The 288358-nt window shown below is 33.4% G+C and overlaps 15 protein-coding genes, 8 long non-coding RNA genes, 1 other non-coding gene and 4 pseudogenes across 174 annotated transcripts; 10 read left to right on the forward strand and 18 right to left on the reverse strand.

Moving 5' to 3' along the window:
* Positions 1 to 13646: 13646 nt before the first annotated feature.
* Positions 13647 to 14760, reverse strand: LOC146923249 (uncharacterized). Its single transcript, XR_015012803.1, has 3 exons — positions 14546 to 14760; positions 14372 to 14459; positions 13647 to 14289 (listed from the first exon to the last, which is right to left on the reverse strand). It is a non-coding gene; the product is annotated as an uncharacterized LOC146923249 (long non-coding RNA).
* A 2140-nt stretch (positions 14761 to 16900) lies between these two features.
* LOC146923250 (putative disease resistance protein RGA3 pseudogene) lies at positions 16901 to 26142 on the reverse strand (annotated as a pseudogene). 3 transcript variants are annotated; one of them, XR_015012802.1, is made up of 14 exons: positions 22878 to 26142; positions 22712 to 22779; positions 22453 to 22603; positions 21757 to 21937; positions 21601 to 21667; positions 21240 to 21315; positions 21060 to 21148; positions 20844 to 20970; positions 20633 to 20699; positions 19586 to 19977; positions 19169 to 19496; positions 19020 to 19086; positions 17238 to 17770; positions 16901 to 17155 (listed from the first exon to the last, which is right to left on the reverse strand). The product of XR_015012802.1 is annotated as a putative disease resistance protein RGA3 pseudogene, transcript variant X3 (transcript). The 3 variants fall into 3 exon arrangements; XR_015012801.1 differs by lacking the exons at positions 16901 to 17155; positions 17238 to 17770 and adding an exon at positions 18234 to 18806 and having other exon boundaries at positions 19586 to 19738; positions 19842 to 19977; XR_015012800.1 differs by lacking the exons at positions 16901 to 17155; positions 17238 to 17770 and adding an exon at positions 18234 to 18806.
* A 5510-nt stretch (positions 26143 to 31652) lies between these two features.
* LOC146923251 (clathrin heavy chain 1-like) lies at positions 31653 to 41593 on the reverse strand. The gene is made up of 21 exons (XM_085715935.1): positions 41367 to 41593; positions 40246 to 40446; positions 39123 to 39239; positions 38941 to 39000; positions 38646 to 38732; positions 38091 to 38174; positions 37859 to 37993; positions 37713 to 37775; positions 37529 to 37633; positions 37302 to 37414; positions 36940 to 37192; positions 36701 to 36837; positions 36349 to 36627; positions 35254 to 36256; positions 34515 to 35000; positions 34219 to 34389; positions 33924 to 34109; positions 33627 to 33749; positions 33447 to 33557; positions 32647 to 32892; positions 31653 to 32167 (listed from the first exon to the last, which is right to left on the reverse strand). Exons 1-21 carry the CDS (start codon positions 41409 to 41411, stop codon positions 32138 to 32140), a joined length of 4035 nt encoding a protein of 1344 aa, XP_085572061.1. The 5' UTR covers positions 41412 to 41593; the 3' UTR covers positions 31653 to 32137.
* A 25478-nt stretch (positions 41594 to 67071) lies between these two features.
* LOC146923252 (potassium transporter 1) lies at positions 67072 to 72379 on the forward strand. 2 transcript variants are annotated; one of them, XM_085715936.1, is made up of 9 exons: positions 67072 to 67159; positions 67250 to 67493; positions 68162 to 68407; positions 69273 to 69323; positions 69404 to 69664; positions 70127 to 70179; positions 70280 to 70394; positions 70479 to 70733; positions 71099 to 72379. In XM_085715936.1, the coding sequence occupies exons 1-9, from the start codon at positions 67115 to 67117 to the stop codon at positions 72091 to 72093; spliced, it is 2265 nt and encodes a 754-aa protein (XP_085572062.1). In that variant the 5' UTR covers positions 67072 to 67114; the 3' UTR covers positions 72094 to 72379. The 2 variants fall into 2 exon arrangements, with proteins under 2 accessions (XP_085572062.1, XP_085572063.1); XM_085715937.1 differs by having other exon boundaries at positions 69506 to 69664.
* Positions 72380 to 72619: 240 nt separating this feature from the next.
* Positions 72620 to 76124, reverse strand: LOC146923253 (putative disease resistance protein RGA1 pseudogene; annotated as a pseudogene). Its single transcript, XR_015012804.1, has one exon. The product of XR_015012804.1 is annotated as a putative disease resistance protein RGA1 pseudogene (transcript).
* A 4535-nt stretch (positions 76125 to 80659) lies between these two features.
* LOC146923254 (uncharacterized) lies at positions 80660 to 101052 on the reverse strand. The gene is made up of 2 exons (XR_015012847.1): positions 100929 to 101052; positions 80660 to 81319 (listed from the first exon to the last, which is right to left on the reverse strand). It is a non-coding gene; the product is annotated as an uncharacterized LOC146923254 (long non-coding RNA).
* On the forward strand, positions 80734 to 89356 carry LOC146923255 (CHUP1-like protein). 40 transcript variants are annotated; one of them, XR_015012826.1, is made up of 17 exons: positions 80734 to 81384; positions 81934 to 82250; positions 82345 to 82456; positions 83283 to 83806; positions 84295 to 84325; positions 84401 to 84520; positions 84939 to 85151; positions 85266 to 85335; positions 85696 to 85815; positions 86029 to 86104; positions 86469 to 86619; positions 86837 to 87039; positions 87356 to 87583; positions 87786 to 87891; positions 88368 to 88560; positions 88642 to 88730; positions 88917 to 89356. XR_015012826.1 is itself a non-coding variant. In XM_085715938.1 (8 exons), the coding sequence occupies exons 1-7, from the start codon at positions 80734 to 80736 to the stop codon at positions 85385 to 85387; spliced, it is 1779 nt and encodes a 592-aa protein (XP_085572064.1). In that variant the 3' UTR covers positions 85388 to 85408; positions 85696 to 85816. The 40 variants fall into 40 exon arrangements, 1 of the variants encoding a protein (XP_085572064.1); XR_015012825.1 differs by having other exon boundaries at positions 86837 to 87022; positions 87681 to 87891; XR_015012829.1 differs by having other exon boundaries at positions 86837 to 87022.
* Positions 90222 to 96053, forward strand: LOC146923256 (beta-ureidopropionase-like). 20 transcript variants are annotated; one of them, XM_085715945.1, is made up of 14 exons: positions 90222 to 90540; positions 91029 to 91059; positions 91135 to 91254; positions 91673 to 91885; positions 92000 to 92069; positions 92430 to 92549; positions 92763 to 92838; positions 93211 to 93361; positions 93578 to 93763; positions 94097 to 94324; positions 94422 to 94632; positions 95109 to 95301; positions 95385 to 95473; positions 95660 to 96053. In XM_085715945.1, exons 8-11 carry the CDS (start codon positions 93359 to 93361, stop codon positions 94437 to 94439), a joined length of 435 nt encoding a protein of 144 aa, XP_085572071.1. In that variant the 5' UTR covers positions 90222 to 90540; positions 91029 to 91059; positions 91135 to 91254; positions 91673 to 91885; positions 92000 to 92069; positions 92430 to 92549; positions 92763 to 92838; positions 93211 to 93358; the 3' UTR covers positions 94440 to 94632; positions 95109 to 95301; positions 95385 to 95473; positions 95660 to 96053. The 20 variants fall into 16 exon arrangements, 19 of the variants coding, with proteins under 19 accessions (XP_085572072.1, XP_085572074.1, XP_085572071.1 ...); XM_085715944.1 differs by having other exon boundaries at positions 94527 to 94632; XM_085715946.1 differs by having other exon boundaries at positions 93578 to 93780.
* Positions 100908 to 101359, forward strand: LOC146923257 (uncharacterized). The gene is made up of 2 exons (XR_015012846.1): positions 100908 to 100970; positions 101049 to 101359. It is a non-coding gene; the product is annotated as an uncharacterized LOC146923257 (long non-coding RNA).
* A 10140-nt stretch (positions 101360 to 111499) lies between these two features.
* Positions 111500 to 115403, reverse strand: LOC146923258 (uncharacterized). 2 transcript variants are annotated; one of them, XM_085715961.1, is made up of 9 exons: positions 114868 to 115403; positions 114144 to 114632; positions 113911 to 114032; positions 113730 to 113814; positions 113285 to 113572; positions 113059 to 113174; positions 112796 to 112960; positions 112182 to 112382; positions 111500 to 112058 (listed from the first exon to the last, which is right to left on the reverse strand). In XM_085715961.1, exons 5-9 carry the CDS (start codon positions 113376 to 113378, stop codon positions 111807 to 111809), a joined length of 828 nt encoding a protein of 275 aa, XP_085572087.1. In that variant the 5' UTR covers positions 113379 to 113572; positions 113730 to 113814; positions 113911 to 114032; positions 114144 to 114632; positions 114868 to 115403; the 3' UTR covers positions 111500 to 111806. The 2 variants fall into 2 exon arrangements, with proteins under 2 accessions (XP_085572087.1, XP_085572088.1); XM_085715962.1 differs by lacking the exon at positions 114868 to 115403 and having other exon boundaries at positions 112250 to 112382; positions 114144 to 114244.
* LOC146923259 (uncharacterized) lies at positions 113798 to 114644 on the reverse strand. The gene is made up of 4 exons (XM_085711676.1): positions 114365 to 114644; positions 114144 to 114240; positions 113911 to 114032; positions 113798 to 113814 (listed from the first exon to the last, which is right to left on the reverse strand). Exons 1-4 carry the CDS (start codon positions 114642 to 114644, stop codon positions 113798 to 113800), a joined length of 516 nt encoding a protein of 171 aa, XP_085567802.1.
* A 1715-nt stretch (positions 115404 to 117118) lies between the features above and the next one.
* On the forward strand, positions 117119 to 132049 carry LOC146923260 (6-phosphofructo-2-kinase/fructose-2,6-bisphosphatase-like). Its single transcript, XM_085715934.1, has 23 exons — positions 117119 to 117364; positions 117454 to 117517; positions 118577 to 118872; positions 119794 to 119982; positions 122085 to 122294; positions 122426 to 122521; positions 122747 to 122845; positions 123244 to 123273; positions 124565 to 124618; positions 125543 to 125596; positions 125679 to 125756; positions 125863 to 125954; positions 126033 to 126090; positions 126172 to 126246; positions 128310 to 128357; positions 129345 to 129442; positions 130237 to 130312; positions 130868 to 130930; positions 131017 to 131108; positions 131262 to 131330; positions 131417 to 131480; positions 131578 to 131643; positions 131819 to 132049. The coding sequence occupies exons 1-23, from the start codon at positions 117179 to 117181 to the stop codon at positions 131894 to 131896; spliced, it is 2235 nt and encodes a 744-aa protein (XP_085572060.1). The 5' UTR covers positions 117119 to 117178; the 3' UTR covers positions 131897 to 132049.
* A 2117-nt stretch (positions 132050 to 134166) lies between these two features.
* LOC146923261 (RING-H2 finger protein ATL2-like) lies at positions 134167 to 135160 on the forward strand. Its single transcript, XM_085715933.1, has one exon. It carries the CDS (start codon positions 134454 to 134456, stop codon positions 135087 to 135089), a length of 636 nt encoding a protein of 211 aa, XP_085572059.1. The 5' UTR covers positions 134167 to 134453; the 3' UTR covers positions 135090 to 135160.
* A 9613-nt stretch (positions 135161 to 144773) lies between these two features.
* On the forward strand, positions 144774 to 144880 carry LOC146923262 (small nucleolar RNA R71). The gene has a single exon (XR_015012943.1). It is a non-coding gene; the product is annotated as a small nucleolar RNA R71 (small nucleolar RNA).
* Positions 144881 to 150442: 5562 nt separating this feature from the next.
* On the reverse strand, positions 150443 to 152836 carry ZIP6 (ZIP metal ion transporter family). Its single transcript, XM_085715963.1, has 2 exons — positions 152025 to 152836; positions 150443 to 150967 (listed from the first exon to the last, which is right to left on the reverse strand). Exons 1-2 carry the CDS (start codon positions 152664 to 152666, stop codon positions 150653 to 150655), a joined length of 957 nt encoding a protein of 318 aa, XP_085572089.1. The 5' UTR covers positions 152667 to 152836; the 3' UTR covers positions 150443 to 150652.
* A 5342-nt stretch (positions 152837 to 158178) lies between these two features.
* LOC146923264 (small RNA-binding protein 11, chloroplastic-like) lies at positions 158179 to 160708 on the reverse strand. Its single transcript, XM_085711677.1, has 4 exons — positions 160581 to 160708; positions 159044 to 159138; positions 158825 to 158931; positions 158179 to 158732 (listed from the first exon to the last, which is right to left on the reverse strand). The coding sequence occupies exons 1-4, from the start codon at positions 160706 to 160708 to the stop codon at positions 158595 to 158597; spliced, it is 468 nt and encodes a 155-aa protein (XP_085567803.1). The 3' UTR covers positions 158179 to 158594.
* Positions 160000 to 164203, reverse strand: LOC146923265 (elongation factor G-2, mitochondrial pseudogene; annotated as a pseudogene). The gene is made up of 3 exons (XR_015012848.1): positions 161808 to 164203; positions 161397 to 161626; positions 160000 to 160488 (listed from the first exon to the last, which is right to left on the reverse strand). The product of XR_015012848.1 is annotated as an elongation factor G-2, mitochondrial pseudogene (transcript).
* Positions 164204 to 164291: 88 nt separating this feature from the next.
* Positions 164292 to 166689, forward strand: LOC146923266 (uncharacterized). Its single transcript, XR_015012849.1, has 2 exons — positions 164292 to 165177; positions 166236 to 166689. It is a non-coding gene; the product is annotated as an uncharacterized LOC146923266 (long non-coding RNA).
* A 6981-nt stretch (positions 166690 to 173670) lies between these two features.
* LOC146923267 (BAG family molecular chaperone regulator 4-like) lies at positions 173671 to 178233 on the reverse strand. 22 transcript variants are annotated; one of them, XM_085715976.1, is made up of 10 exons: positions 178014 to 178233; positions 177094 to 177170; positions 176855 to 177001; positions 176551 to 176603; positions 175681 to 175775; positions 175456 to 175562; positions 175292 to 175361; positions 175071 to 175185; positions 174137 to 174370; positions 173671 to 173923 (listed from the first exon to the last, which is right to left on the reverse strand). In XM_085715976.1, exons 2-6 carry the CDS (start codon positions 177160 to 177162, stop codon positions 175540 to 175542), a joined length of 387 nt encoding a protein of 128 aa, XP_085572102.1. In that variant the 5' UTR covers positions 177163 to 177170; positions 178014 to 178233; the 3' UTR covers positions 173671 to 173923; positions 174137 to 174370; positions 175071 to 175185; positions 175292 to 175361; positions 175456 to 175539. The 22 variants fall into 21 exon arrangements, with proteins under 22 accessions (XP_085572102.1, XP_085572108.1, XP_085572096.1 ...); XM_085715982.1 differs by having other exon boundaries at positions 175456 to 175544; positions 175681 to 175939; XM_085715970.1 differs by having other exon boundaries at positions 175071 to 175198; positions 175456 to 175544; positions 175681 to 175939.
* Positions 178234 to 179344: 1111 nt separating this feature from the next.
* LOC146923268 (psbP domain-containing protein 3, chloroplastic-like) lies at positions 179345 to 184905 on the reverse strand. 50 transcript variants are annotated; one of them, XM_085716026.1, is made up of 12 exons: positions 184659 to 184905; positions 184339 to 184471; positions 183371 to 183486; positions 182600 to 182675; positions 182275 to 182393; positions 181936 to 182199; positions 181669 to 181693; positions 181537 to 181596; positions 181230 to 181377; positions 180971 to 181041; positions 180427 to 180527; positions 179345 to 179860 (listed from the first exon to the last, which is right to left on the reverse strand). In XM_085716026.1, the coding sequence occupies exons 8-11, from the start codon at positions 181570 to 181572 to the stop codon at positions 180450 to 180452; spliced, it is 333 nt and encodes a 110-aa protein (XP_085572152.1). In that variant the 5' UTR covers positions 181573 to 181596; positions 181669 to 181693; positions 181936 to 182199; positions 182275 to 182393; positions 182600 to 182675; positions 183371 to 183486; positions 184339 to 184471; positions 184659 to 184905; the 3' UTR covers positions 179345 to 179860; positions 180427 to 180449. The 50 variants fall into 50 exon arrangements, 44 of the variants coding, with proteins under 44 accessions (XP_085572152.1, XP_085572146.1, XP_085572140.1 ...); XM_085716020.1 differs by having other exon boundaries at positions 179345 to 179973; positions 181537 to 181601; XM_085716014.1 differs by having other exon boundaries at positions 182600 to 182688.
* Positions 184906 to 188772: 3867 nt separating this feature from the next.
* LOC146923269 (long chain base biosynthesis protein 1-like) lies at positions 188773 to 195222 on the reverse strand. Its single transcript, XM_085716036.1, has 13 exons — positions 195175 to 195222; positions 194825 to 195054; positions 194614 to 194708; positions 192485 to 192576; positions 191623 to 191716; positions 191466 to 191538; positions 191264 to 191396; positions 190844 to 191018; positions 190221 to 190361; positions 190015 to 190110; positions 189713 to 189854; positions 189411 to 189538; positions 188773 to 189339 (listed from the first exon to the last, which is right to left on the reverse strand). Exons 2-13 carry the CDS (start codon positions 194931 to 194933, stop codon positions 189175 to 189177), a joined length of 1443 nt encoding a protein of 480 aa, XP_085572162.1. The 5' UTR covers positions 194934 to 195054; positions 195175 to 195222; the 3' UTR covers positions 188773 to 189174.
* Positions 195223 to 208958: 13736 nt separating this feature from the next.
* On the forward strand, positions 208959 to 220206 carry LOC146923270 (putative disease resistance protein RGA3 pseudogene; annotated as a pseudogene). Of its 2 annotated transcripts, XR_015012858.1 has the most exons (11): positions 208959 to 212128; positions 212227 to 212295; positions 212384 to 212584; positions 212957 to 213057; positions 213335 to 213425; positions 213499 to 213634; positions 213724 to 213850; positions 213995 to 214061; positions 214220 to 214266; positions 219374 to 219572; positions 219883 to 220206. The product of XR_015012858.1 is annotated as a putative disease resistance protein RGA3 pseudogene, transcript variant X2 (transcript). The 2 variants fall into 2 exon arrangements; XR_015012857.1 differs by lacking the exon at positions 214220 to 214266.
* LOC146923271 (uncharacterized) lies at positions 214585 to 218902 on the reverse strand. Of its 14 annotated transcripts, none has more exons than XM_085716046.1 (9): positions 218538 to 218902; positions 217737 to 217775; positions 217085 to 217126; positions 216778 to 216847; positions 215705 to 215965; positions 215497 to 215593; positions 215308 to 215429; positions 215087 to 215171; positions 214585 to 214992 (listed from the first exon to the last, which is right to left on the reverse strand). In XM_085716046.1, exons 5-9 carry the CDS (start codon positions 215799 to 215801, stop codon positions 214866 to 214868), a joined length of 528 nt encoding a protein of 175 aa, XP_085572172.1. In that variant the 5' UTR covers positions 215802 to 215965; positions 216778 to 216847; positions 217085 to 217126; positions 217737 to 217775; positions 218538 to 218902; the 3' UTR covers positions 214585 to 214865. The 14 variants fall into 14 exon arrangements, with proteins under 14 accessions (XP_085572172.1, XP_085572164.1, XP_085572171.1 ...); XM_085716038.1 differs by having other exon boundaries at positions 215087 to 215192; XM_085716045.1 differs by having other exon boundaries at positions 215705 to 215985.
* Positions 220207 to 221757: 1551 nt separating the features above from the next.
* LOC146923272 (uncharacterized) lies at positions 221758 to 223305 on the reverse strand. The gene is made up of 2 exons (XR_015012863.1): positions 222891 to 223305; positions 221758 to 222770 (listed from the first exon to the last, which is right to left on the reverse strand). It is a non-coding gene; the product is annotated as an uncharacterized LOC146923272 (long non-coding RNA).
* Positions 223306 to 227645: 4340 nt separating this feature from the next.
* Positions 227646 to 229239, reverse strand: LOC146923273 (uncharacterized). The gene is made up of 2 exons (XR_015012864.1): positions 228361 to 229239; positions 227646 to 228245 (listed from the first exon to the last, which is right to left on the reverse strand). It is a non-coding gene; the product is annotated as an uncharacterized LOC146923273 (long non-coding RNA).
* Positions 229240 to 232737: 3498 nt separating this feature from the next.
* On the reverse strand, positions 232738 to 233350 carry LOC146923274 (uncharacterized). The gene is made up of 2 exons (XR_015012865.1): positions 233080 to 233350; positions 232738 to 232971 (listed from the first exon to the last, which is right to left on the reverse strand). It is a non-coding gene; the product is annotated as an uncharacterized LOC146923274 (long non-coding RNA).
* Positions 233351 to 280930: 47580 nt separating this feature from the next.
* LOC146923275 (uncharacterized) lies at positions 280931 to 282230 on the forward strand. The gene is made up of 2 exons (XR_015012867.1): positions 280931 to 281298; positions 282156 to 282230. It is a non-coding gene; the product is annotated as an uncharacterized LOC146923275 (long non-coding RNA).
* Positions 282231 to 285639: 3409 nt separating this feature from the next.
* Positions 285640 to 287043, reverse strand: LOC146923276 (uncharacterized protein At5g39865-like). Its single transcript, XM_085716051.1, has one exon. It carries the CDS (start codon positions 286439 to 286441, stop codon positions 285647 to 285649), a length of 795 nt encoding a protein of 264 aa, XP_085572177.1. The 5' UTR covers positions 286442 to 287043; the 3' UTR covers positions 285640 to 285646.
* Positions 287044 to 288358: the final 1315 nt, after the last annotated feature.

The following is a 288358-nucleotide window of genomic DNA, read 5'->3' on the forward strand; positions in this document are numbered from 1 at the left end:
AAGTCCTATGTGAGCCTGAGAGGATGATGAGTTTGCTGATTGTCGCCAGGAATTCCTTACTCATAACAAAGTACCGATAAGACGAATCCTTCACTAGCATTTCAAAAAACACATGGCATGCAAACTTGAAATAAACCAACAAAAACAAAAAGCAAACAAAGCAGTAAATAAAATAACAGAGAATCAAAAACATGGAGCCAAACCACACTCTTAAACGGGAAGATAGCAGAGAAACCCAAATAAAACTTTTCCATGGTGGCTTTCGAGGGGGCCGTCTCGGGATCAGATCACTAGTTAATTTGTGACTTGGGGGCGGTTTAGGAAGTGGCCGGACAGCTAGCGAAGAAATTGATACCCATCTTATAGCTTGATATATGCTTGTAGTTAATTTGTTTTATGCATTTAATTTAATGTATTGAACATCTTGAATAAGTCTTACATCTATTTTACCATTTTTTTTGGATAATATGCAGAAATGTACTGCTAAACAGCAAAGAACGTCATGTTTGTGTTAAAATAAATAAATTACAGAACACCATTTATTTATTTAATTACTATAAATAAATAAATATAGGAAAAAAGTTGACAACAAATTTATAATATTAACCTTACTTGTGTTTTTGACGACTTTTTTTTTCCTAAAGAAAAATCCTGTTTTAAAAAAAATAACTTTTACATATTTTCATTCATTATAAAAAGGGATAAATGGTTATTTGTCTACTTTGTCTTATTTTTTGTATGCCAGTTTATTGTTTTTAGATTATTTTCTAGAGATGAGTACTACAAAGTGTCGTTCGAAGATACAATTAATTGAGAAAATAGTTGTTGTAATTATTCGAAGATACAATTAGTCAATTATTTAATTATAATTTTTATATCTTCTAAACAAAAATGAAAATAACTATAATATTCTAATTATAAAAAATGAGAATAACTATAATATTCTAATTATAATATCATTTTTTTAGAGGCTCTAATATCACTCTTGTATTGCATCTACAATGTTTGTACATACACATAATTAGGACATGAAACTCTCAAGTCTCAAATGAAAAATCAATTAAACATTTATTTCATTAGATTTTTATTCTATCAATCATTTTTAAATGCCCAAACAACTCACCTTGCACAAAATATTGAAAACCATCTAACCGTCAAATAGAATATTATAGTTAGAAGGTGTTTCAACGTACATTTGAACATGTACAAAACTTTGTTTCCCATATTCTTTAGTAGGCAGCAGATTTTGTAGCAGTAATTTTTTTTAGTAAAACCCCAAAAAAATATTTATCTTTGGAAAAAAGAAAAGGCTTATATAATACATTACCTGCACAATTATTTGTAAACTACCCCAAAGGTTGATCAATAAAATATCTTTTGTGGACTCCGGTGCTCATTCTTCGAAATGGGTTCAAACCAATTCAACCATAGCCTAAAAATCACTCCATATAGAGCATATATAACAATGTTTTGAATGAAAATTAAGTAAACTAAGCACTTTTTTTTTGAATGACAAAATATATATATATATATATATATATATAAATAGAGATAAAAATATACAAAGTCACAGTACAAACAACACCAAAGAACTAACAGCAGACACTCCGAAAAGGAGAAAGAACCCAAAGGCACACCCTAAGGCTCACAGACGAGCACGAAGGTTGGCCCCAGGCCACCCACTACCAACTACTCACCCAAAGCCTACAAAGCAACACCAAGGGAGCACGGGAGCAGCAAAGACGGAAAACGACCACAGCACCCCGAGAAAAACCTGCAGGAAAAGAAAAAACAAAGGAAAAGACCCAGAAAGCCACACCGGAAAGAGAAGGGGCAACAAAGCACCCCAACCCGACCCAGCAAACCTCCCAGGAAAGAACACCACCACAAACACCTACCGCTCCCATCACAGGACAGGTTGCGCCTCCCACTCATAATAGGAGCAAGAACTAGCAGGACACTTAGCCAGGAACCACTTCCAAGCCAAGAGTTTCACACGATCCACCACAGGCTCCTCACGAAACAAGCCACCCAGATGGTCCAGATAAAAACATGCCAAACAAGAAGCAAACCTAACCTAACCCTCTTCCCCACCCCTAAGCCCGTAAAGGCCTGGAACTGCCTAGCTAAACCAAGAGGGAGAACGAACACCCACCCCAACCACCTAGACACCTGATACCAGATCGGCAAGATAAAATGGCAAGAAAGAAAAAGGTGAGTCGCTGACTCAGACGGGGCATCACAGAAAACACAACCTAACCCCCCGGCAGGGAGAGGGACACCCTGTCTGAGAAGGTTTTGCCTCGTCGGGACTTTATCAAGAAGAAGCTGCCACGAAAAAACCACCACTTTCGACGGGGCCCACGACTTCCAAATTTTAGAGACCGCTTGCAAGGTCTCCCCCTCAGGGGCGCCCGGAGCCGTCTGATCTCTGAGGAGGGTCAGATACGCAGACTTCACCGAATACCGACCGTCAGAGCTATGAGCCCAAGACCAAGCATCCGCTGTATCAGCTCGAGAACGACGAGACACGACCTGAAGCAACTCAGACAGCAAAACAGACTCCCACACAAACAGAGTTCTCCTCCAGATCAGATCCCAAACCCAGACACCCCCCTCCGAGGCCCCAAGATCCCCCACTTTCCCATCCGGCTGGAGAGATAAGTTAAAGAGCCGATTGAATCTCACCCGAAGGGGAACGGGACCACACCAAGGGTCATGCCAGAAATTGGTCGAACGACCATCCCCGACGACTCTAATCACCCCCTTAGAGAACCAGTCCCCAGGGTCCTCTCTGTCCCCTCCCAACAGAGAGATATGGGTCCACCAGGAGGACGCCCCATGCAGGCTAGAAGGCCAACCACCAAGGTGAGAAGAAGGTTGACAAACCTCATAACGGGCCTTGAGAATATCATACCACAGCCCACCGTCCCCCAAGAGGAAGCGCCGCCGCCACTTGGCCAACAGGGCAAGGTTCACCTGACGAAGGTCCCTCACCCCCAACCCCCCTTATTTCTTAGGTCTACAAACAACATACTAAGACACCCAAGAGTAAATTAAGCACTTGATGAAATCCAAACAAGATATCAGACAACTCAGCAGAACGATGTACAAGAGACAAACAAGAAGCTTTAAAATTTGTTCAGACTAAAGATTGCAGTCAATCATCGAAATGAAGCCATGAACCTGAAGAGCCCTAATGGCAGCAAGCCTGTGAAAGAGGGATATTTACTTAACAGATAACAAATAAGAAAATGAAATTAAATAAAATAATCAAAACTTACCTATGTGGAAAAACAGAAGTGGCATATCCTGCAAAAAGAGTACCAAGAGATTGTTATTGGACCAATATCCTGTAAGAAACACAATCAAGTCAGAAATGTGACTAGCCAGAAAGCACAAACACCTGTTTATCATGTGAATGGTCTTTGCTATGTTGTTCAAGTCCTCCCATGTTCCCTCCTTGCATTGCTCCTCTAATGTTTACTCCTCCCGTTTCAAAATACGTGTCTAAGTCAACCACTTCACATATGCCAATGCACAATTTTGACCGTTAATATCTTTAATTATCTAAAGTAAAAAAATTTAAAAGTTTAATATTTTGAAAATATTTGTCGAAACAAATCAAACAACATCTTACATGCTAATATTTGTATTTATACATTAGTTAAAAAGTATGGTCAAAGTAAGTCAAGTGAATAGTGCACATTGCAAAAATTGGACATGTATTTTGAAATGGAGGGAGTAGTTGGAATTAGGCTCATTTGAATGGTCTGACAAGATATTTGTAGTTTCAATTTTCCCCCCTTTTCTCTATTTATGGTTAATTAAAATAAATATGTTTAATTTTAATTTCTGAAAAATAATTTTCCAAATTTATAAATCTGTTTTTTAATTGCCACATCAAATGCCATGTGGCCACTTATACACAATCAGCGTGTGCCACATACTCATGTGTTTTAACTCATTAAATTTTGTGGCAATGCATCGTTAAATCTATGTGTACATTTCTTATATAAATTAAACTCATTATTCTCTTCGTAATACTACCTCCGCTGTTTATCATGATTGAATACACTTGAATACGATTAGCGACTGAAAAATAAGGATTACGAAGTTCACCCTTCTGCTATGCGATTGAGAACAGTAGTGTGATTCTAAGGTTCACCTTCTTCTTCAGCTTCTTTTTTGCAATTCTTCTCAAATCTAACTTACTTCTTGTAAATTAACGGGTACGATTCTGCGACTCTGCGATTGAGAAAAAAAAACGCGATAGAGAAACGTGCAAATATGCGATTGCGGTTTTAATCTTGGCCAAAAAAGCGATTGCGATTTCCATAAAACAACAAATGCGTTTGCGATACAATTCAGTAGGTAAAGTGATTGTGATTCTGCAACAACACAAACGCGATTGTGATTCTCACTTCTGCGATGCTTTTAGTGCTTCTTCTTTCACTATCGCTTTCGATAGGCTTTTGCGATTGCTTCTGGTTTTCTAAATTGCTCGATTAAGGTTTCCGGTTGCTGACGGTTTTCTCTCCGTTGTGAGAGCTTTTGCGTTTCTGTTCTTGTAAGAGTTTGTGGTGTTGGTTTTCTTTCAAGCGTGGGTACGATGACTGAGATAAATTTCGAAGACTTGTCACTAAGTGATGATGAGGAACTGAGTTTCGACATTGAAGAGGAAGATAGTTCTGAACATGATCCTCGCCTATGTTTGGTGGGACGTTTTCTTGTCAACCGTCAAGTTCGACTTAAGGAGATGAAGATACGGATGTCTGAGGTGTGGAGACCGGTGAAGGGGGTGGCGGTGAAGGAAGCGCAACTTGGGCTATTCTTGTTCCAATTTTTTTCACAAATTGAAAAAAATTTACTTATAATTTTAGTCCCTGCTAAAACAAAGATTGATTAATTATCCTTAAACTCTTAAATTTTTGAACGATTTTTTTGAGACAAGATTAGAACACTATGAAAGGTTCGTTTACTAAAATTTAGAATTTTCTGACATGAAATGAATTAAATATGAATTTTTTAAAACGACAAAAGTTAAAGATAAAAAGTAATAAAATCTGGATGTAGAAATCAAATTTTGCTATAATTTTTTGCGGACGAACTTTTAGTAATGTTCTAAACATGTCTGCAAAAAATTGTTCAAAAATTTAAGAGTTTAAGCATAAATTAAACAAATTTGAATTGAGTAGGGACTAATACTCAGTGCAGAAAAACAAAATTAAGGAATAAAAATGCTATTAAAATTAAGTAGGGACTAAACTTACAAGGTCGCTATTTTATAGGGACTAGAAACATAATTAACCCTATTTAAAATTACATTTTAAACCCATAATGTTCTTTGAAATTTTAAAGGTATGTGTTATAAATACCTACTCACTATTTTAAAATCCTCAAGACATTTTTTTGTTGTTGTTAACATTGTCTCTTAAAATTCAAGAACATGATGTAGTATCACATACGCCAACCTTTCAAGGCAAAAAAACACGATATTTTCCATTCCAATAATTAATTTTGTGTCAAACTTTGAAGAAATCATGAGAAGGCATTTTCCATTCTTAAAGAATTAATTGTGTGTCAAACTCTATGTGTAATGAATCTCAAGGTAGATTTCTTATTTCTCCCAATTCAAAGATGGAAATCTCAAATACTAAACTATGCATAAATCATGAGAAGGCATTTTCCACTCTAAGAATGAATTTTGTATCAAACTCTATGTGTAATGAATCTAGAGGTAGATTTATTTTTCTCCCAATCAAAGATGGAAGTCGCAAATACTTTCCAGTGCCTAATACATTTTGAACCTAAAAATTTATACTATCCTATCCTTGAGCTCTTGTGAAACCATTTATACTACGAAAGTATCAAATCTTCTAAAATTACTCATGTCCCATATGTGTGTGTGCGCGCGCGTGTGCGCGCGCGCGCGTGTGCGGGTGCGTGCGTGCGTGTGTGTGTGTGTGTGTGTGTGGGTGTGTGTGTGTGTGTGTGTGTGTCATAGCAAAATTTTTAAAAATTAGATCCCGACACAATACGAACAGAGACCGGTGATTCCGGGAGTACAAACTAGAGGCGTCGTATATAGGCGGAACACTCGAAAATAAACACCAACAAAGACACCCCTACACACAACACCTAACCAAACCCTACCTTCAACACCCATAAGAAAAACACCCATCAAAATAAACATCACCACCAGAACTGACTCCTACCTGAGCTGACCATTGAAAAACGATATCCATAACACTCATCGCCACTACTCACCTCAAAAGATCACCCTTCTAAAAGAAACATCAGTCCTCATCATGTCCCATATAAGTCACATTTGTTAAAAAATAGTGGTTATCATTTTTAATTTTTAATGCAACTTTAATTGCTTATTCTCTAATTATATCATCTAATTAATGTTATGTCCATAACTTTTAAGATATTATTATCTCAAAAAGAAGAAAAAAAATTACAATATTATCCTTTACTTTTCATTTACGATAATTGACATTCCTTAAAAAAAAATTATGATAATTGACATACACATTAGTTATAGATAATTGAGTAAAATCACCATTCTCTCTCTCTCTCTCTCTCTCTCTCTCTCTCTCTCTCTCTCTCTCTCTCTCTCTCTCTCTCTCTCTCTCTCTCTCTCTCTCTCTCTCTCTCTCTCTCTCTCTCTTCATTTATAATTGTTTCTCATTTTTTTATTACTTTATAATTGTTTTTTAATATATGTAAAATAGTCAAATACGATAAATATTGTAGGATGACTGAGAGTAATAGTCTTTCTTGATGCAACCACATAAGCTTTTATTTAAGTGGTAAGTGTCTCACATGTTAGTTTGTTAGTGATAGAGTTGAACTTATGACCTCTATATTTCTCTAATTCAATTTTTGTAGGTGTTATCCAATATGTATCTATTTGAACAAAAAGTAGACCCACTTCCAGATACATATTTGCTCACATTGACTTGCAAGAACTTAATTTAGACATTATTTTATGGACAACATTACATGGGGAGATAGGCCTCGGACCCCTCATAGACTTCCGGTTATCACACTTAGGAATCAAATATTTGTTGAGTTCATGTCTTATAGCATAAATCCTAAAGCAAGCCAATGACAACAAGATGTATCAAAAGACAATTAAACCCCACATATCTAACAAGATTCCACCTTGTGGTATCTATTTTAAGGAGTGGGCAAAACAAAGTGGGCCCCTATGTTTCATAGCTGTTTTGGATGGTTGATCAATAGACACATAAAAATTACTCACTTAATTGAAAAAAGCCGATTGAGAGTTACGATCCGATCATATTTTACATACAAAAACAGTTGATTAGAAGTTACGATCCAATCAGAAGCGAAATTGAGAAGTCTATTGAATAACTTTATGAATTTTATATGGCACACAAGAGAAGTGGAAAAAGGCACATGTAACTTATAATTTGGTGTTTTCTTTGTTGGATTTTTAATTGGACAACTACAAAACATGGTCACAAGAAGCATACCTCATGTTGCAACCGCAGTAATGTTTTTTGGCTTTGAGCCAACAATTGCATATGGCAAATGGATTTGGAGGAGTCAATTGGGTTTTGATGGAAAAGAAAAAGGAGAAAATGTTTGGATGATATGAAATTGTATGCTGTATATAAATGGATTGAGGTGTGTCATCATGTGGACCATATAGTTTCTTTACAATTCTAAAGATATTTTTAACATGCATTATTAATAAATGTCAGTGCTACTTGCATGCCCATCACTTGAGATTGGATGGCAAACTTATCCCTATAGTAATAAAAAGATACACATAGATATAACATAAAAATATAAACTACAATGACCTAATGTGTGGCACATTAACACTTTCCTAAAGTAACTGTTATAAAAATGTTATAGTTATTGTTATATTAAACCTTATCTATCTATTTTGAAATAATTATTTTGTCTGATGATATTGGAGGAAATTTTTTACCTCTATTTTTATTAAGATCACAAATTCATTATTTTTTTCTTTCTAAAAAATAGTTTTCTTACCATCAAATAACGGAAAATGTTTTGTTTGATTCGGGAAACATACTTCTACAACAAATATATATTGAACTTTAATGAATTTTTAATTTTAAAATAAGAGAGGGCCTAAACCCAAAAAAGAAACTATACCGAAATTACACGATTTTTATTTTTATTTTTTAAATAAAAGAGGGCCTAAGCCTAAGAAAGACACTGCAATTATATAATCACCTTTAACACTAGCTTGATCAACTAATAGTTTTCTTAGTAAACATCAATGTTATTCACTATTTTAATTGAATTAAAACTAAGGAGAAAGTTGAACTCATCATTTTTACAGTGGTTAAAATAGCATATATGATTTGATTTTGCCCCTTGTCTAAATTTATCTAAACACCTAGTTGTTCATGCCAAACACATTCAAACATTTAAGTTAGTAACAATTTTAAAAGCATGACATTTTTAGTTACTAACTGACCTGTGGTATGATATACATTCAAACATTTAAGTTAGTAACAATTTTAAAAGCATGACATTTTTAGTTACTAACTGACCTGTGGTATGATATATATTTGATTAAATTAGTTTTTCCTTTTGCCAATCCAGACAGTCATGTAAGCCTCACATCTTTCTCGCTTGAGGCTGACTTGTTTCCTGGATACCAATTAAAGCCTGATTGTTTGCTTAATTTTCTTCAAAGCTTTATATACCCGTTAGTTAATTATGTTTTTCCATTTAATAATGAAAAGAAGGAAATGTTGAGAACTTGAATGTGTTCAAGGTTTGAATAATCGGATTTTCGGATTATTCAATATGCTACTCGATTAGTCTCTTTGGCGGTCCAGTTGTAAAGTCGATTTCTGACTTTCATACCTTATATGCATCTATGTTAGGATTGATACAAGCTGTTGGTAGGTTCTGATACCATGTTGGAAGTAGGAATGTTTTATATATTGAGCTTTAGTTGTTTCACGGGGCACTCAACATGGAAGTGCTCCATAGGAAAGGATATTGAAGATTTGCAGAAAAGTTTGGACAATGCTGATTAAGGTACATATACAAGCATTTCTAATTTTCTGACATAATTACATTTTCAGAGTGATTTTCAAATCAACTAAGACAAGGAGAAAGAATAGTCATGTATCTTCACACACACAACAAAGAAACACACCAGCTTTGGCCATTGCAGAAGATTATGGTCAGACTCACAGTCAAGTATAGGTTTGACGCCATCGAAGTAATCAGCATTTCAATCTTAGGCTGTGTTTCAGAGTTTTTAAGAGATCACAGCAGAATTCTATTCACTTTGTTTTCTTGTCAAATCTTAATTCTTAGTGTTAATTGATGGTCTTATGATGAAAATTATAAATTTAACCCAAATAAAAATGGATATTAAGAACATATTCATGTACCGAACTAATAAGTAGCAAGAGTGTGAAATAAAAGAAAACACGATGATTTGAATATTAGAGATATATAGTTTAGTTACTAGTATTAGTCCTATTAGTATATATAGTTGTAACCTCCTCATAAGTGGGATAACTTTCTCATTGTGTAATATTCATTTTTCCATCAATACAAAGAATTGGTTAAGTTTTTCTCTCCTTCATCCATGGATACCATGTTTCCTAACATTGAACTTATCATTGAAAAACATTACAGAAACTAACATGCACTGCATGATCATAATGAAGTGACAAGAGTAAAAAAGGTTGTTACTGCACAATAGGAAACATAAACAAGCTGAATCAAAGCTCTTCAAGAGTGTCTGTTTCTTCATTTTAATTCTAACGAATGTCTAATTTTGGAATGTGTGCTATCTTATCCCAGTACACCCATGTTCCCTCGTTGCATCGCTCATTTAATCCTCCGGACAAACATAAATAGTCAGAACCTCAAGTGAAGTGAGGTGTGGAATACCTTCTTGCAAGGATTTCAATCCTTTATACCAAGCAATTTCCATTGTTCGAATCGTAGACCTTTCCACACTTTCTCCGGAAAAAACTCAGGCTCATCACAGTATAAGATATGCTTGGTTTAACGGTTCTCAAAATCCTCTATGGGAAAGATTTCATTTCTTTACCAACACAAAGGTAAAGAGTGCTATGACCATTGAAACTACAGATTGACTTCAGTAACTCATAGTTACATTCAACTGCAAGGAGGTCATTAACAGATGGAAGAGATGGCAACTCAAGTTTCGGGCAATCATGGATGGTAAAATCATGGATTAGCGAAGTCTTTAATATGAATGACATCAATTCATATTAAAAAAAAGACAAAAAGAAATGCAAATTCAATATATTTGACAAGGCCTGAGAGTTTGTTGTGATATATGACACAAACTATATAAGCAATTCAGACTTACAGTCAAATTTATTAGAAAAGCTGGTAAATAATCTATTATTGTAGAAATGTTAATCTCAGGATAAAATAAGAAAGATTATGCTGCTAAAGTAGAAATGTTAATCAGCAAGAGTATCATATAAAACCTCAAAACAGGAACATTGTATTGAAAAAATAAATAATTTTCCCAGAACAGTTTAAAAGATGCAAATGCATTTAACAAACTCATCTTCATTTTCTCTTCCATAATTCCTCGCTTGTTTGTACCACTTTGTTGGGTGTGGTTATGGTGCATAAGGAGATCCTTATGCACCGTGCATAATTGCTTTCTACACCCAACATAATTGCTTTCTACACCTCAAGTGAAAGCTTAATTCTAATAAGTAGAGGTGTCAATAGAGCCCCAAATTTCAAAGCTCACTTAAAAAAGCTCCCCCCAAGCCCACTAAATTAAAGCCCCATATTATAATTTTTTTCTTAACAATTTATTTATGCAAAATAGTTTATTCGAAATAGTTTATTTATGCAAAACAACTTATTAGAATGATTTTTTAAAAACCGCTTATTCAAAACAACTTATTTATGCAAAACAGCTTATTCCGATCTCATTTTAAAAAGCAACTTATTCAAAACAACTTATTTATGCAAAACAACTTATTCGAAACAACTTATTAGGATCACTTTTTTTAAAACCGCTTATTCAAAACAACTTATTTATGCAAAACAACTTATTTGTGCAAAACAGCTTGTTTATACAAAACAGCTTATTCCGATTTCATTTTAAAAAATAACTTATACAAAACAACTTATTTATGCAAAACAACATATTTATGCAAAACAACTTATTCAAAACAACTTATTTATGCAAAACAGCTTATTCGAAACAACTTATTTATACAAAACAGCTTATTTGTGCAAAACAGCTTATTTATACAAAACAGCTTATTCCGATTTCATTTTAAAAAACAACTTATTCAAAACAACTTATTTATGCAAAACAGCATATTTATGCAAAACAACTTATTCAAAACAGCTTATTTATGCAAAACAGCTTATTCGAAACAACTTATTTACACAAAATAGCTTATTTGTGCAAAACAGCTTATTCAAAACAACTTATTTATACAAAACAACTTATTTGTGCAAAACAGCTTATTCAAAACAGCTTATTTATACAAAACAACTTATTCCGATTTCATTTTAAAAAATAACTTATTCAAAACAACTTATTTATGCAAAACAACATATTTATGCAAAACAACTTATTCAAAACAGCTTATTTATGCAAAACAGCTTATTCGAAACAACTTATTTATACAAAATAGCTTATTTGTGCAAAACAGCTTATTCAAAACAACTTATTTATACAAAACAACTTATTTATACAAAACAGCTTATTCCAATTTCATTTTAAAAAACAACTTATTCAAAACAACTTATATATGCAAAACAACATATTTATGCAAAACAACTTATTCAAAACAACTTATTTATGCAAAACAGCTTATTCGAAACAACTTATTTATACAAAATAGCTTATTTGTGCAAAACAGCTTATTCAAAACAACTTATTTATACAAAACATCTTATTTGTGCAAAACAACTTATTTATACAAAACAGCTTATTCCGATTTCATTTTAAAAAACAACTTATTCAAAACAACTTATATATGCAAAACAACATATTTATGCAAAACAACTTATTCAAAACAGCTTATTTATGCAAAACAGCTTATTCGAAACAACTTATTTATACAAAATAGCTTATTTGTGCAAAACAGCTTATTCAAAACAACTTATTTATACAAAACAGCTTATTTGTGCAAAACAGCTTATTTATACAAAACACCTTATTCCGATTTCATTTTAAAAAACAACTTATTCAAAACAACTTATATATGCAAAACAACATATTTATGCAAAACAACTTATTCAAAACAGCTTATTTATGCAAAACAGCTTATTCGAAACAACTTATTTATACAAAATACTACCTCCGTCCCGGTATAATTGACCTACTTTGGTTTTTCACACAGATTAAGAAAAGTGTATAAATAAAGGGGAAAGTGGAATATATTGTATTGGGAATGATAAAAGTAGTATTATTTAGTGTTATATTGTATTGAGAATGATGAAAGTTGTATTGAAAATTGAAATGAGTCAGTTATTTTGGGACATTTTTTTTTAGAAAATGGGTCAGTTATTCCGGGACGGAGGGAGTAGCTTATTTGTGCAAAACAGCTTATTCAAAACAACTTATTTATACAAAACAGCTTATTTGTGCAAAACAGCTTATTCAAAACAGCTTATTTATACAAAACAGCTTATTCGAAACAACTTATTTATATAAAATAGCTTATTTGTGCAAAACAGCTTATTCAAAACAACTTATTTATACAAAACAGCTTGTTTGTGCAAAACAGCTATTTTGCACAAAATAAGCTGTTTTGAATAAGCTTTTTATGAGTTAGAGAGAGAAATGAGTATGGATTATGAGTTTCTTTACTAGAACGTTGTTTAACATGTTATACACTGAAATTATTACTGAAACCATAATTATGGTTTAATGGTTTTGATAATCATGTATGTGAAACCAAGATAAATGTGTAATGATTTTTAATGAAATTATTATTGTTAGATGGTTTTGAATAATGATTAAGATGTTATACACTGAAATTATTACTGAAACCATAATTATGGTTTAATGGTTTTGATAGTCTTCTATGAGAAACCAAAATAATTGTTTAATGGTTTTGCTATGGCTATGGTTTCTGTGAGTTGGTTTCAAAACCATTTTGCTGTGGAAATGGTTTCCGTGAGTTGTACTCCAAAACCATTTTGCAGTGAAAATGGTTTCCGTGAGTTAGACTCCAAAACCATTTTGCAGTGAAAATGGTTTCCGTGAGTAATGCTAACACCAGATTCGAACCGGATTGATCATAAACAACACAATTCATCACAACATTCTCAATAATTCATCAAATCCGAATTCCAGCTTATACCAACAGATTTCACATCGAATCATTTCCCAATTCCAGTGAAAATGGTTTTGTAATAAAAAAATTGTGATAAACATTTAAATCATTATTAAGTAACCACTTAATAGTACACACTTATAACCTAATGTGAATTAATCAATAAGTAACCACTTTTTTGTAAAGCCTCGTCATCTCTCTTTTATTTCTTACGTTGTAAAACGAATTTCTGACTTTGTCTAAATATAATCGCGCTTTAATGGTTTTAATAGACTTGTATGTGAAAGAAAAATAATTGTCAAATGCTAAATAAAATAAAAGAATAGTGAAAATTATTATTGACAAATGATTTTAAATAAAAACTATTACTGAAACCATAAGTGTGGTTTAATGGTTTTGATAGTGTTCTACACGAAACCAAACTAATTGTTTAATGGTTTTGCTATGGGTATGGTTTCTGTGAGTTGTACTCCAAAACCATTAGATGTACTTAATGGTTTTCTTTGATCCAACATGGTGCATATCACAATCAAAAATAAAAAACATATGGAATTTTCTAACTATAACAGAACATTTTCAAAACCATCAGATTCAGGCACCAACTTTGAATTCTTAGCAACAGAATCACAATTCTCAGAAAAATTCCCAATTTGATTTCGACAATTTCTCAAACCACGTCCATCATCAATTTTCCCAAATTCAAATCAATCCCTAATCCCTCCAACTCATTACTCCCAATTCTCCTCCTCTTCAACGTCGTCCTTTCACAATCAACGTCGTCCTTTTTCTTCCAAAAATCAAGAATGCAAAGGAACTTGAAAATCTCCAGCAAACTTCATCACCAAACCAATCAAACCCATCATCTATATGTAACCAAAATTGAAAATCATAGCAAGATTCGAATTCAAACACAAAATCATCGGTAGTAACAGTTGACAAATTCCTGAAAGGATGGGACCTGAGAATTGAACCAAAACAAGTGAATGAAATAAAAGTGAAGAAAATATGAATTTCAATCAAAACAGAACACAATAACATACCTTTGATTTTCTCAATGCGTCTCTTGATTTCTTGTGAACAAGCTTCACAATACATGTGAACTTTCAGAATCACTATCATAACCTTAGGCTGCACCATATAATAAAATAAAAATGATAAAAATGATCCATCACAGATTCAGATAAATTTAAAAAGAAAAAAAATAATTAATTAACCTCTTCAGCTTTCTTTTCTTCCTCTGGCTTAGGTTTCTCTTTCTCTTCAATTTTTTTCTCTTGTTCTGAAGGTGGTTTTGGGATCGGAGAAAGAAGCTCAACTTGTCTATGACTCTTCCTCTAAACTCTTTCAAGAACCTTCAATGGATCCGCTTTTTCTCCTTTAACAACAACCTTGTGAGATTTGCAATCAGTAACCACATCTTCATAATTATAAATCTACATGATTTCACGCATAGCGTTCCGCAATTCAAAATTGAAATCTCTACAAATTCACAGTCACGCAAACTTGTCACGAATTACAATACACACATACATCAGAAGAATAGGGATGATCTGCAATTCCGTTTGGGATCGGCGACCTAGGAATCGAATAAGCTGTTTGTGCAAAATAGCTTATTTTGTGCAAAATAGCTTATTTTGTGCAAAATAGCTGTTTTGCACAAATAAGTTGTTTTGTATAAATAAGTTGTTTTGAATAAGCTGTTTTGCACAAATAAGCTATTTTGTATAAATAAGTTGTTTCGAATAAGCAGTTTTGTATAAATAAGTTGTTTTGAATAAGCTGTTTTGCACAAATACGCTGTTTTGTATAAATAAGTTGTTTCGAATAAGCTGTTTTGCATAAATATACGCTGTTTTGTATAAATAAGTTGTTTCGAATAAGCTGTTTTGCATAAATAAACTGTTTTGAATAAGTTGTTTTGCATAAATATGTTGTTTTGCATAAATAAGTTGTTTTGAATAAGTTGTTTATAAAATGAAATTGGAATAAGCTGTTTTGTATAAATAAGCTGTTTTGAATAAGCTGTTTTGCACAAATAAGCTGTTTTGTATAAATAAGTTGTTTTGAATAAGCTGTTTTACACAAATAAGCTCTTGTATAAATAAGTTGTTTCGAATAAGCTGTTTTGCATAAATAAGCTGTTTTGAATAAGTTGTTTTGCATAAATATGTTGTTTTGCATAAATAAGTTGTTTTGTATAAATAAGCTGTTTTGAATAAGCTGTTTTGCACAAATAAGCTGTTTTGTATAAATAAGTTGTTTTGAATAAGTTATTTTGCACAAATAAGCTATTTTGTATAAATAAGTTGTTTCGAATAAGCTGTTTTGCATAAATAAGCTGTTTTAAATAAGTTGTTTTGCATAAATATGTTGTTTTGCATAAATAAGTTGTTTTGAATAAGTTGTTTTTTAAAATGAAATCGGAATAAGCTGTTTTGTATAAATAAGCTGTTTTGAACAAATAAGCTGTTTTGCATAAATAAGCTGTTTTGAATAAGCGGTTTTAAAAAAAGTGATCTTAATAAGTTGTTTCGAATAAGCTGTTTTGCATAAATAAGCTATTTTGAATAAGTTGGTTTTTAAAATTAATCGGAATAAGCTGTTTTGTATAAATAAGTTGTTTTGAATAAGTTGTTTTGCACAAATAAGCTGTTTTGTATAAATAAGTTGTTTTGAATAAGCTGTTTTGCAATAAGCTGTTTTGCATAAATAAGCTGTTTTGAATAAGTTGTTTTGCATAAATATGTTGTTTTGCATAAATAAGTTGTTTTGAATAAGTTGTTTTTTAAAATGAAATCGGAATAAGTTGTTTTGTATAAATAAGCTGTTTTGAATAAGGTATTTTGCACAAATAAGCTATTTTGTATAAATAAGTTGTTTTGAATAAGTTGTTTTGCACAAATAAGCTATTTTGTATAAATAAGTTGTTTTGCATAAATAAGCTGTTTTGAATAAGTTGTTTTGCATAAATATGTTGTTTTGCATAAATAAGTTGTTTTGAATAAGTTGTTTTTTTAAAATGAAATCGGAATAAGCTGTTTTGTATAAATAAGCTGTTTTGAACAAATAAGCTGTTTTGCATAAATAAGCTGTTTTGAATAAGCGGTTTTAAAAAAAGTGATCCTAATAAGTTGTTTCGAATAAGCTGTTTTGCATAAATAAGCTATTTTGAATAAGTTGGTTTTTAAAATTAATCGGAATAAGCTGTTTTGCATAAATAAGTTGTTTTGAATAAGCGGTTTTTAAAAAATCATTCTAATAAGTTGTTTTGCATAAATAAACTATTTCGAATAAGCTATTTTGCATAAATAAATTGTTAAGAAAAAAATTATAATATGGGGCTTTATTAGGCCCACAAATAAATAGATTTTATAGTGGACCCAAATAATTCTTTTCACTTTGGGTGTAGAAAGCAATTATGTTAGGTGTAGAAAGCAATTATGCACGGTGCATAAGGATCTCCTTATGCATAATAACTTTTGCCCACTTTGTTCTTGAAAGAATTCACAATTACCTATGCTAACTGAATAATTGCTTATTGTGAAAAACAAAAATATCTCAAAGTTATCTTTTGTGAACCAAATAGAAAACCAGTAATTAATTAATAATCATAACAAACAAATTACAAATTTCATGTTTCATATTAAACTAATGAAAAATATGAAAAAACAAAAGTCATTGAGAAACAAAACTGAATGAAAAATTTATATGCTAACAAGGCATCATAAGGCTCTAAGACAGATTTTAGATGGCCGTTTTTCTCTCCCATTGAAAATCAGAACATGTGCTGCAAAACCATAGTGAAGAGTCAAGAGTGTCATATCCTGCAAATACAGTACAGAAGATTATTACTATACTATAAGAAACAAAATCTAAAGAATGGTTATGGTGGAAGAGAGAGCCTACCAGATGTGATAGAAATGTGGTAAATGGGAAGCAACAAACAAAGGGAAGACCACCGGTGGTGGAAGCATATAAGAATAAACAAATTGATCTATTAATGCTCTTCAAATGTTTGTACTTTTTCATTCAATCAACATGCAATTTTGGAATGTGCGCTATCTTGTCCCAGTCCTCACCGGTTCCTTTCATGCATCGCTCCTTTAATGTTGAGCAACCTCGAATTTTCAAAAACTCAAGTGAAGTGAGGTGTCGAATAGATTCAGGAAAGGACTTCAATCGTCCACAATAACCAATATCAATAGTTCGAAGAGATCGAAGACCTTCCCGTGTTTGTTCCGGTATAGACTCAAGCTCACCACAAGAAGAGATACTCAGACACTCCAATGCTATGTTGAAGGGTTCATTTGGTAGTTTCTTCAATTTTGGGAAATTAGAAATTTTCAAACTTCGAAGACAAGTCAAGTTTCTTAACAAACCGTCAGGAAAGCACGTCACGTCTTCACCGTTATTGTGGAATCTCAAATTTGGCTTGCAATCTGGAATTTTTACCAGATAATTGATGGGAAAAATATAAGTAAAATAGCAGAATATACACACAAAAATACTGCTTTTTTACTTCAATAAAAAAATTATTTATAATGTGCACGAAAATTCAGCAATACTCAACAGGCACATTATGAAAAAACGCAATCAGTTTAGATATCATGGTATGAGAAATACCATCTGCAATTGTGCTTTCACTTTTTAGTTCAAAAGAAGGTTGGCTTTGTTTGTTGGGTTGTAAGGTGAGAAAGAAAAAAAAAGAGAGAGGGAGAATGCACCAACAAATATTGGCTCCAGATAAGTAACAGTCCCTGTGGCCTATGTTAGTATATATCCCTTTGGGTTTGGTCCAACTTACAGCTTCTGTCCTAAGAACAGTGAAATTAGAGAGGTTGGCATGGTAACATAGAAAAAGTAAAACTAGACCTATTCATATTAGGAAGTGACAAAAAGATATGCAAATTAAATAAGAAATCTTCTGCTGCTTAAGTAAAAAATTAAGCAAGACTAGAGTATCATATTAAATCCAAAACAAGAACATTGTATGAGCAATCTAAAAACTATATCCTGAATCCTGCCCAATCTAGAGCCCCCAAGGCACAAAATGTCTGATTATAAGCTCACCAACAAAAAAACTACACTAGAGGGATTGGAAAGAGATTAATACAAAGAATCCCTTATGTCTTGTCAGCAACATTACTACTAGTAGATATTGTAAAATCAAGGACAACCTCCTGAGGCTTAGGAGAAGCTATATATAACTCTTTCAACATCTGTTGTTAGTTGGAAGTAACTTTGGCTCATGTGTTGGATCACCATTGTCAACATCCTCTCCTTTCATGCCAACCATATCAATTTATACTTCCTTTCTCATCTGATGGACTAATAGCTTGTTCACAGCCTTCTTTGGAGATTGATTTTACAGGCCAAAATATATTCAGTCCCTTGCCTGTATGTTTCATACATGAAGGGACTATTTCATAATGAAGGACCATAACCTCACTCAAAAGATGTTTTAACAAGTGGTTCCTGCACATAGAAATTAAACTAAGACAAAAATATGGCAATAATGATGTACAAGAGACAAAGAAGCTTCAAAAAATTGTTCCGACTAGAAATTACAGTCAGTCATCAAATTGAAGAACATTTGATGATAAATTCATAATGACTAAACATGCAATTATAGTTTTCAGGACATGTTACTGCACTGATAAGTAAGAAAATCAAATAATCCAAACTTACCTATTCAAGACAAAAGAGAAACTCGCATAACAAGGAAACCATAGTCCAGAGAAATGAGAGGCATATCCTGCAAAGAGAGTACCAAGAGATTGTTATACACTGTAAGAAACACAGTCAAAAGAAATAAAGATGGAGGCAGAAACACCAACATCTCTGCTTTTTGATTCCTGTTGAAATTAGAAGCAGAAACACCAACATCAACTAATGCGTAATTCCAGAATATGAGATATCTTGTTACAATCCTCTCTCCTGTTTCCTCCTTGCATTGCTCCTTTATTGTTGGACAATGAATATTCAGAACCTCGAGAGAAATGAGGTGTCGAATACCCTCCGGCAAGCATCTCACTCTTCTACATCTCAAACTTCACTCCTAAAATATGCTTAACAACATCGCCAATTCTGACTATTGGTGTTTCCGCTGATTAAACTTGAACTGCCAACTCTTCCATAAACATTTCTTACTTGAAAGACCATCACCTGCATATTTTCATGAATATATAAATTTAAAACGAAATCAAACAATATATGTTAATATATTATAGGAACTGAAGAATGGCCAAGGTTACCTTTACGTGATCATACATTTGGATCATCCACGAAAAGCTGAATATTTTGAGATATGGAGTCGAGTGAACTTTTACCAAACATAGCAGGTTGAAGTTTCAAATAAAAGCATAATTGTGTTGTATTTTGTAGAAGCTCAACCAACTCATGGGGAACTTCAGCAATCATAAAAACTTTCATTACAGATCTTCTCCATATGTTCCACAATATGTCTATTGGATACAATGACACCTTCCTAATGAAGAGCTGTATACACACCTGACCAATAGCTTGAACCAAGAATTTTGATTTGTCGCATTAACAAGCTCAGCGTCAATTCTAAAGATATGGCCCAATTCTCACAATAATTTTACCCGTAGACATTCCACACAAAAACTGAGAAAGCAAGAGATTCCTGCATATAGAAATTTAAATTAGAAAGTAATATGGTGATAAGAAGATGCAGGGAAGAGATAAAACTAGCATACATCTTCTTCCAGATAACTGTCTTGAGATTACTTTCTGCAGATGAGTTACTACAAAGTGACGTTCGAATATACAATTCATAGAGGCGACAATTGTTGTCATTAGTCAATTATTTAATTATAATTTTTATATCCTCTAAATAAAAATGATAATAACTATAATATCCTAATTATAAAAATGAGAATAACTATAACTATAATATTCTCATTAAACAATTTTATTACTATGTATTGTGGACCTCTAATATCATTCTTGTATTGCATCTGCAACGTTTGTACATACACATAATTAAGACATGAAACTCTCAAGTCTCAAATGAAAAATCAATTAAACATCTATTTCTTTAGTTTTTAATTCTATCAATCATTTTTAAATGCACAAATAACCCACCTTGCACAAAATATTGAAAACCATCTAACTGTCAAAATTCTAGTTTCAATCTAATCATTTAACCCATTACATATCAACAAATTTTGGAAAGTGTGCTATCTTGTCCCATTCTTCTCCTGTTATTTCCTTACACTCCTTTGAATTTGGGCAACCACAAATATTCAAAAACTCAAGTGAAGTGAGGTTTCAAATACCTTATGGCAGGGATCTCAATTCCTCAGATTCAACAATATCCATAGTTCGAAGAGAAATAAGTGTCACCTGTTCAGTTTCACAGGATATGCTCTCTGTAAGTGATATGACTAATGCTAATATACTAAAATATACAGAGTTAAAAGATGTAAAATTCACTTTGTTATCAAATTAAATGGTTGATTTCTCATTCATATCATCCAAAATCATCACCTCTTATAGTTTCTGTGGTTCAGCTGAAGCATCCCCTTGCTTTCAGGAAAAGCAGTGGACACAAATTGATCAATTAACATTGTCCGACACAAACATGGTTGGGATTCAGCAGCATTCCACAACATATCTTACACAAACAAAATGAAATAACATGAGTGACTCGACTAGAATCATGAAATACAATGTCACCTTCCTAATAAAGAGCTGTATACACACCTGCAGATTTTCTGTCTTTGGTTGGTAACATGCTAAGCATCACATTGCTCCCTTTGGTAAGCAACAATGCCGAACACAGGGCCTCATTTCTAACAATATTTACCAACACACGAGAATCATAATATGCATTGGTTTTGACAAAATGCTCTAGATTGTTATTGATGTCGATGATAATTTTACCCGTAGTATTACTCACATGTTGATCTTGGCTTCCCTCACTCAAAAGACGTTTTAACAACTATGTAACAAGTGGTTCCTGCACAGAGAAATTAAACTAAGACAATAATATGGCTATAATGATGTACAAGAGACAAAGAAGCTTCAAAAAATTGTTCTGACTAGAAATTACAGTCAGTCATCAAATTGAAGAATCTTTGATGATAAATTCATAATGACTAAACATGCCAGTATAGATTTCAATACCACAAATAAAAAAGGGATATTCAGAACATGTTACTGCACTGTAAGAAACACAGTCAAAAGAAATAAAGATGGAGGCAGAAACACCAAAGACCAAAGAAATAAAATGATCAAAACTTACCTATGAAAGACCAAAGAGAAACTAACATAACTAGGAGACCATAGTGAAAAAACAGGAGTGTCAAATCCTGCAAAAACGGTACAAGAGATTGGTATATATTGTTGCACTGTAAGAAACACAAACGAAAGAAAGATGGAGGGAGATTAACGTGCCTACAAGTTTAGTCGGAAATGCGACAAGCCAGAAGCAGAAACACCAATATCTTTGCTTCTTGATTCCTATAGAACATAAAAGCATCACCAAAAGTGTAAGTTCGGAATATGTGCTATCTTGTTCCAGTCCTCCACTGTTCTGTCCTTGCATTGCTCTTCTCATGTTTTAGTTGGAGAACATAAACCTTTGAAAAACATTGAATTCTATCAGGAACCATTGCTTCTATTCTAAAAGGGACATAAACCTTTGGAAAACATTGAATTCTATCAGGTATCATTGATCTTGTTTCAATAGGCAAATATAACTAAAAATAAACACAAACAAATAAACTTAACCAAACCAAATTTTAGAACAAACCATCTGAATTTTAACTAAATCGAAAACTGACTAAAAAAGACAGAAAACACACACAAAATGATAAACCATTGAAGCAATTGCATCCTTGGCCATGATCTTTGTTCTGCACCCACAATATTCAAATTAACGTAGCACTAATACTTCATATTGATGATGACATGTCTGATGTTTAGATACTGATATGACACCAACTCATATAGTTACATTCAAAAACTTTCATTTTTTAAATTATTATCAAAGTTAAGCAAAGAAGAAGCAAAACAATATATCATTCAAATAAACAAACTAAAACAAATAAATAAAAAAAGCAACAGAAACTTAAAGAATAAAAATGGAGAAAACCTTGATGATCAGACTTGCTAATGGGCACAGAGCCCCGATTGTCAAAATCGCAATCCTCGATACCCAAAAGACGTCGTCTTCATCATTAGGTACGTCTGTTCCCGTTAATCCCGTCATTTGTAGGGCCCACCCTTGTGTGTCAAAGGCAATCCTAACCATTCAATTCAATCTCCACAAAATCAGCAAATTACAAAAAAAAAAAAAAAAAAATCAAAAATCAAATTAAAAAATAAAATAAAAGTATGATGAAGAAAATTACCTGAATTAGAACATTTATCCTTCTGAGGTTGAACAGTAAAATATCTTTCATGTACTCTGGATCTCTTCCTGCGGAATGGGTTCCAAAGAAGTCAACAACGAGAATAAAAATGAAGTGAATTAAGCAGTTGAAATCCAAACATAAGAATGGGAAATAGAGATCTTACCAGTAAAATTGATTTTTGCGATGGTCATTCAGGCAGATAAGGGTAAACGTCTCTGCTTCTTAATCCTCCCAATCAAACTTAAACTGTATTTTTGGAATATGAGCTATCTTGTCCCAATCCTCCCCTGTTCCCTCTTTGCATCGTTCCTTTAATGTTGGGCAATAACGGATAGTCAGAAGCTCAAGAGAAGTGAGGTGTCGAATACCCTCCGGCAAGCATAGCAATCCTTCACATGCCTGAATATCTAGAGTCCTAAGGGAAGTGAGGTGTCGAATACCCTCCGGCAAGCATAGCAATCCTTCACATCTATGAATCTCTAGAGTTCGAAGGGATAGAAGACCTTCCCAATTTTGCTCTGGTAAGGACTCCAACTCATTACAACCAGCGATAAACAGAGATTGAAGAGAAGTAAGGTTTTTGAACATCCCCTCTGGGAAGGATGTTATTCCTTCACCTTCATCTAGGGAAAGCTGAGTAAGACCACGGAAGGTAGAGATTGACCTCAGTAACTCATTGTTACATTCTTTGACATGGAGGTCTTTAAGAGATGGAAGACATGGCAGTCCAAGTTTAGGGCAATCAATGATTGTCAACTTAGAAAGACAAGGAAACATCTCCCCTCTTTCCACTTTCAATAACCCCTCTATGTTTGGTAGGAATTGTATTATGAGTTCCTCCAGAGATGGGAAAACCCTCACCTCCATACCATCCTGAGATTCATCATTATCCAAGTATTTCAGATTATCCATGCCACATAGTGTCAGTTTTTTTAGAGATGGTAGTTTACCAAGTAACGGAAGCCGCACAATTTTGTGGCAATCCTCAAGATCAAGAGAAATTAAATTACTAAGAATAATTATCCAACTTGGTAATGATAATCCTTCATAGTAATTTATTTCCAAGCACTTGAGATTTGAGTGAGGTTGAAGCTCTTCAAGTACTTGCTCAACACTAATAGTTGGGGGCTTGGTAAGTACATCATTGCTTTCCCATGACAAACATAATTCATGAATGTCTTTTTTACCCTTCAAATTAGCCGCTTGAGCTTCAGATAAACTGCCAACATTGTTTAAGCCTTCGATACTCAATGTTCCTCCAAGGTTTAGATCACGTAACTCTGCCAAGCTATTCCCTTTCTCTAAACTAACAATGTACACACTTAATGTTCTTAGACAAGTTAATTTTCCAATGTTAGGAAACATGAGAGACAAAGATGGACAATCTTCAATGACTATATGTCTAAGATTTGTTAAGCAAGCCAAGCGTTTCGGGAGACAACTAAGATTACCACAGTGTTTCATTTTCAAGATTTCCAGTTTTTGTAATTTGTAAATTGAGTTAGGCAACTTTTTTATGTCAAGAGAACGAAGTTCCAAATACCTTAAATGAATTAAACCCCCTAGTGATGGCATCCGGATAAAGGATGTGCGTAAAACCCGAAGAGAAAGGTATGTTGGGAAGTTATCATGTTTTTCTGGAAGATAAGAACTCAACTGAAACAATGTTCTCAAGGATTCAGCTTTTTTGAAACCATTCTTATCAAAGGATGACAAGTCTTTGTAGTCAAAACCAATGTGGTGTGTGCTTTTTGACAAATTGGTCATGTTTTTGTTCTCCAAATACATACATTCTTGCCCCATTACTGATTGAGCGAGATCATGGACAAGATCATGCATCTTGAAAGAAATGTCTCCAGAATATTCATCCATTTTGCTGTCTTGAAAAAATGATTTTTGGTACAATTCCTTCCAAACCATGTTTCCAACATCTTCAACCTCTAAATTCCTCTTTGCAATAAATCCATTAGCCATCCAAAGCTGAATCAATTCGTCCTTCAGGATTTCTCTATCTTTGGGAAATATAGCACAAAAAGAGAAACATTGTTTTAGGGTTGGTGTTAAATAAAAGTAACTCAACCTCAAAGCAGGCAAAATTTCTTGTGGTAAGGCCCAAAGCTCACTATCTTTAATTTCAAGCCATTCCTCTTCTTCATTCCTTGAGCTCATTAAACCTCCCAATGCTTTCGCTGCAAGAGGCAATCCATTGCATTTCTTTACGATCTCCTTTCCTATTTTTACAAGCTTTGTACTCTCTTCTCTATAATGTCCAAATGCATATTGTTTGAACAACAGCCAGCATTCATCATCGGAGAGACCAGATAAACGGTGAGTTTCCCATGTTCCTGTGATTGTTGCAACAACCTCATCACGAGTGGATACTAAAATGGAACTACCTTTTGATCCACACGACAACTCATTTTTCAACTGATTCCATTTATCTTCTGTCAACCCAGATTCCAATTGTTCATTTTTCTTCCACACATCATCCAAAACTAGCAAGTATCTTTTACCTTGCAATAATTCTTGCACCCTTTTCTGTGTTGCATTTAAATTGAGGTATTCATACTTTTTTTCTGTGATAAATTCTATAATGGAACACAAAATTCTAATGACGGAGAAATTCTCAGAAACACAAACCCAAACTTTAGTATTAAAATTGGTACTCACAGTAGCATCATTGTAGATCGATTGAAGAAGAGTTGTTTTTCCAAGACCACCTAACCCAAAAACGGAATAGATGGAAAGGAAGTCGGAGTCCTTCGCTTGGGTGAGAAGAAACTTGATAATCTTCTCTTTATCGTCTTCTCGTCCAAACACTTTTGGTTCAGTAATTATAGCGCTGGTTTGACGCCATTCAGCTACTTCATTTGGGATTTCCCGAACAGTTCCAGTACCCTCCTGTAGAAAAAACTTCTTCCTCCTTTCAGCAATATCATCCAACCTCCCTGTAATCTCTTTCAACCTGTTACCGATCTCATGGCGAAACTTTAGAGAGGTTAATTTCTCAGCAATATCTTTGAAAAAGGATGAGCCTCTAACTCTACCAGACTTGATCGAGAACTCATCAATGATATCATCGAGCACATAAACAGTATCTTTGAGTTGTTGCAGCCATAGCTTAATAGAGTAGTCTGTGGCTTGTTTCTTCTCAGCATCTTCGAGAACGGCTTTGATCATATATAAGGTGTCTGACAACTTTTGAGCCTTTGATTTGATTCCAGAAATGGTTGCAAATTCATTTTGCAGGAGAAAGTTCAAATTATCAAACACAACTCCGAGCAAAGCGTCGGCCATTTTTTTATTTTTTTTTAAACAAAGAGTTGAAAAGATAAGAAGATTAGAAATTGGTTTAGATTGAATGAGTGCTGAACTATGCAGGAGACCTTTGAGAATAAATGCAATGAGAGTAGCAGCAAGTCAGCAATAATAGATACAATAATTGCTATGAGAATAAATGCAATGAGAATAAATGCAATAATTGTGAGTAAAACATTCACGTGAACCACAAATTTATGCAACTTGCAAGGTTCCATTATCGATTCGGTATTTGTAGGACACACATTTTCAAATTTCAATCACAAATTTATTATCGGGGTCCATTATTATTGATATTATTTGTCTCTTTGTTTTCACACTTGAACCCAAATGAAAAGTGCTACATCAATGTTTATTTATGAATCTAGTCCCCACTAAAACGAAAAACATATTCCTTGAACCACTTTAACTATTGGATTGGCCGACAGAATAATTATCTTTACCATTTTTGTGTAAAAAAAGAAAAGAAAGAAAGAACACCATTTTATTTACTTAATTAAATATAAGTTTCATTACAGTTCTGGTGTAAGGAGGTCACTAATATCTATCCATCTACTATAAATAAATAAATTTAGGAAAACAAGTTGACCAACAAATTTATTATTCAAAAAAAGTTGACCCAGTTGACCCACAAATTTATAATAGTAACCGTATTTTTGTTTTTGACATCTGTTTTTTTTAAATATGTTTTTCGTCCTATATATGTCAACTTTTCGTTTTAGTCTCTCTAAAAAATTTCTTCAACTTTTAGTCTCTCAAAAATTTTCTATCTTCATTTATGGCCCCTCCTTTAATGTAAACTCACATGTAGAATTCATATTTTTTAATAAAATTTTACATAAACAATTCATAATATTATAAGAATCTCTCCCAAAAAAAAATTATAATTTTTTAACAAAACATGAATTTAATACAATTTTTTTATATTTTTAACAGTTAAAAATTCATATTTAATTTGTGTTTTGTTATAAAATTCTAATTTTTTTGTGAATTTTTTTTAGAATATTTTACACATTTATGCACAATTTCATTAAAAAAAATACAAGAATTAAATAAAAAAAGGAACCAAAATTAGTGATTGAAAATTTTATAGGGACTAAAAGTTGAAGGTAAATTTTAGAGGGACTAAAACAAAAAGTTGGTATATTTATAGAGACCAAAAACATATTTAACCCTTTTTTTTCTAAACAAAAATCTAGTTCTGGTGTAACCATCATTCACTATATTTGATCTTTGAAATTTCATGCCACACTGACATTTTAATTTCGTACTCTAGCTAAGGACGATAACCGGTTGTTTATGAGTCCACCACTGTTTTATGAACTTAATTTAATGTATTGAACATCTTGAACAAGTCTTACATCTATTTTACCATTTTTTTTAATAAAATATAATAAGCAGATATGTACTGTTTTTTTTTTTTTTGTGGTGGCCGGGATTTGATAAAATATTATGCATTGTCCTACCAACTGAGCTAAACTCACGAGTACACAGAAATGTACTGCTTAGCATAAAGAACGTCATTTTTGTGTAAAAAATAAATAAATAAAGAAACACCGTTTTATTTATTTAATTAATATAAATAAATAAATAAACAGGAAAAAAATTTGACAACAAATTTATAATATTAACTTTGTGTTTATGACAACTGTTTATTTTCCTAAAGAAAAATCCTTTGTTTTAATATTTTTTTTTTAAATCAAGAGTGAGGAAGACATTAAAGAGCCGCTAGACATCCCGACTAGGTAGGCACCTTCAGGGAACTCAAATTCTTTGCCGCTCACCCATATAATATATATATATATAGAGAGAGAGAGAGGGAGGGAAAAAAATATGTACAAGTGGGGGGCCAATAAGAACCCTCAAAAGAAAAATAACGAAAAGAAAAAGAAAAAAAATACGGAAAACGAAAGTTAGGTAACCCATAACGGTCCCAAAAAAATCCCCCCAAACAAAATCAAGCATAAATTTCCACCAAACCGTGTCTGAACACTGTGAAGATGGTTAGATCAGCCCAAAGTCGACGCCGGTCAAGATACAATTTATGCGCATAGATAGCTGACACATAGACCTTTTTACCATGAAATGTTCATTGAGACGAAGTTGGTAACGGACCATTGGAGCGGATTTGATAGCCTTTATTCTTTGTTTTTTAAAAAAAATAACTTTTACACATTTTCATTCAATATAAAAGTGATAAATGGTTATTTGTCTACTTTGTCTTATTTTTTGTATGCCACTTTATTGTTTTGAGATTATTTTCTACAAATGTGTACTACAAAGTGTCGTTCGACTTCGAAGATACAATTCATAGAGACAACGGTTGTGGTCATTAGTCAATTATTTAATTATAATTTTTATATCTTCTAAACAAAAATGAAAATAACTATAATATTCTAATTATATAAATGTGATCATAACTATGGTCATTCTCATTAAACAATTTTATTCCTATGTTAACATCTAATATCATTCTTGTATTGCATCTACAATGTTTGTACATACACATAATTAAGATATGAAACTCTGAAGTCTCAAATGAAAAATCAATGAAACATCTATTTCTTTAGTTTTTTTTTTTATTCTCAATCATTTTTAATGCACAAACATCTATTTGATTCGGCACATTTTGGTTCCGGAGACGGAGGATTCTAATGAACATTTTACACCCTACCTAATTAAGAAGCAGAAGAAAAAAAACTCTATCGAGTTGCCAACTAAACCCGATCTATCCCTCAAAAAAAAAAAAAAAAAACTAAACCCGATCTAAGGGTGCAATTACTCCTCCGGCTCAATGAAGGTCTTTTATTGGAATATTAGAGGCTTCGGAACCGGTGGCACAATTGTTTTACAAATGTTGTCTGGTGGGCTTTTTTACCTATTTTTCTTAGGCATGATTTTTACAGGACAAACATGGTCTTCCAAATTTTAGATTCACTTAGTTTCCTTTTTTGTTGTTATTTTTTAGAGTTTTGGCCTAGTCTCCCTTTTTATACAGTTTTCCCTTTTTTAACAAAATTTCAGAACAGACGATAGAAGATGGAAGCAGCTTACCAACCTAGTTGAGATGTCTAATTTCTTCTTAATACCTTCCTTGCTCTCTTGATTCATAAAAAGATAATAAAGAATCTACTTTAACATCAAAGTTCAAGAATCTAGCCCTAGTGGCCTGTATAATTGTTGGGAAGAGTTTGATTGATCCACTTTAACCATTAATATGTGGCCGACAAAATAATGAAATAACTTTACTTTATGAAAACTTTGATTTGGCTTTTGTGACAGGTTATAATGCTATATGTTAACTATTTTACACTTTACTTATTTAATTTCATATAAAATTTCATGCCACGCTGGCACACTTATAATGATATTGGGAAATGTTAACTTATGCCCTTAAGGCACAAGTTTATAAGCCTAATGTGGAAATAATGTATTGGAATGCGTGCATTAAATTGAATCTTTAATGTTTTAATGAATTGATTGCACAAAGTTTAAGGGAATATTTCTTTTTTTGGATATCTTAACATGTGCCCTAAGGGCACAAGTTAACACTACCCAATGATATTTAGTCTTTGAAATTTCATGCCACACTGGCATTTTTATTTCGTTCCCTAGCTAAGGAGTAAGGACTTAGGACGATAACCGGTTGTTGATGGGTCCATCATTTGTTTTATGCATTTAATTTAATGTATTGAACATCTTGAATAAGTCTTACATCAATTAATTGAGAAAATAGTTGTTGTAATTATTCGAAGATACAATTAGTCAATTATTTAATTATAATTTTTATATATTCTAAACAAAAATGAAAATAACTATAATATTCTAACTATAAAAAATGAGAATAACTATAATATTCTAATTATAATATCATTTTTTTAGAGGCTCTAATATCATTCTTGTATTGCATCTACAATGTTTCTACATACACATAATTAGGACATGAAACTCTCAAGTCTCAAATGAAAAGTCAATTAAACATTTATTTCATTAGATTTTTATTCTATCAATCATTTTTAAATGCCCAAACAACTCACCTTGCACAAAATATTGAAAACCATCTAACCGTCAAATAGAATATTATAGTTTTTGTCAAAAAAAAAAAAAAATAGAATATTATAGTTAGAAGCTGCTTCAACGTACATTTGAACATGTACAAAACTTTGTTTCCCATATCACATGCTCTACCTCATTAATTTGTCTATTTAGAAGCTGCTTCAACGTACTTGAAGTGACTATCAAGTCCTCTCTAAACAATGCAAAATCAAAAGTTACTAAAACTAACTAGAAAATGCAATATAGGTTTGTCTACTAAACATTGTTAAGAAATACCATAGCTAAAATATGCACCTAAGAAAAAGCTTAATTCTTCATAGGCCTTGAGTCGTGGTTAAAGAGTTCGATGGATGAATCAACAACTTGCTACTCAGAATATTCTTTAGTAGGCAGCAGATTTTGTAGCAGTAAAATTCTTTAGTAAATCCCCAAAAAAATATTTAACTTTGGAAAAAAGAAAAGGCTTATATAATACATTACTTGCACAATTATTTGTAAACTACCCCAAAGGTTGATCAATAAAATATCTTTTGTGGACTCCGGTGCTCATTCTTCGAAATGGGTTCAAACCAATTCAACCATAGCCTGAAAATCACTCCATATGGAGCATATATATATATATATATATATATAACAATGTTTTGAATGAAAATTAAGTAAATTAAGCACTTGATGAAATCCAAACAAGATATCAGACAACTCAGCAGAATGATGTACAAGAGACAAACAAGAAGCTTTAAAAAATTGTTCGGACTAAAGATTGCAGTCAATCATCGAAATGAAGCCATGAACCTGAAGAGCCCTAATGGCAGCAAGCCTATGAAAGAGGGATATTTACTGAACAGATAACAAATAAGAAAATGAAATTAAATAAAATAATCAAAATTACTTACCTATGAAAGACAAAAGAGAGACTAACACAACTAGGAGACCATAGTGAAAAAAGAGTACCAAGAGATTGTTATTACACCAACCAGTTTAGTCAGAAATGTGGCTAGCCAGAAGCAGAAGCACCAATATCTTTGCTATGTTGTTCCAGTCCTCCCCTGTTCCCTCCTTGCATTGCTCCTCTAATGTTTTAGTTGGAATTAGGCTCATTTGAATGGTCTGACAAGGAATTTGTAGCCATGTGGCCACATCAAATGCCATGTGGCCACTTATACACAGTCAACGTGTGCCACTTACTCATGTGTTTTAACTCATTAAATTTTGTGGCAATACATCGTTGAATATGCGTACATTTCTTGTATAAATTAAACTCATTATTCTATAACAAGACTTTCTTCGTAATACTACCTCCGCTGTTTATCATGAGAAAATTATTGGAGATAGGGACTATACTCACTGCTGCCATGCACATATTAAAACTTTCAATACTTGATGAAACAGATTCCAAACAAACTATTTATCAATCATATTCTGAGATGTTCAATTCTGAATCCAATACAAAGGTATTTTCCCGCCAACTAAACCAACTCTACTATTACCACAATTTTCCATCATCCACAAGGTTCTGGTTCATCCATTAGACCCACGTTTATTTGAAATATTGAATAATGCTATATAAATGAAAATCCAAATAGCACATGGAAAACAAAAATTATTCATAACATCATATACAAGTTTGTACAATCATATAATTCGACTTAGACAACCACTGGTGTGGTAAAGCAATAAAGAAAAATCTTCATCTTCCCAAATGTGATGGGTATATAAACTTCAATACATTCATAAGTTTCATGTAACAGATGTTATGTGTATACTGTTCTTATTAAACTTTATCAATAATAAAGTTATATTATCCTATGCACAAAAGTTCAACCATACTCAACAGTCACACATTGCAAAAATTCAATTAGTTTAGAAATTATGGTAGGCAAAAGCCGTATGTAATACGTGAATTTCGGATACTAATGGAGTTGCATATATTATTGTGTACCAAAACACTTGAATTTGTCAATGTAAGCTCCCATTTATTTATCCATCAACTAAGCCAACAGTAACTATATCCTTCATCCACATACTTCCTGCAATTGATGAGCTGCAAGGTTATGATTCATTCATTTGACGCACATCCATCTGAAATATCGAATCATGATATATAAATGAAAAGTTAAATAGAACATGGCAAACAAAAATTACTCAACAGGCACACTCTGCGAAAATTCAATTAGTTTTATAATCTATGGTAGGAAAAATCCATATGTAATATGTACTTAATTTCAGATACTAAATCCATAAATAAAAAGTGGTTAGGCACACACACATACCTTAAAAAAATTAAAAGAAAAAATAATTGAATGATGGGACTAAATTCTTTATCATTTATTTTCTTCCATCTATGTGAGTGTGCCTAACCACTTTTTATTTATGTTTGTGCTCAAGCAAGATTTGCTCTTTATAAATAGTGGCACCTCTTGCCTTACAAATCGGTTTTATAGGTTTGAGTTAGGCTCAATATAAAAATCTTGATACATTGTATGGTAGAATGTTGAAAAACAACCCAAAAGTAAAAGAATAAAAGGAAATAAAAACGGGTATTTATTATTTCCATATACCTGTTGATGAAGGAATCGGTGTGCGACCTTGTATTCCCTCTGGAGGATGATGTGTTGAACAGAGCAATCTGAACGCCCTCGGTAAAGAATATTGTTGCAGCCCTGGTGAAGAACAATGTTGTAGTGCTGAACAGAACGATCTGAACGCTCCTGGTGAAAAATATTCGATACGAAATGCTCGATGCTCTGAAATAAAAATCTGAACTTGCTTCGAATTTGAACAGAAATTCTTGATGTCGGTGGAATCTGGAGTGATGCCATGAAAGGTGGAAGAAATTTTGGAATTAGAATTCTATTTAAATTGCTTGTTTTGAGAGTATTTGGGTTTAAACAATAACAAAACAATATAGAATGAATTCTTATAAGTTAGTTCATGAAAACAAAATATTTCCCTTTTGACATCAGAAATGGTCAACTCAGACGTATGAACCCTTCACTCTTAGTGGTGATGGACGGTCTTATCATGTATTACAGATTTCGATTTCCCAAACAAAAATGGATATCTAATACATGTTCCCTCATTGAACCGACTAGAAGTAAGAATAAGAAAATAAATAAACTAGTTTGCACTTATCAGTGATAGACAAGATTAACTAACATTTACTGTGAAACCATTTTGAATATGCAATTAATGATGTTATATACGAACAAGTTTTCTATTGGAATAGATAGCAACTGAACATAGATCCATTTTGTAAAGATCATTGAAAATATTTGTTGGGTTGATTGAATAGTCAAATAAATGATAAAATCTGGGTTTTATTTATAAAAAGAATCGAAAAATCCAGGAAAAAAAGTACCTGCTGGGCAATAATGTTCTCTCTCTCCTTTTCTTTAACTTTCTTCTCATTTTCTGCTTCAACTTTGTACTTTATAAGCTCATCTACCTTGCTCGTATATTCCCGAATAGACTAGAGAAAAATAAAAAATGATTATGAACAAAAGGAAAAAAGTAAAGAGACCCTTGTGAAAAAACATACCTGTAAGAGATAAGGGAAAGAAAAATCAATCATATTGTTCTTCCAAGCTAGCTCTAATGCAACATCTGGCCGTATTAGATCATAACAAGTAGAGAGGCACGATGCAAAACACTCTTTCTTCCCCTGAAAAACAAATACAGAAATAAAGCATGACCAATTAAGCAATAATGAAGTGTAGAAAGAATGAATATAATTCATAATGATGAAGAGGTCACAGCGCAGAATGTGACAGGGCCTAATCTGACCAGGATCTAATATATGAATACTTTTTAGACAAGGGTATAATAAAATGTACACCTGCTCAATAAAATAAACAAGCAAATCCTCCGAGAGTTCCTGGTTACCAGATTGATAGCAAGTTTCCATGCAGTCCTTGTAAAGTTTGTCTTGCTTTAACAAATCAATGGACTGTTTCCATCTTCCAGCTTTCTTGTAAATATAAGCAGCAACACGTCTTATCTCAAGGAGCTCGTGATTCTCAATCTGCTCGTGTGTATTGTTGAAGCCAATAAATAAGCATTTAAAATTTTGAAGTTTGCCAAAAGGATGTAGAACTCAATTTGGCCAAATAAGTAAGATAAGGAAAACCCACCTTCTGCGCAAGACCTATCTGATTGAAGTTGTCATACAAATCTATTGATTTACGAAGTCTATCATAGTCCTCCTCCTCAACATAAATTTCATTCAAAGCTTCATTAACCGCAAACACATTGCTGCTTTGAACTTCAACCATGTATGGCTTTATTAATCGGATGTGGCCCGCCTAAGAATAAGAAAATTTGAGCAACAGGTATAATTATTGCATTAATCATTTATAACTAATTATTTACTTAACCTAATAAGATTAAAATTACAGATATTAGGCAATAGTGTACAAGAAATATAGACCTTCTGCGCTATTTCTACAATACGGGCGTGTTCCACATGACGGGCAAGCACATTAAGAAGATCATTTATAATATCAGGATGTTCTTGCAAGTAGAAGTGAACAGCCTTATAATATAGTTCTACACGACCAACATTTACTATAATATGTTTGAATTGCATGTGGTCCCATGCTTCTCGAGAGTGATTCATTACAGTGATTGCAGCATTATTAAACTCTTCAAATTGCACATATAGGTATGTGAGTTCCTTCCAGAGTTGATGTTCATTACACGCCTGAAAAAGCTTGAGACTGTTGAGCTTAGTTGAGAACAACTTAATGTGCTCCATTAACATCTCAGGACGATATCTTGCGTAAAGAACTCCCAACTCAGTAAAGATACTCTCATGAGAACACTCCAGTTCTATCCCTTTCTCCATTAGAGAGATGAGTTCATTGAAGCGTCCTCTGTTCTGATAATACTTACAAACTTCTTGCAGATCGTCCGCCTTCATAAAAATGATGAGTGATTAGCCGTAAAAACGGAAAATGACAAACAAATCAACAGTTTATCTGCTACTTATTGTGTATACTAATAACTTGATGTTCTACACTTCACCGTAACACATCCCATTAACTTGCATGCAATGAAATTGAAATATGAGCGGAAAACCTGGCTACTGAAAATTGGAGACATAGGGGTGGGGGTGGTATTACTGTCAAGATAAAATAAATAAAAGTGTAATCTAGAAATGGTGCCACCTGAAAAATAACATTGAGACCACTAATCTGAGCTAAGGAGGATTCCCCAGCATCAATGCAGGAAAAACAAACATCCTTCCATGTTTTCAAACTGTTTGCTTTCTTAGCAGCATCAACAGCATCTTGGAATTGTTGAAGCTTCACCAATGTTACTGCTAACTTAGCCCAGTCAGGGATAAAAGAAAATATAATTTTTGCAGCCTCATAAAGCGCATCAGCATACAAGCGGTCTCCAACATTTGGCAAATTAGAAACATTTGGCATCAAAATAAACTCTTCAATTTCTCCAAGCCGGCCAATCTTTGCATATGCATAAATAAGCTCACTGTCCACCTTAGGCTCTTTGGTCTTCTGCCTAACCATGAGAAGGTACTTTACTAGGTCATGGTATACATTTGAAACTTCAGCAACCTTGATGACCTCTAAGAACTGAGTGGCATCATCTGCACGGATGAACAACTCAATTGCATCACTTACTAAGCCTTTTCTTAGTTTTGCCTTAGCCACCTGGCTCCATACAGAATCTTCTTCAACATAGAATGCGAACTCCATAGCTCGATCAATGGTCTTAAGGTTATCTAGCAGGACATTAACAGCCTTAACATTCAGATTAAATTTCTTGAAAACGGCAAAAGCTTCTTCATATAAGCGTGCTTCCACTGCCGCCTTCCCGACAACAGAGCCATCAAAGTTGTCCAGCCTATTTATGTAACTCATGACTCTTAAAGGATCTGCCTTTATTGCAGCAAGGATCAGTAAGCTTTTTAGAGTGAAGTTTGCACTAAAAGCAGAATTATGTAGCACAATCTTGTCGAGAAGGTCAATTACTTCATGGGTAAGATTGGCAGTCATAAAAGCTTTCACTGCAGCTGAAACTTGGTCAGGATTCTTGCATTTAGGCAAAGCAGTAGACACTACTTGATCAATCAACTGCCTTCTAAACACGTTCCCAGGATTTAGAACCTCTTTCCAGAGGCCACCATCCATCCGTTCCATAACATATCTGACACAAACAACATCATAAATAAGACGAGTGTCCCAGACTAGCATTTAGAAATACAATAACACAATATTAATGAAGAAATGTATACACACATGGCTTGGAGTTTGAACAAGGAATTTTTATTGGTCACATTAACAAGCTCATAGTCACATTTCCCCCTTGTGTAAGCAACAACGGCAAGTGTAGGGTCCCTTTGCTCACAATATTTACCAATAACACGAGAATCATAATATAGGTTGGTTGTGAGAAAACGTAAAGGATTATTATTGCTGTCAATGATGATTTTCCCAAGAGCATTATGCACATGTACATCTCGGCTCCCCTCCCACACAAGATCCTCCAAGATCTGAGTAAGCAAAAGAAGACGATTCCTGCATATAGAATGTAAAATGAGAAAATAATATGGTAATGTGGAGATGCAGGGCAGAGAGAAAAATATCATACCTCTTTACAAATTCTTCAACAAAAGGCTCAACTGGGAAAGGAGAACGAATTGAGAGTATAAGACCTTTAATGAAATTTTCAGGGCATCGATCATCTAACAACTGCCCTACAACTAGAGGAGCATTTTGAGGATTGACCTATAGGTAAGAAATATAATGTTAGAAATTCCGTTTAAGATTAGCATAGAAAGATTCAAAATTAAGTACAATCGCAAAAAAAAAAAAAAAAAAAAAAATTACCCTTTGAACATATTCTTCAACATAATGAAGCATGTTTTGTCTATAGAGATAATGTATGAGATGAAGAACAAAACCAAAACGATCACACACATTAATCAGTGGCCGTGCATTTGGAAGGTTGGTCTTCATTAGAAAGTTCTTTGTCTTCTCAGCATCATAATAGCATGATTCCCGGGTTACACGCTCTACCTCCGCAATATGTCCCGTTTTAACAGCTACTTCAATGTACTTGAAGTGAATGTCAGGATTCTTACTGTACAATATAGAATCAAAAGCCAAAATTATTAAAGTAATTACTACTAAAAGCAAAATATAGTCCGTCTAGAGAATAAATGCCATGTTCATTCTTCATTTAGATATACCTAGATCTTAAATGTGCACCCAAGAAAAGGTATAATCCTTCATCAGAATTGAATTTCTCAAAGAGTTTGATGCATGCATCAACACCCAGTTGTTTAGAATATTCCTTAGCAGTCTGCAGATTATATACTAGTAAGATTATTTTCTACAGAAACTATATTAACAAGAAAAAATAATTTAATTGAAAAGGAAAAGTCTTAAGAACAACATAGGATCCCTGTTACAGTACCTGCACAATTATTTGAAGATTTCCCCCACGGTTGACAAGTAAAAGTTGTTCCATACACTCCAGTGCCCATTTTCGGGGAAGGGTTCCAAAAAACTTAACAAGAGCCTGAAAATCACTTTATAATAAGAAGACAACATATAAACGACCAAGTAGATACAGTCACTCTAGAACCTGAAATCCAAACCTGTTGTTCAATGGCATCGGTTTTCACAATGATGCGTTTGATGTCGGGCAACTCAGTATAATGCTGCACAAGAGACAGACACGAAACTTCAAGAAATTACTCTGACAACAAATTACAGTCAGTCATTGGTATGAAAAGCCAGGAACCTGAAGAGCCCGGATGAAAAGGCCGGCCTTTTCACAAAGTTTAGCAATACGTGGACGATCATAATGACTAAACACGCCTTTAGCCAATATAGAATCAGCAACATTTGGAAAGGTCTTAAGATTGATTTCCAGCAGCTAAAAATGAATAGAGATAATTTTCATAAAATCACAAAAAAATATTATGACTCCATCAATTCGTAGATAAAGATTAAGGCAAAGAAAATAAAGGAACCTTTGTTTGAAGATGTCCATGTTCAGGTAAGTCTGACTTCAGTAGTTCCAACAAAAAGGCAGTTGCCTCACGGATCATATTCCTCTAAAAAGTAGAAACATAAGAGCACTTAAATAACAAAAGTAAGGGTTGACGACTTGATTTTTCCAGCACTTAAATAACAAACAAAAGGAAATGATTGGCTCTTGCTTTAACAAATAGTTCTCGGTACTCAAAATTAAAGGAAAACATACACGGGACGGTTAAAAACCAATACCAATGCGAGTCTTTGGAAAGAGAAGGCCTGATTCCATTAGATTTTTAGTTTTTTCATTAAGTAGAAAATAAATTTACTGAAATGCAAAAATGTGTTCTTCAATCTGCCACTTAAAACATTACATAATGGTTTTATAAAAGTCGAAGTAGAACAGGTTCAAGTAATCAAGTATTATGGGTTCTATAAAGGAAAATGAAGAATGAAATGGAGACGGAAATTGTGCACATGATACTTCCTTCTTTAAGTTAGGTCAAATTACAAGTTACGCTTGATATGGGAGAACAATGAGCTAAATAGACCTGAAGAAACAGATCAGCTATTTTGTTGTAGTCAACAGGGCAACCCCCCTCCATTCGCAACATCATCAGAGCAAAATCTAGAGCACCCTGCAATGGAACATGTTCTGAGTAAATGAATAAACAAAAGGTAAACTCACAAGATAACATATATTCTAGAAAGATAAACATCATAAGTAGCACACATGAGGTGCTATAATTTTATAAGTGCACCACAATGATCAGAACTGAAATAAGTGTACGAATAAAGTATTTCCATAAGGCAAAACTTGATCATTTCAAATCGAAGTACACTAACCTGGGCATCTGTTCGCAATATTGTTTGCAGAAGAAATAAGTAATCAAGAGTGTATCCAACCTGCAGCAAATAAAGGAGAGAAATACATTATGTACTGCAAAAGTATAACATTCATTTACCAGTCCAATATTCCCACAAATTTCATGATTTTGTAAAGGCTAATAAAACAAATGTTTCATTACCTGCTTTGAGTGTGTCAAAATCTTATCGTATTCCCTCCTCTCAGCAAAAGCTGCAATAACCTTTGGTGTGGCACTTGCTTTAGTATATATTTTCAATGCTAGGTCTTTATCTACTTTCTGCAATACATGTGTGTCTTTTATGATTGTAAAGACAGATGAAAGGAATATATAACAATCTAAATATGGTTATTGAACCTAGATTCAAATAGTGAATCGGAAGAACTTTTTTCTAAATTGAGAATTGGATCTTATCATAAATTGTAAGATACATTAAAAATATAGTATTTTCTTGTAAAAACAAGTGACATACACAAAAAACATAAGTTGATGTATCATATTCGAACGTCAAGATAATGCAAGATTCAAGTTAAAAATCAAAATGACGAAAAAAATATGGTTGGCTTCACAAAGTTCAACTGTCCAACCCCACCAAAAATAAAATCTGTCAGAATGAATCTAGAGTTATAGATTCATACTGTGATTCATGTCAAAATAGATACACACAATGGTTTCTATCGATTGGATGCATGTTTTGTTTAGCATCGAGATACGACTAGTATGTGTCGTAAGACATTGATAACAATGGATTTGAACAGATATTGCGTTCCAAAAGGGAATTGAAAGATCCAGTAACAAAGATATTATTTCACCTAGACTCTGCATGCAAGTGCTTGCATGTCCTTGCAAACATGGAAATCAAAACACCAAAAGCAAAAAGCCAATAAACGGGGAAAGGAAGGGAAAACTAATTATTTCAGTATAGTTTATTAGGGGCAGTTTGTCAAATTGTGGGATCTAGGGAAGGGTTGGAATAATGCCTGTTTGTTTATGCTTATAAGAAAATCAGTTCTACAACACAACATTATATGAGTCTCAAAAGCTATTTTAAATATAAGCTCATCCATACAGGGCTTAGCATTTGAACTTAATATTAGCTGCCACAAAGTAAACCAAACCAGCAACCAGGAAATGAATGTTTAGTGGTGGAAAATTGTATAAATTAATAACATATTATCAACAAATTCAATGGACAAATTACAAACTTTTTATATTCTGAAACAATAAATATATTCGAATGATAAAGAAACTAAGAATCAATTATAGATTTGTATGAGAACAGAACCTTCACAAGGTCACCAAGCTCTTCAGTGCATTCAAGTTTATCCTCTGCTAGCCATTTTCCTAAAAGTTTCTGCTTGTTTTGACTTACGGCTAGCCGTGACAGTTTCATTGACTCAAAAGCATCCAGTTTTCCGCTAGAAAACAGATGGTCAAAGTATTGTAAGCATGATGGTATTATTTGCGTGTCTTCCAAAGGTACGCTCTGAAAAATAATTAACAGAAGAAAATTAACAAAAGAAATGAACAACTTAATGAAATTGTCATGTTATTACTCTTCCATCCCATTCACACAAAAATAAACGTAACATTATGAAGCACGAATACTCCTCGGATTAGGCATGTCCCGGTGTCGGACATGTCTCGTGTCCGACACAGACACAACACCGGCACACATAATTACATTGAATTATGTGATTTTCTCAAATTATTAGTGGTGTCGGGGTGTCAGCGTCTTTGACGTGTCCGGTATCCATGTCCGTATCCGTGCTTCACTATTTTATTCCAACTCTATTTTAAAACTAATACAATATACATCACACTTATGTCAATTATACTTCACTATCCATCTATGGCAAGACTTAACACTCTCAATAATTAATAACTCTGTAGTTTCGACATTTCAGCTTGAAGGTGTGCGATGCGTGTCTAGTGTCTAACTGTTGTGTTTGACCCCGACACTATACTAGTATCAATGTCACTGTCGTATCTAGTGTCAGTGTTGATGCTTCAGAGATTAATAATCATACTTTTGTAAAATTGTTACACACTTTTATTTATTTACAAATTTTCTTAATCTATATAAAAATAACTAAAAATTAAAATTAAACAAGTGGAGTAATAATAAGCACAATTAATAACCGGCAACGGCTATTAAGACTTAGTTCAACTAACAATGTCGATATTATTAGGCTGAACACCTTTATCCGGTTTAAACCGGACCTCGCAATTGTGTGTGAGTTTCTGGTGTTGGTGTATTGACAAGAAAGAAAAAAAAAGCAACAAACACACGCTCACAGCTGAATAGAAACAGTTAACATGATTGCAAAAGCAGAGTGCAAAAACCGTTATTATAACAGAAAATAGGGTTTGATGTTTGGAATGGGAATGTGAGAAATTACTAACCGTTGAGGATTCTTCCGTGGAGTTAGGAGCGTTATCAGCCGCCATGACAATCGAAACAGAGTTTTAGAGAGAGAGAGAGAGAGAGAGAGAGAGAGAGAGAGAGAGAGAGTTGAAATTTTGAAGAAGAAAGTTTGCGAGTAAAAGATTGGAATTTGGAACACAGTGAGTGAGAGTGAAAGAGTGGAATGAAGAGAATAGAGAAAAAACTGTTTTGTTATAAGAGTGACGTGTGCTACAAGCAAGCATAAGCATTTATATTTTTTAAAAATCAAGGGCATGATTGCATAACCATATCTTATAAATTAGAGTAAAACATGTTTTTGAGTTTACCTTATATGTCACTAGCGAAAAGGCGTGCGAGAAAGTCATATGGTGGGAAAAATAATAGCCAATAGTTTATGTTACATGATCGTCCTGAGGATATGTGTAGGTCCTACTAGATAGAGTTATTGGGTCGACAATACTTGATTAAATGTTTGACTATTACTTTTCTCACTCTATCTACTTGAAGAACAAAAGACAAGGAACACACCCTATTTTTTGAGGTTTTCAGATTATAAATAAAATCCGAATTGCTAAAAATCTCATTTTTTTTTTCACACCATAACAAAGAAAAAACTCAGCTTGGAGTCTAAAATCCGAAAACCACATGAGCATTTTCAGAAAGAAAAAAATAGGGCGCACGAAAAATGAATAGGGTGGAAAAAGTAATAGACTCAATGTACTTAGAACAATTTAGTGGGAACAAGACGGATATAATAAGTAATTTCATTATATACCCCTCCCAGACTTATGCTTTTACCCCCTTGATTTTTTAAATTCCTTTTTTGTTCTTCTCACTTTGATCTTACAAAAAAATACTCTCATTTCCTGTATTTTCTTTCCCTGCAATTTTCCAAAAAATAAGTTGAGAGTTTTAAAGATTTCCAAATCAAAAAAGTTGTTGAAGAAATTCATTTTAAGTTTTTTATTATATTAATTTTTAGAATTTCAAACATAAGTTATTCATAACATTTATTTTATGGTGACAATTACATTACTCATCAACTTTCTTCAAAAAAAAAAATTACATTGCTCATCAACAAAAAGTGGATAAAGTTACCCATCTATTGTAATTTGTGTTCACATACGTAAACAATATCTAACTTTTGTTTCTCTTATATTCATCTCTTAGACTATTGTGAGATGTTTAGAGTATGGTGTACCGAGGGGCGTGAGTGAGACAATATTTTGTAACACTTTTTAAATAGTATTTTTCAATGGTTGTCATTGAAAAATGGTTATGTTTTTTTTTTTGCAAATTCTTCAATTTTAAAATACGTATTATTATCGTAGTCGGATTTCCTTAAAAAAAAATTATTGTATTCGGATTGTCTTCCTTTAGTTTTCTACGCCATTTTTCCAACATACGTTTTTTTTAGCGGATAAACGATGAAAAATAGTTATTCAGCATATGGTGTCATATATAATTTGTAATATTTTTTTTGAAAGAATATATAATTTGTAATATTGAAATAACATATTGTGGAATGTACATAAATCTCTTACTTATCCTTATTTATTAATTTTGTTAGGTCTGCAGCAATTTAATCCCGCTCATTTGTTGTATTAGGTTTGCAGTAATTTAACCTAAAAAATTCCATCTAAAAAAATGCATCGCACCAATTTCATTCATATCCTCTTGCCTTTTTTTTTTTTGAAAATATTTTATACACTTATTTAATACTAAAAAATGCAACGCACCAATTTCATGCCTTTTTTTTTGACAATATTTCGTACACTTTTTTTTTTAGGAAATATTTTGTACACTTATCCTTCTTTATTATTTTTGTTAGGTCTGCAGCAATTTATTAATTTTGCTAGGTCTGCAACAATTTAACCTAATATTTTCCAGCTCATTTGCTGAGGTAAGCATTAATTTAACCTGACAAATTCCATCTAAAAAAAAATGCATTGCACCAATTTCATTTCTATCCTCTTGCCTTTTTTTGACAATATTTTGTACACTTATTTAATACTAAAAAAATGCATCGCACCAATTTCATGCATTTTTTTTACAATATTTTGTACACTTATTTAATACTAAAAAAATGCATCGCACCAATTTCATGCCTTTTTTTTTACAATATTTTGTACACTTGTTTTTTTTTGAAGGAAATATTTTGTACACTTCTTTAATACTAAAAAAATGCATCGCACCAATTTCATGCCTTTTTTATAATATTTTGTACACTTTTTTTTTTGAAGGAAATCTTTATTTATTAATTTTATTAGGTCTGCAGCAACTTAACCTAATAATTTACCTCCAAAATCCTCATTTATTAATTTTGTTAGGTTTGCAGCAATTTAATATAATATTTCCCGCTCATTTTCTGTATTAGGTTTGCAGTAATTTAACCTAAAAAAATGCATCGCACCAATTTCATTCCTATTCTCTTCCCTTTTTTTTTGACAATATTTTGTACACTTATTTAATACTAAAAAAATGCATCGCACCAATTTCATGCCTTTTTTTTATAATATTTTGCACACTTTTTTTTTGAAGGAAATCTTTATTTATTAATTTCATTAGGTCTGCAACAACTTAACCTAATAATTTCCCTCTAAAATGCTGCATTAGGTTAACAACAATTTAACCTAACAAATTTCATCTAAAATGCAGCAATCCCTAATAATTCTCCTCACTGATGAGCTTTTCATTCCTATCCTGTTGTGTCATCGTTTGTATATATCTATTGTTTCTGTAGACTTTTTTTTTACAAGTTGTACACTTATTTAATACGTTTACAAACAGAATACCCTAATTTCGACGCAAACTCGGGTACCCTAATTTTTGCAACAACTAAACCTAGAAAATTCCCTCCAAATGATTCACATTAATTTCAAATTGAATAATTACACTTCTTCAATTTGAAATTCAAAATTTTTTGTTAGGAACCATGAATTGCATTAAATTACATCTATTGTTATACCTTTTGGAAAATACATATCTCTCCAATCAAGCACATATAAGATCTATTCTATTTGGTTGGATATGATATGTATTTGGTTGGAAAAATATATTATTACTTGTAGTAAATATCAAAGTGTAATTATTCTTTTTAGAGTTGTACGTGTAATGTAGAAATTCTATTAATTGAAGTGACTTTTGTAACACCCTCCTTTTTATTTAATTATTTTATCAGCCGCCATGACAATCGAAACAGAGTTTTAGAGAGAGAGAGAGAGAGAGTTGAAATTTTGAAGAAGAAAGTTTGCGAGTAAAAGATTGGAATTTGGAACACAGTGAGTGAGAGTGAAAGAGTGGAATGAAGAGAATAGAGAAAAAACTGTTTTGTTATAAGAGTGACGTGTGCTACAAGCAAGCATAAGCATTTATATTTTTTAAAAATCAAGGGCAAGATTGCATAACCATATCTTATAAACTAGAGTAAAACATGTTTTTGAGTTTACCTTATATGTCACTAGCGAAAAGGCGTGCGAGAAAGTTATATGGTGGGAAAAATAATAGTCAATAGTTTATGTTACATGATCGTCGTGAGGATATGTGTAGGTCCTACTAGATAGAGTTATTGGGTCGACAATACTTGATTAAATGTTTGACTATTACTTTTCTCACTCTATCTACTTGAAGAACAAAAGACAAGGAACGCACCCTATTTTTTGAGGTTTTCAGATTATAAATAAAATCCGAATTGCTAAAAATCTCTTTTTTTTTTTCACACCATAACAAAGGAAAAACTCAGTTTGGAGTCTAAAATCCGAAAACCACATGAGCAGTTTCAGAAAGAAAAAAATAGGGTGCACGAAAAATGAATATGGTGGAAAAAGTAATAGCCTCAATGTACTTAAAACAATTTAGTGGGCACAAGACGGATATAATAAGTAATTTCATTATATACCCCTCCCAGACTTATGCTTTTACCCCCTTGATTTTTTAAATTCCTGTTTTGTTCTTCTCACTTTGATCTTACAAAAAAATACTCTCATTTCCTGTATTTTCTTTCCCTGCAATTTTCCAAAAAATAAGTTGAGAGTTTTAAAGATTTCCAAATCAAAAAAGTTGTTGAAGAAATTCATTTTAAGTTTTTTATTATATTAATTTTTAGAATTTCAAACATAAGTTATTCATAACATTTATTTTATGGTGACAATTACATTACTCATCAACTTTCTTCAAAAAAAAAAAAATTACATTGCTCATCAACAAAAAGTGGATAAAGTTACCCATGCTGAGCTGACACCAATATAAATCATTCATTTGTCTTCCAATATTTATGTTATATGTTATATCTATAACATAATTAGTGGAAAGACAAATGAAATATTTTAATTGATATTCAGACTAACCCTACTCACCATTTGTTGATAGGTAAATAAGAATTTGTCTTTTTATATTATGAAAAACTCAAAATTTGAGTTTACTTCAATTGTCTGAAACTACGTATGTTCTTAAAAGATAAATTACCCACAAAGCAAATTTGATGCAAAATAATGTTTTAGATATATAAGTTTTTAGAACCTTTGAACAAACTCAATATTTGATTTTCTTAGGATAGAAATAGATTTTAGATTACTTAATTTTGATTTTTCATTTCAAAAATTGCAAATCGAACGAGATATTGGCTATTATTGGTTAGTGTAAAAAACAAACATCAGCGTTAAGAACCTATTTGGATTACGAGTTTTAGTCACTATGGTGTTGAGACTTCAACATGAATTTGGTAAGATATGACTTGAAAATGCATATTAAATGAGATATATTTTTCACCTTGCTAGTTAGGTTTGTATGATTAAGTTAATTCAAATATAAAATTTAAGGCAGGCACAAATGTTGTTGGACTCAGTTGTTTGATTTGTATCTGGACCGGTATGGAGTGTTGAAGTAGTTTGTAGTTTGTTGTTAGTCCCACGTCGTTCAGGTTCCCGGGCTGTCGATTGTATAAATATGCTTGAGTACCCTCCTCCTTTGAGCTAGCTTTTGGGATGAGATCCAAGCTTATTTAACATGGAGGACCATACCACATAGACTCTATTATACACTGACTATTCAACATGTCCATCTTAGCTTGATCGTCCAGATCACATGAGCTCGACCTTCAACATTCTTAGCTCGGCTTGATCGTCCAGTCACATGAGCTGTAACATCCCAGACTGCTTTCAGGATTGTCGACTAACCCCACAAACCAACACGAGTCTTTTCAGCGTGTTTTGTCCTCACTCGCACGCTTACCGGGAAACTTCCCGGTAGGTCACCCATCCTAGTACTACTCCAAGCCAAGCACGCTTAACTGTGGAGTTCTTATGGAATGGGCTACCGAAAAGAAGATGCATCTTATTGATATGGGTAGTACCTAACAATTCTTATAAGCCTTCCTTCAACCATGTAGTCCCATACCTACACGGCCTCCGGATCCCTCTCATTCCGATGTGATCGGTTCCTCTTATTAACGTGGGGTCATCCTTACGGATAGTGCCCGTTCCAACTGGCGGGAACCTTTCGTATCCAACTGGCGGGATATCGAAAGCCACGTTGTGGGTGTTACATGCCCACCAGCTTCCGCCTGGTTCGTCCCCGAACCACACCGTACTGGGAGAGGTCTGCTCTGATACCATTTGTAACATCCCAGACTGCTTTCAGGATTGCCGACTAACCCCACAAACCAACACGAGTCTTTTCAGCGTGTTTTGTCCTCACTCGCACGCTTACCGGGAAACTTCCCGGTAGGTCGCCCATCCTAGTACTACTCCAAGCCAAGCACGCTTAACTGTGGAGTTCTTATGGAATGGGCTACCGAAAAGAAGATGCATCTTATTGATATGGGTAGTACCTAACAATTCTTATAAGCCTTCCTTCAACCATGTAGTCCCATACCTACACGGCCTCCGGATCCCTCTCATTCCGATGTGATCGGTTCCTCTTATTAACGTGGGGTCATCCTTACGGATAGTGCCCGTTCCAACTGGCAGGAACCTTTCGTATCCAACTGGCGGGATATCGAAAGCCACGTTGTGGGTGTTACATGAGCTCTACCTTCAACATGTGTAGCTCAGCTTGACTATTCAGGTCATATCTAGCTCAACTCCACAATTCAGCATGCTGAGGTCAGCTCCATCCTTCAGCATGTCTAGCACAACTTGATTGTTCAGGTCATGTGAGCTCCACCTTCAACGTGCTTAGCTCGGCTTGATCGCCCATGTCACATGAGCTCGACCTTCAACGTGACTTGCTCTTTCTCAAGTTATTGTCGAAGTAACAGTTTGGTCCTCCTCTTGGATGTATCTAATAATGTTCCATGTGTCCTGCACAAACAAATGACGTAAGATGCATGCCCTAACTCCATGCGCCTTGTACGGACGAGCGGTGCAAAGGAAAAGTGATAAGCTCCACGCGCTATAGTACATGTACAGATGAGCCATATGGACCTCAGAGGATTAGTTGGCCTAAACATCCAAAAGAGAGACCCATTAGGTCAAGAAAGTGAGGTATATAAAAGGAGACACTTAGACAGGCATGGGGATCCATTCATTTTCTAGCCTCAATATTGTATTCTTTACCTTATTCATTTTAGAGTATTCTTGGAGCTCCTCCTAGACAGCTCCACTAAACAGCCCATCTATTGTAATTTGTGTTCACATACGTAAACAATATCTAACTTTTGTTTCTCTTATATTCATCTCTTAGACTATTGTGAGATGTTTAGAGTATGGTGTACCGAGGGGCGTGAGTGAGACAATATTTTGTAAGACTTTTTAAATAGTATTTTTCAATGGTTGTCATTGAAAAATGGTTATGTTTTTTTTTTGCAAATTCTTCAATTTTAAAATACGTATTATTATCGTAGTCGGATTTCCTTAAAAAAATTATTGTATTCGGATTGTCTTCCTTTAGTTTTCTACGCCATTTTTCCAACATACGTTTTTTTTAGCGGATAAACGATGAAAAATAGTTATTCAGCGTATGGTGTCATATATAATTTGTAATATTGAAATAACATATTGTGGAACGTACATAAATCTCTTACTTATCCTTATTTATTAATTTTGTTAGGTCTGCAGCAATTTAACCTAATATTTTCCCGCTCATTTGTTGTATTAGGTTTGCAGTAATTTAACCTAAAAAATTTCATCTAAAAAAATGCATCGCACCAATTTCATTCATATCCTCTTGCCTTTTTTTTTTGAAAATATTTTATACACTTATTTAATACTAAAAAAATGCAACGCACCAATTTCATGCCTTTTTTTTTTACAATATTTTGTACACTTTTTTTTTGAAGGAAATATTTTGTACACTTATCCTTCTTTATTATTTTTGTTAGGTCTGCAGCAATTTATTAATTTTGCTAGATCTGGAACAATTTAATCTAATATTTTCTAGCTCATTTGCTGAGGTAAGCAGTAATTTAACCTGACAAATTCCATCTAAAAAAATGCATTGCACCAATTTCATTCCTATCCTCTTGCCTTTTTTTTGACAATATTTTGTACACTTATTTAATACTAAAAAAATGCATCGCACCAATTTCATGCCTTTTTTTTTACAATATTTTGTACACTTATTTAATACTAAAAAAATGCATCGCACCAATTTCATGCCTTTTTTTTTTACAATATTTTGTACACTTGTTTTTTTTTGAAGGAAATATTTTGTACACTTCTTTAATACTAAAAAAATGCATCGCACCAATTTCATGCCTTTTTTATAATATTTTGTACACTTTTTTTTTTGAAGGAAATCTTTATTTATTAATTTTATTAGGTCTGCAGCAACTTAACCTAATAATTTACCTCCAAAATCCTCATTTATTAATTTTGTTAGGTTTGCAGCAATTTAATATAATATTTTCCCGCTCATTTTTTGTATTAGGTTTGCAGTAATTTAACCTAAAAAAATGCATCGCACCAATTTCATTCCTATCCTCTTGCCTTTTTTTTTTTTGACAATATTTTGTACACTTATTTAATACTAAAAAAATGCAACGCACCAATTTCATGCCTTTATTTTTGACAATATTTTGTACACTTCTTTAATACTAAAAAAATGCATCGCACCAATTTCATGCCTTTTTTTTATAATATTTTGCACACTTTTTTTTTTGAAGGAAATTTTTATTTATTAATTTTATTAGGTCTGCAACAACTTAACCTAATAATTTTCCTCTAAAATGCTGCATTAGGTTAACAACAATTTAACCTAACAAATTTCATCTAAAATGCAGCAATCCCTAATAATTCTCCTCACTGATGAGCTTTTCATTCCTATCCTGTTGTGTCATCCTTTGTATATATCTATTGTTTCTGTAGACTTTTTTTTTACAAGTTGTACACTTATTTAATACGTTTACAAACAGAATACCCTAATTTCGACGCAAACTCGGGTACCCTAATTTTTGCAACAACTAAACCTAGAAAATTCCCTCCAAATGATTCACATTAATTGCTAAGTGCTAACCCTAATTTTGTATTATTTCCTTCCAACACTTCTTCAATTTGAAATTCAAAATTTTTTGTTAGGAACCATGAATTGCATTAAATTACATCTATTGTTATACCTTTTGGAAAATACATATCTCTCCAATCACGCACATATAAGATCTCTTCTATTTGGTTGGATATGATATGTATTTGGTTGGAAAAATATATTATTACTTGTAGTAAATATCAAAGTGTAATTATTCTTTTTAGAGTTGTACGTGTAATTTAGAAATTCTATTAATTGAAGTGACTTTTGTAACGCCCTCCTTTTTATTTAATTATTTTAATTAGTTTTAGAATATATTTATATATTTATATGATGTATATGAGGGATATATGATTTGTTGAGATTAGATGTCTTTTTATAATTTAGTTAATATATTTTGTTGAGTGATATTTTGTTATGTTATATGTTGGTATTTACTAGCATAATATATTTTTAATTGTTATAGATATATATTTGTTATTTGGTGTTTTATTATATATTTAGTAGAAAAATATTATTTATTAGAATATGAGGATTATTAGTGTGAGTGGACTTGGGGGTTAGAATAGAAAGAAGAATAAGTTGTTGGGCCTAAATACATTTGGGAAGAATATTTTAGTATTATAAATAGAGAAGCTTAGGTTGGAAAGAGTTTACCTTAAATCGCTTTTTGGAAAAGAGGAGAACAAGAAAGAAGAGAAGAGAAGAGAAGAGAAAAGTCAAGAGAAGAGGATAATACCTTAGGAAAGAAGAACGCTGCTGCTGATTCAGGAATTAATCTAAGGTGAGGGTGAGACTATCTTGCATTAATATTAAGTTGTTAAATCATTAGATTACATCTAACAAGTTGGGGAGAGTTTGTGAGAATTTGAGAATTAGGGTTTTGAGAGAGATTTGATGATTAGATGATGAAAACTTGTTGAATTGCTGTAGAAATAGTGTACAGACCTTAGATAATCCATAGGATGATTATTGGAAGTAGTTTTGAGGTTAGCACCATGAGATTATGTGAAACTTGAAGAAAATCTGCATTCTGCCCGAATTTTGATATTAAAACTGGTATTGATCGGTATGGAATTGGTCTTAGGTGTAAACACAAAAGTTGTAGGTATGGATGTTAGCTTTCTAATGTCGTTGGTCTCACGTCAAAACGATTTATAGAACTTGAGTTATGGTCAAATTACTGCACGTAGGTCACAGTGAATTTTTATGGACTTTCAGCACAACTTTTCCGAATTTAAAATGAAAACTGGTATTGATCGGTACATAATTGGTCTTAGGCGTAAACATGAAAGTTTTAGATAATTTTGTTAGCTTTCTAGTGGCTTTGGTTTGACGTGAAAATGATGTTTGGTCTTTGAGTTATGATGAAAATACTACAGGGAGGTCTTAGCGAAATTGTACGGTGACAGCATTCTCTGTTTCATGTTTTTGCGTTCTGTTCATATGTTTCTATTTTGAATTGATCTTTGTTGTAAACATGAAAGTTGTTGATATTTGTGATATATTTCCAGTAGCTTTGGTTTGACATGAAAATATGTTGTGGATAATTTATTATGTTTTTACAAAGATACATAGTGAATTATTGTTGATGTTTAAATACGATGTTATATGAAGTTGTTTATGATTGATGAATTTGATGTTTTAAGATGTTGTTTATTATCATTTGATATTGTTATATTATGATATGACACGTGTAACACCCCGTTTTCCCAACATAAAAATTTCATATTAAATCAGAGTATTTAAATCATAAACGGAATGTCACATACTACTTTAAAGTCATAAAATAGATATTAATAAATATCCTTCCAGGTTCAACATCATAAAAGTCTGGAAATACGCAGCGGAAATAGTTCGACATGAATAAAGTCTTGGCACGCAGGTCTTATCAGAAAATCTCATAATTTGGTTAAATACTTATTCATAAAAAGTTCATAAAAGACACGTAAGGAATAGACATGAAAGTAAGTCCCATCTCGTTACGTATCAGAGCACCTAGACACAAGTGAGGAGTCCACTCACGAACACTTCTAGTCTTTATTACCTGCAAGTTACCCATACGAAGGGCAACAATTTCAAGCAGAAGGGGTGAAATTTCTCAAACAATAATATTAAACATATAAATCATATAAAGTACATTCAACAACTTAAACATCGTTAACATGTCTTATACTCCATTAACTAGCATCATTAATCTTTTACATTAGTTATACACTTCATCTTATATCATCTTAATTATAGACGTAAACATCATCATATAACATCAATTACTAATTCATAAACATCAGCATACATCATCAAATATTAATTACAAACATCAACACATATATTAATCACAAACATCAACACATATAATGATCAGAAGCATCAACATCTAACACCAAATATAATCATAAGCATATCATTTATCGAAAACAACTTCATAATTAAATTCGTAATCAACTTCTTAAACAAACATCATCATTAAATCATCATCAAATATAATTTATGACGACTCTACAATGCAACAACATCTTCAACAACAACTTAGACAACTTCAACAACAATTTAGACAACTTCAATATGCATGTGGTACCACCAGGGCATTAAGCCCCCTTCGCTAAGGTCATATTTGGACCTGTCGGGCATTAAGCCCCCATCGCTAAGGTCATAAAGAACCTGTCGGGCATTAAGCCCCCATCGCTAAGGTCATAAAGAACCTGTCGGGCATTAAGCCCCCGTCACTGACTATGCAACGACACAATCTTCCTACAACTTGGACAACAACGTGAACATCTTATACAATCCCATTAAAATGGACAACTTCTTAAATCATGACAACTTAGACCGACTTATACATCTTCACTAAGATTCAGCATCAACAAACAGCAACAATTGCAGCATATAACAGTGCTAGAATATCATATCATCAATAAGAAATGAATCATATCAACTTAACATCATAGAACATCATAATATTATGTATCATACAATACTCACATAATGTATTCCAACATATCAACAACAATAACCACATATACATTAATCAATTACATTCATATCAAAGTCCAAAACATTCTTCAAAAGCAAATCAAGTTTGATCAATGAGACATAAGCCAAATACTCATAAAACACCTCAACTAAATCCCTAATACTTAAGTTGAAGTTGGGAAACCAACCATAAGTTTTTGGACTAACTTGGGATTAGTGATGCTAAGTTTTCTTAAAGTTTTCTGAAGACCCACTTGGACTATTTTCATCAAAACTCAAAATCTACACATAATTTTCTAGTCACTCCAAAGCCATTAGAAAGATAACTCAATTATCTACAACTTTCATGTTTACACCGAGAGCTAATTCAACACGGAAACGGGTGAAAAAGACACAAGAACGCAACAATCGAAGTTCTGACAGCACGCAACGAAAGCACAACAAGCAGTCACCCATGAGGGGCTGCCTTGCTGCGCCCAGGCGTGGGAAGGCAGTAGCCCACCTGCGACGCAGCTCTGTGCAGTCCCATTTTTTTTCGGTTTCACCGTTTCGTCCGTAAAAACCTAACCGTTACTCCGAATCCGATTCCGTTTTCGCCTACGCGTTCTATTCGACAAATCCTATCATATTTTACTGAAAAATCATATTTTTAAATCTCCAAAACAGCTTATCCTAGAATCACTTATTTCTCAAAAAACACTTAAAATCACTTTTTCTCAGAATCTCAACTTTTCATCCATTCTCATGTTTCTAACCATCAAACTACTTCTAATAACATTCCTATAGGATATCTGATGAGTCTATATTTAGTCTATTTTTATGCATTATTTAGTTTAGTTTTATTTAGATTTGAATTTATTTTATTACAATAATATTTCCTTTTTGAATCTTTTTACTACAATTGCATATTTTATATTTTAGGAACGAATATATGATGGAAGGTGTCTTGGAGCAAAAGAAAGAAGTCTGGAGCTGATTTGGAGCAAAAATACGAAAGATTCGGAACAAAAATATAAAGCCCCCAAGTCAGAAGCTTGGCACGGTCGTGCCACCTCACAGAAGGCCTTTTGCTGCTTTTTCTTCGGGCCCAAGTTACTCTGTTGTAGTTTTACTGATTAGCCCTTATAGTTGCTTAGATTTTAAGTCAATTGTAAAGCTATAAATAGAGTAGCACTCCATCATAAACATTCATCTTTTGTTCTTGGAATAAAAGTTCACTTTTATATTATTCTTTTATTGTTTTCTCTCTTCTTCCCCCATGTCTACGATGAACGTTAGTGAGTAGATTTCTCTTGTCTTGGGATTATTGGATAAGTCTAATGACATATTCCTAATCGAACCAAGCTTTAACCCTAATTTTATGTAATCGTAATTTCTAATTTAGATTCACCGTTATAACATGAATTAACAATTATCAAACTGTAGAAGCGAAAGTGGAGGGTTTGATAATTGTTAATCCATCATCCCAAACATCAATTCATAAAGCGAGAGCGGAGCTTTGATGTTGGAACAAGTGAATCTAGACAATAATTGCAAAGGCAGCGAAATAGTCTTTGCAATTATTGAGACACAAGTAGTTTCAATCCTTATAAGCATCTTCTAGTAATCAAGTCAGCGAAATAGGCTTGGTTACTAGAAGTAAACTCTCACCGGACTTTCATCGGAAAGGTGAGGGGCTAAGGGAAACCGGTCTTTAGAAATTATGGTGTAAACCATGAAATTAGAAGTTAAAGTCTTGTCTAGTGAAGGGTTTGTTATTATGACGAACCAATAATCCCGAGGCATCTTTATTAATATTGTTATTTACCTTCAGCAATCAAAACCCTCCTTTTTACTAAACTTTCTATCCTCTAATCATTCTTTAAAAGTTAATTAAGTTGAACAACTCCCTAGCGGAACGATACTCTTTCTTACTACTATTACTTCGATAGGCCGTGCACTTGCGGTTTGGCCCTATCAATATCTAAGGTTTGTTCATGATTCTCTCATCAATTCTACGGTTCTTCATCATCTAATCATCAAAATCGCTCATAAACCCTAATTCTTACTACGGTTCTTCATCATCTAATCATCAAAATCGCTCATAAACCCTAATTCTTAAACTCACCGACTTCTCATCTAATCATATGTTTTAAACCTCAAAACTATTCCAATAATCATTCTACGGATTATCTAAGGACTGTTCACAGTTTCTACATCAATCTAACAATTTTCATCCATCAATCCTCAATTCTTCACTCAAACCCTAATCCTCTTAATCTCACAAACTCGCCCCAACTTTGTTAGATGTAATCTAATGATTTACAACTTAATATTAAAGCAAGATAGTCTCACCCTTACCTTAATTTTGCAGAAATCGCAGCTCTCTCTTCTTCTCTTCTTCTCTTGGCTTTTCTCCTCTTTTCTCCAAAACTTGAACGTACGTTGTCAACTATTCTCTCAACCTAGCTTCATCTATTTATAACCTTTCTATTCTTTCTAAATCTATCTGGGCCCAACAACTTAATATCCTTTCTATTCTAACCCCCAATTCTACTTACACTAATAATTCTTATATTCTAATAAATAATAGAAATATGCCACGTAATAAAATACTAACACCTCTTATAAATAATTAAATCACATAAATAAATTCTAACTTAATAAAAATAATTAAATAAAAGGGAGGGCGTTACAACATGAATTATTTATGTGATCCATATGTTGTCAAGATGCTAAGATGTTAAGACGTTAAGGTGATAAGAGTTGTTAAGTCGTCGAGTCGTTATGAAGTCATCAAGTTGTTAAGATGTTATGTTGTCAAGATGTCAAGATGTTAGGATGTCATAGATGTTCATGAAGTTGTTTAAGTGGTACGAAAATTATGTCGTTGCATTAGAGTTGTGTCGTTGCATAGTCAGAGATGGGGGCTTAATGCCACGGAAAAGGTAGTCCAAATAAAGTCTAAAAAGAAGGTTTTACTTTAAAATGATGCATTCAACATTTTTTTAAAGCAAATGCGTTTAACATCTTGAAACTATATAAATTGATTCTTTTATGTATCACTTTTTTTTTTGAACCATTTATGTATCACTTATTTACTTTTTTTTTTTTAATAGAATTTTAGAACATTTGTTAGTATACCAAACAAATAAAAGTATACATATACATCAATAATATCCAACTTTTATGGAAAACATCCATCCAAATATTATGATAATTATTTTTCTAACTGTTAGAGATCTGATTATTGAAAAAGTACTTAAACCTAAATCTATATAGTGACTAGTGAGTAATGATCAGTAGCAAATATGATATAGTTTTAGAAAATTGCTGTTCACACATTCCATATGGCTGGGACACACATGTAAAATACGCTTTTGCCCCCTCGGCAGTTAACTGCCGAGGAATTTGAAATCCGGCTGCAGTTAACTGTCGAGGAATTCCTCGGTAGTTAACTGCCGAGGATTATGTTTCGTCAGATGAAACAGGAAACCTGCTCCCCCTACACACTATTTTCATCAACTTCCATACCATTTCATCCAATCCCCCCAAATCCAATAATTTTTTTTTCATCAAATCTTCATCCAAATGATTCAAGCATCAAGAATAGGAGCTATCAACACACTCTAGACGTAAAAAAACAGGTAGTGTACTGCCGAGGAAAACCTCGGTACCTTACTACCGAGGAAAACCTCGGTACCTTACTACCGAGGAAAACCTCGGTACCTTACTACCGAGGAAAACTTCGGTACCATACCATTTCAAAAATTTTTTTTCTTTGTTTTTTTTTTGTTTTTTTTGTTTTAGTTCATTATGGCATTGATGTTTATGCATTAGTTAGTTGTTAATTCATATTTATGTGTTGTTTAATTATAGTAATGACCGAGAACGCGGAAGATGTTTCGGAAGAGACAAAACGTAATTTTGTCCAAATTTCCGGAGATGTCAAGCCGCCTAAGGTTGAAGTCAAACCAAACATTGAACAAGCTTCTAAATATGTTAGCCCCGGTGTCGTCCCACTTCAAGCCCACGAAGTGGACACGACTAGGTTTTTTTCTGACGACATTAAGTTTCAAGATAGAGAAGAATTGCTTGGGTGGGTACGGTGTCAAGCAAATAAGGCGGGATTTACAATTGTTACACAAAGATCAAGCTTGATCCATCCAATATTGCGCCTAGTGTGTGAAAGGAGTGGAGCTCACAAAGTGCCTAAAAAAAAACCAAAGCATGCGACAACGGGCTCAAGAAAATGCGGGTGCTTGTTCATGATTAGTGGATATCAAAGTACGCAAACAAAGGAATGGGGTTGAACATTCTTAATGGAGTTCACAACCATGCGATGGAGCCGGCTTTAGAAGGACACATTTTTGCCGGTAGATTAAAGGAGGATGACAAGAAGATTGTACATGACTTGACCAAGAGCAAGATGCTTCCAAGAAATATTTTGATACACTTGAAGAACAAAAGACCACATTGCATGACAAATGTGAAGCAAGTGTACAATGAACGTCAAAAAATATGGAAGGCAAATAGAGGTGACAAGAAGCCGTTGCAATATCTAATCTCGAAGTTGGAGGAGCACAACTATACTTATTACTCAAGAACACATGGTGAAAGTAATACAATCGAAGATATCTTTTGGGCTCATCCAACATCCGTTAAGTTGTTTAACAATTTTCCAACGGTTTTGGTTATGGACTCCACCTACAAAACCAACTTGTATAAGATGCCAATGTTTGAGGTAGTTGGGGTAACTTCGACCGATATGACATATTCGGTTGTGTAACGCCTGTCTTAGTTATTTAATTAATTCGATGAAGTTTAGAATATATTTATAAATATATGCTCATATGATTTATGATTTAAGTGATTTATATGATTGATATGTGTGAATTATATGATTTATAAATAAATTATGTGGAGTATATGTTGTTGTTATGTTGTTATGACTTATTTTATTATTAAATAAAATAAGATATGAGAAATAAAATAAAAATATTAGAAGTTGGGCTGTGAGGTGGAAAGAGTAAGTTTATAGGTGAGATGAGTAATAGGGTAAATAAATAGGACAGACATAAGTTGGAAACGTTTTACGTGAAACGCTTTTGGGGAAAAAGGAGAAAAAGTCAGAAGAGGAGAACCAGAGGGAGAGGCTATCGATTCTGCAATTACAAAGTAAGGGTGAGACTAATTTTCAATATTATTAAGGGTATAACTCTTTAGAATGAATTTAGCATGATTAGGTTAAGTTTTGGTGAGAATTGGGAATTAGGTTTAAGATTAATTTTGATGATTGAATCATGAACAGATGTTAGATTGATGTAGAAATGATGTATAGACCTTAGATGATTCATAAGATGGTTATTAGAGGCTGTTTAGTGGTTAGAATCAAGAGATTAGATGAAAAATTGAGAATTTCTAAAATCTGCCCGATTACTGTAGAACCGTCGCTCGCCTCGCGAGCTGAATCACTCGCTACCGCGAGCAGAGAGAGAAAAGGAGGTCCAGGAGCTATGTTTTGCTCGCCGTTGCGAGCAAGTGAGCTCGCCTCGCGAGCAAGGCAACTCGCCACTGCAAGCAAGCCTACTCGCCACGGCGAGCAATTACCCCATTCTGCCCAAAATTGTTCCTTGCGATTTTTCGCACGTAAAGTCTTGAGATGACCCTTGAGTTGGAAATGTAAGTTGTTAAGAAGTTGTAAACTGTCCAAGAAGCTTAATTAAGATGACTGAGATTAATATTAATGTGACATTGTTATATATGTACTAATTGGATTATTTATGATGTTTATATTGATGCGATCCACTCTTTAATGTTGATGTGATATTTTAGAACTGTTTATGTGCTGCCTACGTTGCTATTTCCTGTTGACTGACCTGAATGTCATAAAAGTTGCAAGAGTCGGTCTAAGTTGTAAAGATCTAAGGAGTTGTCCATGATTATGAGTCGTTCACGTTGTTGTCTAAGTTGTTGGAAGTTTGAGTTCATTGCATACTCATTAAAGTTGGGGGCTTTAGGCCCGGCAGCCTTTGTGCTCATTAAAGTTGGGGGCTTTAGGCCCGGCAGCCTTTGTGCTCATTAAAGTTGGGGGCTTTAGGCCCGGCAGCCATTGTGCTCACACGTTGAAGAGCCTATTATGCTCATTTGTTGTTGATTGGTACCACATGCATTTGCATATCAAGAAGTTTCATGATGTTTAAGTTGTCAAGTTGTTGTTGAGTTGATAGAGTTGCATGGTCTAAGATGAGTCGTGTTGTTAAGTTGTTGTTAAGTTGATAGAGTTGCATGGTCAAGGGTGAGTTGTGTCGTCAAGATGAGTGTTAAGTTGATTAAGATTTGTGATGAAAATTAGTAATGGTATTCGATGATTGTATTTGTTATGTAATGAAAAATATGCTAATTGTTAATTGTTGACATGTTATTAATGTTTAAGTTGTTAAATGCATTTTATTGGATTATATGCTTAATGTATTGATTATGAAATCTCACCCCTTCTGCGTATATGTTGCCTCGACCGTGGGTAATGTGCAGGTAATAAAGATTAGAGGCGTTCATGAGTGGATTCTCAGTTGGTGTCTAGGTGCTCTGATACGTAACGGGATGGGGGCTTGCTTTTACTTCTATTCCTTACGTGTCTCTTTTATGAACTAATTTATGAGATTTTCCAATAAGGTCTGCGTGCCAAGACTTTTAGATGTTGAACTATTTTCCGCTGCAACAATTTTGAGATTTTCTTGATGTTGAATTTGAAGGATAATTATTATTATCCGTTTTATGATTTAAAAGAAGTGTGTGACATTCCGTTGTGATCAAAATACTCTGATTTTAAATGAAATTTTTATGTTGGGAAAACGGGGTGTTACAGGTTGGGTTTGGATTCTTGATGCATGAGAAAGAGGAAAACTTTGTTTGGGTTTTAAAAATGTTGCGTAAACTTCTTACTTCAAAGATGAATATGCCTAAGGTGATTGTTACCGACAGAGATGGGTCTTTGATGAAAGCGGTTGGAATTGTTTTCCCGGAAAGTTATGGTATGAATTGTTACTTTCATGTGCAAGCAAATGTTAAACAAAGGTGCGTCTTAGATTGTAAATATCCTATGGGAAAAAAGGATGGGAAAGAGGTGAGTAATCGCGATGTTGTCAAGAAGATCATGAGGGCATGGAAAGATATGGTTGAATCGTCCACTCAAGAGTTATATGCAAATGCATTAGTGGAGTTCCAAGATGCTTGTAGTGATTTCCCACCTTTCCTAGCCTATGCCATGACCACCTTGAATGAAGTGAAGGAGAAAATAGTGAGGGTATGGACAGACCGTGTGTTGCATCTTGGTTGTAGATCCACCAATAGGGTAGAATCGGCTCATGCTTTGGTGAAGAAATATTTAGACAATAGTGTGGGTGATTTGGGTACTTGTTGGGAGAAAATACATAACATGTTGTTGCTTCAACACACTGCGATACAAACAGCCTTTGGTCAGAGCGTTACCGTGTTGGAACATAGATTCAAAGATGTCACTTTGTACTCCGGCTTAGGTGGTCATGTGTTTAGATATGCTTTGGACAACATTGCTATGGAAGAGTCACGTTGTAGGGAAACGTTGTGCATGAACAAGGAAATTTGTGGTTGTGTTCAAAGGACATCTTATGGCTTACCATGTGCATGCGAAATTGCAACTAAACTCCTTGAAGAAAAGCCAATTTTATTGGATGAGATACACCACCATTGGCAAAGGTTACGCATGGGAGAAGAAAGTAATGAACTTGGTTTTTCGGTGGATGATGAGTTGAAGGGTATTGTAGAACGTCTCAAGAAACTCCCTTTCCAAATGAAGCTTGAAGTCAAGGAGGCTTTGCGGCAATTGGCATTTCCTGAAACCACCATGATGTCTCCACCACCACAAAAAGCAACAACCAAGGGAGCCAAGAAAAAAGTGGACATTGCGAGGTCTAAAGGAAGAATTACATCCACTAGCCGGATCCCTTCTTCTTGGGAGGTTGTTGATTCCCAAAATCCGGATAGTCAACCGTCACCATCACCAACAACATCATCATATAAAAGGAAAAAAGGTGCTCGTCTTGGTAAAGCACCAATTTCCCCACTTCCACCACCTTCTCGGTATCCAAAGCCTAAGGTTATCCCGGTTATGAGGCCTATTGATTATATGCCACGCTTCATGCTTCCATTTATTGAAAAAGTGGTGGATGTTATTGGCGATGGACATTGTGGATTCCGGGCTATAGCCGAGTTCATGGGCTTAACCGAACAAAATCATCTCATGATTCGTACACATCTTATTCAAGAATTAAAAGATCATAGAGATGATTATGTTGAAGTATTTGCGGGTGAGGATCGTTATAACTACATTTTAAATGGCTTACATCCTCCCGCAAATACAAAAAGTTGTGCACATCTTGTTGATAAGTGGTTGACTTTTCCGGACATGGGGCACATTGTTGCCAATTATTACAAAAGGTGTGTGGTTGTGTTGACAAATCTTGAACTTGGTAACTCGGAATCTTTTTTTCCACTAAGAGGGCCACCACCGCCGGGTAAGCAAAAAACTCTCATCATGTGCCTTGGGGTAATTCCTAATCACTTTGTGCTTATTTACTTGAGGAATGGTTGTCCACTACCTCCATCATCTACGGAGTGGCACAATCACAAGAAACAAGATGCGGTGACTTGGGAAGATGAGTATTTGGATCAACATGATTTGTTCCGAAAGCTCATGGCTATTGAAAGTGGAAACAAACCGCCGAAACCACAAAAGGAATCAAACAAAGCGGCGCCTATTTTGTTGGACACTCCCGAAAAACCAAAGCAACAATTTGAAGTTATTGCGGAAGATGAGGAAGATTTTATGTCACTTGATCTTCTCCAATCACTTGGCAATTAACTAGGGATTTTTTTGTCGGTGTTAGTCCTTTTTTTTGGTAGAAATTACACCGACGTATATTTTGGGGTCAAAATTGTAATGCCAATTTTTTGTGGCCAATATATAAGTAACATTATGTAAATGATATTGATATATATGATAATATGACTTTTATTGACTTGAAACTAGTGCAATACTTATTTATAGCTTATTAATGTTTACGCATTTGATTTATTCGTTATTACATTCCATTTAATTTTGTTCTAATCTATGATTATTTTGTTAAAGCTTTTGTCAAGTGAAACATGTCAGAGGTTGCAAGAATTGAAGGTCGTGTTAGGTATTGCGCGTTTAAAAAGACGGTTAAGGTTATGATAACACCGACGGACTCTATTGATGATTTGAAGACACAACTTAACACTTATTTTGAGCATCTTGGTGAAAATCAATATACACGTCACTTGTCTGCTCTAATGCCAATGATAGACCTAGGAGAAGATAGAGATGAATTCGCATGGAAAACGGCAAGCTATATGCCTTGGCTTATTAAAGACGATAGCGACGTCGGATTTATGTTTAGGAATATGGTGGAAAATAATGTATTATATATATATATATATATATATATATATATATATATATATATATATATATGTTCGTTCCATATGCAATTGTAATGAATGTAAGTAGGGATTTAATTTAATGATGTGTAATGATGTGTAATGACTTGTAATGTGTTGTTTGATTATGGACACTATGTTCCGTTTTGATGAATTTCAAACTTTTGTGTGGTTTGAACCAAATGTCGGTTTGATTTAATTATGGACATATGTAAAAGATATTGTATTTTTTTTGTTTATGACCGAGTTTCATTGTTGTATAATTTGAATTGCATATGGAAATGCTCTGGTAAAATTACAGGTAAAAACTGGCCGAAAAATGGCTTGGAAATGCTTAGCATTAATGCAGAACCTGCTGTCTGCATAAATGCTTTCCTCGGCAGTTAACTACCGAGGAATTCCTCGGCAGTTAACTGCAGCCGGATTTCAAATTTCTCGGCAGTTAACTGCCGAGGGGGCAAAAGCGTATTTTACATGTGTGTCCCAACCTTCTCTAATGTGTGAACAACAATTTTCATAGTTTTATGGGCAGAAGTGGTAGAATTTGGGTGACATAGAATTTAGTGGCATTGTTCAATCACAATTTTACAAGTGGTTTTGTTTTCTGATTTCTCTCTTTCACAGAGATTTTTTGTTTTTTGTACTCTTGTGACATTGTAGTTGATCAATATCATCAAATACTATGTCACCCAAATACTATTCGGACAGAAGGATGCATCAAAAGCATGACTCTTCTATCCTCTTGGATAAGGTTGAAAAGTCTAGTCAACCTCACTCGTGCGCCATCTTTATAGAGCTGATTAAATGAAAGGAATTGAAGGAGGGACCAATCATTAATGTGTGATGTAGAAAGCATACCTTCCATACAGTTGTCTCTAACTTTTGTTGACTCTTTCCTTCAAAAAAAAAAAACTTTTGTTGACTCAACAGTTGTCTCTACCTTATTGCCCTTTTCATTTCACAATTTTTGCCTACTTAGGAGGACCTCATATCATCTCTAGAAAATGGATGGTCATAGGAACAAACAATGCTTTAAAAAAAGAAAAGGAACAAATATGCATTTAACTAAGGATGATGATGATATTGCAATAATACATTTTTTGAAGTTGGCTATGCATTATAACCTACATTTTTTTTTTGAGGGAATTATAACCTACATTTTAAGTTACTGTAAATTTGTCATTAAATGAAGAATTAATAATCTAATTTTTACCGAAAAAATTGATACATGTGTCTCATTTTTCCTTAGGATTCTATGTTCTGTTTTATTTTATTGAATTAAAATACTATTTCTTGAGAAATGTCAGGGGCATAGCTGGTTCCACCAGTGAGTGGTCACCGGCGTCCATCATCCTTCTTTTTCATTCAATTTATCACCGTTTGCATCAAATTATTCCCGAACACAAATATAATAGAGTTTCACATTGGATTAAATAAAAATGTTTTATGTGATACTTAAGTTAAAAGAGTTTTGCATTATGGATGATTAGACGAATCTTGAGTTGAATGCTTCTTATGTGCTAAAGTCTTGATATTGATGCTCCCAGTGTAGTTGTCGGAAAGAAAAATGTTCCCATTAAATCTTTACCATTTCTATTTGTCTATTTTATATGGTTATGTTTGCATGAGCCAGAGAACAAACACTTACGAGTTTATACTTTTTATTTTTCGAAGGTTTATAGTTGTTTACCACTCCGAACACACACTATCATTTAAAAAATGGTATACTGTAAATATTTTCATTAAAATTATCACCCAATTTCTATAGAAAAGCCAAGACTTGATTAATCCTCCAATTTCACTCCGAACATACTCTTATTTTAATTTTTTGTTCTAATCCTCCAATTTCTATAGAAAAGCCAAGACTTGATTAATTTGAATTTTGGTTAGAGAGTACATAAAAAGGGTTAAGAATTGTTTCAATTATCACCCAAACTCGATTACTTCTAAATACGTCCGTCTTAGCTGAAACACAATCAATTGTGTCAAATCACTTAGATATTCTTCTTGTATTTCTTGATTTTTTTCTCAAAATTTTAAATTATGGAATTTCATAAATGAAAGTTGAAACTCTCACAATCCAAATAAAAATAAAAATCCCATCTCACTCTTCAAACATGCAATGTACGAGCCATAATTGATGTACGGTTAGACTTATATTTCAAAGGAGAAAATCAATAATTTGGTTGTTGAGACTTGATTGAGAGTGGATAACCTTATGAATCAATAGGTTTCAAAATTATTGACAAGAACAACTATAATTTTTTCCACTGCGAAACTTCATTGTTATGTGATGTTGAAATCCAATGATCAATATATTGTTACTGTATAAATGGCATAATTTCATTGTCTTCTACTATATACCCAATAAATAATTTGATTAGACCATCCAAATGGAGGAGATTTAACTCAATAAGTCTTGGAATAAGCAAAAAAACACTCAATAAGTCTTGGTACCACCAAGTACATGTACAAAAACCCCAATGAGAATAACAAGTCCCACCAATGTTTAATTATTAAAAAAATGAATATAATATATATATTATACAATTATTGATAAATGATATAATTAATGATGGGAACATCAACTACCTAAAATGAAGTATACAATTGGTAAGACAAAGTAATGTAATACTATGAAGTCTTCATAGTGTCTTTATTGTTTGGTAAGTTATTAATTAACACCATACTATGGGTGCCTAATTCAGGTTCACCATACTTTGTTCTTTAAATAAAACATGGTGCTCTTAGTGAATTTCCATTGTAGAACTTTGCATAGGAACATGAAATTAAAGAAAGAAAAAAGGCTTCCATCACATACCTTTGTTTGGTGTAAAATTTGGTTCTTTCCTCAATTGGATGTAATAAAGGTCAATGAAAACCAGATATTTATATAGTACAATGTTTATATTTAGCTACCAATATGTCCCACTTTTGTAATATAATAAGTTGGTAATCAATCATGTTTAAGGAAAAAAAATGGTCGATATTATTTAATGGGTCCTGCTAACCGGGGCACTGGTTAAGCATACCATAAAAGAGAATTATTACCATAAAAGGAAACTGTTTTTGACTTTATTATAAATTAATTACACAATTTCAATGCATTAACTACTAAGTATATAATTTCCTTTTTCATATCCTTAACCATTGTCCCCGGGGCACCGGTTAGCATTTCCCTTATTTAATATATATTTTCATTTTTATGCAAAAAATTTAGTGCGTCCTTTTAAATTTTAACAGAATATTTCAATTTAAAACATTTAAAAAAAATTGAAAATATATATTTTTATTAATTAAAGTGACATTAATAATTATTTTACAACTATTTTATAAATGTATTGTGGGGGGTTTGAAATTTGTATCATTAGACAAGGAGACAAATTCACATCGTTTTCAAGGTTAGAACCTACTGCTTTATGCAACATTCATACCAACTGAACTTTGTTCACGAAGACGTTAACAATTATATTCTATGACTTAATAATTTACTAAATGGTCGAATTTTCCTTTTATGTTTTCATTTTTATGAGATTTTTTTTCAATCCTATTTCATTGACCATTTTAAGGCACAGTTTGCTTTTATAGACAAATTACTTGACACATGAATAAGGAAAGAGACATTTACCAAATCACACAATATAAATGAGTACCAAACATTGTTGACTTTCATTCCATTGTTTAAAGTGCAGGAAATTTGTACTCTTATTTTTGGCTCAAGTATTTAATGAGTTTTAGTTAAGGTCGAATCAAGAAAACTCGAGTCCGATTATTAGTTGGAATAATTTTTATCCAACTTCATTTATCTTTTGACCAAATCTTGACCATTTTCAATATAGAACTTAGGGTGTGTTTGGATCACCAAAGAAAGTGAGAGGAAAGATTGTAAGAGGAAAGATTGTTAAAGGAAAGAAAGTATGAGGAAAGTGAATGGAAAGTGAGATGATTGTTTTAGTTGTTTGGAATGAGTGAAAGTGAAAAGAAAGTGAAAGGAAAGAAAGATATCTATTTAATAAAATGACTAAGATATCCCTATAAGAAGGTGATTTATATATAATAACTAATTTAAAGTTTATAATTTAATTAACAGTAATAGTAAAAAAATACATAACGGTACGATTAAAAAAAAAACCGGAAAGATTTACTTTCATTAGTTATATTTTAATTTTAATTTAGAATATTTTAATGTCAAGTTGTAAAGCATTTGCTTTGTGGGTTTTTAGGTAATTTTACTTAAAATAGTGCAATCACCATGCTTTCCATCCTCAAGAGCGCAGAAACATATTTTGTATGGGGCCCAGTCAACAGTACCTTTCCTCCCCCATTTTGATGTGGTTCCAAACAAAGGAAAGAATGTCAATCCTACTACTTTCTATCCTTCTTCAATCTTTCCTACTAGTTTCACCCAAAACAAACAGACCATTAAGCATACAAAGGAGATATAAAGTTAGAATATAGTTTTATTTTTGTAAAACTTAAAATCTGAAAATACATAAATCATCATTTATATCTCTACACATATGACAATAAACTACTACTTATAATTTATCCAAATTCAATTGAACAGTGTACAGTAGTTTTGAAAAAGTTAAGAAAAAGTTGTTAATCATTGATTTAGAAGGGTAAGGGGAAGGTATTAGGTTGGTTAATGAAGTCCAACAAAAGAAAGTTAAAAGAGCATTGAATGCATTTTATAACTTCTTGGACACACACACCACTTGCCTTGTTACTACTTCACTTCTTCCATTACTCATTTTCTATATATTTCTCTATCTCATCATTCTCTTCATAACTTACCTCATCTTCACTTCTATGTATATATGTTTCAACAATGAATCCTTCTGAACAATTTGTAGAACAAGGAATATCTCACCAGGTACTCATTTTCTTGCATTTCAAATATGAAATTGTGTATACTGTATATCTATTATTAATCTCTTATGCTTGGTTTCATTTCATGTATCAGAATTTAAAGAGGACATCTTGTGCAAATGTGCTGACTCTAGCATACCAAAGTCTTGGAGTAGTCTATGGTGACCTAAGTACTTCTCCTCTTTATGTATACAAGACCTCATTCTCAGGGAAATTGAGCCTTAAAGAAGATGATGAAGAAATTTTTGGGGTGCTTTCATTTATCTTCTGGACATTTACTATTATTGCTCTCTTCAAATATGTTTTCATTGTCATGTCTGCTGATGATAATGGAGAAGGTACAATCTTCAATCATTGATGTTGATACTTTTGGTGTGTGTCTTTTCAATTCCTTTGGATTTTAAGCTGCTTAAGTCAACTCAATTATAACTACTCATCAAGGACACAATTATTTTTATGATCACATTATTATTCAGCCAAAACTCATATAAAGGACATTTGGATATTTTTGCTTTACCAAATGAATAAAATGATGACAGAAGCATTGTATATTCTGTCATTTGTTCTTTTTGAATTTATATAATTTGTATGAGCCATAATTTTCCTTCTCTGTCTTGATGTCTAATATGATTACTTAATTAATTGATAACTATTTGAAGATTAATTTTAGACTTTATACTTTTGGTTTCTTTTCTTTATTTTAGGTTTCAATTTGGTCACTTTTTTGTTTGGTAATGAATTTGTTCATGGTATAGCTTTTACAAAATAATAATGGATAGTTTTGGAATTTAAAATGGACAAATTTAATGTAAATTTTGGAACAAAAAATAAAAATGGAACACATTGTTATAAATGAAACCATTTTGGAATAAATAGTTACATCTTGTACAAATCAAAAGAAATCTCTTTGGCTCATGAGCATCTAAAAATTTCTTTCTTATGTTCCTTAATTAGGATAATTAGTTAAACCATTGTTAGAATCAATTGTTCAGTTATTGTACTGCAGGAGGCACCTTTGCATTATACTCACTTCTCTGCAGACATGCAAGACTAAGCATTTTGCCAAATCAGCAACCAACAGATGAGAATTTATCTGCTTATTCAACAGAAGATTATGCTGATACATGGCAATCTTCTCTTTTGAAACTGTTCTTTGAAAAGCACCCTAGGTTCCAGAAAGGACTGCTGATCTTTGTTCTGTTGGGAACTTGCATGACGATTGGTGATGGTGTGATTACTCCTGCAATATCAGGTAGTTCGATCAGGAGCAGCCCCTCTCAGATTCTATTATGATGTTTATTTCATGATATCTGTAAGCTATGACCTTAACATCGGCTCTTGGTTACTTGTTGTACAAGTAAAAGGGATTTTGGTCTTATAGTTTAAATATGTGTTCTGTCCCAGTAAATAAAGCGAATTTTGGGTTTAGTCCCTATAATTACCTTAATTTTTTGCTTTTCATCCTTACAAAATCATGTATTTGTTTTTTGTCTGTAGCGTCAACTTTCTGTTTCAAATCATTGATGTGGCAAATACAAGTAAATGACATCCTTTCCATGTAGGATGAATATGTCACGTGTCAACACCACATTGGATGATAGTGACACACATCAACACTAATAGAACACGTCAGTAAAAACGAGGAGATAGAAGTGGCATATCAGCACCGTGTGGCAGTGCTGATGTTCCTGCCAGTGCTACGTGTCACTATCATCCAATGCGGTTTTGACATGCGGCATTGTTATCCTACATGGAAATGATGGTGTGTACCTCTATTTACAACATCAGTTTTTTTAAACCGAGAGTTGACGCCAGGGACCAAAAATGAAAACATTTGTAACATTTGTAAACATAATATTTAGACCAAAAAGAATTATGTTATCCATCATTAGCAATGTCACAGATACACATGCATTCCTTAAATTGTAACTTTAGCTGATTACTAATTGCTAGAATTCATTATTTCTCATTAATGTGATTAGACAAAAGCACATTTCAGAATAAATAATTGCACTGTCTACCGAAAATATACTGTTTCAAGAGTTGATCCTTAGATAAAGTTCTGTACTTGTCTGTCCATTTCGGTCTATGACCATCCTTTTCGTGTCTTATTTCAGTATTTTCAGCAGTTTCAGGAGTTCAAGTTAAGATCAACCAACTCCATGACAGTAAGCCAGCCGAACTTTGATCATTACCATTATGTCTATTCAATGCATAATTTTAAAACTGTACATTATGTATTGCGCAGATTATGTTGTTGTAGTCTCATGTATCATTTTAGTTGGCCTTTTCTCCATTCAGCATCATGGAACACATAGAGTTGCTTTCATGTTTGCCCCAATTGTTGCAGCATGGCTTTTGTGTATCAGTGGTATTGGTATATACAATATATTCCGATGGAACCGACAAGTATATTGTGCACTTTCTCCGGTCTATATGTTTAGGTTTCTCAGAATCACTGGCATTGAAGGATGGTTGTCATTAAGTGGAGTTGTGCTTTCAATAACAGGTACCTAAGTTGGTCAATTTTGTTACAGTTGTGTTATTTGAACAACCAATTTGGACAATTTTCACTTCAACTTTTGAAGTGATTAACGCAGCTGAAATAAGTGGTTAACTTTGTAAGTGATTAATTGATATATGAGATGTCAAAACTCATTAACCATCAACCTAACTTCAATAAGCACAAATTTGGACGTGATTAATCATAATTTTCAAGTGTTCAAATCTTCATATAGTTGAACACCTGAAAATTATGGTTAGCCACATCCAAATTCGTGGTTAATAAGTTTCGACACCTCATATATTTATTAACCATCTACTAATCGTAATTAAACACTTATGCCAACTACATTAACGACTTAAACATTTTTTCGCGAAAGTTGTATGAAATTGGTTGTACAAAATCATTTCTCTTTTATTAGCAGCTAAAGGGCTATGGGATTAATGTTCCTATGTGATACTGTCTTAGGTGTGGAGACGATGTATGCTGACATGGGTCATTTTTCTGCACTCTCAATAAAGGTAAATTAAAAGTATACAATAACTAACAATATTGATCAGAAGTATATTAGTCTAGCATACAAAAATGAAATCCGATTTAACAGTTACACTTAAATCTCAGATAGCTTTCACATGTTTAGTATATCCCTGCCTGATTTTGGCATATATGGGTGAGGCTGCATTTCTCTCTAAGCACCATTATGACATTGAGAGAAGTTTCTACAAAGCCATACCAGGCAAGAATTCACTTTAAGAAACCACAAAAATATCGATATTGTTTATGATAACTCTAGGGTAACTGTGCCACTATTTTTCTGCAGAAGCTGTATTTTGGCCAGTTTTTATAGTAGCCACCTTTGCTGCTGTTGTAGGAAGTCAAGCAGTGATTTCTGCAACGTTTTCCATCATAAGCCAATGCTGTGCATTAAATTGTTTTCCTCGAGTCAAGATTGTTCATACTTCTAGCAAAATATATGGACAGATATACGTTCCAGAAATCAATTGGATATTAATGTGCCTTTGTTTAGCTGTCACAATTGGCCTTAGGGATACAAACATGATGGGTCATGCATATGGTATGATATCCTTTTCCATTGTGTTTAAATTAATCAATCATTTTTATCCTAAAATGTGTGCGGCGGTGTCACAATAGTCTCTAATTTATCAAATTATAAAAGTAAAATGAAAAACTACATAAACGCGTCTTTCATTAGTCTGTTTATTCATCAAACATATCTTTCATTAATTAGTTTTAGTTCTCGAACGTTCAAGTAGTCAATTCGGTCCATAACATTACAAACAAAAGACACGCTAGAGACGTTTTTGTAATTCGGATACAATCGTTGGCTATTGTGATTAAGCCTCACACATTTAGGGAAAATGACTGTTTACTCTTATGTTTACTTATTACTAAATTTAAACTATTTTTCTTGGTTTGCAGGGTTGGCTATCACCACTGTTATGTTTGTGACAACATGTTTGATGACACTAGTAATTATAATTGTTTGGAAACAAGGGATAATAAAAGCACTTACATGTTTCCTATTGTTTGGATCTATTGAACTTCTTTACATCTCAGCTTCTGTCTGCAAAATCCCTGAAGGCGGGTGGATCCCAATTTCGCTATCTTTCATTTTTATGGCCATAATGTTCACATGGAATTATGGAACAATGAAGAAACACCAATTTGATGTGGAAAACAAGGTCTCAATGAGCAAGATGTTATCCTTAGGACCATGCTTAGGCATGGTCCGTGTACCGGGAATCGGTCTCATTTTCAGTAATCTTGCTTCCGGTATCCCGGCTATTTTCGGTCATTTTATTACAAATTTACCTGCATTCCATCAGGTGTTAGTTTTTGTATGTGCTAAATCAGTTCAAGTCCCTTATGTCAGTGAAAATGAAAGATTAGTCATCAGCAGGATTGGTCCGAAGGAGTTCTACATGTTTCGGTGCATTGTCCGATACGGTTACAAAGACATGCAACAAGAGAATTACAATTTTGATAATAAATTGGTATCTGCAATAATACAGTTTATAGAAATAGAAGACAGTGTTCCAGAACAAACAAATGAATTGACTATAGATGATGGAAGAAACTTAAATATGGAAGATCTTGGTGGTTCACAACACACTTTGAAATTGAATTGGTCACATTCTGAAAATAATTGTTTACCATTTTCATGTGATGGCCAAGAACTTCGAGACGAGTCCTATAAAGTCGAGTCATTGCAGATTTTAAAAGCCAAAGAATCAGGTGTTACTTATATAGTTGGGCATTCCTATGCAGAGGCAAAAAAATCATCTTCCATTTTAAAGAAGTTTGGAATAGATGTCGTTTATGCTTTTCTAAGCAAAAATTGCAGAGAACCTGATATTATGTTGGAAGTAGCTCATACTTCTTTGCTAGAAGTTGGTATGGTATACCATGTCTAACTCTAACCTTATTATACCAAGGTATTTGCATAGAAGAGAATAGATATAGTTTGTAAATGTTGGTCATAAACATTAACAATGACTTCTACTAGCCAGCGATCAAGATCATTAGGTTCTAAGGTTTTTCATCATTGATCTCTAAAGAGTCTTTGATTCTGTATCTAAGAATGTAATTTAAAAAGTGTTTCAAAAAGTAGAATATATATACTTGTACTTTTGTTGAAATGTAGCTACTGAGATATGACACAATCATTAAAATACTTTATTTATATTTGCTGAGATGTTATTTCCTTTGTTTTCTTCTATGTAAATATTCTCTATTTTCATGTATATATTTCAGATGTAATTAGATTGTACGGTTATTCTCAAGTTAACCCTTTCATGAAAATTTCATCTGATCTTGGTGTATAAAAATTGTGTTTATGGTGAAACTAATGTTCCCTTTCTAATGGCTACATAACCAGCACCTGACATTATAGAAACTATAGTTCAGAATTAGCAAATAACGTAATTAATAAAGCTAATGTTTGAAAAAGAAAACCAATTATCATTGAACCAAGGAAAGACATAAAATTACAGTTCAACAGACACTTCCAATTGAAAATTAGAATCATCATTTTGAAAACTTGTCTGCACTCCCAAAGTAGCCGCATAGACCGTATGTGGCTCAATCAAAAGGGATCAATTCTGGTCAAAAGTTTCTTCTTCTTCAATCTAATTAATAGATAATTTCGGAATGTGTTCTATCTTGTCCCAGTCCTGGCCTATTCCCTCCTTACATCGCTCCGCTACAGCTGGGCAACCATAAATTGTCAGAACCTCAAGTGAAGTGAGGTGCCGAATACCTTCTGGCAAGCATCTCAATCTTTCACAGAAAGCAATCTCCATGGTTCGAAGGGATCGTAGACCTTCAAAAAGTTGTTCCGGTAATGAGTCAAGCTCACAACAGTGATGGATACCAAGATGCTCCAAAGCTAGGTTGAAGGCTTCACTTGGCAATGCTTTCACTTTTGGGAAATCTGATATTTCCAAAGTTCGAAGACAAGTCAGGTTTCTCAACATCCCTTTTGGAAAATATGTCACATCTTCACCTCTATTAATCTCAAGGGTAGTTAGGCCGTAGAAACTAGAGATTGACTCCAGTAACTCATTGTTACATCCATCTACAATGAGTTCTTTAAAAGATGAAAGGCATGGCAACCCAAGTTTAGGGCAACCAACGATGGCCAACTTAGAAAGTCGGGGAAAAATCTCCCCCGTTTCCACTTTCAACAACCGTTCCAAGTTAGGTAAATTACCTAAAAGCAGCTCCTCCAGAGATGGGAAACCCCTAACCTCCACACCATCGCTTGATTCTTCATCATCCACATACTGCACATTATCCATATTCCATAATTGGAGTTTTTTGAGAGATGGTAATTTAGCAAGTGATGGAAGCCACACACAGTTTTTGCAATAAGAAAGTCTAAGAACAGCTAAACTACTTTGAATTTGGATCCAACAAGGGAGGTGCAATCCGTCATAGCCATGTATTTTCAAGATCTTGAGATTTGAGTGAGGTTGAAGCACTTCAAGTACTTCCTCGGTGCTAGTAGCAGGTGTCTTGGTTTTACGCCTGTTGTTCCATGAGAAGCATATTTCCTGAAGTTCTTTTTTATCTATCAAATTGGCTTCTCGAGCTTCAGACAAACTTCCAATATTTTCTAGGCACGTAATGCTTAGTTTTCCTCCTAGCTTTAGATCATGTAATTCTGCCAAGCTGTATCCAATCTCTAAGCGGACAATGTGTTTACTTAATGTTCTTAGGGAAGATAATTTTCCAATGTTAGGGAACACACGAGATAATGCATCACAATTTTCAATAACAAGATGTCTGAGATTTTGTAAGCAAGTCAAGTGTTCCGGTAGACAACGAAGTTTAGAAAAATGTTTCAGTTTCAAGATTTCCAAATTACGCAAGCTATAAATTGAGTCAGGTAGGGTTTTTATGTCATGGAAATCGAACAGCTCCAAGTACCTCAAATGAATTAAATTACTTAGCGATGATAAATTGGAAGAGTTTGTGCGTAAAACCCGTATAGATGTTGGGAAGTAATCAGAAAATCTTGTGTTGTAAAAACCTATCTGAAACAATGTTCGCAACGATTCAACTTTTGTGAAAGCACCCTTGTCAAATAATGACGGTGTTGCAGATACTAAACCAATATGGTGTGTGCTTCTTGACAGGTCAGTAATGTTTGTATTGTCCAAAATCAAACACTCCGATCCTATAATTGATTGAGCAAGATCATGGACAAGATCATGCAACTTGAATGAAATGCCTCCTGAATCATCGACGATCTTGATTTCTTGGAAAAATGACTTTTGGCACAATTCATTCCAAATCATATTGCCAACATCTTCTACCTCCAAATTTTCCCTTGATGATATAAATCCGTTGGCCATCCAGAGATGAATTAAATCTCCCTTCATGATTTCTGTATCTTTGGGAAACATGGCACAGAAAGTGAAACATTGTTTTAAGGTTGGGGTTAAATGAAAGTAGCTCAACCTTAAAGCAGGCAAAATAGAATTCTCATTCGGTAAAGACCAAATCCTGCTATCTTTAATTTCAAGCCATTCTTTTTCTCCACTCCTTGAGCGCATTAGACCTCCCAATGCTTGTGCTGCAAGAGGCAATCCCCCACACTTCTTTACTATCTCTTTTCCTATTGTGACAAGCTCAGTCTGCTGCTCTCTATCATGTCTAAATGCATATTGTTTGAACAACAACCAACATTCATATTCAGAGAGACCAGACAGATGATGAGCTTGGCATGTTCCCATGATCTCAGCAACATCCTTATCACGAGTGGAAACTAAAATGGATGAACCTTTGGATCCACTTGACAACACGGATTTCAACTTATTCCATTTCTCTTGGCTTAATCCAAATTCCAGTTCTTGATTTCTATTCCACACATCATCCAAAACAAGCAAATATCTTTTACCTTCCAACAATTCTTGCACTTGTCGTTGTATAACATCTAAATCTAAGGCATCACACTTTTCTCTTGTGAAAGATTCTATAATATTACACAAAATTTTGTTAACAGAGAAAGCCTCAGAAACACAAACCCAAATTTTTGTATCAAAATTGTCACTCACCCGGTGATCATTATAGACTAATTGAGCAAGAGTTGTTTTTCCAATACCACCTAAGCCAACAATTGGATAGATGGAAAGGAGGTCAGAGCCCTTTGCTTGGGTGAGAAGAAACTCGACAATCTTCTCTTTATCATCTTGTCGACCATATACTTTTGGTTCAGCGATAATAGAGCTAGTTTGACGCCATTCAGCCACATCAATTGACCTTTCCCTAACCGTAACACATTCTCGTAGTAGAAACTTGTTTTTACTTTCAGCGATATCATCAAATCTGTTTGTAATTTCTTTGAACCTAGTGCCAATTTTATGGCGAAACATGATATTCTTTAATGTGAAAGAAGATATGCCATTTAGTCGAGTGGATTGAATGGAACACTCATCAAGAATATCATCTAGTATGTAGATTGCATCTTTGAGTTGTTGAAGCCATACCTTTATAGAGCGGTCTGTTATTTGTTTCTTCTCGGCATCTTCAAGAACAGCCTTGATCAAATCTAAGGTGGTTGATAGCTTTAGAGCCTTGGACTTGATACCAGAAATGGTTGCAAATTCATTTTGAACAAGAGACAATAGATTTTCAAACACAACACCAAGTAAAGCTTCAGCCATTTTTTTTTTCTTTCAGAAAAGAAAGAGTTGAAAATATGAGAAGTGTTATAGTAAAAAGAAGAACGGTGAGAAAAATGTAATTGGTATATACAAAATTCAATAATTGATGCTACTTGCAAGGTTCCATTAGGATTAGGAGATTGGGATGTTTGTAGGACACAGATTTTCAATCACAAATTTATCATTGTGGGTCCATTATTGACTTTCTTTGTTTTCATACTTGAACACCAATAAACAATCTAGTTTTACACCACTGGATTGTACAATTGTTGGGATGAGCTTGATTGAGCCACTTTAAACTTGTTTTTATATCAACTTTGATTTAGATATTGTATAATGTTTATGTAATGATGAATGCTTTAAACACTCTCTTTTAAATATTACATCTAAAATTTACTTTTTCAAATATTTTAAAAAAGTCCGAGTATATATTTAAGATTAAAAAAGATTGAAAAATGCATGAAAAATAATCAAATAGAGGTTATCCAGGTTCACATTCCTGATTCATCTCTATAGCAACCACCTTTGATATCTTAGTCTTTGACTTGTTCAAATTGCATTCAATGCTTACATTCTCACCTACTCCCTATCTTCTCTTCTATACATGTTTTTTCTTTCTAAATAATTTTATATGTACAAATGAAGAAATAACTTTGAATAATAAGCAAATATCCACTATACTATTTTATTTCATTTAGTAGTAATAATTGTTAAAGTTTTCGTGAGTATAGTTCGATCGGTAGCAACATTACATTGTATATGGAGGGCTAAAGATTCGAATCTCAGATTTTTTTATTTATTTACTTTAAAGTTAAAATTTTAATCAATATACTACTTGATCAAAAATAGTTCATATGTAACATTTAAATCCAAAAATGATATAGATAAAAATAATATAAATTTATAAACATTGATAGTTAAAAAAAAATGAAAAATATACAGTTTCAACTTTCAACTAATCAATAGGTTGATACAATTTCTCTCATTTTCTTGTTCATGCTAGCTGTAGTTCTTGCTTAATTTATTAACACTATTATTAACGTTATTATCAAATGAACTCAGTTCAAGGCAGAGACCTTTATCACCGTAGCTGATAACTTTGAAAGAGTATAAGAACCTCTTAAAAAAAAATTAACAAAACACGGGTTAAATATTAATTTTTAAGCATCAAAAATATAAAAATTTATATTTAATCATCTATCGTTAAAATAAAATCAAACTTTTTTAAAAGAGAATTCTATATTATACTAAACATGACTGCGAAAAAAACAATTCAAAATTTCAAATGATACACATGACTAGACTTCAAATGATACATATTTAACCTTTTATTTTTTTTGTGATTCTTTTTTTTTTTTTTTTTTACAAATAAGTTTCCATGAAAAACGGTTTAAAAACTAGAGTTAAATAAGTTTTTGGTCTTTATAAATATAATTAATTTTTTTAGTCCTCGTAAAAAAAGTTACATGTTTTTGGTTCCTATAAAAAAATTCAGCACATAGTTTTAGTCATTGTTAAATTAAAATTTATTTAAGTATGTTTAAATTTTTAAATTTTTGAACGATTTTTTACATACTTGTTTAGAATGTTATTAAAAGTTACTCCATAAAAATGAGCAGAAACTTTGATTTTTAGGTCCAAATTTTCATTACTTTTATCTTGAAATTTTGATCCTTAAGGGGGTGTTTGTTTCATAGATTGCAAATTTATTTCCAGAAATGTGACATTGGGAATCCTTGGTTCCCATGTTTGTTTCAAGTTATCATAAATTATGTCTAGGTACATTTTATTCCTCAAAATAAAATTCACACATGATTTTTCCACTTTTTATTCACATGTTAAAGTATGAGAATCTTTTACTCCCTCCGTCTCACAATAATTGTCTCTTTACTGTTTTTTATTTTTCTCAAAATAATTGTCACTTTAGAATACCAATGCAGCATTTATTATGTTTTTCCATCATTATACCTTTATTTATTGAATTTCATCCAACTTAACTACTCCACTAACTACAATTAATAAGGGTGTTTTAGTAAATGATACTAATTTTACCATCAAAATCAACACAACTAATCATTTCCTTAATAATCGTGCATAAACCTTAAACGACTAATATTAATAGACGGATGGAGTATTCTCATGGAAATAAGAGGTAACCCACCCATAACTTCCCACTCTCACGCTATTTTAACTCTTTTATTTTTTTTAAAAAATTATAAATTAAATATATTTAAAAATATCCCTGAAAAGTTAAATTAATTACCAAACACTTCAGTAGGATTAAGATTCCTATGAATAATGTCTCACGGAATTTTATTCCCATGATTGTAAATTTAATCCTTGAAACAAACACACCCTAAAAGATTCATATTTAATTCATTACGTGTTAAAAAAATCTAATATTTTTATAAAAGAGTTTCTTATAATGTTATTAATATGTTTGTAAAAAATCATTCAAAATTTTAAAAGTTTTAATATAATTAAACAAATTTTAATTTAATAAGGACTAAAATTATATGCTGAAATTTGTTATACGGACCAAAACATGTTACTTTTTTTATGAGAACTAAAATCGAAATTGACTATATTTATGAGGACAAAAAACTTATTTAACCTTAAAAATTATAATTACATTTTTAGAGTCAAGAAAGTTAATCAATGATGCCTAAAATTTTTAATAAGTATGAAATTAAGTATAAATATTTTTAACCCATTTGGGTTGGCTTAGTGGTGTTAGTTTCAAATTTTGAAGTCTACTCCTCTTAAGGTCTCATAATTGATTTCTTCTGATAGCAAATTTCGGTGGACTAAGTCCATACATAGCTCTGGCTTTAAATGAGTCCCGCAAGTGAACAGTGAGATTGAACCCCTTTAAATGGATCCCAACTAGTGACGGTGAGTTTAAACCTCTCAAATTAGTCGATCATTGCGCCGGATATCATGTTTTTAAGTAAAAGTTATACTTTTGCTCCTTTTGCTTTAATCAAGACATAGAGAAAGGACTTGTTACGAAAGTTTGAAAAACTCAGTCATGCTCTTCACCTAAAGTATAGTAGGCCTCAACATGTCACAGAAAACCAATCTACATCAAATTCACACTTTCGGTTGTGGTAAGGGGGGTGTAGGGGTGGTAATATTCAACTCTTGAAGGAGTAGGATGAAAGAAAGCTAAAGGAGTTTTGAAGAGACTTTGAAACAACATATATAAATTGAAAAATAAAACAAAAAATAAAAACGTAAATATCATAAGAATCTGGGTTTGGTATGACGTAGTAGTCATTGTGAAAATATTTACTCTTCAATGCACATCACTGAATGAGACACATTTTCCTACCACTTTTTTGTCCTTTCTTTGCATTGTTTCGCAAGCAAAGAATAGCCAAATGCCACTCAACTACAAGAAGTGCAATGGGTGTGAAGTGAAATTAGACAACTATCACAATGAAGTTAGATTGACCCATTCACATTCCCTTTCAACAAATTACACTTGGACATGAGAATTTGTGTGTTTGAAGGACCACAGTTAGTTTATATTTAAATTTTTTACTCAACTTATTTTTTTGTTTCAGTGGTTTTGTCGAAGTTACAAATGTTAGTTTGAGAGATAACACTCCTCAATCAATTTTCTACCGTGAAAACAAACATATGCTTAGTCAGAATCATTCTAAAAAAAATAACACATGTGCAATATCTCATCTTGTTTAGGAATTGATTTTCATAATCCTTACACAAAACTACAATGATGTTTGACATAAGGAGGGGAAAAAGTCATTGTTCATACTTTCCACATTGAAAAAGAGTTCCATCTAGGTAAGTTAGGACTTTCAACCATTCAGCATACCAACTAGTTTTTTGGACCACATCACATGTACTATAACATATGAATTCTAAATCAAATTGAATTGAAGAAAAGGGAACAAGATTCATAAGTAGAAATGAGACAAGCATATTTACTAACTAAAACCTCACTTAAACAACTTCTACACTATAGATGTACCACTAACCCTCAAAAGTTTTGACATAATAACAAATTGGAAAATGCTAACAAGTGCCCTAAGGGCATTGTTTAAGCGTCTAAAAGTAGCAACTTTTGCATTGAAAATTGTGCGTTATGACTTTAACAAGGGTTTGACTTGTATTTTCAAGACATAATTTCTTCTTGTGGGTTCCTTAAACAATGCTCTTAGGGCACTTGTTAGCAACACCCTAACAAATTAGAGAGCAAGAAATCTCTCACCTCACATAGATTAATCTAGAAACAATAGCATTAAATTTGACCAACATATTTAATGTTGTACCTAACTTGACACTCTAAAGGCAGCTTTCACATACTATTGCTGCCAGCAAACCAAAGTAATCTTCAATCACTTATAAATTTTCTTACAAAGGCATCATAATTAATCTTCATGTCAAATAGCATTAAATATATGTGAAATGTCCAAATTACTCTATCAATACCATTGTTCCCAACAGTCTCATAAGGTCACTATTAATAGTGTAAACATTCATTTTGATAAATGTGTGAGACCCTATCACTACTATTTTAGAATATATCGAAATTACTAAAACATCCCTAAACATTTCTTTTATTAGTAGTTTAATCGCTCAAATAACATAAGACATATTCGAGTATTAAACTAACTAATAAAAGATACATTTAATGATCAAAGTGACTAACAAAATATACATTCAGAGACAATTATAAAAGCATCTTACATATTTAAGAATCTAAATGATTATTTACCTTTATTAGTACCATAGTCATAGAGGGCATTCTTGGATATTTAACTCCAAGACATACCAACCTTACTTCAAAAACAAGACCAAATATATAACAAAAATCATATAGTGTACAAGATATCAATTTGATAACCATGTCATAGAATGAAAAAAGGAGAGAAAATGTTGCAGGTAGAGAATGAGTTTGAGATCACAACATCTCCCAAAAAAAGACTTGAAGTTCACATGGCTAGAAATGAGTTACTACAGAAAGAAAACCAAGAACTTAAAGAAGAAGTATCACGTTTAAAATCACAGATAATTTCACTCAAAGCACACAATATGGAGAGAAAAACCATACTATGGAAAAAGATACAGAAACCCATAGATGATAACAATTCAGATTCACATCATCAACTTAAACCAGCACTTCAAGAAATCATGTGTGAAAAGAGTTCAGAAAATCAAGATTTTCAAGACTCATCAACTTCACCTAGAAAGGAAAAGCCATCAATAGTTCTGCCACCAACTCCTCCTCCAAAACCTGCTTCTACTCTTTTTTCTCCTTCACATAAAAATGAGAAGGGAATCAAAATGCATCCAACAGCAGCACCTCCACCACCTCCAACACCATCAAAATCGTCTATCGGTTTGAAAACAGTTCGCCGTGTGCCAGAAGTAATCGAATTGTATCGTTCGCTTACACGAAAAGATGCCAACATGGAAAACAAAACTCATCACAATGGAATTCCTGCAGTAGCATTCACCAGAAACATGATTGAGGAAATCGAAAATCGGTCAAAACATCTTTCAGCTGTAAGCTAGTTCCTAACTTGTCATATTTTTCTTCAAAATTTTCTAATGTTATATCTTTAGGCCTGTTTGGATAAACAGTTTAAAGTAATGCTTATAGCATAAGCGTTAATCATATAAATACTTATGTATAAACCATTTCTATAACAAAAGATTAAATAAAGTTAAATTATTTTCATATAGGTTATTAGCTGTTTTCGTAAGCGATTTTGGAGTGCCGTGGAAATAAGATGAAAATAACTTATAGTTTAACTTGTATGCACTGTCAGTGCAAAAGATTTACATTATCAGTAAATCACAACCATTGAAATAAATGATTTTAAAAGTAGTTACGAATAAAGTAAAATGTTTTTAATGATCTGACGACTATGATTGATCGACATTGTAACACATCTTTATACTGACAGTTTATACAAATTAAATCCATTAACTTATGGACATGTAATAAGATGTTTCCATAAGCTCTCCGAAATAATCTCATAAGTGCTTATCCCAATAGATTAGCTCAAACAATGAACACCCTTTTATTGATACTTGAACATTTTTTGACAGATAAAATCAGAAGTTCAAAGCCAAAAGGAATTCATCAGTTTCTTAATCAAACAAGTAGAATCAGCTTCATATGCAGATATATCTGAGGTGGAAACATTCATCAAATGGCTTGATGGAGAATTATCATCATTGGTAGATGAAAGATCAGTCCTAAAGCATTTTCCACAATGGCCAGAACAAAAAGTAGATGCATTAAGAGAAGCTTCATGTAACTATAGAGAACTGAAGAATCTTGAATCAGAAGTTTCATCATATGAGGATAATCCAAAAGACTCAATTTCTATGGCCTTGAAAAGGATACAAGCATTACAAGACAGGCGAGCATGTACAAAAATTGTAGAGTTGAGTTTAACTAAAGATTTTGAGCAATACTTAGAATTAATTGAAAGTTTTGCTTTTAAAATTTTGCAGGTTGGAGGGAAGTGTAAGTAGTAAAGAGAGGATAAGGGAGAGTTCAAGTAAGAAATATAGGAATTTTCATATCCCTTGGGAGTGGATGATGGACACTGGCCTTATTGGTCAGGTAAGAAATTCATAAGCTTGTTTATCCATTATAGATCACTATAAAACATCACCTTTTTATTAAACATTTAAAAAAAAGTTTGCATTTATGTGTGTCTAGTGCACTATGATATTATAACAAGATAATGAACCTTGTTTTGTCCTAAAGATTACGAAGAAATAAGTTGAATAGGTTAGTTTTGCTTAAACTCAAGCTTATGTGAAATCACAAAATATGATTTTTTTTTTTTTATATTGGGTCAAACTCATCCCTCGGTTAATAAGGTGAGAAGTGACACTCTTAAAAGATTATGTGGTTGTTTGGTTTGGTGGTGGGACCAAAATTATCACGTCCTAATGACCATTGACGTGATTTTTACGAAGCTGAGAGTAGTAGCTCCACAGAAAACGTATGAATATAGATGTACAAACACGAAAACAAACAAATGGTTTATCTCTTTTCAATGTGTGACTTGGTTTTTTTCAATACTCCATCACACCTAGTACTATTGGGCTAGGTGCATGGATAAATTGGTGGGTGACCAGAAATAATAGACTTTGATACTATATTAGATTTTTAGACGAGGTTAGAGGTCTTACATTTTCCGATATTATTTGTATTCTCTAGAGTATACAGTTGAACCAACAATCCATAAAATGAAAATAATCATGATGCATGACACAATTGAATGATTTTGTTTGATGGTTAATGTCACATAGTATAGATAGTATCACTACAGTGACATCAGAAGCATCTATACCTTTTATGATATAAATGTTTCAAAAGGGCATCTTATTATTTAGCATAAAAACCTATTGAAAGTCTTTATCATGTTAATAACTTGCAGATAAAGCTATGTTCACTAAAGCTAGCAAAGGAATTCATGAAACGAATAACTAAGGAAATTAAATCTCATGAAGCTTCTACTAAACTAAATAAGAAAATAAATGGCCGTGGAAATTACCATTTTGCCCTTATGAGGGGTATTTTGGTAAATTACAAAATGGGCTTCCCCTTGCCTATATATATATGTGAAAAGAAAAAGAAAAAAAAGGGGAGAGAGAAATGGGAACGGGAGAAAGAAGGGGGGACGAGAGAAGGAAAGCGGGAGAAGGGTCGCCGCCGTCGAGGACGAGAGAGAAAAGAGAGAGAGAAACGGGAACGAGAGAGAGAGACGGGGTCGAGGGAGAGAAAGAGAGGGAGGGAGTTCCGGAGAAGAAGTTGCCGGCGGTGGGAGGGAGTACCTGAGAAGAAGTCGCCGGCGGTGGGAGGGAGTACCGGAGAAGAATTCTCCGGCGGTGGGATTGGATTGAAGATGATCGGAAAAGTCCTCGCTGTCTCTGCCGTTGAACACACGGATCTTCATGGGAGGTATTGTTTCTTCCTCTTTTGTTCATCTGAGATCATGCATGTCTCTAAAAATGCTTTATTGAATCAGTTTTTGTTAATTTAGATGTGAATTTATGTTTTTTCTTTCAATCTGATGTTAAGGGTTTGTGTATCGCATTTTTTTTCTTCTTTTCTGGGTTAATTTTGGTTTTAATTATTAGGGTTATGTTTGATATGAATTTAATTTGAATAAAAAAGAGGTAATTTGCTAATGTTTGATGGCAGTTTGGATTGGTTTTTATGAGTTCTGGAAATTTTAATTTTTTGTGGGTTTGTTGCTGAGATTTGAAAATGGTGATTGACTGTGTTTGTTGTTGTTTTCTGAATTAGGGTATGCTTGAATTTTGGGTCTTTCTCAGATTCTTGAAAAAAAATGGAATTTTGTTGTCTTGGTTAAGGTCCTTTCATAATAATGTGTTTTTGCTGATATTGGTAATGTTATGTGATTTGGTTATGTTTATGATTGATAGGTTGGAGTGGACATTTTGTATCCAAGAGAAGGTACCATTTGTTATTTATGATTTGTTTATGATACGCTAATGAAGAATTCATGCATTTTTCATTATGCTGTTCTAGGTATTTTTGGGATTATGTAGAAAGGAAACAACTTAAATGGCCTGTGTCAAGTGAATGGTCTCCAGATGGGTGCTATTTGATGACAGCAAACACAACTCCAAGGCTTCAAGTTGATAATGGGTATGATCTACTCATTGCCTGAAAACTTTCAATCGTTTATCTTTATCCATGGGCACTCTGATTTTGTTGTTAAAATATGTATTAGATTTAAATTATGTTGAGAAAATATCTCTTGATTATGTTTGTTGTCTTTTCTCCCTGTAACCAAGGGATTTAACTTTAGATTTGATTGCAATCACTTGGTTTTATATAACTTGGCTGAGACTGAGAGTAATTTCTCTGAAGCAATTCAAATCATCTCATTTAACAATTATGAAAAGTGATTAATTTCTGTCCCTCAAAAATTCTCCCAATGATAAATGGTAATGTCTCAGGAATTCATGCTATAGAAATTTTTGTATAATATTATAGTGAGATCTTGATGCATTGAAAACCAACTCTAAATGATTGTTACTGTCAACTGGTTTCCATTATGCAGGATTTTGGGATTAAATATAACATGGAAAATAGTGGACCTGCACCAGAGGGAATTACCAACAAAATATATGAATACACAACAACAATCAAGGAGTATTTGACTGCTTCATATCTGCCAAATGTTCTGCTCACGACCTGGCTACATTAATTTATTTTCGCAGGTGGATATCACCATAGTAGGTGTCATAACGTTATAGTAGCCGAGAAGAACAAGGTACATTTGTTGTTGCTGTTATCATGTTTACTTTGTTCCATTTTTAAAGGTTGTGTTTCCTTAAGACATTGTATCACTAAATTTGTTTTGATGGAACTCTTTTTGTTGTTGTAGAACTTTGTTCCTGCAACAAGGGTGGAAAACATGCTCAGAAGCCTGCAGAACCTGAAGTTATTGTTACAAGGTGCTGATTCCTTAACTTTTGTTTTGAAAAGTTTGAGCTTTAGATAAAATAGTTGAAGAACTAAATGGCGGTTGTGAGTTTCTGTTTTATAGAAAGACTAATATGAGATGATGCCTTTTATTGTGTTTGCTCATGATGTTTAGCATTGTATTTTACCTTGTCTTTGTTACTTATGGTGGTTGTTTTGGTTTTGGTTCTAATAATGGCTAATGATTTGAGTCTGGTGTTACTTATGGGGGTTGTATGTTAATTTGTTGTTCTAATATGATTTGAGTCTGGTGTTACTTATGGTGGTCGTATGTTAATTTTTGGTTCTAATATGAGTTAATGCTTCAATTTTTCCAATCTTATTTCTTCCAGAATTAACTCATATGAGTTAGATTCAACTTTTCCATTGAATTTCGGAAACCATTTCGACTTTCACAGAGCCTTTACATGTCTGCATGAGTTTCAGATTATCCGCATTGTCATCGTCTTCAGGTATTTACTCAGTTACTCTACCCTAATGTCTTTTATTTTTTTATGTAGAAATTATCATTTTAAATATTGAAGTTTTATATGTTGAAAACTTATTGAAATCGAAGTCTTCAAATTTATGAGCAACAACTATAACTTTTTCAAAAAAGAAACTTAGAACAATAGCTAGCATATTCTTTGAATTCAATGTATTCAGATTTCTATCTTTATTCATAGGAAAACACAAAGAGGTTCAAGAAGAACATCACACGCAACAGAACCTCAGTTGATATTCTACACGGTTGTTTGAATTGTAAGGTTTTCTGATATTATATCTGCAAACATGGCTCTGCCTTAGGTTTATAAAATTATTTGAAATTGGATATATTTTAATAATGAAAGTGTTGAATTGAAGTATTTTGTCAAAGTGGGGCCATACAAATATAGATAGGTAAAGATGAGAGAGAGAGAGAGAGAGAGAGAGAGAGAGAGATTGTATGTCGCTATCTTGTGCGAAAAACAGTCTACTGCTTGATGGATGTGTGTTAATTTTGCATTTTCTTCTTCATTCCTCTTCACAAAATCTAGAGGTTTTTGAATTTACAATTTATAAATTGGCTATGGTGTTGATGTCCACCCCCTCTTCCTAACTGATTAGTATTTTCACTGGATGACAGAAAGTATCAGATTCTATTTATAATTCTGCTGAGCTTTTGCAAAGAAGAACGTCCTCTGATGCAGAGAGGGCATTGGAACATATTAATGAGGCGTTGATGATCAATATGCACTCTGAAAAATTGCTTGAAATGAAGCAGAAGCTCTTTAATGGTTGGTGCCTCTTCTTATATTATGCTGCAATTTCGTTAAAGTTTATATTATGTATGATAGAGCATGTTTCATTTTCAAGTTACAGTTTCTGTATTTTCTCTCAAATTCTCTGAATCTATTAATATAAAAAAAAAAACTTAAGCGTCAGCATAAGCCTTTTAGTGTAGTAATTTATGCCAATTGATTCGAGTTGGTTAACTTTTGTTTCAAATATCAGCTGAGTTCTGCTGAGAAGAATGATTGTCCAATTGCTGCTGGTTGCCAAGTGACATATATGGATATTTCAGAACTCTCAAAAGTTGTCTACTTCAAACTATGGAGGTGTTCAATGCTGCTTAAAGCCTACTTTCACCTAGGAAAGCTTGAAGAGGGTCTTTCTTTGCTGGAACAACAAGAAGAAAAGGTGTCTGTCATAAATAAGTAATCATTACTATCCTATAACCCATTCACACTTATTTTTGGCAATTCTGGGGGTTCCCCTTTAATGCTTTATACTCACTAAAACCTGCAAACAATTGAATACACAATTTGTTAAAAACTGTTTTTGTTCAATAAGCATAAATTTTCCATCATGACAAAGAAAGGGAAAAAGGAATTATCTACTAACTATTTATAAAAATTTTGTAGTATTGTTTTACAATTTTGCAAATAACACTTTATCGACCAAGAAAAGGCTATCTTTGAGAAAGTAAAACCTTCGATGTTTGTTTATATAAAATTCAAAATTTGATTGTAGGAATTTTGGATGATGCCATTTGGTTTCTCTACACGAGAGAAGAAGTGGTGTGAATTTGCAGAACCTGTTGACGGGGAATCAACTGAATTTTTGCGAATCTTTGCACTGAAGTATAACATGGTGATTATAAGCCCATTTCTTGAGAGGGATATGAACCACGGAGAGGTTATTTGGAACACTGCCGTTGTGATTGGGAATCACAGCAATATAATTGGGATACACAGGAAGGTAAATTCTCTAAACTTTCTACTTCCACTTCTAATGGAATAGACCGTCTTTCAGCTATCTAATAAACATACAAAATTTTGCACAACCATGTAACAAGAGTCGGAGACTTCACTGAGAGTGCATATTATATGGAAGGAAATACAGGTCACCCTGTATTTGAAACAGAATTTGGAAAGATTGACATTAATATATGTTATGGTAGGCACCATCCTTTAAACTGTTAAACTTTTGGCATGAATGGCGCCGAAATTGTTTTCAACCCTTGTGCCACTGTTGGTGAACTCACTGAAGCAATGTGGCCAATAGAGGTCAGTTGTTTTATATTGATGGAAAACATGTTAAACTCTTATCTGGTATTTCTTAATGTTTATAAATTATTCTAGCATAGATGTAGGCCGATATTCCATATTTCTCTAAACCGTCTTTGAAGTACTTGCTTCAATGTTGATTTGCTTTTCTAAAAAGGGACAAATTGAAGTGTATTGTTTTGAGTAAGTAAACTCATAAAAGCTATTAGAGGGATATGCTACTGTCATTAACTTGGTGGCATTTGGAATATGTTTGATTTGGTCAAATAAATTTAACAACACATGCTATGCCCATGTTTGATTAGTTTACAGTTATTTTTTTCTCTCCCATTAAGCCACTGTAAATTTTTTAAATACACTTCTGTCATTGCTATGACACTACTATGTAGCTCTACATTTTCTCTTAAATTTGTGTTCAATAACCGATCTGATGTTTTGGTCTTTGGTTCTGATATAGAGTTTGTGTACTGTGGCAGGTTAATCATGCCCTTTTGGAAGAAATACAGCAAATTAATCGCCGAATTATTGACACAGTAGTAGACATAAGTAATTGTTGATTCAACTACAGCTGCTGCTGCTGCTGAGTGGGTTCATGGGACCATTGTCAAATGTTCTTTCATTCCTGTGTCTCTCAGCCCATCTTTAAAATCTCAATATGCTTCACTACAGGTATGGACTCCCAGATTTTGCAACTGATTTTTTTTTTTTTATAGCTTTTATTAGCCTTAATTGTGTTTTATCACCTTACAGTCACCTATTCAGCCTCTGCGCTTGCTGGTTCCTTCAAACTATCCTAATTCTTCTCCCATATTCATAGACAAGTTTCCAGTTGAATCCCGGTGAGATAATGGAACATTTTAGCCCCCACATGCTTTAATTTTGCTAATTTCGGATCTGAAATGTTTTGTATTTTCTCTTCCAAATAGTGGCAGTCTACACAATGCATGTATCACTTTTCACCCTTATCTTTAAATTTTGCTGCGAATTGTTTCTAATGCATAGTGTTATTATATACGTTATGGCAGTAAGGGGAATGAGGATCTTTCAGAGAAAGCAAAAGTGAAGCTTAGCATGTCCTTATGTAATTTCTCACAACCTATGTCCCTTAAGGATATAGCAAAGACTTGTGATCCTACTGCTCGCGGTGTTATTTCCGAGTATGCACAACAATTTGATGGAGGAACATTCAGCTCTAAGTATGGAGAATGGCAGGAGTTCACATCTTGGGAAGATTTGTTAGCTGCATAATGAATTATTCTTAAATAGTGGCAAACATTATATGAAGACCTTTTTAATTTTGGCCTAGGAGGTTTCAAACATTATTATATTTTAACTAGCAACAAACCTGTTGTTTATTCAATAATAGCAAATTAGAATCCTCTCCATTTCTTAAACGAAATAGAGAACTCCATTTATAAAGTCACATGAGTAATATGCATCTCTTTACATTATTTTTGGATGAAAATTAAGGTTTGGGACATAGTACAATTGCATAGTTTCATCTATGTTTTGCGCCTATAGTACAATTGCATAGTTTCATCTATGTTTTGCGCCTATCTAATGATCTCATTACAGATGACAAATGACAAAGATGACACTAAGAATTTGCTGAGTTAATAGTTTAAGGGGATTGATCTGCATATTTCTGAAATTAGGCAATTGTGCGTAGTTTCTATCTACAGTTACATTGCATTCATTCATGAATTTACTGAACTCATAATGAGTCTGATCATGTTGCACATATGCATGTTTGAACATAATCTTTTGAAGAAAGATGGCTTATACTAAAATTCAAGTCTATATTTTATCTGTTACCAATAGAATTTACCATGTCAGTTGAGCCAATATTTTTGAGTATTTCAATTGTGTTACAACTTCTTTCAAATTAGTACGCTATATAATTGATCTATTCTGAAAGTTTATTGTTCATGTCTAGAGAATTGATACATCAGGTTGATTTCATAGCAGAAAAATTGATCACAATGAAATATAGAGAACCAAATTAGTACAATGCAGTGAATTGTGTTAAGAGTTTTTTTTTTCTTCAAATTAGTAGAGTTTGGTTTGGTGCTATATCATTGATCCCACAAAATAAATTAGCAAAAAAACGTTAAATATAAAATAGAGATTGTCAATTTCATTGGATAATGAAAATGGAACACATGAAGCTATTAGAGGAAGTAGAAGCATACATGAAGTGAAATGGGACTCATCATCAAAAATAAATGGCCGTGGAAATTACCATTTTGCCCTTATGAGGGGTATTTTGGTAAATTACAAAATGGGCTTCCCCTTGCCTATATATATATGTGAAAAGAAAAAGAAAAAAAAGGGGAGAGAGAAATGGGAACGGGAGAAAGAAGGGGGGACGAGAGAAGGAAAGCGGGAGAAGGGTCGCCGCCGTCGAGGACGAGAGAGAAAAGAGAGAGAGAAACGGGAACGAGAGAGAGAGACGGGGTCGAGGGAGAGAAAGAGAGGGAGGGAGTTCCGGAGAAGAAGTTGCCGGCGGTGGGAGGGAGTACCTGAGAAGAAGTCGCCGGCGGTGGGAGGGAGTACCGGAGAAGAATTCTCCGGCGGTGGGATTGGATTGAAGATGATCGGAAAAGTCCTCGCTGTCTCTGCCGTTGAACACACGGATCTTCATGGGAGGTATTGTTTCTTCCTCTTTTGTTCATCTGAGATCATGCATGTCTCTAAAAATGCTTTATTGAATCAGTTTTTGTTAATTTAGATGTGAATTTATGTTTTTTCTTTCAATCTGATGTTAAGGGTTTGTGTATCGCATTTTTTTTCTTCTTTTCTGGGTTAATTTTGGTTTTAATTATTAGGGTTATGTTTGATATGAATTTAATTTGAATAAAAAAGAGGTAATTTGCTAATGTTTGATGGCAGTTTGGATTGGTTTTTATGAGTTCTGGAAATTTTAATTTTTTGTGGGTTTGTTGCTGAGATTTGAAAATGGTGATTGACTGTGTTTGTTGTTGTTTTCTGAATTAGGGTATGCTTGAATTTTGGGTCTTTCTCAGATTCTTGAAAAAAAATGGAATTTTGTTGTCTTGGTTAAGGTCCTTTCATAATAATGTGTTTTTGCTGATATTGGTAATGTTATGTGATTTGGTTATGTTTATGATTGATAGGTTGGAGTGGACATTTTGTATCCAAGAGAAGGTACCATTTGTTATTTATGATTTGTTTATGATACGCTAATGAAGAATTCATGCATTTTTCATTATGCTGTTCTAGGTATTTTTGGGATTATGTAGAAAGGAAACAACTTAAATGGCCTGTGTCAAGTGAATGGTCTCCAGATGGGTGCTATTTGATGACAGCAAACACAACTCCAAGGCTTCAAGTTGATAATGGGTATGATCTACTCATTGCCTGAAAACTTTCAATCGTTTATCTTTATCCATGGGCACTCTGATTTTGTTGTTAAAATATGTATTAGATTTAAATTATGTTGAGAAAATATCTCTTGATTATGTTTGTTGTCTTTTCTCCCTGTAACCAAGGGATTTAACTTTAGATTTGATTGCAATCACTTGGTTTTATATAACTTGGCTGAGACTGAGAGTAATTTCTCTGAAGCAATTCAAATCATCTCATTTAACAATTATGAAAAGTGATTAATTTCTGTCCCTCAAAAATTCTCCCAATGATAAATGGTAATGTCTCAGGAATTCATGCTATAGAAATTTTTGTATAATATTATAGTGAGATCTTGATGCATTGAAAACCAACTCTAAATGATTGTTACTGTCAACTGGTTTCCATTATGCAGGATTTTGGGATTAAATATAACATGGAAAATAGTGGACCTGCACCAGAGGGAATTACCAACAAAATATATGAATACACAACAACAATCAAGGAGTATTTGACTGCTTCATATCTGCCAAATGTTCTGCTCACGACCTGGCTACATTAATTTATTTTCGCAGGTGGATATCACCATAGTAGGTGTCATAACGTTATAGTAGCCGAGAAGAACAAGGTACATTTGTTGTTGCTGTTATCATGTTTACTTTGTTCCATTTTTAAAGGTTGTGTTTCCTTAAGACATTGTATCACTAAATTTGTTTTGATGGAACTCTTTTTGTTGTTGTAGAACTTTGTTCCTGCAACAAGGGTGGAAAACATGCTCAGAAGCCTGCAGAACCTGAAGTTATTGTTACAAGGTGCTGATTCCTTAACTTTTGTTTTGAAAAGTTTGAGCTTTAGATAAAATAGTTGAAGAACTAAATGGCGGTTGTGAGTTTCTGTTTTATAGAAAGACTAATATGAGATGATGCCTTTTATTGTGTTTGCTCATGATGTTTAGCATTGTATTTTACCTTGTCTTTGTTACTTATGGTGGTTGTTTTGGTTTTGGTTCTAATAATGGCTAATGATTTGAGTCTGGTGTTACTTATGGGGGTTGTATGTTAATTTGTTGTTCTAATATGATTTGAGTCTGGTGTTACTTATGGTGGTCGTATGTTAATTTTTGGTTCTAATATGAGTTAATGCTTCAATTTTTCCAATCTTATTTCTTCCAGAATTAACTCATATGAGTTAGATTCAACTTTTCCATTGAATTTCGGAAACCATTTCGACTTTCACAGAGCCTTTACATGTCTGCATGAGTTTCAGATTATCCGCATTGTCATCGTCTTCAGGTATTTACTCAGTTACTCTACCCTAATGTCTTTTATTTTTTTATGTAGAAATTATCATTTTAAATATTGAAGTTTTATATGTTGAAAACTTATTGAAATCGAAGTCTTCAAATTTATGAGCAACAACTATAACTTTTTCAAAAAAGAAACTTAGAACAATAGCTAGCATATTCTTTGAATTCAATGTATTCAGATTTCTATCTTTATTCATAGGAAAACACAAAGAGGTTCAAGAAGAACATCACACGCAACAGAACCTCAGTTGATATTCTACACGGTTGTTTGAATTGTAAGGTTTTCTGATATTATATCTGCAAACATGGCTCTGCCTTAGGTTTATAAAATTATTTGAAATTGGATATATTTTAATAATGAAAGTGTTGAATTGAAGTATTTTGTCAAAGTGGGGCCATACAAATATAGATAGGTAAAGATGAGAGAGAGAGAGAGAGAGAGAGAGAGAGAGAGAGAGAGAGATTGTATGTCGCTATCTTGTGCGAAAAACAGTCTACTGCTTGATGGATGTGTGTTAATTTTGCATTTTCTTCTTCATTCCTCTTCACAAAATCTAGAGGTTTTTGAATTTACAATTTATAAATTGGCTATGGTGTTGATGTCCACCCCCTCTTCCTAACTGATTAGTATTTTCACTGGATGACAGAAAGTATCAGATTCTATTTATAATTCTGCTGAGCTTTTGCAAAGAAGAACGTCCTCTGATGCAGAGAGGGCATTGGAACATATTAATGAGGCGTTGATGATCAATATGCACTCTGAAAAATTGCTTGAAATGAAGCAGAAGCTCTTTAATGGTTGGTGCCTCTTCTTATATTATGCTGCAATTTCGTTAAAGTTTATATTATGTATGATAGAGCATGTTTCATTTTCAAGTTACAGTTTCTGTATTTTCTCTCAAATTCTCTGAATCTATTAATATAAAAAAAAAACTTAAGCGTCAGCATAAGCCTTTTAGTGTAGTAATTTATGCCAATTGATTCGAGTTGGTTAACTTTTGTTTCAAATATCAGCTGAGTTCTGCTGAGAAGAATGATTGTCCAATTGCTGCTGGTTGCCAAGTGACATATATGGATATTTCAGAACTCTCAAAAGTTGTCTACTTCAAACTATGGAGGTGTTCAATGCTGCTTAAAGCCTACTTTCACCTAGGAAAGCTTGAAGAGGGTCTTTCTTTGCTGGAACAACAAGAAGAAAAGGTGTCTGTCATAAATAAGTAATCATTACTATCCTATAACCCATTCACACTTATTTTTGGCAATTCTGGGGGTTCCCCTTTAATGCTTTATACTCACTAAAACCTGCAAACAATTGAATACACAATTTGTTAAAAACTGTTTTTGTTCAATAAGCATAAATTTTCCATCATGACAAAGAAAGGGAAAAAGGAATTATCTACTAACCATTTATAAAAATTTTGTAGTATTGTTTTACAATTTTGCAAATAACACTTTATCGACCAAGAAAAGGCTATCTTTGAGAAAGTAAAACCTTCGATGTTTGTTTATATAAAATTCAAAATTTGATTGTAGGAATTTTGGATGATGCCATTTGGTTTCTCTACACGAGAGAAGAAGTGGTGTGAATTTGCAGAACCTGTTGACGGGGAATCAACTGAATTTTTGCAAATCTTTGCACTGAAGTATAACATGGTGATTATAAGCCCATTTCTTGAGAGGGATATGAACCACGGAGAGGTTATTTGGAACACTGCCGTTGTGATTGGGAATCACAGCAATATAATTGGGATACACAGGAAGGTAAATTCTCTAAACTTTCTACTTCCACTTCTAATGGAATAGACCGTCTTTCAGCTATCTAATAAACATACAAAATTTTGCACAACCATGTAACAAGAGTCGGAGACTTCACTGAGAGTGCATATTATATGGAAGGAAATACAGGTCACCCTGTATTTGAAACAGAATTTGGAAAGATTGACATTAATATATGTTATGGTAGGCACCATCCTTTAAACTGTTAAACTTTTGGCATGAATGGCGCCGAAATTGTTTTCAACCCTTGTGCCACTGTTGGTGAACTCACTGAAGCAATGTGGCCAATAGAGGTCAGTTGTTTTATATTGATGGAAAACATGTTAAACTCTTATCTGGTATTTCTTAATGTTTATAAATTATTCTAGCATAGATGTAGGCCGATATTCCATATTTCTCTAAACCGTCTTTGAAGTACTTGCTTCAATGTTGATTTGCTTTTCTAAAAAGGGACAAATTGAAGTGTATTGTTTTGAGTAAGTAAACTCATAAAAGCTATTAGAGGGATATGCTACTGTCATTAACTTGGTGGCATTTGGAATATGTTTGATTTGGTCAAATAAATTTAACAACACATGCTATGCCCATGTTTGATTAGTTTACAGTTATTTTTTTCTCTCCCATTAAGCCACTGTAAATTTTTTAAATACACTTCTGTCATTGCTATGACACTACTATGTAGCTCTACATTTTCTCTTAAATTTGTGTTCAATAACCGATCTGATGTTTTGGTCTTTGGTTCTGATATAGAGTTTGTGTACTGTGGCAGGTTAATCATGCCCTTTTGGAAGAAATACAGCAAATTAATCGCCGAATTATTGACACAGTAGTAGACATAAGTAATTGTTGATTCAACTACAGCTGCTGCTGCTGCTGAGTGGGTTCATGGGACCATTGTCAAATGTTCTTTCATTCCTGTGTCTCTCAGCCCATCTTTAAAATCTCAATATGCTTCACTACAGGTATGGACTCCCAGATTTTGCAACTGATTTTTTTTTTTTTTTATAGCTTTTATTAGCCTTAATTGTGTTTTATCACCTTACAGTCACCTATTCAGCCTCTGCGCTTGCTGGTTCCTTCAAACTATCCTAATTCTTCTCCCATATTCATAGACAAGTTTCCAGTTGAATCCCGGTGAGATAATGGAACATTTTAGCCCCCACATGCTTTAATTTTGCTAATTTCGGATCTGAAATGTTTTGTATTTTCTCTTCCAAATAGTGGCAGTCTACACAATGCATGTATCACTTTTCACCCTTATCTTTAAATTTTGCTGCGAATTGTTTCTAATGCATAGTGTTATTATATACGTTATGGCAGTAAGGGGAATGAGGATCTTTCAGAGAAAGCAAAAGTGAAGCTTAGCATGTCCTTATGTAATTTCTCACAACCTATGTCCCTTAAGGATATAGCAAAGACTTGTGATCCTACTGCTCGCGGTGTTATTTCCGAGTATGCACAACAATTTGATGGAGGAACATTCAGCTCTAAGTATGGAGAATGGCAGGAGTTCACATCTTGGGAAGATTTGTTAGCTGCATAATGAATTATTCTTAAATAGTGGCAAACATTATATGAAGACCTTTTTAATTTTGGCCTAGGAGGTTTCAAACATTATTATATTTTAACTAGCAACAAACCTGTTGTTTATTCAATAATAGCAAATTAGAATCCTCTCCATTTCTTAAACGAAATAGAGAACTCCATTTATAAAGTCACATGAGTAATATGCATCTCTTTACATTATTTTTGGATGAAAATTAAGGTTTGGGACATAGTACAATTGCATAGTTTCATCTATGTTTTGCGCCTATAGTACAATTGCATAGTTTCATCTATGTTTTGCGCCTATCTAATGATCTCATTACAGATGACAAATGACAAAGATGACACTAAGAATTTGCTGAGTTAATAGTTTAAGGGGATTGATCTGCATATTTCTGAAATTAGGCAATTGTGCGTAGTTTCTATCTACAGTTACATTGCATTCATTCATGAATTTACTGAACTCATAATGAGTCTGATCATGTTGCACATATGCATGTTTGAACATAATCTTTTGAAGAAAGATGGCTTATACTAAAATTCAAGTCTATATTTTATCTGTTACCAATAGAATTTACCATGTCAGTTGAGCCAATATTTTTGAGTATTTCAATTGTGTTACAACTTCTTTCAAATTAGTACGCTATATAATTGATCTATTCTGAAAGTTTATTGTTCATGTCTAGAGAATTGATACATCAGGTTGATTTCATAGCAGAAAAATTGATCACAATGAAATATAGAGAACCAAATTAGTACAATGCAGTGAATTGTGTTAAGAGTTTTTTTTTTCTTCAAATTAGTAGAGTTTGGTTTGGTGCTATATCATTGATCCCACAAAATAAATTAGCAAAAAAACGTTAAATATAAAATAGAGATTGTCAATTTCATTGGATAATGAAAATGGAACACATGAAGCTATTAGAGGAAGTAGAAGCATACATGAAGTGAAATGGGACTCATCATCAAATCTAAAAGTAAAGTAGACAATGTTGCATTAGAATCTCTATCGATCTTGTGCGTGTTAATGTTATTAGTTTTCCCTTTCGCATGTGCACAGTGTACTTGACTCTTTATTTTATGCCATTTTTTATAGTACTTGAACAAATAGAGTTGCATCATCATTCGTATATAACAAAGTCTTTCGAAATCTTGTGCAATATCCATTAATTTGGTCATTTTTCTTTTGGAACAATTTTTTACAAGATACGTTATTCAACAGCTTCTGGTCAAAGTTCATTCCATTCAATTTTATGCCTTAAAAAAAAGTACTTTTTTTAGTAAGTACTTAATTAATATTGTGTTTGGCCTAACTTCTCCTTAAAAATGTAGAGAAGTTTGAAACAGTCGGGTCAAACGATACCTTAATCTCCCACAACGGCAATGTAGAAGCAACTAAATTTGGGAGAAAAAATTGAAAAATAGTTAAAAATATAAAAATTGGAAAATAATTAAAAGTTATTAAAAATATAAAAATTAGAAAATAATTAAAATAATTGGTTAGGGGCAAAAATGGAAATTCGTAGGCAATTGGTTTTAAAAAAAACAATATATATATATAGGGCATTTCAAGTGAGAGGAGTGGTTATTATGAGAGATGAGAGGACTTAATAATAACCATTGAATCTAAACTAATCATGTTACTTCATCAATAGCTATGCAGTCAATTAAAACAAAAAACACAGCTCTTCATCTTTCCTCTGCACACGCTTCTCAATGCAACTTGTACAGAACCCTTTAGCTGGCGATGGCGATGGCAATGCTTACTGCTTTTGTTAGAAGATTTCTATGGCCACCTAAATCATACATACCCCAATTGAATGTTTTTTTCTATTTTCCATTTTCGTGACCCGTTTGAGGGGTAACCTTGGCGCAACTGGTAAAGTTGTTGTCATGTGACTGTAAGGTTACAGGTTCAAGTCCTGGAAACAACCTCTTGTGTAAAAACAGGGTAAGGCTGCATACAATACACCAAATGGTGGGACCCCTTCCCGGACCCTGCGTATGCGGGAGCTTCAGTGCACCGGGTTGCCCTTGCCATTTTCGTGACCTGTTTCTTATCAGCTTGTGATTATTTGTTAGTCTTCTACAAAATTACTCTAACTAATTGGAATTTCTCTCCCAAAGCTATCATAATATTTCTTTTCTTTGACAAAATCTTATTACGTTTTCTTTCTATTGAACCTAAATTAAGGGAGAGGAAAGAAAGGAACAGAAGAACGTTGAAGAGATCCTTTCTATAGAGAGAAAAATCAAGGAAGAACAATACATAGAAGAAGTAAAAAGAGCAGTCACTTATGGCTTATGCAATAGAAAGAGAACGGGATAAGGGAAATGGAGAAAGCCACACAAGGAGGGTTGTGCTGATTCAGGGCGCACCATAAATATTTAAAGAAAAATTAAATCACAACCGTTAATTAAGATCCAATGGTTATTATTAAGTCCTCTCATCTCTCATAATAACACTCCTCTCATTTGATATGATCTATATATATATATATATATATATATATATATATAAGTATAATTTTTTTAGGCATCTAGATCTTTTTTGAAGAAAAGACATCTACATTTTTACTTTTAATTAAAATCAAAATTTTATAAAAATAATCATACGCATTATGCAACGCCAAAAAAAATTATACGTAGTAGCGTAACATAAAAACAGACACACATAAAGTATTACTCTAAACGCTAATGTGTGTGTGTGTGTGTGTGTGTGAGGTTGAAGAAAGAAAATAAAAATATTTGGTATCATTAAATGACAGCGTGAATAAAAATATTTGTGAGGTTGTGATGATTAAACGATATTGAAATTAAATATATAAGTGATAAAAAGATAATAAAATTCCTTTGAAAAGAAGGTAATAAAATTAAATGGGACCTCCTTAAATAAAATTAAATGGAACGGTTCAAAAAAAAAATTAAATGAAAGAAAAAAATATTGAAATTTAATATTAACAAATAAAAGAAAAGGTTCCCAACGTGAATTGAAGAGAGATACTTGTGAAATAAATTATCGAGAAGTAGTTTTCTGAAGTAACATTCAACAACTTTTGGCCAAAGCTCATTCCATTCAATTTTATGCATTAAAAAAAGTACTTTTTTTAGTAAGTACTTAATTGATATTGTATTTGGCCTAACTTCTCCTTAAAAATGTAGAGAAATTGAAAGAAAAAAACCCGGGTCAAACAGTATCTTACTCGCCCACAACGGCAGTGTAGAAGCAACTGAATTTGGGAGAAAAAATTGAAAAATAGTTAAAAAAAATTAAAAATATATAAAATTGGAAAATAGTTAAAATAAATTGGTGAGGTAGCACTCAACCAAGCAACACTAAAAAAATTATATGCATTAGTGTAACAAAAAAACAGATAGACGGACATAAAATATTACTCTAAACGTTAATGTGTGTGTATATGTTCGCGAGGTTTAAGAAAGGAAATAAAAATATATGTGATCATTAAATGACAGCGTGAATAAAAATACTTGTGAGGTTGTGATGATTAAACGATATTGAAATTAAATATATAAGTGATAAAAAGATAATAAAATTTCTTTGAAAAAAAGATAAAATTAAATGGAACCTCCTTAAAAAATTAAATGGAAGAGTTAAAAAAAATAAAGTTAAATGGAAGAAAAAACATATTGAAATATAATATTAAAAAATAAAAAAAAGGTTCCCAGCGTGAGTTGAAAAGAGATGCTTGTGAAATAAATTGTCGAGAAGTAGTTTTTTAAAGTAACATTCAACAGCTTCTGTCATCCCAAAATGTTTAGCATAGAACACATTCACATTTTACCAGCATATATCAACACACAACACATTCACATCCCAGGATGCTGAAACAATAAATCTTAAGGTCAATTAGTTTTAAACTGTAAGTGTTCAATTTTTTCTGTGAATGGATCATTTCATTTGCTGAATTTCTAATATTTATCCCTAGGGAGATTGTCTAAGTTCTATAACAAGTTTGGCTAATCTGAAAAAAAAAATGGAACAATTATAAGTTGATAGCAATGAATTTAAAGAAATCAATTTGAACTTAAATGAAGAAACTGAAAACAAATCATGCAAAATCAATTTGTCAAGAATATGTGTAGCAATACCACAACTTAAAATATGAAGTGTGTCTTTGGTTGGTAAAGTGACAAACATATAGGGCAGAGATATTAAAAATTTGGTAAAATGATGCATTGAAAAATAAATAGAATTGGTTGTTGCAACAATTAGGACCAAGAAATGAGACTGTGCTGATAAAATCAACAAATAGGACTAAATTTATTCCAGTGATTTACATTCTGGTCTGTTTAAGGCATTGTTTATGTTTTAATCAATACTGTTACTCATGCACAAGAAGCTAAGAACATAAAATGAAGAGGGAAGAAGGATCGACTCTCCTTCCAGCACCACATCTACCATGTTTTCCTATGAACTTACTTCTGTCATAACATTACCTTATTCAGTAATGATGGTAAAGTCGCAAAGAGCTAGCTGAATCTTTGACAACCAAAACCAAGAGATTGTGGAATCAATTTCTAATCCTCGATGTGAAATTGAAGTTGAATCATCTCCTACTCACAATAGTGGCAGAAACTCGATTGTGGGAGACATATATTGTACTAATAATTAAGTTATTCAATGTTTGCCACAATCTGACCTACTTCCCGAATATGTTACACCCTCATAATGGCTACTGTAACTGGAGTAAATTGTAGTGAAATAGTTCCAATGAAAACCAAACTTTCATTAATATTTTGATAAAGGTTTATAATATTTGTGCAATATTCGTTCATTTGCTCATTTTTTCTTTGGAACAATTTTTTTTTTGCAATGGTTTCGTTTTTGGTAGACCTATCTAAGATTTGATATGTTATGGATCATGGTTTTTTATATTTATATGCATGTAATATCTAAATTTCGAATCAGTTTACTTTTAAGCGTATTAACAAATATGCGTTTGCCAACAAAATTATCCGAAAAAAGCAATCCACCCCGTGCGAAGCACGGGTTTGTAACTAGTTGCATGAAGATAATAATAACCTGTTATTACAAGGAGTTAAGTTTGCATTCAGAGTACATCAGGTACAATAACACTCCTCAGAACTTTCTGAATTTGACATTTACCTTTTTATCCAACTCATCACACATCAAGACATTCAGTTTGCAGGTGGCTTTGATCCTGACACCACACAAACATTTCTAGAATTGAAGAAAGTTGGTTGTGCTATACCAAGCAATAGTAACATCATCATCAATCCTCTTAAACATGTTAAAGTTTGTCAGAAATATGTATCTTAACATAAATTAATGTTTTTGCCATAATTATTATTTGCTATTCACACATCAGCAGCAGAGTTTTCAAAGATGTATATGCTTTTCTATTTATGTAATTTCTAAAATTTATTAATTAAGTGACATTAATGGTCACTTTACAACCTAAAAAGATAATTGAACTACGTCTTTTGAAGTTACATATATAGTCTAAAATCTAAATTCATACCTCGTATGTTTATGTAATTTTTAAGTGAATTGTGTCATAAATTATATGGTTAAGTAAGTAAATGGTCCTTACAAATATCTAGAATTTTGTTTTTAATCTCTACAAATAAAAATCACACTTTTTAGTCCTTGTAACATTTTTTTTAGCATTTTAGGAACCAAAAATACAGACGGAAATTTTTTACAATTACCGTAAAAATGTTGATGGAAAATTTTACAAGGACTAAAAATATTGACGGAAAATTGTATAAGACTAAACACTGCGATTTTTTTATAGGGACTTAAACGAAAATTTGAATATTTATCGAGATCATTTACTGATTAACCCTAAATTATATATCCAAATTACGTTAGTACATTTTGGTAGATGGTCGTAATTAGAATCTTCATGTTACTCTGTCAAAAAAAAGAGTATTCGTGTTACAAATCAAAAAGCATAGTTTGAAACATCAACCATAGTGATTGGCTACTCTTTATTCTTGAAGAATTCTTGATGTTATTTTTCTAGAGATATAGCATTGCTCTGTTTGTTTTTAAAAGAAAAAACGACAACAACTTAAGGAAATAATAATAATTTTTTTTTCCAACATCAAATAACAGTGGTTTACTTTATAAAATAAAACCTTTAATTAACTTGAAATATTATAGTCCACAAGTCCCAACTCAACTAGCAAAATGTCGAAATTGTTATTTTGAACGTCGTGGTATGGGTTCGAACTCTGACACTTCATTTGTATGTATGAGTATATAATGACTTTATCATTTCATCTATCTATAAAAATAAAATAAAAAACTTAATGACTAGAAAAGTTACGGAAAAATTTAACCATAAATAAACAACTGAAATATATAACTATATGTATCAAATATTACAACCACATAGCAAAGTATTGGATCTTAAATAAAATATAAAAGTAGCAACAAATATGTACCTATAGACTTTTCAATAGCCTAAAGGTTGTACAGTCGTGGGTAACACCGAGAGCTAATACCCCTCGTCATGTTGTATATGTATACCAAATTACATACATGAATATCAACAATAATTTAATGATTAATTATTAAACTTTAATATTTAAGTGGTTAAGCACCATTTTTTGTAAACCAATCAAAATGATCATTTATGTGAGATTATTTTAAGAAGTAAAAAAATTTCAAGTTGTTTATAGGGATGCACAAAGTGAAATTTATATTGTCACTAGATCACTTGTTTCATATATGAGTGTATTCAAGCGTTAACATTTGGTGTATTTTTTTGGTTACTCCTAAGAGTGCTTGTAAATAAATGACCTTTGAATATCAATTATTAAGTTGCTTCCTTTTACGTTCATTATTTTTTAATAAAAAGTGTGTTATAAAATATACATTTGTTTTTTAATAAAAGAAATTTTTTTTTTTTTGTAAACTCACTTAAAACTGAAATCTATTAAAACAGGGTTCCATAATATATATGAATCACTTCAAAAACAATTTTGGTTTACATTCAATGTCAAATTATTTAGTAAATCAATATCAATTGTATAATTAATATGAATTATTATGTAGAATAAATCATGTAATTACAAAACATTCTTTTTAAATAGATGATTTCAATAAAAAATAAAATAGATCATACAATATGATCTACTTGTGTATAAACAAGTTCTCATTTCAATGGTGCTTTATTCCAACAAATAACTTTACCAATAAAAATTTATTGTTTCAGAAAAAAAAACTTTACCAATAAAAATTTATGTTTACTATCATGAAAGGCTAAAATAGTTGTGAAAAGTTAGTTAAAAATATTTGTTCTTATGATTAGGAATGTTTTTATGTTACCTCCTTGCAATGTATGCTAATGGGATAAATGCAACACACGGTTATACTTAAGAGATATTTTATAATGATTATTATTTTATGAAATGTTTTTAAAGTTTTGTAAGTGCTAGAAATTATTTAATTATTTAAAGGGGTCATGAACTTTATACACTATAAAAAGATCAAATAATTATACCCTTTACATGCAAAATGCAAAAAATATGACTGAAATTCTCAAGTTTGTTTATGTTATGTTTCTATTTAGTTCCATGTTTATTGTCATAACAGAAGTTGGTGGTAAGTCATTTTTCATCCTTTTCAATTTCCCTTCTTTAGTTTGTATTTTGTACTCAACCTTTTATCATGTTTTAGTAATATTGTTGTATTATCTTTTTCATTACAACAGGTGAATGTAAAAATGATATCGATTGTCCACAAACTGGGAACTTGTTTTATGTTTTTATTTGCAAAGATGGCATATGTGAATTGGTTAACAAATACCCCCAAAATCTATGAGTACTAGTTCCAAGAGAGTAAAAAAAAATCTTACAGAGGAGAATGAGTTATTGTGCTAGCAAAAGAGATATGTAACCATATGATAGAATATTCTATGAGATATCGTTTGTTATTGTACTAGCACCTAATAATTTATTTTCCTTTTCCTATTAACATGAACTTTGCATTTATGATTTTGTACTCTAGGATTATGGTAAGACAAAAAAGAGTATTGTATAGATTGTCTTCTCCCCTCTTAATTTTGGAGGTATTACCATGACATCCAGTTCAATCATATTACATCTTATTTCTTAGTCCACCACCTTTAAGAATAACTGTAATAGTTATATTGAAAGATAATTCTATCTTACTTCAAAACCTATACTTTTGTTTTAATGTTATAATATTATTACGGGTAATAGTCACTTTGGTCCCTGAATGTGTAGCAAGTAGTCACCATAGTCCTTCAATATATCAAAATTTCAAAATTGTCCCTGATTGTCCACTTTGTTAGTCAAAATAATCTCTAAAGCTTAAATAACCCCTTAATATTCACAATAACTCTTTTGATATAAGGACTAAAATGACAATAAGTAAGTATGTATAAGGACTAATATGACAATAAGTAAGTCTATTGAAGGACTAATATGACAATATTAACGAAATATTTTAATATCAAGGACTATTTTGACTAACAAAGTACACAATCAAGGGTTATTTTGCTATTTCGGTACATTGAGGGACTATTGTGACTACTCGTCACTCATTCAAGGATCAAAGTGACTATTTTCCCTATTATTACACTTGTCACTTTCAAACACTTATTTATATTTATTTACCTTTTTATGAGATCTAACGGCCTTGGATACCTTTTTGATTTTAGAAGATGTGAAAAACTAGAACGTCATTGCAAAACAATAATTAGCTACTAAAATAACAGTAAAGAAGTTAATTAATTGTATATTTGTTGTGTCAACAACAATTTTTTAAATTGTTGTATAACTTTATGGACTAAACTTAATAGTGCATGTATTATAGACTGATGTGCATTTAAAATATTTTTGTCATAATATTGTTGTTGTTGATTTTTATATTAATGAAATACGAATACCTATTAATAATTATCAATAAACAGAATATTTAATGTGGGTTCTTGACAAGTTAATATCTAAGGAGTGTATTGAATTAGGATTTTAAAAGATAATTTTTGTATGAAAAAGTCTTCTGGGTTTTAAAAGACTATACAAGATTTTAATGACTTTTAAGATTTTAAAAGACTGTTATTTGTAATTTGAATATCAAAGGATTTATACGATAAGATTTCATAGGATTTGAAATGACTCTAGATTTATAAGATTTCAATGTACTTTTAAACAATCATTAAAGAAAAATGATAATAACACTCTTTAACAAGATAATTTCAATACACATTTTGTTTTTGGTATATTATTCTGTGTAAATTATTGTTCATTTATAAGATTTGAAGGAAACACTTTTTCATTTGTTAAAATTCAAATTATTCACTAAAAAAGATATTGTTTTTGGCGTATTATTCTGTGTAAATTATTGTGCTTGCATACGTTCATCCATATTTTGTCTTTTAAAGTTTTGATTCACGTCTGTGAAGTGAGGTTCAAATGAAGAAATTATCAATACCCCATATCTATGGATGAAGATTTATAAAAAATAAATAAATAAAACAAGCAGCAACGTACGTTTCATAAAAATAAAGTCAAGAAAATAAACCAAGAAACAATGATAAGAAAACTGGAAAATAAAATGACATCCAAATGATAAGAAAACTGGAAAAATGAGAGGCAATGATAATATAAATGGAAAAACAAAATGAGGCAACTTCAAGTCTCGTTGGAGAGAGACATCACCATAAAAGCAAATCGTAAGTCTCACAGGTTTTTGTGAGATTGTTGAATGAGTGTTCTGTTCAGATTTTTGACTAAAAAGTCTCACAAAATCCACACCACAAAAGAATGCATCCAAATCTATGTTTTTTGAATACAAAGAGACATTTTATAAGTTGCGAGAAATCTTGATTGAATACCAACGAATTTCGTTGCCCTTAGAAAAAAGTCTTGATTGTCTTAATTGAATACCACATGATTTATTTATATTCTATAAAAGTCATGATTTAATACCTCAAGACTTTTTAATGATAAAAAAGTCTTTTAAAATCCTTTACAATCTCAATCCAATACACCCTCCTAAGAGTTGTGAAGTTAATGAGTATATAAACCTTTTGTAGGAAAGGGATGTAAGAGTGATTGTCTCAAAGTTTATATATTTCATGAAAATTTCACTGTCAATGCTCATTGTCTTTGAAAACACAAATATTGAACAATTTTAATGCATAAAAATGAATGATTTGAAGGTAAAATGTTTTTCGAAAATGGATGAGTATGATGTTTAAAGTGAAAAGAATGTAAAAACATACCGAAAAATGTAAAGTGTAGAAAATAAAACGCATAAAAATAAATTGATAAAAACTTAAAGTGCAAGAAATGTAATATAATTTAAAATGTAAATTACAATGTTTTAAATGATTTTGAAAAAGCAAATTGAAGAAATGTAAGTGTACAGAAAATTAAAGTAAATGAAAAAAATGTAAATTGCAAGATAATTAAATGGCAAAAAGATATATTTCATTAAAATAAATTTGACAAATGACATACTTAAATGTAAATAATCAACAATCATTTTAAAGTTAGGTGTGATTTCTAAAATATATTAAGCAACCCTTATTACAATGCATATGATACATATTTATAGAATAATCTCATAATGACTAGTGACATCCATGTTTGCCATGTTTCTTGATAATAAAAGTCTTTGACACTACTTAGTTACATAATTTAACCTCTGATTGACGTGCACTTTTCTAGTTTTGTAACTACTTATGAATCAATACTATATAAGTTTAACAAAAAATTGTTTATTCTTGTTTATAACACTCCGTTCCCAATTCACAAAATCTCCCACTAGTTTTAGCAAATTTATAGAAGCTTTTCGTAAGTCAGGTCTTGAAGTTTCCAATATGGAATATATCACATTTCTATTGTTATGGTTATCCAATCACATCTTCTACAATAGGTTTGTATGTGTCGATACAAATCTTACGTTATGGCCACTCTTTTGCATAATGGAAACAAATTATCCTTAAGACAATATATCTTATATTATTTTTCCCATACCACCATGTCTCTCAGTGTTCACGGTCTAAGAACACAATGATTGGTCAACGAAGATACCATTATTTGGTGTGATAACTTCAATGGTGTTTACACTACAAGGTCCGATTTTTATTGGCTATTGAAGCAACGTCGTGCTGATGCCACACCCTTTTCTTGGTCTTGGAATGGACACCTTCAACTTCTAGAAAGAAAAAAAAAACTAATTTTTTTGTGTGGGTGGCTTGTTATAACTCTGCCTTTACTTTATCTCCACGGAATCATCGGAACCTTGCCCCAAAGAGCCTTTGTCCTCGATGTTCATCGTATGACGAGTCCTTCTTTCATTGCATTATAGACGGTATGACCTCGAAAAATATTTGATGTTCTTGAAGTTTCAGATATGTTGAGTTCTTCAACAATGTGGACCCCCGTGATTCGCTCATGATTTGCCTTACTCCGCCCAGTTCCAACATTTTCGCTGTTGTTGTGTGTGGTCTTGGAGAAATATATATTCGACTTCCTTCTCAAGTGCTCCGATCCCTACTTACTGTCTTGCCATGGAATCTATAAATTTGTCTACCGCTCTAACTTCTTGCTTCCATCATGCGTCGACTACTAGCATTCATGATAGAAATTGTGTATTTTTACTCTCTTAGCCTTGTTAAAAAAAAATTCTCAAAAGTATCACTCTTTCTTCAATGGGATCTGAAGTCCAGTGGTGTGTGTAGTTTGTTAGACTCAGTTTTCAGTTTAAGTAAGTTTGTGAATCTTTCAAGTCGCACATTTTTTTTTTTAATTTGTGATTGTTATGATCAGTTTAGGGGTCTTTTGTTGTCCGTTCTTAATTTTTCTCTCTTTCTTTTGGGTGAAATTTGAAGTGTAATATTTTGAAAAGAAAACAACGTTGCCATAAAGATTTATGCATATGTTTTTGAAGGATATTTGGGTATTTGAAAAACTTTCAGTTGCCCAAGGACCTTACGTTCATATATGCTTACATGTTTGATCTATCCTTGCATTCTTGTTTTATTAAAAAAAAAAAAAACTTACTAGGATTTTTTTTTGAAAGAGGTCACTAGGATTTTATTCAAGGGTAATTATCAGTAGTTTCAAAAAAATCATTTTGCATTTTCAAAATTTTAAAATACATATTTTGTGTGTCCAAAAATGGCGTTTTTTTTTTTTAAATTTATGAAACTTACACAAATGATTTGGTGATGTCCGGGATTCGAACCCTGGACTTTGCATAAATTTATGCATTGTCCTTATCAACTGAGTTAAGCTCACATGAAATCATATTACCTTCCCTCTCTATATTGTATTATTTTTAACATTTTTAAGTCACTAATGTCAATAATTAATAATTGTAATAATAATTTCATTTATCATCTTATTTCAAATATGTTTGTATTTATCAAATTTTGCTTTGGGTTTTTACCTGTGCAAGGATGAGCTCCTACACTAGTTTATAAGTATTTTTTTTCCAAATAATCTAGTGACTAGAAGTGTAAAAAATCTCAAATTTTTCCAAATATATCAGTGTTCTTGTAGCTACTGACATAATTTGTACTTACATGATTAAATTAAATTCTCTATAAAGTTCTTTTCATTTACATTTTATCAGTGTCATAAATTTTTTACAAATTAAATCATCTTACCAATGTTCCGCAAATCAAGTGTTAACTCTCCGAGTTTACGTTTTTAGGTACTAAAATCTTGTTAACATGGAGGTAAACTCTATTTCTCCTAAAATCGGAAGGTTTGGCGAGTTTGACCGATTTTACCAAGTTTTACGAGTTTACATCTAAAAAACTATAAAAAAAATTGGCTCTTTTTGGGTCGATTTTTTTCAAAACCCAATTCCTTTTATACAAGCCCAAAAACTGAAATGTTTACTAAATAGTTATCTTTACAATAACACGTTGTTCTTGAAATAAAACGTTTCTTTTTTTCTTCTTCTCTGAGTTCTCAAACCATGAACATGGGAGCACATACCTGTTAGGGTTGCAATTCTGACGGTGGAAATTCAGATTTCACGCCGATGATTGCGACGTCGGTTAGGGTTGCGGTGGTGGTGTTTGTTGACCTTTTGAAGAAATTAACTAGTTTATTTTTTAGATAGTTTTATTAACAACTTTGGGAACTTTTGATTGCTTTTTTGGATGATTTTATAGATGGCTTAAACTTAGAGACTTATGAAACTTATGATTTTGTGCGTTAATTTTTGTATTTTGATGTTAAGTTGAGCATAAGGTATTATTATGGTAGTTTGGTGTAATTTGCCTTTGTAATTAAGTCATATTTTACACTAATGACATATTTACAATATTATATTAGCTTATATATGTCATGCATATAATAAATTTTATATAATTTTAATTTAGGTAAACTCGTACGAGTTCTGGAGTCGAGTTTACCTAAACAAAACGAGTTGAGGCAAACTCTAAAGTTGTAAAACCTTGCATCCTACGTAATCATATAGTTTGACTAATAATCTAGTAATTTGACAAATAAATCATTTTTTAGAACATTGAATATTACATTTTTAACTAATAACCAAATATGGTCTTTCAATAAAATAAAAAATAACTTGTTCCAAAAAAATAAAATAAAAAATAACCCAATAGTCAATAGAGCTCGCATGGAAATGAGATAGGGGCCTATCTAACACCCATCCCTTAGAAGTCAAAACTAGCAATGTCCATGCTCTAATGACATGAACAAGTTAAACATGGTAGTAAATTTTTTTATTTTTTTTTATATACTCTAAACTTTAGATGTTCGATTTCACGACTTACCAAAAAGTGACATACCTTAAAACTTCTAAAATGTTGATAGATATAGTTAAACAAGAGTGTTATTTGGTACGATGAATTCAACGACGAAATGTAATGAATGAACACGTGTAAAGACTGGAACAAGTATTACTCCGCATTTGGTTCAACACATGTTGCTTAGTGTGGTGAATTAAACTTGTCAACACCTTTAGTTAGTTCTCGGTGAATTAAGCTCGTAACAATGATCATAGCACATGCTTCCTCCGGTCACTCACTGTTATAAGAAAAAAACTACTTTTTAGGTTCATTGAATAAATGATGTATGAGCTAACTCGTGCACAGGGGCGGATGCATGTTGGAGCTATGTGGGACTATAGCTCCACATGCTTTTCCCTATTTTTTTTATTTTTAGTAGATAAAACACATGTAGCACACGCGCACGGTAGCAACTGCAAGTGTTGAACATGTTTTTTTCAGCTATGAAACTTGTGAAGAGTAACCTATGTAATAAAATGAGTAATCAGTGGTTAAGAAATGCTCTATTAACAATTAGCAATGATGCCATTTTATCTCATTTTTAACAAATGGATATGAGATGATTTTCATTGTAATGTACTAGTGTGTAACCCGTGCGACGCACGGGCAACACAGACGTTGATTAACAACACCAAGGCGAAGGCTCAAGACCTAAACATACATTAAGACAGCAAGCGTAAAAATGAACAGAAGCCTATTACTTATACACAGTTGATCAAAGATTCACAACAACGATACTAATGTGGTACAAAAATACAAACGTGTATGTCATGAAGTAAACAGCGCACCACATGCAAATTAATAAAAGTAGATGGAAATACAACATACAAACACGCGGACATTTAAAATATAAACACACAAAATATCCCGCAAAAATCATGAACACCAAAAAGGACTTAAACTCATAAACGAATAGTCCTCGACCACGTTCGCCAAATCATGAATGCAAAAAATCATTAAGTCTGCAGTAGCAAAGCAGCAGTAATAGCAGTAACAATAATGGACCAAATAAAATCCACAAATCTGGTGGTATCACAGAAGAATAAAAGGAAGATTTTATTTGGTCATCAAATACTAAAGGATATTTGATATTGTCATTAGTGCATTAAGAGCAGACTTGCTATAGTCAACAAATATTTGATTAGTCATTATTTGTATTAAGAGCTAGAATACCTCAGTTTAATATGCTGCAGCTAGCATTGTACGTTACTACTAATAATTGGTAAATTTTGTACTATATATATTTGTACATTGTAACACAACGATAACATAACAAAATATCAATCTTTAAAGACAATAACTTTGAACCACTCATCAATATCAATATCAGTATCCAAATGAGTATAAGTTTTTTATTTTAGTGACATGATCACTACTTTTCTGCAATAGGTAACTGTGATTGAACCATAATCAATAACTTTCTGCAATTTGTGAATGGGATATATCATCAATATGCTATATATCATCAATATGCCGCATTTAGTTCCAACATTTTCACTCAAGTGAATGCCACCATGATCATAAACACAAAATTAAATGGCCAAAAACATGAATAAAATGTAATCTACCATCCACTAACATCTTTAACTTGTAGAAGACCGGCAGCAGTGGTTTCTTGTGTGATTCATATTAAACTTGCTAATTATAAATAGTCCCTATGTGTTGCTGGATTTTTGGAATAAATCCCTAAAAAAATGTGCTGCTCTATATCATTGTGAGCTTTATTAGAATTGCAACAAAGATTAATGAGATCTTGAAAGGAAAAATAATATTCAAAAATTTTGGATGTCATCTCTAGAAGATATAAGAAGTAAACATCATATCCATGAAATCCTGTGATATAAATCGACTATCATGATTTGGTATCAAAGACATCTCTTACAAAAGAATACACCATTTAAAAGCTAACAGGACCATGGCACCTTGAACCACGGGCAGATACTGCATCAAACAAAAAAAAAACAAGACATGCACCGCCAAAGGCAGGGACAGATACAACTGAAACTATAAGAAAGTTGGAGTAAACGCCCCTGGCACCTTGAACACCGGCAACTTAATACCTTACAGAAATGTATCAAGCAAATTCAAACGATGTTTTCCAAATCCACAGTGAAAGTTAAATTACAAACTCATGGAACATACTTGACTATTTCAGCGAATAAGCTATTCAAGTCGAAGTCAAGACTGAAACACACTTTGTCGCCGACTCGAAGAGTATTGTCAAACGCAAACCGAATCCAAGCGTCGGCTATACAGTCCTCATTTTTATCCTTGGACGGAATAATGTCAGCTTTATATGTCTCCATGGTGTCCAAATCCATCAAAATAATTGACATCTTCTTCCGCTTTGTGAATTCAAAAGCAATGGGTCCTCGAAGTGTCTGGATTTGAAAAAGTAAATAGTCCAATTCAGGGAAAAATTAACATAGTCTGCTAGCATGATACAATAACCAACATAGAATCATAGAAAGAAAAACAAACAACTGAAAGCAAATGAATCTCACGAGGGGACTTGTAGCTTGAAGAACAGGATCAGTAATTTCAACCTCCCATTCAAAAATATTAGAGTCACCTTTGCATTTTGTCACATATGATTGATGAACCGGGTCCAATTCTTTGATTTCATCTTTATGGATGGCAGGATGTCCCTCCATAGGCAAAACCTCATCCTTAATATCAACCTGAGCAGTATCCCTAGACTTAACCTATTCAGCCAATTTGTATTCAAAACACACACCTCATTAATACATAATGCACTTCGACATCTAAACACAACTAAAGTAATAAAACACGACAATTACCCAAGCTACCTAAGGTACCTAAGTTAACTAAAGTAGTAAAACATAACTACAAAAATATACTTTAACATTCGTGATCTGCCGCATATATTCAATCCCTTGACAACTTCACCCAAGAGTGAAGGCGCGCAAACCACATACATTCACATAGTTCTTAAGAATAATTGGCATAGTTAATTTGACAGCTCCGCATATATTAACATGAGAAAGCCCTATCCTTAGCATATTCAAGGCTCCACCTATACTCATGTACTCATATTGTCACACATTCTGACGCAGCAATATAAGCAAGTCATCAAGAAATATTAATTAAGAAATACCTGTTTTAAAAAGGAATCAACAACACCGGGGTCATTGCAACACCCCTTGACCTGGTAAGAACCATCGTGGTTTGGATTTGCAGATGTTTTCTTCTCAACAATAAACAACAATTGTTTGTCCTTCAAAGCTTCAAACTCACATGGACAAAATCCTGCATTTCTTGCCTTGAAACAAAAAAAGAGAAAAAAACCTTTCAAATATAAGATATAAGATAAACATATAAGAACTCAGAAGACCATAGTCCAATCAATAAAATGCTAACCTCAGCTGCACCAACCAAACTTGCACACTTCTTCTTGACAACGATTGACATCAGCATCAGATAACACAAAAATGGCATCATCGGTCCCATCATCCACCATCGCCTTGACTTTGTACCTAAAATTGCATATTCCAACTTTAATCATTAATCCTTCTTGAGCGAACCCAAACACTACTAAACAGGTATAGCAATAAAAACGAAATCCATCAGGAACAAAACACCTAACCTCGGAACAATATGAAAAACATATTTAGCACATCTCTTGCACAGATACGGACTCGAATCACCAGACAACGACTTGTGACACACACAAGATGCATACCACCAATCCTCACCTTCAGCACAACCTACCAAACGTGCATGAACCACGCACAACCCATATTCGATTGTAGCATTTAGCTCAGCTACTGTTTTCTTTGGATAGTTGTGCAAGAAATCAACTCTGCTGTTACTCTTGATCTTTGGGCCGATCGAAGTAACTCGAATCTTTGTTGGAAAAGCAGCAAGACCTAATCTGAACAAATAAAGGATGAATTCAAACATTTGCGCCAACCTAAAATGTTTAGAAGGGAAAGGCATCTTATAGACAATCTGCGCATGTGGCAAAAAAACATTCTCATGCAATAAGCACTCGATAGGTAACAAAGTTAGAGAAACAAAATTTAACATACTCTTTTTTAAATTCCTCCACTTCGGGAATGTGAGAATTGATTGAAATCCTGGTGATATTCATAGCACTTTAGACCGAGGGATATCCTTCATCAATAAGATAGATAGTAAAAAACAGCAATCCACACAAATAAAACAAACAATTAGGCAGAATATGTCGAGGTATATGAGTATAATGCTCACCTCGGAATATTTTGATTTTTGCAAACTCAATTACAACAACTGGAAAACCTTCAACATGCTTTCCAATTAAAGATTGCAATTGATCAACATATTCACCAAACAATACACATTCAAATTTACCACTGGAAAACAACAAATAAGAAAAAATAATCAGAATCACTTACTTGTTATGATCATAGCAAGATAACACAGAACAATTAACTCAACAATAATAACTGGTACACCGAAATCACCTAGCATCATTGAGCTCAAGCATACATATTTTGGTGATTTTACCGTCCTTAATGTATTCCCTCGCAGTAGACATACCAGTGAGAAATCCAATAACATCTACACAAATATAAAAATAAAAACATCGCACAACTTTAAACTGTTGTAAAGCAAAAATATACATAAAACAATACAAAGTATATGACTAAAATATGCGAATAAAGCTTGAAGTCAATGTTCAAACCAACTAAGAAGTCATGTTCAAGCTGGCAACGACGAATTTCAGGCGATCTAGAAAACGATAACAAATGAGGGGTGACCAGAGCATTCTCAGATTTTCCAACCACTGTGTTCACTTGGAACATAAGTTTGTAGGAATGAGGTGTTGTCATGTATCGTCCATTTGCTGGAACAACATAGAAGTTGAAGATCCTATAGACATCACCCTCGGCCACCTTCCCTTCAAACAGATGCAACAACTCTTTGGGTATAGTTGCATGAATTTTACAACCCTTATTCCACATGGATCATATATTAGCAGTCAGTAATCGATATTTAGCTACACACATGTGAAAAGATAAATTTAAACCGAAACAAAACAACCAAACTCAAAGGGGCGGACTGGAAATGTTAAATCAATGGCAAATTGCATGGTAGAATATTATCAAAAGCCTTAGAGAGAAGTCTGGCTTATTAAAAATGCACCAATGAGTTAAATAACGTGAAAAGGGTATGAAGAATACACACCTTGTCATCAACAAAAACCATTTCTAGTGACTCAATTAGGCTGACATAAAAAAGGGCAGGGACCTTCCATAGCCTATAAATTCAAACCATCGTTGACCATGCAAGAGCTCCAGGAACAACATCACACAAACCTTTAAGTGGTGGATCCATCCAAGACTCAAGTAGAACAAAGCTTTTGGGAATGATTCGATTTGTCCAAACATTAGTGTTTTATACACCTCATGGCACAAGGGACATAATGGTATAAGCATCATAAGCATCACAATAAGCATCACAATAATCCAGTGATAAGACAATATAAAACGTAATAGACTGTTACAGGGAGCTACAATAAGCTATGACTGAATGAATTAGTCCCAAGAAGCATCACAAAACGTAAGACGATAAGCTACAATGGTATAGTCCCAAGAATGTTACAGGGAGCTATGACTGAATGAATTAGACAATATGGGTGAGACTTGGTTAGCACATCATCAGAGCTCTATATGACAAGTAATAGACTCCAACTAAGACCCTAACCCTTCGCCACCTAGCTTATACTCAAGATTAGGTAGACTCCTTACCTTACACATAAGCATTACCTTTGTTTTTGAAGAATTTTAGTAATTACTCTTTTTTTCAACAAAACTACATACTCTAATAGTAAGTAAAATTTTCTATTACTAAACTTTCAAATTTTAATAATATTTTTTGGGTTAAATACATCTTTTAGTCCTTTAAGTTTGATAAAAATATTGAGTTAGTCCTTTGAATTTTTAAAGGACCAAATCAGGTATTTGACCCAAACAAATATTGAGTTTTTGGACCCCGTCTATCTATTTTATTTATTTATTTGTTTAATACTAAAAACAACCTAAATATTAAGCAAAACTTTCAATTACTCAACTTGGAGATTTTGGTAATATTTTTTTCCGGCAACATTACATATATCCTCCCCTGACTCAATTTCAAATAACACTTTCATCCATAATTTTTTTGTCTTGATTTAGTTATCTATGAGACAACTGAGCACTAAACATGAAAGACCTTAAGCGTTACGAAACTAAGTTATTCATTTCTTATTCCAAACAAATATTGAGTTTTTGGAACCATCTGTCTATTTTATTTAAAGCTCACAGATTTTAGCAATAACTCTATTTCGGCAAAATTACATATTTCGTCCCCTATCTCAGTTTTAAACAACACTTCCGTCCATAATTTCTTCTTTACGTGCTACCTAAAACTAAGTTATTCATTCCTTGCTCCAAACAAATATTGAGTTTTTCAACCACTTCTATCTAATTTATTTATTTACTTGAGTAGTTTGGCCACAAATTCAATTAACCACGTTTAATTCTCAGATTTTTTACTGTAGTTTATTTGCGCAATTAAACGACGGTTATTGTTTTCAATTCCAAATCCTAACAACCATTAAAACACAACAAATTAATATATAAATGTCACTTTGCTTTTCTTTGCATTTCGGTGGCTCCTGTGTGCCTTTAGTCGGTGCTTGATTGTGAGTTATTGATATTATAGCTGTGCTTATCTTAATTTCTAATTGGATTCAGTTACAGCCTCCCTAATGAAATGAAACAATTTATATTCAGCTAGATTTTGAGAATATCAATGACGGTTTTCCTGTTATTTGCCTGTATCTATTAGATTTTCCTGTTATTTCCTTGTCCTTATCCTTGATAAAATTAATTCTTTAATTGCTAAAGGACAAAAAACATTCCATTGAGTTGGATGAACAGTAAATGGGTGTAGAAAAGATCACGTCCAATTAAATGTAAGTTCCTGAGAATCTTTGCCAAAATGTGTGAACAGTTCTCCAAAATTTTACTCAATATTGGGTATATTGATTGTATCAAACAATGAGGTAATAATATTTGTCGATTAAAAAAAATGTTTGTATTATTATTTATTTGAAATTTAAGCTCCACATGTACCTAATGTCTGGATCCGCCCCTGCTCGTGCATGTTATTGATTTTTGTTTTAATAGATTTTTATATTAAAAATCAAATTGAGTAGTAGGTATTTTAGGTCAAATCTTATCCAACAATATCTTTTTTTTTGGGTATAATTATTTCTTTTTTAAATTAAAGTAGATTATATTATATTAAAAAATGTGTAAGATTAATCAAAAAAAAATTGTCTATCCTTTTGTTTATCTTTCTCCCCATCACACACATACATATCTTAACAAACAAACAAAAAAGTGAAAATCTCATACAATGACACATTAGTCGTTAATCAACACTCTTTCTCACACTTCTTATTTTCTTCACATTGCTTCTAGCGACGGTAACAAACCGTGGCTAAAAACAAATGGCAACAATTAGCGACGAAGAACACGACGGAAACGGCATTCATCAAACGCCGTTACGAATCCCTGAATTGCTCTATGTTTCTGTGAAGATGGAGAATCCAATCCGCGCTATCGCTGGAAATCTTTTTCCTCACGTTTTTTGTTCTTCTGCATTGCTTGGGGATTGTTTGGATTCTTCGAAAGCTGTAATTTTGATTCGTACCCTTTTTACTGGTTTATTTGTAGTTTAATGGGTGATTATGTTTTTTTCTTATTGTTGTTGTTTTTGGTTTAGATTTTGATGGAACGTGAATCTGCGTCAATGTGGGAGTTGAGCTTTGTTGTTCCACAAAATCATGGTAATAATGTCTTTTAAGTTAATATTTGGATAAACAGCTTAATTAATTGCTTATAGCATAAGTTGTTATTATATGAGTATCAAAGCCAGTTTGCATTTGCGAGACTGTTTGGGAGAACTTACGAAAATAGCTTATGACATGTTGATAAGCTGTTTTCTGCTTATTTTTATAAGCTCTCCAAGATAGCTTATGAAATGTTTTTGTAGATTATACTAATATAATTTAACTTTATTTTATCTTTTGTTATAACTGATAAAAATAGTTTACACATGATGATAAGTGCTTATACTATAAGCTGCAAATTAAGCTGTTTATCCGAACAAGAATTTTATTTATAAGTTATTACGATAACAAAATATAAAATAAAAATCAATCTGTTTTCATATAAGGTATTCTAGAGAACTTGTGGAGGTAAGTTGAAGAGTTTTCACGGACATGTCTTACCCGGTTTCCACAAACTCTCCCAAAGAGTCTGACAAGTGCTTATGTTAGTAGATAAACAAAAATAACCAAATCCAATCAGACCCTATGAAACGAGAGAAACTTTTCTCATAAATTCTTTAAGTAAGCACTAAGCAGTCATTTTGGTTTTAAATGTGTAAGGTGATGTCACTAGTATCCATATAGTCTCTGAATGTGTGGAAATTACAAAAATATCTCCGAATGTGTCTCCTGTTAGTGGTTTCATTGACGAAACTGACTAACGAAAGACACGTTGAGCACCAAATGACAAACAACATGTACATTTATGGATGTTTTTTATTATTGATATATTCAAAAACTGTAGCGATTGTGTCTATCCTTGCGAGCGTGTGAAGATAAGCTGACATATTATTTTTGTACTCTTTCAACCTTTTCGTATGTTTGTAAAATAAGTTCAAATAAGCTCTTCCAAGCATTATTTCGCCGGTGCATAAACAGAAAATAGTTAATTTTTCTAAATGTAATTACTTTGAGCATTGACCAATAATAACTGTATTGGCATCATCATAAGAAGAAGCTTTAATGCCAGGACTTCATTTTGTAACCTGATGTGTTGATTTTGTTTGAGAATTTCAGAAGCTTTGGATTTCAAATTCCTCCTAAAGCCAAAAGATGAGAATTCACCTTGTTTTGTTGAGGAGGGTCCAAGTCGCGTACTTGTTGCAGGAGCATTGCAAGATGGTGCTAGGCTTGCTTCGTTTAAGCTTGATAATGATCAGGCTGTTGAGTATAAAGTATTTGTTCAAGCAAGCAAAGTTTCTTCCTTTGATCTGGCAGCTAGTTGGAGGGCTTATAAGGAGAACTTTCATCCTTCGGCTGTACGCGGGGTACCCGACGTCAGCATAAATTCAGAAGTTCAGACAGAAAGCGAGGTAAGACTCCAACTGCCAGTTTGCTTCATCTTGTTTACTTTTTCCCTGTAGTTCAAGGTTTACCACATTGTTTTCCTTCTGGTAGCTGTAGAAAAAAGACTTACTCTGGCTGCAAGTCTTTAGATGATTGTGCTAAAAAGCCTCATGTGAATGTGCAGGCTGTCTTATACTTTGTTTTTGTTGTAAAAAAAGTGTACTGTTAAACATGTTTTAGTTAAGTATTAGATATGCTAATTTGTCTCATACTATGTTATTTTGTGGTTATAATGGTAAATAGTTGCATTATATAGTTAGTAGACAGCTGCATCGAATTGAAAGATGTTTCATTTTCATTCTTTAAAATAAAATAACATGAATCATCCTAACAGGTGACTTGCATTTCATATACTGTTTTTTTTCCTTTACCTTTTCATGTTTTTTACAGTTTTAATTATGTGTTGTAATCAATATTCTTATATTAGTGCAGTCATCACTGTGATAGTCCAATTACTTTTTGTTGCTGTGCAACTAATTATTTTCCCATGAAGTTGTATCGGCGCACTTGTCATGCCTCAGGAGTCAGGACTCTTCTTTATTAACAGCCAATTTTAATTTTAATCTCTTCGTGGATCTGTAGTTTGTCATTAAATGTTTTTCTAATCTGATAGTGCAAAATGGTTATTATCAAGGTTCAAGTGATTAATCTAGCAAATAAAAAGTTTATAGTTGAATTACATGTCTTTCTCTTACATTGCCATGTCATCCACAACAACTTGTAGTCCAATCATGCATCTTAACTGGTAGCCTTGATATGTTCTACTTTTCTTTTTCTTTCTAATTCCAACTTATGAAGTTATGATAAATATGTCTTTAAAACGGTTTTTTTGTGAACCATTACTATGGACCTCATGGCTCACACTTTATTTTTTTATTCTTTTTTAGAATGTCTCTTCTGCGAGTTTGGAACTTGATCTTGAGCATTATGTTGTCCCAGCTCCCTCAAGTTCTCCAAATTCATCTGCTGTATATGCAGCTGACATGACAGAGAATCCCAGATCACGGAATAGTGGGTATGGCAGCAATTCATATTCAGCCGGAGATGACAGTGGTTATGTTGATCAACCTGAAACTGTAAATATTTAACTTTCACATTCATATTTAAAATTTATGATTGACTTTTAGATTTTATATTGGGCCTAACAGACTCATCCTTACAAGACCGGACCGGCTTGTATAGTGTGGGTTGCCCAACCTTTATACACGCTACACAGGCCATATCTCTGAGCAATGTGGGACTAAATCCACCCTTTTAAACCCAACACATTGAAGGTGTTGAAGGTTGCAATTGCAACGAAGGCAACTCAAATGCCGCATGTTGGAAATTCCGCCTTTATTGCGATCCACCCCTAGTTGCCCAATTGTGACATTTGGGTTGCCTCATGTTGGCTTGCCTTGTGTTGGCTTTGAGGGGGTGGATTTAGTCCCACATCGGTTAGAGAGGACTCTTGATAAGAATTTATAAAGAGGAGGCACTCCTCACCTTACAAGCCGGTTTTATAAGGATGAGTTAGGCCCCAAATTTCAACATGGTATTTGTAAGGATGAGTAATTTCATCAGACAGTTAAGGCAGAATTTTATCAGACAATTGTAAGACCGATGATGTTGTACGGAACAGGGTGTTGGGCGGTAAAACACCAACACAAGAATAAAATAAGCATAGTGGAAATGAGGATGTTGCGTGGGATGTGTGGTAAGACTAAATGAGATATGATTAGAAATGACAATATTAGAGAGTTAGGGTAACATCTATAATAGAAAAGATGGTGGAAAATAGGTTTAGGTGGTTTGGGCATATAGGGAGAAGACTTGTAGATTATGTAGTACGGAGAGTAGATAATGGAGGATAGTTAGGTCACGAGAGACATAGGAAGACCTAGAAAAACTATAAGAGAAATTATTGAGAAATTATTAAGAAAGATCTAGAGATGAATGAGTTGGATCGAAATATGGTTTATGATAGAACATTATGACGTTATTTGATCCATGCAGCCGACTCCACTTAGTGGGAGACAACACTTGGTTGTTTAACTTTCTCAGAGATTTTTAATAAATACTCGTGCACAGTGATGCAAACCATAAAGTACTGACCCTAATTTTAATATTAAAACTAATCTCCGAATTCTAATTAAAAAGGAACTTAAATGATGAATATCTATCTTAGAATTTGTGGTTGGGCCTAACACAACCCAACAAAACCTGCTTGTGAGGTGAGGAGTGCCCCCACTTATAAACACTTGTTCAGGCAATATCGCTTCCAATGTGGGACTCTTAACACACACCCCTCACGCCTAGAACTAGACATCTGGAGCGTGACCCGAGTTGTCTGATAGCGCAAACAGGGACGGATCTATTCAAGGTCCATGTGGGGCTAAAGCCCCACATCCAACTTCCTTATTATTTTTTTATATATTATAAATAGCGGTAATAGTCATTTTGGTTCCTGAATGTGTAAAAAGTAGTTACAATAGTCTCTTAATGTATTAAAATTCTACAATAATCCATGATTTTATACTTTGTTAGTCAAAATAGTCCATGAAATAATAATTAGTAAGTATATTGAATGACTAATATGACAATATTAACGAAGTATTTTAATGTTAAGGACTATTTTAACTAACGAAGTGTACAATAAGAGATAATTTAAAATTTTGATACATTGAGGAACTATTTTAGCCCCACATGTATCAAATGTCTAGATCCGCCCATGAGCGGAAACCTGATAGCAGGTGGCCTAACGGATCTTGGATATGCTATGATACCAACTTAAATGTTGTAAAATGAATGGCTTGTACTTATCTTACAATGAGATATTCAAATTCAAACTTATATACGAGAAAAAATCTATCAGGAAAAGGAAAACAAGGAAACTAAATCAATCATAATAAATAGAGAATAATCAACAATCTTAAATACTCTAAAGTGGAATAATGATATAGTGAAATCTTTTTTTTAGATTTTGTAACACTCACATTCAAGCTAAAACTTACTAAGATTTAAGTTAGTTACAACTTTACAAGTATGTGTAGCAAATAGTTGTGTATTTGATGTTTTTAAAATGCAAAATACCACTACTTGAGGTTAAGAGGAAAAAAGAAAGTAAGCTAGTAGGTTATATTAATTATTGATTGTGCAATGTACCATATCTAATTCGCTATGTTGATGTTCCAATTAGGAGATGGAGGTCAATATCCTGGAGCCATCTAGGGTGTCTGAATGTCGCAAACTTGTTAAATCTCTGTCAGTGGGAACAATGTCAGCACTGCGAAAGGAAGATGGTCAGAGGGGACCTTTTGTTGATAGGGGTGTTGGATTTCCAAGAATTACAAAATCTTCTAGTTTAAGGTCATTTACTGTTGATCTTAGTTTAGACACTGATACCGAGGTTTGTATAATTGATTTCCACTTTTGTTTTATTATTCAACTTTAATTTTTGGTGGACTAATTTATATTGCTTCTAACCGTTAATTGTGGTTGTTTACAACATTTGCTTCTGCCCCTCCTTTTTCCGGATAGAATTCATTTCCAGCAGCAGCTGGAGCTGTTGCAGCTGGTGCCGTTGCTGATCAGATGCTGGGTCCCAAGGAGGATAAACATTTGGCGATTGTCATGGTACTATTCTTCCTTGTGAAATAACTAGTTATGAAGTTGTCTTAGCAACTTTTCTGATAAAATATTTATTTTTGGCTGTAAATTGAGTTTCAAAAATAAAGGAACATACCATAAAATGTTTGATTTGGAAGTACCTGGTGAAAATGTCACATTCCCATTTGTATTTAATCTAATTTAGTGAATTAAAATATTAGGAATTGAATAATTCAAACTACTTTTACTTAGGTGAGTCTGCCAGCTCGAGGTAAAACTTTCACTGCAGCTAAACTTACAAGATATCTTCGCTGGTTGGGTCATAATACAAAACACTTCAACGTTGGTAAGGTTGTTCACATTCTTGACTTGATTCTTCTTTGTAATGAAGGTTATGTCTGGATATCTAATGGAGCGGAGTGGAATGAAATGAGATAGAATGAAGAGTGGAATAGAACATAATGGAATAAACTTATCATTCCTTTCTTTGCATATTTTAATGATGCAATGGAGAAAAAGCTTTTGTTTCATTCTATTCCACCTAAAATGGAGGGGAAAAGTGGGATATTGGATGGAATGGAACCCATTTCATTCCATCTTATTTCAAATAATTCCAAACAACGGAACCTTCAATGATTTCATTCCATTTACTTCCATTAATCCGAATGTAGTCCAATAGTCTTGCACCTAGTGGAAAATTGGAAATATATCAAGTATGAAGTTAACATTCTCACATTTTGATGTCACAGTATCGTCGCCTCAAGCACGGAGCTAGTCAGGTAAACTTAATGGAAATGAATCAATAGGATAGTTTATTTCTTATTTATTTATTATCTGCTTCCATATACAGATTCCATTCCTATCCGTCAGATTTGCACCATTTATAAATATGAGACTTAAAACTAATACCTATTTATAGTATACGAGACTCCTAATCCTAAACAAATAGGAAACTCAGGAAACAATCATGGTAATAATGCTATAATATGGAATCTAATCCTAGGAGATAATTTAAGACACTCTTAAGATTATAAATGGATCCAAGAAGATAAATATAATATCAAAAACATTATGAGATGTTTCATGTATGTTTTAATAATCTATTATACAATGAGTTTTTTTAACAATCACGATTCATAGAATCACGGATGAGCCGCTTGGCCTAAAAATTTAAGCAATCAAGTTTTGCGATCAAAAGTTTTAACCTGAAAATTTAGATTGAATGATTTGCATTACACAATGGTGCAGAACAAAATATATATACTAGAGAGTATCACTTTAAATAAGGAAAAGTAGTAAATATAGGATTACCACTCAAGAGAGCATCACACTACATCAACTGATCACTATGGGGACTCACTGTCATAGTAGTTAATAGCGGATAGCGGCGCGTAGCGGCCGACCCCAAAAATGCTATAGCGGGATAGCGCATAGCGCTATGACCGCTATTTCATAAAAACAAAAACAACAAAAATAAGGAAACAGAGAGAGCATAATAGAGTTTTATATGAACAAAACAGAGGATTGTTTGTACAAACTACAAACAGAAACGGAGAGAGCAGAATGGAGTTTGGAATCAATAATAACAAAGAAAACTAGAACAAAAAAGTAACAGGACAACAGAGTTTTGAGATTGTTAAACAAAAAAATAACAAGATAACAGAGCAAACACGGCAAAGTAGAGGAAGATTTACAGCAGAGGTGAAGAAGTTTCACAGAACAGCAGAAAAGCAGAGGAATATTTACAGAAATACCCTTGTTTTTTTTAAACCAAGGACAATTTTGTATTTTCTCTTGGAATGAAATAGCGGTTCTAACCTGCAAAACCGGTTCTAAACTGCAAAACCGCTAAGAAGCGTTGCGCCGCTATCTCACACCGCAACGCTATGGCTTGTTGCGTAGCGCTCCGGCACCGCACCGCACCGCGCGGCCGCTATAGGGTGCTATTGGCTGCTATTGACTACTATGCTCACTGTATCAAATATTAGTTTTATTCTTGGAATCATGATATTAAAGTTGGCTGTCGTGCTTTGTTGGAAAGTTTTTAATTTATGTCATTCTTTTCTGTAGTCTGCTGATTTCTTTCGAGCTGACAATCCTGAAGGCATAGAGGCACGTAATGAGGTAACTTCAGGCCAGTAAATTAACTCAAACAAGTATTATATGAGAGTAAAGTTTATTGATTTCTGACATAACTTGGTCATAACTAAAATTATCAAGATGTTGCTTCTAAATTTTTTACAATTTTATTGAAATAAATAAACTAGTTTACTCCCTCTGTTTCAAAATACATGTCGCAATCAACCACTTCACACATGTCAAGACACAACTTTGACTATTGATATGTAAAAAATTATAAAAATTTAATATTTTGAAAATATTTATCGAGACAAATTGAAGAACATCTTACATGCTAACATTTGTCTTTATATATAAGTGAAAAATAGGGTCAAAGTAAGTTATGTGAATAGGGAACATTGTAAAAATGCGACATGTACTTTGAAACGGAGGGAGTATCTTTTAAGGCCTTTAACAAAATTCGTTGTTTTTGGTTTGCTTTAGTTGTCTATAGTTCACTTGTTAAAATCAATTAATGACCAACGATCTGAATATATTGAGAACAAATCATTTCGGGAGCTGATTCTAAAGTGTTGCATTAAACAAAATCAACACCAATTGATGTTATAATACAAAATGAGTGTACTGATATCATTTATTGAATGGCAACACCATTTATGACCCATTTTTGTAGAATAAAAATCAGAAAATAAGCGCATATTGACAAATACTAGAATTTACGACTACTTACTCTTATTCAAATGCTCTATTTCTAACATTGGTTTATCTTGAATGATCTTGTTGATGTTAACATCCAGCAATTGTAGAAGACCCAACCAAAATATTCATATTGTTTACCTTTTTAAGACTGATATAACGTTACTTATAATTTTTCGTATTCGGTTTGTTATGAATGACTCTGATAATGTTAACACCATGTTGACCTTTCTGTGTACATGATATTAATATATCCAAATTCTGTATATCTAGGTAGCAAAACTGGCATTTGAAGATATGATAACTTGGATGCAAGAAGGTGGTCAGGTAAATTCATTCTTGCTGGGAAACTTTTTTTCTTTTTTGCTTTCCTTTAAGTTCTCCGCATAAATTTTTAAGTTCAATTTAGGTTGGGATATTTGATGCCACAAACAGTAGCAAGCAGCGAAGAAACATGCTGATGAAATTGGCTGAAGGAAGATGCAAGGTATTTTAATCACAGATAGCTACTTAGTTAGGTAATATAAAAATGGTGTATGTAGTTTTAAGGTATTTTTACACTCTTCTGATGCACCTTTGCATTTTTATTGCAGATTATCTTTCTGGAGACGATATGCAATGATGTAGACATGATTGAAAGGAATATTCGTTTTAAAATTCAGCAAAGTCCTGACTATGCAGAAGTGTATGTTTGCTTTAAAACCTGTGACATCTTATCTCAATCACTTTGTAGAAACGTGCACAATTAGCTTTTCTTTTGCAGGCCAGATTTTGAGGCTGGGCTACGAGACTTCAAAACTCGTGTAGCCAATTATGAGAAGGCAATTCTTTCATATATACTTTTAATAACTTTTCTGGGCGAGCTTTTGCTTTAAATAATGTTGGTTTCATCATATTACTAGGTTTATGAGACGGTAGAAGAGGGATCTTACATAAAAATGATTGACATGGCCAGTGGACGTGGTGGGCAAATACAAGTAAGTTTTACCTTCAATTATGTGATTTGTGTGTGTTGAAAATTGCTGTCTACTTGGCTCATTGTTTTGTTAGCCAGTAACAATATCACAAGTTATATATGCATGTCTGTTGACCATACTCTAGTTGTTTTTTAGATTAGTAAAAGTTTTATTTTTGTAGATAGATACACTTGAAAGTTTGATTAATATGAATATTATTGATTGATTGGTAAGTTTCAAATTACAGGCTCTAATAATATTATATAGACAATTAAACACGAGTCTTAATAAATGATAACCAAGAAAAAGGAAATAAAGTTTATCTTGATAATTATACATTGTTATGGACATTATGGTGATCTGTACAACACAAAAGGTTGCCTCCAAAAATTATACAATGACCAAAAGCGGATCTTCTATCAATAGGAGAGCCTGCCTCATCTGCATTTGAATATCATACAACTTAAGTTGGGCCCTTGTTTTCATAGATCAGACCTTTTCATCGGGCTTTTTTAATACACTTCAAGATGTGAGTTACGCCGAGATGTGAATTATGGCATCCCAATGTCCTTTACAAGATGAGTTGAGAAATCGACTTTCCATATCAACAAAGGAGATATTTGGAAGAGTAAATTGGGATAATTTTGCTTGGTGTATCTCTTTGGGTTTTATAGTGGCTCCCCATGATTTGGTAGAATCTTGGCATTAGGATTCATAGAAGTGCCAACTGGTTTATGATTCATTAAACCTGTTTCCCCAAAAATATCTATGATATGCTACTGTTTGAAATTACAATGTCATACTGGATTGTGCCAACTCTATCACCAAAAAGTTTTGGAGCCTGCCATAATTTTTTGTTTGAAAATAGTGACAAAGACGATGCTTTATCTTCTGATGATCACTACCTATAATGACAATGTCGTCAACATACACAACCGAGTAAACACATCATGCACCTAAATGGCGATAGAAGGCTAAGTGATCCACTTCAAGTCATATCAAATTGTTGAACGATGTTTCTGAATTTACTAAACCAAACTCTAGGAGACTTTGAGGCCATTTAAAGATATGTGGATGCAATAAACTAGCCCTGATGACTCGCTTGAGCAACAGATCCAAGATGTAACTCCATATAAAAAAATTCATTGAGATCACCATGGAGGAATACATTCTTCATATCAACTTGGAGAGACTTGACACCATATTTTTGTAACATTTCAAGACTTGGATGACCTAGTTGAGCATGTACTAGATGAGGGTAATCTTTGGTGGTGCATATTCAGGAGTGGTTAGGGAGATGATAGAGGCCAAGTATTAGGGTGGTGAACATCTGGGAATGGTCATCGGTTAAAAATAGGTGACAGCTGACGACGGAAAACTGGCAATAGCAGTCGCTATAGGTGATTCTAAGTGGCAGCGCTAAAAAATATGCAGTGTAGGTGTTGGCAGTTGCAAGGTAGGCAGCACATGTAGAAGTAAAGTCTCCCAAATTGAGAGTGTTGATATCAACTTGAAAGGGTCTCTTAATAATCTGAATATTATTGATTAATAAATTACAAATGACATGCTCTAATATATATACTATTGAACATGATTCCTAATGATAGCCGGAAAATATATCTTAATAATTAAAGAACATTATAGTGATGTATGTATAGAAGAATCAAAGGATGTGTCAAAAAAAAAAAAAAGAATCAAAGGAAATTATTATTTATTTTATCCTAAAATAGCCCTGTTTATAATTATTCTAATAGTTAGTTTATATGTAAAACCCTGGTTTAGCCGTTTAGGTGGAAATTTAAATGGCATAGTTTCACTTGCTCCTCTAATTTTAAATAACTTATGACAGCATAACTTTGAGTTTGCTTTGTGCCTACCTTAATAATTATTTCATGGTTCACTGGAAGCATAGAATTGAAAGCATGTTTTATAATTTTGTTCTGCACACGCAAAATTTATGATGAAACATGTACAAATATTCTGAAACGTTTGTGTCTCCGTGAGTTTTCTCTAGCCATAAGAAATAAGGTCTATAGTATGACATTGATTTAGTAATTATTCACAATTTATCTATTTTGGTTTAGGTGAACAATATCAGTGGCTACCTACCGGGCAGAATTGTCTTTTTCTTGGTAAGCTTCTTCAAAGATTGTAGTTAATTACATTTTAAGACTTACATTCTCAGGCAAGAAAAACAATTGATTTAACATTATTAAAACTCAAGATCTGAAAGGGAAAATTAGAGAGAATCACTGATTCTATTTTCAGCTAAATGATTTCATTCATCTGATTTTGTTTTGAGATACATCACTGGTATGTATAGAGGTTAGAGTGGGCTTACTGACCCAGATACAACTATGAAAACCAAACTGTGATTGATTCAACCCACAGCTATGAATGAAGCTGTCAGATGACTAACCAAAGCCACCTGCTACCGACACTATAGTCATAATCAAATGTTAATTACAATATAACAACATAGTGGGCTACTATTGAGAAATTTCATGAACCAACCTTAACCTGTTAATTAAAATCACACGGATGGTTTTATTTTTATATGTTACATACTTCCTCAATCAAGAGTCCTTTGGGCTTAAAATGTTGACAGTATATAGGTTCATCTTCCTTGTGCTAAAATCAAACTATTAGGTAATGGTACATGAATCAAAGTCTTTACCATTTGTGTTAGAGACATTGAAACCATTTCATAAACCAACTACCCAAAAAATTTAAAACTATTAGGTAATGGCACATGAATCGTTTTATATCGCTAATTAGAAAATCAGTGAAACTTTTCTGTCACTATAACCTTTTAAAATTGAGATATTCGGTAATTTGGAATAGGTTTTAGCTTATTGAAGTTTCTCAAATAAGATGAATATCTAGCTCCTAACTTACTAAAAGGCCCTTATAAGTTCATAAGTGCTTATGGACAAGCAAGATGGGAAAGCTTCATAAAAAGTTGAGGGTAGTTTCTTTCGTAACAAATAGCATTCCTCTTTTGCCTAACTTCCCAAGATAGTGTTTTTTTAAAAGTCTTTATACACACCCTCCAAATGCTACTCCATGTTGTTTGAAGTTTCTTAAGAGTATCTGGTTATTTTCTTCGTGTCTTGCAGATGAATACGCATCTTACACCACGCCCAATATTACTCACTCGGCATGGAGAAAGTCAGGATAATGTGAGAGGCAGAATTGGAGGAGATCCTGCATTAAGGTATGTTCTCATATTTTCTTTGGTGTATAATTGACGAGGACACATGCCGACAAAGGTACTTGTATGAATGAAAATGAAATCCCTGTTTTTTGCCTTAAAGAACTGGTATCAAAATAAATTGTGGTATGGGTATCGTAAGACTTCATATGTTACTGGCTTCTGATTGTACTAGTTGTACTTCATTTGTACTTGACCTAGAATAATGGTTTAAGTAGGAGTGTTAGGTCTTTTTTTTACAACATTTGATTATTTGAAGCATATTAATGGTGATGAAAAACTGAATGATGCTATGTATCACTGGTCGACAAGGAACAATAACAGATACTAAAGGTAGTTGTGATAAGTCACGTATGAGATAATTAAAAAGAAGTGCTGTGAAGGCACTGTGACTATATGATGTGGAAAATCTGAATTGTATTTCTCTTATTGTTAGATATTACTTTCTTTTCTTCCACCTTGCTCGTGATTTCTCTTTTTACTACTTTGCATGGGTGTACCCTCGTAGCTGAGAAGCAAAATAAGGCTAGCAGCTCATTGTTGTAGCCTTATTGGTTTAAAGGGCCGTGTTTTGTAAAGAGAATTGGCAAAGTAGAAGTAGGGCTTAATTGGTTTAAAGGGCTATGTTTTGTAGGGCTTAATTGGTTTAAAGGGATGTGTTTTGTAAAGTGAAGTGGCAAAGTAGTTATGATTTCTCTATCTTTGACTTATTTTTTAATTTTTTAATGTGAGACCTGATTTCTTTAACAGTTGCTGTAAATTTTAAGCTGACTAACATAACCAAATTGTTTCAACAGTGAGGCTGGAGAACTTTATAAACAGAAGCTTGCCAAATTTGTTGGAAAACGTCTCAAATCAGAACGAGCTGCTTCTGTAAGCTTTTCCAATAGTATGGATTAAATTCTGGCATTCATTTTTTCTTCAAATAAATCATACGATTACAAGAAATTAATGCTAGTATGCCATGTGCCTTCTAGCAATACTCCCTTGCTTGCTATAGCAACATATTTCATCTATCTTTAGTTGTATTCTAGTATCAATGACAATGATGAAGATTATTTATCACTTAATCATGCAGCAAACTGTTAGTTTTAGCAATTGGCAATGCATTGTCAGTAACTTATTCCTTAATCTGACTAAGTATAGGGAAAGGAGGCGCAGACTTTTGAAGATCTACAACACTAGTTAGAAAAGATTCCTTGGACAAGAAATGATACATGAACTAGAATTATAAATTTTCATTCTAATATTGCCTTTTCATCATTTTGCACATCTGGCACTACCAAATACAAAGCATTCTCTTCACATATAGGATTTTGTAGAAGTTATATAATACAATGATGAATGGGTTATTTCCATGTCAATTAAGCGCATGTATGAAAGTACTAAAATGATGAGTAGTTTGTGATATTTGCCACCTCTGTCTAGATATGGACCAGTACACTACAGCGAACAATTCTGACAGCAGGCCCCATTGTTGGATTTCCTAAGGTTAGTGTCATCCTTAAGTCAGAAAATATGGATTGACATAATTGCACGTTAATTGTGTTCCTGCACCTACTTTCTATACATTTTAGATACAATGGCGTGCACTTGATGAGATAGATGCCGGGGTGTGTGATGGAATGACATACCAAGAAATCAAGAAGAACATGCCAGAGGAGTATGAGTATGTCTCAAACTTGTAATCTCACTTATTTGAAAGCTGAATGAACTGGTATTATTAAATAAAGAATTAAGTGTTTAAAAGTAGCACAATGCCAATTAAAATGTTTAAGTGCCTTTAGTTATTTTATTTATATTTTGGTTATTTCTATTGCAGATCCCGCAAAAAGGACAAACTTAGGTATCGTTATCCTCGTGGGGAGTCTTATTTGGACGTTATTCAAAGGTTGATACATTTGCATCTTTAACACTATTTAGATCCTAGCTACTACTTGTTTGGCATAAATAACTTAAATTTTAATGATATTTCAGGTTAGAGCCTGTAATTATTGAGCTTGAGCGGCAACGAGCACCTGTTGTTGTGGTATCTCACCAGGTATTGCATATATGATGTTAAAAAGTAAACCTGCATTTATGTATTTTTCACTGGTTTTAATTCTCGACATTATTTGCCAATACTTCTCTCATTGCAGGCAGTTTTGAGGGCATTGTATGCTTATTTTACGGACAGGCCTTTGAAAGAAATTCCACATATGGAGGTAATATATGAATTAATATTTATCTGAATGCGATGTTCTTACTTACTATCATATATGAAGTTGATGTAAAAGCCTGATTGTGTTTTTGGCAAATATTTTAACTTTGATAGGAAAATGTTAGTATATTGGTTGTTATATTCGTATTTTATCTAATGTGAGGTTTGCTCATTTGCAGGTGCCACTTCATACTATAATAGAGATAGAATTGGGAGTTACAGGTGTCCAAGAGAAAAGATACAAACTAATGGATTGATATAAGTATAGAAGAAGAGAAGAAAAGGGATCTTAACAAAAAAAATAAAATTAAGTAATCTTTTTTTTTTTTTTTTTGAAATGAGGAAAAAAATGATGAATTATCATGTAAACTGTGATCCTCTCAAAAGTTATATATTCATATTGATGAGCATACCTTAGTTCAAACCCCGTGAGCTTAGCTCAGCTGGCAAAGGACAATGCATAAATATATGCAAGGTTCGGAGTTCAAACCCCAGCCATCACAAAAAAAAAAAAAAAATACCTTAGTTCCTTATTTGAAGAATTTTACATTTGAAAATAAAAGTAGCACAATTTTTTACTCAGCAAACTCAAAGTTCCCATCCTTTTCAGTTCACTCCCTTTTTTGCAAATCCATTAAATGCTGATAGAATTAGTTAAAAACAACTTAAAGAAGTAGGCATGGACCAACATGAAATTTTTTGGTCCTGTGCTGAAAGACTACTAGTGCAGGCTGCAGGTCTCAGCATTTGTAGGCCAACTCAGTACCAATAAAACACCACCACAAATAATTTTCCAATTTTTTATGTCTATATTACTGACATTTCTCATAGAAAACTTTTAAATGGTGTTAATTGTAGTGGTCATTAAATTTTATGAAAATGTCTAATCAATTTATATATTGTAGAATAATCAAATAAAAAAAACATTCATTAAAATTAAATACAAGACTAGCTATGATTTCTAACTCCAATATCACCTTAATGAATTATGATAAGCACGTATTGTAAGGACCAAGATGTTCAACATTTTGCCGCATTCATGTAGTAACGATATCCATGACTACTAGATTGAAACTGACGATCTCGATCTAACGATCACACGTATCGTGGCTGCATGACGACGGTAAACTGCCAACATGCAATCCAATTTTCTATTGAAAGAGGTTTTCCAAGAAGCTTTGAAGAAGTAGATGCCATCAGCATGCTGCATGCCTACTCTATAAAAAGTAAAAACTAGAAAAAGGAAAGAAAGAAACAAAAAGCAGTGATAGATGCATCACCGGAAACATGCATGAAAATATGGCATGGAATCTATGCAAAGATCTCTTACTGCAGTCAGCAGTGGACTGAGGGTGGCTATAGTACTATTAGTAGGGTGGTCAAAATAAATGGAAAGACTTTCTTCAAAAAAAATAAAATAAATGGAAAGACGAAAAAATGCCTTTATTTATATAGTATTGGTTTCCATTCACATGGGACCCCTGAATTCACATTCATCCATCTCTTCAAAACATGAATTAGGAGGGTCCCATTTTCTGCCTCACCTAGCTAAACAAATATAACAGCCACTCTAACATTGACAACTGGCTTATTGTTGGTGCAGACCTAAAATATTGTTGGTATATGGCTATATGCATAAGTTTGTTTGTTGTTCCATTATTGATTAAATGTTAAACTTATGGGGAATTAGTCACTTTAGTCCCTGAATCGGAAGGGATTCGTCACTTTAGCCCCTGAATGCAGATAAATTGCAAAATAGTCCCTGAATGGAGACTTTGTTAGTCAATTTAGTCCCTGAATGCAGACTTCGTTAGTCAATTTAGTCCCTGAATGTAGACTCCGTTAGTCACTTTAGTCCCTGAAATTGACCATGCAGGGACTGTTTTGCAATTTCTCTTCATTCAGAGAGTAAAGTGACGAATCCTCTCCCATTCAGGGACTAAAGTGACTAATTCCCCTAAACTTATTGATCAACCAATAGAAATAAATGTGTTCATAATATAATGACTATTTCATTTATACACCATAGAAATAATCATTCGAGGCTTAATCATGTGAAACTCTTCTTTATCATCACTCTATCTTTTTACATAGACGATATAATGATCATATGAAATTTACGTACACAACTATAAGATCTCAAATTCGTATCTAATTGAATATGTTCAGTTTAGTAATGTCGTTTAGTCAGTTGAATACAGTCTTCTAAACTTCTCATCTTTTTTAACAAAACAAAAAAAAAAGTATCCTTTGAAAATGCACACTCAAAGGGTACAAATTGACTAGACATATGCATATGAATTTGCAAAATTTTAATAGTTTTTCTAAATATATACAAGAAACTAATGTTAGGAGTGTACAATATCTCATTTATTGGTAATAAGTCATAAGACCTTTTGCTACACCAAAATAAACTAATTAAAACTAAATATAAATAAATTCACACTCAAACCCTCCACATGAATCTAATAAAACTCACCTACCTACCACCTTCCACTGCCATTGTTTTCACGGGTGTTCATTTCTCCCCCCTCTTTTTTCTCTTCATCCTCCCCTCACCCCATCTTCACATTCATCACTCCCTTGGATACAAGGACTCTTCTCCTTTCACAAAACCATACTACACTTCATAATATCTCAATTCCCTTCAAACATATCCACATACACAGGCAAACAAGAATCTTCTACATTGTACACACAAATGAGGTATTATCAAGGTTCTCTTTGGACATATAAAAAAATCTTTTCCTAACCAAACCTATTTCACCTATTAGACCAAACTTCACTTCTCAAGTCTCAAAACTTCCCTTACAAATGCTAAACTCATCCACCAATCCATTGAATCAACTAGCTCAAAACATGTCCTCCGACAACTACATCATGCTTGCAGCCATTATTTCTCTCCTCCTAGTAATCATCTTTGTCCTCCTTCTTCACCTCTATGCCAAATGGTTCCTAGCTCAATCCAACCCTCGCGGTCCGGTGAACCTCTCCGAGGTGCCAGTATCTTCCAACTTCCACCACCATTTCAACATCCAATCCCCATCCTTTAAAGGACTCAACTCAACAACAATTTCAACCATTCCCACGTTTGTGTCGGAAGAAAAAACACAAGAACTAGAATGTGTGATTTGTTTGAGTTACATTGAAGAAGGAGAGGTTGGAAGAAAGTTACCAAAATGTGGACATGCTTTTCATGTTGAATGTATTGATATGTGGTTGAATTCACATTGTAATTGTCCCATTTGTAGAGGTTTGATTGTTGAAGAAGATTCTCATGGTGGTGGTGATGTTGAGATTGTGATTGATACTCCAAGTTATAGTGAGAGTGGTTCTGTTTCTGTTTCAGAAACTAGTTCTTTGTCTTTGTTTGGATTTTCTTTCAAGAGAATTCTTAGCAAAGTTTTTCTTTCTTCACATGTAAATGAATTAGATAATGGTTCACAGTGAGATTATTTATTTTTTGTTCTATTGTTTGTAATTATATATTATATATACAACCATGAGAAGTTAATCACTAAGATTAGACAATTTTTATTTGTTTTAACTTGGTTATGTATCCTATTATTGTTAAATTGTTTGGTTTCTTTTGGATACGTCAATTTTCATTTTTAATTTCTCAACCTCTTCACTTCTACAACAAAGCGATTGTGAACGAGACTACATCAACCATATTTGACCGCGATTTTTTTCAATACTAGAAATTGTTTGCATGTTTGAATTGATTGTAATTTTGACGAAATCGCGCTGTAATTTTTCAAAAGGTCCAAAATTTTACTATTATCAAAATCGTAGTAGTAATAAAACGTGATTCTACTAAACTCACTATAAGTTTCTTTACTAATTTTAATGATATTTAACATGCAAGCAATGTCATGCAAATATCTTCTACATCTAATTAATAGTATAGAATACAAACAAATTATGTGAATAAATAAATAAATAAACAAGACAACAAAAACACATGACTAATATTGTTCTGTTTCTACGTGAAGGAAAGAAGTGTAGCAAGACCAAGAGAGTGTCTTGCTCAAAGTCAAACGGAAATAAAAGACAAGAGGAAGTACTTATTTGGCAACAAGTGTCTGCCATCATCTGTCATGACTTATGACACTTTTTTGCAGCAATTCATTGCTCTGAAAGTCTAGGCTTTCTTTTGTTTCTATTGTGATTAAATAGTCAAGCAAGGAAGGACAAAATGATGGGCCATGCCGAAAGAGAGAAATGCTAGAAAACATGTTTTATTGAATTAAACTCGTGCGAGTCTCATTAATTAGTTTATGTAAGATTCATTTCTTAAGTATAAGATTTAGATGAATTTCATCCAATAAAATAATGGATGTCAAAAAAAGTGTTCATAATGCTCCAATGGATGGATCAAAATATAGGATATAATATTAGTCAAATCATTTCACAACATAATTTCGGGCGTTAAGTATCAATTAAGTATATAAATTGTAAACCATTGTTAATTTAATAGATGGATTACACTTAGATTTACAAAATTTCGATCACATAATTAAATGAGAGAAAAAAATAGTCAAGTGCATGAACTTTAACACATAGGAGACAACACCACAATGTGTCGAAGAAGTGTCATGTCTGATATACATGATCTACGCACCGATACAATGCGGATTAGGATCATCTCCAGTATGCATCCCTCTTCGACAAAGAAAATGAGTGTGGAAGCTGAGAGAAAAAGGTGAAAATGATAAAAAGATTAAGAAATAAAAATATTGAGAGATAGATAAATATAGGAGAGAAATGGGGAGAAATATAGGAGAGAAATGGAATAGATGGAGTACATAATTTTTTATTTTAAAGAATAAATTCACAACCCTATAGTATAAATTAAATTTGTGATTCAATTTATTTTTATAGCAAAAGTTTATGTCCTCTGGGACCTTGGGACCTGGTCAATGTTTTATGAAGAAGCTCTTCTGCATGAGCCCAGCTATGTAAATACGGTCAATGAAACTGCTACAAGTGAGGCCATTTATAGTGACCTTTGCTTTGTAATATTTATTATTTAGTACACAACTTGGCCCTATATAGTCTGGCTTAGCTAAATATCATGCATGCAGCTTTTGTTTTTTGACTCATCTAATGATGCAGTGCAGTGAAACTATAAAACATTGATGATATAGAATCAGAATGCTACACTACATAGCTTCACACATGGAAATATTCTTGGCCATGGAACTAATATCCAAAATAGTTGGATATTAACAAGTGAGTACTAATTTGAAAGCTGCTCATCTCACTTTTATTTTTTCTCTTTACATACTGCGAAAATATAAAAATACTTCTAACGGCATATAACTGCTACTCCCTCTCCAACAGTATTTGTCGAGCACCAGTTAACTGTTATTAGAAGTATTTTGGTATTTTCGCGGTGTATGAGGGAAATAATGAAAGTGGGATTAGTAAAATTCTACTATTTTTTACCCTCGATTCTTGGAGATATGAGCTCTTATAATTCAAAGTATAGCGAGATAAATAAAGCTAAAAAATAACAAAAGTATCGATCGATAACAAAAGATTAAAATGACACTGCCGAAATTTAACCGTTGTTGTTGAATAGTTAGAAATGACACAATGTTCGTATGAAAAATTCATTGATTTGATGCTTTTTGAAATGTTAAGTAGATATGTCTCAGAAGCGGCCTGACAGAGTTAGAGTAGGGAGGGAGTCTGCTACCGGTAGTGCACGGAGAGAAAAGGTCGCACAACACCCTCCTCAAGCTCATCCTAGTAGACGGAGACAGGGGGCAAGAGGATTGGTAGGGGTAATGATGCAAAGGGATCATCGTCACAGGCGGGTGCATCCCAGATAGTGGACCCGACCCAGTATCATCATCAGCATGAGGCGTATCAGCCTCGGTATGAGCAGGCTCACCAGCAGGAGGGTGAGGCCCAGGAGGAGCAGAGTATGGAGTTCAAGTCCGGACCGCAGGGCTTTCCGGGGGGGGGGGGGGGGGTGATTCATCGCTTCTACCAAACTTCGGTAAACACGTGGCATGCAGGTTATGGGTCGATGTTGAAGTAAGTATAATTGTTTAATTTTATTTTAATGATTTGTTACTTTTTATGATTTAAAGTTTTACGTTAAAACAATTTAAATTGGCTTAAATTACGTGTCAATTTAAATTTTGGCCGAGAATTTAAATTGACGCGTAATAATTTAAATTACGCGCGCCTCATTTAAGAATTTAAATTTATGTTAAATATTTAATGTTTATTTTAATTATTTTTTTTAACGGTGTTGTTGTTTGTTTTTTTTTTTTTATATTTCAGTTTCAAAAGTTGCATAAGGTGACCGATGTCTCGCACGGAAAGAAGCTTAGTCCTAATACCTTAACAATGTCGGGAGAAGGAAAGGAATGGTTTTGGATGCCAGTGAATTCATCTGGTCTTGGACAGGTTGGGCGACTGGTCATGGGGCAGGATGATACTTACTTTCCTGTATAAGCAGCTTTCTCTTAACTCCGACTCAGCTGTTAAAGTCACTGGTGGTTAGATGACCTTGCCTGAGGTAATATTTTTTTTAGTGGATAATAAATGTATGTTTGAATAATACTTGTGATGATATAAATTTGCCTCTTTGTGCTTGTAGGGATGAGTTTTGGCGCACTTCCAGAAGATCCTTCTGAGGAAGTTTGAGCTAGAGTACGAGCGTGCTGACCCGCTTGTGGGTAAATGGAAACCTCCCAGGGGCTATTTTGATGTTGGACACTACAGAGGCCTCATTGACATGATGGAGAATGCTAATGTCATCTGGAGGCCGTACGAGTCTTGGCGAGACCTCACGCCTTTTCGGGACATATGATGATACTCTGGATGGATCATGGTCGGCAAAGACAGGATGTGCCGTCACTTGCCGGAGCGGCTTCTAAGGCAGTACAACTATATCCAGACCATTCCCAGAGCTCATACGACGATTAGGGATCTTGTGCCATAAGATGTGATTGTCGCCTTCACGAATTTTGCTGTCCATGTCCTTAGCCAGCAGGAGAGGGGTCATCCGGTCCCGGACGACAAGGTGTGGAAGTATGCGATGGGGTGCATTAAATGGTTCTACCGTGTATCCCGTCCACTTATGAGCGAGCCTGCGCCCGTTGCTGAATACACTGCTGATAGGGCCAAACCGCAAGTGCACGGCATATCGAAGTAATAGTAGTAAGTAGAGTATCGTTCCGCTAGGGAGTTGGTCAATCTAATTAACTTTTAGAAAATGATTAGAGGAGAAAGAAGTAAGAAGTTGGAGAGTGCAGTTTTTGAAAGTAAATAACAATAATATTAAAAAGCCTCGGGATCATTGGTTCATCATAATAACGAATCTTTTCACAAGCAAGCCTTAAACTTATAATTATACGTTAATCTTAATTACTAAGGACAAGTTTCTCTTTAGCATATCACCGCTCCTCTCGAAGTCAGTGAGTGTATCCCTCCAACAACCACACCTATTCTCTTGGGTGATTGCCTTTGGGACCCTTGAAGATCGAAACTTTATGTGTCCCAAGGTTTGCTAGACTATTCTCATGTTTCGCAAACCTTGTCTAAATTCACATGCTCGAATATCAAAGCACCACGTTCGCTTTATGAATTGATATCTGTGATGATGAATTAACCATTATCAAACCCTCCGCGTTCGCTTCCACAGTTTGATAATAATTAATTCATGTTAAAACGGTGAATTTAGATTAGGAATTAAGGTAACAAATAATTAGGGTTTAAGGCTTGGCTTTATCCGGATTACGTCATTAGACTTATCCAACGATCCCAAGACAAAGAAGTCTACTCACTCATGTTCATCGTAGACATGGGGGAAGAAGAGAGAATGCGATAAAAGTAAATTGCAAAGAAGAAAGTAAATAAAGTAAAGAACTTTTATTGAAATAAAGACTTGAAATATTCAAAGTAAAGGTGAATGTTTATGGTGGAGAGCTACTCTATTTATAGCTTTACAATTGACTTAGAAACTAAGCAACTAAAGGGATAAAACGGTAAAGCTGCAACAGGGTAACTTGGGCCCGAAGAAAAAGCAGCAAAAGTGAATCTGGGGACGGGCACGGCCGTGCCACATGTTGGCACGTGCCGTGCCAAGCTTCTGACTTTGGGGGAACATATTTTTGTCCCGTATCTTCGTATTCTTGCGCTGTATTTGCTCCAGTCCTCTTTCTTTCGCTCCAAGGCACCTTCCACCATATATTCATTCCTAAAATAAAATAAAAGACAATTTAAAGTAAAATATTCTAAAAGGAAATAAAATGCAATATAATTAAATCAAATCTTATTTAAAACTAAACTAAATAATGCATTAAATTAGACTATTCTATGACTCATCAAACTCCCCCACACTTGAATCTTTGCTTGTCCTCAAGCAAAAGGCAACATACATAGTAGCAACAAAAGATTTATTCATGGCAATATTAAGAACACATGTCTCAAAAGAAAGGCCTTGCTTCAAGTACACTAATTACAATTTCAAATACTTCTCATGAACCTATTCTACCCAACATCAAGTCTCAAGTGAGTGTGTGTGTGCAGTCCAACCCTTTTCTTGCTCCTGTATAAGACAGATATTATGAGGAATAGGTTCTATCCTTAGTGCTAAAGTAACCAAGAAAAGTCCTTTCTTCATTTCATATAAGAGTGATGAGAATTTAAGTTAAAATCAGATTAGATTAACAATTAAGCACAAGGGGCTGCAGATGCTTAGGGGCCATCTATCCTCGTAGGAAGTCTTCTCGGATGTAATTGTCCTTTCCCCCTAGATTCAAAATCACCCTAAGCAGTGCTGCAAAATTTTATTTGTTTCATCTCCGCGTAGGAAGTCTTTTTGGATGTAATTGTCCTTTCCCCCTAGCATTGATGAATTTGTTTTACTTTAAGTTCAAATTAGGGAGTCACCACCACAATTAGGAAGTTAGGGATTGTCCTTTCCCCCACATGTTGGTGCCATTCTCCCGCCCCATTATAACTTTAACAATTAAGCATATAACAATCAAGAACATTTGATTAATTTCCCACACAAACTTATACTACTTTTACTCTTAAGACTTTAAAGGGTCTAAGTTAACACTAAAGATAGAACATGTTCCTTAAAATACCTATTCATACATTTGCTCAAGGATTGCAACCGAGTGCTTTTCTCATTGGAGATTTTCACAATAAAACAAGACATGGGTATAGCAAGAACATAAGAAACATAAGAAACTACTTTCATTTACAAGAAGCAACCTTTAAAGAAGAGACAAAACAAAAATTTTCATGCCATATTTTACATTAAAAACAAGCTACTAGTCATGCCTTTCACTATAAAAACAAAACAAAAGAATAAAGTTCAAGGGAGTTTGGACACTACGACTTTAGACACTTTATTAGGCCCCCCCACACTTAGGGGAAGCATTGTCCTCAATGATTCAAAAAGAAAAAGAAATTAAAAGAGAAGAAGAAGTGGGGGAAGAAGAAAGAAGGAGTAGAAGAAGAGTAGGAGAATGAGAGATAGAAGAGAGAAGGGAAGAGAGGAAGAGGAAAGCTCACAATTTATTGGGGGTCCATAAGGAGGACCTTGGAGTTGGAGGTGTTGCATCATCCGGCGGAGCATTTCATTATTTTCATCATTGACACGGTTTCCCCTTTGAACTTCATTGCGAAGGCCGGTGATTTCAACACCTTGCCTTTGTTGCTCGGTGCTCACCCTCTCGATTTCATTATGAATCCATGTCCATCTTTGATCCTCATTAAGCACACCGGCATCATGGCCATGGTATTCTTCCTCATGGTGCAAGTTAGCACTGTCTCCTTCGTTATGTTGCTCATGTACCTGTTCATTATCAACATACAACCAATTTTCCTCCACCTCGGTGTTAGTCCGAGATGGGTTAGGAAGCAAAAATAGAATAGGCACATTGAGTTTAAGGGCATATTGCATTGGTGGATGATGTGTAATGAATTTCATAGAGATTAGTGTCTCTATGTTAAGCCTATTGTTGCCCTGAATTTCATTTATCCCTTCCTCCTCGCTCACTCCAAACTTCCTAGCAATGAATGTGATAACGCCTCCCACTACTATGTCAGCTACAAGATTAGGCTTAGTTCCTATTGAGGCAAGGTAGTCAAGCATGTAAAAACAAGTATTCACGGGATTATTATGAAGCATAGCCCAAAGCATAAAGAGTTCATCCGTCCTACATGTTCCTACTTCCTTCCTACCCCAAATGGTACAAGCCATTACCCTTTGAAGGTACCTAAGAACTGGGTTGTGGATGTTACTAGCCTTGTTGGAACGTGAAACATATTGATTTAAACCAGTGATGCGTTTCGAAAAGCTAGCAGGGTCATAGTCTTCCGGCTTTAAAGCTTGATTCCAAGAGTCATGGATGAACCCCGCATTTGCGAAGCCCATTTCATTACAAAAGTTTTCAAGGGACGTCTCGTAATCAATATTCAAAAGCCGGAAGGAGACTCTATGATCGGGGTCATCTAAATTCAACTTATCTTTCTGGAATTGGATAGAACTTAAAAACTCATAAGTGAAATTTTCATACCCCCTCATAGGACTAAGCATCTCACCCCATCCTAATCTATTCAGCAATTCAAAAGCATTGTCCCTAATCCCTAAGGTATTCATAGTATGGGAATGAGGGTACCTACAAGGATGCAAAGGTTTAGTGATAAGAATTTTGTACCTTTCTTTTTGGTTGTTATCCTTGAAGGTGATGCCATGATTCTTTGCTGGTGACCTTTTCTTTGATGGAGGTCCTCCGGAAGATGTTGCCGGTTCCTTGCCACTCCTTCTTGAAGCCATTAGACCTTTGACCTTGGTTTGACTTTGGGGTTTTGGTGAAGGTTAGGGTTTTGATGAAAATTTTAATGGGAAGTGTTGGTTTTGGATTGGGGTTGATGTTTAAGTGAGGTTTATGGTTTTAGATGTGGAGATTGGTTAAGGTTTTGTGGTTTTTGGGTTAGGGTTAATGGAGATAAGGGTTTGGTGAATTATGTGTTTGAGTGGGTGAAAGATGTTTTTGATTGGTGGTTTTTGTTTTGGAAGAAGTTTGTGGTTGATTGGTGAAAGAATTGAGTGATTTGGTTATGATTTGAGGGAGATATGAGGGTTTGAAGGTTTGGAGGTTATGGAGGTTTAGAGAGAAGTTTGAAAGATGAAAGAGGGTTGTTGTTTGTGAATGAGGAAGAAGAAAGAAAAATTTGTATATATGGGCAACAAGAGGTCGGGCACGGCCGTGCCACCTTCCTGACTTCATCCATCACTTTTTTTTCTTAAAAACTTGGCACGGCCGTGCCATACCTGGCACGGGCCGTGCCACCTTTCTGGTCCTGGGGGCTTCAAAATTTTTCAATTTCTCGATTTTTTTCGAATCACACTTGGACAATTACCTACAAAACAACTTAAAACAAAGAAAAACAAAACAAAAGCGATTAAATGCGTGGGTTGCCTCCCACGAAGCGCTCTTTTAGTGTCATTAGCTTGACGGTTAGAAAGAGTCCTTAGAATGGATCAAAGATATCATATTGTGTAGATGACGCTATAAAACGTCCTTTCACAACATGATCGTTAAACATACAACAAGAGTAAAGATAGGGACCTTTCATAACATTTTCCAACTCAAATCCTACCATCTTATCACTCACTTGAAAGACTATCCTACCGTTCTTGACATCTATAAGAGCTCCCGCAGTGGCTAGGAAAGGTCTACCTAGGATTATGGGGACGTCTTCGTCCTCCGCAATGTCAACGACTACAAAATCAGTTGGGATATATATCCCTTCTATCTTAACGGGTATGTCCTCGACAAATCCTACAAGTTTCATGGTAGAACGATCAGCTAGCTTCAACTCTATTTCAGTAGGTTTCAATTCTCTTATCCCTATCCTTTTAAGAAGAGACAAAGGCAGCAAACTAACACTAGCTCCTAAGTCACATAAGGCTTTGTTTATGGTTTCATTCCCAATTTCACACGATATGGCAAAGCTACCTGGATCTCTAAGCTTAGGGGGTGCTTCTTGGATGATTGCACTAGTTTCCTTGGCCAAGGCTATTGTCTCATTATGCTCTATAGCCCTTTTCTTTGAAAAAATTTCCTTTAAAAACTTGGCATATAGAGGCATCCTAGACAAAGCTTCAGCAAAGGGAAGTTTAATGCAAATCTTCCTAAGTATGTTAACAAATTTTTCAAACTTACCCTCTAGTTTAAGCTTATCAAGATTTAAGGGGGATGGAGTTTTGTTTTCTTCAAGCGGTTTTGCTTCTTCTATCACAATTTTATCACCTAAAGGCTTGGCACTTTCTTTCCCAATGTTTTTAACCTTAGCAAAAGTTTCGCGTAACTTACTACCCCCAAAAGATATGACATTAACTTGGGCTTTGGGATTGGCTTCGGTTTGACCAGGAAAGACTCCCGGTGTTTGGGAAGAGGTAGCCACTTGTTGGGCTATTTGAGCGATTTGAGTTTCAAGCATTTTAGAGTGAGTAGCAATAGAATCAACCTTGGTATTGAGCTTGGAAAGAGAATCATTCAGAAATCCGGTTTGGTTTTTAAGTTCTTGAAGTTGTTTAGTTTGGTTGGCAATAGAATTTTCCAACAAAATTTCCAAATTGGATTTCTGAGTGAATCTTTGGTTGTTTGCATAACCGGGTGGTGCTCTTGTCCATAGGGATTTTGGTTTTTATAAAAATTTTGATTTTGTCGCATCCCTTGGTTGTATTGAGCATAATTCATTTGCTCAACACCATTAATAGCACTACCTAGTTGGCAATCAACACCAGCATGACCAGTTATACCACATATTTCACAAGAAGGAGTAGAAGCAGAATTGATAGCACTAACATTGAGTTTTTCAAGTTTTTCAGTTAGTGTATCAATTTTAGAAGCAAGGTGGTCATAGTTAGAGACTTCGTACATACCTACCTCCTTTTTGGAGGATGAGGAACTAGTGATGGCTCTCTCGTCGGTCCATTTGTAATGATTTTGAGCCATGTCTTCAATCAGGGCATACGCCTCCGTGTAGTTCTTGTTCATAAGTGCTCCACCTGCAGCTGCATCAACAGACATCTTAGTGGTATAAGACAAGCCATTATAAAAAGTGTGGACTATAAGCCACTTCTCTAGGCCATGGTGGGGACAAAGTCTTAGCATTTCTTTGAAACGCTCCCACGCATCATAGAGAGATTCCCCATCTTTTTGGTTGAACCGCGTGATTTGGTCTCTAAGTTTAGCGGTTTTAGATGGTGGAAAGAAACGGGCAAGGAATGCTTGCCTCATCTGATCCCATGAGGTAATGGAACCGACTTCGAGGGAATGGAACCAAGCGCTAGCTCTATCCCTTAAGGAAAAGGGAAAGAGATGAAGTCTTACGGCTTCTTGGTTCTCCTTCATGGTTCCACTAATTCGTAGGAAAACAGAGATGTGAAGATTGGGATCCTCAGTGGGGGATCTCGAGAATTGGTTTTGCTGCACCAAGTTAAGTAGGGCAGGCTTAATTTCGAAATTGTCATCCTCAACCGTTGGGTACACAATAACAGCTTGTGGCTCAGCCGTAGACGGCGTTGCATACTCTTTGAGAGTGCGATTGGCCATAACGGTGTTATTTCGTGCGTCTCTCTTTCGTTTATGCAAATACCTTTCAATCTCGTTGATTATTACAACTCGATTTCTGGTTTTTCGCATAAAAAATTGAGAACCCAAGAAGTTAACGATAACAGAAAAATAAAAGGCTAAAAATAAAAAGAAAGAGAAAAGAGAAAGAAGAAGAGAGAATTCTAATCACTAAGAAAAAGCTAATTAAATTAGTTAACTCCCCGGTAGCGGCGCCAAAAACTTGATAGGGCCAAACCGCAAGTGCACGGCCTATCGAAGTAATAGTAGTAAGTAGAGTATCGTTCCGCTAGGGAGTTGGTCAATCTAATTAACTTTTAGAAAATGATTAGAGGAGAAAGAAGTAAGAAGTTGGAGAGTGCAATTTTTGAAAGTAAATAACAATAATATTAAAAAGCCTCGGGATCATTGGTTCATCATAATAACGAATATTTTCACAAGCAAGCCTTAAACTTATAATTATACGTTAATCTTAATTACTAAGGACAAGTTTCTCTTTAGCATATCACAGCTCCTCTCGAAGTCAGTGAGTGTATCCCTCCAACAACCACACCTATTCTCATGGGTGATTGCCTTTGGGACCCTTGAAGATCGAAACTTTATGTGTCCCAAGGTTTGCTAGACTATTCTCATGTTTCGCAAACCTTGTCTAAATTCACTTGCTCGGATATCAAAGCTCCGCGTTCGCTTTATGAATTGATATCTGTGATGATGAATTAACCATTATCAAACCCTCCGCGTTCGCTTCCACAGTTTGATAATAATTAATTCATGTTAAAACGGTGAATTTAGATTAGGAATTAAGGTAACAAATAATTAGGATTTAAGGCTTGGCTTGATCCGGATTACGTCATTAGACTTATCCAACGATCCCAAGACAAAGAAGTCTACTCACTCATTTTCATCGTAGACATGGGGGAAGAAGAGAGAATGCGATAAAAGTAAATTGCAAAGAAGAAAGTAAATAAAGTAAAGAACTTTTATTGAAATAAAGACTTGAAATATTCAAAGTAAAGGTGAATGTTTATGGTGGAGAGCTACTCTATTTATAGCTTTACAATTGACTTAGAAACTAAGCAACTAAAGGGATAAAACGGTAAAGCTGCAACAGGGTAACTTGGGCCCGAAGAAAAAGTAGCAAAAGCGAATCTGGGGACGGGCACGGCCGTGCCAAGCTTCTGACTTTGGGGGAACATATCTTTGTCCCGTATCTTCGTATTCTTGCGCTGTATTTGCTCCAGTCCTCTTTCTTTCGCTCCAAGGCACCTTCCACCATATATTCATTCCTAAAATAAAATAAAAGACAATTTAAAGTAAAATATTCTAAAAGGAAATAAAATGCAATATAATTAAATCAAATCTTATTTAAAACTAAACTAAATAATGCATTAAATTAGACTATTCTATGACTCATCAACTGCTCCTATCCCTCCTTACAAGGAGGTTATTGTTGAGCAGCAGTGGGTCAGACAGGTTCTTGACCCACACCAGATCATCGAGAAAATCAGGCTCAGAGTGGATGGTGTTATGTCACATCCTGATGTGTTTCCAAATCCTCTCGTTGTTGGCATTATGTAGGGCATCCGGTCCGAGCACATCATTTTGCAGGAGGTGCCGGTTCCGCAGAGGAGGACTATGAGTCATAGTCCACAAATGTAGGGTCTTGTTCTAGTGTTTTTAGGACATTTGTATATTTTTAGATGTTTTTGTGACATTTCAGGGGATTTTGATGTAATATATTTATCCTTGCGCCTTCATTTTTATGACATTTTGATTAGTTTGTCGTTTTAATTTTGCGTAACTTTTGGTTTTATTATGCGTATGTTAATTATTAATGAATGAATGATGAAAACATGGATGAAAAATGATGGAATGAATGTATGGCAGTATGAATGAATGAAGGAAATTAGGGAAAAGTGTCATTTATGTTGTTCTACAACTTAACACAGGCCCAGCGTGACTTAACTCACGCAGATGTTAAACCCAACGTGAGTTAAGTCACGTTGACCTGTAATGGGCATGGTTCCGTTCAGGATGAAAACTAAACCGAACCGAACTTGAACTGTTTGCTAAATTTAAAATAACTGAACCGAATTGTTTACATTTCGAATTGAACAAAACTGTTCCAAACCGAACTGAACTGTTCTGAACTGAACCGAACTGTTATTATTGATACAATTGAAAACAATATTAAAAAAACCAAACGAAATCGAATTTTAGTTACCGAACTGAATCGAACTGAACTGTTTTGAACTGAACCAAACTGTTTCAGTTCAGTTTCAGAATTGTTAATAATAGTTTAGTTTTTTTTATCCGGTTCAGTTCAGTTCGATTTTTTAGTTAGTTTCCCAACCCTAATTTTCACCAATCTCCGCGGATCTATTAAAGGACTCCATATTAGTACATATAAAATAACAAATAACAAGATGAAATTCAATAAACAAAATCATACGTGGAAGGAGGAACTTTCTTATCATTATAGTGAAGTCTAGTCTTACATATGGAATGAGATTGTATGAAAAATATGTTAAGTTTTAGTGTAAGACTTCCTTTGAAGTCTTATCATGGTGTTCAACGTCAATGACATTGTAGAAAACATAAAAGAAAAGACCTAGTCGATAATCATATGTAGGACTTACTATAAAAATAAAATAAAAAGCTTATACTACTTTGTAATAACTTTTTTCACTATACCCTGAAATCTTTAATGCTTCGATCTGCATTATATATACCACAAGTCTCACTCTGCGTTTTTATTGCTCTTAAGGCAAATTCTATGGTACACCCAATAAATTTGGGTGTATCGGTACACCAAGTCGTAAAATTAATAATAAATGAGTTGTTTTTTTGAAGAAAAATAATTATTTTCTATCATTGACAACTAAAATAATTAAATTTTATTTACCAAAAGCTTCAACAAAATAAAATTTAATTTTTACGAATTTTTATTACTCATAACAATGAATATTGATTATTTTTTATGACAAAATGTAAATTTTTTAATATGATCCTTATAAACAATGAAATGGTGTTTTTCTTTTGAAATTATGTTTTCTAAAATATAAATATTGACAAATACCTTTTTATTTCATAAAAGTGATCATTAATTTATAAATTTTGTGAAACAAGAGTACCGGTGCACTAAAATTTGTGAGTGTACCATAGAAGTTTCCTCTTTTAAAAGCTATATCTTTTGATTTTGCAACCCAACCTAGACCACATTGACTAGAAAGTGTATTCAACGTAGAAACGTGTACGGTTCGGGATGAGTTAACACGTAGAAACTAATGGGCATGCTTGAACTGAATGCTAAATTCAACGTAGAAACTCAAATTTGTTTAATTTATGATTAAACTCTTAAATTTTTGCTGACGTGTTAAGAACGTTACTAAAAGTTTCTCTGCAAAAAATTGTGGCAAAATTTGATTTTTAGGTCCAGATTTTGTTAATTTTATCTTTAACTTCTGTTGTTTTAAAAAATGCATATTTAATTCGTTTTATGTTAAAAAATTCTAAATTTTATTAAATAAACCTTTCATAGTGTTCTAAACTTGTGTCAAAAAAATCATTCAAAAATTTGAGAGTTTAAGGATAATTAAATAAACTTTGTTGTAACAAGGACTAAAATTAGAAGTAATTTTTTTTGTAGGGACTAAAAAACCTATTAAAATTAAGGGTCATGTTAACTTAGGGCACAAGTTAAGAAACTTAAAATAGAATTAAGTAATAAATTTTATGTTGAAAAGATAACTTTTGAAACTTTCAAGACATTGAATGCACAATTTCCAAAAAAAAACTTCTACTTTTGGTTTCTTAACTTATGCCCCAAGGCACAAGTTAACATTTCCCTAAAATTAAGTAAGGACTAAACTTAAAAGTTCTCAATTTTATAGGGACTAAAAATATATTTAACTCAATGGAATATTCGATTTATTTAACCAAAACTTTAAATAGTTTCCCCAATATCGTACAAGATGAATGGTTATATAAGGAAATGGAAGAAAATAAAAATTAAACTTTATATGTGAGATAAAGACCTATGCCACTAGGAATCAAGATCATAGGATCCCATAATTAGTTCCACCAATTTGTCTTTTAAAAAACAACACTTAGTGGAATCTGTGTATATATACTTTTACTAAAAGTTGAAGAAGCACATTTTATTATGAAAATAAAAGGTTTTAACAAAGACAAGAAAGTGATACTTTAGATTGCGTTGGTTTAGTGGCGTTGTGGCACCCTCATTGCTCCATTCTCCACTATGTTTGCATTAGCATGCATTTAGCTTTGTCAATATTATTATTTTGAGGTAGCTTTACCCATTTTTCTTTGGTCATTTTATTTTGGATTCAATTACTATAAAAATTGTAAAGGTTTTTTATATAGTCAATTAACTTTTTTTCAAACCTACCGTAATTAGAATCTTTGATCCCAAAAGAGGTATTTCCATGATTTAGGTTCATTTGAATCTATTACGAGACTAATTTTCGAGTCAACAACATTAGACATTTAAAATATACTTTTAGCGATATGATACTCTTGATCCTGTATATAAGATATGATACAAAGTTATGATACAAAGATATGATACAAAGTTATCTTTCAAAAAAAAAAAGATATGATACAAAGTTTTTAGATTGGAGGATACAAAGTTAGTCAATCTGATTCATAATCAGAGATACAAAATTGACAAAGTTAAGTATATCAAATTCTAGATAAGTTTGATATATATTCGAAGATGATGAATGAACAAACACGGTCAGCCTTAGGTTATTTGTTGATCCGAACTTATCCATCTTTATCATTTTTCTCTCTTTTAATCTAAATAAATTATTTTTACATTGATCTAGATTTTTCTTTTGTGATTTAGTTTTTCAGTTGATTATTGTTTTGTTTGTCGTCATTTGATAAATTTAGGCATTACTTGTTTTCTAAATATATAAAAATGTGGCTTCTCTATAACACATATTAATTGTTTTTTTTAAAATAATCTAGTGGTTATAATTCACTAACACGAATAAGTTGGGTGTTGAGGTTCGAAACCCGACCCCTGCATATTTAAATGCATTATCTTTATCAATTGAGTTGTGCTTACGGGGATAAAATATATTAAATTTGATGATATAATTCATATATAAAAACTTTTAAGTAATGCCTTCAAGAAAGAAAAAAAACTTCTGATTGATGTAATAAAAAACTCTAATTAATTTCCTTTTTGTTTATTGTTTTATTTCATAATTATTATGTATGTACAATATGATACATGCTAGAAGCCTAGAACCCTCACATGACCTTTCATTTGCTTTCCATTTCGATCATTGTTTACACTTTCAAATACCAATTTTTATGGATAACAAACACATTTGAGCACAATTAAGGTACAAAAAATGTTCAAGCCCAAAGAGCAAGAATAGACATAGAAACAGAACCCATAGTTAAGGCAACAAAAGAAGCCTTTTTTAAGCGTGGATCAGAATTCATAAGCTTGTTATGAAAGAAATCAGCTGCTATGAGATCAACAAGTGCCATATAAATTAGAATTCCTGAAGAAATTGAACCTAGTAACCCTTCAATTATTAAGGCATTAGGGTTACTATCATCATAACCTGTCAATGAGAATAATATCATCCCTAAAATTATCCCCATTGGGGTTGTTACTGAAAACATGAAGCACATGTATGCCACTGTTCCATAGTTAAATCCCGCCTGCAAAATTATTAATGGTAAGATATGAGTTAGCATAACACCATGTAAAATATTTATAATTTAAAAGGTTGTTTCTTTTTACTATTTCCATTCTTGTTGTCCCATTATATGTGAACCTAATGATACGATTTTGACATTTGTAATTTCAAATCTCATATGCTATAATTTTAAGATGGTCAATAGTCACACTAATTAATAATAATTTCCCAATCCTCAATATTACTATATTATTTTGTTATATATATTTGACCATCTAAACCATTAGAATGGGTTTGTGGGACTAGACGAAGCACGATGTTTTTCCCATATAAAAAGTTGTTTAAGAACACATGGAAATGATAAAAAAACGTCAACAAAAAAAAACTACAGCTAATTTTTCTTGCTTGAAGTGAGTTGTAGTTAACTATGCGGGGAAAAGAAATTTTCCTAAAAGAATTATGGGTGAAAGGTGTAAAAACATTATAATATTTGACCATTTTAAACCATTAAATCTTTTTATTGTTAAATATTTGTCCCATATAATAAACTGCAGTGAAATGACATTGGTCAACATGCTAATTTTGTGTTAACAAATCTATATGTTTGTCACTCAAATACAAGTACATCTATTGAGTGGAGACAACATATGTTGAGTTGTCAAGAAAATGAAAGAGTAGGAGTAGCCAAAATCGAGTTCTGTCATGAAGCAACAATAAAAACAAAACAATAGATTTGAAGATAAGAATCTCCAAGTCCCCAACAAATCAACAATAAGGAAATTCAATAAAATCATCTCCAACATCATTACACGTTTAGAAAAAATCATGTAGCCACTGGGCTAAGAATTCCCTTGTAAGTGAAAATAATACGAGGTTTGAACTCTAACTTCTACATATATTATAAATGTTTCTATTTATTGAAATAAACTAATATTGACATATCACCGTAATTCTACAAAATTCATTACCAATCAAAACATCCAATTAACTTTTTATCTTTCATAAATCCTCTCTAATAAATATTGAGCAGCAATGGTAATCAAAGTAAAGCAAGAGAAAGAAAGGATTAAGAAACTGACCTGAGCAACACAACCACCAAGACCCATCCCTTCAAAAATCTGATGAAAAGCCAAAGCAGCAACTAAAGGCCTTATAGTACAAACATTTTGAGACATACCCATAGTCACACCAATTATCACTGAATGAAATATTATCCCAATCTCCAATACTTGTGAAACCAATCTTTGTTTCAATTTAATCAACTCTTCCCCTCTTTCACACTCTCCTTCACCACCTTCCAACTCCAACTCTTTCTCACCCACCGGCGCATACTGCCCGTGCTCCACGTGAGAACTCGCTACGAGGTCCACAAAGAGCGCGAGAATTGCGCCGATGAGAGTTACTAGTCCTGAGAAGGGAAAATCCTTCCAAGGATGACGGGATGCCACGTGGCAGTCAGCGAGTGCTGCGTAGGCGTCTGGGAGGACGTGGACTAGGGAAGTAGAGAGTATCACGCCTGCCGCGAAACATTTTATTAATACTAATGCTCTGTCGTATAACGGTTTTCCTCGAAAGACACGTGCTAAAAGTACTGGCGCCGTCATACCGACGGCGCTAGTTATGAATATGACAAAGAGGGAGATTATTTTTAGATGTGATGCCGCGACGCCGTCGCGGCATGAAGTTTCTCTAGATATGTCTTGTGAACATGATGTTGCCATGTGAGAGAGAGAGAAGTGTTGGGAGAGATTGAAATTAAGTGTTGAAGTTGAAGATGACGAGGAAGGTTGTTTTGAAGAGGGAAAAGAAAGTGAGTGATAAATGATGTGGACCAGTTTCTGATTTTGTTGTAGATTATGCACAATGTGGGGTATGCTATAGAAGTTGTTTTCCATTGTTACGTGTTGGAATCTTGAATCATTCTTACACTCATTTCTCTTTTCTTTATTTTTTAGATTTACAAGAAAATAAATTTTGAAAATATGTGATAATGCTAACGACACTTATTCTAACATTCAATTTTTTATCAAAAGATAAGGTGCCATTTCACATGCAACTACACAATTGCGAATTTGAAATCGGTTGAACGAATATGTCATGAAACATGTTTTCATGAGCTACTTGTATTTCATTCAATAAAAGAATAGATATTGCAAAAGAGAGTTATAGTATATTTTACTCACAAAATATATATAATTGAATAAAGTATTGACATTTTGTTTGGTAGATGTTGATATTAGCAAGTTTACACATGACCTGCCGAACACGTATTAAGATTTAGTCACGATTATATTGTAATTAATGGAAGAGATAAACCTAATTTTTAGTTTTTTACAAATTTTTTACGAGGTCAAATATAAAATATAAAATCTATTTTTAAACTTTAATATATTAAATTATAATACTAACTTGTGTCTTAATAACACATGTTAGAGAGTCATAAATAATAATTATGTTTTAAAAACAACAATTTCTTAAAAAATGAAACACACAATTTCTAATAGGCCCTTTAAAAAAGAATCAACACGTAATCCTTATCTATGGTACACTAACAAGTACCCAAAAACACATGTTAATACTTTTCTTCCCTTGACAATTTTTATTACTAGAAACATCTCTTTCTCTCTCTAGTTTTTGTTATGTCTCTTTCGATCAATGAACTTGTTTGAATAGATAAATGTATATTTTGAAGGTAGCTAAATAAAAAAACTGATTTATTTCCTTCAAAAAAAAAACTTATTTATTAAAAAAGTATATATACTTTTTTTTTATAGGAAGTATATATACTTTTGGGTAGTCAAAGATACCTCGTGATTATTAAAGGCTACAACCTTGATCGTAATTGAGCAAAACAATAGTCACTCAGAAAAGTGAATGCTTTATATAAATTTTGGTATGACAAATATTGCGGTTATGTGGCCATGATGTTGTAGAGATTATGTCATTATCTTAGTGATCATATGCGAATATATTCTATATAGATAGCAAGGCAGTGAAAGAGAGAATTGTGTTACATGTGAAGTGATTTTTCCTATCTTAGAACTCTATTTTGAATAAGTGTATCTTTGTATTCAACTTCTAGTTTGAAGGTGCTTATGAGTTTATGCTTTCTTCCGATTTTGTGTTGTAAATTAACACATTTTAATTTTATGATATGGTTATAATGTAGATTAGGGACCAACTTGTGATTGGTTTGAGACTTGAGTGGTAAGGAACTCGAGTACTTTAAACAAGTGGTCAGAAGTTTGATTCGCGACTCTTGTATTTGAAGAAAATCTAGTTGGAAGAGAAGAATTTACCTTGTATGTTCAACAAGCTTTCCAGCGAGATCAATCATGACTATGCGGCTGTGAATATGTAATATCTATAACATCATTAAAAAAAAAATAATATAGATTCGAGATCATATATTTGGGAAAATAGTTAACTTTCATTGGATGTCAATATAAAACTTGTAATAAAATAATAACAATTGCTCTTTTCAAAATAATAATAATAATAAAACCATAAAAAATTGTAAAATGTAAAATTTGGATTTGAGCAGGAAAATTTTAAATTTTTTACCAAATTAAATTTAACATATTGTTTGATGAATTTAAATAAAAAGAATAGTAAAAAAGTGGCACTTTGATTTTTTTTAAATAAATATGAAAAAAAACTTTACTGTAACAAATATATTAAATTCAATAAAAAATTTAAAGGATTTTTTTTCTCAAACAAAAAATTAAAGGAATCAAACATATAAGCAATAAAAAAAGATAGTAATAGAGTAAAAAGTGTAAAAAAGCCTATTTTTCCATATGTAGACCTCGTTGGAAAGTTAAAAGAACAAAAAAAGCCTAGCAGAATTAGTGGTTTAGACTAATGAATGGGTTCTGGTCGGTTCTAAATATGACCCCTAATTCTGGGTGCTAGAAATTTGACCTCTAATAGTAAGTATTTTTTTTTTGGTTGAAAGTAAATATTTTAAATTCCAAAACATACTCCATTATTTAATTGAGTACACAATTAAATATCAATAAATAGTAGATTATTGGAATACCTTATACTATTAAAAAAGAATAAGTGTTAAAGTTTAAGTCTTAAAAAAAAGTGTTAAAATCTAAGGTTATGGAACCTTGATCAATGACTTGTGTAAAATAGGACGAATGAGAGATGTCTTTTAGTTGCTACGAAAAATGGAATGACCAGTGGTTTTTTTTTAATCGGTTAAATTTATTCTCGTCGAGTTATACACAAAAAGTACCGACCAATGGTTAAGTCTAACATTGTAATCTATAACATGATCATTGATAGTTCATCTAAGGACGAACTTGATGATTGAAAGAGGTCAGCTAGGAGACATAGTTACATTTAACACTTTAATGAGTGGACATTGCTTCCACTACATGGTAATGTGCTCGATGCAAGAAAATTATTTGATACAGTTTTTAAATGGGGTATTCTGACCTACGTTTGGAGTTATAACATCTTGATTATTGGATATTGGAAGTGTAAAAGACTCGATGAAGCTTTGAGTCTCTTCGATGAAATGCATCGCAAAATTCTGGTTCCTAAATATTGTAACTTTTATAGTTCTCTTATTGATGGTTTGTGCAAATCTGGGAGGATCTCTTGTGCATGGGAACTTTTTAGTACAATCAGCGATGACGGTCCGACACAATGTTATCACTTACAATATCTTGATAGATGCGTTTTGCAAAATCCTAAATATTGACATGGGAATTTCCTTATTTGTACTAATGTTTGAAAGGGGATTGACTCCTACAGTTTCGACTTATAACATCTTGATTAAATGAGTATTGCAAGAGTAAGAGGATTGATGAAGCTATGAACCTCTTGAGTGAAATGCATAGCAAAATTGTATAAATCTAGGATTATAAGCTACAATATGTGTTCCTGATGTGCTGCTTATCAATTGATTCTAGGATTTCTTATATAGCTGAGACTTTATATTTTTATGCTTGTACATTTATATCCTTCTTATAATACAATGACAATGACATTGAGGTTCTATGTGCTGCTATTTCCTATTCTACAGTTTTATGCTTGATGATAGTGATTATTGAATAATGAAATTATTGATACCTCAGTGTCAAGATCAGAGGAAGATATGGAAGAGATGGAGGGTGATAATGGTGGAGGAGCCAAATCAGTAGCTGGATCTAACATTGTTGTGTTATGGATTTGTAATTTTGTGGTGTGCGTGAGAGAGGTGGATTTTGGAGGTTTTAGGGGAAAGGGGTTAGTGGTGTGTTCAGTGGTGGAGCCAGACAAAAATTTTTGGGGTGGCCGCCATCAAAATAAATTAAGAAATATAAATCATATTGTATACAACACCCTAAACTCATTGCAATAAGTTCCATCAATTTATATGCTAGTTTCTCCACTTCTTCTGCATATTCTTGGCATGCTTCCCTGTTAATATTATAAAAAGTAGGATGGCATGGTTGTAAATTTCATTTTAAACCAAGGGTATTTTGGTAATTTCCCATGTCCTCGCGTGGCTCCACCACTGGGTGTCTTGTATTTGTGGTTTTATATGTACTAACTAATCATAGTTTGTGACTCGTGAATGAGTGAGTGAGTGGATGAGAAAGGAAATATTGGGAGGAAGATGATATCAAGAACCGATACTAATACTACTACATCACCACTAACATATTTTGATAAGTTGTTAAGAAATTGACTCATACTCTGCAATGACGTGAGTTTAATTTTCATTGTCGATGTTAGGATTTTGTTGATGAATAATATGTAAGTAATAAATTGACTCATACTTTATAATAATGGTGTGAGTTTAACTTTCATTGTGAACATAAAGATTTTCTTGATAGTATGTAAGTACATTTTGAAGGAAAAAAATTACTAATATTAGTGTAACATCTAAATTTCAGTAATTTTTTTACGAAATACATCACTGAATTTAATTTGCTAAATGATAATGAAAGATCCAGGCAGATAAATTATAATGATGGATAATGGCCCCTAACAATTTTTTTTTCTTTCTTTCAAACAAGCCAAATATTTTATTAAAGGGTTTTTCTATCATGTGCAAATTTGCACATGTTAAGAAGTTTAAAATAGAATTTTTTTAGTGGAACTTGCACATTTAATATTAAGTATAAAACTTTTGAATAAATAAGTGTTGTTTTCCAAAAAAAAGTTACTACTATTAGTAGTTTTAACATGTGCAATGTTGCACATGCACATGTTAGACAAACCCTTTATTAAAATATGAGTCTAACACCTAAGAACTTACTGCTTTGCTTTTCTGATAAATTGCTTAGCATGCTTTGCTGATAAACCTTGGGTGAATGAATAGGAGGGTGAATATTTTTTGGAAGTTACTTTTTCCATCCTTTGAGTTTCTCGTTTGCCCTTTGCCCTGTTCGGAATTTAAAATCCGAAATATTTTAACGTATTTTGGAGAATTTTATAATGTGTTTATGCTCAGAATTGCATAGAAAACGAAAAACTGAATAAGATGAAAAAAAGAAGGTCTCATAGTTTTGACATTTCACGGGTAGAGTTAGATTAGATGCAAAAGACCCGTACTGATAAACTATAGATGAATACAAACCACTTAACCACGCCATGCAATTAAGTAAAAATAATAAACACTATAATGTGCCTTAAGAATGGTTAAGGAGTACAATTTAATAATACATTCTTCAGAGATTAATTTCCTTTAGGTGTATAATATAGTTTTGAATTGATGAAGGAAGATAACCCAATTTTACAGAGATTAAAAAAATCAATTTATGGAGTTAAACTCACAATGAAAGTTAATCTTTGAAGAATGTAAAATTAAACTCCATATATAAATTGGTCACTAAATCTATATATGGAGTTTTGACCAATTTTGGAGAAGGATTACAAAATTCAATCCAAGCAGTTATTTTTTACAAAAATGGATTCAAAAAGATCAAATAATATTTGATTTCATGTAATTTTCAATTTTTTAGATCAATTTACGATTTCATTTAGATATGAACATCCCTACTCGTTACTTAGTTCTCCTGCCTTCCTCAAACGTTCTACCTAACAGGTCCACTTTAGACAAACATGTCAATATTAGAATTTAGAAGCACCCTAAAATAAGTGTTGGATAAAATTGGAAACCAATACATGGGTGGTAAGCATAATGAATAAGATAGATTTAAATGGCATAGTTTCCCTTGCTCTTCTGATTTTAAATGTAGCATATATAAATTTGTTACAAAGACAATATCATTCAAAGGTGTAGTAGCAACTAGAACCTCAAAAACTACTAAATCTAAATCAGCAGTATCTTCTTATGTACAATAAATTTCACTATTGCAGGACCTATGAATATCGATCGAAGTTCATTCTCTCAAGAATTGGTTTTCAAAAGACACCTTTTATTGTGCCAAAATGACAAGTAACTTGAAAGATCGGTATGAAGTTCAGTATTGTATCCAATGTTACGAAGAGTGTGCTTGCATGGCGAATCGAACCATACCCTCCATGTTATAGCTTCAAACACACTCGCTTAGATGAAACTGTCATCGCGGTTTCAAACACAATCTAAAACTTAATGTTCTATCAAGCCTATAGCAATCCCTAAATAACATGATACTTGTTCGATCACTGTCTCTTTTACGGCTTTATTATCTGAAATTTGATCAGTACCAGCAATCTACCTCTTCTACTTGCTCTGCTGGCAAATTCCACTTTGGAGGCCCTGAGGCCTTTGGAGGTCCAACAAAATTACGCAAATCAAGCTTTGCAAGTTCTACAGAGATTGTACGACCATAAAAGCTCTGCAGATAAGGGATAAAAAAACATTAAAAAGATAGCATTCAGTTGTCAAAATTGATAATCAAAAGATGAGGCATGACATTAAAATCTGAACCTGTTGATCCATTGTTTCTAGTGCAAGCATGGAATCGTCTTGACATGTGTATTGAATAATAGCAAGTCCCTTTGATCTTTCTGTGACTACATCTTTAACCACTTGGACTGGATCACACACCAAATAAACAAGACAGGTGTGAGCCAAAGTACTAAAATCAGTTATGCACGATATTTTAAGTCCTGCTATATCGAAATATGAGAAAATTCACGCACTTACCTTCAGCTATCTGGCCAAAATTTGAAAATTTCTTTTGCAAAGCAGTCTCGCCAGTAAAATAGGGAAAATCTGTCTCTAAATAAGAGCAAGTAGAACTTCATAAAAACATGGTAAATAAAAGAAAGAAAGAAAGAAAGAAATATCCCTTAAAAAAAACAATGCTCCATAGCATCCAGATATCAGAAGGAGAAAATATCAAAAGGATATGAAAGACTGATCACAGATCAAAATGAAGAACTACATAATGTAAAGAAAATTCTCCAGACTCAACAATCAGCCAGATTTGTGAAAACAGAAGCGTTTTTGTTTTTTAAGGCTTAATTGCACTTTTTCCCCCATCTTTTGTTAATTGTGCGATTTTGCACCCTATCTTTTTGACCCCTTTCTGGTTAGATAGACCTTCTTGTATTTAATTGCACTTTTGCCCTCTATCTTTTCGCCAATCGTGCGATTTTGCACCCCCTCTTCTTTTTTTTGAGCGATTTTGCACCCCATCTTTTGCCCCATTTCCCCTCTTTTAATGATGATTTGGAACAAAACACAATTGGTAAAAGATGGGGTGCAAAATCACTCAAAAAAAAAAGAGGGGGGTGCAAAATCGCACAATTAACAAAAGGTAGGGAGGAAAAGTGCAATTAAGCCTTTTTTTAATCAAGTTAATAAGATAATCCACAAGAAAAGTATTTTTATTTTTTTTTTTGTAGATATCTGGATGGAGCTTAGTGCTTTGGAACAAAACGCATCAAGTATGTTAGTGGAAGTCCATAATTTTGAATTCAAAAGCACGTAACATGATAGATAAGTGAACGTCAATTTTGTAAAAAATTGAAATGTAGTTGGCACAACCGTCTTAGAGAAGATGAACACAATATTGCCAATTTTCCATCCAAATGATTTGTGCAGTTGGCAATCCAAACCAGTAGAGATAGCACAGTACACGCCTTCATAACAAGAAAGAATCTGACAGGAATTTATATTACTCTAAAAATGTATTCAGGAAGGAAGCTTCCCTTACAAGGGACGAGTAAATACTACTAGGAGAATGCAATCCAAAATATTATAAATGATGGTCTGCCTGCGGCAGCATAGCATTCTTAATACTATTTAGTAGATAGGCTCACTGCTGATTGTTTCATTGCAAACATAAGATCGGCCTTGTTGCAGTCAAATACATTAAGCTGCCAAGTACTAACCATTTATTTATAAATTGTGACATCTATTTCCCCTACACTTTTGTCCTTAATAGTTTGTACGCTCGGACGATTGGCCTCATAATTGAGTTTCTATTTTCATGCCACATCTCTCGCAGGCTTCTTTGACATATCTGCTCTGACTGATATATATTCCTCCTGCATTCTATACAATCTCAACACCATGGTAGTAGCTGATTCTGCCCAAGTCCGTCATGTCAAAGTCTCTTTCAGTAGTTTTTTTGATATTGTTTCCTGTGAATATCAAGTCATCCAATTTTTTATTAGATGAAATTAGTAAGTCTCACACTTTAGAAATGAATCTTACATAAACTAATGAGACTCACAATAAGAAAGCATTCACTTCACGTAATGTCAACGACCAGTTAAGATATGGTACTGGGTCTAGAACTATAATGTAAACAACATCAAGTTGAACCCTTACATTTATCCACATAATATTCGGCATAGGCATACTTAGTACTTACCAACCATTATTTGACAGATTGTTAATCAGTCACTAACATGTAGATGACAGGAAATCTTGCCACAAATCAAAACACTAATTAAACTGTTATAAAATACTTTAAAATACTTGGAGTCGCAGCCTTCTAGAAAATTCCGCAGGATTGCAAGCGTAAAGCTTAAAATAAACCCGGCCTGTTTGGCACTACAAGCTAACATTCAATCAGCAAACACCAACCACAATTTCTTGCACCAAAAATAAACACGTGAAAGAAAAGCAATAAGCAAGCAGCACAGTAATCACTCTTATTGTCACAATATGAAGGCGACTTAGAAAGATTGAAGATATCTTTTCCAGTATTCAATTGTTTATCACCAGAAGCAACCAAGGACACAACACGATCGCTATTAATATTTTGGGTCTCTGGAGTTAAGGACCCAATAGCAACTGGTTCTTCATGATCCGGCGACACTCCTTTTTTAAATATTCTAATAACTCAAATTCTAATAATCTGCTTGATGCATACACAACCAGTGAACAAAAAACACATGGAAATTAAATTAGAACGTCCTATAATGTGAAACCTATCACATCAACAACATCCCTTATGAACAATCAATATTATCACAACACCAAAAACATGATCTAATTAAAGTATAAACATCTCAAGATTCATAATAATTAACTTAAATCTTACTTTCCACACTGTTGGCAGTATCTCTTTGGCCTCACCATAAAAAACAGTAGCAGCACATTGCAAGCAACCCTATGTCCTAGGGGATAGCCTTTCAGTTTAGAAATATCATCTTCGCAACCAGTAACCTGACAACACGCTGACGCGGATGTACGTACGGCCCAAGCGCGTTTCTTTCCTAGTAAACCGTTGTCTTCGAGCAGAGCATCGAGTTTGGGTCATGCACATGGAACCTGACCCAATTAAAAAATAACTAAATGACAATATAATCATTTTTATTTTGTTGATCAAGTAATTACTGATATTATGAATCTACGAAAGCTTAAAATCGAATAATTGTAATTAAAATTACAGAAGAGTTCTGAATCAAATATTAACGATGTTTATAAACTAATATGAGCATGCATAACATACATCTTCTTTTATTGTCACAGACTTATATCCTAATTTATTGTCACAACCGCATACTTCAACATGGCCATATCATTCAGTCGCTTTATTGCCATTGTATGTCTTTATCAATAGTGTTTGTGTATCATTAGAAACAGGTGAATGTTCCTTGTATTCCATTGTGAATTCACCCTTTCCTTGTGTCATTGATCGAAGAGCTGTAGCATACCCAAACATATTGTTAAGGGGGCCATGAGCTGTAATGACAGAATCATCTTCGTCCTGATCATTGCCAACAATTACACATTTTCTCTTGTTGAGGTCACCAATGACAGCTCCCTGAAATTCTGTTGGTACTCTCAGTTCAACAAGCATAACAGGTTCTAATATAACTGGTTTGGAAGCTGGATAACACTGTCTAAAAGCATAGATAGAAGCCAACTTAAAGGCAAGTTCACTGGAATCAACAGCATGAGCAGCACCATCTGTCAACACAACTCGGATGTTTTCAACTGGATGTCCGATTAAGGCACCAGAGTTGGCAGCTTCTTTAAAACCTTTCTCAATTGCAGGGACAAAATTTGATGGAATAGCTTGACCAATAAGCATGTTTTCAAATTCAAACTTGGTCGGTGACCCAGCAGGAAGTGGTTCAATATACCCAATCACCCGTCCATATTGTCCTTGTCCTCCAGATTGCTTCTTATGTAAATAGTCAAAATCAACACGTTTAGTAACAGTTTCTCTGAAGTTTACACTGGGCTTTCCAACTGTTGCAGCAACCTCGTACTCCATCCTCATGCGTTCAACATAAATATCCAAGTGTAGTTCTCCCATTCCAGAAATGATTGTCTGCCCACTCTCTGGGTCCAAGCCAACGTGGAAAGTAGGATCCTCTCTTTGGAAGCGGTTCAAAGCTTTTGAAAATTTCCCTGCAAGATCTTTGGAGACTGGTTGTACAGCCAATGACATCACAGGTTCAGGAACAGCCATGGAAGTCATTGTGTATTTAACGGACCCATCGGTAAAAGTATCTCCGGATGCACAAACAACACCAAATACAGCAACTATTTGGCCAGCATAGGCCTCTTGAATATCATGCATCTCAGTAGAATGCATTCGTACAAGACGAGGAACTCTGATCTTCTTGCCAGAGATAACATTAACTATGCAATCACCCTTGCGAATGACGCCCTCATAAATTCTTAGAAATGTTAACTGACCAACCGGCTTGTCCTCCAACTTGAAAGCCAATGCTACAAGGGGACCATCAGGACTTCCGGTCAACTCAACCTCCTTCTCATTCTTAGATAGGTCATGAGCATAATTACTAACTTCGATTGGACATGGCAAATACCTAACCATGCCATCCATAAGTGGTTGCACCCCAGTGTTTTTGGCAGCACTGCCCATGAATACCGGTATAAATTTCCGCGCTATGGTAGCCCTGCGAATTGCTCCCTCAAGATCAGCATCGGAAATGGTCTCATCGCCAAGAAAAGCTTCGGCAAGTATATCATCAACCTCTGACACGGTTTCTATGAGTTCACGTCTTTTATCTGCCACCAAGGCTTCCATGTCTGAAGGTATTTCTTTAACGACAACATCATCTCCATATTTACCATGAAAATAATAGGCCTTTAACTTCACAAGATCAATAAGTCCCTCGAAAGCTTTTTCAAGACCTATTGGAAGTTGAACTGCAGCAGTATGATGGTGAAGCTTAGATCTAGCCTGGTTTAAAACTTTCCATGGATCTGCTCCAGCTAGATCAAGCTTGTTGATAAATATAATTCTTGGAACATCGTATCTTCTCATTTGGCGATCGACTGTGATGGACTGACTTTGAACACCACTAACACTACAAAGAACAAGAATAGCGCCATCAAGAACTCGCAAAGCCCTCTCAACCTCAATGGTGAAATCAACGTGACCAGGTGTGTCAATTAGGTTGATATTAGAGCCTTTCCAATTGCAATAAGTGGCAGCAGACTGAATGGTGATTCCCTTCAATATCTCCAAATCCATCCTATCCATCTTGGCACCAACGCCATCTTTTCCGCGAACCTCGTGAATCTGGCGGATCTGACCAGTGTAGAACAGTATCCGCTCCGTCAACGTTGTCTTCCCAGAATCGATGTGAGCCGAGATCCCAACGTTGCGAACCTTTTCCATCGACTCCTTCCACCAAGGCTCTTTGTCAATCGTCGCTGCTGTTGCACGAGCCACGTTCCCTGCTGAAAAGGGTCGGGGGTGGAAACTGCCACCGATTAGAGACCCCACCGTGGTGGCGGAGGAGGACCAGAGTGCGTAAACAAAGTGCTGCGCGGAGGAGAAGCGTACCATGGTGGTTTGGTGTACGAGGGTTTTCGACTGCTTCAACGAGTGAAAGGTATTTTTTACACTGCAAATCCTAGCGCGGCAAAACCCTAGAATTTGAAGCTCATGTATATGTTTACTTAATTACCCTTCTGATCAAAATCTGTCAAGTTCCATACAGTGTTGTCATTTTGTTTTTGCTTTTTCAACCAATGTTTTGTAAAATTGATTTTAGTCATTACAAGTCACTTGCATGCAAAACGGTCTCTCATTTTTATGAATTCATTCATGTTTAAGATCAAAATTGTTTGTTTTTGTGTGTGTATAATTTAATATGTTTATAAAAAATCAGAACTGGTTTACAAATAGTTGTTACTTCAGCTTAGAATGAATTATAGAATAACAAACTCAAGTTTATTTAATCATTATTGCAGTGAAGATGCTGCAAAGGATGCTTTGTTGTACAGTTATAAGTCTGTGCAGGTGATTTTGAAGACGATGAACCTTCGGTTTATCCCGATATAATTCGTGCCCGAGCTCTGTTTGGTTGGCGAAAATAGTTCAAAGTTTCATGACGCAGGAATAACCACAACTGCAACTAAAACCATTGCCTCTAAGATGTGGTTTAACCGTTGGAACCACTTTAACGCAAACAACATCGATGCAGATGATTTCCATCTTTCCGGCACCATAAAGTTTCCAACTCAAGGTAAAATTAAAATCAAAATTCAGCATTAGTTTTCAATTTTAATGAAACTATTTTAAAGTTTTCAATTTTAATGAAACTATTTTAATTTTGTTTGTGAATTTTTGTAGAGTTTGATTCCTTATTAGCTGAGATCTTTACAGTGAATCAATGGTAACTTTCTCGAGCCAGTCCTCTAATTTCTTTATGCTCCTTTTGATTCCCAGCCCCTATTGCATTTTTTTAACTTAACATAATCGGAGGATGTATGAGGCTGACCATTTGTATTAGTTGGATTGGATGATTCTGTTGAGGATGAGATATATTGTGTCGCTTTCCTTGAGCTAGCAGCGGCAAGGTGGTGTGTTGCTGGAGACAGTGAAAATGAAGGTTTGTTATTCATTTCAAGTGATGGTTTGTTATATTAAGTTAGATTTGTGAAATTTAATGATTACTACTCTTTTTTTGAGTTATTATACAACCTTTTACTTGAGTTTGAGTTCCAACTCCTACATTCATATGAAATTAAATAACATCTTAATCTTGGATGATGTCAACAATGTGAGGTATCATGACCTCTATGACGTAGTTAATGAAGTGGTCAACTTTCCACACAAGAAAGGTTGAAGTAATTGGTAATATAAATTTAAACATGTTGGATTGCCATTTTATATACATGACTTTTTGGTTAAATACTTTTGTGTGTTGTTTCGCCATTCACTTGCCTTATGTAGTTATTTGAATTCATGTCTTCTACCTTAACCTACTGTAGCATTGTAGGTTCATGCAGTTAAACATATGGTTAGACACAAGTGTTTAATTTTCTATTTTTATATGTAATTTTCTACATCCTTCTATCTTTATATGGATGCTTTGTGGTTTAGTAAATAACTAAAAAAGGACCATATTCATTGAAAAGAGGGCTTCTCATTGACTATATATGTAGACTGCATTGAACCGTGAAATTGATTTTAATCAGAATTTGTAAGCTTCTAAAGGGTAAATATTTGATTTTTTTTTTTAACTATTTGACAAATATTTTTTTATACTAAAATGTCATACATTTTTCTAATAATCCAATTCCAAATTTTGGTAATGAATAATATGTATTGGTTATTTTTTTGAACTTTGCTTCGATCCTTGGAAGCCTTATCCTGGTGAGAATGAACAGAGTCCTTTTTTCGTCCTCCATTTGAAAGTTGTGTTGCTGTCTTGACTCTACTACTTAGATTTGACGCTGAAATGTGGGTGATGTGTTTCTTTATTTCCACTTCTTATATTAGAGAATAATGGTAGTCCTTTTACCATTCTATTTGTAAATGTTAGATATGTTTCAAAACTGACTATGATCCCTAATATTGGTGAGTTGCGTGTTCATTTTTTTTTGCATTTGATCGTATTCCAGATATTCATGTGAATTTTAATCTAGCATTTTTTTATTTAAGCAGAAGATGAATTGTCTTGGTTCTGACATGATGCATTGCCTTCTTAGAGAACAGACTTAACTGTGATTGACTAATTAGGATATAATTGGAAATTGTAACGCAAGTAAGTGGGAGGGATCAAAGATCAAACTTGGGGTCAGAGAATCTGCTAACAGTAAGCTTCTCTATCTCTGTGCGCCTTCGATGTTGGTTCTGAAAAGAAGTATGCCTCCATCAGCAAGTACCGGTGCAAATGGTCCAAGTTATCGCTATGAACAATATTTCTGGACTAATCAAGACTATTGTTCATCTTTCTATCTATATTTTTTAAAATTTCAGAAATAGTTATATTTTGAGTTGTATTCTGAGTTTATTTGTATCGTGTGATGTTGTTCGTTTGCTTTAAGATATTGTCGTATCACATGGTCTTTTTTGTTGCAAGAAACTGTTCTGATATAAGGTCTTTTGTCCTTTTGTCCTTGCTGGTTGTGTGGTATCAACACGGTTTAAAACTGATATAGATAAGCAAGTACTGAGATTTTTAGTAAAAATAATCATTGTGCAGCCCTACCCTAACCAGCTGCTTTCATAGTGAACCGTGTTTAAACTCTCTCTTAAATCTCTCTTTGCATGCTCAAGTACAACTACTTCATTAACTTAACACATATCTCAATGAAGGTATAGATATTAAGCTAATTATTTGATTGGATATACAAGAAAGCATTGAGAACGCATAGGGTCGGTCTGACCAAACTTTTAAGTATGCTTTGCAACTGAGCAGTATATGCAAGTTCAAGGATTTGGATTCATAATGATTATTATTAGGAAAATGCTAACAAGTGCCCTAAGGGCATTGTTTAAGCATCTAAAAGTGGCAATTTTTGCATTGGAAATTGTACGGTTATGACTTTTAAAAGTGTTTGACTTGTATTTTCAAGACATAGTTTCTTTTTTTGGGTTCCTTAAACAATGCCCTTAGGGCACTTGTTAGCAAGACCCAAGGTTTTAAATAACGGTAACGGTTGCGGTCACGGTCGCGTTAAGGTTTTCACGGTTTCGGACTGTCACGGACGTTGCGTACATATTGCGGTCGTCGCGGTGTGAATTAATCACAATGTTGCACAAGACCACAAATCTTGTTAAAAGTCAATAAGTTAGTGACATTCATTAGTTTGGGATTCCCTCACCTAACCCAACTACGCCCAATTCCTCTCACCTCACCTTCTTCTTTCTAGGTTCTTCTTCTTTCTCAGAAAACAGAAGAAAGCAGCCACATATTGACACAGAATGAATATTTTATCTGTAAGGTCCAAACTCTCATACACAGATTCCACACAAAGACACAATCAACTCAACTTAAAGTCCCATTTTTCCCCTCTAAAATCTCATCTCATCTCTAATACAAATTTACAGAACAACACCCAAATTAAGAGTGAGAGTGAAATTAGTTAGAGGAGGCCATGAAGATTGAAGAGGCGGCAATGAAAATTGAATAATGAAGCTAAAGAAAAGAAACAGATGAAGTTTTTGCATCCGTAACTATGTTTCGCTGTTGTAACGGTGGGTTTCGCGGCAGTAACGGCGAGTTTTGCGGTCGTAACGGTGTTTTGAGGCTGTAACGGCGTTACGTAACGGCGTTTCAGTGTGATTTTTCTTCTCAGCGTTAAAACGGCAAATAACGGTAACGGTGATGGCCTATACCGTTTTGTAACGGCCGATATCGCGGTAACGTTCCCGTATTTAAAACCTTGGCAAGACCCTTATTATTAATACTTGAGTATAATGCTACTTATAAGGACTAAACAAATATACCAGAAAAAAATGTGATCTTATTAATAGGTTGTGTGCTCAAGGCTACTTATAATTATTATATTCGAAGTTATGTCGTTAGCTGTAGGTTTGTTAGCAGGGGCGTAGCCCTTCAGCACCATGTGGTAGCCAAGGCTACCCCAAAAATATTATTTTTCTTGAATGAGTTGGTATTGTTTTTATATCTAGCTACCTCAAATAAAAAATATTTAGCTACCCCAAACAAATTTATTTGTTAAATTAGCATAAATAATAAAGTAAAAAAATTACTACAAGATTGATAGATTTATTTGTATTAATTTGACGCTTTCGGTCTCAACAACAAATAATGAGTTTCTTGCAAATAACTTATTTGTTTACGTTGAAAAAGACATTATTAGTCTATTTAGTAAACAATCAATTATGAATAAAATTAGCTTTTTGAAATGCTTTGTGTCCAACTTTTCTAAATAGCTATTGTCAATTTTTAACATATTGGTTAAGAATTAAGATTATGATTAAATTTGATTTTAGTCTCTAGAACACACGTTTTTTAAGTTAAATTATAAGATTTTGTTTAATTTTAGTCTTTAATTTATTGTTATCGAGATTAAATGCATGACTAAAAACACTACTCTTCTTTTCTTTTGGTAAAAATTTGAGAGAGAAATTAATTTTTTTTAGCGACCAAACCTAAAAAGATATCATTTATTTGACTACAATTATATTTTATCTTTAAATTTAATATTTTAATTTTAAATATATTTTATTTTTCTTTAAACGTGGCCCCCGCGTAATATTTATGCTAGCTTCGCCGCTGTTTGTTAGGTTGCTGAAGTGATGATATTACTTGAAGAACTCAATGTATGCATGCTTATGCTGAGTGATAAGAAAAATGTTCGTCCAGATATTTTACACTTCCAATGTAATCCAAAAAATGTGATACAAGCTTCTTCTATGTTGATATTTGGCTTCAACTTACTAGGAGTACATTGTTACTTAACTGACACGCTTATCAAACCTTGGTATAACCAATGGTGTGCTCTTATGCATACATAATAGACATACTTCATTAACTAACTTGATCAAGGAAAGAAGCCATGTTCAGACTTCATTGTTTGAGTTTAATTCAAAGTTGTGCTCTTTTGTTTATTGTATTTGCTTATCAACCAAGTGGTCAAACATAACTCTTGCTACTACAATTCCTACTACTATAATTCTTGCTACTGAAATTTAATTAATAATTTACTAATATTTTCCTTTAAAGACACAGATAAATAGTCATACCAAACAAAACTATTTCAATCTAATGTTACTAAGTCCAAATTAGTTCCTGATACTATAATTCATCGTGCCTGAATGTTATAATAGCCTGAAAGTCACTCTTTGTTCCACTTAGATTGAAGAATATAAAATGAATCACCATGAGTTGAGGATTGAGTGAGAAGAACAGAAACAAAGAGTGGAGAGTGAGAAACTTGGTAGAAGAAATTAGGTCTGGAACAGTGGTGGCGCCTGTTGTTTGAGGAGCAGATGAGGAAGATGATAAAATTTGGGTTATTGTGGAAATTGGGCTTTTCTCTTGTTGGACCATTTTTTTATATTGGACTTTGCTGCATTTGGCCCAAAGAATTTTGAATTGCTAACTCTGCAGAAAATAATAATGAGTCCTGCTCTTTACCCAAATGATTTCGCTCATTCCCAAAGTAAAATACCAAACTACCCCTACGCATGTTAACATGCGTTACGCAAGTTAACTTGCGTAGCGTGACTTAAGTCACGTAGCGTGAGTTAAGTCACGCTAAGTACCGTTTTTAGTTCAAAACCCAGCATGCAAGCCCAAAACACCATTTTTTCTTTCCCTCCACCTCCAAAAACCCAAAAAGTACGAATTTTTGGGTCATAATCTCAACTCCAAATCATTGCAAATCGTCAGGAAGCAAGTTTCTACGCTCATCAAGCATCAAAGAACAGGTAATGTATCACCAAAACTCATCCTATTTTCCTGGTTTTTCTGCCTGTCACGTCATTTTTTGTCAGTAGGTACTAGGTCTGAGCGTGAGTTAACTTGCGTGAGTTGTGAGTGTTGCGCAACTTAACTTGCGTAGGAAGATTACACTAGCGCAAGTTAACTCACGCTAGTGTGTTGCCCAGTCTGTTGCCCAGATTTTGAAATTTTGTGCCATTTTTTTTTACATGCTTTGCTTGCCACACAAGTCATTTATTTATGTTTTCTTTGTATTTTTTTATTGAGGAGACATTGAGTGGCATGGTGGAACATGTGGCGGAGGATGGCGTTGAGCCCAAACCGGGCAAAAACAAAGCTTCCGGTGAATCTTCCGGTGTAGGCAAACCACCCAATGATGTGAAGTTTAAAGTGAAAATTCCTTTTCAAGTCGAAGCTCACATACTTCACAATCAAGCAAACCCTACCGGTAACTTTGAAGAGAAGCCTAAACCGGTACCTACAGATGTTCGTGTTATTGAAGAAAACACCGGTTCATTTTTTACAACAAACGAGAGATGGAAAGATCGAGAAGAATTGCTTGGTTGGGTTCGTCGACAAGCGGCTAGGGCGGGATTTACTATTTCTATAGATAAATCTAGTACAATAGCGCCATACATGACGAAGTCATGGATGAAGATTAAAATGGAGATTATGACCTATCACTAGTGTAGTTAGATAGGGTATGACACTTTTGGGTCGGTGGGTGTTCGTCCTATTTTTTGGTGGTATTACACCCCGACATATTTTTTGGTGGCCTATTGTGTAATTTTGATATTTATGGCCAATATGTAACTAATATTATATAAATATATGAAAAGAATGATTTTGGATCGTTTATGTGTCATTAAGTGTGTTTAAATTATTACGGGTCATTACCGGCGTATTTGTGAAATTTGGACCGTTTGGATCGTTTATGTGTGATTATGTGATTGTGAGAAAAACGATGTCTTTAATTACTTTTGATCAATTATGTCGTATTATCCGATAAACTTCTTAAACTGGCATAATTTGGTTAAGTTATGAATGTGGCGTGATTACAGGTCTTTCTAGACTTATCAAAAGTCTGTTCTGTTACTGCACTGCATGCATGCAGTTTCTGCTTCTGCTATGAACGTGAGTTAACTCACGCCAGTGCAAGTGGAAACGTGAGTTAACTCACGCACTCCATTACACTAACGCATGTTAACATGCGTTATTTTTTTTTTTACAAATAACACCAACGCATGTTAACATGCGCAATGCCTTCAACAAATAACACTTACGCATGTTAACCTACGTAACGCATGTTAACATGCGTAAATATTTGTACTAGCGTAACTTAACATGCGCAGGGGCATTTTGGTATTTTACTTTGGGAATGAGCGAAATCATTTGGGTAAAGAGCAGGACTCAATAATAATATAAGTGTATGACCTAATGATTTATTTAAGAAGTAAACTCTTTTCTTTTTTAACTAAACTACTTTTTTTTAGAAAATCTATAAATATATTTTTTGTAATTAAAAGTATTAGTAAAAAAAATACTTTTTTTTATAGCTCACTATATTTATTTAGGTATTATTAGTACTACGAACCGGAGCGTACCGAAGCTGTATACCCCTATACGTACCGAATTCTTCTCCTGTCGCGTACCGCGTACCGGAACGAACCGCGAATTATGTGACTATGACACAAACAAACAAAACAGCCAAATGCAAACTCTTCTCTCTCTCATACGCTCCAAATCACTTCTTCCCTCCCCATTCAAGTCTTTTCCTTTCTTCTTCTCTTTCTCGCTCAATTTTCTTCACTCCCAAATAAAAATCATTCTCCATCTCAAAACCTTCTTTTTTATTCTTCAATCTTTTACGTCATTCCCTCCCACATCTCTTTGTGAAGGTTATACCATTATTAAAGATCTACACAGCTAACAAATTATTGAATATTGATAGAAAATTGGATCAAGTTAGTTAAAGCATTTGAGTTGGTTTTACATTGATATTTTTTTAAGTCTATTTTTTTAAAGAATTTGGCAAATTATCAATTAGTAAATAAACATTTAAATGCTTAATACTGATTTTTCCGTTAGCCGGTACAATCGACAGGTAGGTACGACGACCTTCTTCCAAAATCAAGGTAATTTTTGTCCATATAATTGGTGTGGGGTTTGGTTTGTTCATTTTGTAGTATAGAAATTTTCAAAATGGGGGTTGGAATAAGAGCAAGAACATTTATTTATTGGATTTTTTGTTATTTATAATCCGATGAGTTTTTGAGTTGTATTGCTATCTAATTTATTACCATCTCTTTTATATTTTCTAGGAGGTTTATGCAGTGGTCGAGGTTGCTGAAGAAAAAAAGGCTAGCTGCAACTTAATCATACTCTAGATGAACATTGTTTGAAACTTCATGTATGTGCTCAGAAGAGGATATCAGAGTAAATTTGACCTTAAGAATTCACCAGAAGCCTCGCGCATCATATCAAATCCGGACAAATACGATATGAATATTTTGTGTCTTGCTTTGATGTCAAGGGTCTCTGTTGACCGTTATACGACCCCCGCATAAGCTGCAATGCAATTACAGGGGTCGTATGAGCGGTCAACAATGACCATGACAGTTATGTGGCCATGATGTTGTAGAGATTATGTCATTATCTAAGTGATCATATGCGAATATATTTTATATAGATAGAAAGGCAATGAAAGAAAGAATTGTGTTACATGGGAAGTAATTTTTCCTATCTTAGAACTCTATTCTGAATATGTCTATCTTTGTATTTAACTTCTAGTTTGAAGGTGCTTATGAGTCTATATATGCTTTCTTCCGCTTCTGTGTTGTAAATTAACACATTTTAATTTTATGATCTGGTTATAATGTAGACCACGGACCAACATGTGATTGGTTTGAGTGGTAAGGAACTCGAGAACTTTAAACAAGTGGTCAAAAGTTTGATTCGTGACTCTCGTTTTTTAAGAAAATCTAGTTGGAAGAGAAGAATTTACCTTATATGTTCAACAGGATTTCCGACGAAATCAATCATGACTAAGCGAAGATGAATGTATCGTATCTATAACATGATTATACAAAAATATATATAGATCTAAGATCATATATTTGGGAAAATAGTTAACTGTCAATATAAAACATGTAATAAAACAATAACAATTGCTCTTTTTAAAATAATAATAAAAATAATAACAAAACCATAAAAAAAATTGTAAAATGTGAAATTAGGATTTGAGCAGGAAAATTTTAAATTTTTTACCAAATTAAATTTAACATATTGTTTGATGAATTTAAATAAAAAGAATGGTAAAAAAAAGTGGCACTTTGATTTTTTTTTTTAAATAAATAGAACAGTGAAAAAAAAACTTAACTGTAACAGATATATTAAATTCAATCAAAAATTTAAATGATTTTTTTTCTCAAACTAGCTACAAACCCGTGCTTCGCACGGGGTGGATTGCTTTTTTTTTTCGGATAATTTTGTTTGCAAACATATATTTGTTAACTCTTAAAAGTAAACTGATTCCAAATGGAAAGCGGATTACTATTTGCACACAAGCTTATGTGTAAACTGATTCCCTTAGCCAATTTTCTAAATATTTGCACACAAGCTTATGTCATAAGATAAGTTCAAATACACTCCTTCAAATTCCTTTTTAGTTAATTGAAGCAGCGGTTCATGTGTAAAAGTAAAACTTCATTAAATTCAAGTATTCAACTATAACTTTCATGTAAATTTATTTAAGGTTGATCAATGTGTATAACAGAAGAATATTGTGAGTACACATAATCAAGAACTGTAAGAATGATCTGGTTGGTATTGGTAGATACCCTTGACATAATATAAATGCTACCAGCCTAGGCTCCACTTGCAGAAACAATTTAAATTCTGCTTTGTCAACCTTGTTTATCTCTATCAATTGTCCAACCTGCAATTTGAATCAGAATGAGTATGAAAAGGAACAACTTCAAATCATAAAGAAATCGGTGTGCTGCATTAGGACAAAAAAACTGTGGGATCCAAAACAAAACCACTTGCAAGTGTTACATATTGATTATAAAATTTGAAGAGATTAAAGAATGAAATCAAAATGGCAAAAGTAAAAGTAAAAATAAACAAAGCCAAAACAGGTAAAATTAACTGTTCATCAACATTGCTCGATGCCATTGTCATCTTCCTTTTAATTTGATCTACTGAACCATGAATTCCCTTTCTTTATCAGCAATGAAATTACTGTTCAAGATCCAGGATTCTATTTTATAATCAATCCAATCACTATTCACATTTTTTCTTTTTCTTGTTTTCTTCCCAAACAGTATACTATGGAGCATATGCAGGTTGCCATCAGGTTTTCTCTTTGACAACTTGAAAGCCACTGAAACAGTTTACACATAAATAACTATATTAGACAACACTGAGGTAAAAAATAAATCTATTGCCACTATATAGAAATACAACAATACATCATGTAATTTTCTTCCTCATAAATTTTATGTATCATGGATTATATGTATCATGAATTTTGGTATCATCATTCTAACATTGCAAAAATCTAACATAGTTTTGTGCCTTCAATTTTTATGTTATCAACCAAAGGCTTTACCCAAAAAGAATTCTTGCCATAAATTTTTTATCAACCAAAGTCATAAAATATCGTTCAAATTTTCGGCAACTATCGAACCCGCACCTGTACACTAAAAAAAGTCATTTCAAAAGTAACTGCATGTTAGGAATCACGGTGAGTTTCACGGTGAATTTTTTTAAGCTCCAAAGTGTAGCGTTGGCCAAAATCACAATGGTTCACTGCTGTCAAACCCACCGCCAGCCAAAACCATAGTTTTTTTTAAAATAACGGTAATTTTAGTCTTGGAACGCGAGAAAATTAATTGGAACAAATCTAAACACTCACCGCCAATCCAAGCATACATAGTTCTTTAAAAACATGGCAATTTTGGTCTTTGATAGCAATAAAATTGATTCGAATGAATCTAGACACACTAATATAATATATTGCATCTAAAAGACATCAATCAAAGCAATTAACAAACTAAGTTAAGATCAGTCATGCAAATTACCAAGAAATCCAAGCAAAAGACTCTTAGGATTGTGAATCTTGTGAGCAGAGGGAAGACCCCAAATAACATTGTGTCCACCAGGAGATTGTCTTAAAAAAAAAAAACAATTCCAACCCTGTGACAACAAACTTGTGAGATTCAAATAACACAAAATAAATCAAACAGATTCACAACAATGCAAACAAAACATCAACAAATCAAAACAAAATAGATAAACTAACCTAATAGGAGGGAGTTCAGTTATGATCTGAGCATAAACCAGACAACAAACATGAATCACCAAAACAAACCCTATAGTTTTAGAGACATAAGTGTATGAGTTAATTGATATAACTTATTTTTAACATGTTAGAAACTGAAATCTGCATAATATAATTGAACATACCAATAGATATCATCATGTCCTTAAGATCGACATAAGGATTGAAGCAAATCAATGTATCAGGACCTTGCCATTATCATTTTAGGTTTAACCTTTCATAATCACCCAATCTAGGGAAATTAGTATGCAAAAAAAACCCATAGCAGTAAAAAACTTAACCATCACAGGTCACCAATCAATATGAAGAGCAGGAAATAAGGCTATGAAATAAGAGATAGTTGTGCTTACCGTCAAATCGCAACCTTGGCCGTGAGACACATTTTCCGCCATGAGCCGTCGTATTTTCATTTAAGTATCTTATAGTTTTCAACCGCTCCAGAGAGCTTCATCAAAAGGCTCCGTAGTCAGAAATTAGACTTATAAGCAGTAGAAGATCCATATTCAAAACCTCTAATGACATTGTCTGCCAACCCTTCAAGCATGACCGCCATTTTCAACACAGACAAGAGGCTTTTCCCATATCATATGGAGTCATTCGAGCAAATACCTGCAAAATGCATTCAATAAATTTCTCTATGAGACATTGCTCTTGTATTTAATAATGATTTTTTAAATATAAAACTTTCTGATTCTTATTTTAAGAACAGTTTCTGTTCTCAAAGCCGTTAGAATCAACGATAATGAACCAAATACCATCAATAAGTTGTGCAAGTGAGAGACAGAGATGATTTTATAATTTAATATTGTAAAAATGATGCCTTCTTTTAAGTTTCAAGTGTACGAAGAGCTTTGTTAATGTCTTCTAACGTTGTTTCATAAAATGACAAACAATCCCACACCAAATATCGCACATGAGTTATCCGAAGTAGGAAAACACATAAATAGGAAAACGAAAAAAATCATCAAACCAAAAACATGCAGAAAAGAGGGACGATGGGTCACTTTCATAGCCACCGTAAAACTCCTCTCCGCCGACACCTTCACCAGAATCGCTTTCTTATCAAAACGAAAATATTTTGACCATTGGAAACATATTACAACAAATCATTAACACAAGGGCTATCAGTATACTAATTAGTTCCAAAGTCAAAGAAATTCAAAACCTCAATTCATAAATTACAGCGAAAACCATATATTTTGAGTAGTAGTTATTCTCACCAAAACAGAGATTGTGTAACCATGAGCTCCATGAATTTCAACACCATCAAAACCTGCAATTTGCATCACATTGAGCATGTTACTTGATTTTCAACAACTCCACCAACACTATTCCAACACTCCATTTTTAATTTTTAACAACCCAGATTCCAAAAACTTAAAAAGTTCGAAATAATTTGCTCATCTTTAATACCATGATTTTGTTTGGCACATATATGGTATTCTTATAACAATGTAAATTGAGCAAAATAAAATCTTTTATCATAAGCTTCAAGTCAGCAACTCTCAACACCATAAACATTACCTCAGCTTTTCTCTGCAACCTAGCTTCACCTTCAGCCTTAATACCATCCAGCTCCAGCAATTTCCTCATAAGCAACTCTGTAGTCACAATAAATTCTTTGTCAGAAACCGTGGTCCCTCCATTGACAGCCACATCCAAGGCCAACACCTGCAAAATTACAATCAGTAATATCTTCATTATCTTGTTCAAGTTATAATGTTTCTATAATGAATAATAATAATATGGGAAACATGGCTCACCCTGTCACAAAGCTTGTCCACCTCTGATCCTACTACAGCAACAGCTTGAAAATCTTTTAACAAAACCATGGCTCACCCTAAATAAAACATTATCATTACAAAAAAAAATTAAGAGTATAACAATTAAAACTAAAAATTGAAAGCAAGTTATTAGCTTAAGAAGGTTAGTAAATTTCCAACTTTCAGAAAATCATTTTGCTGCAGTAAATCTTTAATTTTTATTTTCTTCTCATGTGTTTATTTGGTCTATTCTAAACTACACTAATTTGAAAATGACTCAAACATGTTTATAACAATATATTCAAAGTTTCATCATTTAGAATCATGACATAGAATCACATCAGAAATAAATTTTTAAACAAACACCCAAAACAGATGATTATTGATATTACCTCCTCTACAGAAGGAGCAGGCCAGAGTCTTTTCATTAGCTGTTCATGATCAGCACTCTGATACTCAACCATATTTTCTTATTTTGAGATCAAAACTAACAATATCATGAATTTTCTTATTAAGAAATTTTCTCAAACACTTTGTTCGTGCTCAATTTCACATAGAAATATCAAATACAAAATCATGTCAAAATAAGACAAAATGAATAAAACATAAATACTACAAAAATAACACAAATTCAAAACCAATTCCAAAAAAGTACACCAAACAACAAACCCAGAAGTTTCAATGTTACAGACATGCAACAAATAAATTAAAAGCCAACAACTTCAACAAAACAAAACCAAAAAATCAAACCCTTAAAATCAATAAAACAACTTTCTTGAGAAATCCAACTCTTATCACCATTGAAACCAAAAAAAATTCTGGAAAACAAAACTTTAAACATGCATGATATCAGATTGATCAAAAGAAAACAAAGAAATTAAACCCTAACCAAAAAAATTCTGTAAAAATAAAGAAATCACCTTGAATTAAAAATCCCAATCCTTTTTCTTTCTCTTCTTCTCAAACAAACCAATCCTCTTCTCTCTTCATTGTTCTTCCTTCTCTTCTCCCGGTCCTTCTTTCTTCTTTCTTCTTTCTCCCGTTCCCCCTTCTCTCGTTTCCTCTTCTTTTCTTTTCCATCGGCCTCCCTTCTTTTCTCGTTTCCTTCTTCTCCTTCTTTTCTGTCTTGTTTTTTTTCTTCTTTTCTCTATCAACTAGATACAAACCCGTGCTTCGCACGGGGTGAATTGCTTTTTTTTTTGGATAATTTTGTTTGCAAACACATATTTGTTAACGCTTAAAAGTAAACTGATTCCAAATATAGATATTACATGCATATAGATATAAAAAACCATGATTCATAACATATCAAATCCTAGACAGGTCTACCATAAACGAAACCAAAACAGAAGTTATACAACATAGATTCTAAAGTAGTTGTGTTTGATGGATTACAAAGTTAAATTTCCATAACGGTCTCATTATCTTTAATCCCAAAAGTAACCACTACCTTTCGTTGTTTACTGGCCGCGGATGTGTTACAAAGAAAAATAATTTTGATACTTCATACAAAGCACAAAATATTGTGATATATTCTACGGTCTACAAATATTTCCCTAACGAAAAATATTTTTGAGGTTCTGATCATCAAACGATATTAAATTCCGTATGAGGTCGCTTAGATATAAGAAACAAATGTTATTGATTTAGATATTGCATCATACGAACATAGGAACAATAGGAGTTAGGAGTATCATGGTAGCAAAACTCAAAACACAATGCCATTAGTTTCCCTTAAAAAAAATTCCTTCCAAAAACGCCACAATAACTCAAAAGACAAAACCATGACTATCAAATATGGCTCTTGAACGTAAATTTGCTTTTAAATCATCATGTTGCATGGATAGATTTGGTGATGTAGTGATAGCATCACCTAGAGTTAAATTCAAATAACGTTTAGCGAAAAATGCTCAAAAGAGGCTTATTTAATTCATTTGGTTCAAAACAAACCTAAATTTTCAATTCAATCATGTAGTTGACCTTCCAGCCACTTGTTAATTTGATTTGACAGCTGCATGCAATTGTATAGGTAAACTGACACCAATGGTTTGAAAAATCATTTTGTCTTCAAAAAGAAGATAGTACAAATAAGAGGGGGTCACTATAGTTCTTTCTATTCACCATGAGAGGAGATATCACAAAGGAAACATACAAAATTACATTTTAGAAAATAATATTAGCAAGCCTAAGAACAATAAATCCACACAACCAAGTAAGGACTCACCTTAAATCTAGAATAAGAAAATCGAAGTTCAGGATATGAATGCAGACATATATTTAACATGGTATTCTACATTATGTTTGAATGACTTTTCTGACACCAAGTAAAATAACTAAAGTAATACTTCAAACAGAATTAAAAAATAGGGCAAGAGAAAGCACTAAACAGTACAAACTACAAACCTGTATAGTACAATCGTAAATGAATAGTACAATCCCAAACTCAAGCTGTTTGATACACTATTTAAAGGTTCTCCATTTGATTAAAGGCTACACCCTTGGGATGTAAAACCCGATAGCTCACAAACACAGACACACAAAGTGCTGCTACTGAAAGTATAAGTGAAAATGCACTTGCAAAATTCCATGAGCTACTCGATGCTGCCTCCGCTGACTTGCCACTCAATGAACTGCTCTGAGATATATCAATTGGAATCCAATCACAGTTGACAAAGTAGTGTCCGGAACTGTGCCATGGCTTACCATCTACTGGATACCAGAATCCGACAGACATGTTGCTTGTTCTGCCAATGGTGAATTGCACATCCTGTAAGGTATACATTTGCATGATTTTAATTGTTTGTTATCGCCTAAATGACATTCATGCGTGCTTGCATCATGTGTTGGTTTTGAGTTCTCACAAAGCTATAAAATGAATCTCTGCATATGAAGAATTAGGTTGAACATAAACATTATATTTGAGAATATGATCTATTCCCTCCACTTCAACTACATCCACAAAAACTAAAACTAAAAAAGACGACACTTTAAAGTTTGGTTGTTTTAGCTATTGGGCATGGTGGAGAAATATTATGAAGGAAAGTTTCCTTTGTAAAGAAGGTATTGCAAAACAAACCGGTAGAAGATATCTTATCCAAAGCCAAAATTGTTTGACAAAATAGCACAGATCCATAATATCAGAAATACAAAATTGTAGTTTATAACGTGAATTGGGGTACTCTATGCCAGAACTCATTATGATTAATAAATAATGAAGTTCATATGCAGTCCATGAGTTATCTAGAAGGATTCAAACAGAAGAGGAAAGATTATCATAATCTCTAAGCAAATAAAACTCTTCTAAATGCACCATAAAGGTTTCTAACTCCTAACCTGTTGCAGATGATCCATAGTCCTCAAAGGCCTGGAGAATTCAAAAAAATATGTGCCCTTTTTTCCATTTTCTGCATAAGGGTTCTCAACCTTGACAAAACCTGTTACCGAGAAACATGTGAGTAGTAATTTACAACAAAATGATCCAGAATAACTAAATGACAGGGTAGAACAATGCAGAAAGCTAATATTTAAGGAGCTCCGACTAAGGCCAATTGTGCCATCATCTTTGAACTGTCATTGATGTGCCTAGAACAGGTATTATACGGACCCTAAAATCTGGAACAATCTGACAAAAGGACATCGAAGTCAGAATGTGTAACCAATGCGACTAAATGTTATGATAACAAATGCGCAATGGCTTGACAAAAATGTCCGAAAATTACTACACTTAGGCTTGTTTGATTGTGTTTTGGTTTTTAAAAACTGTTCTATAAAATAGTTTTGAAAAAATGTGGTCTAAAATAAGTTTTATACTATCGAACAGTCACAAAATAGATAGCGGTACAATCAAAAAATGATTAATAAAAACTAACAAAATCACCTGATAGTCTGAAGGGTTTTCCTCTTCTCCACTCGGACCATTAAATGGAAGCAGTTTAACTTTAGGTTTTTCTAAAAAAAACACAACAGGGAAATCACCATCAATGCCATGATCTCCACCGTCTAAAGCTTTGTAATAAGCCAACCAACTCTAAAAATCAACATGAAATTCCAACCAATTAGTTAGAAGCACAATGTACAGATTGCATACATAGAACTCTTAGCAATAGCATATTAGCATACATCCATGAATATTTTACCTTTATTCTGATTTCTACTCTCTGTTCCTGAAATTCGTTTTAGATTGCTGAAAGGCAAAGTTCTAAGATCAGCATCAGCATTTTCAGTAGACAGGTAAGAATCCACATTCTCATCTGCTGGTTTTCCATCTGCTGCATCCACACATTCCTATAGTTTGTATTCCATTGAAGAGAACAAAGATTAGAAGACAGGAATCCAATTCACAAAATAAAAAGAAAAATGAATTAACACGAATGGTGATGGAATTATTCATTGCAAGTTGGAGTGAGAAGATATCAGGGTTCTTCTGTCTTTATGCAAACCTACCAGGACACATTCTCTAGGTACTACGGGTGCCGTCATTTATCACTCAAGAGATGCATCACCCTGGACTGCCAAAATATCAGAACTTGCAATACACATAGCAAGTAAAAATATCTTTGAATATTGGTAACTCACATGAAGACTATAAGTGCTATCCACGCTATATTGTAAAGCAAGTTGCAAAAAGAGCAAGCAAAAGTTACAAATCTGTCACAAGTGATGGCTAATTGCTAAACTACGTTCCTAGGATCTATGATTGAAACTTAATAAAGCATTGATAAAAAAGATACACCAATCTGTCAAAAGAAATTGTTACAACAATTCAACACTTGAATGAAATCAAGTTCACTTCCTAGCTTTGAAATCAAGAGTGAAATCACAATGTATGAAAAATTTGCTTACTACTCCATTGCCATCCAAGATACTTGTGGTGGATGCTATGTGTCTTTTGGCTGCTAATGAACATGCAGGGTATCTTACTCTTAGTGTTTTCTCTTGTTCTGACACATGATGCTTGATAAGCCTTTCTTGTGTGGTTATTTGCCAGTTTGTTAACATCTATCATCCACTTCTCTCGATATACACAGGTCTGCGACATTTATCAACCCCATGGAATCCATGAGGATAGCATTTTTTCACTTCTGTGTATTCTAGAAATTTGAATTCCTGATTATGTACCAAAAAATGAATGACATCGAAAAAACAAATTAAAACTCACAAATGAATGATATTGAATAGTACCTGTCCTGTCGCTGTATACAGTCTGTTATACCAACCATCTGTTAACATCCCAATAGCTGAATATAGATGTTTGCGACCCTCACCATGACTTTGCAGCGTATACTCAATGAAATAAAATCCTGAACCATTTTTTCGAGGCAAATTAATAATTAGAACGTCAAAATTCAACCCATAATTTCAGTTTTGAGAAGTCTCTCTGTCTCATTAAGCATACATTAGAACTATATATAACCTATAACATATTTTCTTTCCCTTATAGTTGCAACCTTATAACATGTACTGCAAAATAATGCAGCAACTTTCAATGACATTTAAAAGTATGCACCTTTAGATGATTTACAATCTATGAGTTTAGCAGCCACACCAGGTGGTTTTTTCCAGCTTCTGTCCAACCCACTAACCTGTCATATTCATCTTAAGCAAAATAGGGTGAATATTAAGCATTAGCTGAAACTGAAAGCAAGAAAACCAGCAAACAATAGTTATGAATCTGATCAAGAAATGACACCAGAGTGTCAGCAAATTCTTCAACTTTTCCGAATGATTCCATCTTAAGTTAACACAAAATCAAACAATGATAGTTAAAAAAATTATCAAATTAGACTTCCAAATTAGAACTGCACATTATAGATTCTTGGATCATAGAATTACCGGAATCTAATAACGGAGAAGGCATAGAGGAGCTAGTTCCATGGCTAATTTTAGAGTCACTACCGGCTTAAATTACATAAATCTATCTATAACATTAAATCACCAACTTCTACTTTTATTGATATCAACAACACCTCAGTTTGTGTAATAAAACTAAATTTTCATTTCGAGATCACGCCATTTAGCTTTGAAGGTTCAATTTCTAGTATCAATAACAGCTAGGATAAGCAGGCTTCCAAATATTACACATATAAGGAGAGGCTAGTTCACTACCTCAAAATAACATTCAAATAAAGATTTTGTTTTTGGTAAAATTTATCAATGACTGCAATCTTAAGTAACCTTTGCGACATGTAGTTTAAAATCAAAATAGAATATATCAAGAATTAATGACTCTGCTCACTTTTTGCTATTCTCCTATGTTAGAAAGTGAAGTTTCACGTACCTAAAACGTTACCCAGCTCTAAAAATTGTTCATTGAGTCGATCCCTCCTTAACTCTTCTCGGTCAGCCTTCTGTGTCTTTCTAGCAGGTGTAATTTCCATTGGTTCAACTTCAGACCTTTCCCAGTAAATACATAAGTTCCAAAAACGCAAAATAATTAAATCAATGAAAGATCATTTATTTCAGCCTTCAAATAATAACAAAACCAAAATGATCAAAAAAATAAAGAATAAAACTAATTTACTTCAACTCTTCAAGCAGTGACCTTTGACATGTCCAAAAGCCACGGCTTGAAAATTTGTTCCACACATTATGAAGCCAATAATACATAACTTCTCAGGAATCAAGTCTAATGGAACTTCTCAAGTTAAAATCTGATAGAATCATTGCTATTTAAATAATATGAAAATGTCTATTATAGCCTAAGATAATTAAAATTTTGTTGCAATCATATGATAAGACAAACTCATACAATTCATTGATTTGAATTGAATCAACTTATACAAAGCTTCTAAATTTCTCACAATGCACAATCAATGAACCACACAACACCAATTTGGGATTAACCAATTAAAATCAAAGTAGTTTTGGGGCTTCAACTATCAAGATGAGAAAAAAGCTCAATTTTTTTAAAGGAATGAACAAAACCCATGTTAATTGAACGATAAAGATGGAAAATTCAAAGCAGAAAAACGAATTAAGACAACAAATTGAAGCCAAAATTGAAACTGCAAACACAAAATTAGGGCACAAAACTAATTCCAAATCAAATTAAATTCAAATCCAACATAACCCTGATGAAATTCAACGACAATTTCACACCACAAGTGAAATATATATATAAGTATATGAATTCAAATTCAACATGAAACAACATAAGCCAAATCAAACAATAAACATCATAATTCATAAACATAAAATATGACCAAAAACTTGCAATAATTGAACTGTTGCGCCAGTAAAATATACCTTCAACCAAGATGGTGCTTTGAAGATCACAATATCGGACACATCAGGCTCTCTAAAGAAGAATGAAAACTGTTACGCAAGATTGAAAAGGGTCTTCAGCTAAAGTCACAAATTGTCCTGCATCCTCCCTTTTCTGCGTTCACCAAACAAATACAAAACCCTCGTTAAGATACTAACTCACCAAAATACACATGAAAGCATGAAAAAAACCACAAACAGAAACCCAGAAAACGAAAATCAACCAAGAAAACAATACAATTCTGAAAAATCTTTTTCTGAAAAAACTCTTTTCTGAAATCAATAAAATAAAAATAAAAAACCTTTTCTGAATACATGCAAGACCAAAAAATTTCTGGAAAGGGAAAAAATTCGACATCCAATCGAACATGCATTACACCTATTGAACAAACTACACTACTACAACAATACCGCGACGGAGCGCCGTCGGCGGAGGAAGGGGTTTGGATGTTAGAGAGAGAGAAGTATGGTGGTTGGAGGAACGACGGCTGGGCAAGGGAGAAGTAGAGAGAGACGAGAGCTTTCTCTCTCTTCCCGTTTTTTCTAAGCAAAAAAAGTATATAAAAAAAAAATACTCCATATATATAGGGGAAATACTCCAATTGACGAAAATACCCCCATATTCCAATTACCAATTGACAAAAATACCCTCATAAGGGCAAAAAGGTCAAAAAAACGGACATTGATTGTCCTATATAGTTTAGTAGACAACACATATATATATATAGGCAAGGGCAGCTCTAATTACCAATTTACTAATATACCCTTAATAGGGCAAAATGGTAAAATCAACGGACATTTATTTTCTTATTTAGTTTAGTAGACAAAAAATTAAAGGAATCAAACATATAAGCAATAAAAGAAGATAGTAATAGAGTAAAAAGTGTTAAAAAAAAAAAAAAAAAAAAAAAAGCCTATTTTTCCATATATAGATCTCGTTGGAAAGTTAAAAGCACTAAAAAGGCCAAAATTAATGGTTTAGACTAGGCTCTGTTTGGTAAAAATAGCGGATAGTTGATAAGCTAGCTGATAGCTTTTAGCTGATAAGCTAACTGATGACTGATAAGCTAGTTGAAGTGTTTGGTAAAATTAGCGGTTCAATAGCTGATAGATGTAAAATTACATAAAAGGACATTTTTATTATATAAATGAACTCTGGTTCATTTTCATCTGTGTTTGTGTTGCCAACACACACGTTCTTCTTTGGAGCATATAAAACATGAAAATTGATTTTTTTAGGAACTATGGGTGAGCTGAATTTGTATTACCCTTGTCAATGCTAGAAGATGATGAAGAGGAGAAGAACTCAGTATTGTTTCATTAATGAGTTTGATTGAAAAGTTCGCAAAGAAAGAAAAAATGGGAAAGAAAGCTAGCAATCAAAAAAGAAGTTGATGTTGTGTGTGACACTGAAAATAATTGGGATTGAGTGGGTGGACTGGTGGAAAGTAAGCGTGAAATGAAAGATGAACAAAAAACACAGCAACCCAGAAACGTGAAATGAAAGAGAAGATTAAGGGCAAAAAATGGAATTTAGTTAGAATAATAAGGGTAAAACTGGAAATAAAAGTGAGAAGCTATAAGCTATAAGCTCAAACGCTACTTGGAATAGCTTCTGAAAAATAGCTTATAAGCTCATGAAAAAAGCTATAAGCTCATAATAAAAAAGTGTTACCAAACAGAGCTACTTTTGTCAAACGAGCTTATAAGCTAAAAGCTAGAAGCTAGAAGCTCATTTATGTGGCTTACCAAACAGACCCTAATGAATGGGTGATGGTCGGGTCTAAATATGACCCCTATTCTGGGTGCTAGAAATATGACCTCTAATAGTAAGTATTTTAAATTCCAAATCATACTCCATTATTTAATTGAGTACACAATTAAAAATCAATAAATTATAGATTATTGGAATACTTCATACTATTAAAAAGAAGGTCAAATGCATCTAAAGGTCCTTTAAGTTTTCCGTTTTTTCCAAAGTGGTCCTTTAAGTTTCAAAAATCCCAAACAAGTCATTTTAGTTTTTGAATCGTTTCAAACAAGTCATATTGTAGATAGCATAGTTGGTAATTGCTTCCTTGAACTCATCTTTGGTACCAAATTTGGCTCCTAACACCCACTTAAAATTAGTCATCTTTTTAGGCATGGCAAATGGTGGATAATGCTCTTTGTTGCTATCATCTTAATCATCACCATCATCCTCTAAAAGAACTTGTTTGAAACGATTCAAAAACTAAAAGGACTTGTTTGGGACTTTTGAAACTTAAAGGACTTGTTTGGGACTTTTAAAACTTAAAGGACCACTTTGGGAAAAACGAAAAACTTAAAGGACCTTTAGATGCATTTGACCTAAAAAGAATAAGTGTTAAAGTTTACAAGTCTTTAAAAAAGTGTTAAAATCTAGGTTATGCGACCTTGATTAATGACTTGTGTAAAATATGACGTACAAGAGATGTCTTTAAGTTGCTACGAAAAATGGAATGACAAGTGGACCACTTCTGAAGTGGTTAAGCCGAACATCGTAATTTATAACATGATCATTGATAGTTCATTTAAAGACGGGACTTGTAATTGAGGCACGAGGTTTATATTCCAAGATTGTCTTTGGAACATATCCTGACATTGTTGCATTCAACACTTTAATGAGTGGACATTGCTTACACTACACGGTAATGTGCTCGATGCAAGAAAATTATTTGATACAGTTTTTGAATGGGGTATTCTCACCTATGTTTTGAGTTATAATAACATCTTGATTATTGGAAAATGGAAGTGTAAAAGGCTTGATGAAGCTTTGAGTCTCTTCGATGAAATGCATCGCAAAAATCTGGTTTCTAATATTGTAACTTATAGTTCTCTTATCGATGGTTTGTGCAAATCTTAGAGGATTCTTGTGCATGGAAACTTTTCAAAGTGATGCATGTCAGTGGACTGCCGGTTGATGTTGTTACTTACAATATCTTGTTAGATGCTTTTTGCAAAACACAACATGTTGCTTAGGCAATTGCATTATTCAACCTAATGTTGGAAAGGGGTTTGGCTTCTTAAGTTTATAGTTATAGCATCCTGATTAGTGAATTAGTTATAACTGATAAGATAGATGAACTACATCAAGAAATGGTTGCTTGAAGTTTAATGGTAAAACCTAGTGAGATGTATACTTATGATGGGTATGTCTAAGTGCTTGGCATTGCAAATTTTCCTTGAACTTATTTTAGTGTTGGGCTGTTGCCAATGGTTGACTTGTTGTCTTGATATCGTTGTTGTACTAATTTTCATCGTCGATGATAGGATTTTGTTGATGAATAAATATGTAAGGAACAAATTGACTCATACTTTATAATGGTGTGAGTTTAACTTTCATTGTGAATGTTGAGATTTTCTTGATAGTATGTAAGTACATTTTGAAGGAAAAAAAATTACTAATATTGGTGTAGCGTCTAAATTTCAGTAACTTTTTTACAAAAGGCATCACTTAATTTAATTTTCTAAATGATAATGAAAGATCTAGGCAAATAAATGATAATGATGGATAATGGCCCTGTCTGTGCCCTAACAAAAAAAAATTTCCTTTCAAAAAAGCCAAATATTTTATGAAAATATGAGCCTAACACCTAATAACTTACTGCTTGCTTTTCTGATAAATTGCTTAGCCTCCTTTGCTGATAAACCTTGGATGAATATTTTTTGGAAGTTACTTTTTCTATCCCATGAGTTTTTCGTCTGTCTTGTTCAGATTCTAAAATTCGAAATGTTTTAATGTGTTTTGGAGAATTTTATAAGGTGGTTTATGCTCCGAACTGCATAGGACGCATGAAAAACTGAATAAGATGAGAAAAAAAGGCGTCATAGTTTTTAGACATTTCACGAGTAGAGTTAGATTAGTTGCAAGAGACCCTTAATAAACTATAGAAGAATACAAACTCTTAACAACACCATGTGGAATTAAGTACAAATAATAAACACTATAATGTGCCTTAAGAATGGTTAAGGAGTACAATTTAATAATACATTCTTAAGAGATTAATTTCCTTTTGGTGTATACTATAGTTTTGAATTGCTGCAGGAAGATAACCCAATTTTATCGGGGGATCAAAAACATATTTAATGCTAAACTTCATAGTTTTGACCAATTTTGGAGAAGGATTACAAAATTCAATCCAATCAGTTAGTTTTTACAAAAAATTGATTCAAAAACATCAAATAATATTCGATTTCATGAAATTTTTAATTTTTTAGATCAATTCACGATTTTATTTAGATAATGAACATCCCTACTCGTTACTTAGTTCTCCTGCCTTCCTCAAACGTTCTACGTACCTAACAGGTCCACTTTAGACAAACATGTCAATATTAGAAGCACCCTAAAATAAGTGTTGGATAAAATTGGAAACCAATACATGGGTGGTAAGCATAATGAATAAGATAGATTTAACCATTGCCAATCTTTTTTATTTTTTTGAACCATAAATATTAGTATTGTTCAGTTTGTATTTCATATGGAAATCAAACCCTCCACCTCCTCATCTCTTCACTCCTTAACTACCCACCCAACATTGCCAACCTTATTGAACAATTAACTAACAAATAATTTTTTTGATAAAACAAATGAACAGTTTAGTATTAACACTTTTGAAATGCAAGGAGTACCGGAACAAATATCCGAATGAATTCATAAGCAATTCCCCAACTCACAATTAGAAACGTAAATACTTATACTATCGCTTAACACGTATCAACGAGCAACACGCAAAAAATAGTGTTACCCTAAGCTAGCCCATAGAATATTACATATTACATTACATAAAAGGTCACAATCTACAAAACTAATGCAGCAACCCTTTTCAATGATTCAGATGCCTTGTGAAGATCAGACTCTGAATGCCCTGCAGAAACAAACAATCTTATTCCTACAGGCAAACGGCACTTGTCTAATGTTGATCTTCTAGAAGTCACCACAAATACAGAATCTTCTTTCAAAACCTGTGAATACAGAACAATAAGTACCAGCAAAACCGAAAGTAAGAAATAAACATTGTCACAACAATTCTTACACGTTCGGCAATATTTTCAAGCAGGCGTAGGTCATCATTCAAAGAACCCGTTGACTTCTTTAATCTCAAATAAACAATTGGTGACTCTGGATGACTCGCAATCGTGAAGCCTGGTATTTCCAACAACCCTGCAGTAGCCAATGCATTTATATAAAAGTTCTCAACAAAACAATAAAACGAAATAAAAGCCTTTTTAATTTATTTATTTGGAGATCATTTCAATCTGTTGTGCAAGAGCCAAATAATAGACACTACAATACAATTCCATTTATGAAAGTAGCAGCGGTGATATCAAAGCCTACCTTTCCATAACACAGCAATGTTGTTCTTCAACTTTGTTAATATATTGGGATTTTCATCAAGGACATCAATAGCTGTAATTGCAGCGCTTGCAAGATATGGAGGCAAAGAAGCAGAAAAGACATAGCCAGAGCTACTCAATCGCTGCAAGAGTTGAAAAGACAGACATTAGCGGAGGGAAAATGAACGAGAAATAATAGCATGATCAACCAATCACTTCGCCTTGAAAATCAATTCTTAATTTCAGTACACTTGGAAATCCAAGTTGGTTTATGAATCAGTATTACAAATGACACTACCATACCTGGTGATCTATAACTCTTGCACTTCCGGTGCAGAATCCTCCTTCTGTGGCCAATGCATGTCCCATAGCAGCAGTTATAAGATCTAACTTCTCAACCTGCAGAACACAATCACAATCACCAACAGCAGTAGAAATTTGAATGCATTAACGGTAAATCTGGTGGGGCTGTATGCACCCACACCCAAACGGAGATTTTCAGTACATACTGGAACTCCATAGTGTTCAGTGAGACCTCTTCCAGAACTTCCAAGGACACCAAATGAGTTGCTCTCATCCAGTAAAATACGAAACCGATATTTTTCCTTCAATTTAATGATATCATCTAAGGGTGCTATTTGACCAGAATTCTGAAAATTTTAAAAGGAAACATATGTCAACAATTAATGATCAAGCAATTTTAGTTTTCACTTAGATGCTGGTATGAAAACTACTGAAAGAATATCTACTATAAGTCAGAATAGTTGATAAAACCAGAGCAAGTAGCAAGTGTTTTAAAGAACGACATTGCAATAGGCACCAGTCTAACAGCAACACCATATGCTCACAATTTGTGCTTTTAATACTTCGTTTATATCTTCAATTTGCATTTATTTATTACCATACTATCTCACCAGAAATAGTAGTTCATATAACAATTTACCAATACTTCAAATTGCAAGAAACGAGTAATTCATTCAACTGAAGACTGTAAGCATTCCATTCGAAACACACTATAGAAGTGCAAAGCTAATAAAAATATGCTTCAACTACAATAAAAATATAACGTTAGTATAGAAGTGCAAAGCTAATAAAAATATAGAAGTGCACGGCTAATATAGACAAGATCTACCTGGTAGAGAGCTTCAACAACAATATAACGCCTCAAATTCTTGGTGTGCTTATATTTAGAAGTAAGCTTCTCTAAAGTTTCTTCTAAAGAATCCATGTCATTGTGCTTAAAATACACAACAGTGCTTCTAGAAAGATAAAGACCATTCTGTATTCCCCAGTGGACCCCTTCATCCCTGTTAAAAAATACAAATTTATATATGAAACTAGAGCCTGCTTGAAATATCAGTTATATAAAGTGGATGAAAAAAGAATTAAGTACATTCTTCACACCATTGTAATAAAAAAGTAAAGATAGTAATAAAACCATCCAAATAGTTCTATATATGTGGTGTATGGTTATCAATGCCCAACATAAATGTCATCAGACAAAAAATTGAACAAAAATGGATAGTAGATGCTTAAAGTTATGCATACTTACGCCACAATTATATCTCCTTTTTTAGAGAAAGCAGGAATAGCACTGAACATGGTGGAAAGCCCATAAGAGTATAGAATTGAATCAGGCGTTCCTAAAAATTTTGCTATTCTTGCTTCACAGTCAAGATGTACATCTGGGCAGAGGAAAAGTATTATAAGCGAACATGTGTTTCCTCAAAACAAACTTTAATATTAAGCCTTACCAATTGTTCCATAAAACCCACGGGGACCACATGAACCAACACCATATTTCTCTAAAGCAGAAGTGCATGAGTCCTACAATACAAAGTAAATATAAATTCAATGTACCAAAGCAGTGTTCAAGAAAAAGAATTTATTGATATGGGATCATGTCCTTACAAGTAACTTTTGATGACCTATAAGCCCAAGATAGTTTGCTGAAGCAAAATTAATAACTTCTTTACCATTAACTATGGTATGTGGGCCAGCAGCACTGCATAAGAAATTTGTCACAATCAGTATTTTTAAAAATGGATAATTGGCGGTTTCTTCACAATAAACTATTACTAATACATATATTATGAGATTATCATGTCATTTTTGTCCAGAGTGCAAACTGTAATCCTAATGTCTGATTTACGTGATCAATTAAGATCATCACAGAAATTTTTCAAGAGAATATACGTCAACCAAAAGTACTTCTAGTGAACTATACCAGTCTCCCTCAATCATCACAGTCTAATATAAACCTTCCTTATTTTTCAACTTCAATAAAACAAACAGCTTCCCTATATATGATATAAGTTAACAAGTCGGAAAATGTATGACATACAAGGGAGACATCTGAAAACCTATGAAATCACATGAGAACTTATAATCTACACTAATTTTCTTTATCGCGGGATAAGAAGAAAAAAAAAATTAGAATCTAAAGGGTGCTTTTGTCCAGTGCACAAGACTGCCATTGTAGTGGGGTCCAGGTAGGGTCTGAACTGACAGCCTTAACCTTGCTATAACTATGACTACCATGTCAGAAGGTGGAAAACCTACCAATATGCTAGGGCTCATCCTAAAAAAAGTTCATGAATTTAAGTCAAATAAATGTAACCATAGCAGTGAAATTGACAAGTACAAAACATAAGATTATTGCAGGGAAGGGACACAGACAACAAAGCACATAAGTAACAAATTTGAAAGTGTGCAAAACATTTAAAATGATAAAAATAGATGAGGATGCTACCACAAGAGAAAATGTAATCACCTTTCCAGCACTGGTGGTTCATAGTGCATATCTTTATCAAGAGAAGGAATAAGCGGTTGCGGAACCCATTCATCACATAACTCGTCAATTTCCTGCAGAAATTAAGAATAAATTTAGAAAATGTCAAAATACAACCTGATGAATCTCGGATAAGATTGTACAAGACTACTATTTTGAATATATTGTACAGCTCCTAGAATATTGTCCACAAAATTGATAACTAGTAGCAAGTTGTAATTGATCAGTGAGATGGTAAAAGATTACAGTCGAAGTGAGTGGAGGAGCTCAATGCTGTTCTGGTGTATTTTAATTGCACAGCTCCTAAAATAGTAAAATACTAAGAGCAAAAAGCCCTAACTTAAGAGTATTTTTTATTTTTCTTTTATATCACATTCTTGGTTGAGGGGCTATAGCCTATAGCGGCTAGGGGCTGCTTGGCTCTGCTAAATTGCTGTAGCACACTATTGACAACACTGCTATCTACTATGCCATTTTGTAGCAAGCCACTATCCAAGAGATTGATAACATTTGTTTAATCTTATCTATTATTAGTGCACTGTGAGTCTCTAACACTTCTTTCTGGTTATTTGCTAGATACTTTGATTTATTATGTAGTGGAAATGTTGAACTTTTGTTGTCCTGATGGTAATATATTTGTAAGTATATATGTATAGGTTTTTTAGGTAATCTTTTACACGTTTAGGGGTTGAGTCTACAGAGGCTTCACGACTTTACCTAAATTCTTGAATTTTACAACCATGGTATAGACAATCACCCAAAAGGCAGGTCCTAAATGCATCACAAACATAGATGCTATTGAACCACTGACCATGGAGGGACAGTGATTACTTTCAAACTTCACATATTGAAATGCTTCATTGATTCTTAAAACTTCAAGGCAAAAGCATACAAAATATAAACATAAGAGTTTGTTCCTGTTTCCAAGCACCAGAAAAAAAGCATATTTTCAGTAATAAAAGTATGGCAAAAGTCCACAAGTCAGGAGCATATTTTCATACAGCGAAAAACACATGATTTATAAGATTTGTATGTTCTAAAACCTCATAAAGAATATTAAGAAATGCCCCATGTTAGATCCTTAGAATTACTTTCTTCAAAAAAAAAAAAAAAAAAAAAAAAAAGATCCACAGAATTACTAAAAACCAAAACAGATAAGTGTACATCACTCTATTTAGATTTAAGTGTTTGGATATATATTCTAAAACCTTAACATTAATAAAAATCACTTTTGAACTGCACAGCATACTCATACAAGCTCCACACACACAAACAAATTAGAGCCAAGGCCTATTAGCATTTCGATGAAATAAACCAATAAAGTCACTTTACCTTTAAAAACAAAATCCAAATTAATTAATAATATATCAAATGCCTTTCTTTTCAAATTATAAATTTTAGATAGCTCTACATAGCTAACACACATTCATAAAATAACTAAAAAAAATTAATACATAACAACAACAACAACCAAGTCCTATCCCACTATGTAGAGTTGACTACATGGATCAAACAACGCCACAATGTTCTGTCATAAATCATATCTCTTGGTCTTTCTAAATAGTTTCTCTTATAATTTTTGTATTCCTTATCACACTAAGTGGGGTCGGCTACATGGATCAAACTACGCCATAATGTTCTATCATAAACCATATTTTGATCCAACTCATTATTCTAATAATCTCTATATCTTTCTTAATAGTTTCTCGTATAGTTTTTCTAGGCCTTTCTTAATAGATTCCAACTATACTCCATCTAATCTACTCCATTGTCTTCTCTCCGTATGCCCAAACCATCTAATCTACAATAGGTGCTACCCCAACTCTCTAATGTTTTCATTGGTAATCTTATCTCGTCTAGTTTTACCATGAATTGTACATAGACAAGAAATCAAAAATTATACACACACACATTGAAAAACTATGAACCACGGACACTCCACCGACTAGCCATGTCCAGATTCCACGTCGAACACGCGTCAATGTCTGACGCCGACACATATGGTTCCATTGAATTATGTGATTTTCTCAAATTATTATCGGTGTCGGCGTTCGAGTGCGTGTCGTGTCCGTGTCTATAGTTGTGCTTAAGAGAAAAAGAAAGCATCATACCTTGTTTGTCAAGGGTCTTTTAGGAGGCTTGTAACTTTTTTGAGAAAGCAAGAAAAGTATGACCACCAAGAGAAAAACTTCAATAAATAAATGTCCTTCAAACATAAGATAAAAAAAAAACAAATCAAATTAATTAATCAATTTAATCCTTAATCATCCATCTATAAAGTAAAAGGTAAAAGATAATTAAGTCCATAACAAGAAATATTACCACCAAAATTATATCCAAAAACTATAGCTCTTGCAGAAGGTGCATCTAAAGCATATGTAACCCAATTTAATGTAGTGTTCACGAAATTAACAACAGCTGAAGCCATCATTAGCTTAATATATCAATCAAAATACCAATAAATCCTTCAATTTCACTCATGCATGTGAATTTTCCACCAGTCAAATTTCATGAAATTTCACGAAATTCTCAAATCATGAAAAATTTAAATCCTGCCAAGTATAAGAAAATCAAATATAAGCATTCCAATTAACAAATGGAATCGAAAAATTTGATTTTGAATCAGAATCTAAAGAGGAATTGAAATCATGAATCGAAACGACGTGACCTACCTTATGATTGAGAGTGAAACGACGAGAGCTTGATTCGATGCGAGATTCAGAAATGATAGGAAGAGAAAAAGAAGAGAAAAGAAGAGAAAGAGAAAACAAATATTTTAATTTAACGGCTATGATGATGCCACGTCAGATCTCGTTACACATAACTTAACGTTGTCATGATGCGGCGTCTGTCTTTCTATCTGGATTCACTTCTGCTTGGCTGCTTGTTTCTTTTCCTTATTTGCTTTCTTTTTAACTTTCAAACAAAATTTGACTTTTCTTCTTTTGGAGTTGTTTCATTTTGACAATTCTTTTCAAGTTTTGAAAAACACAAAAATTGAGTGCTAATGATCTTATAGCTCAAGAGGTAGGCCATATGACCCCCTTGAAAATTTGTAGAGCTAGCCAGCAGTATTGAAGGCAAGACTTGTATGACGACAAATGTTGAATCCTAACCTCATAGACGATGCATTTGAGGGGTATTTTAAGATACAATTGTAACTCATGGATAAGTCATTGTATATAAAGTCATATCATGAGTGGGTCGATAGATTGGTGCATGTCCCTAATGTTATGAGACTCTAGATTTTGCGACCTTTTTTTTGGATAAGATGAAAAATCAACCATGAAGAACATTGGAAGTTCACAAACTCCAATTTTATCTTTGATAGGAACAACATTTATGTTGTATTTCTCCATCCCACCAAACTTGATACAAACATAGGCAAACATGAAATGATGTTTTTATGATATGTTATATATATTGGCTTCACCTGATGTTATACCACCTGATTTTATGTCTCGATATTTTTTCGTTGTTGCACGACAACATTGCATAAAATTTGTGTTTGGTCATTGAGATTGTTCTTGTACTTGAAATAAGAACAATGAGAACACTCGACTCGGGAAAGAGCTAAGTGAACAAGTTCTAGGTATGTGTATATTTTTTTTCCTCTACGAGAGTGACCACCAGGGTGTTATTTATAGCTCCCTTTGGCCTCCTTTTCCGTAACAACTTCTTAGTAGCTATCTGGTTAGTTTCATATTATGGGGCGCGTGTGCTTATCTTTCTAGGAATCTTCCTCGTGAAGATAAGGAGAATAGGGTGGTTCCTTACTTTATGGTGGCACCTTTTCTTTTAGTCTTATCTAGATCTATAATGGTACATGACCCCCAAAGCATGAGCCATGGTTATAAGAGAAGTGCTTTAAGGAAGTTTATGATGGTCCACAACCCCCAAAGCATGAGCCATGGTTAAGGGAAAATTGCTTTAAGGAAGTTTAAGGCAAGGTCTCCATCAGAGGCGAGATATCTCTGGGCGAGGAGTTCCTAAATCTTATGCAATGGTCAAGATCAATTAACGACTGTTCATTTTTGTTGTCGTGTCACTTTCCTTAGGAGACAACTTTCTCTCTCCGACACATGTCCTAGTTGTATGGTTCTGTCCTTTTGGTGGCCTGAAGTGACGTTTGGTTTTGGTTTTTTAAAGCTTTTTCACGTACTTTGCCCCACTCTTCTTTCTCATTTCTCCTCTGCTGCTTTCTCCCTAGATTTTTCTCCTGCAATTTTTTGTGGTGCTTTTGAGCTCTTTTGTCAGGTATCCTTCTTCTATTTTACTCTCATATCGTTTTGTTCTTAAATTTTTTCGCTTTTTGGGGCAATAGTTGTGATTAGGGAGTGTACTAATTATGGGAGGGTTATTAGTTCAGTTTCTCACGAATATGGGGTTAAGTTGTAGAACGATTGTATAAGAAATGTGAGGCATCCAGATGGGTCGATAGATTGGGTCGTTTTCGAAGAAGGGTATGAAGGGTATCTTAGGCTGGGGGAGTCTTCAAGGGGTAAAAATGACTCTAATAGTACTAGTGATAGTTTTGGTCGAAATAATGACTGCATTTTACTTTATTGCGTCATCGGGACCGTGTAAGAAAAGTATTGGTCCTTCCATGTCTTTTGGCGAAATTGAAGTAGAGACCTTTGCTAAGGACGTTGTTCGTTTGGACTCTCATTACCCAGATGAGAAGCTGATTGCTTGTTTCAAGAGTAAGATTGACATTTCATCTATTGGGAGGGAAACAGATGTTATCTTATAACCTTGTAGGCCAAGTGAGAATGTATGTTTTCGGCGTCCTCAGCGGGTGAAGGACGCGATATTCCACATATACTTCGTAGTTTTCGAGGATTTGGGTGTTATGTTTCCCTTTACTCCTTTTGATGTGGACGTTCTCAAGGCCCTCAACGTTACCCCATCACAACTTCTGCTAAATAGTTGGGCGCTCATGAGGGGTTTCAAGATTTTGTGTGAGGGTTTAAGTTTCACGTCCTTTATGGACATATTTTTCACTTTCTATGGTACGAAGTGGGTGGATAAGCGGTTTTAGGTTTCTATAACTGCTCATCCTAATATGAGTTTGTTCCGCTTCTCATTATAAAAACTAGAAGGAGATGTATTTTCCTGTTCGTGGGGCTAAAGATTGTCCTGAGGCTGCTTTGGTTGTTGATGGGGAACACCAGCTTCCTCTGTACTAGACATGTGATCCCGCCTCTGTTACTGGTAACGACTATGAGAATCCTAACCGCCACTAACATTCTTTATTTATTTTTATTGTTCCCAAATAAGTAATGTGAATTATTTGGTTGAAACGACAATCTTGTGGATACGATATTCTACTTACACTTTATTACTTGATAAACGATTTGGTACACTTTCTTAAATTCGACCATCAAGTTTCTGGTCCCGCTGCCGATGATTGTTGATATTTTCGACTAAGTAATTTAAATTACTTATTCATAATTTTTTTTTGAAGGAATTACTTATTCATAATTATCTTTTTAGTTATTATTGACGAGATGAAATAATATGTTATAAAGTTGTTTTTGATGAGATGAATAAATGTGGTACTGATGTCGTTAATTGATGAGAAAAATGTTCTGTCGTGGTGTCATTAATTGGTGAGATAAATATTATTTATGGTGATGTTATTGGTGAGTTAAATATTGTTTATTGTGATGCTATTGGTGAGTTAAATATTGTCTATGGTGTTGATATTTGGTGAGATATATGTATTGTGTAATGATGTTGAATACTGGTGAGATAAATTTTGTATAATGGTGTTGACATTGGTGAGATAAACATATGTTTGAACTATGTACCATGGGTTATGATTTATTTTATATATCGCATTAGTGAGTCTTCCCTCATGCATCATATCATTGTCAGGAAGATTGGTGAAATTGGTGGGTGTATGCTCAGTAACATGACTCTAACATACAAAATTGGTGAGTAGAATTGGTACCACATGCATGTAAGTGATAAGAATGAAGTGCATTTTTGCATATAAATGTTGATGTTTCAAAATGGTGAGTTGTGAATGATGTGTGAATATTGATGTTTGGAGTGGTGAGTGTTGTGAATTATACACTTGAATGACGATGACTGGAAAGTTTACTAATATCTAATGTTGTTTAAATGTACCATATATATTTTTAATGAATGTATTCGCACCCCTGCTTTGTTGTTGTGTGTTTGTGGTGTATGTACTCGTGGGAGTACAAATACTCAGGTTGAGGAGTTTTAACTGCGAGGTATTGGGATGGTGGCATTAAAAGTTTTATTCCGTCTGATTATTTTATGAAAAACTGTATAGACGATTACATTGCTCTGATTCTGTAACATTACGGTTGGGGGTGCTTTCATCGTTTTGTTAAGTTTCTTGGAGTTGATTTTTGAAACTATAATTTTCTTATGTTATGGTGTAGAGACCTTAAATTATTTTAATCGAAGTTGATGAATTATTCCACTGCTTTAATTATTATTTTTTATTTATGAGAAGGTGGATTGTCGAGTATGTGTAGCACCTATTTAAATAAATATATTTTTTATTTAATAAATAAGAACTTACACCTGAGTGATTTTGAGGCTCCGATGATAGCCATTTGGGTGTTGAACATTGTGATATGCTCGACTGGGTCACTCCTTCCGTTGAAAGTGGATTGCGAGGGTGGTTTGAAATTTTTGTGAACTGGCATGTTCCACATCTCCCCCAAAAGGGTTGGGGATCTAGTTCCTGCGTCTCTTCATCATTATGGTGGAGCTCGTCTTGTTGTTCTTGGATCGTGTTGTCTGAAACCTATAGGGTTTCGTTTTGTTGTTGGAGCTTCTATGACTGGATTTGCATCGCTACAATGATGTTGGGATTTGCGTTTCCTCCGACCATCGATTTTGGGATTTACAATGATGTTGGGATTTGTGTTTCCCCCGACCATCGCTGCAATGATGACTGGATTTGCATCGCTACAATGATGTTGGGATTTGCGTTTCTTCCGACCATTGATTTTGGGATTTACAATGATGTTGGGATTTGTGTTTCCCCCGACCATCGCTGCAATGATGACTGGATTTGCATCGCTACAATGATGTTGGGATTTGCATTGCTACAATTATTGGTTTGGGATTGATGGTGGCCTGGGCTAGTTCTTCTGAGGCCCCATGGTGGACGTTAACTGTACTTGAAATAATCACAATGATAACCCTCGACTCAAGAGAAAGCTAAGTGTTTAAGTTCTATATCTGTATATTTTTGGTCCTCTATGAGTGTGACCGTACAATAAAATTTATAGCTCCCCTTACTTTATGGCGACACCTACTCTTTTGCTCTTATCTAGATCTATAATGGTCCAGTTCTCTCCAATCTTTATTATGATTCTTTATTACATACAACTATATAATTTTTTTAAAATCATATGTCACTATTTTTTAAAAATCTATTAAACACACATGATTCTATAACATAATTAATATTAAGCTTAGTCCATAGGGTCATACACTAGTCCAAAAAATTGTTTCCAACACAACAAAATATACAGTTCATTAACTTCTTTATTGTTATTGTAGTAGCCAATTGACATTTTAGTTTTTATATCTTGTAAAACACATCAAGGCATAAGGCTATTAAAACTAATTAAAATCTAAATGAAATATAAATCGTAAGTGTTTCAACCAACAATTAAATGTATTCTTATAAGTGGCGAGGATTTTTTTTTGGGGTAATAGGACATTTTTATTAATTAAAGTGATATTAATGACTATTTTACAACCACTACTGAGGGGATTCAAACCCAGCACTTTGAGGTTATAAGGTTAAACTCTTACCGATGAGATAGACCATGAAGTTATAGGCGGTGGGATGAAAAAAAAAAAGGGGGTGTGATATGACTGAATTGGATTCCAAGGCAATACTTCTAAAATAAGAGAGAGAAAATCAATCTAAATAAAACTCTTTGATTCCTTCCTTACTATCATTTTAGAGTATAAAATAGTAACTACAAGGTCTATGAAATTAGGGGGAAAAAATTGTGTGGCAACACAATAACTAAATGATACCTCAAGAAAAATCTACCATAAGGAATATTACACATTTCTTTTACTTGCACAATAACCCATTCTCATACATAGGGCGTTTTTGCACTCTTCTGGGTTTGGTACTCATATAATCGGCGAAGCTTTTTAACCAATTCACATTTGTTATCAAAACATTTGACAACATAAAACCAGTCCGTAATTTGTGGACAATCGGCATCAGTTTCACAATAAATATATACTGTAATGAAAAAGGAAAAGAAAAGAAAACAATGTTAACTAAAACATGATAAAAGATCATGTATGAACTACAAAGTAATTTTTTTTTTTGAAAAAAAAAGAAATGACTTACCACCATCAACTTCCGTTATGACAAGAAAGAAGGGAAGAAATAGAATCATAGCATAAACAAACTCGAGAATTTCAACCATAGTTTTCCTTTTTGCATGTCAAAAATAGAATATGATTTGATCTCCTTTTAGTGTATAATAAAGTTCATGCTCTCCTAAAATTAAATAATTTTTTTATCACTTATAAAGCTGTAAAACCCCTTTATAAAATTATAATCATTATTAAATATCTCTTAAGTATTTGTTGTGTTTGTCTCTTCAACACACCTAGAAGGGGGTTAAATAACAAACATTCTAATTATTAATATTTATTCTGTTTTAATTAACTTTTCATTACTTTTTGAACCTTTCACGATAGTAAAAGATTTCTTTTCTTTACGGACCATGATAAAGTTACTTGTTGGAATAATGCACCATTTTTTTTTTAACAAGAATAATGCACAAATATTAGAGTGAGAACATGGTCCCCGTGAGCATAACTCAGTTGGCAGGGACATGCATTATTATATGCAGGGGTCGGGGTTCGAACCCCGGACACTCCATATATTCACCTTAAAAAAAGTGAATTCTAACCACTAGACTACTCGACCAAAAAAGAAAAAAAAAGAGTGAGAACATGTATATGCATAATGGCGGAGTATTACAAGGGCATAGGTGTGCCACGACCCACCCACCTCAAAAAAAAAAAGTATTTTTGTTCTATTAGTAAAATGATAAAAATACCCAGGACTTTAAAACAAAGTTAAAGCTTGTCCACCTAGTCAATTCTCACTTTATTTTTTGAACAAACTCATCCCATTATCTTCCCGTCTGTTACGCATATACTCCTTCCGTTTTAAAATATAAGCAAAATTCACTTTTTAGGTTCATTCATTTAATGATGTATGTGGTTCATAATATGGACCACATACATCATTAAATGAATGAACCTAAAAAGTGAATTTTGCTTATATTTTGAAACAGAGGGAGTACGTACTTAAACCGCTTGTTATTCTCACTCTATGTGTCTCAATTCATTCCTCGCCATCTTCATCTATCCATCTCTGACCGACGATCCATTATTGAAAGGAGAATTAATACAACTATTATTTTTAATCTATTATTGATGATTTCAAGTCATTCGAATCACATGTAGAATTATTTTAAATTTTTAACATGTGTAGTTTAATTTTTTGATGATCAATTTTTGTGCTTAATGTTTATTATAATATATTGTTTTTGACCCATCCGAGATTTTCTTTCTGACGCCACTATTTATACACAAGTAAAATGTATGGTAGGATCAATTTATGTTGATAAAATCATTGATAAAAAATGAATGTGTATTTAATTTTGTAATTGCATGATTTATTACATTATCATTCAAATCAATTATATAATTCATGTTGATTTAAAAAATAATTTGTTATTAAATGTAAACTAAAATTGCTTTTAAAAATTATTCATACATTCTTTCAAAAAAAAATAAAAATTATTCATACATCTAATAATGAATTGAAATATGTTCTTAGGGCAGCTTTGTATGTGCATTCCTCCTGTTTCATTTTTCAACGTGCCTCTCCTTTGTCCATTTTATCATGTTCCATCGTGGTGTGCCTTTTTTTGGGCTGAAGAGCACATCTTAGTATCTATGTACTTCAAGGATCTGATTGATTTTTCATGGCTCCACCATCTCATGTTGATATCAATGTCAGCAGAGAAGAGGTAGTGCTATTTCATCTAGTCAGTGCTTCAATTCAGCGACAACTTACTGTTACTGCAGGATGATGTTAATGACATGTGGCGGTGGAATTTGCATTCTTCAAATAATTACACTATCAGTAGTGCTTATAATTTCCTTCAACAATCAACCAATCAACATATCATTGCAGATGAGAACCGTGCATTTTGGCAACGAATGACAATTTATATGTGAGAGGAGTGATTCCGACTACTTCTCAATCTTGTATGGGAGGATCTGGTAATTTAGAGGATAAACAATGCTTGTGTGGTCAAGAAGATCGACTAAAGCAATGAGAGAATATATCAAATCAACTCAACCATGCAAAATCAACTCATTTTGGAACTTGAAATACACAACATGACATTACAATTCAAGAATAAAAAACAAAATAAAAAAATAGTCTTTTCTTTCGAAGAGAACAACAAACTATTAAAACTTCAAACAAAGAAAATAAATATTGAAAAGAAATAAATGAGGATAGTCGGCTAATTAACTCATGTATAAAACAAAATATAGTATTCATACAATTGAAAAATTAGTTAATTTCTAGAGTTCAAGAAATACTAGTAGAACACAAATATAACAGCTCAAACATTTTATAACTTTGCTAGTTATCTTCTATTATTCGTACCGCAAGAGTAATTAGTAATAATTCACTTTTCATTTTATAACATTGAAGATTCACAATCTGAGTTCAAAACATAGAATCTTAAAAAATGACACTGTTTTATTAAAAGAGAGACACACATGGTCATATGACCAGCCCCATGAAGAAACACATGGACCTATGTCTTACTTTGACATCATTTTCAATTAGAGTTTTGATTTCTTCATCTACCTTCTTTTGCATTTCTTTGCCTAGCCCTAAAATTAAACCAAAGAACTTGCAAAAAAATATATGAACTAAAGAATCAAATCAGCAAAGTGATACAGAGTAATGGCGAAAATTGGTTAGGGTTTTAAATAAAAAATGGGACATTTTATCTATTGTCGAAATCTTAGCAATATAATGAAGGACGGTCACTTTCCATTGAAGAAGAAGGACATAATTACATAAAAAACGACTCTGTAGGGATGAAACAAAAATGAAATAATTGGAGATTTGGAGTATAGCACAGGCTATAGTGGCCGGAAAGTTGGTCGCTAATTTTTTAATAAAATTGGTAAACAATTTCTTTCAAAAAAAAATAAAATTGGTAAACAAATATCAGAGATTGAATTTTCTGTCACTATAAACCGGGTTCTACATCGATCTCCAAATTGCATTTGGAGACGCAAAAACTTATTGTTAACAAATATTTTAGAACTTTATGGTGATTGAAAACATTCGGTGTCAAAATCCTTCGCTAAAATCCCGATTTCTAGTGTCAATGATTGAACACTCGTGATATCTTGTAAGGTTTGAACATAAGTTTGTCTTGTGGAAATAAACTAAGCGCAGTTGTGTAAACCTTCCTAAAATTATTGTAGGCTATTTTTGGAAGAAAAGAGTAAAGAAACTTGCATAAAATTGAGAATGAACAGTAAATTTTTCTCGCACCTCTCTCATCGAATTTTAGTTGTTCCAACCGCATAGAACATTGTAAACCACCAACAACCACCATTCCATCTTCATTTTTCATTGTTTTAGCTATGAATCCTTTCTTTATTACCTGCCATTGTCTTTATCTTCATCCCAAAGAAGTTAGTAAAGCAATCAAATCACCTTTTATCCAAGTATCATTCGCGCAAGTTGTTAAAAATGTTTGTGATATACCTTTGAGACAACTTCCTCAACTTAGTGTTAAAGGCGACTGGATTGCTATAGTAATTCCTTAATATAAATACAAAGATGGAATCGAAACTTGTAAGGACAACTTGCACAAACAAATTATCTGGAAAAGGGTGCAACACCGTTGAAGTTTGGTGCCTTGCGAGCCAAGCTATCCCCAATATGGAAATCCCTAAGTGTGTTTGGATGGAGGGTTTAGGAGGGGAAGGGAGGGGAGGGTTTACTTTTCATTTTTAAACTATGGACACTACGAAGTGTTTTTTAAAAAGTTAACATATTAACATGATAAACGATCATATAATACTTCAATCACACTTAATTTATTTTAGAAAAACATGTTATATAGTCTGTAATTTAAAAATGAAAAGTAAACCCTCCCCTCCCTTCCCCTCTTAAACCCTCAATCCAAACACACCATAAGTAATGGTGAATCACCTCTCTGAGTAAGGGTTTCTTTGAGTTCTCCTTTACATCTCTAGAGGATGTTCAAAGTGTGAGATCGATAGGATCTTGAATCTCAAGAGCATTGGAGACCTAAAGTGTACTCTTTGTTATTGCTAGCATTGTTGGCACACCAATATGCACTAATGTAACTAGAAATAAGCCAATATTTGACAGAGACTTTGACTATTTTGTTTGAGTCTTGTTTGATATAGACCTTAAATATCAACCCAAGTACAACGCTCTTGTTGAGAGAACATGGTTTGCATTTTTTTTGGAGTTGGATTATGAGAATATTTTTTGTGAACCGAACCAACTCGAATTTAGTTCAAAACTCGATTCGACAATTGACTCGTTGAACTTAGTTCATGAACCAAATGAGTCGAACTTGAGCTGAAAATTAAGTTCGTTAATTATATGAGTCGAATATAAACTATATATAGTTCGACTCGTTTGATTCATGAATTGACTCATTTTTATTTAGAAGATAAAAAAATTAAATTCAAATAATTGACTAATAACAACAACCGTCGACTCTATCAATTGTATCTTCGAACGACACTTTGCGGCAACTAATCTGCACAAAATAATCTCATAACAATAAAGTGGCATGCAGAAATAATAATAACTTTTTTTGACAAAAGAAATAAAATATAGTTGACAAATAACGATTTATCACTTTTTATAATGAATGAAAATGTCTAAAAGTTTTTATTTTTAAAAGAAAAGGATTTTTGTTTAGAAAAAAAAAAACAGTTGTCAAAAACACAAGTACGGTTACTATTATAAACTAGTCGAGATACCCGTGCTACAGCACGGGTAGCGCGGCTTCGCCGCGCTGTATGGCCGCGGCTCCGCCGCGTGTCGCGTCTCGGCTGCGCTTGGCATAGTGATTTTTTTTTGTCCATGGTGAAAATATGTAAAGTATTTAAAGCATAATAATGTATATATTGATCGGTAGTAATGAAAAATTATAAAATAATTAAATTTTAATATGAACAAATATATATTAAATTTTAATATTGACGATATTAAAAAAGCTAATAAATAAAAATAATCATAGTTTTTATTTACTAATATGTTTTAGTGTGAAAAATACTAATAAGCATCCCGTGAAAAATCATAATTAATGTATTATATAATATTGTTATCGTAAAATATGTTTCATAAATAAACATATGATAACATGTTCCCGTAAAAAAAATACAGTGAGATATATTTTTGTTAATATATAGTCCATACAATCATATATATTTTACCAATATATATAATTCTCATTAGATTTCAGAAATAAGAATATATTAATATATTCCCGTAAAACAAACATATACTCATATATAGTCCATACACCCACATATACTTTATTAATATATTAATAAAAGTTAGGCAGTCACGGTATTTAAATAGAGATATTAAAAAATACTAATTAAAACTGATCACTAGTTATAGTTACTAAAATGGGTCCCGTGTTACAATTGTACACTCCAACGGGTTTTTATTGATACATTTTAAAAAAAACAACGGAAAAAATTGAAGTATGATTAATCATAGTAAATTATAATTTTTTTTTGTTTGTTTTAGTATTGACGATATTAAAAAAATGAAAATACATTTCACAAATAAACATATACTAACATATTCCCGTATAAAAACATATAGTGAGATATATTTTTATTAATATATAGTCCATACACTCATATATATTTATCAATATATAGCTCCCATTAGATTTCAGAAATAAGAATATATTAATATATTCGGTAAAACAAACATATACTCACATATATATTTTTATTAATATATAGTTCATACACCCACATATATTTTTTGAATATATTAATAAAACTTAGGCAGTCACAGTGTTTAAATAGAGATATTAAAAAAAATACTAATTAAAACAGATCACTCGTTGTAGTTACTAAAATAAGTACCGTGTTACAATTGTACACTCCAATGATTTTTTTAGTGATACATTTTAAAAAAAACAACGAAAAAAATTGAAGTATAATTAATCATAGTATATTATAATATTGTTCTTGTTTTAGTATTGACGATATTAAAAAAACTAAAAATGAAAATACATTTCATAAATAAATATATACTAACATATTCCCGTAAAAAAACATATAATCAAATATATATTATAATATTGTTCTTGTTTTAGTATTGACGATATTAAAAAAACTAAAAATGAAAATACATTTCATAAATAAATATATACTAACATATTCCCGTAAAAAAACATATAGTCAAATATATTTTTGTTAATATATAGTTCATATACTCATTTGTATTTTATCAATATACAGTTCCCATTAAATTTCAGAAATAAGAATATATTAATATATTCCCATAAAACAAACATATACTCATATATATTTTTATTAATATATAATCCATACACCCACATATATTTTATTAATATATTAATAAAACTTAGGCAATCGCAGTGTTTAATTAGATATATTAAAAAAAAATACTAATTAAAACTTATCACTCGTTGTAGTTACTAAAATGGGTCTCGTGTTACAATTGTACACTCCAACGGGTTTTTTAGTGATACATTTAAAAAAAATAGAAAAAATTGAAGTATGATTAATCATAGTATATTATAATATTGTTCTTGTTTTAGTATTGATGATATGAAAAAAGTTAATAAATTAAAATAATCATAGATTTTATTTACTAATATGTTTGAGTGTGAAAAATATTAATATACGTCTCGTGAAAAAACATAATTAACGTATTATATAATAGTGTTATCGTAAAATACAAAATCATATTCTGCTATAACAACAACACTTGTTAGTTTCCTCTAAAAAAAAACCTGTTAATAATACCGAATTGAAAATTAGTTGAAAATGAAGAGAGAAAATGAAAAATGAAGAAAGTTGGTAAGAAAAAGATAAGAGAGGGGAGTGGGATTGGGAGAGAAAAGTTTATTATTAAAAAATAAAGGTGAGAGAAAAGTTTATTATTAAATAAATAAATATGAAAGAGAAAATATTATTATTATAAATAAATAAAGATGAGAGAAAAATTTATTATTAAATGAAGAAAGGTGAGAAAGTGGATTTTAGTAAAGTGAGTTTTGATAGTGGGAAAGTGAGTTTTAGTAAAGTGGGTTTTGATAGTGAATTTGACAAAAATAACCCTAAAATTGTAAAGGAAAAAGTTTGGAAGAAAATTAAGTATAGGTAGGTAAGTAATTTTGATAGTATTCTGTTTTGATATATTGTTAGTAGATAGATAGATTTCTTTCTATTCTTTTTCACACAAGAATGGTGTTCTTTCTGTTAAGCAGTGCATTTCTGCATATTATATTTTGGCTTAAATATGGAAATGGTCCCTGCAAATATCTGGCGTTTTGGTTTTAGTCCCTGTAAAAATATTTTTTTGGTTTTAGTCCCTGCAAATATAGAATATTTGGTTTTGGTCCTTGGTATTTTGTTTTAATCCTTGTAAAATCATTTCATATTGAAATTGGTCCCTATAATATTCATTTTAGTCCTCATTTTGAGGGACTAAAATCAAATATTCTACATATTACAAGGACTAAATCCAATATGAATTAGTTTTAGAAGGACTAAAACAAAATACCAAGGACCAAAACCAAATTTTTTATATTTGCAGGGACTAAAACCAAAAAAATATTTTTACAGAGACTAAAACCAAAATATCAGATATTTGCAGGGACTATTTTCATATTTAAGTCTTATATTTTATCGAAAAATTGGTACAATAGATAAGACTTGTTCAAGATGTTCAATACATTGAATTAAAGTGAATGCATGAAACAAATATCAGTAAATGACGTCACACCATAACTAATTACTCCAAAGATCATATTATTCTGTCGGCCACATCTAATAGTTAAAGTGGTTCAATTATACAGGCCAGTGGGGACTAGGGATAGATTCATAAACTTTGATGTACTTTTCATTTGTGTTCAAGTGTGAAAACAAAGAGACAATATCAATAATGGACCCCGATAATATTTTTGATTGAAAATGTGTGTCCTACAAACAGTACCCAATCAATAATAATGGAACCTTGCAAGTTGCATACATTTGTGGTTGAAAATAAGCCAATGAAAGTTTGCTTACAATTATTGAACACCTATTTCCTGGCTTCCTACTACCATTGCATTTCATTCTCAAAGGTCTCCAGATTGGTTCAGCACTCACTCTTTCTAAACATATTTCTCATTTTCTTATCTGTGCAACTCTTTAATTTGTTTCCACAAAAAAATGGCTGACGCTTTGCTTGGAGTTGTGTTTGAAAACTTGACGTCTCTCCTTCAAAATGAATTTTCTACCATTTCTGGAATCAAATCAAAGGCTCAAAAGCTATCAGACAACTTAGTTCACATCAAGGCTGTTCTTGAAGATGCTGAGAAGAAACAATTCAAAGAACTCTCTATTAAGCTATGGTTACAAGACCTCAAAGATGTTGTTTATGTGCTCGATGATATCCTTGATGAGTGCTCGATCGAGTCTTGTCGACTGAGAGGATTTACCTCTTTCAAACCAAAGAACATCAAGTTTCGCCATGAGATTGGTAACAGGTTGAAAGAGATTACAAGGAGGTTAGATGATATTGCTGAAAGTAAGAACAAGTTTTCTCTACAGACTGGTGATACTCTTAGGGTAATCCCAGATCAAGTAGCTGAATGGCGCCAAACCAGCTCCACCCCTCTTGAATCAAAAGCGTTGGGAAGAGACGATGATAAAGAAAAGATTGTCCAGTTTCTTCTCAACCATGCGAAGGACTCTGAATTCATTTCTGTCTATCCCATTGTTGGTTTAGGTGGTATTGGAAAAACAACTCTTGTTCAATTGATCTACAATGATGTTAGGGTGAGTCGCAATTTTGATCAAAAAATTTGGGTTTGTGTTTCTGAGACTTTCTCGGTCAAAAGGATTTTGTGTTCTATTATAGAATCTATCACAAGAGAAAAGTGTGCTGACTTCGAGTTAGATTTAATGGAAAGAAAGGTGCAAGAATTGTTGCAAGGTAAAATATATTTGCTGATTTTGGATGATGTGTGGAATCAAAATGAACAATTGGAATCTGGGTTAACACAAGATAGATGGAATCGTTTGAAATCTGTTTTGTCATGTGGATCAAAAGGTAGTTCCATTTTAGTGTCCACTCGTGATGAGGATGTTGCAACAATCATGGGGACATGGGAAACTCACCGTTTGTCTCGTCTCTCTGATAGTGACTGTTGGTTGTTGTTCAAACAACATGCATTTAGACGTAACAAAGAAGAGCAAACAAAGCTTGTGGAAATCGGAAAGGAGATAGTAAAGAAATGTAATGGATTGCCTCTTGCAGCAAAAGCGTTGGGGGGTTTGATGATCTCAATGAATGAAGAAAAGGAATGGCTTGATATTAAAGACAGTGAGCTTTGGGATTTACCACAAGAAAAATCTATTTTGCCTGCTTTGAGGTTGAGTTACTTTTATTTAACACCAACCTTAAAGCAATGTTTCTCTTTTTGTGCTATATTTCCCAAAGATAGAGAAATCCTGAAGGACGAATTGATTCAGCTTTGGATGGCTAATGGATTTATTGCAAAGAGGAATTTAGAGGTTGAAGATGTTGGAAACAAGGTTTGGAAGGAATTGTACCAAAAATCATTCTTTCAAGACAGCAAGATGGATGAATATTCTGGAGACATTTCTTTCAAGATGCATGATCTTGTCCATGATCTCGCTCAATCAGTGACGGGGAAAGAATGTTTGTATTTGGAGAATGCAAACATGACTAGTTTGACAAAAAACACACACCACATAAGTTTTAACTCCAATAATTTGTTATCAATCGATGAGGGTGCCTTCAAAAAAGTTGAATCCTTACGAACATTGTTTGACTTGAAGAATTATTTGCCAAAAAAACATGATCACTTCCCATTAAACAACTCTCTTCGCGTTTTAAGCACATCCTCTCTACAGGTCCCAGTATGGAGTTTAATTCATTTAAGGTATTTGGAACTTCGTTCTCTTGACATAGAAAAGTTGTCTGATTCAATTTGCAAGCTAAAAAAACTCGAAATATTGAAAATAAAATATTGCCGTAAACTGAGTTGTCTTCCGAAAGGCTTGACTTGTTTACAAAATCTTAGACATATAGTCATTGAAGGATGTGAATCTTTGTCTCAAATGTTTCCTAACATTGGAAAATTAACTTGTCTAAGAACATTAAGTGTGTACATTGTTAGTTTAGAGAAAGGGAATAGCTTGGCAGAGTTACGTGATCTAAACCTTGGAGGAATACTGAGTATCAAACACTTAAACAATGTTGGCAGTTTATCTGAAGCTCAAGCGGCTAATTTGATGGGTAAAAAAGACCTTCATAAATTATGTTTGTCATGGGAAAGCAATGATGGATTTACTGAGCCCCCAACTATTCATGCTGAGCAAGTACTCGAAGAGCTTCAACCTCACTCAAATCTCAAGTGCTTGAAAATAAATTACTATGATGGATTATTTTTACCAAGTTGGATAAGCCTTCTTAGTAATTTAATTTCTCTTGAACTTGAGAATTGCAACAAAATTGTGCGGCTTCTGTTACTTGGTAAACTACCATCTCTAAAAAAACTGACAATATCTCGTATGGATAATCTGAAATACTTGGATGATGATGAATCTCAGGATGGTATGGAGGTGAGGGTTTTCCCATCTCTGGAGGTACTCGAATTATATGTGTTACCAAACATAGAGGGGTTATTGAAAGTGGAAAGAGGGGAGATGTTTCCTTGTCTTTCTAATTTGTGGATCTCCGAATGCCCTAAACTTGGACTGCCATGTCTTCCATCTCTTAAAGACCTCACTGTATTCAGATGTAACAATGAGTTACTGAGGTCAATCTCTACCTTCCGTGGTCTTACTCAGCTTGACCTAAATAACGGTGAAGGAATAACATCCTTCCCAGAGGGGATGTTCAAAAACCTTACTTCTCTTCAATCTCTTTTTATCTATAATTTCACAAAACTGAAGGAGTTACCAAATGAACCCTTTAACCCAGCTTTGACGGATCTGCGGATCTCTGATTGTAATGAGTTGGAGTCCTTACCAGAGCAAATTTGGGAAGGTCTTCAATCCCTTCGAACTCTAAGGATTTGGGATTGTAAAGGATTGCGATGCTTGCCGGAGGGTATTCGACACCTCACTTCTCTTGAGGTTCTGAGTATTTGGAGATGCCCAACATTAGAGGAACGATGCAAAGAGGGAACAGGGGAGGATTGGGACAAGATAGCTCATATTCCAAAAATAAACATTTACCCTAAATGACCATCGCAAAAATCAATTTTACTGGTACGATCTCTATTTCCCATTCTTATGTTTGGATTTCAACTGCCCAAAAACCTTTATATAAATTCTCATTGTTGACATCTATGGAATCCATTCCCCAGAAAGAGCACCAGAGTACGTACATGAAAGATATTTTACTGCTCAACCTATGGACATTTGTTCTAATTCTGGTAATTTTCTTCATCATACTTTTATTTTTTTAATTCTTTTTTGATTTTTAATTTTGCTGATTTTGTGGAGATTGAATTGAATGGTTAGGACTTGGGATTGCCTTTGACACACAAGGGTGGGGTCAACAAACAACGGGATTAACCGGAACAGACATACCTAATGATGAAGACGGCTTCTTTTGGAGAGGAGGAGGTGACAATGAGTCCAGTGGTGGTATCGAGGATTGCGATTTTGATCATTGGGGCGTGGGTCGGAGCTCTATGCACAATAGAAAGTCTGGTCATCAAGGTTTTTATTGTACTTTTTTATTTATTTGCTTTAGATTGTTTATTTGATTGATATATTGTTTGATAATAATTTGAAGAAATGAAAGTTTTTGAATGTAATTATATGGGTTGGTGCTACATTAATTTGAATAATTTACAAAGAGTGAAATGGAAATTTGAATATTGGTGAATGATTGTTGGGTGCAGAACAATGATCATGGCAAAGGATGCAATTACTTTATGTTTTTGGGCACTCAACTGATTATTATTTTGTGTGTTTCTGTCTTTTTTGAGTTTTGATTTAGTTAAAATTCAGACGGTTTGCCCTAAGATTTGATTAGGTTGAGTTTATTTGTTTGTGTTTATTTTTAATATTGTTTGCCTATTGAAACAGGATCTATGATAGCTTGTAAAATAGCAGCAATGGTTCTTGATAGAGTTCACTCCTTGGCTTTGCTAAACGCAACGGGTGGAGATTTTCAATGTTTTCCAGAGGTATATATATGTACCTTTTATAATTCTTTGAACATTTTGATTTATTTTTTCGGTACTGTGATTAGAGCATTGACGACGCAATTTTTGTAAGATGTTAACTACATTAATGATTGCTGGCCACACTTTTTAATTACAAACTTAGTTCAGGACGAGTGGTACTGATTTTAGGTGATCCTTTAGGACAAATTTAGTTGAGAATTTATCTTTCTATGGCTTTGAGTCAGAATTTTGTTAAGAATTTCGTAGCACTAAAATCGTCTTGGTACGTTATTTGCAGATTTTTAAAGAATATTGACGGTTGTCGATGCATGCACTAAATTCTGACCAACCTGTGAAGTATTTCTCAAGACAGTTATCTGAAAGAAGATGTATGCTAGATTTATCTCTTCCCTGCATCTTCTTATCACCATATTACTTTCTAATTTAAATTTCTATATGCAGGAATCACTTGCTTTCTCAGTTTTTGTGTGGAATGTCTACGGGTAAAATTATTGTGAGAATTGGGCCATATCTTTAGAATTGAAGCTGAGCTTGTTAATGCAACAAATCAAAATTCTTGGTTCAAGCTATTAGCCAGGTGTGTATACAGCTCTTCATTAGGAAGGTGTCATTGTATTTCATGATTCTAGTCGAGTCATTCATGTTATTTCATTATGTTTGTGTCAGATATGTTGTGGAATGCTGCTGAGTCCCAACCATGTTTGTGTCGGACAATGTTAATGGATCAAGTTGTGTCCACTGCTTTTCCTGAAAGCAAGAGGATGCTTCATTTGAACCACAGAAACTATAAGAGGTGATGATTTTGGATGATATGAATGAGAAATCAACCATTTTATTTGATAACAAAGTGAATTTTACATCTTTTAACTCCATGTATTTTAGTAGATTAGCATCAGTCATGCAACTTACAGAGAGCATCTCTTGTGAAACTGAATAGGTGACACTTATTTCTCTTTGAACTATGGATATTGTTGAATGCGAGGAATTGAGATCCCTGCCATAAGGTATTTGACACCTCACTTCACCTGAGTTTTTGAATATTCGTGGTTTCCAAAATTTGTTTATTGGAATGAAGAAGAAGACATCTTTGAAATTATTTATGTGAAACTTGTGATTTTTGTCTGAGACAAAATCGGTTAAAGATGTCAACCTAATTTGTCAGATTATCGTTATCGCATCTCCACTTCCGTTGATGTTGGTATTGATATGGTATAGATCTTCATTCCTATAGTATTAACTTTAATATATATATATATATATATATACTAGCATTTCCACCCGTGCAACGCACGGGCTAGAAAAGATTTATTGTGGCTTAAATCAAATACTTATAGCCTCCCATGCTTTTTGAGGAATATGAAATTGTAGACTTAATTAAATAGAAACTTAAATGAAACACATGTAACTCAATGTTTTAAAGGAATATAATATGAAACTTTGGACATTTAATAGAAATTTAAATCAAATACTTTATAGCCTCCCGTGATGCATAAATTGATAAGTAAAAAGTGGCAAAATATTTAGTTAGTTAACCTTATACAATAAGGTAAGATATGACGGTAGACTCATGTTAGTAGAGGAATTAGAAAGTTGTAGAAGTAAAGAATTAATTAACTAATAGAGACCATCTATTATTCATATATTATTTAGCATTGATGAAAGAAAGCCATATAATTTCCCTAACTTCCAGTTTCCTCCCTCAGTCATCTAAAACCAAATTGCATGACTTTAAAGGAATACTCGGCCTATGCTGTATATAACGATGGATAAAAACAAATAGAATTTCTCATGCTACTAAAGACTTGTGGCTAAAGATGGTAGCCTTGATGTCTCCTTTGAGTGTTATAGAGAAATTCCTCTAAAGGAGCAACAGTTGGTTGAGCAGGGATTTGAGTAAGTGCATATGGTGATGGAGTTTCAATGTTGTCAACCATCCTAAAAGAAATATATGACAATATTAAAACTAATGATAACTTAATTAGCAGATAAATTTGTGAATTTAAACAATTCAAGTATAACGAAAAACTACCTATTCATATGGGCAGTAGCTTCTGCACAAATTGGATTGAAAACCACCGTCGTACAACTGATGCAGTTTTGGATGTGTATATTGTCTACAAAATTCATATCTATGACTTCAGATATACAATTAAAAATTAGCCACAAATCATATTCTATTTGTTATAATTTTTGTATAAATTCAAAATTGATTCAATGCACTTTACATAGCTTTGAGAGGATGAAAAATACCTTGGAAGGTTTTCACCTTCGCCAACTGAATAGCCATAACAGTATTAGCAGTATCTCCAGCAGCCAAATATGTGTTTAGATCATCAACATAGGAGCCAAACAAAGTGCATTGAAGCTTGTTCCTGAATTATAAGAATTGTTTAAGAACCATGAAAAGATTAAATATTTATTTGGTGTCAAGAACCATACCCATCCTCTTCAATAGCAAGGACATTCAAATTGGTGCTTGTTCCATTCCTGTCATACGCCCTTTCAGTACCAACACCCGTCAACATCCCAATGACATCTAAAAAAAATTGATCAATAAATAAAGTTAAGTGAAAATAACCAATGAAATTACAAATTGATTCAAAACTGTTTGATGGTATAACTGTTGTATAAATGAACATAAACTCACCAACTAAGTAGTCAAGATCATGAGAACCACCACAAATTTCAGCAATTGGAACAAAGGTAAAAGGAGAATGGCCTATTTCCATACCAGCTAAAGGCATACACTTGGATCCAAATTGAAAGTTCAATTTATATGCATGGCGGGTGGTCTTGTAGTTACCCCCATTAGCAGCAACTCCAAGATTTTCAAATGCATAGACTCTCCCTTCAGAAATTTCATGTTGAAACTTATGGATCAAAGTCTTTCGAATAGATGCTTATTTCCCTGAATAGATGCTTATTTCCCTGCAAGAAATAAGTATATACTGCATTATATATATGTTATTCTTTTGTTATTTTAGGAATGCTAACTAAGGTCCTTTAGAAATTATGCATTATCAAAGTCTTAACAACATAACAACTAAAGAATGCTAACATAAGGCCTTCATATTTCCATTGTGGAAAAAAATTAGTATGAAAAACATGTTTTGTTCACAAAGGATCATATTGAAATCATAGTGAAATATTGAACTACTTAAGAACATAAGAACTAAACATGGAAGCAAAAACTGAACATTTAAACTAAAAACTTAAACATATAAATTTAAATATGAAGTAAACATATACACACTAAAAAATTTGAAACTAAGTTAGATTGAAACAAAACAAATTAAACATAAATATGAAATGAACATATCCATAAAAATCAGATTGAAGCTAAAAACAGAAGTGATATGAAAGCAAAATATTAGGTTAGATTGAAAACCTCAGAATCCATTAGAACCATTTTGATTGAAAAAGGTACAGTTTGGCTATGAAAGTCTGCAACAGTCCATAACCTAATGACTTTAGCTTTTACATGCCATGCTGATTTTGATGATGAAATGTGTGAAATGGGTTCAAAACTTAAAGCCATTGCAGAAAAACTTAATAGAAATTGCAAGAAAAAAGACTAAGTTTGAAAGAAAGAAGATGCAAATGAATCTGCAGTGTGGTTTTGCCAAGGCCAAAATCCCTCTTTATATAGACTTCACTTAAACCATAATTTGCATTATTTAATTGCATAAAACTCAATAGAAATTTTAATTTGAAACTTACCTTGAACAAAGTAGCCAACAATATCCACCATGCATACTATTATTAAAAATTTCATGTTATCCACCTTTTACTACACAGAAAATTAAAACATCGTTCTAAATCAGTATCAAAACTAACAAAATGCATAAGTGTAATTAAAATAACGATTTTTAGAACAAAAATCCAAAACCCCAATACAGATAATGAAATAAATCATCATTGCATAAGCTAAATTATTAAAAGAATTGAAAGACCAAATACGAAGACCAATTGAAAGAAAAGAGAATCGCCAACAACAAAAATAAATCTAAAATAGGAAAAAAGTTACCTCATGGTCTTTATCTTGATCTCTCATAAAATGCTTCAAAATCTGCCAAAACAAAGAAAAAGAATAATCAAACCACAAAAGACAATGTCAGCTATAAGACAAAAGGCAACAATAAAAGCATTTATGGAAAATTTTCTTAGTGATAAATCTTATAATTTCTAATTAAAAAGATATAACAAATGATTTTCAAAAATCAACAATACAAAGCGAATGTCCTTCAAAGAAGCATATTAAGAAATAAGAGGATATCTTTAAGCATAGCATATTGGTAGACAATTTAAACATTAATTTACAGGAGAGAACACCACAAACAGTTTCCATTTGATCATTGATTTGAGACTGAAATTCAATGGAAAGAATTACATGGATAGTAAGAAATATAGAATCATAAATAGAAGGTAAAATATATTATGTAAAATGCAGAGCACCAATTTCAAGCAAATGCCAATGTTGTTGCATTAACCTATTGTTGCATATGCTGAAGTGATGAATCTCATGCAAAGAAAAAAGGCCATATCATATAAATAAACAGTACTACAAATAATAACATAAATTATAAGTGCAAGAATTTGAGTGTCCATTTTGTTCTTTAATAGAAGTAAAGTTGTGAGGTTACATAATGAGTCTTAACATTCCCTCAAAAAGCAGTTACCTTCTTTGTCAATTGTCCCAAATTTGCAAAGGTTTATTCCTAAAACAGAAAGAATGGAAAACAATTCAATCAGTAAATATTCACAATTTATTTGTGTTTGTGACCATGTTATACTTTCTTCAATACTAAACCTAACAATATCATTCATTTTCTTATTAAGACATATTCTCAAACACTTTGAGTGCTCAATTTCACAACAAAAAAAAAAAATCAAATTCAAAACCATGTAAAAATAAAACAAATTCAAGAAAAGAAACAGGAACATGTGGCCAAATTCATGAAGAAGTTGAACATATTTAACTTATATTTTCTCTACAAATTCATACAGCTAAAAAGATAAAATCTAACAATGTAAATCAGATCTTAATTCTCTTAGTCTTATCCTTATAAATAGAAGAACTACCAAACTACCAAGCAATTACAATCCATTATCAGTTCAATCCAGAAAATGACACTACTAATATAATTTCTACCAAAACAACAACCAACAAAACAATAGTAACATATAATTTCTACCAAAGGCTATATTGAATCCAACTCATATAAACCTTAATTTTATATGGGAATTGTCACTAACATAATGAATCTAAGCCAACAGACAATTATTATTACTATTATATTAAGATAGCAATACATTAGAACCATGTTATTTGAACTCAGCCATAGCATCAAAGTATCCCCAAAGTATCCCTAACTCAAACAAAAAAGCCTTTCAATAACAAAACCATAAACAGAAAATAAATACACTTTCAAAAAAATAAAATTTGATTTAGAGAGAGAGAGAGAGAGAGAGAGAGAAACCTGATGTTGTTGTTGCCATCGAGAGAGAGAGAGTGAGAGAGAGAGAGAGAGACGGAGTGATTGTAGCCATGGAGGGATATCGAAAACCGGCAGGAGGAAGAGGGGATTTGCGGCGAGAGAGAAGATTGGAGGATGGGTTTTGTGAGGATTGGGAGAGAGAAGAGCTATTGAATGATGAGATAGAAGAGTAGAAAGGAATAGATTAATGAGAGAGATGGAATGGTGAGACAGAAAAGAGAGTGAATTGAATGGAATTTGAATTTTGAATTTGAATTTGATGAAAGAGAGATTGGGTGGTACAGAGGTGGTGGTTGGTCATGGGGTTTGTCTCATAGCTTGCAAAAGGTGTTTCTTTTGAGCGTGATGACAGGGAAAGCATCCCTTTTATGTTTATTGCATTAAATATTTCTGAAAAAAGCTGGAACAGTGATGGGTCAGAGGGTTGGGCTAAGCATAAGTTGGGCCTGATTTCAATATGGATTTTGTTTGTTTGTAAAAAATAGGTCCGAAAATGACATTTCTTAAAGGGAAATTAACACTTTCAAATTTTTATGATCTAAATTGAATTTTGATGTTTTTTTAATTGTATAAATTTGAATTTGTTATGGTTTTGTGGTCCCTATTACTATTTTTGATGATAAAATGAGACATTAAAAAATTGAGATTTATTGATGGGGCCTTAGAATTTTGACACATTGGATTGAGGTGCTTGTTTTTTGCTATTTGTTGCTTCATGTTTGTATATTATTAAGATTAAGATATATATATATATATATATATATATATATATATTACTTGATTTCAATTTAAATACATGTATCCATGAAAATATGCAGGTGATGGTCCTTCATTTATGAAATAGCCCTTTCATGTATAATATATTTATGAAAGAGTCGGAGTTTCATGTTCGATCAGGGGAAACACCAATAGCCAGAATTGGCGACGTTGTTAAACAATATTAGGAGTGAAGTTTGCTGCTGAAGATTTCAATTTCCTTTAACTGATAGCTCTTTGCTGGTTATGGTTAATTTCAAGGTAAGGCATAGTTCATATCTTAGTTCGAATACTTTAACATGAATTTTCTGCCTCGTCAAACTAATTTATTTTAACATACATTACGAAACTTTAGTCGGCTTTCTTTTTATTGGATGCTTCAACAAAGTAATACTTTTTCCACCTCCTTGTGGTTGGAGTTGGTTTTCAGGAATGCTAATAACCTTCACCGATCATTTTTTCACCAAACATATTTAAAATTCTATCCTTATGGCAAAGAAAAAAATAGTATATTGTAGATGTATGGTAAGATTTGATAAAGGAATTTAATGTATTTTGGTCATACATACAGGCAAGGGATTGAATGTACTTTGGCCTGAAAAATCAATCTCCAAAGAAGGCAGTGAACAATGGTGATCCAACACATGAGCCGAACTTAATTCCAACGAATAACAGATGTTGAAAGAGTTATATATAGCTTCTCCTAAGCCTTAGGAGATTGTCCTTGATTGTACAATATCTACTAGTACTAATGTTGCTGAAATAAGGGATTCTTTGTATTTACCTCTTTCCCATTCCTCTAGTGTAGTTTTTTGCTGGTGAGCTTATAATCAGACATTTTGTGCCTTGGTTGTTCCAAACAATGTCAATACATTTTTTATTTAAAAGGGACAAATACTTTTTTGAATTCATACTTAATCAAATTATTGCCTTATGGAAGCTAAAATCAGTAACTACGAGATATTTTTGTCATTTATAAAATTCACTTGTCAACAGAAATGTAACCAGACATAGAATTCAATAAACATGGCACAAGTTATCAATGATGTGTATATACCGTTGATGTAACCATCCACTAAGAAATACACCACACCACAAAGGACTTGAGGAGTTAATGAATAGTCTGGTGCAACTGTCGTGCGAAAAAAAGCAACAGATGAAGTCTCAACAAACTTGAGTTCATTATCATCAGCACACATGAATGATACCTTAAGAAAGGACTTCATCTTTAGGACTTAATATTGATTACCTTCACAAATTAGCTTCCACTGAATATATTTAAGAACTCATCCTTGTTTTATTTCAAATTCTTGTTTCTTATCTGTTCAGTAAGTGAACTTGTTATAAATATCCCTGTGTCTGGGGAGTTTGTTTATAATAATTCGTGATAAGAACTAGGAATCGACATAAAACAAAGTCAATAGAATTATCGATCTCTCAAACTCTGAAATGCTTATTATTTTAATGATTCTAGCTAGAGCAAAGTGATTGATTTACTTCTTGCAGATGTTGCACAAATGAAGGGAGGTTGTGCCTGAGTCGAACACATCTGATGTGAAAATGGGAAATATTAGTGAATATACACTATCAGCGTAAAATTGTTTTGCGTTAACGTTCAGATAGAGCTCATTGTTTTCATGTTTTGCCAAGCTATGTTTTCATCTCTACAATGCAATTGTATAATTCTTCAGCCTCATTATCACACTTAGTTGATTCTCCAAATTATTAAAATCAAACCACCAAAGAATACCAATATATTTAGCAAGGTTCCCTAATTATCCTGGTTATGCACAATTTATCTGGCGCCAATATTTGTTGGTGCGCTCTCCCTCTCTTTTTCTTCTTTGTTAAACTGTGTGATTACTTGTAATATTAGATAGCTTGCGCAGAAAGTTACTCTGACTATCCATAGATCTTAACTGTGTACTAGCATCATATGATTCTAATCCTAGCTAATAGTTTGTTAGAGTTAGTTAGGATCATATACAGCTATATATAGCTTTGTTGTAACCAATTTCAGATCCATTCAATGAATCTAGAATTTTCTCTCTTTCTTCTTCATTGAGCTTCTGCATTTTCTCTGATTCCACCATGGATATGGTGAAGTTTAAGAGAATTAATAGAATAAAACCTAAATAGGATTAGAAGAAAACCTTTGTGTAATCTAAAGACAATATACACAAATAATAATATTGGAGTTGTGAACCTAAAGGATACAAATAGAAAAGGAAAAAAATGAGGTGAAATGGTTGATAACAACACTTTGAATAATTCTGGCAATCTTAATGACATGTCTTATGCTAGTGGAACAACTAACTTGGAACATAGTATTGATGCTAACACCATTACAATATTTTGGCGCTACTGCTACGCTAAAAACCGTATTAAAATGCGAATGTGACAATAGTGATCATGAATATTTGAGGAATATGAATGAACTTACCCGTCAATGCTAAAAACCGTATTAAAATGCGAATTCAGATGCTGGTGATAATTTCCAACTAGCGACTAATAAGAAGAAAGTTCGCAAACAAAAGAAAACTGAGAAATTAAGAAAGCAAATACAACACCGTATTAAAGGTTGGCTTTCTCAATCCTTGACAATGAAGCGCATATTCTAGAATATTACATGTATAGCAAGTTCCCTATCAAAATTAGCTCTCGAAAGGCTTATTTTCAAATATAGGCTGGAATTATCTCTCATTGTTGAACCTTGCATGGATTTCGATGCTTTTCCAAGTAGATTGCAAAGCAGAATTTGAAGTTATTTTCTGTTAATAATTGAACAATTGTTTGCATAATTAATGTGTTCCTGTCATGTTTGATCTTATGGTTATTAACTCAGATGACCAACGTGGTGCTTTCAATGTGGAAGAAGATAGAAAGGATTTTCGTATATTTGTAGTATGCCTCTACTAACTATATTATAAGAAGGAAATCATGGCATAAGTTGTATCTTATGCAACAATAATTCCTTGTTCCTGATGGATTTGGAGCATTTTTCTTCCAAACTTATTGGAAATTATAGAACTATATATAGATTATAAATATTGTTCTGCAACTCCTCTCAAATAGATGGCTCCTTCCTAATTTTAATCCAAACACTATTGTTTTGACCCCAAAGGTCCCTCCTAATGCTGATAATGTGAATCAATTTAGGTCTAGAGCATTAGCCAACTTCAAGTTCAAAATCATTACAAAAATTAGTGCTAACAGGTTAGATTAGATCATGCAATTTATTACTTATCCTGAGCAAAGAAGGTTCAAACATTTTATTTGCTCAACCTTATAAGCCATCAACATGTTGCATAACAAATCTTTGTAGGATGTTTTTGTACAATCCATGGTCCGAAACTAAGTGCGCTGCTTCCAATTCACATTTGTGATTAATGCATTTTTAAATATAAAACAAGTTTCCACTTTTTGTACAATCATCATCAATTTGACATTCATCATGTGCTGTAATAAGAAGAAAAAAAAAAGTCAAGAAAATAATGTTATTATAAAATATGTTAAATGATTGTGTACGAGCTACAAAGTAAAGAAAGAAATTTGAAAAGAATAAAAGGAATGGCTTACCAACACCAAATTTCATTGCGATGAGAAATATGGAAATAAATAGAATTATAGTATAAACAAATTTAAGAATTTGAACCATATTGTATCTTGTTTAAATGTAAAAAATAGAAAATGATTTGGTCTATTTATAATTTTCCTGCTCTATAAAATAATGAAATATTTTTAGCACTTACAAGTTACAAAGTTGTAACAGTCGTTCATAAAATAATAATCATTATTAAATATTTATTAAGTATATCAATGTGTTGTGTTTGTTCTTTTAGCACAATTAAGGTGGGTCAAATAACAAAATTACTAATCATTAAAATTCATTCTTTTTATCTAACATTTATTTATTTTTTTTAACCTTTCACGATAGTAAAGGTAAAAGTTTTCTTTTAGACCATGGTAAAATTATTTTTTTGGAATAATATGCATGATTGGAGATGAGAAATAAGTAGAGTGTATTGTAGGATCAACTTTTATTGTTGATAAAATCGTTGAATTAAAAAAAAAAAAACACACCTTTCCTTGATTTAAAAAATTGATGTGTATTTTATAGCACTTTTTCTATTCAATAATATTTAAGGTTCAAAAACTCCACCTAAAAGTAGTGGTTTAGGGACAACCTAAATGCAGATGACATTTATTTATAAGAACAATTAAAAGTAATAAAAAGTTAGCGTATGAAAACATCCATATATATACTCCATCTTTTTCAAAATACATGTCGCACTTTTACAACGTATACTATTTACATATCTTACTTTGACCATCATTTTTTTTAAGTAATATATAACTCACATTGAAATAATTATTTTATCCACGTTGGATTTTGATAAGGTATATAATACAATGATAAGGTAATTATTTTATTGATATTAAATAAAATATTACCTCAAGGAAGAAAAAAAAAAGTTCATGATTAGTAAATATGTATGTTTGGATTGATGAAAATGTAAGTAGTAAAATCTAAAGATTCTCTCCACCCCCCCCCCCCATTCAAAAAAAAGATTCTCTACCCTATGGTATAAGTTACTCTATAAGGCAAACTATACTTGCGATAAATTTACATCAAAATGACCTCTTTTAATTCATATATAGGAAAATGAATTGAAGTTCTCTTCAGCTTAACTGATCAGTTGTTATGGACAATGCATAAAATATGTAAGGTCCAAGTTCAAACCTCAGCCACCATCAAAAAAAAGGAAAATGAATTGAATTTTTTTTCGCGGACAACAGTGGTATTTTTTCCAATTTTGGTGAAAACACTCTACAATTTTTTTATTGATAAACGAAATAACAAGTACTATTGGAAACTCACATAAATGGAGGAGTCTGGTTCAAACATCGACCACGACATCCAACACAACATTTTTTTTTTTTTGCCAGTCAAAAAACTTCATTCAATCAAAGGCAAAAAATAATACAATCGATTAAGAGTTGGGACATTCCCCACACCCATAAATTGAGATTAGACCTAACAATCAAGATAGTAGGATACATCCTAACGATACATCTATAAAGTTCAGAAAACAAAAGGGCAACAATACTCCAAAAACAATACCCTAACAACCAGACTAATTCCTTCCACCTATGGTCCAAGATCACCAAACTTTTGAGATCCATAGTCTTTGATGTCATCCAACTCCGGAAAAAAGATTGTGCTGTTGTTCGCGCATATTGACTATAATTGGTCTCTGTGATAACCAATACAACCATACGTTGAAAAGTCCTATGTGAGGCTGAGAGGATGATGAGTTTGCTGATTGTCGCCAGAAATTCCTTACTCATAACAAAGTACCGATAAGACGAATCCTTCACTAGCATTTCAACAAACACATGACATGCAAACTTGAAATAAACCAACAAAAACAAAAAGCAAACAAAACAGTAAATAAAATAACAGAGAATAAAAAACATGGAGCCAAACCACACTCTCAAACGGAAAGATAGTAGAGAAACCCAAATAAAACTTTTCCAACACAACAATTTTGGTATTTTAGAACTATGACTTATGTACAAAACTCTACATTTTAAATAGAGATTACTTTCTTTCAAAAAAATAAAAATAGAGATTACTTCTTTAAAAAAAAATAGAGATTACTTGAAAACTCATCTCAAACATGTTTTATTAACTTACTTAAATGTTTCATTCTGGTGGGGTCATGGTAAAACAACACAGAGAGGCATTCATTGGATGAGCTGGGAAAAGCTATCCGCACCAAAGATACATGGAGGTATGGGTTTCAAAGACCTTTCTGCTTTTAATTTAGCTATGTTAGGTAAACAGGGATGAAAGTTTATTACTGAACCGGAGTCCCTAGTGGCCCGTATTTTTAAGGCACGCTATTTCCCATCGGGTTCCTATCTTACTGCTCAAATTGGCCACAACCCGAGCTATGTTTGGCGTAGTATCATGCGTGCTCGATTCCTAGTGCGTGGTGGTGCACGGTGGAGCATAGGTTTAGGTGCGTCTATTTCTATTCTTAATGAACCTTGGTTACATGATGGGGACTGCATTAGAAGTGATATTCCTGGAGCTCATTTTGTCCAACATCTCGCTATTAATAGCTTGATGAATTCATATGATAAAAGTTGGAATGAACAGGTGATTCGACAAGTTTTTAGTGGTGATATTGCTGATAAAATTTTACACACACCCCTTATCCCGCAGGTTGATACGGATAGAATTATATGGAAAGCGGAACGGCACGGCCGTTACTCTGTTCGCAGCGCGTATAGATTATGTGTGTCTGAACTTGTCGACTCTTCTTACCTTTGGCGGCCAGGGTACTGGACAGGCATTTGGAATCTTAAGGTTCCACCAAAGGTAAAGAATCTAATCTGGAGAATATGTAGGGGCTGCCTTCCTACGCGGATTCGACTATTAGATAAAGGTGTTCATTGCCCCACCAATTGTGCCAGTTGTGCATCTGAGTATGAAGACCTCAATCATGTATTTTTCTCTTGCCCGTTTGCTATCCAGGTGTGGAACATAACTGGTCTTTGGAGTTCCATTCAACATGCCCTTTCGGTTACAGCATCACCCGTTGATGCCATTTTTTCTTTACTTGAGAACTTGTCGGTTGAATTTTCACAACGACTGACAACCGTTATGTGGAGTATTTGGAAACACCGCAATCTGCGAGTATGGGATGATGTTATAGAAACAAGTGCTATGGTGGTCGAACGAGCCCGAAATATGGTTGTTGACTGGCAGCTAGCTAACACACCGTCGGTTCTTGCAACTAATGCTCAACAACAGCCGGCGCTACCCACTGAGGGGGGACCTTCCACTTCGGTTTCTCCAAATGTTAGATTGTGGCAACCTCCTTTACCGGGTCGTTATAAATGTAACATTGATGCCGCGTTCTCCTCCTCCCTCAACCGCATCGGTATTGGCATTTGTGTCCGGGATTCCTTAGGTACTTTTGTTTTGGCTAAAGTTGTGTATCTATCGTGTTGTGTTTCAGCTGATGTAGGTGAAGCTTTTGGGCTGCACGTTGCATTACAATGGTTGAGTGATATGCAGTTTGATAACGTGGACTTTGAAACGGATTCTAAATTGTCTGCTGATGCCTTTCTCTCCAACAGGAACGACACATCCGAATTTGGTTGCATTATTTCTTCTTGTCGTTCGTTGTTTACTGCTTTCTTTTCCAACTCTAGGGTGGAGTTTGTTAGGCGACAAGCCAACGAGGCTGCTCACGCTCTTGCAAGAGAAGCCCTGTTACTAGCTAGTCCCGCCATTTATTTTGAAATACCCAATTGTATTGAAACTATTATTATCAATGAAATGCTATAAGCACGTTTCCTTCAAAAAAAAAAAGAATAATCACATTAAAAGATTACATAGTTTAAAAAAAAAATCGTGAATTTTTCATTTCTTGTATATTTTCTCTATTTTAAAATCCTAGAAGTCAATTTTCTCACGTTGTTTTGGCTATTTTCTTATATCTTGACTCTCACTTATCGATGTTGTTGAAACCAAATTGGTCCACTAATAACAATATCTTTTTATGTTTTAATGATAACAAAAAAAAAAATCTAAATGGTTTTTCAATTCGCATTTAACTTATTTCTTATTACTTTGAAATCTTTCAACAAACTATATTCATTTTCAATTTTGCAAATTTATTTATGTTAATTCTAACATATATATATATATATATATATATATATATATATATATATATATATATATATATATATATGTTAGAATTAACATATATAATATATATGCATAACTCAGTTGGTAGGGACATGCATTATTATATGCAGAAGCCGGGGTTCGAACCCCGAACACCCAACTTATTCACCTTGAAAAAGAGGCTACTTGATAAAAAAAAAAAAAAAATAACCCGCCATCGCGTGGGTCGTGAGCTAGTAAGTGTTATTGGTACATGGAGCTTTAATCATCTTGTACATATACCCACTTAAAAGTTTCGATTGAATGGGTGGAGTAGTTTAACTGTTTTGAGCTAAGGAATTTTTTTTGAAGGCACTGAGTTCAAACCGGATAAAGGAGGAAAGAGAAAAAACTAATTTCTAACATCCATTCAAAAATAAATAAATACCTTCTTAAAGCACCGATCAATTCATATTTTTTATTTATGTACTAAAATGATAGATCACTATATTTTTTATTCAGTACAAATTTGAATATCTGTTTAAACTGTACATTTTTTATTTGATGTCAAAAGGAAAAGTTCAATCAATAAATTTGTTTTTGCCCTAAAAATTTGGAAAGGAGTGATATGCGAAACTAAAACATTGAAAATACAATAAGTCCACTACTCAAATATAGTATTACATCCAATCACTTGTATGATAGATGTTACATGAAGGATTTTGATTGATGAAACAAATTACTAGGGTTGAGAGACAATTTATTTAACAATTTTGCAATCACAGTTCAATGTCAATGGTAGTGCATCACACTACATACACTTCTTCTTCTCAAATGACCTCATTTGAAAAACCAGCCATGACAAAGTAGGCAGCGGAGACCGGTGGTTGTTGGTGGTTTGGTGAGGTAAGATATAATGAACAGTAAAAAAATGTTTTTCATTTTGCCAGAGCTTTTTGTTTTCTTAGTCACGTCGAGAAAGGGTAAAATGTATTTCATCTAAAGACAAGTGTAATGGTGATAGTGATACCAACAAAACTACATTTACAAAATCATACATTTGAAACTCAAAGTCACTATAACCCATTCTCCTTTGTAGTATGTTTTTGCACTCTCCATGGTTTGAAACTCATAGAATCATACATTTGCTTCTACCAATTCACATCTTTTATCAATGCATTTAAAAACATATAACAAGTCCCTATACTTTGGACAATAATCATCGGTTTCACATTCTTCATAAACTATAATGAAAAAAAGATAATAAAATAATGTCACTAAAATATGTTAGTAAAAGATTGTGTACAAAACTATAAAGTAAAGAATGAAATTTTGAAAAAAATGAAAAAAATGACTTACTGTCACTCAGTTTTGTTCGGATGAGAAATACTATGGAAATGAATAGAATCATATCATAAACAAACTTTAGAATTTGAACCATATTTTTTCTTGTTTGCATGTAAAAAATTCGAATATGATTTGTTCTATTTATAATGTTCATGCTCTCTTAAAAATAATTTTATAGTTTTAGCACTTATGAAGTTGTAAAAACCCTTCATAAAATTATAATCATTATTAATTATCTCTTAAGTATATCAATAATGTGTTGTGTATGTTCCATTAACACACATAAAGAGGTCAAATGAAAAATTTGCTAATAATTAAAATGGGAAATGTTAACTTGTGCCCTTAAGGCACAAGATAAGGAACCAAACATAGTAACTTTTTGTTGGAATGTGTGCATTCAATTTAATTTTTGAATTTATAATAAATAGAATGCACAAAATTTGAGGGAATATTTCTACTTTTAGGTTTCTTATCTTGTGCCCTAAGGGCACAAGTTAACATGACCCAATTAAAATTTATTCCTTTTTGACTAATATTTATACATTTGAGCTCAAGTAGTTAATCAACTTCACCAAAGGACGATTCGTTTGGGAGAACTCGAGTTTAATTCCTAGGTGGAACCATTCTTGCTAGACTATACTTACCTCACAACCAAAATCCGGATTACCATGACCCCTTTTTCCGGAAGGTTCTAACCAAAAAAAAAATATTCAATGACAATAAAAGTAAAATTATCTTTTTAGACCAATGTAAAATTATTTTTTTGAATAATGTATGATTGGATTGAGAACATAAGTAGAGTGTACTATGCGATTAGTTTGTTTTAGATAAAATCGTTGAATTTCCAAAAAAAAAAAAACTAAAATACACATTTTTCTTTGGTTAAAAAAAACTGGATGTGTATTTTATAACACATTTTTTATTAAAAAAATATTTGAAGGTTCAAAAACTCAATTAATTAATAGATATGCAGATGGCATTTATTCATAAGAACCGTTAGGAGTAATAAAGAATGACATGGCAGAATTAATCCTTAATGCCATCTGGTTATGTGTAACTGTAAATTAACAAATCACAAGGGGCATGTGACCCCTATGCTATATAAAAGGTCTATAGCTACAATATCTTTTTTTTTGAAGGAAGCTACAATATCTAGTGGCTCTCAAATTCATCAATATTGCATGTTTTGATGGATGGAAATGCATGTAGTAAAATATAAGATTCTTTACCTGCAGTATAAGTTACTCTTTAGGCTTAACTACACTACACTCACTAGAGTTAAATTCGCATTAAAATACCCATCTTTTAATTCAGTTACAGGAAAATGAATTGAAAATGCATATGCGGTGGGTGGTATTTTTTTTAGGCTTAATAGCAATTTTAGCTCTCTAACTTTTCCAAAGTTGCGATTTTGGCCCTTAAGAAAAAAAACTACAAAACCACCCCTAAGATTTGCACTTGTGGCAGTTTTGACCCCCAAGGTCAATTTTGACTCGGTCTACGCTGACGTGTCACCCTAAGTGAGGTGCCATGTGTTATTTATTTATTTATTTATTTTTTGCCTTGAGGGGCCAAAACTGCTACAGCTGCATAACTTAGGGGGCGATTTTGTAGTTTTTTCTTAGAGGGCCAAAATCGCAACTTCGTGAAAGTTAAGGGGCAAAAACTGCAATTAAGCCTTTTTTTTTTTATTAAAGTTGAAAACACTCTACATTTTAAATAGATCATTATGGGAAACTCATGCCAAACGTATATGTTTTATGTCACTATTTTATTAGCTGACTTAAAGATGTTTTTAGTCTGTTTTTAAGAAGAACCAACTTAAAAGATCACCTACGTTTTAAAAACACGTGAAGCTTTTTTTTATATGTACTATTTCTCTTCTTTATTTTAAACAAAACCCTAGTAGTCACTTTTCTTCCGTTGTCTATCTACGTCGTTGGAACCAAGTTGGTTCATGAATAAGGTTACCTTTTTACGTTTTGATGACAATAATATAAGACAATTTAAACAATTTAGCAATCATGCGATTTAACTCCAACTATAGTAGACGTGCATCACACTACATGTCACTGTACGTGGACACTTCGAAATCCGTCCCATACAATAAATGATATAGAAAAAACTATAAATTTGATGTAACAAGTAAATTATCAACTAAATGATTCTAGATTTTGGACCATACCTGAAGCAGTCATAGCCAACAGTTTCTTTTATTCCAACTGAACTAGTTTCCTTGTGAAAGGTTTGTCATTGGTTGAGACTAGTTTTGCTATGCTAAAATCACTCAAATCTGCAATTATGTCATCGTCAAGAAGGATAATAATGGGCTTTATATCACAATGAAGGATCAATTGTTCACATTCATGATGCACATAATGTATTGAAGAAGCAACATCGATAGTGATATTTATTCTTTGATCAAGGTCCAACAATTTAGGAATCTCTACACTTCCTTCCTTTGGATGCAACCATTGTTCTAAGCTTCCAGTTGCATTGACTCAAAAACTAGAGCATTAGTTGACAATTGAAGTCATTATAGATGAGTTTAAGACAAGTTGTTTATCGTTTATGGGACATTTTATATTATTTTTATTTGAATCATGTAATTATGTTTCTTTCCTAAACCAGACAATTTCATATGTGTTGAGTTTTATTATTGATAAATTCGGCAAACAAGATACCTCAAGAGAGTTTTGGAAGACATCGAATGAAGATCATCAAGGTTCTAGAAGTTTGAAGACATTACTAATTGGAGAAATTCTATCTAAAGCCCCAAGAACAAGTCAAAGATGGAAAACACTCAAAGAACGGTGAACAAGTCAAATGTGCTACACGAGAGGAACAAATGCTAGACGTTCTCCTCGTGACCACACCCAGCCACACAGAACTGATCTGCTGTAGAAATGACACCGCGCTTCGCCAAATTCGTGTTAGTAGGCAAAAGATCACGCAACAACCGCAACACAAAAATGGAGACCTTCAGCGGAACCTGTTTGTGCCAAATTGAATCTAAGTCTGAACACACGGGCTGGTGCTCTTGAGTAGTAAGCATATTATAAACACTACAAACTTAAGTGAACAAATGCTCTCTCTTAAGTGATCATGCGCGGGGCTCATGTTGTTTCGTGAAAAATCAGCTTTTTGCTAAAAAAATAAAAATCTGCAGGTTGGAGGAAAAAGCACATAATTTTAACCCAAACCTAATTGAAAATATGTTTGTAAATCGATCTCCTTGCACACAAAAATATTCATTTAGAACTTGATGGAAATATTTACATGTCAGGTGCTCTTCATGTCTTCCGTTTCCAACTTTTTCTCCCCACCTCCCATGATTTCCACTCAAAACTGCTTTTTATTGGCTTGTTGTCATTCTTGATGGATTCAGGATAATTCTTTTCGCTCTCTATATCAATGCTGTTTTTTAATTATGAAAAATTCCGTGGAAGCCCTGATTCAAGTCTAATTCTCAAACCTTATAAAAATAATTGTTCACGGGATTTTAACCGGTTTTCATCAAATAATTTGGTGTAGAGTTGAATGAGAGAAAATGGGAATCCGATGATATTCAAATTAATTAAGGAAATTGATTTGAGTATTATAAAATTACATGGTACAATATTTTGAACCAATTCAATTGTGAAAAAAGAGATATAGATAGAATGTATTAATAAAAACAAGACTAATTGCTAGCAAAAATCCGAGATTAAAAACCAACTATGTTTTTAACCTTTGAGTCATCAAACTTTGTGTAATTTGAGTCAATTTAAAATCAATCTTTTGATTATTTTTTGCACTTGTAAGGCAGAAACACTCACAAGATAGTGTATTAAAAACCAACTATGTTTTTAACCTTTGTTAATGTTGCACATAAAGTATTTAAAGAAAAATTATACAATCAAAGCCCTTTAGGAAGAACTACATCCCAATCTTCAAATTGTTGATTGTTTTTTCTCTTCTTCAAATCTTCAACCTTGTCACTTTCAATGATGGAAACAACCAAAACTTTTTTATTCCGATTCTTTACCGTTCTAGATACTCCTTTTCAAGATTCCTCTGCACAATTTGGAACCCAATTCTTGTGTCTTGATTCTTCAAAGCTATCACTCTTACAATGATTATTCCCTAGCAATTGAATTAATCTCTAAAATAACTCCCACACACTCGTATATCTAATCGTTATCTTGAAGAATGAATGAAGAGAAACAATGAGACAAGTTTCAAGCTAACACAGTTGACCAAACCAAGTGGATTAAATAATACTCTTTGTTGGCATATAATCATCTTAATTTACAAAATCATAAATACTAGGTTCAAGAAATTAGGTAAAGATAAATAGTTATTGGATGCCAATATAATGACTAAAAGATACCTCATGAAATTACAAAGTAAAAAAAGATAACTCGTGAAATATTTTATCATAAAGTATTTTGCTTAGCACAATAATTCATTCTCCTCCATTTGACAATTTTGAACTCTGCTAGATCCGGTACTCTTAGCGTCTTCGAATAATCTTAATCCATTGACATCTGCTATTAATGCACTTATGAACATAATTCTTATCCCAGATTATGATATAAGATTTTGGACAGTCGACGTTAGATATACATTCTCCACGAATATCTGTATAAAATTAACAAATATTAAATTAATGTTACTAAAACATGACAAAGATTGTGTAAAAACTAACAAGTAAAGAAGAAAATTTGTAAAAGATGAAAAATAGCTTACCATCAACAATATCCATTGCAACAAGAAATATTGGAAGAAATATAATTATACCATAGAAAAACTTGAGTATTTCAACCATATTTTTTTTTCTTTCTTCTTTGTTTGTAAAATGGTAATATGATTTGATCTCTTTATAGTGTATAAAGATCAAACTCTCTTAAAAATTGTCTCTTTATATGATTTGATCTTTATAGCACTTATGAAGTTGGGAAAATCTTTCAGAAAATTAAAATCATTATTAAATATCTCTTAATTATATGTGTTTTGTGTTTTTTACCTTTATCACACCTAGTAAGACATTCACATAATAGAAAAGGGAATTCCTTTTTAACCTTTCTTGCTCCTCCTAACTTTTCATTTCTTTTTTTACCTTTCATAATAGTAAAGAGAAGAGAATATTTCTTTTTCGACCTTGGTAAAGTTCTTTTGAGGAATATACACACACATTATGGAACCATATTTTAAGAAGATTTATGTTTCAATTCAATTAACAAATATAAAATATACCTTTCATTTAAAAATATGTTGTCTATTTTATAATACATTTTTGGTAAATATGTTTTTAGTCCCTCCAAATATAACAACTTTCATTTTCAGTCTCTCTAACAATTTCCTTTGTACCTTTGTCCATCTAAATTTTCTATTATCAATTTTTGTCCACACTATTTTAACAAAACTTCATATATTGTTACAAGTGACTTTTTTGATGACATGCCATTGTTAAGATAAATATATTTAACTTAATAACTAAACTATTTGATCTTTAAATTGACAATTTAATCTTGAATTTGAAGTTATAAATAGATTAATAAAGATTAAGGATTTAAATTGTTAAAATATTGATATTGTAAGGTCTAATTACTGATTTGACAAAAAAAATAAGCTACTTGAAACATGAGACATGAATTTTTGTGAAACAAACGAGACTTAAATTGATAATAGATAATTTAGAGGGACCAAAGTTCGAGGAAAAACTGTAGAATAAATCATGCAATTACAACATTATATACACATTCTTTCTTATTCAACGAATTTTCTACAACAAAAAAAGATCTTACAATAATTTCCATAGTTTTAAAACTCGGCTCGGTCGTCGACTCGGCAGGGGTACTGGGTCACTGGGTTAATGGTCGAACCACTGAGTCATTGGTTGAACCGCATGACTGAACCGGATTAAACCGAATAACTCGGTTAGATGACTCGGTCTTAAGATTAATTTTTTATAACTATTTAACTAGATTAAATCGGATTGAACCGATGACTCGGCCACTTTAAAATTAAAATACTGACATGTAATATGTGTATTAGTATTTGTATAGCTATATTTTTTAAAGAGTATAGTTATATTTGTTGACATGAAATATATTTTGTTTTGCATATCAATTAATATTATTGGATTTCTATCTACAAAAACGTAAGATGTGTATTATTATTATTATTATATATGTTTTTGAAGGAATATTATTATTATTATTATTATTATTATATGTTAATTAGTGGCACGTGAAATACAAAGAAAAAGAAGATAAAGCAAATGGGCTTTTCCTGACCCGAAAACAATAACATGAGAGGATTAGGTCTTGGAGTGCTGCAGCCGTTCCTCTCTCCTTCCCATCTCCATCTCCATCTTATTACTCATTTTTTAAGTTTCCCTCATTAAGTTTGTGGAATGATCTTGTTGTATCATTCTCCTACATTATTTTGATTCTATTAGTGTTTCAACAGTCAATTTATTCACCTTGCTGCAATTCCTTCTATTAACTTTCTGATGTTATCAAACAAATTCACACAACTGCTTCAGATCTACACAGCTGCACTGCATACTGTCTTCATTGTTTCACTTTCTTCTATTTTTCAGTTTTTTTTTTTTTTAATCAAGCCTGATGCATTGACCCGGTCCGGTTCACCAAACCGGCCGAGTCACCGATTTTGGCCGGTTTTTGCCGAGTCACACCGGTTCTTACCGGTTTAAATGCATGTCCGATCCATCATGTAGCTCGAACCGGCCACACCACCGGTTCACGGTCGGACCGGTTCGACCGGCCGGTCCGGTCCGAGTTTTAAAACTATGATAATTTCTATGTTAGCATAAATATGTTATCATCTCAATGTTGTATTATTCAAATAAATAACTTTACATAGGTCCAAAAAAATAATATTCTCTTCTCCTTAATACCATGAAAGGTTAAAAAAGCAATGAAAAAGTTAGGAGTAATGAAAGGTTAAAAGAGAAAGTTGTCCCTTTTCTAACATGAAAAGTTAAAAAATAACTGAAGGTTAAAATATTTAACCTAAAGAAGATATGCACATGACATTTATTTATAATTTTTTTTTTGGACAAGGCAATAATGAGGAAAACAATAAAGAAAAGTTAGACATCCCGGCTCGATTGGCACCCTTAAGAAACTCTCATATAATGCCACTAACTAATATAAATATTTATGCTAACCAATGCTGCTCAGTTGTATCTGTGACACTTGACAATAAAATGAAAAGAAGTGTTTGATTTGTGGTGCTACGAAATTTGAGCCAGTGTAGGGGGCACTTGCGCTGATTGTCTAACATATGAGTTTTTCTGCTATAACAGTATACTAGTCGAGATACCCGTGCTACAGCACGGGTAGCGCGGCTTCGCAGCGCTGTATGGCCGCGGCTCCGCCGCGTGTCGCATCACGGCTGCGTTTGCAATAGTATTTTTTTTGTCTATGGTGAAAATATGTAAAGTATTTAAAGCATAATAATGTATATATTGATCGGTAGTAATGAAAAATTATAAAATAAATAAATTTTAATATGAACAAATATGTATTAAATTTTAGTATTGACGATATTAAAAAAGCTAATAAATAAAAATAATCATAGTTTTTATTTACTAATATGTTTTAGTGTGAAAAATAATAATAACCATCCCGTGAAAAATCATAATTAATGTATTATATAATATTGTTATCGTAAAATATATTTCATAACATATTCCCGTAAAAAAAATACAGTGAGATATATTTTTGTTAATATATAGTCCATACACTCATATATATTTTATCAATATATATAATTCTCATTAGATTCCAGAAATAAGAATATACTAATATATTCCCGTAAAACAAACATATACTCATATATATTTTGATTAATATATAGTCCATACACCCACATATACTTTATTAATATATTAATAAAACTTAGGCAGTCGCGGTGTTTAAATAGAGATATTAAAAAATACTAATTTTTTTTAAAGATTAAAAAATACTAATTAAAACTGATAACTCGTTATAGTTACTAAAATGGGTCCCGTGTTACAATTGGACACTCCAATGGGTTTTTTTTTGATACATTTTTTAAAAAAACAACGGAAAAAATTGAAGTATGATTAATCATTATAGATAATATTTTTTTTTAGTATTGACGATATTAAAAAAAAATGAAAATACATTTCACAAATAAACATATACTAACATATTCCCGTATAAAAACATATAGTGAGATATATTTTTATTAATATATAGTCCATACACTCATATGTATTTATCAATATATAGTTCCCATTAGATTTCAGAAATAAGAATATACTAATATATTCCCGTCAAACAAACATATACTCACATATATATTTTTATTAATATATAGTTGATACATCAACATATATTTTTTGAATATATTAATAAAACATGAGCAGTCGCGGTTTTAAATAGAGATATTAAAAAAAATACTAATTAAAACTGATCATTCGTTGTAGTTACTAAAATGGGTCTCGTGTTACAATTGTACACTCCAACGGGTTTTTTTAGTGATACATTTAAAAAAAAAAGCAGAAAAAATTGAAGTATGATTAATCATAGTATATTATAAAATTGTTCTTGTTTTAGTATTGACGATATTAAAAAAGCTAATAAATAAAAATAATCAGATATTATTTACTAATATGTTTGAGTGTGAAAAATATTAATATGCGTCCCGTGAAAAAACATAATTAACGTATTATATAATAGTATTATCGTAAAATACAAAATCATATTCTGCTATAACAACAACACTTGTTAGTTTCCTCTAAAAAAAACTCGTTAGTAAAACCGAATTGAAAATTAGTAGAGAAAATGGAGTTGAAAATGAAGAGAGAAAATGAAAAATGAAGTAAGTTGGTAATAAAAAGATAAGAGAGGAGAGTGAGATTGAGATTGAGATTGAGATTGAGAGAGAAAATTTTATTATTAAAAAATAAAGGCGAGAGAAAAGTTACTAAAATAGGTCCCGTGTTAAAATTGTACACTCCAATGATTTTTTTAGTGATACATTTAAAAAAAAACAACGGAAGAAATTGAAGTATGATTAATCATAGTATATTATAATATTTTTTTTGAAGGAAATAGTATATTATAATTTTGTTCTTGTTTTATTATTGATGATATTAAAAAACCTAATAAATGAAAATACATTTCATAAATAAATATATACCAACATATTCCCGTAAAAAAACATATAGTGAGATATATTTTTGTTAATATATAGTTCATACACTCATTTGTATTTTATCAATATATAGTTCCCATTAATTTTTAAAAATAAGAATATATTAATATATTGTCATAAAACAAACATATGTTCATATATATTTTTATTAATATATAGTTCATACACCCACAGATATTTTATTAATATATTAATAAAACTTAGACAATCGCGGTGTTTAATTAGAGATATTAAAAAATACTAATTAAAATTGATCACTCGTTGTAATTACTAAAATGGGTCTCATGTTACAATTGTACACTCCAACGGTTTTTTTTAGTGATACATTTAAAAAAAACAACACAAAAAATTGAAGTATGATTAATATTAGTATATTATAATATTGTTCTTGTTTTAGTATTGACGATATGAAAAAAGCTAATAAATAAAAATAATCATCCTTCAAAAAAAAATAATCATAGATTTTATTTACTAATATGTTTGAGTGTGAAAAATATTAATATGCGTCCCGTGAAAAAACATAATTAACGTATTATATAAAACAAACATATGCTCACATAATTTTGGTAGTATTTGACATAAATAACCATAATAAAACAAACATATGCTCATATAAAACAAATGCTCATATATATTTTTATTAATATATATACACCCACATATATTTTATTAATATATTAATAAAACTTAGGCAATCACGGTGTTTAATTAGAGATATTAAAAATAATAATTAAAACTGATCACTCGTTGTAGTTACTAAAATGGGTCTCGTGTTACAATTGTACACTCCAACGGATTTTTTTAGTGATACATTTAAAAAAAAAAACAACAGAAAAAATTGAAGTATGATTAATCATAGTATATTATAATATTGTTCTTGTTTTAGTATTGACGATATGAAAAAAACTAATAAATAAAAATAATCATAGATTTTATTTACTAATATGTTTGAGTGTGAAAAATATTAATATGCATCACGTGAAAAAACATAATTAACGTATGTTTGAGTGTGAAAAATATTAATATGCATCACGTGAAAAAACATAATTAACGTATTATATAATAGTATTATCGTAAAATACAAAATCATATTCTGCTATAACAACAACACTTTGTTAGTTTCCTCTAAAAAAAAACTTGTTAGTAAAACCGAATTGAAAATTAGTAGAGAAAATGGAGTTGAAAATGAAGAGAGAAAATGAAAAATGAAGAAAGTTGGTAAGAAAAAGATAAGAGAGGAGAGTGAGATTAAGATTGAGAGAGAAAAGTTTATTATTAAAAAATGAAAGTGAGAGAAAAGTTTATTATTAAATAAAGAAAGATGAAAGAGAAAAGATTATTATTATAAATAAAGAAAGATGAGAGAGAAAAATTTATTATTAAATAAAGAAAGGTGAGAAAGTGAGTTTTGATAGTGGATTTGACAAAAATAACCTTAAGGAAAATTTTTTGGAAGAAAAGTAAGTATGGGTAGTTAAGTAATTTTGGTAGTATTTGACAAAAATAACCATAAGAAAACAAAGTTAGGTATGGGTAGTTGAGTAATTTTGGTAGTATTGTGTTTTTATATATAGAGAGTAGATAGATAGATAGATAGAAGTAGAAGCAACATGTTAGGCATTATTACCTGGAGAACCATTATTAACAACCCGACCTGCATTAAAAACTGTGGGCCGTTAGATAGAAGTAACAGGGAGTTCAACATGACTTGTTAGATGATTATTAGTAACAACGGCCTCGGCTCTTCCGTCACTACAAAAAACTAGACATTTAGTGACAGTGGAAAACCGTAGATAATTGTCATTTGGCCGTAGGTATTGTTGGAACAAAATGTGTTTAACAATGAACCTTAAAGAGTTTTGATGATAACAAGGTATTAAAAATTGTAAATTGGACTAGCTAATATTTGTTCAAGTGTACAGGACCATAATTAAAAAGTTACATCATCATTGGTTCTGAATGAGCAAATAAAGAGCAAAAGAAAATGAAGCTTAGACGATTCTGAAGGCAATACGCTCCTGAAAGTGGAAAGCGCTCCTGAAGTCAAGCTGCTCCTGAAGATAGTAAAAGTGCTCCTGAAGAATAGTGCTCCTGAAGACAAGAGGTCCAGAAGCCACATTATCAGAAGCTGCATCATCAGAAGCTGAAGAAGCTACACCATCAGAAGCTGCAGAAGCTGCCTCATCAGAAGCCATTTCACCAGAAGCTGAAGATCAACTGGATTTGCAGAGATTCAAGGATTGAAGAATCATCACTGCAAAAAGCTGTCTATTGGATTCGAAAACACAACAAAAGATTAGTGGAATTTTGCAACGGTCATTTCAAAGGTGTTTGAAGGCATGTGCTTGAAATTTTGGATGAAAGCGTTGACATTGTACTTTGTACGAACTGTACAACCACCTTCTCCACTACTCTGTTTTGTGTCCATGCTACAAGACAAGAAAACAGCTCCAGAATACGGTTTCGCCTGCATAGATGTTCCTTTGGATAAGGAATGGATTTCAAATTAGTTCTTCATAGGACAACAACCAAATCAGGCAAAAGATCATTGGTGAAAGATCAAGCTTCAACAACGACTCTTTGGTGTGCTGGCAATTTCACAACGTCTCTTTCACACCTCTATATAAAGGAGTGAAGACCTAGAGATTTGGCAATGCTGAACGACAGACTCTCAATATTTTTACAAGTGCCAAACCTCTGCTGAAATTGTTCTGCATTCACTTAGAATTTCTGTGTCTCAAAGTCATTTCTTAGAAATTCTTAAGTCCATTGAGTCTGTATCTGATTTGTATTGTGAGCACCTCTGATTGTATATCAAGTGTTCAACCTTAAACAATTTTCTGTGTAATTTTGTTTAGTTAGGAAGTCTCTTGCAGTTGTGCTTGAGCAGGAAGTCTCTTGATTGTGTTCTTGAGCAAAGGAAGTCTCTAGCTTGTGTGCTTGAGCAAAGGAAGTCTCTTGCTTGTGTGTTTGAGCAATTGTAATCAGATATTACTCTTAGTGAAATCTCCTTGGAAGTGCAAGGGGGATTGGACTACTTTCGGATTGTGGAAGGAACCAGTATAATTGCTTTGTGTCGTTCTTCTTCTTCTCTCTCTCTCTCTCTCTGTTTTATTCCGCTGCATTTAGATTCTGATTATCACTTCAGAAGCTGTCTCATTTAGCTTCTGATCAGTGTGTTCAGTTTTTAGGAGAAACGAAGAATTTTTCAAAACACAATTCAACCCCCCCTTCTTGTGTTTTTCTCACCTTCAGGTATAACCCAGATTGCATATACCTACGGTTGTTTTTTACGTGGACAATAATAGATTTTTCCCTACGGATATTGGACGTCAATATAACCTATTGTGACGGATTTTCTCCGTAGGACAAACCAATTAGGTTATACCTACGAATTTATGACGTAGGTATAGAACCTAATCAAAACTTAAACTGTTTTTTACCTACGACTTTGGGATGTAGGTATAGAACCTTATCATACTTTAAAAAGGTTTTTACCTACGCCTATTTCCGTCACTACAGACTTCAGTGACCAAATTTATTGTTGGTATAAATTATTGCCATGAATAACAATAATGTATTAATGCATTTTGTCGCTGTCATTATACACATCAAATTCTTGATGCCATATTTTTTTAAATTTTATTTAATGAAATTAATAAAACCTATAGAAATACATGGGAAATCGAAGTAATTAATAACTCTCTAATTTATATTTACGAATATAAACGATGTTTATATCAAATTGGGGGGTTTTATACCGAATGGGTGCAAAACAAGTCAATAAATGCTATGGAAAATAACAGTAATTTAGCCCTTATCAACTCTCCCTAACTTAGAACTTTGTTTGTCCTCAAAGAAAAGTACTTAAAAAGATATTTGATTGTATGGGATAAATGATTCATGAGGCTTCCCAATGAACAATTAGATCCAAAGAATGGGAGAAATGGATAGATTGTTACTATGCAAGGAAAATTGAATCAATTCCAAAGATACGATGTATGGGACTTAGTTGTTAAGCCTCCTCATAAGAACATTATTCGAATAAAATGGGTGTTCAAAAACAAGCTTAATGAGCGACGTGAAGTGGTAAGAAACCTTTTCACTTGTTTCTAGATTGGAAGCAATTAAATTACTTTTGTCATATGTTGATAATCATAGTATCGCTCTATATCAAATGATTGTTAGTAGTGCATTTCTGAATGGTGTCATTTCTTAAGAAGTGTATGTCAAACGACCATCTGGGTTTGACTATTTAAAACACCCAGAGTATGTTTTCAAACTTAAGAAGTCACTCTATGACACTACAAGAAAAAAGATTTTTAGGCATCGACATATGTCGCTGAAAAAAATGCAAAGTTGCTACGAAATGTGTTTTTCCTAGCGAAAAAAGTATCGCTGCATGTCGTTGGTGTAAGTGTTGTTGCAAAAAGTTTTGCGACGACATTTGATGTCGCTGTGAAAACTAATGTTTTTACAACGACAATTAATAGTGCATTTAATAAAAATGATAATTTTTTTTAACTTTTATTTTCTAAAATTAGTATCAATCACATTTGTAATTTAAATTGTCACAACTATTCAAAAGTAAATTACATTAGAATGTAAGTCACAATATTTTTAACGTACATGCAAAGTAATGTAACATTACAAATATAAAATGCCATAAATTATGCTTCTTAACATAAAAAATTGATAATCATAAATGATCCTCTTCTCATAAAAAAGATAAACTAAAAATTCCAAAAATTAATATATATAACAAATAAAATTGTGACTCCAGCCAACGACAATATTAGTTCTTTTTTTGTAGCTTTTCTTTGAATCTTTTTTTGTGAAGTAGTTGAATCATCCAAACTTTTTTTTTTTTTTTGAGGGATGAATCATCCAAACTTGACCTTCAATTTCAACATAATCGAATTAATATTCAATGTGTCTTTTTTTATACAATTAATGAATGGAAGAAAAACAAAAAACAAATATCATTCAACCTATGTTCCAAACGTGTCTGTCAAATTAGTAAAACCCAAAAAAATCAATAAAATGTTGAAGCACCAACTTTACCGTATCTTCATATCTTATCTTATCTTATCTTATCTTATCTTATCTTATATATACAAATGTAAAGAAAAGTTGCAAGTAAACCCTAGAAAAACCCTAGATTTGCCATTTGTTTTTTTTTTACCAAAATGCCCCTCTTGGGCGCCAAAATGCAAGGCCATGTGATAATTTTGCCCATTGATGATATCAATGCAATCAAACAATGTCATTTGTATCATAGTTTCTTCTATAAAAATTCACAATGATTATCCAAATCTTATGTTAGCCTAGATAAGAAAACAATGATTTCATTGTCACCCTATACCTAAAGACTACATCTAGGTGCAATGTTCTATGCACCTTTATCGCTACCTTATACATAAAAGGCTAGATGGTAGACTTTGACTATAGTTAGAAAAATGACAATATTTCATTACTACATTAGATGTAAACTACATCTAATGTATTTTACAAAGAAGTGTTTTTGAATGTTCGTTAATTAATGTTATTATTACTCATGTGATGTTGTAATCAAGTTTCAACTATATTAATATATTTAACCTGTTCTTAATTTACTATGCTTATTGTGCTCATCATTGACCCGTGCGAAGCATGGGAGCACGATCTAGTTATGTCTCTTAACCAAATCCAAATTTAATAAACTCATACAAAAGTCAAACTCAATGAGATAGATTACGGGCATGAGCCCTAGCCACCTATAAACCACATAAGTTAGACTCCCTTATCCTTCATTGCTTATAAATAATTCCATTTTATTGCCTCAAACTAATGCATCAGACCAATTGCACCGTAACACTAAACATTACCACACCAAAATCAACATCACAGTAAAGCACACAAACTAATTGCAAAAACAAAATCTCAATTAGAATATGCTCACAAATGCAGCAAGTCGTTTCTCAATCAAGCCATCTCAATTTAAAATAAAATTTAGACAAAATTGAATGCTAAAAGTCAAGAAAAATTACTTACAATTTCTCTAAAGTCGTGTTATTATCCTTGTGAACAAGTTCAGACATTATCTTAAAAGCAATATTCGTAATCACATCTTTATCGGTGTCCCCTTATCCAGCTTCTAAGCAATCTGAAGAAGCTTCTTCAACCCTCGTCTATTTAAAAATTTAAATTATAAATTAAAACTAGAATAATAAATGAATCACATATATGTTTAACAAATCAACAAAAGATGTCATACATGAACTTCCTTAGAAGCATCATTTATCCATTCTCCATTGTTGTTTGTGAGTCATTCTCTATAAATCCTTAAAGTTGGACTCCTTTTCAGTTTCATGATCTCTCTAAAAGCATATTTTCATCATCACAAAATATAATTACATATAAGTTATCAAGTCAATGAGAAATATACCAAAAAAGAGAGATTTGGGGCCTGTTTGAAATAGTTTTTGTTTTCAGTTTTTGAAATATACAAGTCCTCTTCTCACAATAATTATCCTTTTGCATGTTTTAGATTTTTAGTTCCCAAAACTAAAAAATTCAAAACAGTTTTCAAAACTGTAATTTTAAAAATAGTTTAGCAAACAAGTTTTTAAAAACTAAAAAAGAGTTTTTGGGAAGTGTTTCAATCAGACTCTTGATATATTTTTTTATTTTATCGCGTCATAGCTAACATCTCTATTATGCTTTATATTGTCAATATCAAAAGTATCCTGCACTCAACAATTAAAATGAAAACTATAGTAAGTACTCTATAGAAGCAATCAAATACAATAAAAAAGCACAAGATTATGATTTAACAAGACTTTTGATACTATCTTGTCTTCTGCCTCTTGTGAAATTTTTCTCCATTTCTTGGCATTAAAAGGTGCATTTTTAGGACAACAATAGAGATCTCAGTCACAAAATTAGTACCTCTTGACCCAACAGCTACCATTTTATCTGTCGGAATAACAACATGCAATTTTCCAAGAGAAATACAAAGAACATGAGTAAACAGAATGATGAGGCTTTTTATGATGTCAAAAAGAAAAGGCAAAGGGGGTTTTCAGGAGGGATAGCACAATAGAAATACAAGAAATTGCTAGGGAATTAAAGACAGTCGATGGAAAAATATTATATTAGCAAGCACTGGGAACCTATCAACCATATGAATCGGCCATGAATAATCTATTTTTTGTTTTTCCAGATGTCTAATTCACAACACCCTAACCTTTCCAAAACCACAGACATAACCAAACACAGTCACCACAACACATTAACCCTAGATTTAGCAATACTCACAATCGAACAAAAAGAAACCCTAGATTTTAAGTGAGAGAGAAAGCCAGCGGAAACAATTCGTTGACAAACCCCATAAACAAACCCCAAAATTCAAACCCATCCTATTTGCAGGGTTAAAAGTGTAAATAAATCTTTTTTTAATTATGAAAAATTTCGTGGAGGCGACCTGATTCAAGTCTTAATTCTTGAACCTTATACAAAAAATTGTTCAAGGGATTTTAACCGGTTTTCATCAAATAATTTGGTGTAGAGTTGAATGAGAGAAAATGTGAATCCGATGATATTCAAATTAATTAAGGAATTTGATATGAGTATTATAAAATTACATAGTACAATATTTTGAACCAATTCAGTTTTAAAAAAAGAGATATAGATAGAATGTATTAATAAAAACAAGACTAATTGCTAGCAAAAATCCGAGATTAAAAATCAACTAATGTAATTTGAGTCAATTTAAAATCAATCTTTTGATTATTTTTTGCACTTGTAAGGCAGAAACACTTACAAGATAGTGTAATAAAAACCAACTATGTTTTTAACCTTTATTAATGTTGCACATAAAGTATTTAAAGAAAAATATACAATCAAACCCCTTTAGGAAGAACTACAACCCAATCTTCAAATTGTTGATTGTTTCTTCACTTCTTCAAATCTTCAACCTTGTCACTTTCAAGGATGGAAACAACCAAAACTTTTTTTATTCCGATTCATCTGCACAAGTTGCAACCCAACTCGTGTCTTGAGTCTTCAAAGCTATCACTCTTACATGGATTAATTCCTAGCAATTGAATTAATCTTACTACAAAATAACTCTCACACTCGTATCTAATCGTTATCTTGAAGAATGAATGAAGAGAAGCATGAGGCAAAGAGTTTATTTTTCTTTAAAAGAGAAGCATGAGGTAATGTATGTATTTATAAATGATTTTTTTGTTACTATGATATTAATACGAAGTTTACATCAGCGCGTGATTAATTTCCTTTGAGGATCCTGTGGGGTATACAAGGTGGGTTCACCCCTCCAACCAGAATTTTTCCATACGCATGAATCAAGAATCAATTCCATAACCACATGCTTAAGGAACTCAAATCCCTTTACGGCTTGAATCAATCCATTGTTGATTTATAGATGATTTTTATAAAGCGTAGAAACATGATATTTTATTTCAGTAATCAAATAATAGACTTTGTTGCACGAAATTGTTTGTTTGATTTTAAATTGTATGTCATTGTGTCTGTAACGAAATAGATACCAAATGAGTGTTAGCACAAAATTATAGACACACACATTCTAATTTTCTAAACATCAAATTCTAAATATATTCTAGTTATGACATTACATCAAAACACCAACTAAGAGAAAATATGCACTCAGACTCATCCATTATTGTTGTGAAGAAGATGATTTCTTTAAATAACTCAATTCATCTATTGATCTATTATTTCGGGATATGGTTCTCTCTTATGTGACATATTTCGACTATTCTCTATGTAATTTGAGTTGTCAAACCTTAATGGTTCTCAAATAATAGGCATTAAGATATGATTTACCATTATGAATTTTCAAATACTTGATTGAGATTGTATGTACAGTGATCTCCTTTACCTTGCAAAAAGGTTTTTGAAAACTCTTATCTTTATCGACCTTAAACCGTTTTATTTAACTACAAATAATCAATATTATATTTTGGAGTTTACAATGTTTCATTCTAGTTTTTCATATATCATAAAATCTAATATTTTGGAGTTTACATTGTGACATTCTAGTTTTTCATATATTCTAGAACCTAAAAAGGCTTACAAGTCTATTTTTTTTTTTTTTTTTTTTGAGGGAAGGTATACAAGTCTAATATTACATGTAACTAAAAGGTAGGGAAAGTATAAATTGAAGTGTTTTAAATGATAAGTATAGCAATATTACAACATAAAAATACGATTGTAGGCTTTCAAGTAAGTTAATAGTTATTTTTCAACCTAATTATGAAAGTTACTCTTAAAGGGGATGGGATTAAAAGAGAAATGAAATTTGTATAATCATTTTAGTACAACTTTTAGACAACTTTATCTCTTATACTCATATTGTATACTTATTCCATCTCTTCCTTTTTTCTTTCAATTGTTTTTGACCAATAAGAAGAGAGAAAAACAAAGTTGTCCTGAAAGTTGTTTCAAAAGAGTTGTATAAATATCATTACTCGGATTAAAAATAAGGTGTGACATGCCAAAATTGAATGTCATGAATGGTAATACCTCCAAAATCGAAAGTGATGAAGACAATATAAAGAATACTCCAATGTTTTTTTGAAGAAGTCAAATTAATCCACCAAAATTGACACAAGAGAGAATCAAATCTTAGACATTGATAAATGTTGGGGTATAAAGTGTTGAATGTGAAGTTGGTGAAGGTTTCTTTGTGATGAAGAAACAGAAAATAACAGAAACTGTTTTAGGGTTAGGGTTTGAGAGAGAAGAATAGAAAAGATAATAGAATTGTGAAAAACTGATATTATTCATGAGGGTTACAATGTTTATATATACAAGAGTAACCTTGTGTTACTTGCTTATCAAGTAACTAACAAACTGTAACTAAATCTAGCTAAACATAAGGAAATCTGTTATTACTTAATCACCAAGTAACAAAACCCTAACATGTGGGAAAGCATACAATAGTTTTGAATTACACACCAATACTCCTCCTTAATTCAAACTATCAAAGCAAAACACACCCAACTCTCTTCTAAGCTTCAGAAACTGGGCTCTTTTCACAGGTTTGGTGAAGATGTCAGCAATTTGATTAAGTGTTAAGCAGTACTCAACATTGATCTTGCATCTGTTCACTTGGTCCCTCAAGTAGTGGAACCTGGTCTCTATATGTTTGCTTTTACCATGTGCAATAGGGTTTTTAGCTAGATTTATTGCAGACTTGTTGTCAATCAGAAGCTTGATAGGTTGCTGAATGTTGATCATCAGATCCTCCAAAACATTCCTCAACCAGTTTGCTTGACAAGCTGCTGCAGAGCCTGCAACATATTCTGCCTCACAGCTAGAGAGAGCCACTATTGACTGCTTCTTTGAGGTCCATGATACAGGTGCTCCCTGCAACATGAATACAAAACCTGTAGTGCTCCTCATATCTATCTTATCCCCACACCAGTCTGCATCAGAGTAGCCTGTCATGTTGAGCTGCTCAGTTTCATGTGCATCAGGGAATAAGATTCCATACTGCAAAGTACCATTTATGTATCTTAGAATCTTCTTAGCTGCTAAGAAATGAGTTTTACTAGGGTTACTCATAAACCTACTGACAATTCCAACTGCATAGCTTATGTCTGGCCTGCTTTGACATAGGTATCTCAGTGAACCAATGAGACTTCTGAACATAGTTGGACCAACAGCTTCATCATCTTCTATTACTTCACTTCTAATGTTAGAATCTGCAGGAGTGATTGATGAATTGCAGTCTAACATATTGAATTTCTTCAATATCTCTGTAGCATACTTTGCTTGATGAAGTATCAATCCCTTTGAAGTTCTCAGAAACTCCATTCCCAGAAAGTAAGCAAGCTTTCCCAAATCTGTCATTTCAAACTCAGACTTCATGACAGATTTGAATTCTTCAATGTCTTTCATGTTGCTTCCAGTTACCAAAAGGTCATCCACATATAGACATATGATCAGTAACCTTGTTTCTGAGCTTCCTTTTACATAAACTCCATGTTCAGCTATGCATTTCTCAAAGCCTTGATCAACAAAAAACTTGTCAATTCTTTTGTTCTAGGCTCTGGGTGCCTGCTTCAAACCATATAAAGCCTTGTTTAGTTTGAACACCCTATCTTCTTTCCCTTTGATAATGAATCCTGGAGGTTGTGTAACATACACAGTCTCTTCTAATGTACCATTTAGAAAAGCTGATTTCACATCCAGGTGATATAGAGGCCATGCTTTACTGGTTGCTACTGCTATCACCAACCTGATAGTTTCATGCCTAGCAACTGGTGAAAACACTTCAGTGTAATCAAGACCCTCCCTCTGTAGAAAACCTCTAGCTACAAGTCTGGCCTTGTGCTTTACCACTTTGCCTTCAGGGTTCAATTTCAGCTTGAAAACCCATTTAACATCTATTGCCTTATTTCCATCAGGTAGCTTGACCAAATCCCATGTCTGATTCTTCTCAATAGAATTTAGTTCATCCTGCATAGCTTCTTTCCAGTTTTCATCACTCAAAGCAGCTTTATAATCTACAGGTTCAATGTCTGCAAACATTGCAAAGTGTACCAGTTCTCCATCTGGATTCACTTCATCATCACCAGTTACTTCACAGTCCTGTAGCTTCTTGGGATTTGTCTGTTTCTCTGTGGTCTAGCTGTAGTGGTTGGCTCCTCATCAGGTACTTCTTCAATTACAACTTCTTCATCTGTAATGAGTTCATCAGGGTCCTTGTTACCTTCAATGACAACTTGCTTCTCAGATACACTGCATTTGTTTGAATTCCAATCCCAGAATTCATCCTCAAGCACTTTCACATCTCTACTTATCACAATTTTCTTAGAGTGTGGCTCAAGTAACCTGTATGCTCCAGTGTTATGATATCCAACCAATATCATTGCTTCACTTTTATCCTCTAACTTCTTCCTTCTAGATTCAGGAACATGCTTATAGCAGATTGAACCAAAAACCTTCAAGTGACTGATTGATGGTTTTCTTCCTGACCAAATCTCTTCAGGTACCTTATCCTTCATCTTCTTAGTAGGACACTTGTTAAGAATATAAGCTGCAGTATTGACTGCTTCACCCCAGAACTCATGAGGAAGCTTCTTCTCCTTTAGCATACTTCTGGCCGTATCAAGGAGACTTTTGTTTCTCCTTTCAGCAAGTCCATTATGTTGAGGAGTGTAGGGAGCTGTGACTTCATGAATGATGCCCTGATTTGAGCAATAGGATTCAAAGTCTCTAGAGGTATACTCACCACCTCCATCAGTTCTTAGGATCTTCAGCTTCATACCACTCTGATTTTCAACTAACACCTTGAACTTCTTAAAAACTTCTAGAGCTTCACTCTTAAGTTTTATTAGATATAACCACAACATCCTTGAATATTCATCCACAAATGTGATGAAATACCTATTTCCACTGTATGTAGGAGTTTCTATAGGTCCATATATATCTGAATGCACCACATTCAATACATGCTTTGCTCTCATCTTCAAATCAAACTTGAAAGCTGACCTAGAATGCTTTCCTACTAAACATATGCTGCATAACTTTTCAGGGATCTTCACACTTAGCTCCCCAATAACCATATTCTTAGTTTTCAGTAAACATAGACTCCTATAGTTCAAGTGTCCATACCTTCTATGCCAGAGTTCAGATTCTTCATCTTTCACTGAAGCTTTATAACAGATCTGCTCCTTATTCACTATGCTGGTTTTGAAGGTCCTGTTCTTTGTAAGCATTGACTGCAGTATGAGCTTCTTCAATGGATTGTACAGCTTTAAGGTTTCATCCTCCATAGTTACTGAATAACCTTTCTCTATGAGCTGACCTACACTCATAAGATTGCACTTCATTCCAGGAACATAGAGTACCTCTTCTATCACTGCTTTTTTTCCATCACTTCCTTGTATGATCACATTTCCCATACCTTCAGCTTTCATACTTCTGCAATCTGCCAATCTCACACTGGTTTTCTTGCTATCATCAAATTCACCCAGCCATTCCTTCTTACCAGTCATGTGATTTGAGCACCCAGTATCAAGATACCAAGTATCTGATACTGCTTCTGACTCTTTGTCACTTGTAGTAGCCATTAACATGACTGTATCAGCATCAGAATGTGAATCTTCTTGGGCCACATTAGCTTCTTGCTCTTTGTTCTTTCCCTTTCTATCTTTGTTGAACCAGCATTCGAAGCATAATGCCCATATTTTTCACAACAATAACATTGTACCTTTCTTTTATCTTTCTTCCCTTGATTCTTTGAGGAAGATTCAGCTCCATTCTTAGAAGATTCAGGTTTATCACCTTGTTTCTGATTGTTCTTTCCCTTTCTCTTCTTCCACAAATCTTTCTTGGATTCTTGCTGCTTGAATCTTGCAAGCAGTGCCTGTTCCTCATCTTTCTCCACCTTTCTACCAGTTATCTTCATCTCATGAGCTTCTAATGCTCCTTGAAGTTCTTCAATCTTCACTTCATTCAAATCCTTGGTTTCCTCATACGTTATCACCAAGTGATCAAATTAAGATGGGAGAGTCCTCAGAATCTTCTCTATAACTGATCTATCAGAAAGGGTTTCACCACAAAGCTTCATCTGATTTGTGATTGTTAGAACAGATTGGAAATAATCCTCAATCTTTTCTTCATCCTTCATTTGAAGCAACTCATACTGTCTTCTCAAAGCCTGTAACTTTATCTTCTTCACTTTATCATCTCCACTGAAATACTTCACCAATGTATCCCATGCCTCCTTTGAACTTTCTGCATCAGCAATTTTCTCAAACACCTTGTTGTCAACGCATTGATGAATGTAGAACAGAGCCTTGCAATCTTTCTTCTTGGCTTCTCTGTGTGTGTTCCTCTGAACATCAGTGGGATTTTCTGGAAGTGGCTCGAAACCATTGCTAACAATTTCAAGAACATCTTGAAACCCAAAAATCACTTTCATCTGCTTAACCCATCTATCCCAATTCTTCTTTCCATCAAGAACTGGCAAATGCGCAGCGATGTTTCCATTGGAATTCATGGTTGATCTTCTTCTTGGATCGAACTATGCTCTGATACCAATTGTTGGGGTATAACAGTGTTGAATGTGAAGTTGGTGAAGGTTTCTTTGTGATCAAGAAACAGGAAATAACAGAAACTGTTTTTGGGTTAGGGTTTGAGAGAGAAAAATAGAAAAGATAATAGAATTGTGAAAAACTGATATTATTCATGAGGGTTACAATGTTTATATATACAAGAGTAACCTTGTGTTACTTGCTTATCAAGTAACTAACAAACTGTAACTAAATCTAGCTAAACATAAGGAAATCTGTTATTACTTAATCACCAAGTAACAAAACCCTAACATGTGGGAAAGCATACAATAGTTTTGAATTACACACCAATAATAAATACACTGTAGGTCCCAAGCCACACAACCAAACCAACCTTAGTGGATTAAAGAATACTCTTTGTTGGCATATAATCATCTTGAAATACAAAATCATAAATACTATGTTCAAGAAATTAGGTAGAGATAAATAGTTAATGGCTGCCAATACAATAACTAAAAGATACCTCATGAAATATTTTATCATAAAGAATATTGCTATAGCTCAATAATTCATTCTCCTCCATATGACAGTTTTGAACTCTCCTGTATCTGGCACTCTTAGAATCTTTTAATCCATCGACATCTGTTATTAATGCACTTATGAACATAATTCTTATCCCAGTTTATGATATAAGATTTTGGACAGTCGACGTTAGATTCACATTCTCCACGAATTTCTGTAAAATTAACAAATATTAAATTAATGTTACTAAAACATGACAAAGATTGTGTAAAAACTAACAAGTAAAGAAGAAAATTTGTAAAAGATGAAAAATAACTTACCATCAACAATATCCATTGCAACAAGAAATATTGGAAGAAATATAATTATACCATAGAAAAGCTTGAGTATTTCAACCTTTTTTTTTTCTTTCTTCTTTGTTTGTAAAGTTGTAATATGATTTGATCTCTTTATAGTGTATAAAGATCAAACTCTTTTAAAAATTGTCTATTTATATGATTTGATCTTTATAGCACTTATGAAGTTGGGAAAATCCTTTATAAAATTAAAATCATTATTAAATATCTCTTAATTATATGTGTGTTTTGTGTGTGTCCCTTTATCACACCAAGTAAAGCTTTCACATAGTAGAAAAGAGAATTCCTTTTAACCTTTTAACGAAGTAAAGCGTTCATTTCTTTTCTAACCTTTCATGATAGTAAAGAGAAGATAATATTTTCTTTTTCGACCTTTGTAAAGTTATTTGTTGGAATAAGGAATATACACACATTATGGAACCATGTTTTAAGCAGATTTAAGTTTCAATTGAATTTACAAATATAAAATATAGGGTAAATTACACTAACCTCCCTTGAGGTTTACTTATGTGACACAAACACCCCCTCTAGTTTTCTAAATTCACTTGCCTCCCTTCTTTTTTAACGGTGTCAAACTTCTGTCTATGAAACCAATCTGCCACCGTTAACAAGTACAAACTATCTGAAATTACAACATACAACCAATGGTTTCCAATTAGTTCTTTGTTAATTTTTTTTTTCCAACATCAGTTTCATGTACTCACCGTCCCATTTTCATGTATGACAACCCTCCCCATTTTCTTTATCTCTTTATTATTTACTCCCCCAAATTGAAATTTTCTACGTTAATTTCAATTCAATTTCTTATAGTATGATTATAAACATCTCTACTGTGTATTTTGCATTACTTGTACCACTTCAGAAGAACTACGGGAAGCTTGGAATTAGAGCAACAAGACAATATATATTAACAAAGAACTAATATTAGGATGGGTCTCATGCAAAACATGGATCGGTGCTTCAGAATCATTTCGAGAATCAATCGAAGAAGTACCTCCCTCAGAACAATGATTATAATGGAAAACAGAGCAATGATCCCAATTTTAGCATCCATTAAACTGATGGGTTCATAAAATTAACCGTGAAAAAAGAAAAAAAATGTTAATGGAAAATTAACGGTGTTAAGGGGGTGATAATCTATATGATGAGAACTTAAGGGAGGTTATTGTATATTTTAAAACTAGAGGGGATGTTAGTGTCATTTTAATAAACCTCAAGGGAGGTGGGTGTAATTATCCCTAAAATATACCTTTCATTTAAAAATATGCATGTCTATTTTATAATACATTTTTGGTAAATGTGTTTTTAGTCCCTTTAAATGTAACAACTTTTATTTTCAGCCTCTTAAACAATTTCCTTTGTACCTTCGTCCCTCTAAATTTTCTATTATCAATTTTTGTCCACACTTTTTTACAAAACTTCATATTGTTACAAGTGACTTCCCTCAAAAAAAAAAAAATTTGTTACAAGTGACTTTTTTGATGACATGCTATTGTTAAGATAAATATATTAACTTAGTAACTTAACTATATGTTATTTATAATTACTGGTATGACATAAAGAAAAGTTACTTGAAACATGAGACATGAAATTTTGTAAAACAAACGAGACTAAAATTGATAATAGATAATTTAGAGGGATCAAACTTTGAGGAAAACCTTTAGAAAGACTACAAATGAAAGTTTGTATATTTAAAGCTACTAAAAATATATTTAACCCAAAAATGTGTATATTTTTATATTTAAAAATTCACTTGAACTTAAATTTACTTAAAACATGGTTCCATAATATATATGAATCATTAAGAAAAAAAAAACTATTTATGTTCAATACAAAAATTTTTGTAAAGCATTGTGAATTATATAATGGTAGTGTGGAATAAATCGTGTGCAATTACAACATTATATAACATTCTATCTTATTCAACGGATTTTTTTTTTTAACAAAAAAAAAAAAGGATCTTACAATAATTTCTATGTTAGCATAAATATGTTATCATCTCAATGGTGTATTATTCAAATAAATAACTTTACCTAGGTCCAAAAAAAATATTCCCCTCTCTTTAATACCATGAAAAGTTAAAAAAGCAAAAAAAAAAAAAAAAGGATCTTACAATAATTTCTATGTTAGCATAAATATGTTATCATCTCAATGGTGTATTATTCAAATAAATAACTTTACCTAGGTCCAAAAAAAATATTCCCCTCTCTTTAATACCATGAAAAGTTAAAAAAGCAATGAAAAAGTTAGGAGTAATGAAAGGTTAAAAGAGAAAGTTGTCCCTTTTATAACAAGAAAGGTTAAAAAATAACTGAAGGTTAAAATATTTAACCTAAAGTAGATATGCAATGCAAATGACATTTATTTTTAATTTTTTTTTTTTGGATAAGGCAATAATGAGAAAAACAACAAAAAGAAGTTAGACATCCCGACTCAATCGGTACTCCTCTAGGAAGCTCTCATATAATGCCACTCACTAATATAGATATTTATGCTAACCAATGTTGCTCTCATATAATGCTACGCAATCTGAGCCAGTGTACGGGGCACTTGTGCTGACTGTCTAACATATGAGTTTTTCTGCTATAACAGTATAAGCAACATGTTCGGCATTATTAACTGGAGAACCATTATTAACAACCTGATCTGCATTAAAAAGTGTGGTGTTAGATAGAAGTAACGGGGGTTCAACATGACTTGTTCGATGATCATTAGTAACAACAGGCTCGACTCTTTGGTCACTACAAGAAACTTGACATTTAGTGACACCAAAAAATCGTAGGTAAATGTTATTTGCCCATAAGTATAACCCAAAATAACTATACTTACGGCCGGTTTTTCGTGGACAATAATAGGCTTTTACCTATGGATATTGGACGTCAATATAGCCTATAGTGATGGATTTTCTCCGTAGGACAAAACAATTAGGTTATAACTACGGATGTATAACGTAGGATAGAGCCTAGAATTTAAACTGATTTTTTCCCACAACTTTGGGACGTAGGTAGAGAACCTGATCATAAAGTAAAAAGGTTTTTACCTACGCCTATTTCCATCACTACAGACTTCAGTGACCAAATTTATCGTTGGTATAAATTATTGCCGTGAATAACAGTAACATATTAAAACATTTTGTCGCTGTCATTATACACATCAAATTTTTGATGGCATACTTTTTAAAATTTTATTTTATGAAATTAATCAAAACCTATAGAAATGCATGAGAAATAGAAGTAATAACTCTCTGATGCAATTTACTAATATAAACAATATTTATATCAAATTGAGGTTTTTATACCGAATTACTTGCAAAACAAATCAATATGTGCTATGGAAAATAAAGGTAATTTAGCCCTTATCAACTCTCCCTAACTTAGAACTTTGTTTGTCCTCAAACAAAAGTCCCTAAAAAGATATTTGATTGAATGAGATAAATGATTCACGAGGCTTCCCAATAAATCAAACAAATCCAAAGAATGGGAGAAAGGGATGGATTGTTGCTATGCAAGGAGAATTGAATCAGTTCCAAAGAAATGATGTATAAGACTTAGCTGCTAAGCCTCCTCAAAAGAACATTATTGCAACAAAATGGATGTTTAGAAATAAGCTTAATGAGCGACGTGAAGTGGTAAGAATCAAATCCAGACTCGTAGATCAAGGCTACAGTCAGCAGGAAGCTATTGATTACACTGAAACCTTTTCACTTGTTGCTAGATTGGAAGCAATTAAATTACTTTTGTCATATGTTGTACAAACCTCAGACCCTAAAGTCAACAAGTTAAATTAATTAACAATAACTGGTCTAGAAATACTTAGGTTTGTCATCGTCAAAAGGGGGAGATTGTTGAACCAAAATGGATTTGGTACAATGTCTCTAAAGTTTTGATGATAACAAAATATAAAAGAATAATTGGATGTGCTAATATGTATTCAAGTGTGTAGGACCTTGGAATTAAAATTATATTGTTAAATTAGATTTGGTTCTAAAAGATCGAGTTTATGAGCACATATAAGAGCATCTAAATCAAGTGAGAAGATGAAGATTCAGAACAAACTCTGAAGAAGTCAAGCGTATGAAGTGGTCAAGACTTTAAAGATTATAAGCATCTGAAGGATTGAAAACTTTGAAGGTTTCAAGACTATGAAGACATGTCAGCATCAGAAGACTCTAATTGGTTTTGTCTTCAGTTCTTATGAAGGCAGGTCACTATTAGAATCATGTTAGCACAATTTATCTTCTTCTGACCACGTGCAGAAACAAACAAAATAATTCAAGGACAAAAGGAATGAAACAGATAATTTCAATCAAACAAAAAGAATTTTGAATGACTGCTCGACTTAATTATCCAAATCAGGTAACATTCCTACGTCATGGTGTTATACCCTAATTTTGGACCTAAAAATACTAGCTCAATTCTTCTTTTCTTGCATTTCAAGTCATTTGAATTTGTCTCTGATCAATTGCACCTTCCTCTGCATCTTATTTCAATGTTATTTGCAAAATTCATGAAAAAAGGGTATTTTAGTCATTTCCTGTATCCAAACTCATTTTAGTCCTTTAAAAATTGTCCATGAGTCCTTTCAATTGGTTTGAATAAACTTTTGTCTAATTCCATGTTAGAATCCATTTCAAAAATCACATTTGAAGTCTTTAAGTCAATTTAGCCCCTAGGGGCATTTTAGTCTTTTCATGTGTTAAAGCTCTGTTTAATCCCTTAAAATTGTCTCTGGGTCTTTTCAATTTGTCTGAACAAGTTCTTGCTCTAATTCCATGTCAAAAACCATTTTAAAATTGCATTTGAGTCGTTTTGAGTCGTTTTAATACCCAGGGGCATTTTGGTCATTTCACACGAAATTTTGGCAGAGAGAGGTTACTTTGAAGTACCTCATTTTGTGTAGTTGGTTCATTTTAGTCCTTTTGTTGATTTTATTTTTGGTTTCACTTTACGTTGTTTTTCAATTTACATTTTTTATTCAATTTTACTCTTAATTGCACTTTAGTCCCTAAAGTCCTATTATTTGCACTTTAGTCCTTTCCCTATTTCATTTCAGTCCTCTAAGTCTCTTTTCAATTTTATATTTTTAGTCCTTTAAGTTTTTTTTACAGTTAAGTCCTTTAGTCTTAAAATTTTGCAGTTCAGTCCTTTTTTTTGTTTTGTTATTTTTCAGTTTTGTCCCTTTAAGTTTTGAATTTGCAGAATAGTCCTTCAAGTTCCCAAAATTGCAAAAGGGTCCTTAAATCCCAAACCCAGCAAAGCCGAAGCCAACCAAGTCCAAGTCTACATGTCAGCAATTCATTGGTCCAACATCACACATGGCAGCCTATAAATACAGCCACATCACCAATCACAGAAGGATCATCAATCACAACGTGCCAAATCATCACAAACACTTTCATCATTTCTCTCTCTTCTCCCAAAGATCAAAACTGTAACCGTTTCTCAAGAACACGATGAAGTTCATGAAGAACTTCATCCTCAGATCATGAACCCTAGTTTTCCAGAACACAAATCCACGCCAATTCATCACAAATTCTCATCAATTTCATCACACAAGACTCAATCCAACAATTACGTAACAAAATCAGTTCGAATTAAAACAATTTAGTTCGAAGTTCTCAGAGATTCGAAGTGAATCTTCATCATCGAACAAAAGCCTCTGCAATTCCAACACCGAATCATCCAAAGGACGAATCAGTGTGATCACAGAGACGGAGAGGTGAGAAGAAGAGGAATCGAAGGGAAAAAACTAGTTCTACGAAATCACAGAGACGAAGAGTGAGAAGACGAAGAAACTTCGACTTATCTTCGAAGTTCGAATCAAGAAGTTCACCAGAGGCAAGAAGAAAGCATCAAGACATTTTCTAACCGTTCCTTTGCCCAAATTTCCGATTTCCAGCAGGTAAACCCTCAGATCCTTCTTCTTCTTTCAAAGTCCTATGCTCTGCCGTTTACTAGTGCCTTTCATGTCTAAATCAATGTAGATCGGAAGCTTTCATGAAGTTTCTTTCAAAAGTTTCAGAAAATATAAAAAGTTTGCAAAACCGTAAAGATTAAGTTCCGATTTACATAGATCTAGGGTTTTTTTGTGATTTCTGTTGATTGATTCATGCTTAGAACGAAAAATAAACGGTGAAAAGCTTTAGATCGTAGAGTTTTGGTGAGTTTGAGTGACAGTTAGGTCTCCGGCGGCGGTGAAACCCGCCGGAGAAGACGACGGAAACCTAGAGAGAAGGGAGAGAAATCTGAGAGAAGAGAGAGAAACGAATGGTGATAATGAATTGGACCGGTCCACCAGCCTTTGTATAAGTGACTGAACCGGTCTGGTTCAGTCTTGGTCCACTGGTTTTGCGCCCTGGCCGTCAGATCTAGGGTTTGATCCAATTGGATCAATCCAACGGCCTTCTTTGATTCCTGGTGGATCCAGGATCCACTTCCCCTTGGGCCTGGGTTTGGGCTTAGGTTTCCTGCGTGGTTTCTTTGTTTTTTTGCTATTTTTGTCACTGCTTCTTGCTATTTGCACACCTATATGCTCAAATACTTTGGTAAAAAATGACTAAAAATTTCTATATGTTCTTGATCATTTTCTTAACTTTTTTGTGATGTTGTTATGTCTTAAATCTTGATTAAAAAATGTGTGGTATTTTCTTGTTAATTGTTTACTATTTTTTTGTTAAAAATTGTGAAGTTTTATATGTTCTTGAGTCTAAAAATCTTTTAAAAAACTCTAAAATTTTCATGTGTATTTCTTGTTAATTTTGTGGTATTTTTTGTGATGATTTTTGCACTTTAAAACTTGATAAAAAATAATATGATGCTTTTCTTGCTATTTTGTGATGTTTTGTGTTAAAAAATTTGTGAAAAATACATGTTCTTGATCCCTAATCATGATACATGATGTTTGATTTGTGGAGTATGAATTTGCAATGGATTTTCTTGCTGTTTTGAAGTGTTTTAATGCATGTGAATATATTGTGTGAGTTTACTTGTCTTACAAGTTATGTGAATATTGTTTGTGAAAATTAAATGCCAAATATGCCTAAAATATAGCATGATTCTTTGACTTGAATGTGTTCTTATAATTCTCATTTTGTTGATTGTGATAAGAATCTTTGAACATTGTCATGATATGGGAATTATAGGTCATACACTTGTCTTGTTATCATGATAAGTTTTAGGCATACTTTGCTAAGAGTTTAGTCACTTTTTTTAAGTTTTTTTTGCCACTTTGTTTAATGTTCCTTTTGCTTATAATTTTCATGCTATTATACCTTATCCTACTAACCATTTCATTTCATGTTTCATTCATTCATAAGCATTCCTCATCTCACTTCATTTCTATAGCTTTAAAGACTTAGTGTGTAAAACCTAGGAATCTTTGTATTTTACTTTTATGCAATTTCAATTTCTTGCAAGACCATAGAATGTATCTAGGCCAATGATGTAAAGGACAATGGACTCTAATGATGTACACCGACACAAGCACCGACACATACACACACATCACATAGATATCTTTAGGTATATGCTTAGGTTATGCATGTTTAGATGTATGTTTAGGATTGAATGTTTAGATGAATGCCTAGGATTTACACTTAGAAAAAATCATTTTCCAAATAAATATGAACAATATCACTCAAATCATTTTCTAAATAAACCTTGGGATCAAAATCCCATTGTATTTTCCCTTTTATTTTCTTAATCAAATTTCAATGAAAATTAATCATACTTGACTTTTTTTTCCAAAATAACTAATTCAACTTCACAATTTCACAATCTTATGCCCTTGAGGCCTCTCTCTCATTCTTCAAGTTCCAATTTTCAAACTTAAAATCAACCAACAAAAACAAAAACATTTTTTGGAAGAGAACTACGGTGGATTTGATCCCTTAAAAGGGTACGTAGGCAAGGAATCAAAATTCCTTCAATTCAAATAAGATAAAAATTCAAACATCTTCTTCTCCCTCCAATTCTTGATTTAGTAAACTCTTAGGTGTAAATATAATTTTTCAAATAGCATTTAAAAATAAAGCGCGCGCGTAGAAATTAAAGACGGTTCCTATATGATACTATAGTCGTTATGGGTGCCTAGCACCTTCCCGTAGCGAAAACAACTCCCGGACCTCGATTCTCAAGGGTTTTGCTTATTTTTTCCCTTCCCAAGAAAAAATGAGATATCAAAGGTTAAAAAGGTTCAAACTTAATCAATGTTTGACACCCGAAAACCAAGATAAAACAGCTGGCGACTTCACTGGGGAGTAATCGAGAGTTACGCCTAGTCTTTATTTCCACGCTTGCGCTTTGTTTTTACTTGTTTCTTTTACTTGTTTTCCTATGTGAATAAATGTTTAAATTCTTGCAAACGTGTGGGGTGAGAATATCAAAAGTCCTACACCCGGGCTGAGTGAACTTAGGATTTAGGAGGGATATAATCGACAATTCATTCCGGGGGTTGCCTCGTGTTTTGGATTATGCGATCAATCCCACATAGCTGAGGCATTTTGGGGGTGATGTTGTCGGCGCGTGTTGTTGCGTTTAGGCACTTTACTTCTAATTGTTCTATGACGCTATGAACCATAGATAACCGAACCCATCCATGGCCATTTTCTAGGATGTAGTGCGGAGGCTAAACCGAGTGTTTGTCTCGAGTTTTAGTCGTCACGCGATACTACACTCAAGTTAGACCTTCTTACGGATAGTCATGGAGCGAGTGTTCATCTCGTGACACCATGATATACGTCGGAGAGGTTGTGACTTGGGAACCTTTTTAGAACCCGGTTACTATTGGCCAAAGCCCTAGTTTCACCGGACACCGTGTCCACCCATGACTCCTTGACTTTGAACTTCAACCCACCATGTTTTCTCCGAACTTGAGCATAATCATGCATACATGCATACATGCATAAACTTTTTTCCATGCATTGTTATCGAAGGGCTTAGACAAATTGAATTTGTAAACATTGTAGGAATGGGGAAGACTAAGTCCTACAAGTTCAAGGAAGTGGATTTGGCTAGTTTGAGAGATTTGGCACTCAAGATCGAGGATCCGACTGGTTTCCGACACCGTTACGGGGCTTTACTTACTCTTCTCCAGACTAATGTGGATGAGAAACTTGTGCACACTCTAGTGCAATTCTATGATCAGGAGTATCAGTGCTTCACTTTTCCCGACTTTCAGTTAGAGCCTACTTTAGAGGCTTATTCTTGCTTGATGGGTCTATCTATTGCTAAAGGGGTACCCTTCGCGGGACTTGAGAATCCTCCCACTCCATTGGTTATTGCTAAAGATCTCTATCTCAAGACCACCGATGTCTCCAAGAATCTTGTCACTAAGGCTCACATCCGAGGGTTCACTTCGAAGTATCTACTTGAGAAAGCCAATCTCAAAACCACTTGTCAGGACACTCTTGAAGCTATTCTTGCACTCCTCATCTATGGGCTTATTCTCTTTCCAAATCTTGATGACTTCGTGGACATGAATGCTATTATGATCTTCCACTCCAAGAACCCGGTTCCTACTTTGCTAGCTGACACATACCATGCTATTCACGATCAATCCAGCAAGGGTCGTGGATACATTCTTTGCTGTGTACCTCTCCTCTATAGGTGGTTTATTTCGCACCTTCCGAAGTCTTTCCATGATAATCCAGAGAGTTGGTCTATTTCACAAAGGATCATGGCTCTCACTCCTAATGAAGTGGTTTGGCTCACTCCAGCTTCTAGAGTTAAGGAAATCATCTTCGGTGGTGGGAAGTTTCTTAATGTACCTCTTCTTGGTACCCGGGGTGGAATCAACTATAGCCCGGAGCTCGCCTTGCGACAATTTGGTTTCCCGATGAAAGAAAAGCCCATCAATCTTGCTACATCTCCTTACTTCTTTCACCACTCCAATGCTCCCACGGGAATGAGAGAGGATTTCAGGGAAGCTTGGTCTAAACTTCGGAAGAAAGAGGTGAAACATATGGGTGTGAGATCTGGTGTCGCTCATGAGGCCTATACACAGTGGGTGATAAACCAAGCTGGGAAGATTGGTATGCCTTACCCCGCTATGAGATATGTGTCTGCATCTATTCCTACCATGCCTTTGCCTCTATTACCACCTACTCAGAAGAAGTATCAGGAGCACCTAGCTATGGAGAGTCGGGAGAAGCATCAGTGGAGGACTAGATACTATGAGGCGGAGAACTTGATTATGACTTTGGATGGAAAGGATGAGCAGAAGACTCATGATGTGTTGACATTGAAGAAAGAGTTGGCTAAAGCTAGGAAGGAAATTGAAGAAAAGGATAGGTTGCTTATGAGAGACTCCAAGAGGGCTAGGGGTGCCCGTAACTTCTATGCACGATACTGCAGCTATGAGTCTGGGTCTGAGTCTGAGGATGATGCTTCCACTTCCTATGCTTGAGGATTTCTGTTTCCTGCTGTTATTTCCAGTTGTTTATGTTGTTTTACATTTCGAAGTCTATCCCTTGGCTTAGTATTTGAAAGGGAATTATCTTGTAAGACTCTGTGATGCTTGTTTGTTTTGTCTGGTTTTGATGTTTCAGTTGTTTAGTAATGTTTACAAGTTTCTAATTTGTCTAAAACCCTTCGATAACACAAAAAGAGTCTTTTTGCATATGCATTAACTCATCTCATGCATCATGTGCATTCATTGGTCATAAAAAACTTCTCTCGTGCTCATTGCCTCCTGGTTTTTTCCGCCGCAGTCTGAAAAGTGGCCCGTGCTCGTAAGGTTTACCAACCAGATAGAGTTCATCAAACAAGATTGTACAAGAGAAGAAACATGGCTAACTTTGAAGAAGAAAATGCTCAGCTCCGTGCCGAATTGGCTGCTATGAAAGAAAACTTGGCTAAGGCTCATGACGCTATGTCCACTATGATGGCTGCACAAGAACAACCAGCCACATCTGTTCCAGTTTCTACTGAAGTGATTCCATCTATCCCACTGTCTACTGTGATGTCTGATGCTCGGTTTGTTATGCCCAATGGACATCCTTATGGACTCCCAGCTTTCTATGCTCCTAATATTGCGGCTGGTATTTCTGGTATTCGCAATCAAGGACAGATTCCTGTGACAACTTTTGCTACTACACCTACTTCTATGCCTCAAGTGACTACTGTTGTTACCGACCCTGTTGTACACACTGTGCAACAGGTGATTGATGTTGATACTCCGCGTGGACAAGATTCTATAATGGAAGCTATGAGGAGACAGTTAAGAGAATTGGCTGGAGAACTCCGTGAAGTCAAAGCTAGCCATGGGAACGGTGTTTCTGCTAAGGCTCGTGATCTATGCTTGGTATCCCGATTTGAGGTTCCTAAGAAGTTCAAAGTGCCAGATTTTGACAAATACAATGGATCTTCTTGTCCACATAGCCATGTCATTCGGTACGTCCGAAAGATGGCCAACTACGCAGATAATGATGCACTGATGATCCACTGCTTCCAGGATAGCTTGATGGAAGATGCGGCAGATTGGTACACTGGTTTGAGCAAAGACAATATCCATACTTTTGAAGAACTTGCTGCTGCCTTTGAAAATCACTATGAGTTTAACACCCGTTTGAAGCCGAATAGAGATTCTCTTAAATCTTTGTCTCAAAAGACAGATGAAACCTTCAGTGAGTATGCTCAGAGATGAAGAGGGGCAGCTGCCCGTGTTTCTCCTCGACTTGATGAGGAAGAGCTAACCCAGACATTCCTGAAAACTCTGAAGAAGGAATATCTTGAAAGAATGATAGTCTCTGCTCCGAATAATTTCTCCGACATGGTTACTATGGGAACTCGTCTAGAGGAGGATGTTAGAGAGGGTATCATTGTTCTTGAGAAAGGTGAATCTTCAGTCAGTGCACCTAAGAAGTATGGTAATGGCCACCATAAGAGGAAAGAATCCGAAGTAGGAATGGTATCTGGTAACCAGTCTACAGCTGCTGCTCAGTCACCTCTGCCCTACCAATACATGCAATACTCTCAGCATCCTTTCTTCCCGCCATTCTACCAGCAATATCCTCTGCCACCGGGTCAACCACCGGTGCCCGTTAATGCCATTGCTCAACAAGTACAACAACAGCCTCCTGCCCAACAGCAACAGCAGCAACAACAGGGTCCTCGACCCAAGACTTATTTTCCACCAATACCAATGCGGTATGCTGATCTACTCCCAACTTTACTTGCTAAGGGCCACTGCGTCACCAGACCAGGCAAGCCTCCGCCTACACCATTGCCTCCCAGGTTCCGACAGGATCTCACATGTGAATTCCATCAGGGCGCTCAAGGCCACGATGTTGAGGGTTGCTATGCTCTGAAGTATATTGTAAAGGACCTGATGGACAGAGGACGGTTGACTTTTGAAAATAGTGTTGCTCATGTTCTTGACAATCCACTTCCAAACCATGCTGCTGTTAACATGATTGAAGCTTTCGAAGGAGTACGTGTTCCTCAAGAGAATCCCATTTTAGATGTCCATAATGTTGTTACTCCCTTGGTACCATTACTTGTCAAACTTTGCCAAACTTCTTTGTTCAATCACAATCACGCTTCTTGTTCAGAATGTCTTCAAAATCCTATGGGCTGTTGTGTGGTGCAAGATGACATACAGAGCCTAATGGATGACAAGCACTTGATTATCAGTGATGTTTGTGTGATTGTGCCAGTGTTTCATGATTCTCCTGCTGAAAGTGCATCTCAGACAAGGAATGTTGAACCTTTGGTGATCAGACTACCAGGCCCAGTGTCTTATGCCTCTACTAAGGCAATCCCTTACAAGTACGATGCAACTATGATTGAGAATGGAATGGAAGTGCCTTTGGTATCACCAGCTACGGTTGATAATGGTGCCGGAGAAATTACAGCTCTGAGAAGCGGAAAAGTCCGTCCACCCTTGTTTCAAAAGAAGGTGGTTACACCTGTTGCTACGATAACTCCACCAGTTGCTCCTCCTGTTGACAAGAACACCGGCCCATCAGGCCAATCTATTGAAGAGTCTAATCTGGACAAAATTCTGAGGCTTATCAAAAAGAGCGATTATAAGATTGTTGACCAGCTGCTGCAAACTCCGTCAAAAATATCCATCTTGTCTCTGCTCTTGAGCTCAGAAGCTCACAGGAAAGTGTTAATGAAAGTGCTGGAACAAGGCTATGTTGATCATGAAGTCTCTGTGGATCAGTTCAATGGAATAGTGGGTAACATTACTGCTTGCAATAACTTGGGGTTTGGTGACGATGAGCTCCCCGAAGCAGGGAAACACCACAACTTGGCTCTGCATATCTCAGTGCACTGCAAGTCTGACATGATATCCAATGTGCTGGTGGACACTGGATCATCCTTAAATGTAATGCCCGAGTCTACACTGAGACAGTTGAGTCATCATGGACTCTCTCTGCGGGAAGTAGTTATTTGGTTAAGGCTTTCGACGGATCTCACAAGGATGTTCTTGGGGAAGTAGACTTGCTAATTACCATTGGTCCTGAGACATTTTAGATCACCTTCCAGGTCATGGACATCAATGCTTCTTACAGTTGTCTCCTCGGAAGACCGTGGATTCACGATGCCGGGGCAGTAACTTCTACTTTACATCAGAAACTCAAGTTTGTAAGGAATGGTAAGCTTGTCACTGTACATGGTGAAGAAGCATATCTGGTTAGCCAAGTGTCATCTTTCTCTTGTGTTGAAGCAGGGTCCGCTGAAGGGACGTCATTTCAAGGCTTGACTGTTGAAGGTGCAGAACCCCGGAAAGCTAGTGCTGGCATGGCTTCATTGAAGGACGCCCAGAAGGCTGTTCAAGAGGGGCAAGCTGCTGGCTGGGGCAAGGTGATACAGATTTTGGAAAACAAGCGTAAAGAGGGCCTGGGATTCTCCCCGACCTCAGGCATTTCAACAGGAACTTTCTACAGTGCTGGGTTTATCAATGCTATTACTGAAGAAGCTGCTGAAAGTAGTTATGTGCCTACATTTGTTATACCCGGAGGCACTGTGAGAAATTGGAAGGCCATTGATGTTCCTTTAGTCATGCATGCTTCCATGTAATGTGTCTTGTTGCTCATGTTTTTTTGTTTCAAAATAACAATCCTTTCGCTCTGCCCAAGACGAAAGTGATATCATTGTAAGGGCATGTTTGTTTCGGCATTGCCGTTATCAATAAAAAGTTGTCGTCTGTCCCGCGACTCTTTGTTTTTATACTTTTAGTGCCTTTTTCTTGGAAATAATGGTAATGCCAGAAAAAAACCAAAACATCAATATTTTTATTATTAATTTCAAAAATCTGCATGATAAACTTTTTCTATAAATCATCACAATCATATTATGCAGATTGAACCACAATGAACCCGTTGAACACAGTGACCCTATGGTTCCTCCAAATTTTGAATTCCATGTATATGAAGCTGAAGATGAGGAGGATGATGAAGAGATACCGTATGAGATCACTCGACTGCTTGAGCAAGAAAAAAGAGCCATTCAGCCTCACCAGGAAGAAATTGAGCTTATCAACCTGGGTACTGAAGAAAACAAGCGAGAGATCAAGATTGGTGCTGCACTCGAGCCAGAAGTGAAAAAGAAGATCACTCAGCTTCTCCATGATTATCCAGATGTCTTTGCATGGTCCTATGAAGATATGCCGGGTCTAGATCCCAAGATTGTGGAACATCGGATACCGATAAGACCTGAATGTCCCCCCGTCAGACAGAAATTGAGAAGGTCTCGTCCGGACATGGCTCTTAAGATCAAGGCTGAGGTGCAGAAGCAAATTGATGCGGGTTTCCTCATGACAGCTGAATATCCTGAGTGGATTGCCAACATTGTACCAGTACCGAAGAAAGATGGGAAAGTTCGAATGTGTGTTGATTACAGAGATTTGAATAAAGCCAGTCCAAAAGATAACTTCCCATTGCCTCATATTGATGTGCTTGTTGACAGTACTGCTCAGTCTAAAGTGTTCTCTTTTATGGATTGTTTCTCCTGTTACAATCAGATACGAATGTCACCTGAAGATAGAGAAAAGACGTCCTTCATCACCCCGTGGGGAACATTCTGTTACAAAGAGATGCCTTTCGGCTTGATAAATGCTGGTGCTACCTATCAAAGGGGTATGACCACTCTGTTTCATGATATGATTCACAAAGAAATTGAAGTATATGTTGATGACATGATTGTGAAATCAAGTGACGAAGAGCAGCATGTTGTGTATTTGAAAAAGATGTTTGAAAGATTGAGAAAGTATAAGCTGCGGTTGAATCCCAACAAATGCACATTTGGTGTAAGATCTGGAAAGCTGCTAGGCTTCATTGTCAGTCAAAAAGGCATTGAAGTTGATCCTGACAAAGTCCGAGCCATTAGAGAGATGTCGGCCCCTCGAACTGAAAAGCAAGTCAGAGGTTTCCTCGGGCGTCTGAATTATATCTTAAGATTCATATCTCACATGACTACTACCTGTGGACCAATTTTCAAATTACTCAGAAAGAATCAGCCTGTTGTATGGAATGATGAATGCCATGAAGCTTTTGATAGCATTAAAGAATACTTGTTGGAACCACCTATCCTTGTCCCGCCAGTGGAAGGAAGGCCTTTGATTATGTACCTGCCAGTGTTAGATGATTCTGTGGGTTGAGTTCTCGGTCAACAAGACGAGACTGGAAAGAAAGAACATGCTATCTATTATCTGAGCAAGAAGTTCACCGACTGTGAGACTCGGTATACAATGCTTGAAAAGACTTGTTGTGCTTTAGCCTGGGCTGCCAAACGCCTGCGTCATTATATGGTGAATCATACAACTTGGTTGATATCCCGAATGGATCCAATCAAGTACATCTTTGAGAAGCCTGCTGTTACTGGAAAGATTGCGCGTTGGCAAATGTTGTTGTCTGAATATGATATTGTGTACAAAGCTCAGAAAGCAATCAAAGGAAGCATCCTTGCTGAACATCTTGCTTGTCAACCTCTTGATGATTACCAGCCGATTAAGTTTGATTTCCCTGATGAAGAGATTATGTATCTGAAAGCAAAAGACTGTGAAGATCCATTGATCAATGAAGGGCCGGACCCCAATAACAAATGGGGATTGGTATTTGATGGTGTTGTCAATGCTTATGGTAAAGGGATTGGGGCCATTATTGTAACTCCGCAGGGGCACCACATTCCTTTCACTGCTTGAATAACCTTTGAATGCACGAACAACATAGCTGAGTATGAAGCATGCATCTTGGGCATTGAAGAAGCCATTGACCTGAGAATTAAGCACCTTGACATCTATGGAGATTATGCACTTGTTATTAATCAGATAAAGGGTGAATGGGAGACTCATCATGAGAAGCTGATCCCTTACCGTGACTATGCAAGACGTCTGTTGACATACTTTACCAAAGTTGAACTGCACCACATCCCCCGGGATGAAAACCAGATGGCTGATGCTCTTGCTACTTTGTCTTCCATGTTTCGTGTAAATCACTGGAATGACGTGCCCGTAATCAAGGTGCAGCGTCTTGATAGGCCCGCTCATGTGTTTACTATTGAAAATATGCCAGATCAGGCTGATGAATATGCGAATGATAGAAAACCTTGGTATCATAATATCAAACAGTTCTTGCAGAATCATGAATATCCACCTGGTGCTTCCAACAGGGATAAAAAGACCTTGAGACGATGGGCTAGCAAATTCCTTCTGGACGTAGAAATCCTATACAAGAGGAATTATGACATGGTCTTGTTGAGATGTGTTGACAAACAAGAAGCTGAGAAATTAATGCATGAAGTACATGACGGCACCTTTGGGACCCATGCTTCGGGCCACACTATGTCAAGGAAACTGTTAAGAGCCGACTATTACTGGATAACCATGGAACGTGACTACCACAAACATGCTAAGAGATGCCACAAATGTCAAGTTTATGCTGATAAGATTCACGTGCCTCCACATGCTCTCAATGTTATCTCTTCCCCATGGCCTTTCTCTATGTGGGGCATTGACATGATCGGAAGAATTGAACCAAAAACATTCTTCTCCCTCCAATTCTTCATTTAGAAAACTTTAGGTGTAAATATCATTTCAAAATAGCATTTAAAAATAAAGCGCGCGCGTAGAAATTAAAGACGGTTCCTATAGGATACTATAGTCGTTATGGGTGCCTAACACCTTCCCGTAGCGAAAACAACTCCCGGACCTCGATTCTCAAGGGTTTTGCTTACTTTTTCCCTTCCCAAGAAAAAATAAGATATCACCGGTTAAAAAGGTTCAAACGTAATCAATGTTTGACACCCGAAAACCAAGATAAAACAGGCCGCTAACATGAACATCAAGAAGATTGTTCAGAAGATGGTCACTACTTACAAAGACTGGCATGAGATGCTACCGTTTGCCTTGCATGGTTACCGTACTACAGTGCGCAGTTCAACCGGGGCAACTCCTTTCTCTCTGGTATATGGTATGGAAGCAGTCCTCCCTCTGGAAGTGGAGATTCCATCTCTTCGAGTGATCATGGAAGAAAAATTAACTGAGGCTGAATGGTGTCAAAGTCGGTATGACCAGTTGAATTTGATTGAAGAGAAACTCATGGGTGCTATGGCTCATGGACAGTTGTATCAAGTGCGGATGAAGAGCGCTTTTGACAAGAAAGTCCGTCTTCGAGAATTCAAGGAAGGCGAACTTGTATTGAAAAGAAGGATAAGTCAGCAACCCGACCCAAGGGGCAAGTGGACACCTAACTACGAAGGTCCTTATGTTGTCAAGAAGGCTTTCTCCGGTGGTGCTTTGATTCTTACACACATGGATGGTGTTGAACTCCCAAATCCTGTTAATGCCGATATAGTCAAGAAATACTTTGTCTAAAAAGAAAAGAACAACGTGGTAGGTCGAAAACCCGAAAGGGCGGCCTAGGAAAAAATGCGCTTCCCGGTGGATCGAAAACCCGAAAGGGCGATCCAGGCAAAAGTTAGGGACAAAAAAAATGAATATGAAAAAGCTCGCTGAGATTGTACGCAACTCAGGCAAGAATGAGCGCCTCGATGAGCCGAAAACCCAAAAGGGCGGTTCATGCAAAAATGAGATTGACAATAAAAGACAAGTAACTATATCTGGCAAGTCACCATCACCCCTTGGGGCATCAGCAACTGTCAATGATCGTCTTCATCAGAAGCTTCTGTACTTATGAATTCAAGATTTCTATGAAATATAGCAGTCATCGTGTTCAATGTACCACCAACCAATAAAATTACCATTTTCCAAGCTTTGTAAATCCGTGAAGTTATGCCTTTGGCTGACTTTCACTCTTCTACATCAATTTGAGCCTGTGCTTTTGTTTGAAATTCTAGTTTTCTTTCTATTTTCAATGATATATACAAAATATTTTCTCTCCATTTTGATAATGTCAATGTCTGAAACAAACATTTTTGAAAATTGAAAAACCTTTTTCTGTCTATTTTGAAAACAAACCTGAGCAATAAGGTACATTCCAGTGAAACATGCATAAATAAATGTATATCAATGTCCATTTCAATACACGTTACAAGCAGGTTGTTCCCCAGGATGATCTGTGGTCAATGGCAAGAATGAAAAAACAGAATGAAAATTGAAAAAATGCAAAATGAAAAGCTCGCTAAGTTGAAAACCCGGAAGGGCAGCTTAGGCAAAAAAGAGCACCCCGCTGATTGACAACCTATGAAGGCAATTCGGGCAAAAATGGGGCAATGAAAAGAATTTATACCCGGTGAATCGAAAACCCGAAAGGGCGGTTCAGGCAAAAATGGGATTGAAAAATGAAAGAATGAAAGAATGAAATATTGAAAAGCATTGACCACAGATGCGAACATCCAATGTTTACCCAGCACTGACACGCCTAACAACGGCGACCTATATCCAAGAATCTTCCGAAGGTCCCTCCTCTACAAGTTTTATTGCCCTCAGCCATGGTTTTGATACGTCTTTCAACGACGGTCTCTCCAAAGAGGATTTCCATGTGAATATGTTGTAGCACGAGCCACTACGTGCCCAATCTTCCAATGTTTTGTCTGTCTCTATGAATTTTCTCTGCCAAACTACAAACCAATCATGCATTTCGAGCATTCATACATGCATAATCATGCATTTTATGTGCTCATACATTCAATAATCTTGTTATACCATACATACATGTTGCGTTCCCGATCTCAACTTTCAATTCAACTCAATCTTCACTTTCAATCCAACTCAATTCAATCTCCACTGTCAAATTCAACTCAACCCCCAATTTCAATCCAATCTCAGTTTCAATTCAATTCAATTTCAACTGTCAAATTCAATTCAACCTCAACTTTCAATCCAATCTCAATGTCAATTTAACTCAATTCAATTTCAATCTCCAATTCAATTCAATTTCAAACTCTCAATCCAATTCAATGTCTATGTCTCTGATTAATCTCAATTTTCAATCTCAAACTTCCAATTCAATGTCTTTGTCAATGTTAATCCACTCTCAATTTGCTTTTGGGGCCAACAAAAATGGTCATGTCTATTTTCAAGTCAAGTCAATATCAACTTACTCTCAATTTGTATCTTTCCAAATCAAACTTCCAATTTGTATCTTGTTATTGGTCAAGTAGCTGGTTCGATCCAAAGAACAGCTTGTACCTGCTTATATGCCTATAATTCCGGTCAAACAGCAAGTTCGACCCAAAGAACAGTTTGTACCCTTGCTTATGTTTTGTTAACGGTCAAACGACAAGTTCGATCCAAAGAACAGTTTGCACCAATCTACATGTTGTAATCCTGATCAAGCCGCAAGTTCGATCCAAAGAACAACTTGTATCAGTCTTTCGTCTATATTTCTCGGTCAAACGACAAGTTCGATTCAAAGAACAGTTTGCACTAATCTACATGTTGTAATCCTGATCAAGCCGCAAGTTCGATCCAAAGAACAACTTGTATTAGTCTTTCGTCTATATTTCTAGGTCAAACAGCAAGTTCGATTCAAAGAACAGTTTGTACCTGCCTATCTGTTTACATTCTCCAGCAAGCGACAAGTTCGATCCAAAGAACAGCTTGTATCTTCCTATATGTCTATGTCTCCGGTCAAGTGCCAAGTTCGATCCAAAGAGCAGCTTGTACCTGTCTTGTATTTCTATTCCCGGTCAAGTAGCAAGTTCGATCCAAAGAACAGCTTGTACCCATCTCTTGTTTGTATTCCATGGTCAAGTGGCGAGTTCGATCCAGATAACAGCTTGTACCTATCTTTTGTCCCCTGGTTTGTCTACCCCGTCAATATCTGCCTAAATCCCCAGTGATGTGGCATGCTCTGTAGACTCCAGTTGTTTGTCTTGCATTCATAATCAAAATGTTGCATGGCATCCATGATTTTGAAAATCTGAGAGCGTATTTTTATGTCCAAAAACAGTGCAAATGTTAATAAACTTTTGTCTAATTCCATGTTAGAATCCATTTCAAAAATCACATTTGAAGTCTTTAAGTCAATTTAGCCCCTAGGGGCATTTTAGTCTTTTCACATGTTAAAGCTCTGTTTAATCCCTTAAAATTGTCTCTGGGTCTTTTCAATTTGTCTGAACAAGTTCTTGCTCTAATTCCATGTCAAAAACCATTTTAAAATTGCATTTGAGTCGTTTTAATACCCAGGGGCATTTTGGTCATTTCACACCAAATTTTGGCAGAGAGAGGTTACTTTGAAGTACCTCATTTTGTGTAGTTGGTTCATTTTAGTCCTTTTGTTGATTTTATTTTTGGTTTCACTTTACGTTGTTTTTCAATTTACATTTTTTATTCAATTTTACTCTTAATTGCACTTTAGTCCCTAAAGTCCTATTATTTGCACTTTAGTCCTTTCCCTATTTCATTTCAGTCCTCTAAGTCTCTTTTCAATTTTATATTTTTAGTCCTTTAAGTTTTTTTTACAGTTAAGTCCTTTAGTCTTAAAATTTTGCAGTTCAGTCCTTTTTTTTGTTTTGTTATTTTTCAGTTTTGTCCCTTTAAGTTTTGAATTTGCAGAACAGTCCTTCAAGTTCCCAAAATTGCAAAAGGGTCCTTAAATCCCAAACCCAGCAAAGCCGAAGCCAACCAAGTCCAAGTCTACATGTCAGCAATTCATTGGTCCAACATCACACATGGCAGCCTATAAATACAGCCACATCACCAATCACAGAAGGATCATCAATCACAACGTGCCAAATCATCACAAACACTTTCATCATTTCTCTCTCTTCTCCCAAAGATCAAAACTGTAACCGTTTCTCAAGAACACGATGAAGTTCATGAAGAACTTCATCCTCAGATCATGAACCCTAGTTTTCCAGAACACAAATCCACGCCAATTCATCACAAATTCTCATCAATTTCATCACACAAGACTCAATCCAACAATTACGTAACAAAATCAGTTCGAATTAAAACAATTTAGTTCGAAGTTCTCAGAGATTCGAAGTGAATCTTCATCATCGAACAAAAGCCTCTGCAATTCCAACACCGAATCATCCAAAGGACGAATCAGTGTGATCACAGAGACGGAGAGGTGAGAAGAAGAGGAATCGAAGGGAAAAAACTAGTTCTACGAAATCACAGAGACGAAGAGTGAGAAGACGAAGAAACTTCGACTTATCTTCGAAGTTCGAATCAAGAAGTTCACCAGAGGCAAGAAGAAAGCATCAAGACATTTTCTAACCGTTCCTTTGCCCAAATTTCCGATTTCCAGCAGGTAAACCCTCAGATCCTTCTTCTTCTTTCAAAGTCCTATGCTCTCCCGTTTACTAGTGCCTTTCATGTCTAAATCAATGTAGATCGGAAGCTTTCATGAAGTTTCTTTCAAAAGTTTCAGAAAATATAAAAAGTTTGCAAAACCGTAAAGATTAAGTTCCGATCTACATAGATCTAGGGTTTTTTTGTGATTTCTGTTGATTGATTCATGCTTAGAACGAAAAATAAACGGTGAAAAGCTTTAGATCGTAGAGTTTTGGTGAGTTTGAGTGACAGTTAGGTCTCCAGCGGCGGTGAAACCCGCCGGAGAAGACGACGGAAACCTAGAGAGAAGGGAGAGAAATCTGAGAGAAGAGAGAGAAACGAATGGTGATAATGAATTGGACCGGTCCACCAGCCTTTGTATAAGTGACTGAACCGGTCTGGTTCAGTCTTGGTCCACTGGTTTTGCGCCCTGGCCGTCAGATCTAGGGTTTGATCCAATTGGATCAATCCAACGGCCTTCTTTGATTCCTGGTGGATCCAGGATCCACTTCCCCTTGGGCCTGGGTTTGGGCTTAGGTTTCCTGCGTGGTTTCTTTGTTTTTTTGCTATTTTTGTCACTGCTTCTTGCTATTTGCACACCTATATGCTCAAATACTTTGGTAAAAAATGACTAAAAATTTCTATATGTTCTTGATCATTTTCTTAACTTTTTTGTGATGTTGTTATGTCTTAAATCTTGATTAAAAAATGTGTGGTATTTTCTTGTTAATTGTTTACTATTTTTTTGTTAAAAATTGTGAAGTTTTATATGTTCTTGAGTCTAAAAATCTTTTAAAAAACTCTAAAATTTTCATGTGTATTTCTTGTTAATTTTGTGGTATTTTTTGTGATGATTTTTGCACTTTAAAACTTGATAAAAAATAATATGATGCTTTTCTTGCTATTTTGTGATGTTTTGTGTTAAAAAATTTGTGAAAAATACATGTTCTTGATCCCTAATCATGATACATGATGTTTGATTTGTGGAGTATGAATTTGCAATGGATTTTCTTGCTGTTTTGAAGTGTTTTAATGCATGTGAATATATTGTGTGAGTTTACTTGTCTTACAAGTTATGTGAATATTGTTTGTGAAAATTAAATGCCAAATATGCCTAAAATATAGCATGATTCTTTGACTTGAATGTGTTCTTATAATTCTCATTTTGTTGATTGTGATAAGAATCTTTGAACATTGTCATGATATGGGAATTATAGGTCATACACTTGTCTTGTTATCATGATAAGTTTTAGGCATACTTTGCTAAGAGTTTAGTCACTTTTTTTAAGTTTTTTTTGCCACTTTGTTTAATGTTCCTTTTGCTTATAATTTTCATGCTATTATACCTTATCCTACTAACCATTTCATTTCATGTTTCATTCATTCATAAGCATTCCTCATCTCACTTCATTTCTATAGCTTTAAAGACTTAGTGTGTAAAACCTAGGAATCTTTGTATTTTACTTTTATGCAATTTCAATTTCTTGCAAGACCATAGAATGTATCTAGGCCAATGATGTAAAGGACAATGGACTCTAATGATGTACACCGACACAAGCACCGACACATACACACACATCACATAGATATCTTTAGGTATATGCTTAGGTTATGCATGTTTAGATGTATGTTTAGGATTGAATGTTTAGATGAATGCCTAGGATTTACACTTAGAAAAAATCATTTTCCAAATAAATATGAACAATATCACTCAAATCATTTTCTAAATAAACCTTGGGATCAAAATCCCATTGTATTTTCCCTTTTATTTTCTTAATCAAATTTCAATGAAAATTAATCATACTTGACTTTTTTTTCCAAAATAACTAATTCAACTTCACAATTTCACAATCTTATGCCCTTGAGGCCTCTCTCTCATTCTTCAAGTTCCAATTTTCAAACTTAAAATCAACCAACAAAAACAAAAATATTTTTTGGAAGAGAACTACGGTGGATTTGATCCCTTAAAAGGGTACGTAGGCAAGGAATCAAAATTCCTTCAAATCAAATAAGATAAAACTTCAAACATCTTCTTCTCCCTCCAATTCTTGATTTAGTAAACTCTTAGGTGTAAATATCATTTTTCAAATAGCATTTAAAAATAAAGCGCGCGCGTAGAAAATAAAGACGGTTCCTATAGGATACTATAGTCGTTATGGGTGCCTAACACCTTCCCGTAGCGAAAACAACTCCCGGACCTCGATTCTCAAGGGTTTTGCTTATTTTTTCCCTTCCCAAGAAAAAATGAGATATCAAAGGTTAAAAAGGTTCAAACTTAATCAATGTTTGACACCCGAAAACCAAGATAAAACACATGGATCAAGCTTCTTAAGGACTCAGATTAACGTGTTGGAACTCTCCAACATCTCTTAGAGTTCCCTTTTATAAGGAGCTGAAGACTTTAAGAACAAAGATAACACTCTGAATTTTTACAAATGTCCTTACTCTCTCAAAATCAGTAACGCATAAACACTTAGAGAATTTCTCATAAAAATTCATATCTTAGTAATTCTTAAGTCTCAGAGTCCATCAGAACTTAATTATATTACACATATGATTGTATATCAAGTATAAAATCAAACAATCTTTTATTCGATTAAGTTAGATTGTTAGAAGTCTCACTCAGTTGTGATTGAGCATTAGAAGTCTATTTCTTGTGTGATTGAGAATTGGAAGTCACTTGCTTGTGTGCTTCATCAAGTTGTAATCTTAGTGATTGTAGTGAAAATCCCTTGGAAGTGCAAGGGAGTAACTGGACTACTCTCAATTTGTGAGAGGAACTAATATAAATTGCTCTCTCTCTCTCTCTCTCTCTCTCTCTCTCTCTCTCACTCTCTCTCTCTCTCTCTCTCTCACACACACACACACACACACACAAACACACTCTCTTTGTGCTTGATTTAATCCGCTGCAAATCACTATGTTTCAGACTCTGAACAAAACTCTGTTTTTGATTCAGATTATAAACTGTGTTACCAAACATTCAGAAAATGCTTTTGAAAAAGCCAACACAATTCAACCCTCCTTATTGTGTTTTTCTCACCTTCAATATTTACTAGCGACGTTTGTATTTTTGTAATGATGTAATTTCCCTAATTAAAAAATGAGGATAAAGTATTATTTACTTATCTTTTTCGTTGTTTATCTTGCTTTCATATTTCTTTACTTTACTCTGGTTATTTTTCAAATCGGGCCAAAGCAGACTCTTCCTTCATAGATTTCTGAAGGAAGGCTTCTGATTTTGTCGACCTTTTGTCCCGATGCCTCCTTGGCCATCCCAAATGTTGGCTAGTATTTTGGTCATTACTGGTTTCGATATCGAGTTTGACGATTTATCATTGTTTATCCGAGCCTTGGTACATGCTATGAGCCTGATAGGTTTTTACCTCCCTGAGCATCATCTAAATTGTTGGTCTTGGTTCTTAGTTGAGGCATACCAGGGATCGTCTTGAACTCCTTGTCTGGACTTTATTCCTAATTGAGATTCTACCCCTTACTTTTGTGTTTTTGATTGAAAATTTTATAGAGACTAAAAGTTGAAGGAAAATTTTGGAGAGACTAAAACGAAAAGTTGATATATTTATAGGGACCAAAAACATATTAAGGAAAATTTTGGAGGGACTAAAACGAAAAGTTGATATATTTATAGGGACCAAAAACATATTTAACCATAAATTTTTTCTTGTAATAAAAAGACAAAATTAATTGAGTTTCAACTCGTATTGGTACACTGTATACTATTGTAATTTAAATAAAAGAAATACTTGGTTAGGCACAACACTAAACATTACATGTTAGACACACATACATGAAATTTATTTTTTAATTTTTTTTTCATTTATATGTGTGTTTCTAAATTATGTGCCTACTTAAGAATATCTCCACTTAATAAAGCTAAATTTGCATTTGTATAACAAAATCATAAACTTGAGTATTAGAGCAGTAAATAGGTTTTAGGTAACCTTAAGCATATAATTAAAGGATTGTTTTGTTTCAATACCCGGCATGCAAATTCACTAGCAAGAAGACTGACATTAATTTGAAAAATTAAGAAGCAGAATTATAAAACCAAGCAACATCATGAGACATCATATCTAAACATGAACAGATTAAAATTAAGAATCCACCACTATGTTAATTTCAAAATTAGAGAGGATCATGTATTAAATATTTTTGTTGTTGTGCTTCCAATTCCATTTCCGACCTTCCCTACAGAGAAGAGATAATCGAGATTCATATGAGAAAGAGTACATTGATTGATATCCTACTACTAATAGTAACTAGTCGATATACCCGTGCTGAGCACGGGTAGCGCGGCTGCGCCGCGCGGCGACATGTGTGTCGTTGTACGTCAGCGAGAACAAATATAATAGTAAATAATGCTATAAAAAATTTTTATAATTTAACAGGTGAGTAATTTTGAGTCTCATGCATCAATTATACTTTATTCGGATAATTTTAGTAGTGGAAATGTAGTATGGAGCATTTAAAAAAACTTTGATATAGTCCTTTCAAAAAAAAAAAAAAAAACTTTGATATAGTATTTCTATAAAATCTTAATTTAATTTATTTACAAATATCAAAATAATTTTCAAAACCGAGTTATCAAAGCAAACCAAAATATTAGGCAAATACAATACAATAATTTTTACAGTCGTTACATTTCTTATGTATATGTATACATTAGATTAGTGTTCAAATTCGGTGTCGTGTATCAATTATACACTCTTCAGATGATTTTGGTAGTGGAGATTTTATATGGAGTTTTTTTTTTATATAGCATTTTTATAAACTCTTAGTTCACCTTATTAGCAAATATCAAAATTAATCCTCAAAATTGAGTTATTAAAGCAAACCAAAGTATTAGGTTAGGACAACACAATAACTTTGGCAATCTTTAAGTTTTTTATGTATATGTATACATTAGATTAGTGTTCAAATTGGGTCCCGTGTATGAGTTATACATTGTTTGGATAATTTTGGTAGTGGAAATTTTATATTGAGTTTTTTGTATATAGTATTTTTATAAACTCTTAGTTCATTTTATTAGCAAATATCAGAATTAATCCTCAAAACGACCGAGTTATTAAAGCAAACCAAAGTATTAGGTTAGGACTGCACAATAACTTTGACGGTTTAAGTTTGTTATGTATACATGAGATTAGTGTTCAAATTCGCTCCCGTGTATCAAGTATACACTCTTTGGTTGATTTTGGTAGTGGAAATTGTATATGGAGTTTTTTTTTATATAGTATTTTTTTAAACTCTTAGTTCATCTTATTGGCAAATATCATAATTAATCCTAAAAATTTAGTTATTAAAGCAAACCAAAGTATTAGGTTAGGACAACCCAATAACTTTGACGGTCTAAGTTTCTTATGTATACATTAGATTAGTTTTCAAATTCGCTCCCGTGTATCAAGTATACACTCTTCGGTTGATTTTGGTAGTGGAAATTTTAAATGGAGTTTTTTTTATATAGTATTTTTATAAACTCTTAGTTCATCTTATTGGCAAATATCATAATTAATCCTAAAAATTTAGTTATTGAAGCAAACCAAAGTATTAGGTTAGGACAACACAATAACTTTGACGGTCTAAGTTTCTTATGTTTACATTATATTAGTGTTCAAATTCGGTCCCGTGTAACAATTATACACTCTTCGGATGATTTCGGTTGTGGAAATTTTATCTGGAGATTTTATTATATAGTATTTTTATAAACTCTTAGTCATCTTATTAGCAAATATCACAATTAATCCTCAAAACTGAGTTATTAAAGCAAACCAAAGTATTATGATAGGACAACACAATAATTTTGACGGTCTAAGTTTCTTAATGATACATTAATTTTGACGGTCTAGTGTTCAATTTTTTTTTTTTTATCAATGATAACTTTCGTGTATCAAACTTAGTTTAGTAAGTAATAATTTATCACATACATTTGAGTTAGTTATGAAATTTGATTAGTGAAACCTTGTCAAGTGCATGATAGTTTAATATATTGCGGATCTATTCTAATATAAACAAAATTTGAATACTTATTTCACGCTATTCTTTATTCACAATTTCATTAACGTATAATTTTAAATCCTATAATAAAATATGAAACAACCCAAAACAAAATTAAAATATGTGAAAATTACTAAAGAAAATTAATCATGGTTATTTAAAATTTAATTTTATACTTTAAATTATAAAATCAATAGCAAAATATTTTAATTTAATTTTCAATGACATTTAAATTATAAAGAAATGATCCTTTAAAAAAAATTATAAAGAAATGAATTTTTTTCTTAAATGGTATATCAAAATTAGTATTTATCAAAAAAAAATTATTTCTGTTAAAATAGATTAAAGTGTAGTGCATATTTAATTATTAACGGAAGAGTCGTAAGTCAAGCATCTTATTAATATATAGTTTGCATTATATTACAAATGATACAAATTTATAATTTATAATATACTAATTTTATAATATTTCAAATAGCATTACTTTATTTTAGGAAAACAAATAAGGTCACTTATATTTCCGTTGAAAATATGTAACAACCCAATTCTAAATTTTAGTGGAGAAGAATTAGAATATCTAAAGTCTAACAAATATTTGGATCAAAATATATTTTTTGGATCAATACCACCAAAGTGAAGGATAAAGTGGTCAATACAACTATATAATGGTAAAATAGTAAAATATAAACTGATGAGTGGCAATGGCATAATGTTAATTTTTCTGTGGCTGTATTAGTGGATGAAATAGACAAAAGAGGAAGAAAAATTGAGATCTTCCTTCTCTCTCTCGTGAAGCTCTCTCCAACCCTCATTCACTAATCCTCCATTTTTGTCAATCTTCAAGCTTGCATGTGTTGAAAACTAATCACTTCCTCCTTTAAAAGACACTTTTATTTTTATGATCTATCAATTTAATTTTTTCAGACCGCCGGATTTAGAGGCCATTTCCGGCAACTTCGACGTTGATTTGTGTAAACAAATATTGGATCTGCACTCTTGACCAGCTGATTAACAAAAACCTCAAAGAAAAATAATGTTCTCACAAACTTCTTCGGAAACCACTGCACCACCGCACCACCACCGGCAGCCACCACACCGGAGTATTATCTTTCTTTTTCTTGGTAAGTCCTCCTCCTCTATTTTACTGGTACAATAACTCAGCATTCTCATATATCTACTTTAAATTGATGTTTTTTTTATTTTATTTAAACATTTTACTTTTTTTTAATTAAATCTACATACTGAAATCTGAAACTAAACATGCATAAACAAACTATTCTTATGTTTGCATAGTTGAGTAATTTTTCATAGTTGAATAATTTAAGTAGGTTTTTTTCATAGTTGAATAATTTTTTTGTTTGCAAATCAAAAGAATATGTTTTTTCCTGTCAATATTCACTCTTAACATAAACAAAAGAATGATTTAACAATTTTTTTATTGCGACTTATTATGTTATTTTGAAAAAAAATATTTCTTTTAATCTAACTCAAAATTTGTTGTATGTTGGCTAATCGATTCACTTCTTTCTAAATTATAATAATATTTAGTATAACTTCCTTTAAAAAAAATTAGTTTTCAGTATAACAAAAAACATAGTTATTTTTTCCAAGCCCAAATAGTTATGCATAAAAAATAAAACCCAAACTGAAATTCATCCCAGATTTTTTTATTTTTGAATTCTTTCTTTTAATATAACTCAAATTTTTTTGTATGTTCCAATTGATTCACTTATTTTGAAATATAATATAAATAATAATATCTAGTTCAACTAAAAACATACATTCTCTTTCAAAAAAACTAAAAACATACATCTTTATTGTCAATCACAAATTATTTTGGGTAAGAAATAGTACAAACGAATATTAAATCTTCAATGGTTGTTTTATAACACCACTACAAACATTTCAAAATTAGGCCAGACTTCCTCTTTCCACTGATATCTCATATTCTCACACCTCCCTTTCCTGCTATTCAAAGGAAAAACATTACATCAAGGACAAGTTTGGAAATGAAGAAGACTCAAATGATATATTCTCATTTTTACTTCTCAAAGGTAATTGTTTTCTTATTCTTTGCCGTTAGTAAGTTATTTGTTCAAATGCATAGCTGATGTTTCAGTGAATCTTACATGGCTGATCCAAATTCTTGACACTGCTTTATATTTGAAATCGTTGGAATAAATTACTTTGGTTTAACTAAATTTGGTGTGATTCTGGTGTATTTTCAATTTTCAAGAGAAGGGAGTATGTATTTATTTTCATTTATATGTGTGTTTCTAAATTATGTGCCTACTTAAGAATATCTCCACTTAATAAAGCTAAATTTGCATTTGTATAACAAAATCATAAACTTGAGTATTAGAGCAGTAAATAGGTTTTAGGTAACCTTAAGCATATAATTAAAGGATTGTTTTGTTTCAATACCCGGCATGCAAATTCACTAGCAAGAAGACTGACATTAATTTGAAAAATTAAGAAGCAGAATTATAAAACCAAGCAACATCATGAGACATCATATCTAAACATGAACAGATTAAAATTAAGAATCCACCACTATGTTAATTTCAAAATTAGAGAGGATCATGTATTAAATATTTTTGTTGTTGTGCTTCCAATTCCATTTCCGACCTTCCCTACAGAGAAGAGATAATCGAGATTCATATGAGAAAGAGTACATTGATTGATATCCTACTACTAATAGTAATTAAGACAAAAATAATGATGTATTTTCGTCTAGTCTAATCAATTCCAATCAGGTAGAAGTGAAGACATAGAGGAGCTGCTCAAAAAAGACATCAATATATATTATAGAGATTAAAACAGTATAAGACAGTCTTAGGTTGGGTTTTGGTGGAAGAAGGAGGAATCAAAAATATTTTATGTAAAATCACATTATTGTGAGTATATTTTCAAGAGTCTTTTTTTTAACAAACATTTATGAGAGGTCTTTTACCACTTACAAAAAGTCCTAATACAAATAATAAAAACTCAAGACTAAGAGCCTGTTTGAAATAGTTTTTGTTTTCAATTTTTGAAATATACAAGTCCTCTTTTCAAAAATATCCTTTTACATGTTTTAGTTTTTTAGTCCCCAAAACTAAAAAATTAATGACAGTTTCCAAAACTGTAATTTTAAAAATAGTTTAGCAAACAAGTTTTTAAAAACTAAAAAAGAGTTTTTGGAAAGTGTTTCAAACAGGCTCTTAGAGTTTCTTTTTCTCTTTTTAAAAACTAATAGATTGAGTTTCTTTTTCTCTTTTTGCACCGCTGTTTTTCTTAAACTTCTTTTATCGATCATCAAAACAAAATTATTCTTGTAAAGATATATTTTCATATTCTTCCCTTTTTTTATGATGACAAACATCTCATAAGAAAATTGGCTCAAAGGAGAGAGGGAGTATAATTAGCATTTATATTGATCAATAATATATCAGATATAAGCGCTAATTATACTTTCCATCTCTGTATGAAAACATTTAAAATCCACTCACCTGGCTAATTTTTTTCTTTCGAAAATTCAATTATAATGAAAATTATGTGATGTGTAGAAGAGATAAATTATACACTTTATTTATCTTCATTCCAAAGTTTTTTCTATGGACCACGGTAAGTGAAAAAAGATAACGAGTTGTCCTCTTCAATCCCCACCCAAATGGAAAAGTTCACTCCTCACCCAAATGGAAAAGGACAAAAACTCATTTGAAAGAGAAAGGAGGGAACATGTTCTATTCATCTATTCATTTGATCATTGGGTTCCATCAGGTAGCATTATTGCTTTAATAGATGGTGGTTACATGGTACTTCCAAGTAGAAAAAACATAGTGATTGCTCTACGGACCACTCAGTTTGCTTAAAAATCTCTAAAATTTATCAATTGTAATTGAGAATCACCCAAAACCTATCGGGAGTTATGATCCGATGGACGTTGTTTGGATCGAAGCATAAATTTTAATCGACTTGTTTCACAAGTTGAACAGCGTATAGAACAATTCTCAAAAAGCATATCCGATGAAATAATGTGTTCGCTTCTTTTGTCAATAATGAATGGTACTTTCATAAGGGAAGGGACATGCATCAGTTTATGATAAAAATTAAAATGGAATGGCATTGGGAGCATATGAATCAAGCCTTTCAAATAGGTGAAACAAACATACGTAAATAAACTTGCCAACACTAGATGAAGAAAAAAAAAACATAAGTAAATACTCCAGTACACCACAAGTCCCAAAATACACCAAAAGCACCTACAAAATGGACATGGACACCCAATAGCAGGTGCTAATCTACAACAACACAACCTACAAATCCAAAATGGAATACTTCACATTAAATCCCACACCCAGAATATTATAAAATAGTTATGGTTCACTGAATCACTGCTGTGTGAAGCCAGCCTCGCACGGTTCCCTCCATTTTAAAGACTATGAGACCTGAATCTTGACAGAAATCCCACGGCACAACTCTTTACTTGGAGCGGGCAAGCCAACATAGCATACCTAATAGCCCAACCAAGTTCGAGCAATATTCCAGCACAATATTTCCATTTGCCACCATTTAGGTCACAAGTTGACGTTACCTAACTCGGATTTGTGAACCAAAGATTGGAAATCAATTCTATTGTTGGAAGGTTTCAATAAAACATCTCCACAAGAAGCCTAAACTGAAACAGAAGAAAAAAAAATTCTACCAAATGTACTAATATACTGAATACTGTGAATTCAACAATCTCAAAATCACATTGACTAATATCAATGCTTGAAAAGCTAAAAAAATAGGCAATATTAATAATGCATTTTACATTGTAATCAGTAAATGCTTACGGCCACATCACATACAATAATGGATGATTTGTTGCAATAATAAGAATTTCAACAAAAACAACAACAGTAACCACAATTTAACAATTTTTATTTATATAAAAATTGGAATTCATGATCAGACACACTCACACATATATCATTTTAAACCTACGACACAAACATAACTCAAGGAAAATCGCCTTCCAGTTTCTCAAAGTACAGACACAACAACTGTCTTGGGTTTGTACATTTGTGCAACTTCTCAGACATTTGCTTACAGCTATGACATTCTAACAGCACATCTTACCAAAAGGTGAAAAAGTCATAGTTTGTACACCAATTTCCACCAAATTGTACCTTCCAAATCACTCCACAAACACACCCACACCCATTATTCCCAAATTCTATTCACAAGAAATAATATAAAAAAATGTAGAATAAAATATTTAACATACAAGTCTCCTACCTAAATTTTCCCTACTATAATGCATATAAATGAATTTAAAAATATTCAAAAATTAAAATATACACAACTACTTTAACCATTTCTCGAAGGAAGACTAAGAAACCTAAAATCACATACAATGTTAGACCAACCTAACATAATCTTTACACCAAAAATTAACAAAAACTAATTAATCTAACAATTAAAAAAAAATCTAATTCTCATTCAATTTTTGATTTCATTATTATTAGGAAAACAAGAAGGGCACCTAAGAAGACCATTCTCATTACAAACATTACAAACTTTAAATCCAGCTTTATCATTATACACCTTTCTACTCCCATTACACACGTTACATAGAACAAACCTATGACCAGCACACACGTGGCATTCAATTGGATCCACTACAGGCAAATCTTCTAGCATTTTCTTAAGCTCTCCAATCTCGTGCATTGATCTAATCTCTTCACCTCCACCGATATATTTTCCAGCTATAAAAACACGTGGCAATGATAAACCGGTTTGACCGGTTCGACCCATAATCCGGTTCAGTTCGGTCAAGAAAGACGAATCCATCGACACGTCGCGTTCGTCGAGATGAACGTGGAAGGCGCGTAGGATTGTGAGTGCGCTTTTGCAGTCTTCGAAGATTGGTCGAACCACGCGCAGGCTTGTGAAGTATATCACTACGCGCTGTTCTGTTCCTCGAAAATAAATGGGTTTTGGAGGGGAAGGTGGTGGAGTTTGTTTTTCCGGCGCGTGTGTGTCATTGTGTGGTGGGTCTTCGGGTTTTCCGGCGCGTGGGAGTTTGAGGGGAGATGACCAGGCACGGAGGAGTGTGTTGGCGAGAAGGACGCGTTGGAAGACTTGTTTTGTTGTGGGTTGTGAAGAAGGTAGTGGTTGTTGAGGTGGTTCTTGAAGAATAAGGGTTTGAATGTCTTTGAAGGAAGAACAAGAGAATGAGGATGAAGAAGATTTGCTATGAATCTTAGATGTTGATTTTCCCCACGGTTTCCACATTGAATGTGGGAGATTGAAAGTTACTATCGTTGTTGTCTTTGTTGTTGTTCTTATGTTTTTTTTTCCTTCTTTTTTCTCTTGGTTCAATTTTTGTGGGAAATGAGAAATGGGTTTGGAGAAAGGATGATTTTTTTGGTTGGAGGTAAGGTTTTTGGATGAAAATGGGGGAATTGGGAAATTGGGTATGAGGAAATTAAGTATGATTTTTTGGGGTTTTTTTTTTTGGAGGAGGCAAAATGGGGAAATTTGGGGTTTGTTGTCTAATTTTAATGATGTTTGGAGGTGGGTGAATAGATGGATTGAAAGAGAGGGTTGGATTTGGGTTGATTGAAGTTTAGGTTTTGTTGGAAGTGAATAGTGAATGAGGGGAGAGGTGTAAAAGTGGGTGGTGGTGAATTTGCATGTGTGCAAAGTTTGGGGATGTCCTCTGCTTTTTTATGTTTCTCTTTTAAGCTTTTGCTTGAGACAACGAAACAGAGAGGAAGCTAGAGACCTGAGAAACAATGAGAGAGAAAAATAATTGGAAATTAGGGAGAGGGAAATTGTGTTAGGGTAGAAAGGGGGTAATGAGAGACGGTTGTTAGGTAGTTGAGGGGTTGGCATATTTTGGGGGAAATACTTCCATACATAGTTTTGGTGTCATTGGTGTCATTGGGGAAATCCTGGTCATTGATGTGTGTGGATGTGTGTGTGTGGTGGAGATGCAAGCTATGGCACCAATGGCACCAAAGCTATGGCACCAAAGTGCTACTTGCTTATTTTTAACTATTGGGCTTGATGATGTTCAATAAAGAGGAAGGGGAATATACTTCCATGACATAGCTTGTGTGCCATTGGTGCCATTGGGGAAATCCTGGTCATTGATGTGTGTGGGGATGTGTGTGTGTGTGTGGTGGAGATGCAAGCTATGACACCAATGACACACAAGCTATGACGCCAAAGTGGAGTCCAGAGGAAGGAGGGTGAGAGGACCTTGTTATTACAACTTACAAGCATATGTAATAAAATTGATAATGATATTGATAATTATGGATGAGTGAGAACCTTTGTTTCTTTCTTAAGAATAATCGCACATTTGATCAACAAAAAGGTCTTTATTATTCACCTAATCATGAAATTGTGTCAAAAAATGTAATGAAATACATCATTTAAGTTAGATATAACCCCAATCATTTTAGTTAGATACATTATCTTAATTTACAAAGACCTAATTTTTTTGGTAGTTAGGCGAGATAACAAAGCTATTATAAACTCACACACATAAAGTGGGTCTACCGGGGTTTAAATCTCGATCAAGGCGTTAGTCTAACAATTTTGATATTTTTGTCAGTTGAGCTAGGACTTACGAGACATTTACAAAGGATATAATTATTTCCGGCTCAAATAACCCATATTATAAAATAAATGGATATATAATACTCCATCAGTTTCAAAATGAATTTCGTTTAATATTTTTACACACATATTAAGAAATACATTAATTAAAAGAAAAAGATATGTTATTTTACCAAATTATCATAATCAATTATTGGTTTTTTTTCATTAAAGAAACAATAATACTTTGGAAACAATGTATATAGTATTAATTGAATGGTACAATTAAAAAGAAAAAGTTATTATTGCAATGAAAACTGAAAGCAACATTCATTTAGAAACAATTTTCTTTTGGTAAAACGACACTCATTTTAAAATGGGTGGAATATTATCTAGTTAAAACATTTTTAGTCAATAAATTAATACATTTATCTTTTAAGATAGAGTTTGTTTATATTTCATCTTAATATTTGTCCGTTATCATTAAATGTTAATTCTTGAATATTGGTTTGGAAAGAATGAACCACTCGGAATTCTATGATTTGATTTTGACGCAAACAGACAGACTTTTAGAGGATAACCCAATTGGTGCTTTATGATGAT

Source organism: Medicago sativa, chromosome 5 (assembly GCF_051527215.1).
Source record: "Medicago sativa cultivar Bolivia chromosome 5, Bolivia_mono, whole genome shotgun sequence".
Lineage (NCBI taxonomy): Eukaryota > Viridiplantae > Streptophyta > Magnoliopsida > Fabales > Fabaceae > Medicago > Medicago sativa.

Excerpts from the sequence above, each read along its gene's own strand:
- LOC146923251 (XM_085715935.1), bottom strand. The coding sequence starts at position 41,411 with ATGGCGGCTGATAACGCTCCTAACTCCACGGAAGAATCCTCAACG. Across the intron at positions 37,994-38,090 it reads ATGGACATCTTCAAACAAAG|CTGCTGGAAATCAATCTTAA; the intron begins GTTCCTTTATTT and ends ATTCATTTTTAG. Across the intron at positions 37,776-37,858 it reads TTTTCATCCGGGCTCTTCAG|CATTATACTGAGTTGCCCGA; the intron begins GTTCCTGGCTTT and ends TCTCTTGTGCAG.
- LOC146923252 (XM_085715936.1), top strand. The coding sequence starts at position 67,115 with ATGAATCCTTCTGAACAATTTGTAGAACAAGGAATATCTCACCAG. Across the intron at positions 67,160-67,249 it reads AACAAGGAATATCTCACCAG|AATTTAAAGAGGACATCTTG; the intron begins GTACTCATTTTC and ends TTCATGTATCAG. Across the intron at positions 69,665-70,126 it reads AGTTGTGCTTTCAATAACAG|GTGTGGAGACGATGTATGCT; the intron begins GTACCTAAGTTG and ends ATACTGTCTTAG.
- LOC146923255 (XM_085715938.1), top strand. The coding sequence starts at position 80,734 with ATGAAAAAAGGAGAGAAAATGTTGCAGGTAGAGAATGAGTTTGAGATC. Across the intron at positions 82,251-82,344 it reads ATACAAGCATTACAAGACAG|GTTGGAGGGAAGTGTAAGTA; the intron begins GCGAGCATGTAC and ends AAAATTTTGCAG. Across the intron at positions 82,457-83,282 it reads ACACTGGCCTTATTGGTCAG|ATAAAGCTATGTTCACTAAA; the intron begins GTAAGAAATTCA and ends AATAACTTGCAG.
- LOC146923256 (XM_085715940.1), top strand. Across the intron at positions 93,764-94,096 it reads TGGAACAACAAGAAGAAAAG|GAATTTTGGATGATGCCATT; the intron begins GTGTCTGTCATA and ends ATTTGATTGTAG. Across the intron at positions 94,325-95,108 it reads TAATTGGGATACACAGGAAG|GTTAATCATGCCCTTTTGGA; the intron begins GTAAATTCTCTA and ends GTACTGTGGCAG.
- LOC146923258 (XM_085715961.1), bottom strand. The coding sequence starts at position 113,378 with ATGCATCTTGTGTGTGTCACAAGTCGTTGTCTGGTGATTCGAGTCCGT. Across the intron at positions 113,175-113,284 it reads GTTTTTCATATTGTTCCGAG|GTACAAAGTCAAGGCGATGG; the intron begins GTTAGGTGTTTT and ends ATGCAATTTTAG. Across the intron at positions 112,961-113,058 it reads GTTTGGTTGGTGCAGCTGAG|GCAAGAAATGCAGGATTTTG; the intron begins GTTAGCATTTTA and ends TTTTGTTTCAAG.
- LOC146923259 (XM_085711676.1), bottom strand. The coding sequence starts at position 114,644 with ATGTGGAATAAGGGTTGTAAAATTCATGCAACTATACCCAAAGAGTTG. Across the intron at positions 114,241-114,364 it reads TGAACATGACTTCTTAGTTG|ATGTTATTGGATTTCTCACT; the intron begins GTTTGAACATTG and ends ATATTTGTGTAG. Across the intron at positions 114,033-114,143 it reads CTTGAGCTCAATGATGCTAG|TGGTAAATTTGAATGTGTAT; the intron begins GTGATTTCGGTG and ends GTTGTTTTCCAG.
- LOC146923260 (XM_085715934.1), top strand. The coding sequence starts at position 117,179 with ATGGCAACAATTAGCGACGAAGAACACGACGGAAACGGCATTCATCAA. Across the intron at positions 125,955-126,032 it reads AGTCCTGACTATGCAGAAGT|GCCAGATTTTGAGGCTGGGC; the intron begins GTATGTTTGCTT and ends TTTCTTTTGCAG. Across the intron at positions 131,331-131,416 it reads TATTTGGACGTTATTCAAAG|GTTAGAGCCTGTAATTATTG; the intron begins GTTGATACATTT and ends ATGATATTTCAG.
- LOC146923261 (XM_085715933.1), top strand. The coding sequence starts at position 134,454 with ATGCTAAACTCATCCACCAATCCATTGAATCAACTAGCTCAAAACATG.
- ZIP6 (XM_085715963.1), bottom strand. The coding sequence starts at position 152,666 with ATGGCAACATCATGTTCACAAGACATATCTAGAGAAACTTCATGCCGC. Across the intron at positions 150,968-152,024 it reads TTGGTGGTTGTGTTGCTCAG|GCGGGATTTAACTATGGAAC; the intron begins GTCAGTTTCTTA and ends ATAATTTTGCAG.
- LOC146923264 (XM_085711677.1), bottom strand. The coding sequence starts at position 160,708 with ATGCCTATGCCGAATATTATGTGGATAAATGTAAGGGTTCAACTTGAT. Across the intron at positions 159,139-160,580 it reads GAAGTGAATGCTTTCTTATT|TTCTACTTGCTCTTATTTAG; the intron begins GTGAGTCTCATT and ends GTTTTTATGAAG. Across the intron at positions 158,932-159,043 it reads TTTTGGCCAGATAGCTGAAG|TCCAAGTGGTTAAAGATGTA; the intron begins GTAAGTGCGTGA and ends TGTGTGATCCAG.
- LOC146923267 (XM_085715965.1), bottom strand. The coding sequence starts at position 177,162 with ATGGTTTTGTTAAAAGATTTTCAAGCTGTTGCTGTAGTAGGATCAGAG. Across the intron at positions 175,776-176,550 it reads GTTACACAATCTCTGTTTTG|CTCTCTGGAGCGGTTGAAAA; the intron begins GTGAGAATAACT and ends CTTTTGATGAAG. Across the intron at positions 175,186-175,680 it reads GCCAAGGTTGCGATTTGACG|GGTTGGAATTGTTTTTTTTT; the intron begins GTAAGCACAACT and ends TTGTTGTCACAG.
- LOC146923268 (XM_085715988.1), bottom strand. The coding sequence starts at position 182,824 with ATGGAATCATTCGGAAAAGTTGAAGAATTTGCTGACACTCTG. Across the intron at positions 182,676-182,782 it reads AAGAATTTGCTGACACTCTG|GTTAGTGGGTTGGACAGAAG; the intron begins GTGTCATTTCTT and ends TGAATATGACAG. Across the intron at positions 181,694-181,935 it reads TCTTGGATGGCAATGGAGTA|CGTGGATAGCACTTATAGTC; the intron begins GTAAGCAAATTT and ends TTTACAATATAG.
- LOC146923269 (XM_085716036.1), bottom strand. The coding sequence starts at position 194,933 with ATGATGGCTTCAGCTGTTGTTAATTTCGTGAACACTACATTAAATTGG. Across the intron at positions 191,539-191,622 it reads TAGGTCATCAAAAGTTACTT|GACTCATGCACTTCTGCTTT; the intron begins GTAAGGACATGA and ends TTTGTATTGTAG. Across the intron at positions 189,340-189,410 it reads TTGAAAATATTGCCGAACGT|GTTTTGAAAGAAGATTCTGT; the intron begins GTAAGAATTGTT and ends CTGTATTCACAG.
- LOC146923271 (XM_085716043.1), bottom strand. The coding sequence starts at position 215,801 with ATGCCTTTAGCTGGTATGGAAATAGGCCATTCTCCTTTTACCTTTGTT. Across the intron at positions 215,594-215,704 it reads TGATCTTGACTACTTAGTTG|ATGTCATTGGGATGTTGACG; the intron begins GTGAGTTTATGT and ends AATTTTTTTTAG. Across the intron at positions 214,993-215,086 it reads GCTACTGCCCATATGAATAG|GATGGTTGACAACATTGAAA; the intron begins GTAGTTTTTCGT and ends TATTTCTTTTAG.
- LOC146923276 (XM_085716051.1), bottom strand. The coding sequence starts at position 286,441 with ATGTGGAAACCGTGGGGAAAATCAACATCTAAGATTCATAGCAAATCT.